Below are 276,242 nucleotides of genomic sequence, written 5' to 3'. Positions count from 1 at the left end.
TCGCGAGGCTAAACTGCTAGAGGTATCCCTGCTGTAGTATCCACCGAGAGATTCGGCGAATGTTGCCTTTGTCCCTAATAATTGACTTGTAGTCTCTCCTTCCCGCTTGGTGCCTCCAATTTCCCCTGCCTCTCGCCCACTGCGGGCATCGTAGTAGCATATGTTCTAGGTTTTACGATAGGTAGCCACACTGGCAGGCTGGGCTATAGATGTCTAGTGCGCGTCTCCTGAACAGGTAGGCCCTTAATCCAATGTGTTCGGACCTGATTTGGATCGCTATGCTTGCTTCGGCCCTTGTCAGGTCCCTGTATAGCTAGTAATTGTGTCTCTAGAAGGCTCGGAGCGCTATCGGGCCTGTTGTCTTAGGGGGCTTCCTTTTCCAGTCCTGCTCCTATAGGCAGCTCGCTATCTATTCCGCTAGGTTTTGGGTCTTAGCCTTGCTCCCGCCGGCCTAGCGAGTCCTACGCTCCTCCTCCTTTCGTACTAGCCATTCGGTGCTTGTCTGTACGGCCGTAAAGGTAGTAAGGTCATCCTCTTTTTGGCTTGTCCTATATCCTGCCCCTCTCCGGTAGCGGCTTTCTATCTTATTCTTTACCTCCTAGATCGTAGTTTGTACTAGGTAACCTGTCGTCTTTGCCGCGTATTGAATTCTCATTCCCCGGATGTACTGGCCGATTAGTGGTATTCCTGTCTCCATTTCTACCGTGCTTGTTAACGTTGTCTTGTATGCGCCTAGTACCCTACGTAGGTTGCCTACCTATGTCCTGTTTAGGGGTTGCTCTATCCGTTTCGGGATCGGCTTGCCTACGCCTCCTGTTCCCTAAATCTATGCCCCGTACAACATAGCTGGTCTGACGATCGCCTTATACATTACTCTTGCCTTGTCGAATGTTGCTCCCTATGTAGATGCCGTAAGCCTCTTTATCGAGGCTTCATTGACTTGCGCTCGACTCTGGGCTTTCTTAATCTGTACATTCTAGCTTAGCTTCGGGTCGAGCTAGATCCCTAGTACTCGTAGCTCCGCTAATAGCTTGGTCTCGTAGCCTTAGATTCTTACCGCCGCCTTTATATTATAGTATGTTCTCGCTTTACTGAAGTGTATAAGTTGGTACTTTTCAGGGGCGAACCGGGCACTATGCTTCTTTGCCCACTCCTCGCATTTCTTGTGCCTATCTTCAAGGAGGCGACAGTTCTCTTCTGTCGAGTCTGACTAGGCTAGGATGTTTGTATCGTCTACGAACCCCGATACTAAAGTTTGCGGAGAGGTGAGTAGGGGGATTAGATCCGACATAAATATCAGAAACAGGATAGGGGAGAGAGTAGATCCCTAAGGTATTCCAGTCTCTACCTTCACCGGGTCGGACGTGTACCTTCCTAGGACTAGGTATGTCGTCCGTTCCTAGAGAAAGGAGTAGACGAACGACGTTGCCTACTAGGGGATGCCTTTCTGCTATAGGATATATATTAGCCTTTGGTATGAGACGTTGTCGAAGGCCCCTGCGATGTTAAGGGATAGTAAGGACGCCGCTCGGTTCCTGCCGTAGTGCTAGAGGGTCTGAATTTGCTCCGTAATTAGCTCCATTGCTATTAGTGTCGATCGCTAGCTTCTTCCCCCCATCTGTGTTGCTAGGAGTACGTGGTTGTCCTCGGCAAGCTGCGTAAGTCTCTAGGCTACTATCTTTTCTAGGACCTTCCCTATCGTATTTAGAAGTGCTATTAGTCTGTACGACTTGGGCTGAGTATAGTCTTCCTTCTGTGGCTTACGTAGCACTACTGTCATAGACTCTCTATACGGCTTCGGGTGATACCCTTGCCGTAGGCACGCGGTAAATAGGTTTGTAAGGCTCGGCGCGATCTCTTCTCTACACTCTTTTAGCAGTACGTTTGGTATCCTGTCTAGGCCTAGGGCTTTTCGTCCCTTTAGCTTACTTATGACTCCTGTTACTGTGTTAGAGCTAACCGCCCAATCTATGTCCAGGGGTTCCGGGTATATGCTCGGGTCGATGTCCGTAAGGTCTGCCTCTACTTACGTCGAAAAGAAATGGTCGGCTAACGCTTTTGCCTTGCCCCGGGGCGTAGCCTAGGCAATCCCTTCGCGGTCTACGATTAGGGGGAAGTGAGGGGCTTGTTGCTCTTTAGGTAGTCGTGCCCATTTAGTAAGTCTCTACATCTGTTCCGGGTTTTCTATAACGAGCCCGATCGTCGCTCTCTAGTCCTACAGCTTATCGCGTCTTATCTGTGCCTTCTTCTCTTATGTCGCGTGGTAGTATTGCTCCCACGTCTCTTAGGTGTGCTCCTTCGTCCACTGTCGCCTTGCCCTTCTAGCCTCCCTTACCTTCGTAGAGCATTCAGGGGTCCAGAAGGCCTTCTACTACGTTGAGGGCCGGAGTAACGGCGTGTATTGTTCCGCTACTTGCTATATGACCGAGGTAATCTGTTCCGCTGCTTGATCTAGCTGAGCTGTCGTCTCGAGTTCTCTATACTGTAGTAGGTTCGCTATTAGGAAGCCTCTTATGTCGTCCTAGCGTGCCTTCTTCTAGTTACGGCGTGGTTCGTTTGCTAGCTCCTCTATCGCCTTCACCCCTAGCGTCGTTTAGATAGGGATATAGTCTGAGGAGGCTTCTAGCGCGTAGTTCGGTCGGCATTAGACTAGTCTCTCTTTAAGTTCTCGTGATAGAAAGCATAGGTCGATCGTGCTTATACTAGTACGGGCCTTCCACGTCTCTGTTCCCTTTGGTATTACTAAGGCCATTCCGTAGCGTACGGTTATATCCAGTAGCTTTTCCCCTAGAAACGCGTACGGGGGAGTGAATTCGAGTCCCTACCGTAGGTGGTAGAGGTTGAAGTCGCCGAGGAGTACTTACTTTATGTCTTGGCTTAGGGTCCGCTCTAGGTAGGCGAGGGTTCCTAGTTCCCTACTCGTCCGACCCCGCGGTAGCGGGTTGTAAACGTTATGGATCTAGATAGGGCCTTGTGTCGTATCGATCTGGATTGATATTATGTCTCCTAGGTTGCCCTGCTACGGTAGTATAACCTTCTACGACTCAAGGTCTATAGTCTTACTTACGTATATACATGTCCTCGGGATAACGCCTCGTTAGCCCGCGATTACGGTATAGTATCTCCGGTCATTACAAGTGGCTAGGAGTCCTACGTAGGGGTTGATCTATAGTTCCTATACCGTAATAACGTGGTGCCGTAGCGGGTCTAGCTCTTGTAGAAAGTGGCGCTAGACCTTGTCCCTACTTTTGTTTACGTTGTACTATACGATAGTGATGTCGTCGTATAGTATTATTCGTTATCCGTAAGGTCCATTTCCGTACTGATCTACTATGTCTCCTGAGCCTATATCTCGCTGTCCGGCTAGCCCTAGGGCCGCTAGGGCGCCCTAAAGATTCGCATTTGGCCTAGTTCGTTAGCAGCCCGGTTAAGGTGTCGAGGCCTACCGGGAGGTAGATACGTTTACGGTTAGGTTCCCTTGTTCGTCTCTTCTGCCCTCTTCCTTTTGCTCGGCTCGAAGCCCTTGTACACGGTAGGTCCCTCCTGCTGTCGTTAGGGGTACCTAGCTAGTATAGAGATCCTTGCTTGTCTCGCTCGTTCTTGTGCTGCTATTCTAGCCGGGCATTGGCTTGAATACGCTAGGTGCCTTCTGCCGTAGCATGCGCACCTACTCTCCTTTTTTGGGCATTCCCTTCCCTAGTATAGGCCTGCGTAGTAAGGACACCTTAGGGTCTTCTCCCCGCATTTTGAGGCTATATGACCGTACTGTTGGCATTAGAAGCATTGTAGTACCCTGTGGCTACTCTAATAGATCTCCGTGTCCATTCTCTCGTAGTTCTAGAATAGCCCATTGTCTAATATCTAGTTAGCTTGTTCCGCTGTCTCTACCCAAATAATAAGCGATGAATGCGTCTTTTCTCGGTCTACTGTCTTGTGCAGCCATGCCGCCTTCGTTAGTCGTACTCCTAGGGAGGTGTTCTAGTTCTATACTTAGAGGTAGGGAAGGTCTTCGACCTTAAATGTCCTAGGGACCCCGTGGGCGATGACGGTATACTGTTAGTAGGAGACTCGTACCGACTTCGCGACTTTAGTAGTCCACTCCTTATAGGTCTCTAGCTTTCGTCTATTAGACTCTTGTGCGGTAAAGAGTCTTACTACGCCTATTGCCTCTACCCTCGCCCCAACTACCTCCTTTTGGCCGATTCTGTCGACAATCTCCTTACTTGTTAGGGCTGCGATTTCTTGTTTCTCCGCCGGATTAGTAATGTATAGGCGTACCGCCTTACTTGCCTTCGGAGGGGGTTAATTCTTGCCTACTACTACTGTTGCCTATATAGTTGGTTTCTGGGCTGCCTTCTGTGTTACTTATTAGATTGTCTTCGGGATTTGGTATAATAGCGCTTTTAGCGCTCCTAGTAGCTATGCTATAGTGTTCTTATATGCCCGGGCTAGGTGTTCGTCATCCCCTAGTAAGTTCTCCGCCTCCGTATATAGGGTCGTCTACGCTATATTGTTTGTCGTTAGCCTCTGCTTTCTGTATAGTAGGCCTTGGCTTGTGTCCTGGGTTTTTTCTTGGTTTGTTCCCCGGTTTGACTCTTAGTGTAGAATGTTCGTAAGGCTGTGGCTCTCGTTAGTTGCTATCCTTCGCTATTGTTCGGGGTCGCGCTTCCTAATTAGGCAGTTGTCCTCCGCAACTCCGCAATTCTAGGGTCTGCCTTCAGGGGAAGGGGACCTCGGTTTTAGGGTTTTTTTGTATCACAATTACGCCGCCGCTAGCGTAGGCGGGTCGCTACTGCTTAAGTAGATTACTCGTCTTGATAAGGGCTGTCGATTGAATAGTCCTCGTCCTAGTACCCGAGATGGGTGTAGTTCGTACTATATATATAGTATACACTTGCTTAAAACAAAAAGGTGTTACTACTCTAAGGTGATGACCTTTAAAAGTATAGAAAGTAAGGCACCCCGAAGGTATCTTTTTAACTTTCCGATACCGTTACTCCGGTATTACCTATTAGAGCCCTATTATACCTTATATATTATAAGCTCTGTCGTAGATAGCCTAGTACATTACGCTACTAACTAGTATCTTATACTCCCTAGGGGTAGAGCGAGCTCTCTTACTATTCGCCGGAGCGAAATAACTTAGTATAGAGTAATTATCGGACAATTTAATAAGTTAAGCGGACGACAATATATGTTTAAGTATACGATAGGACTAAGGCTACCCCTAGATTAAACTTAGGACCTCTAATGTTTACCGGTAGATAAGATAATAATATACTTAAGTAAAAGTCTATATAACGGGACTATTACCTAAGCTATCTTACTAGTAACAGTTATAAAATCTATACTTTATTATATAGGTAATAATAGTAGTAGTAAAAGTAAGGAATTAGGATAGGGGTATAAAGCTCACCTTACTTACCTTAGCTTACTTTACTAAAAATAGCTAACTTACCCTTACTATAGTAGTAGTAATACCGAGGGCCTAACGTTACTACTATAGGTAGGGGGGTAGTTATAACAGGGTATGCGCGATCATATAGAAATCAGCTTATTTACTCTAGCGTACGAGCTATAGGGGTGTATCGCGATCCGAGTATATATATAGGTAACATCCTAGTATTAAAACTTAAGGCTACGTACGTTAAGAATTAGGTGACTAATTAGTCACCTATAGCCTCTTTAAGAGCAATACTTGTCTATTCTAGATAGATATATATAATATATAACCTACTTTTGAAATACCCTATATAAGCCCGTATAATAACTTCCTATACTTCTAACGTAATACTAGCCGTATAATAGCTATATATAGAAGTCGTAACTACCGAAAGTCCGCCCCCTATATAGACGTAGTAAGCCTCTAGTATAATACTATATTCTGTTTAGCTTTCCGTAATATTGCCTATACGTACTTCCTCTACCGTAGCGCCGGGTCTACCTATAGTCCGAGGATCCTAAGCTAATTTACTAGGTTAGTCGTATACCCCTATATCTAGATAGAAGCTTATATACTATAGGACCGTAGCTAGCGCGTAAAGTGTATTAGATTGTACTTTTCTAGGGTAAACCGAGCCCCGTGCCTCCTAGCCTAGTCCTCGTAGATCTTATACTTCTCTTCTAGTAGCCTATAGTTCTCCTTAGTCGAGGAAGACTACGCTAGGATATTCGTGTCGTCTACGAAGCCGCTCGTAGCGGTGTTCTAGGATTCTAGGGCTAGGAGTAGCGTCGCTATAAAGAAGAGGAACAGAATAGGTACTAGCATTAAGCCTTACGGGATTCTAGTATAGACTACTTGAAATAGGCTTTTGTACTAGCCGACTAGGATCGACGTACTACGGTTTTAGAGGTAGGACCGTACGAAGTTAATAAGCTACTTAGGGAGTCCTTTTGACCTTAGGATATAGAGTAGCCGCGGGTATAATATATAGTCAAAGGCTCCTAATATATCTAGACTAAGTAAGGATGCCACCTTATCCCTATTCTTATACTAGATAGCCTTTACCTAAGAGGTAATAAGTTCTATCGCGGATAGCGTCGATCGCTATAGGCGCGTACCTATCTAGGTATCCGGGAGTAGGGAGTATTCCTCTACCGCCTCGGAGAGTCTCGTTATAACTAGCTTCTTAAGCGCCTTCCTAAGAGTATTAAGGAGCGTAATTAGGCGGTACGACTTCACCTACGTATAGTCTTCCTTTTACGGCTTACGTAGGACTACTATCGTCGATTGTTTAAATACTATCGGGTAGTATCCGGTCTGTAGGTAGGCGTTAAAGATCGCTATAACTACTAGGGCTAGTTGATCTCTATACTTCTTTAGTAGCTCGTTTAGGATCCTATCCGGCCCCGGGGCTTTCTTCGCCGGTAACTTCCTAAGTATAGCGGCAACTTCTCCCTCGGACATATTCTATTAGACCGCTATACTAGGGGCTAGGGGAGTAGAGCTGTTTATATCGCTTAGATTAGCCTCGACTAGGGGCGGGAAGAACTTACTAGCTAGTAGACGCGCCTTAGCCTCGGGGTCGCTAACCGGGCTACTAGGCGATTATAGCGCTAGGATAGAGAAGGAGGGGCCCTGTATAGGGTCCTATCGGGCCTATTTCGCTAGCTTCTATATCCTCGCTAGCTTACCGGCGATTTCTTCTACTATAGCCCTCTAGCCGACTGCTTTCTCCCTCCGTATTATAGCTTTCTTCTATTAGTATGCCTCCCTATATACGTTCTAGGCCTCCTCGCTATAGCTACTCGTCTATACCCGGCGGGCTCTCCTTACTTCTCTTACTACCGTAGTATACTTCGGCGTCTAGTATAGTTTAGACTATATTGTTAGTTAGGTAAGCGGAACGTAAAGTAAGGTCGCTTTTCTTATTTCGTCTATTAACCCTTAGACTACCTCGTCTATCTCGTCTTTACTATTATATTACTACTACGCGATCTAGACTAGCCTCTCGGAGTCGTCGAGGTATACCTAGATATTAGCCTAGTAGGCCTTTCCCTAGTTTACCTTAGGGGTTCTCGCTAGTATATATTATATCTATATCGTAATAGAGGTCCTAACTAGTATATAGTCTAACGACGCCTCGAGTTTATGTTCGATCCTATAGTAGGTTACCGTGTAGTAGTGGCTATCTAAGATCTAGGAGAGGTCGATCGTGCCTTAGAGTCCCCCTCTCTTCTAGGTGCCTAGGTCCTTCGGGGTCTTAAGGGTAATTACGTTACTTGCTATTAAGTCGATTACTTTATCGGCTATAGGGTGCGGCTATATAAGGCTTTCCTAGGAAGAGTAGTATATACTAAAGTCTCCTACTACGATATAGTACCCTTATCTCTTAAGCGTACTATCTAGGTATCTATAGACCCTAAGGTCGCGGCTAGACCTCGAGGCTAGCGGTTATATATATATATATATATATATATAATATATCACGGTATAGCCCTACGGCCTACGGCCTTCGGGTTACGTAACTTCGTAAATATAACGTAACGCCTCGGCTCGGCGAACGTCGCGCTTATCTTCGATACGCGCCTTAGCTAGAACTTCTCTTCTCCGTAGAACTTATTCGATTACTTAGCTACGACACCCTTTTACCTACCGAGAGTAGCCTAGACCCGTGTCATTAAGTTCTACTACTCTAAATCCCTCTATAGTAAGTACGCGTATTATCGGCGATATTACCGACCGGTTTACGACACTTTAGTAGGAGTTAGCGAACAAGACCCCGAGTTCGAGGCGGATTATAGTAGTATAATCGGGTGTCCTATACACGTAGGAAGTGTATAGAAGAGGAGGATACGACATAGTTAGTCGTAGACACTTTCGTAGGAGTTCGCCGAGATACGTAGGATTAATATTAATATCCGCCGAACCGTCGAGGATTCGAGACAGCCGCGACTATAGCTACCGATAATTACGAACCGTAACCGTAGTAGACCTAATAGAATAATAGAAGTTAGACTATAGTCGATAGCTAAGATTAGACCTACTAGATACGATAAGCGACGGCGGGTTAATAGTAGAAGACGGAAATCACGTACATAACTCTTAAGACTAAGTACGACCGGCGTAAGCGCATTTACTAATAAGATAGAGGATAGGGTACATCGTCGAGAGTAGATAGGTAGGGAGGCTAGTACGCGCCGCTCGACCTATTATATACTATACCCCTAGATCCTATAGAAGATAGTAAAGGCGCTTAGTTCCGATACGATCTATAAGTATTTAAGCTATATACCTACGAAGAGTTAGCGGCGTTAGTTAAGAAGAGACCTAAAGCTTGGCTTAATGTCCTCGACTTTAGGATATAGATATATACTTATAGTAAGGCCTTACTTAAGAACTCTCGCGACCGAGTTATTAACCTAACGGGTGAGAAAGTCAACCTCGAGGCAGCCCTTTAGCAAGAAAAGGAGGACTCGGAAGAAGCGGCGGGCATTATTAAAGGTCTAACCGTTTAGAACAAGGAAAAGGATAGGCGAATTTAAGAACTAGAAGCTAAGGTATAGACTAAGAACGGCGATACGGAAGATGCTATAGTAGAAATCGAGAGCCTATAAGAGGATAATAACACTTAGCGTAGGTTAGTCGAGAGTCTAAAGTAGCGTATTAAGGAGCTCGAAGTACTTTAGAAGCAATAGTAATAGCCGGAGAGACTAACGACACTAGCTCGCTAGCCCTCTAAGCTACGCGCCCTCCTAGATTTACAAAAGAAGGACGTAGGAAACACTCTAGGTGTTCGCGTCAATACGTATATAGAGAAAGTCCTACTACAAGGGCTCGGAACTACGCTACTATAACGTACGGCTAGCGCGCTAGGCGGGCGTAGGTAAGAAGTCGAATTTATAGGTATTAATAACTTCGAGACCGCTTACGACGATAGCATCCGTAATATACGTATATCGACTCTATACTAGTTTATATTAGGGGGTCTCGGTAGGTTCGGCGACGCTAATAATACGCCTAATCTATACGCGCGTCCTTTTACCCCTATCCTAACTCTAGGTACGTAGTCTATAAAGTCTATTAACACATCTTAGAAGAACCCTATTAAGGTTCTACCTGTCTTCTACGCCGACCTAAAGGAAGACAAGGTCAGCTATATTAAGTAGTATAAGAAGGTTAGCGAGTACCTACTTATAGAACCTAATCGATCGGATACCGAATTGTATATTATATTCTACGGCCTAGTAGGTACGAACGCTCTCGGCCGTATTCGACCTTATAAGCCCACTATTAAGCATTAGAATAAGGCTCTCGAGATCCTCGACTTATTATATAGCGACTACTTCGAGAAGCGTCGTTACCGTAAGGCCTTTTACGAACTCAAATAGAAGTAGGGTAAGAAGTTTAACCTCTTCTATACGAAGTTTTCCGAGTATACGTACTACCTTAGGAAGTACACTACTAAGGACGGGCGCGAAGAACTAATAGAGAACCTTAAGGAGAAGATTCTTCTACGTCTACGCGCGAAGATCGCGGGTCTACGGTTTAGGAGCCTAACTAAGATAGAAGATACTCTCCGTAATATCGAGATCGACCTCGATAATATACTACGCTAGTAGTAGTAACTACCCGGTAAGAAGCTAAGTAGAGGAGGCCAGACCGGTAGCTAAGGCAACGCGCGACTAGGTTCCTCCGGTAGTACTAGAGGCGGCGGCGGCGGTCGAGAACCTATAGGTAAGCCGCGTAGCGAGCGTATAGACGAGAAGGTGTACTAGTAGTACGATATAGTAGCCGCTAAGCGTACTAGCTTAATATATCGTAAGCTTACGAAGGATAAAGCGGCGTACTAGAAGGATAAGACGTTCTACTACGTATATAAGAGCCCGGACTATAACTAGTAGCACCGATCTTACGAATAGTTCTAGTTCCGTAAGGGTAATACTAGAGGTAACGTAGCTACTACGGTCGACTAGAACCTTATCGACTTCGAATCCTAATAATAGGGAAACGGGGTAACTCTAGACTAAGGCGTATAGTTTAGAGTATAGCTATTATTACTATAGCTAATATTGCGCCTAGTAAGGATCCTCCTAAGAACATCTACGAGTACCTTACGTTAGAAGAACCGAGTATATATCCGTTAGATAAAGGCCCGCTAAGGATATTAGAACCTACGCCGATACCCTAGTAACGAAACAAAAAGGTTAACCTACTATAGCGGTAGACTTCGGAGGTAGACATACCTAAGGTTATAGATATCGAGACTATAAAGGTCGGAGTAATTAAAGTCGACATCCCGCTACGTAGTAATCGTCTTATTATATACGGTACTATTAAAGGCAAGCCTACTAGATGCCTAGTAGATCTAGGCGTATAGTCGATCTTTTATAGCACGAAGTTTATAAAGGATTGTGATTAGACAAAGCTACCTACTCTATTTAGAATCGGTATAGTAGACCCGTCTAAGAAGAACGAAGCTACGGAGTACGTAAAAGCGACTCTAGACCTAAACGGTTACGTTAAAGAATTGAACTACTTTGTTACCGGTATTAAGTATAACTTTATTCTTAGTATACCGTAGGTATAGAAGCACCTACTAGACTTTAGGAACTAGACGAACACCGTTACGTTTACGTCTTACTACGGAGACTATTACGAAAGAATACTAAGGACGGTACGCTATTAACTAGAAAAACAAGCTCGGTAGTAATAGCGTACCGATCGGACAGACGTAGCGGCAATTATAGGCATTGACATCTCGTCTATAAGTACTACGGAGGCCGTAGAATGTCTAGAAGATTAGCTTAAAGAGGGCTAATAACTATAAGAAGGCTACCTAATTTAGGAGTAGAATAACGACACGCTACCTATAACTAAGGAGGAGGCTATAGAAGAAGTTAGTATATAGCTCAGCGCTATAGTAGCGTCCGACTTCTAATAATATATAAAAGGCAAAGACGAAGTAGACCTAGATATATCGCTTCCGCGTAAATTCAAGTCGCGACGTAAGGCCTTCGTTCTACGTATAGGAGACGATACCTTACCTCCTTATCGTTAAGGAGACGACCTCGCTATCGACTTTGACCTAGGTACTAAGCTACCTTTCGCTCGACTATATCTAATGAGCCTATAGGAGCTCGAAGTCGTAAAGAAGTATATTAACGACTTAAAGACGAAAGGTAAAATTAGAGAAAGTACGTTACGTATTATATTGCTAGTCATTATTATTAGAAAGCTAGGTAGTAGACTACGCGTCTACGTAGACTATAGAGTAGTTAACGCTATTACGATTAAGAACCGATACCCTATCCCGTAGGTTCAAGAGATACTATAGCGAATAAGCGGTTACTAATACTTTACCGTACTCAATATCGTTACTACCTTTAATAAACTACGTATTAGAGTAGGCGACGAATAGAAGACTATATTTACCTTACGGTATAGGACCTTTAAGTACCTAGTAGTGCCCTTCGGATTATATAACGCTCCTAGCGGCTTCTAGGCCTATATTAATAAAGCTCTAAGGCCTTACCTTAACAACTACGTCACCGTATACCTTAATAATACGATCGTCTTTAGTAGTATAAGAGAGGAGTATATAGAATATATACTTAAGGTACTAGACTACTTCATCGATACTAAACTACTATTAGACATTACGAAGAGCAAGTTTTTCTAGAAGGAAGTCAAGTACCTTAGTCTAATTATTACTACCGAAGGTATTAAGATAGACCTAAAGAAGATCAAGACGATCCTCGAGTAGAAGATACCTAGAAGCGTAAAGGACGACCTTTCCTTCCTCGGCCTCGCGAACTTCTATCGAAGGTTCGTAGAAGGCTTCTCGAACATCGTACTACCTATAACTACTCTTACGAAGGGGGTCGGTAGTAAGGACAAGTTAAAGCGACCTACGAAATATACTTGGAACTGGACACTAGAGTACTAGTAAGCTTTTAATAGGCTTAAGGCGGAGTTTACGAAGCAACTAGTACTATAGCACTTTGACCTAAGTAAGCCTTACGTTATCGAATACGACGCCTCTAATAGATATACCGGTAGCGTTCTTTTATAGATCGGAGAAGACGGACAGCTTTACCTAGTTATATACTATTCGTAGAAGATAGATCTAGCTAAGTATAACTATAAGATCTACGATAAGGAGCTTATAGCTATCGTTCGAGCTTTTAAGGAATAGCGGCTAGAGCTAATAGGTAGTAAGACTAGGGTATTGTCTAATTACCGCGGTCTATAATACTTTATAACTACTAAGTAGCTAAATTGCCGATAAGTACGATAGAGTAAATTCTTGTCCGGGTTCAATTTCTAGATCGAATACCGACTAGGTAAGCTAGGCGGTAAGCCTAATGCCCTAATACGTCGTACTTAGGACATAGACGTAATAGACGATATTAAGAATAAATAACAAACGGTCTTAAAGGAACGTAACCTTGCCCCTAAAGTATAGGAGTCTCTTAGAGTATTAGTAATAATAACGTATATAAACACTCGCGACTAATATTAGCTCGCGCTTACCGTGCTTAACGCGACGAGGCGTCTATTAAGGAAGAGATCTAGAACGCCTACGATTAGGACGAGCTCGTAGTAGTAATTAAGAAAGGCCTATAAGCTAGCGATAGTCGGCTACCGTAGAAATTGAACACGTATATTAATCTTAGCGAGTACGAACTAGAGTACGACCTGATTTATATTTAAGGCCGCCTCTACGTACCTAATAGTAGCAATATCCGCGAAGAACTTATAGCCGCTTGTTATAATGCCCCTATAGCCGGCTACTTAGGGCGCGAGAAGATATACGAGCTAATAACTCGTACGTACTATTAGCCTAGTATATAGGCTAACATCGTACGATATGTAAAGAACTATTATATATATACTAGAACCAAGGCTTTCTATAATACGTACTAGGGTAACCTTAAGCAAATCCTAATACCTAACGGTATATTCGAGGGAGTAGCCCTAGACTATATTATAGCACTTCTAGACAGCTATAGCCCGGAGGGCGTCAAGTATAATAACATCCTTACCTTGATATATCGTCTTATAAAGCGTAAGTACCTTATACTAGTCGTCGACATAGAGCCCGAGATAGCTATAGATATAATTATCCGCTACGTTATTAAGGATTAAGGCCTATTCCGCTCTATCTACTCAGACCGCGGCTCGTAGTAGGTGAGTCGCTTCTAGAAGACGCTTTGCGAACGCCTAGGTATTAAGTATAAGATGTCGACGGTATAGTACCCTTAGACCGATAGTTAGTCCGAACGTACGAACTAAGTTATAGAGTAGTACCTACGTATATATATCAATTACGCCTAAGACAACTAGTACGACTAGCTACTAATAGCGGAGTTTGCTTTAAATAATATAAAAAGTACTGCCGGCGTGTTACCGTTCTTCGTAACCTTAGGAAGAAACCTAAGAATAGAAGTTCTTAGTAGACCTACCCGTACGGACGTACTACTAGCTACGTAGAAAATTAGCTAGCAAGATATAGACGCTTTCGCAACTTATATAAGCCGTATATATATACACATTATATCAACTAGCTTAAGTATATATAAGTATAAACTATATATATCGGTAAGGATAGCACTAAAACGCTCATCGATCTCTACGCTAAAACAAGACACATTCGAAAGCTCTTATCAAGGCCATTCTAACGATATATAAAGTAGGCCACTGCCCCTAGGACTAAGGGAGTTCTACCTTATTTAATCTGGACAGCTTGAAGCTCTCTTCACCCTGTTTCTTCAGCTCTAAACGCCGCGGAGGTGCCTAGCTACATTAGGCAACTCCTAGGCAATAGTAGCCTAGGCTACGGCACTAACGGCGCCTACGGCCCTATAGGCGAAGCCCCCCTAAGACAACTAGCAGCAACTTATAGAGGACGTAAAAAGTATAGAAACTAACGATTAGCTCCCTTACCGGTCTCTATAGGTAATGATTACTTAGCTACGTACGGCGCTTATACTGTCGTATTACCGAGGGCAATAAGAAATGAGGACGACGTCCTAGGCGATTAGTAAGGCCACCCGGAATCAACACCCCTATAGCTAGGCATCGGTCGCGGCATCGATACTAGGCCCCCGCCTAACGTACGATATAGTTACGATCCGTATTATAGCTAAGGAAGACTAGGCCGAAGTTACGAAGCTATCGAATAAGGAGCTCGCCTAACGAATTAACTAACTAGGGGTGGTCGTAGTAAACTAACAGTCTAACGGTACTCTATAGATCTATACTAGCTCTACTACTACTAGGAGGCACCTAGAGGCATAGCTATAGTAGGCATCTAAGGTTACGGTATTAGCGAAGGTCTTAACGAAACAATTCACGATCCTAGTCTACGACATACCTAAGGAGTTTGACCTAACTAACTAGGGTCACCTACGCGCTCTCTAAGAGGACAACCCGGTCACTCTTAACTCTCTAATCCAGAAGGCGACTTGGCTCTATAGGAAATAGCTAGAAGGCAAGAAGGCCTCGGCGCTAATAGTATAGCTATAAGACGCGAAAGCGGCGGATCTAGCGATAGAACAAGGCCTAGTCTAGTAATATAGCCTTAAGATAGTAGAAAAGCACTCCTTATCCTTTCGTGTCCTCTAATACTTTAAATGCTAACAGTATAGACACCAAACCTACACGTATATAAACAAGTAGGCCTACTCGAACTGTATAGGAGACTATATATCTAGGGACTATATATCGACTACGAGACGGTACGCGAACTGTCCGGGGCACTACCTATCGTATAGTACGGAATGCCTATAGCGGAAACTAGCGAAAAACAAGGCAATCACAAACAGAACCGTCGCCCTAAGATTCTACGGCGACCGTAAGGCTAGCCTATACCGGAACTAACTAGCGGCGGTCGGGCATAAGCGCCCTAGGGCCGAGAACGATATAAAGGATACGTAACCTAGGGCGTACGGGAGGCCACGTGCTCTACTAGCTACGGCGAGGGAATCTAACTAGGCCCGGCTCCCCTTTAGTATATAGCCGAAAGGCGTAGACTAGGACGTATAGGGTAGTAGGATATAGGACGATATAGAGGAAATGATTGTCGATGCCGATGACTAGCCTCGACACGCTTAGTATTATCTAGTATAACGTCAACTATAGTACGGATATAGTCTAGAACCATTTCCTATACGAGGCGGACCCGCGCGTCTACTACGTCCTTATAATCTAGGAGCTATAGATTAACCCGTACTATAAGAGACTAACGACCTACAAGTCACTAGGCTATACGACATACCTACGAGGCGACGGTAGACCCCGCACGTACTTCTATATTAGTAAGGACATACTAGAATCCGACTAGGAGGTAGTATACTACGTAGACGAAGAAGGCGGGGGCGATATTACCTCCCTCTACGTAGGTAGCACCTAGATACACAACCTATATATATAACCGCTAGCCTCGAGGTCTAGCCGCGACCTAGGGGTCTGTAGACACCTAGACAGTACGCTTAAGAGACAAGGGTGCCACATCGTAGTAGGAGACTTCAACATACACTACCCTTCCTAGGAAAGCCTTATATAGCCGCACCCTATAGCCGACGAAGTACTCGACTTGATAGCGAGCAACGCAATTGCCCTTAATACCCCGAAGGACCTGGGCACCTAGAAGAGAGGGGGACTCTAAGGCACGATCGACCTCTCCTAGATCTTAGATAGCCACTACTACACGGTAACCTACTATAGGATCGAATATAAACTCGAGGCGTCGTTAGACTATATACTAGTTAGGACCTCTATTACGACATAGATATAACGTATACTAGCGAGAACCCCTAAGCTAAACTAGGGAAAGGCCCACTAGGCTAACATCTAGGCGTACCTCGATAACTCTAAGAGGCTAGTCTAGATCGCGTAGTAGCAATATAACAGTAAAGACGAGATAGACGAAGCAGTCTAGGGGTTAATAGACGAAATAAGAAAAGCGACCTTACTTCACGTTCCGCTTACCTAACTAACGACATAGTCTAAACTATACTAGACGCCGGAGTGCACTACGGTAGTAAGAGAAGCAAGGAGAGCCCGCCGGGTATAGACGAGTAGCTATAGCGAGGAGGCCTAGAACGTATATAGGGAGGCATACTAATAGAAGAAAGCTATAATACGAAGGGAGAAAGCAGTCGGCTAGAGGGCTATAGTAGAAGGAATCGCCGGCAAGCTAGAGAGGATGTGGAAGCTAGCGAAATGGGCCCGACAGGACCCTATACAGGGCCCCTCCTTCTCTATCCTAGCGCTATAATCGCCTAGTGGCCCGGTTAGCGACCCCGAGGCCAAGGCGCGTCTACTAGCTAGCAAGTTCTTCCCGCCCCTAGTCGAGGCTAATCTAAGCGATATAAACAGCTCTACTCCCCTAGCCCCTAGTATAGCGGTCTAATAGAATATGTCCGAGGGAGAAGTTGCCGCTATACTTAGGAAGTTACCGGCGAAGAAAGCCCCGGGGCCGGATAGGATCCTAAACGAGCTACTAAAGAAGTATAGAGATCAACTAGCCCTAGTAGTCGTAGCGATCTTTAACGCCTACCTATAGACCGGATACCACCCGATAGCTTTTAAACAATCGACGACAGTAGTCCTACGTAAGCCGTAGAAGGAAGACTATACGTAGGTAAAGTCGTACCGCCTAATTGCGCTCCTTAACACTCTTAGGAAGGCGCTTAAGAAGCTAGTCGTAACGAGACTCTCCGAGGCGGTAGAGGAACACTCCCTACTCCCGGACACCTAGATAGGTACTCGCCTATAGCGATCGACGCTATCCGCGATAGAAGTTATCACCTCTTAGGTAAAGGCTATCTAGTATAAGAATAGGGACAAGGTAGCTTCCTTACTTAGCCTAGACATATCGGGAGCCTTTAACTACGTGTTATACCCGCGGCTACTCTACATCCTAAGGTCGAAGGGACTCCCTAAGTAGCTTATTAACTTCGTACGGTCCTACCTCTAAAACCGTAGTACGTCGATCCTAGTCGGCTAGTATAGAAGCCCATTTCAAGTAGTCTATACTAGAATCCCGTAAGGCTTAACGCTAGTACCTATTCTGTTCCTCTTCTTTATAGCGACGCTACTCCTAGCCCTAGAATCCCAGAACACCGCTACGAGCGGCTTCGTAGACGACACAAACATCCTAGCGTAGTCTTCCTCGACTAAGGAGAACTATAGGCTACTAGAAGAGAAGTACAAGATCTACGAGGACTAGGCTAGGAGGCACGGGGCTCGGTTTGCCCTAGAAAAGTACAATCTGATACACTTTACGCGCCGGCTATAGTTCTATAATATGCAAGCTTCTATCTAGATATAGGGGCACACGACTAACCCGGTAAATTAGCTTAGGATCCTCGGACTATAGGTAGACCCGGCGCTACGGTAGAGGAAGTACGTATAGGCAATATTACGGAAAGCTAAACAGAATATAGCATCATACTAGAGGCTCACTACGTCTATATAGGGGGCGGACTTCCGGTAGTTACGACTTCTATATACGGCTATTATACGGCCAGTCCTTACCTATAGCAGCCAAGTGTAGTCCTTAGGCGAGAGGGCCTACCTATCGAAGGGACTCGTCGCGCCGCTAGCGAAGATCCAAAACTAATGCCTAAGGAAGGTCACCGGGGCATATAAGTCGACACTAACGAGGATACTTAAGTACGAGACCGCTATACCGCCGATCGACCTATATATCTAGGGACTATAGACCTCCTACTTAGGCAAGTCGGCATAGTACCTAGTATAGAAGGTCATCGCTAGTACAGTCGTAAGGGCCCGCGAATTAGTACTAGCGTATAGGGGCATTCGACCCGGAAACGAGCCGAACTACCGGGCAAGGGACGAATAGCTAGTAATATAATAGGAAGGTAAGAAATCGTTTATAGAGCAACTATAGAAAGAGAGGTAGAACAACTAGGTTGTAGGGTATAGTGGACGCCCTTAGCTAGCGGGACAACCTAAGGAATAGTTAGCTACAAAATCCGCGGTCAAGTACCCCCCGAAGCTTATCTACTACCGCCTTACGAGGGCATAGAGTAGTATAGTAACCCAACTACGAAGCGAACACATCGGCCTCTAGGGGTACCTATTATAGAGGAAGGTTCTAGGATATACGAATACTAGCTGCCCCTACGGCTATCGCTCCTAGAACGTACGGCACGTACTCCTCGTCTATCCGAGGTGGTCGCTAGGAAGGGGGGAGTGGATAGCAAAGGCGAGGAACCGGACGATTAGGGCACTTCTTAACAACGCTAAGGACCTACGGCGTATTACGAACTAGATACTAGAGAAGGGCTGGCTAGAATAGTACCGCCTAGTAGGAGTAGTATAGGAAGAGAGGACACAACGTAGCGCGACGAGACCGGCTAGGAGCGGGGGCTAACGGGGTAGTGACATAGACTACGTACGTTCAGAGGGAAAGCTAAACTAGACAAGGAGTAGTCGGGGGCGGGAAGGGTTTTCACCTATTCGGGTTTCCCTTTATACATAACAATAGATATATACCTATATAGGCCGGATAGGGTTCTAGAATAGGGGAATGACAAATCTATCTATCTATATATAAGTATAGCTTAAAGCCGACTATTAGAAATATAGCCGGAGACCTACGCGGTTATATAAGGTAGGAGACAAGGTTTAGCTCAATTTACGTAATATTCGTACTAAACGACTAGCGAAGAAGCTTGATTATAAGAACGTAGGCCCCTTCACGATTATAAAGAAAGTAGCGACCGATATCTACGAACTCGACCTACCTACGAGTATAAGAATATACTACGTATTCTATACTAACCTACTACGACTATCCGCCGAAGACCCGTTCCCTTTATAGACGTACGAACCTACGCTTACCGAAGTCGATAGCAAAGTTAAGGAATAGTACGATGCCGTAGTAGTAGTAGACAGTCGCTAGACTAGAAAAGTAAAGAAGAGTATTAGCTATACTATTAAATAGGTAGATAGGTTATATACTAAAGAACCTTATATTAACTTAAAAGGTACTATAGACGAACTTATAGTAGACTACTATTATAAGAACCCTCGCGCTCTAGGACCTCTACGCGGATAGTAAGTACTAGAGCCTAATATAACCGAGCTAATAGACTCGGCGGATAGTACTAGCGATACTAAGAACGACGCGACCGGTACCGCCGACGCTAAGTACTAGTTACGATATAACCTAAGGCGTACTAAGGCATAATAAACAGTCACTTCGTTTCTACGATCTACGCCTAGGACTCGCTACCGCTAGTAACGTCGCTTTACTCGTAGCTTAGGCTCGTCTATAGTCGTATCTTAATATATACCGGATATAAGGGCGCGCGTACTATAGAGTCTAATTGAGATAGTTGTTGTTCTACGAAGCTACGAAAGAGGAGCGCGAGGCGTGGTAGGCTTATAAGGAAGCGCTAAGCCGCGCTAACCCGATACGGAAGGTCCGCGGTTTAGCCGGGCCGACGCTTCGGTAGTAAAGTAGCGCGGGTCGCCCGTAATAGTACCCCCCCCTCCTAAAACACGCCTTAGTCCTCTAAGCGTTATCTATCTTATAAGGCCACTTGCCTATACTACTCTATAGTCTCGCGAAAGCCTAATTATCCTCTAGAGCCTTGTCCTTATCTAGTAATACCTCTGTCTCTAAATCCACCTTTAGTTTATCCTTTAGCCTATCCGCGACCGGCTTCCTTCGAGAAATATATTGCCTAGTTAGCTAGCTTACTCTAGACCTAAGTCTGTCTTCGGCTAGTACTCGCGTATAATCCTTATAGCTAAGGTTAGGTATTATTATAGGCTCTATAGGTCTTACTAGAGTATCGGTACAACTACTAGTACTATCGTAGAGCTAAGGGCGGTAGATAAGACCGGTGACCCTAGTTACGACGGTAGGCTTTCCCGTAATCTAGCTAGTATAGCGGTACGTAGTAAATATATACGGAGTAGATTCTATTAAAGGTATAGTTCGAGGCGATTTATTCGTGACGGTGTCGTTCTACTAAGTAACCCTAATCGTGTTAAGCCTAAGTACCTTAGTAGCTAGTAGAGACTAGTCGGATAGAGCTACGAAACCTATAGGCGTAGACAACTCCGGCCGGTTATAGTAAAAGTCTATAATAGCGGCGGCTACGTATTTAAACATGTCCTTAGCCGGTTACTAGGTCTTACTATCCTCCTCATTCTGATATCCTAGCCATTTCACCTTATACTAAGTGTTTACCTTGCGCTTCTGTCCCTTCTTTACCTTGCCTACTCGCTTACGAGTATATATATCTAGAATCTTCTCTACTTCGTATATTAGGGAAGTAGGTATAGCTACTACGTCGGCGATCGTATTAGCTTCGGTCGTATCGGGCTCGATAACTACCGGCGGCGGCGGTACGAGATACTAGTCTTCGAGTAGAGGCAAGTTTAGGTCGTCGGCTTTTTGTAGAAGGGAGGTATAGAAGTAGTTATCGAGCCCTACTATCGTATCTAACAAGTCTAGCTTATACGAGAGTCTAGTAGGCATTACCTTAGTAATTCTATAGGGACTAGCGTATTATCTATCGAGCTTCTTAGACGGCCGTGTCGTACGGATGTTCTTTATACTAAGGTATACTATATCGCCTACTTTATAATCTAGTAGGATGCTTCGATAGCGATTCGCGGCCTTAGCTTATAGCGCTTACGACATTCTTATATTCTCTTATAGATTCTTATATAGGCTATATAGTCGCTTAATAAACGTCTCGGCAGATTTGCTATCTAATCGCTATAGTGTCGTTATCTATCGGTCTTTGCCTACCTATACGTCGATACGCTCCGTGAATTCTAGATTGTAGCTAAGCGTAGTATAGAGAGGAGATACGCCGGTGGTCTCTAAGATATAGTTATTAATTACGAATTGCGCTAGACAAAGCTAGTCTACCTAATCACTTTGTGCCTCGTTAACGAATATACGTAGGTACTATTCTATAGCCTAGTTCGTACGCTTAGACTGTCCGTTAGTCTTAGGGTAGTAGGAAGAACTTAGCTTACGATTAATACGTAACATCTTATAGAGCTTCTTCTAGAAAGTCGCGATCTACTACCGCCCTCTGTCCGAGGTAATAGTGTTAGGTAGGCCTCGACGGCAAAAGACGTGTTTAAGGAAAAGTCTTGCCGCGTTCTATACTATTATAGCTCCGATAGGAATTAACTCGACTTCTTTAGTTAGTCGGTCCGTAACGGTCATAATATTATTATAAGTCATGCCGTTAACGGTACTATCTAGAAGTTCGACGACGAAGTCGACTACGATATGTCTCTATAGTCGGTCCGGAACAGAAAGTAGGTATAATAATCCTAGTCGCTAGGTATATAGAGATTTCGATATACGGTAGGTACGGCAATTCGCGGTATATCTACGTACGGATCTTACTAGCCTAGGCTAGTAGAATTCACGTGCTACGAGTTCGTATATACGTGCCCGCCCTAGATGTCCTACTACTAGAGTATCGTAGTTCATCTTAATTAATCGAGTCTATAGAGCTTAGTTATTTAGTACCTATAGGCTCTAACCTTCGTACTAATTACGGATATATAATATATCGCTATCTACCTTATAATACGTAGGGTGTATTTTCGCCTTCTATAACAAAGAGGGATAGTACTACTATCCTTCTATAGTAGCTTAATAGCTACTTTAAGCTCGCTATCTAAAGCGTAAGCGGTCGTTATACGGTATTCGAGTTCGGCTTTAATCTAGACTTTATACGTAGGCTGTACTAACTACGGTACTAGCTCAGGTTCTAGAATAAACTCTACGGCTTTAGGGTTTAGTAGAGTCGTGTCTTCCTCCTCGGGCGTATCTTCGACGGTAGCTTATATAGAGTCGATCTTAAGGAATCGCTCCGGCGGAAGCAATGTCTAATACTAGTACTAATTTCTCGGATCGTCCACCCCCTACGGAAGGTCCTAGCTACGTCTCGTCAGGCTATCTAGCTTAGTTCCTTATACCCCGGGGCGATATATAATCTAGAAGTTGAATTGCGATAGGAACTCTACCTACCGTACTTACCGACGATTTAGCTACTTCGTCGTTATAAAGTATTCCAAGTTCTTATAGTCCGTAAATACCTTGACTAGCTCGCTACTATTATCTGCTTTATAGGCTAGCTCCGGTCGCTATTCCTCGAAGGTCTTAATAATTACGAGGAGCTCCTTGTCGTAAATCTCGTAATTATACTCCTACGGACTAAGCTTCTTCGAATAGAAGGCTACCGGGTGTAAAACGCCTTCGTTATCATACTATAATAATACTCCTACGTTTATAAAGTCTAAGGAATCCGTCTCTACTACGGTCTGTCTGCCCGGAACGTAATACGCGAGTATACCCGCTTTACTAAACGTAGCTTTTAATGCGTCGAAGGCGCGCTAATAATCTACTATCTAGTCGATTCTCCGATTCTTATGATTACTAGGTCCTTCGCTTCTTGTCAGATTGGTTAAAGGTACGGCTAGTCGTAAGAAGGCCTTAATAAAGCGGCGGTAGAAGTTAGCGAAGCCTAGGAAGGCCTATATATCTTTCAGGTTTGTTAGTGCTTCCTATATCTATATATATTCGAGCTTCTCTAGATCTATCTTAATTCCGTCAGGCGTAATAATTAGTCCTAGGTACTTAACTCGCTACTAATAGAATTCGTACTTATCGATGTCTACTATCAGCCCTACGTCTCTAAGCTTAATAAGGACTTTACGTATATACTCGATATGTTCTTCTAGTATATCGCTAAAGATTAGTACGTTATCTAGGTATACGGAGACGAAGTCATCTAAATGTTCCTATAACACCTTGTTAATATAAGACTAGAACGAGGCTGGGCCGTTATATAGTCCGAAGGGCAATACGAGGCATTCGTATATACCGTACCGTGTCGTAAACGCCGTCAACTATTTATGCCCCTCTATAATACGTAACTTGTTAAAGGCTACTATAATGTCTAGCTTCGTAAAGTACTTCTTGCCGTATATACGGTTAAGCGTCTCCTATATTAGGGAAATCGGATATCTGTTCTTGATCGTAATAGCGTTAAGGCCGCGGTAGTCGATATATACTCGTAGCCCTCTACCTAGTTTCCTTATAACTAGGACCGGCGTAGGCGATTGACTTGTCTTTTAGCCTACTTTACGTATTTTACCTTCTTCGGATTGCTCTAGTATCTACTTCTTTACAGCTTCATTTTCCTTCTTAGCTAAGCCGTAGGGTTTACGATATAGTGGCTCCTAGGGCCCGTCCGGTTTGATATAAATCTCGTAATCTATCCCGGGTCGATAAGGTAGGAGTCCCTTATAATCTTTCGCCGAGAAGGCGTCCGCGATGTTATAATATATCTATAGGAGCTTCTCCTTCGGATTGTGGTTAAATTGCTTGTTTAGGAACTGATCTAGGTTATTAGCCGCTATAGCACTTAGCTTTAGGTCGCCGCCCTCGTCCTTACGTCCCGTAGGCAAGATGTAGAAGTACTTAGCTCTAGGCCGGTACGCGTACATCTCCTATACGCGTTAAGAAACGCCCTAGTAGTCCACCTCTTCTTCGTCGCCTATACTAAACGATAAGATATTTAACTCCGCCCCTCCTACTATAAACCTACCGGAGGTTCTAGTAAAGGGCTCTAGTCCGTATCGTACTTATACCTACCTTCTAAGGTAGTTTAGGGACTGTACTATTATCGATGTCCGGTTAGGTAGATAATAACTAAAGTAGTAGTCGGATCTAAAAGCTACCTTACCTATAGCCTAGAAGATATCGGGGTTGTACTAGCTTAACTATAGTAGTCTAAGGACGATGTCGTACTCGAGGTCGGTTACGTAGTATATTATTTGCTCGTAATAACTACCGATAACTACGTCGATCAAGGCTACGTAGGTAATACGCCGTGTATTTACCTTTCTATCTCCTAGCGTAAGCCTCTTACTTTTTACTAGCTCGAAGAGGGGTATTATATGTTTACGTATAAATTTCTAGTTAAGAAAGAGAGATGTGCTCGTAGAATCTAATAGGCCTCGAGCCTTTTAATATTGTATTATTACTAGTAGTACTATATAAGGATATATATCTAGTTGTTGTCCTTTTAGTACGTAAGCTAACAATCTTAGCTCGCCCTTACTATAGTCCGACTCTTACATTCTATATCTCTTAATCTTATGCTCTTTCTGACCTAGGAAGTTCGGTTGACCGCTATCTACTACGCTTAGGCAGCGGTCGTGCCATTTCCCTATTGCTATAGGTCTGTAGTAAGGGAGCTAAGGTTTGGGTTAGCGTTCGCGTTATTTCGTAGTCGCGGTAGGCGATAGTCGCTATCGTAACCGTACATCGGGCACTCGGGGTTAGTCGATATATACGAGCCTATACGGTAGCGGTAGTACTTACCTTACTTCTTAAGTTCTTCGCGCTACTTACGGTTAAGCTATAGTAGATTCTATAATTGAACGGGTAGATCTTCCTTCTTCTTAGTGCCGGCGTATTACGGAGGACGCTAGACTACGGTACCTACTACGCCTATAGCGGTACTAGTAGCTACTAAGCTATTCTAGTTATTATCGCCGCCGTTACCGTTACTACGAGGACGCTCCTTCTACGGGTATAGGCGGTCTGTTTCGTAGAAGCTCTCGTCTAGGATAGTATACTCTTCGATAACGTCCTATATATTATATAGTCGACGGTCGACTTCGCGGTCACTAAAGGTCTTAATAAAGTACTTACGGTTTAGTCGGTTACGGAATAGTATAAGCTCGGTCTTATCGCTCTATTCTATCTAGGCACGTAGCTTCGAATAGCGAGCGTAGAAGGCTACGAAGGTCTCGCCCTACTCTTACTTATAGGTAGCGATGTTAACTATAGCCTTAGTTCCTTCGTTACGGGTACTATACTAGCGTATTATCTAATCTAATAGTTCTTCGCCCGTCTTAAACTTATTAAAGGACTATTGCCCTAGTATAGGGATCCTCGGCTTAATGCTTCGCTAGGGATTTCCTTAGGTCTATCCGTACACGAAGCGTAGACTATCTACTTCTATACGGAAAGTGGCTATAGTTAACTTTAGGAGCACGCTACTATACTAGCTGTCGAAATTCGGATCGTTATCGTTCTAAAAGTGTCTAGGATCTAGCACGCCTTTCCTAATCTCTATGCCGCGAATTAGGGTGCGGTCGATAGTAAATAGGCGTTTAGAGAGGTCCGTAAGTAGTGTCTATATACGACTAGAACGTAGTCTCGAGTCGCGGTTGTCTAGGCGTAGGCGATTATCGCGGCGGTTGTTACGTCTTCCGCTATTACTATTATTATCGTCATCTCTACTACTACTACCCCCGTCTCTACTAGTAGCTTCGCGGTACTTACGTATTAGCTACTCGAGTAAAGTCTTACGTAGGCGGGAACGAGAGGGTCGGCGACTAGATCGGCCTCGATTGCCTCCTTCGTTCTATATAGTGCCTATAGCTTCGAGTAGAGCCTTCAAGTCATCGATCTCCTTCTATAGGGCTAGGTTTTTTGCTTTAGCGTCCTGCTTCTTTGCCTCGGCATCCTGTGCCTTCTTCTTTCCTTTCTCGTAGATCTTACTAAACTACTTATATAAGTTATTAGCTTCCTTATACTTCTTCTCTACCTCTTATAACTTGGCTAGGTCGTAATCCTTCTTACTCTTAAGGTCCGCGGCCATTCTCTACGTTATAGCCTCTTCGCTTTATAGTATCTTATAGATACGGTCGTACTCGGTGTATAGCGTAGTGTACTAGTCGTTCTAGACGGTATTAGCTCGCTCTATCATATCGAGTTACTAGCCTTTAGTAATTGTAGTATTGACTACCTATAGTACTAAATTATAGGTAGTCTTTAGGTGTTAGGAAGCGAGGTTCGCGAGTTTGTCTAGATCGACATTCTAGTATTCGGATGCGAGGATATACTCTGCCTCGTCGAGTAATAGATACACCTCGTCTAGTTCGTCGGGGTCGTTAGGGTTCTCTTCGAGCTTAAACTCGAACAGTTCTATAAAGTTAATCTCGCTAGCTACTACTCGGTCGATAGCCTTCTAGTATACTTCGTCAATCTCTTACTATAACGCGACACCGGTATTAACTATAACACGCCGGTTATCGTCCTATGTCTAACTCTAAGGAAAAGAGGAGAGGTCGGGGAAAAGAGAGGTACGTTACTACTTGCCTTTACCCTTCTAATTAGGCTTCTAGGGTAGCGGTATGCCGCTATCTATCTATAAGGTTATATTGTCTAGGTTATTCGGGGGAGGCGTAACGATACCTATATCCTGACTATTTACTAACGCGCGACTACCTACTAATAATGTCGCCGCGTTACGCTCTCTAGGTATCTACGCGTAATGCGCCTTACCGTGTTCTAGAGTATCGCGCTCTCGCGATTCGAGTTCTGTCCTATTATTACGCGTCCCTTACCTAAATCCGTGATCTAGGTAGGGTAGTAGAACAAACTATAAGGGCGCGCGTACTATAGAGTCTAATTAAGATAGTTATTGTTCTACGAAGCTACGAAAGAGGAGCGCGAGGCGCGGCGGGCTTATAAGGAAGCGCTAAGCCGCGCTAACCCGATGCGGAAGGTCCGCGGTTTAGCCGGGCCGACGCTTCGGTAGTAAAGTAGCGCGGGTCGCCCGTAACACCGGAGTTTTAGATTATAGAGTTAGATAGATATACCCTATAGAGCGTTGCTTATTTTGAATTAATAGATACCGCCTCGTAGGCGCTTAAGGCGATTTAAGAAGGGGGGTAGTATTACGGTATAGCCCTACGGCCTACGGCCTTCGGGTTACGTAACTTCGTAAATATAACGTAACGCCTCGGCTCGGTAAACGTCGCGCTTATCTTTAATACGCGCCTTAGCTAGAACTTCTCTTCTCCGTAGAACTTATTCGATTACTTAGCTACGACACCCTTTTACCTACCGAGAGTAGCCTAGACCCGTATTATAATATATATCTTAGTACTACTTACGTAGAGGGAGGTAATATCTCCCTCGCCTTCTTCGTCTACGTAGTATACTACCTCCTAGTTAGATTCTAGTATATCCTTACTAATATAGAAGTACGTACTATTATAAGTAGGTATAAGTACGTAGTCGGGTAAGGTATAAGTCGAATAGATGTTCTATCTAAGGGAGGCGCGGAGGGCGCGAGAGTTATATACGGGCGCTAAGCCGCTAGTCGGATTAGTTAGCGGGCACGAGGTCTAGGTACGTACCCGCGGGTTTAAGTAAATATACGCCGGTACGGTAACACTAGCCCCCCTCTTAGAGTGCGCTCCGGAGCACTCTCCTCTCCTCTTATATCTTTCGTATCTATTATATCTCCTATTACCTTCGTTAACACCTTATTATCTATTAGACTATACGTATCACTCTCTTTCTTATAAGCCCGGAGGCCTCGTTCTACCGGTATTAGAGCTATCGCTACTTATACTAGTTAGCGCGCTATACGTATACCTATAGTATTCTTATTCGGTATCTAGTCTATAGGTAGTTAAAAACTAGGTAGCTTAGTAGCTCTCGGATAGTTATAGTAAAAGTCGGCTACGGAGGCGGCGGTAGTCTCGATAACCTAGTCCGTAGCTTTATAGGATAGCTTATTATATCTAATGTATTTTACTAAGTATTCCTAATATAGCTATTTACCTCCTACCGGTATTAGTCCTCGCGGCTATCTCTTCTTATAGTCTAGAATTTGCTTAACTTCCTATTAATCGGGTTCGGCGGGATCGGCTTCGTATTATTCGTCGTCGACAATTCGGATCGGTAGTAGTACGGGTTGTGTCTATCCTATAACCGGCGGATAAACTAGTATAAGAAGGTATAAGTAGAAGCGATTATCGATATTTAAAGTAGGTAGGAGCTCTACTTTATAAGTATTGCCCGGTAGTACCTCCGTAATTACGTACGGTCTAGACTACTTTACGTCTATCTTACGAGAAGGTCTCTCTATCGTCTAGTTCTTAGTACTTACCTATACTTCGTCGCCTTTAGCGTACCGTAGTATAGGTATACGCGTCTAGTTTACGTACTTAGCTTAGACTACTTATACTAAGGCTATCTACTATCGTAAGTATTAGTATATCTCTTATATCTTAGCCGTAAACTTGTCCGCGGACTCGGCGTCTAGTCGCTATTTATATAGTATTAGTAGTATAGGTAAGTCTAAGTCGAACTTAGAGAACCTTAGATTACGCCTAGTATTAGTATAGAACGGCGAGACGCCTATTATTACGGACACTATATTAATTGCTATAAACTTAGCTAACAGAGTCTAATCTAGCTAGTCGTCCTAGGTATAGTTAATAAAGATACGTAGGTATTACTCTATTACTTTGTTCGTGTTCTCCGACTATCTATCTATTTCTAGATAGAACGACAAAGATAGCTTTCGATTAATACTAAGTAGCGCGTATATCCTACGCTAGAATACGGAAACCTATTACGTACTACGATCCGAGACAATAGACTTCGGGAGCCTATATCTACTAAACACGTACTTAAGGAATACTAGTACGTAATGCTCTACTATTATCGAGGTGATAGGAATGATATGTCGCTTATTAGTTAAGCGGTATATAACGGTTATAATGTTCTCGTACGTTTATCCGTCGACTACGCTTATATCCTTTAGTAGTTTAACTACAAAGTTAATAGAGATATCCTCCTAAGCGCTAAATAGTACTAGTAGCGGTCTTAATAGTCCTAGGTACTAGATATTAGTGTTCTTGTCCGTACGGTAAGCGTGGTAGGTACGTATATAGCTCTTAATAAATCGTACGATACCTAGCATTTGTATAGTTACGAGCTACTAATTTATACGTCTTCTCGTCTCCTAAGTAACTAGCTACTATATAGTCGTAGAAAGCCTATACGATACGAGTACGTACTAGGATTTCACCTTTATCTAGATTGTCTTCTAACTCCGGAGGAACGAATAGGCTATAACTACTATATATATTCTTAATATATATTGTACCTCCGACTAGGACTAGGTAATAGTTATCGATACGGTTCTTCCTTAGTAAGGTGTATAGATCATCTCGTTCTAGCTATTAAACGGCTTCCTTAGCCTCTAGTTACGTATAGAGTCCTTAAATAGCGGTCGTAAGCGGGGTTATAACGTTATTATTATATACCGATAATACTCTAGTAGATAACAGATTTAGGATATAATCTAGGCCTAGTAATACCTAATACTACTATTAGTTACGTAGGTTATCTAGGTCTCTAGGCTTCGGCAAGTCCTATAAACGTCGGGTTAAGCTATCTAGCTTAGTACCTTAAACTCCTAGCCTATAGACGATCTTAAAGAAGAACTACGAGAGAAACTCGGCCTAGCGAGCTTGTCTACGGTTCAATTGCTTCGTACTTATAAACTATTCGAGGGTTCTTATGATCGGAGTATATAAGCGTCGGCTTGTCCTTAGATTCCGGGTCTAGTAGATTCTTATAATCGTTAGTACCGTATTCGTTAATAGTTAGCTCCGGTCGCTATTCCTCGAAAGCTTATATAATAGCTAGGAGCTCCTTATCGTAGATGTCGTAGTTATATTACTAGGGATCTATCTTCTTAGATATATAAGCGATAGGATATAACGCTCCTCGCTCGTTACGTTATAAGAGTACTACTACTGTTACGTAATCTAAGGCATCTGTTTCTAGAATAGTCTCTCGCCCTAGGTAGAAGTGTTTTAAGGTAGGCGTATTAATAAATGCTTACTTTAATACCTCGAACGCCTATTAATATACTAGAGACTAGTCCTATAGGACATTCTTCCTCGTAAGCTTCGTTATAGGTAAGTAGATCTTACTGAAATCCTTAATAAACCTACGGTAGAAGTTAGTAAACTCTATAAACGATAAGATGTCGGTGATATTCGCGGGTATAGGCCAATTCTTAACGTATTTAATCCTAGCTAGGTCTATCTTAATACCCTTATTTGTGATAATAACACCTAGATAAGTAGTCTCGTATCTAAAGAACTCGTATTTATCAATATCTAACTAGAGCCTAGCGGTATCTAGCTTTTATAGAACCTTTAGGATATATTAGATATACTCTTCTCTTGTCTTGCTAAAGACAAGTACGTTATTAAGGAAACATAATACGAAGTTATCTAGAAACTCCCTTAGTATATCGTTTATAAATGACTGAAACGTTCCTAGTATATTATATAGTCTAAAAGGCATAACTACGTACTTAAACTGCCTATATCTAGTAGTAAAGGCCGTTTTCTACTCGTCTCCTACTATAATACAGATACAATTGAACGTAGCGATAACATCTAGCTTAGTGAACTATTACGCGCTAGTAATATAATCTAAGGTCTCTTAAAATAGTAGAATCGGGTAGCGACTCTTCGTCGTAAGCGCGTTTAGAGCTCTATAGTCTACGTATACTCGTAGCTCTCTACCCGGCTTTTTGACTATTAGAATAGGTACTACTACTAGTAATACGCTTCTCTAAATAAAACCTTTCTTAAGTTAGTCGTCAATCCACTTCTTAATCACCTCGTTCTCTCGTATAGAGAAGGAGTATAGTCTTCGAAATAGCGGTATCTAACTATTCTTTAGCTTAATCTTATAGTCTACGCTAGGCCGTCGCGGTAGGACCTTATCTACTTCCTTATAGCTAAACAGCCTAGCTATTTCCCTAAACTCTACTAGTAACAAAGGGATAGGATCCTAGTCTTTGTCCTTACCGTTTATAAAACGTTAATAGTCGTTAGCTAATATAGTAGAGGCGTTAAGTTACCGCTAGGTATAGTTACCCCGGGGCTCCTTCTATCTATCTATATTTTCTTAAGTATTAGTGTCTACTAATATCGCCGCGCTTCCTCCTAGTACTAGCTTCGCTCTTATACCGAAAGCCTTTAGTATATACGCGGATAGCGGGTCTCGCGCGACTTGCTTATTAGGATTTTCTTTCGGGTTAAATATCTATATTATATATACTTTATAGCCCTTCCTCCGGCTTATACCCCGAAGTGCTTCTATATTAATAGGCTTGATATCGATCTCCGGCTCAGTCTCGACCTTTAGTTCTTTCTTCGTTCGACGCGCTAGGCGCTTAAGTGTTTCAATCCTATCGGCGGGTAGTAGCTAGCGGACGTAGTAAGACGGTTCCGGTTTATCGTAGGTGTCGACGGTATATCGTATTACTACCTTCGTCGTATACGTCTCCTATACTACTATAGGTTCGTCTTTATCCTCTACGTAGGGTTTAGCGTAATTAGATAGAGCTTAAGGTCGCGAACTCTCTAGTACTAGTATCTCGGTCTAAAGAACGCCTCTTAGTATAATACCCTTATCGTTAATAGACTATACGTATACTAGTTCAGTTCCGAGTATATAGTTCTATCGATAATATAGTAAGGGTCAACGACGAGAATTACCTATACGTAGTGTCGGCTACGAACTGTTAGGAACCGCTCCACTGCCTTGGCACTCGAGGAACTGGAGTCCGAGGATCCCGCTCCCGAGTCCGTTCTCCCTTTCTCTGTTCCTTCCGGCGTAGAGGTACCGGATCAATCTTTCTTTCATGGCATTCTCGAAATGCCTCTGGACCACTGGAGTACGATAACGGGTGTCCCTCTCGACGATCCGTTAAAGGGTCTCTTTTCTCCCGAACCTTCACACCAAGAGTCCGCGGTGTGAGGCCGTTGTCGTCAGGTTGTTTCTGCTAGGCAGATTTCGAGAAGAAGTTCTCGCATTCCCCGTACGTCGTCGTTGCCCGATCCATAGCGTTGAACTCGCGGCTAACAATATTCTTCTTCGGACAGTCTCTAGCATAGTGGCCTTTCCTTCCACATGCATAGCAAGTTAGATCTCTTGTTAACTGCTTGCTTCGTCCGCGCCTTTCCGTGGCGTCGAGCTCCATCGGCTCTCCATAATCAGGGTCATGACTTCTGGCCTTGAAGCCCCCTCTTCCGCTTCTCGCGGGTCTCTGGAATCCAGGCTGTACGAATCGGTCGTACTTCAACTCCTGGAGTCTCTCGTCGATTTCCTTTGCAGCCTTGACCATCGCGGCCAAGCTGGTGAGACTGGAGTTTCGAGATAATTCGGCTTTGACGTTGTCCTTCAAGCCTAGGTAGAACTGGGAACGAAACGCTGCGTCGTTCCACTCGAGGTCGGCGGCATATCCCTGGAATTCAGAAGCATAGACGGCAACTGAGGTGTTCTGTCGGAGTTGTCGGATATGTCGGTCGGCATGAACCTCTTCATTAGGTATCCCGTAGAGATCATTCAGTTTGATCTCGAACTCATCGTAGTCGGCAAATATCTTCCGGGTTTCTGTCTTCGGGTTGTCTCCTTCGTCCTGGTTGTTGAGCCAGTCTTTGAGGTATGGTCTGAACCCCCGGGCTGCCCTGCCCCTTAGGAAGGATGCGGCGTACAAGACCTTAGAGGCCTCGCCATTAAACTGTTGGGCGTTGAAGTAGAGGTACAGCTGAACCTGCAGCTGAAAAGCCTCCAGCTTCCCTTGTGTCCCATCGAACGTCTCCGGTGGTGACACCTTAGGTGCCTTGGTGAACTCGTGCATGCTGTTCGAGCTTGCAGAGGGTGTTGATCGTTTTCCGCTTCCAGTAATCGACATTTCGCTCATTCGTTCCGTGATGCCAGTTGACTGTGGCTGTTGTCGTGACGGACTCCGGGTAGCGTCTCTCCCAGACATGTGCAAAGGGCCCTGGTGGTGGTGCTCAAAGTTGTTAGGAACCGCTGTACGTTATCCCAACCGGGCTTGGATCTTTGCAGTGATGTCTCTGACTCGTTGAGAAGGTAGTGGTCCCAAACAGTATATGGTGTATACTTAAAATGAGTTGAGCACGAGGCTCCTATCTACTCGTAAAGAAGCGTCGTCTATATAGTGCCATGTCTTGGCGTGATCTGTCCTGCTCTCTTAATCTCTTGTCCTCTTGATCTCTTGCTCTCTGTCCCACAGGTTTCCTTGCTCTCATCGCGTAGTGAATGGCTGTGGGGTTCCCACGAATCGAACCGTAACACGAACCTCTCGTCTTACTACGAGAGAGCTAAGTATTCTTACGCTAGAGCGTCGTAGACGCGACGGGCGCGTAACGTAGGCGAAGCCGCGGCGAATAGAGGACTACTAGTAAAACGGGTATAAAAACTATCCGACGAGCGTATACTCGTATCGGGAGCGAGTCCCTCTTCTTTCTACGTATAAGAAGGGCGCGGAACCGTAGCCTAGACGCTCGATAGGACACCTCTAGTATAAGTATAGAATTTTCACCTCCGGAGACCGTAAACCGAGCGGGCTAAGCGACGAACATTAGACGAGCGGACTATAGAATAACAACTAAGCGGACTATACGACGGCGTCGAGCGGACTACGAAACAATCTAGTGTTTACTAGCGGGCAATACGGTAGGTAGGTAGATACGCGACGAAGCCTATAAGGGCCTATTAAATACCTAATATAGGAACGAGGATTTTATCTAAGGTACTACCTATCCCGCTACATAACGTACCTAGTCTAATCTAGTAGATTGCGACGAGGAAAAGACGATAGCCTAAGTAAGGAAAAGACGGCTATTAGGACGGGGAAAAGACGTATAATATAAGTAGATTAGTTCTATAATCGGGGAGGATCGAGGGCAGGGTAATAAGGAACTTTATATTAGTTAGTAGGTAGAAACGTAAGGAGTACGCTACCCGGCGTAGTGTGTGCCCCGAGCAAACCTACGAGGTATAGACGGCCGCTTTCTAGAGATAGGCTACGGTAACGCGAATAGCGTCAAAACCTAGGGCGTAGTATATACTAGTAGCGACGGCTAATACTATCTATATAGCCCGAGAGGACGGATACGTATATCGGTTAATAGAGAGCACTAAAGGGCTTAGGCTTATAGAGGTAGATATTAGCTTAAGGAGTAAATAGGGAGGGAGGGCGTAGAGGGAAGCTTTTACTCTAGGCTAACCTCTCGAAACGAGGCTATACGGTAGTACTAGATAAGTAGGGAAGCGCGGTTAAGACTTATTACCTTATCTCGTAGCTAGCTTACTAAATACAATTCCTTCCTTACTCGATAACTCCGAGAGGCTAGTCTAGATCGCGTAGTAGTAATATAATAGTAAAGACGAGATAGACGAGGCAGTCTAAGGGTTAATAGACGAAATAAGAAAAGCAACCTTACTTTACGTTCCGCTTACCTAACTAACGATATAGTCTAAACTATACTAGACGCCGAAGTATACTACGGTAGTAAGAGAAGTAAGGAGAGCCCGCCGGGTATAGACGAGTAGCTATAGCGAGGAGGCCTAGAACGTATATAGGGAGGCATACTAATAGAAGAAAGCTATAATACGGAGGGAGAAAGCAGTCGGCTAGAGGGCTATAGTAGAAGAAATCGCCGGTAAGCTAGCGAGGATATAGAAGCTAGCGAAATGGGCCCGATAGGACCCTATATAGGGCCCCTCCTTCTCTATCCTAGCGCTATAATCGCCTAGTAGGCCGGTTAGCGACCCTAAGGCCAAGGCGCGTCTACTAGCTAGTAAGTTCTTCCCGCCCCTAGTCGAGGCTAATCTAAGCGATATAAACAGCTCTACTCCCCTAGCCCCTAGTATAGCGGTCTAATAGAATATGTCCGAGGGAGAAGTTGCCGCTATACTTAGGAAGTTACCGGCGAAGAAAGCCCCGGGGCCGGATAGGATCCTAAACGAGCTACTAAAGAAGTGTAGAGATTAACTAGCCCTAGTAGTTATAGCGATCTTTAACGCCTACCTATAGACCGGATACTACCTAATAGTATTAAAACAATCGACGATAGTAGTCCTACGTAAGCCGTAAAAGGAAGACTATACGTAGATGAAGTCGTACCGCCTAATTACGCTCCTTAATACTCTTAGGAAGGCGCTTAAGAAGCTAGTTATAACGAGACTCTCCGAGGCGGTAGAGGAATACTCCCTACTCCCGGATACCTAGATAGGTACGCGCCTATAGCGATCGACGCTATCCGCGATAGGACTTATTACCTCTTAGGTAAAGGCTATCTAGTATAAGAATAGGGATAAGGTGGCATCCTTACTTAGTCTAGATATATTAGGAGCCTTTGACTATATATTATACCCGCGGCTACTCTATATCCTAAGGTCAAAAGGACTCCCTAAGTAGCTTATTAACTTCGTACGGTCCTACCTCTAAAACCGTAGTACGTCGATCCTAGTCGGCTAGTACAAAAGCCTATTTCAAGTAGTCTATACTAGAATCCCGTAAGGCTTAATACTAGTACCTATTCTGTTCCTCTTCTTTATAGCGACGCTACTCCTAGCCCTAGAATCCTAGAACACCGCTACGAGCGGCTTCGTAGACGACACGAATATCCTAGCGTAGTCTTCCTCGACTAAGGAGAACTATAGGCTACTAGAAGAGAAGTATAAGATCTACGAGGACTAGGCTAGGAGGCACGGGGCTCGATTTACCCTAGAAAAGTACAATCTAATACACTTTACGCGCTGGCTACGGTCCTATAGTATATAAGCTTCTATCTAGATATAGGGGTATACGACTAACCCGGTAAATTAGCTTAGGATCCTCGGACTATAGGTAGACCCGGCGCTACGGTAGAGGAAGTACGTATAGGTAATATTACGGAAAGCTAAACAGAATATAGTATTATACTAGAGGCTTACTACGTCTATATAGGGGGCGGACTTCCGGTAGTTACGACTTCTATATACGGCTATTATACGGCTAGTCCTTACCTATAGTAGCTAAGTATAGTCCTTAGGCGAGAGGGCCTACCTATCGAAGGGACTCGTCGCGCCGCTAGCGAAGATCTAAAACTAATACCTAAGGAAGGTCACCGGGGTATATAAGTCGATACTAAAAAGGATACTTAAGTACGAGACCGCTATACCGCCGATCGACCTATATATCTAGGGACTACGGACCTCCTACTTAGGCAAGTCGGCACAGTACCTAGTATAGAAGGTTATCGCTAGTATAGTCGTAAGGGCCTGCGAATTAGTACTAGCGTATAAGGGTATTCGACCCGGAAACGAGCCGAACTACCGGGTAAGGGATGAATAGCTAGTAATACGATAGGAAGGTAAGAAATCGTTTATAGAGTAACTATAGAAAGAGAGGTAGAACAACTAGGGTATAGGGTATAGTAGACGCCCTTAGCTAGCGGGACAACCTAAGGAATAGTTAGCTACAAAATCCGCGGTTAAGTACCCCCCGAAGCTTATCTACTACCGCCTTACGAGGGTATAGAGTAGTATAGTAACCTAACTACGAAGCAAACACATCGGCCTCTAGGGGTACCTATTATAGAGGAAGGTTCTAGGATACACGAATACTAGCTATCCCTACGGCTATTACTCCTAGAACGTACGGTACGTACTCCTCGTCTATCCGAGGTAGTCGCTAGGAAGGGGGGAGTAGATAGTAAAGGCGAGGAACCGGACGATTAGGGTACTTCTTAATAACGTTAAGGACCTACGGCGTATTACGAACTAGATACTAGAGAAGGGCTAGCTAGAATAGTACCGCCTAGTAGGAGTAGTATAGGAAGAGAGGATACGACGTAGCGCAAACAGTAGTAGTACTCTTATAACGTAACGAGCGAGGAGCATTATATCCTATCGCTTATATATCTAAGAAGATAGATCCCTAGTAATATAACTTCGACATCTACGATAAGGAGCTCCTAGCTATTATATAGATAGATAGATAGATTATTTATTCGCCTGTTTTAGTGCCCTATAGCCTATATAGGTCTCTCGCTATTTAGGTCTATTTATATAGGTAGGAAACCCGATTAACGGATGAAAACCTCCTCGTCTTTGCCCTCCTCGTTCTTTCCTATCTTGTCCTTTCGTTCTCCTTCCTTTAGGGTACGCTAGTGTTATAGTTATTACCCTATAACTACCTTGCCCGTAACCCTAGTAATGTCCTCCTCTCGATTCCCTTTCTCCCTTCTATTTCCCCGGCTCTTCTCTCTCTCTTCCTCCTCTCTATCCACCTTTCCGTTTCTACTACTAGGGAGAATTGCTCTAGGTAGTCCTCGTTAAGGATCTATCTTATCACTCTCCTTATATCTTGTCTATTCTAGATAATAGCCTAGTATTGCCTATCTCTTACCTTCGCCCTCTACTAGCTTCTCCCTTTTACCTACTTAGTACAGTTTAGTACTATGTACTCTAGGTTTTAGGATAGGTAGCTATAGGGGTAACGTTTAGAATTGTATCCTAGGACTCTTCTTTAGTATAAGTATGCTCTTAGCCTAATATACTTAGAGCGAATCTAGATAGCTATACTTGCTTCCGCCCTCTTTAGGTCTTTGTAGATAAGGTAGTTATACCTCCCGAAGGTCCTAGCCGCTAGTAGGGCTCCTAGTCTTACCGGTTTTTAGTTCTAACGCGTTTCCTATAGGTGACCTACGATCCTTTCTACTTGGCTTTGCTTCTTTTTCCCTTTGTCCCCTATATTAGCTTGCTCCCTTAGAGCTTCTCTCTATCCAAGGGCTACTAGGATTTCCTATAATGTTTTTAGGTCTACTTCCTTCTATAGGATTATATATAGCCGGTTAGGTCTTCTCCTCCTCTCCTACTAGGTTCTTATCCTTTAAGTAGCTACTTAGATAGTTCCCTAGGCTAGGTATACTAATGTCTTCTCTACGTATTAACACCTTATGCCCTAGAGGTACTCCCTAATAGGGGCTGTACCTAATTCCATTTCTATTGTTTTATAAGGGGTTGACTTATATGCCCCTAGTACTCTCTTTAGGTAGGCTACCTACGCTCTATTAAGGGGATCCTTAATTCTCTTCGGGATGTGTTTTTCCGCTACCTAAATTGCTACTCTATATAGCATTACGGGCTTAATAATAGCCTTGTATATAGTCTAGGCCTTTATAAAGGTCGCCCCCTAGGTTAACGTAGTAAGTCTCTCGATTAATTGTCTATTAGTATCCGCTCTCGCTTGCGCCTTCTTCACTTGTGGTCCCTAGCTAAGTTTCGGGTCTAGCTATATCCTAAGGACTCTAAGTTCCCTTATAGGATAGGTCTCGAACCCCTAGATTTTTACTAGTACTACTAAGTTATGTTTTGTCTTTACCTTACTAAAATGGATAAGTTAGTACTTATCCGGTACGAATTTTGCCCTATACTCTCTTGCCTATTTTTCGTATTGTCTATATCTCTCCTCTAGGAGTACGTAGTTTTCCTCTATAGACCCCGACTACGCTAGGATATTTATGTTATCTACGAACCCCGATACTAAGGTGTTTACTATTTCTAGGAGTAGGGTCAGGTCGGCTATAAAGAGGAGGAACAGAATTAGGGAGAGTATAGAGCCCTATAGGATGCCCGTGTTCGTAATTAGGGTCTACGGGGCTTTAAAGGACCCTAGGAGGATCTAGGTTGTTCTGTCCTTAAGGAATGACTATATAAAGTGTACTATCTAGGCTAGGATACTTTTTATTCTAAGGATATATAGGAGCCTTACGTAGGACACGTTATCGAAAGCCCCTAATATGTCTAGTAAAAGTAGTAAGGCTACCTTATTGTTACTATAGTACTAGACGTGTCTGATTTGCTCTATAATCAGTTCGACTACTATAAGGGTAGATCTCTTTTATCTCCCCCCTATTTATATTACCGGAAGGAGGTTGTGTTCTTCTACTATTCCGGTAAGCCTTATAGCTACGACCTTCTCTAGGAGCTTCCCTAGTATGTTTAGTAACGTAATTAGTCTATATGACTTCAACTTAGTATAGTCTTCCTTTTAGGGTTTCCTTAGGACGTAAGTTAGTAATTACCTAAAGGCCTTTAGGTAATACCCCTACTTTATGTACTAGGTAAAGATTAGCGTAAGTACTAGAGTGATAAGGCTACTACTAGCTTTTAGGTAATAGTTAGGGATCTTGTCTAGGCCTAGGGCTTTGTTGCCCTTTAGTTTCTTAATAATGTTTCCGATCTCTATAGTAGACACTTACTAGTTAGCCTCCCTTAGCGGAGGAATGTGTGTTCCTAGGATGTTACTTAGGTCTGCCTCTACCTAAGTCCCGAAGAAGTAGTCTATAAATGCTTTCGCTTTCCCTATCGGAGTGGTTTACGTTTCCCCGTCTTAGTCCTATATTAAGGGAAACTAGGGCGGGGAGTTTCGTTCCTCGTCTAGTTTCCTAGCCTATTCTACTAGTCTCTAGATTTGTTCCGGGTGTTCTATAATCATCCCTATAGTTGACCTCTACTCCTACGTCTTGTCTCTTCTAATCTACGCCTTCTTTGCTTTATACGCGTTATTATAGGCTTCCTAGTTTGCTTAGGTACGTCGTTACTCCTATCTCCTTCTTACTCTCCTTGCCTCCTTGACTTTGGCTATATACTCTAGTATCTAGTATAGCTTCTAGTATAGCGACTATCTCTTCTTAGGTATATAGGCCTAGGCTACCCTTTGTATAGCTTCTATTAGCTGCTCTACTACTTAGTCGATACCCTCCGTTATATATATATCGTCAATGTTCACCTATTCTAGTTCGCCTTCTAGCCGCTACTATACTAGTGTCTACTCGGCCTACTTCTAGTAGAGCCTCCTCTTAGGTTCCCTCTCCTCCTTAACTATGAGTTAGATGTCGGTTTGGATTAGATAGTGGTCTAATAAGGACTCTAGTTAGTCATTGACTATATAGCTTTCTACCCGTCGTATTAAGGCGTAGGACATAAAGCATAGGTCTAGCGTACTAGAACTGTTGTTTCTAGCCCAAGTTTCTATTCCCTTTGGCGTGATCAAGTCTATTTGGGCTGTTTCTATCTGACTAATAAGCCTCCCTACTAAGAAGTGGTGTGCTAGGGTGAAGTCCAATCCCTACTTTAGGTAGTAGAGGTTGAAATCTCCTATTACGATGTTGTGGTTTTGTTAGTCTATTGCTTCTAGGAGCCTTCCTAGCGTGTGTAGTTGTGTGCTGCTTCTGGACTCTAGAGGTGGGTTGTATACGCTATAGATTAGGACTTGGCCTTAAGTTGTTTTAAGCTATACTGTAGTGATATCCCTATCGGTTCTCGGCTAGGCCTACTAGTCCTCTACTAGTACCTTCTTACTGACATAGATACAAGTTCGTAGGACTCCCTCGGTTCTGTTTATTACTACGTAGTATCTCGGGTCTCGTATAGTTAATAGAATCCTAGAGTATAGGTTGATCTATAGTTCCTATATTACTATAATATAGTATTCCTCCGGGTCTAAGGCTTGTAGAAAGCTCCTTTAGACCCTGTCTTTACTTCTATTCACATTATACTAAATGATTAATAGTCTGTTAGTATGAGGCATTAGGACATATTTATATCTAGGTCCGTTTAGTCTTACTATTAGTCTTACTATTAGTTTTCCCGTCCCTCCTCCTGTTCTTCCCTTTAGGGTTAGCTCCCTATCATTTGGTTGATTCTCATTTGTCTATTGCTCTACGCTGCCTTATATAAGAACGTTAGTCTCCCTATTACTAGTACTATTTATAGCTCCTCTTATAGCCGGGGTCTCTTATTCGGATAGGTAGTTCTTTCTAGTTGTTTCTATTTACCTACTAGGAACCTAGTTAGTATTGTTACCCTTACTTCCCGCGCTCTCCACTAGGCTAATAGTCTAACTAGGTATTAGTTTAACTATACCGGGTATTTTCTCCTATATACTACGTATCTTGTGTCCTCCTTCCGTTTTTAGCACTCTTAGGTCGCGTAGTCACTAGTATAGTAGGAGTAGACTAGTGTAGCTTTACTATACTTTAGGGCAATATGTCCGTACTATTAATAGTTAAAATATTGAAGGATTCTATAGTTACTCTAATAGATTTCTACATCTAGCCTCTTAAAGTCCTAGTACAACCCTTAGTCTAAGACCTTGTTCGCTTGCTCTAGTGTTATAACCTATAAGATTAGCGAGGAGGCCCTCTTGCCCTCCTCTATCTTCTTCTTGACCTACGCTGTCTTTATGATCTATAGTCCTAGTGCTATTACCTAGTTTTGCCTCTAGAGGTTTAGTATATCCCTTTATATGTCAAAGGTTCGTAGGACCCTATACGCAATTACTATATACTATTAATAGGAGACTTTCGCTATACTCCCGATCTTTAGTGTCTACTCCTTATTTATTTCGAGGGCCTTCTTGTCCTATACGTATACTATAAACAGCTTGACCCCTTTATTATCTACCCTTACCTCTACTATTCCCTTTACTCCGATCTTCTCGACTATCTCCCTCCCGGTCATCTTTCCTATCTCTTCCTTCTCTTTCTAGTCCGTAATATAGACTCGTAGTACTATACTCTAAGGGGGGGTAGGTTGGCTCGGATTGTTACCTAGGTCGTTAGGCCCTAGGTCTGTCTCGGGTCTCTTTAAGGGTTGTTTCTTACGTTTCGTGTTACTGCCTCGATTGCTATGTTAATTGTAGTGCTTGTTTATCGTTTAAGCGCCTTTAGTCTACCGAGTAGTTCGCTTATTACTCCTTTTAGTGCTCTCTCCGGAAACCTCCCTTCTTCTACCGCTACTATCTCTTCCGCCTTCTTATAGAGCGTCCTCTACTCGTCTCCCCCTTGCTCTCGGTCGTCTACTACCGTCGTCGTCGCCATTTTTATCTAGTATAGCGATTCAACTACGTCTTATATAGTATATATAGTAGTGTCTTCCTCCGCCCTATATAGGTTAGCTAAGTTTAGCTCTATCTCGACCTCCTCTTCCTTAATCGCCTTAAGTTAGTCGAATACCTTCTTATACTACTTACGGTACTAGTTATTCTCGTCGAGGAGCCTATTTACGATATCCTCTTTACGTCTTTAAGTCTATATCGCCGGGTTCGCGCTATCGTTATCGGGTAGATCGGATAGTAGGGTAAAGAAGGATGATCTATTAAGGGACGCGCGATAAACGCGTCTATTAGTGTTCTCTATACTTACGCCTAGTACGCCGGTACCGGTCTGTCTCGCTATTATTACTATATTAGCTATAATCTACTTTAAGGTACGACTTAGCGAGTACGACACCTAATCTTAGTACTTCCTCGTATACTATCGCGGTTTCTCTATAATCTCCCGAATATAGCTTCTCGTGTCTCTCTATACGTTAGTAATAATCTATTCGAAGTGTTATAAGTAGGTATAAGTACGTAGTTAGGTAAGGTACAAGTCGAATAGATGTTCTATCTAAGGGAGGCGCGGAGGGCGCGAGAGTTATATACGGGCGCTAAGCCGCTAGTCGGATTAGTTAGCGGGCGCGAGGTCTAGGTACGTACCCGCGGGTTTAAGTAAATATACGCCGGTATAGTAATAAGAACTCCCTTAATTCTAGGGATAGTAGCCTACTTTATAGATTGTTAGAATAGCCTTAATAAGGGCTTTCGAATGTGTCGTATTTAGCGATAGCGCCGATACGTCGTCTATATAGTACTCGCCTAGTTTATATATATAGCTACTAAAAACGATTAATAAAGAATACGAGTTGGTCGTACTAAGACAAAATTCCTAGCTTACTAGTGTTCCTAGCTTACTAGTACTTTACGTTAAATCTAGGATAGTGGAAAAAATGAAAACAATAAACGCGATAAATATTAATATTAACGCATCTATCTAGCAAGGCTTCTATATGCTATAGAATCTATATTTTGTACTCTACGACTTTATTACTTTCGAAGACGTATACTTTATAACTTATCTCTTTTATAGTATCTCGAAATAACGGATCTTAAGTTTAAAGAGTCCGTCCCCTTCAAGTAATTATATCTTCGACAATATAGAAGTGATCTATATTGGCCGATAGGTCGACGACGAGAATCACCTGTACGTGGTGTCGGCTACGAACCTCTCGTCTAGCTACGAGAGAGCCAAGTATTCTCACGCTAGAGCGTCGTGGGCGCGACGGGCGCGTAGCGTAGGCGAAGCCGCGGCGAACAGAGGACTACTAGCAAAACGGGTATGAAAACCATCCGACGAGCGTGTACTCGTGTCGGGAGCGAGTCCCTCTTCTTTCTACGTGTAAGAAGGGCGCGGAACCGTGGCCTATACGCTCGACAGGACACCTCTAGTATAAGTGCAGAATTTTCACCTCCGGAGACCGCAAACCGAGCGGGCTAAGCGACGAACATTAGACGAGCGGACTACAGAACAACAACTAAGCGGACTATGCAACGGCGTCGAGCGGACTACGAAACAATCTGGTGTTTGCTAGCGGGCAATGCGGTAGGTAGGTGGACACGCGACGAAGCCTATAAGGGCCTGTTGAACACCCGGTATAGGAACGAGGGTTTTGCCTAAGGCACTACCTGTCCCGCTACACAACGCACCTAGTCTGACATAGTAGATTGCGACGAGGAAAAGACGATAGCCTAAGCAAGGAAAAGACGGCTGTTAGGACGGGGAAAAGACGTACAATGCAAGTGGATTAGTTCTGTGATCGGGGAGGATCGAGGGCAGGGTGATAAGGAACTTCATATTGGTTAGTAGGTGGAAACGCAAGGAGTACGCTGCCCGGCGTGGTGTGTGCCCCGAGCAAACCTGCGAGGCATAGACGGCCGCTTTCTAGAGATAGGCTGCGGTAACGCGAAGGGCGTCAAAACCTAGGGCGTAGTATACACTGGCAGCGACGGCTGACACTATCTGTACAGCCCGAGAGGACGGATGCGCATGTCGGTCAATAGAGAGCACTAAAGGGCTTAGGCCTATAGAGGTGGATATTGGCTTAAGGAGCAAACAGGGAGGGAGGGCGTAGAGGGAAGCTTTTGCTCCGGGCTAACCTCTCGAAACGAGGCTACACGGTGGTGCTAGATGAGTGGGAAAGCGCGGTTAAGACTTGTCACCTTATCTCGTAGCTAGCTTGCTAAATACGATTCCTTCCTTGTCACTAGACATATCAGGAGCCTTTGACAATGTCTCACACCAGAGGCTGATCCACATCCTGAAACAGAAGGCTATCCCTAACTGGACAGTCCAGTCTATCCAGTCCTTCCTCAGAGGCAGAACCACAAGACTAAGACTGGGCAGATACAAATCTGACAGCATGCCTACAGAGACAGGAATCCCACAGGGATCAACAATGTCTCCAATCCTGTTTCTCCTCTTTATGGCAGACCTGCCAGCAAAGCTAAACTCCAGAAACACATCAGCCTCAGGGTTTGTAGATGACACAAACATCCTAGCCTGGTCAGACAGCACAGAAGAGAACTGCAGAATCTTGCAGAAGAAACACAAGGAATGTGAGGAATGGGCCAGGAAACATGGAGCCAGATTTGCCCCAGAGAAGTATCAACTCATCCACTTCAGTAGAGCCAGAAACAGACACAATATGCAAGCCCCAATCACTATTCAGGGACACACAACAGAACCCTCAAGTGAATTAAGGGTGCTAGGAATATGGATGGATCCAAAGCTCAGCTGGGGACCACAGGTCAAGAAAGCACAGGCAAGAGCAGACAACAACAGGCAATCAATTGACAGGCTTACAGCCTCCACATGGGGAGCCACATTTGCGAAAGCAAAGGTTATGTACAAGGCCATTGTGAAGCCAGCCATGCTATATGGAGCCCAGATCTGGTCAGCCCAAGACAAGATCCCAAAGAGAATTGCAGATCCCATCAGCAGAGCCCAAGCCTCCTGTCTGAAAAAGGTGCTTGGAGCATACAAGTCAACTCCAACAAGGGTGGTCGAAATGGAGTCTGGCTCCCCACCAGCCAAGCTCTACCTTCAAGGGTTGAGATACCAGTATGCAGGAAAGACGTCTGCATACCCAGCCCAGCTAGTAATCCAGAAGGCAGTCAACAAAATCAGGAGCCAGTGCACAAGAAGGCACAGACAAGCAAGACCCAATCCAGCCCCACAGAAGCAGCAGGACCTGCAGAAGTTCAAAGAACTAACAGAACAGCTGCACCTAGCCCAGCAGGAACAGGACAGAAGGGCTCAAGGGAGAGGATCAGTAGCCAGCCAAGGGAAGAAGCAACAGTCTCTAGCTGAAAGGATGGCAGGACTCCTCTGGAAGACTGAATGGACAAGAACCCCACAGAGGCCAGGAACCCCAAAGGCACTCCAACAGTTTGGTAGCCACAACTACCTACTGTACTCAGACCTGACCAGGTCAGAAGCAAGCATAGCAATACAAATCCGCTCTGAACACATCGGAGTCAGGGCATACCTGCATCAGAGAAAAATCCCAGGTATCGAAGACAAGAGTTGCCCATGCGGCTACCTGTCCCAGAATGTCGAACATAGACTTCTGGTTTGCAAAGAATGGAGTACAGGGAGAGGTGAATGGAGGGCAAGGGCAAGGAACAGAAACTTCCAAGCCATGATCAGCAATAAGGGAGACCTCCAGAGAATTACAAGGTGGATCATCCACCAAGGATTTTTGGAGCAGTTCTCTCTTACTAGGGAAACAGAGAGATGGATTGAGGAGAGAAAGAAGGAGGAGGAGAGCAGGAAGAGGGGGACAACTCTAGGGTTGCAGACAAGGTAGTCAGAGGCTAACCACCATGACACTAGTGCACCCTAATGGAAGGAAAACTGAGAACTCATGGCAAGGAAGCTATTAGAGAAGGAGAGGAGGTTTTTACCTAGGAATAGGTTTCCTACCTTATGCAGTAACATATATAGACATAAACCCGCATAGGCCGGAGGGCACCACAACGGGTAAATGAATCATCTATCTATATTGGCCGATAGCCTTAAGGAAGAATCGGCGCTATCGCTAAACACGACACATTCGAAGCCCTTATTAAGGCTATTCTAACGATCTATAAAGTAGGCTACTACCCCTAGAATTGAGGGAGTTCTACCTTATTTAAGTTAGATAGCTTAAAGTTCTCTTCACCCTATTTCTTCAGCTCTATAGCCCTAAACGCCGCGGAGGTGCCTAGCTACATTACGCAACTCCTAGGTAATAGTAGCCTAGGCTACGGCACTACCGGCGCCTACGGCTCTATAGGCGAAGCTCCCCTAAGACAACTAGTAGCAACTTATAGAGGACGTAAAAAGTATAGAGACTAACGATTAGCTCCTATACCGGTCTCTATAGGTAATAATCACTTAGCTACGTACGGTACTAGTACTATCGTATTACCGAGGGTAATAAGAAATAAGGACGACGTCTTAGGCGATTAATAAGGCCACCCGGAATTAATACCCCTATAGCTAGGTATCGGTCGCGGCTTTAATACTAGGCCCCCGCCTAACGTACGATATAGTTACAATCCGTATTATAGTAAAGGAAGACTAGGCCGAAGTGGCGAAGCTATCGAACAAGGAGCTCGCCTAGCGAATTAATTAACTAGGGGTAGTCGTAGTGAACTAATAGTCTAACGGTACTCTATAGATCTATACTAGCTCTACTACTACTAGGAGGTACCTAGAGGTATAGCTATAGTAGGTATCTAAGGTTACGGTATTAGCGAAGGTCTTAACGAAGTAATTTACGATCCTAGTCCACGACATGCCTAAAGAGTTTGACCTAAGTAACTAAGGTCACCTACGTACTCTCTAGGAGGACAACCCGGTCACTCTTAACTCTCTAATCTAGAAGGCGACTTAGCTCTATAGGAAATAGCTAGAAGGTAAGAAGGCCTCGGCGCTAATCGTATAGCTATAAGACGCGAAAGCGGCGGATCTAGCAATATAATAAGGCCTAATCTAGTAATATAGCCTTAAGATAGTAGAAAAGCACTCCTTATCCTTCCGTGTCCTCTAATACTTTAAATGCTAATAGTATAGACACTAAACCTATACGTATATAAACAAGTAGGCCTACTCGAACTATATAGGGGACTATATATCTAGGGACTATATATCGGCTACGAGGCGGTACGCTAACTATCCGGGGTACTACCTATCGTATAGCGCGGAATGCCCGTAGCGGAAACTAGCGAAAAACAAGGCAATCATAAACAGAACGGTCGCCCTAAGATTCTACGGCGACCGTAAGGCTAGTCTATACCGGAACTAGCTAGCGGCGGTCGGGTATAAGCGCCCTAGGGCCGAGAATAATATAAAGGATATATAACCTAGGGCGTACGGGAGGCTACGTACTCTAATAGTTACGGCGAGGGAATCTAACTAGGCCCGGCTCCCCTTTAGTATATAACTAATACGCGTAGACTAGGACGCGCTAGGTAATAGGACATAGGACATTATAGAGTAAATGATTGTCGATAACAATAACTAGACTCGACACGCTTCGTATTATCTAGTATAACGTTAACTATAGTAAGGATATAGTATAGAACTATTTCCTATACGAGGCGGACCCGTACGTCTACTACGTCCTAGTAATCTAGGAGCTATAGATTAACCCGTACTATAAGAGACTAACGACCTATAAGTTACTAGGCTATACGATATGCCTACGAAGCGACGGCAGACCCCGTACGTGCTTCTATATTAGTAAGGATATACTAGAATCTAAATAGGAGGTAGTGTACTACGTAGACGAAGAAGGCGGGGGAGATATTACCTCTCTCTACGTAGGTAGCACTTGGATACATAATATATATATATATATAACCGCTAGCCTCGAGGTCTAGCCGCGACCTTAGGGTCTATAGACACCTAGACAGTACGCTTAAGAGACAAGGCTACTATATCGTAGTAGGAGACTTTAATATATACTACCCTTCCTAGGAAAGCCTTATATAGCCGCACCCTATAGCCGATAAAGTAATCGACTTAAAAGCGAGTAACGTAATTACCCTTAATACCCCGAAGGACCTAGGCACCTAGAAGAGAGAGGGACTCTAAGGCACGATCGACCTCTCCTAGATCTTAGATAGCTACTACTATATAGTAACCTACTATAGGATCGAACATAAACTCGAGGCGTCGTTAGACTATATACTAGTTAGGACCTCTATTACGATATAGATATAATATATACTAGCGAGAACCCCTAAGCTAAACTAGGGAAAGGCCTACTAGGCTAATATCTAGGTATACCTCGACGACTCCGAGAGGCTAGTCTAGATCGCGTAGTAGTAATATAATAGTAAAGACGAGATAGACGAGGTAGTCTAAGGGTTAATAGACGAAATAAGAAAAGCGACCTTACTTCACGTTCCGCTTACCTAACTAACGATATAGTCTAAACTATACTAGACGCCGAAGTGTACTACGGTAGTAAGAGAAGTAAGGAGAGCCCGCCGGGTATAGACGAGTAGCTATAGCGAGGAGGCCTAGAACGTATATAGGGAGGTATACTAATAGAAGAAAGCTATAATATAGAGGGAGAAAGCAGTTAGCTAGAGGGCTATAGTAGAAGAAATCGCCGACAAGCTAGTAAGGATATAGAAGCTAGCGAAATGGGCCCGATAGAACCCTATATAGGGCCCCTCCTTCTCTATCCTAGCGCTATAATCGCCTAGTAGGCCGGTTAGCGACCCTAAGGCCAAGGCGCGTCTACTAGCTAGTAAGTTCTTCCCGCCCCTAGTCGAGGCTAATCTAAGCGATATAAACAGCTCTACTCCCCTAGCCCCTAGTATAGCGGTCGAATAGAATATGTCCGAGGGAGAAGTTGCCGCTATACTTAGGAAGTTACCGGCGAAGAAAGCCCCGGGGCCGGATAGGATCCTAAACGAGCTACTAAAGAAGTGTAGAGATTAACTAGCCCTAGTAGTTATAGCGATCTTTAACGCCTACCTATAGACCGGATACTACCTAATAGTATTAAAACAATCGACGATAGTAGTCCTACGTAAGCCGTAAAAGGAAGACTATACGTAGATGAAGTCGTACCGCCTAATTACGCTCCTTAATACTCTTAGGAAGGCGCTTAAGAAGCTAGTTATAACGAGACTCTCCGAGGCGGTAGAGGAGTACTCCCTACTCCCGGATACCTAGATAGGTACGCGCCTATAGCGATCGACGCTATCCGCGATAGAACTTATTACCTCTTAGGTAAAGGCTATCTAGTATAAGAATAGGGATAAGGTGGCATCCTTACTTAGTCTAGATATATTAGGAGCCTTTGACTATATATTATACCCGCGGCTACTCTATATCCTAAGGTCAAAAGGACTCCCTAAGTAGCTTATTAACTTCGTACGGTCCTACCTCTAAAACCGTAGTACGTCGATCCTAGTCGGCTAGTACAAAAGCCTATTTCAAGTAGTCTATACTAGAATCCCGTAAGGCTTAATACTAGTACCTATTCTGTTCCTCTTCTTTATAGCGACGCTACTCCTAGCCCTAGAATCCTAGAACACCGCTACGAGCGGCTTCGTAGACGACACGAATATCCTAGCGTAGTCTTCCTCGACTAAGGAGAACTATAGGCTACTAGAAGAGAAGTATAAGATCTACGAGGACTAGGCTAGGAGGCACGGGGCTCGGTTTACCCTAGAAAAGTACAATCTAATACACTTTACGCGCTAGCTACGGTCCTATAGTATATAAGCTTCTATCTAGATATAGGGGTATACGACTAACCCGGTAAATCAGCTTAGGATCCTCGGACTATAGGTAGACCCGGCGCTACGGTAGAGGAAGTACGTATAGGCAATATTACGGAAAGCTAAACAGAATATAGCATTATACTAGAGGCTCACTACGTCTATATAGGGGGCGGACTTTCGGTAGTTACGACTTCTATATACGGCTATTATATAGCTAGTCCTTACCTATAGTAGCTAAGTATAGTCCTTAGGCGAGAGGGCCTACCTATTAAAGGGACTCGTTACGCCGTTAGCGAAGATCTAAAACTAATGCCTAAGGAAGGTCACCGGGGTATATAAGTCGATACTAATAAGGATACTTAAGTACGAGACCGCTATACCGCCGATCGACCTATATATCTAGGGACTACGGACCTCCTACTTAGGCAAGTCGGCATAGTACCTAGTATAGAAGGTCATCGCTAGTACAGTCGTAAGGGCCCGCGAATTAGTACTAGCGTATAAGGACATTCGACCCGGAAACGAGCCGATTTACCGGGTAAGGGACTAATAGCTAGTAATATAATAGGAGGGTAAGATATTGTTTATAGAGCAACTATAGAAGGAAAGGTAGAACAACTAGGTTATAGGGTATAGTAGACGCCCTTTATTAGGGCGAGAGCCTAGCCTATAAGATATAAGGGTAAAAGCAAGAATATAGGTACGAAGTGTAGATATAAAAGGGTATAGTATGATTACTACACAAAACGAAAGACGAAGAAAGTAAGAGAGGCCTAGGGAAGGCTAGATATTTATACGCGACCCTCGTAAGTACGTGTCCCCGTATTAATAGGGCTAACCCGTACGAAGCCGCGCTTAGTAGCTTTACTCAAAACCTTATTCTAACCTGCCCTACGTTCCGAGTCTTCTACGTGCTTCTTCTAGGGTCTAGCGCAGTCGCGGGTACTCGCGGGAGTGCTATGAGTCATATAGTCACGAGCCGAAGTGAATCTGTTAAGGTTTAGTAGAGGGGTAAATTTAGAGGGCTAGGTCCCGTAGTAAATATTACGGGGTATATAATTCTTAGCGCTTATATACTAAGCTAGACTGTCACTTCTTAACGACTTCTAAGCACTCTAAGGCTCTTCTATCCCTACCTTCTATATACTCTATAGGGAGACTATAATAGTAGCCCCCTACGAACAAAGCTAAGTTCCTACGAAGCCGTAGTAGTTCTATATATCGAGGATGTTCAGCTTTAGTACTAGGCCTAGGCCTAATGTCATAGTCGATATACTATTAGTAAGCCCCGTCGAAGAGCTCGGATTCGAAGAGCCTACCGATATTGACTTCTAGGCCGTCTACGCGGGCGTAGTATTCTTCGATTGCTTAACGATTAAAGATGATATATTAGATAGGTTCCTATAAGGTATCCTACTTAGGGCAACCTTACTATTCGACTTTATACTTAATCGGCGGTAGTCCTTTAACGTCGTTAGGCTCTACGCGGATTCCCCGGATCTTACGGACGGTATAGTCGTTAGAAGGTAGGTTAATAGGCTCGTCGACTTCTACTTCATCGGGACGACCTAGTATGTCTTAGTTTTAGTTCGGGAATAGGTCCTTAGCCGACGGCCGAAGGCGTACGGGATAGAAGACGTCGTAGATCTTTATGTTCGTAGGAAGAGCTAGACGGTAGGCGTATAAACTAATACGCTCGGTGATCTTAAAAGGACCTAGGTTCTTCTAGTTTAGCTTCTTAGAGGGGCGGTCCGTCTTAATGTTCTTAGAGTTAAGGTAGACTATATCGCCTACTTAGTAGTCGGGAGCTAGCTAGCGACGACGATTAGCTTGATCCTCGTAGATTGCTTATACGTATACTATCTCGTCGTGAACTTCTTTATAGATCTATAAGAGTATAGTAGCAAACTCGTCTACTACTTGCTCGCTTACGTCTTCGGTAGGGGGAGGTTCTTCTAGTTCTATACCTATACGAGGGTAGTAACCTCTCGTAGTATAGAAGGGAGAGTAGCTAGTAGTCTCCGAGTCCTAGTTACGAGTAGCGAACTCTACCGTAGGGATATACTAAGGCCAATCCTTCTAGTAGTAGTCGACGAAGTAACGAAGGACCTACTCGAGGATAGCGTTCGTAATTTCGGTCTAGCCGTCGGTCTATAGCTAAAAACTGGTCGAGAGGTTATACTTAATACCTAGGATAGCACATAGACGCTTCTAGAAGTACGAGATAAACTAGGTGCCTCTATTAGAGGTGATACTATCCGGGAGGCCTTAAAAGCGCTAGACGAATTCGTAAAACAAGCGAGTAGTCTCCTTTACGGTCATACTCTAGTACGGGATTATGTACCGGTCCTTAGAGTAACGGTCTACGATTACTAGAAGGGCCTTTACCTTTACGCCGCTAAAGGTCTTACCGTAAGGAAGATCGGTAATAAAGTCTATAGTAATGTGCTTCTACGGACGAGTAGGAGCCGGGAGAGGGTATAAGAGACCGTAGGGGCGGTAGCGGTTAGCTTTAGCTCTTCGGTAAGTAGCGTAGTTTAGTACGTAGCGGCGGACGTCCTTCTAGGAATACGGCTACTAGTAATACCTAGCGAGGAGCTTATAGGTCTTAGCTACGCCTAGGTGACCCCTAGAGGCGGAGTCGTAGATAATTTAAAGAATCTTAGCTCGGATATTAGAGCCTTCGGGCTACGGTACGTAAAGCTTCTTACGGAAGTAGACGACACCTTCCTAGAGCTCGTACTCGGATAGCGAGAAGCCCGGGAATGTCCTCGCGCCAGATTCAAGGGCCTAAACTAACTCTTAGGCGTCTATGTCGGTATCGTACGCTGTTCGTACTCGTACTATAATGCCTTCGGGCTGCTCCTTATTATTAAACCCCTTAAAGTCTAATTCGGATAAGCCGTCGGTCGTTACTAAGCCCTCTTTATCGTCGTTCAAGTCCTTAGCGTCCGAGGCGTATTCTTTAGGCTCGGATCTATCGTTACTCTCGTTAAGGTAGGTAGGAGCGAGTACGAGAGTAGTAAAGGAAGCGGCGAGCGTAGGCTAGCCGTTCGATAGGTACTCTCGAAGCTCGGAAGAGAGGTTATACTCTTTAATAACTTGTTGCTCTACGATTTGCCGGCCCCCTCTTCGATCAACTAGAGAGTTACTAGGGCGGCGGGTAAGGGCGTCGGCTATCGAGTTGGCCTTACCGGGCGTGTACGAGATTATAAAGTTGAACCGGGAGAGGAACTCGCTCTAGCGGGCCTAGCGACGATTAAGTAGCTTACTCTTTATAAAGTAGACGAGGTTCTTATAGTCGGAGCTTACTTAGACGGGTATAGTAGAGCCTTCGAGCTCGGGGCGCTACTCTTCGAAAGCTTTAACGATAGCGAGAAGCTCCTTGTCGTAGATCTCGTAGTTATACTCCGTAGCGGTCATCTTCTTAGAGAGGAAGGCGATAGGTAACTAGGGGGATTTAGGCGAGCGGCGTTATAGTAGGACACCGCCTACTACGCCGTCGGATACGTCGGTCTCTATACGGGTCTCTAGTTCGAAATCGAAGTGCTATAGAAGCGGGTTCTTAATAAACTTCGCTTTAAGCAAGTCAAAAGCCTCCTAGTATTCGTCGGTCTAGGCGAACTTCTTACCCTTACGCGTAAGCTTCGTTAAAGGGCGTACTACGCCCGAAAATACGTAGATAAAGCGGCGGTAGAAGTTAGTAAAGCCTAGAAACCCTAGACCTCTTTGACGTTCGTAGGAGTATCCTATTCGACGATAGCGTCGATCTTCTCTTAGTCTATCTTAATACCGTCTACGGTAATAATTAAACTAAGGAACTTGACTTCGGTCTTCTTAAACTCGTACTTGTCGATATCGAGCTATAAGCCGGCGTCTACGAGCTTCTAAAGGACCTTATAGACGTGCTCGCGGTGCTCCTCCTTAGTCTCGCTATAGACTAGGATATCGTCGATATAGGTAGTATAGAACTGATCGAGGAACTCCTAAAGGATGTTATTAATAAAGTTCTAGAAGGTACTAGGCCCGTTATAAACGCCGAAGAGTATAACGAGCGACTCGAATAGCCCGTAGCGAGTACGGAAGGCTATAAGATACTCGTGTCCTTCTACTATTCGTAACTTGTTAAACGTAGCGATAACATCGAGCTTAGTAAAGTACTTAGCCTTAGAGAGGCGCTCGAGCGTCTCCTAAATTAACGGTATTAGGTAGCGGTTCTTCTTTATAATAGCGTTTAAGCCTCGGTAGTCTACGTAGAAGCGTAGGCTACCGCCGGGCTTCTTAACGAACATAACGGGACTACTAGCGCTAGAACGGCTCGCTCGAATAAACCCCTTCTTTAGGTTCTCTTCGAGGTATCTCTTAAGGACGATAAGCTCTTCTCGGGACATAGAATATAGCGGTCCGAACGGTATCTCTATACCTTCTTCTAGCTTAATCTTATAGTTGTAAGGGCAATAAGGAGGCAGCTCGTCTACGGCTTTAGTATCGAATACGTAGAGGATGTAGTGTGCCTAAGGAGGGACCTTCGTAGTAGGGTCGGTAGGTATACGCTTCTTATCGAGCTTCTCGAGGGCGATGTCGATATCGCGGAGAGAGGCGGCGAAGACTTAAGCTTTAGGCTACTTAGTAGTAGTAGTAAAGGTAGCGGCGTTTATCTAGAAGATCTTAGTATACTTAGGACCGCGCTAAGGCGGCGGAGAAGGCGGAGGTACCGGAGGAACTTCTAGAGGGAAGCTAACAGTAAGGGAAGTCTAGTCGATAATAGGTCGGTGTCGTCTAAACTAGGGGAGGCCGAGGATAAACTTCTAATACGGTAGGGACGTAAGGAAGCTAGTGATCGACATACGCTTACCTCCGAGGGTGATTAACGTGTATACAACATGAGTAATCTTACTAGTAGTAGTCTCCGTACCGTTAAAGAGTTTAAGGGTACGAGGGTACTTTAGTTCCTAGGGTTCGAGGTTAAGAGAGGTCGCGAGTTTATAGTCTATAAAAGACTCGCCTAGTACGCTAGTGTCTATAAGAGTGAGATTGGAAGAAGAGAGTTTCTTTAAGCCGATATTTATATTCGTAACGAACGGTTTATAAGCGTAGTCCTTGCCCGTCTCGTCGTATAGGTCTAGCTATACTATATTGATCCTCAACTTCTTTCCTCTCTTTACTTTCGGTAAACGTTGTTCTTAGTCTTTATCGCGTCGATAAGGAAGACCTAGGCTTTTTCCTACTTAGTAGGAGTAGTAGGAGTAGGCTCGATAGCGCCGATAGCGCCGTAAACCGGGTTACGGGCGTTACGGGTAGCGAGCTACGGATAGTTAGCTACGATATAGCCTAGACCGCCGTAGTAGGTATAGAGTCCGGCCTAGCGACGGCGAAGCTTCTCTTCGGGAGTAAGCTTACCGTTAACGAGGCCCTAGACTCGAGGGACGGCGGCACTAGCGCTAAGATCTATAGCGTTACCTATAGAGACGGGAGGGAGAGCCGTAGGAGCGGCGGCGCCTAGTAGAGTAGCGAAGTGGCTTCCGGGACTACGAGGCTAACGACCTTAAGAACGGGAAGCGAGGAGAGAGGCGGTGTGTTTTATATTAGAGTCGAGGCGCTAGTAGGTCTCGACGAGCTTACGGAAGCTTATAGTACCGACGTCCTTATCCTCGAGGGCTCGAAGAAGCTCTACTAACAAACCACGGCGGAGAGTACTCTTCTTAGTCTCTTCGTTATAGCCGGTAAACCCGATGTCGCGGTTAAAGGCCGCGAGGTACTCGGCGAAGCTCTTGTTCTTCTAGAGGAGGTTATAGATAGCGTTCTAGGCGGTGGCTCTACGGTCTAGATTACTAAAGGTAGTACGGAGGTCCTATATTAAGGTAAGGACGTCCGGGTAGCCGATAGTCTACGTAACGTTATCGATATAGTGTTATATCTAAGCCGCGGCGTCTCCCCGAAGGAGGGAGAAGACGTACGTAACTTTGTCCTTCTCTTACGGAAAGTAGTCGGTATTAGCTAATAGCTTAATAGTAAGCTGTGTCTTAAATACCTTAAACTTGCTCTTATTACCGTCGAACTCGTCTAGGTCGTTAACCTTCTTAGAGAAGTACTAGCGGCGGTTGTCGTCGGCGTACGGGGCGAGGTTCTAGAAGGTATTCATAATACCTTAAAGGTATGTTACTTAGTTATTTGCTTGCTCGACCTACTAGGCGGTCTCGCGGAAAGAGGAGACGGTACGGTTAATAAGAGCGTAGGCGGTGTCGGGGTTAGCGTTTGCCTAGGCACCGAAGGTAGCGGCGTTCGAGAAGGGGATATTAGTCTACTTACTAAAGTAGAATAGAGTGTCTTAGTTGTCGAGGTTAACACCTCTATCGGTAGCGTAGTTACCTATAAGGATGACCCGAGTAGTTGACGGTTTGTTAGTCTTTCGTGATGTTAGGGCGAGAGCCTAGCCTATAAGATATAAGGGTAAAAGCGAGAATGTAGGTACGAAGTGTAGATACAAAAGGGTATGGTATGATTACTACACAAAACGAAAGACGAAGAAAGTAAGAGAGGCCTAGGGAAGGCTAGATATTTATACGCGACCCTCGTAAGTACGTGTCCCCGTATTAATAGGGCTAACCCGTACGAAGCCGCGCTTAGTAGCTTTACTCAAAACCTTATTCTAACCTGCCCTACGTTCCGAGTCTTCTACGTGCTTCTTCTAGGGTCTAGCGCAGTCGCGGGTACTCGCGGGAGTGCTATGAGTCACATAGTCACGAGCCGAAGTGAATCTGTCAAGGTTTGGTAGAGGGGTGAATTTGGATGGCTAGGTCCCGTAGTAAATATTACGGGGTATATAATTCTTAGCGCTTATACACTAAGCTAGACTGTCACTTCTTGACGACTTCTGAGCACTCTGAGGCTCTTCTGTCCCTACCTTCTGTACACTCTATAGGGAGACCATGACACCCTTCGCTAGCGGGACAACCTAAGGAATAGTTAGCTACGAAATCCGCGGTCAAGTACCCCCCGAAGCTTATCTACTACCGCCTTACGAGGGTATAGAGTAGTATAGCAACCCAAGTACAAAGCGAACACATCGGCCTCTAGGGGTACCTATTATAGAGGAAGGTTCTAGAATACACAAATACTAGCTGCCCCTACGGCTATTACTCCTAGAATGTACGGTACGTACTCCTCGTCTACCCGAGGTAGTCGCTAGGAAGGGGGGAGTAGATAGTAAAGGCGAGGAACCGGACGATTAGGGCACTTCTTAACAACGTTAAGGACCTACGGCGTATTACGAACTGGATACTAGAGAAGGGCTGGCTAGAACAGTACCGCCTAGTAGGAGTAGTATAGGAAGAGAGGACACGGCGTAGCGCGACGAGACCGGCTGGGAGCGGGGCTAACGGGGTAGTGACATGGACTACGCACGTTCAGAGGGAAAGCTAATCTAGACAAGGAGAAGTCGGGGGCGGGAAGGGTTTTCACCTATTCGGGTTTCCCTTTATATATGATAATAGATATATACCTACATAGGCCGAGTAGGGTCCTAGAACAGGGGAATGACAAATCTATCTATCTATATCTTCGACGACAGTGTACCTACAATCATCCATATAGTCGGTCTAGGGACATCTTCTCCGGAGGATTTCTATCGTTATAAGCTAGGCGGCTCAGAGGCGTTGTTCGCTAAGAATTTGGAGCGTCTTGATCTTCCGTCTATAATTGCGACAATCGGGCGTTTGGCGGAGCATTTGAGATTAGTGGACGTTGGATGTCTGTCTTGAGTTTTTGTATGTTTAAGTTTACATGTATGGTTAGAGCTTTGCATGTGAAAATGTCACATTACGTAAGCTTGGCAGTTCTTGACTCACCTTCGTCTCTTTTCCGCAAGCTTCGCACCGCAACAATGTCAGCAATACCAGCACACACCACAAACATTACTGCTGAGTCCTCGGAAGATCGCACCGGCACGGAGGACAATCCCACCAAACCCGCAATTCACCACGGCAATACTGGCGACATGGACATCACGGTTTCAACCGCAACGACCAAGTATGCCAGGAGGTTCGTGCGCTCACTTTTGACCGTCTGCGCTACCACTATCCGTACCTCAAAGACGCTGCACTCGAAGCTATACTCGACACAACCACCGCCGCCATTATAGATGGAGTCAAGAAGCAGTAAGTCACCATCTTCCCCTCAGACCCGGACTTCCGCTGACCATAACCTAGAGAGCCAGTCATGGTAGCAATCAAGGCTCGCATATCGTTCCTTGGCCTGCCAGCAGAGCTCCGGAATGCGATATACGAGATCGTACTGCCTGAGAATGATCGAGAACTTAAAATCGACATGGCACTTCGTTCTCTCGCTGGCTATTCTCTCCAGAACGTCGTGCGCGTCTCCCGTCGAATTCGCGCTGAGACCTTGTCGGTTTTCTGCGCGGACAATGCAGTACCACTGAGAGTCGAATGCGAAGGCACTAACGACGCTTGGACATCACACTACGAGATCACCCGCTGCTTCTTCTCCACTGAGACTGTCGCAAAGATAAAAGACTTTGGCAAGCTTCAATTCGGACTAGTAAAAGCCGTCGAGCTGGAGGTCAAGCATTCGATGAATGGCGGGCCAGCAAGCTGCAGCCTGCCGTTCTCTGCTGAGGATTTGGCGAAGCTCTTGAGCTTGGAGGAGTATGGAATACAGGCCGAGAGCGTTGAGATCAAGCGTCACTGTCGGTGCAGCCACCGGCAGCGACAAGTCTGGGACTAGTTCGATAAGATGTCCTCAGTCCACACGAGCTACGTTCGAAGCATGACGAGCCTGGGCTCGGCTGGATAATCTGATGTCCCAAAGGGAGGCCTCAAGACTTGCTTCGAGAGTCTGTGCACCAAACCGCCATTTGGTTGCTCTGTTTGGTGTTGGAGTGCTGACCAGGGTGGAAGCACTGTGCGCGCCTTACCTCAAGCGTATTGACAACATCGAACGTACCAGGCCCATCTCACAGCGCTCGCTGTCAGTGTCCTTTCTCGAGAGTACCGTCGTTCGTTCTTTGCCGAGGAGCCTAGCATTTTGGGGCCTATGGTCAGCAGAGGTAGCCGGCTACACAAGATTCGAGATACGCTGTGACTGCTGCAGGAGTAACAGCGAAGCGTAGCAATCGCCAACGACGTGGAAGCACTGTGATGCAACGCACCTTGTCTCGTGCATACTGTAAGCCTCAAAAGAATTAGGCCTATCTTACAGTGCTCGAGAGCACTGTCTATCCTCGAGATTCGGCGTTCTTGGGTAACTGAATATTCGCCACAAAGGCAGCTATTGCACTCTACGGCACCCAGTGCGGCTGTCCCCATCGATCCCTGGAGTTGCTCCGAACCCGAATATCCGACGACTTGAACCCCATGTACCTCAAAGCACCTTCACGCTTCTAACGTTCCTCTTCTATATCGAAGGCCGCAAAGAAAGCCTTCCGCAATCTTTCCCTCACTCTCGGCTTCTTCTTGTGCTTCTTACTAAGCTTCCACCATGCCTGGTCACAAGGTTCCGCGGACAAAGTGCCGTCTTCATCCTCTGCTGGCGCGTTGGCCTCAGCATCTGCCGCCTCGACGTCGTCTGAAGGAAGTGCCGTAAGATGCACGTTGAAGTCGTGCTTGAGCCACCACACCATCAGTTCTCTGTTGAAAGACGGTGGCGGCGAGAGCGATCGAGTAACAGAGTCGGTGGTATCTTCTTGCGGAGGCGTCATTACGCGATGCAGGTCAGCCACGCCCATGAGCCAATCCCACACCTCGCCGGTCAAGGCGAAAGGCGGTGGTCGAATCGGCTGCCCAGTAAGAGGATCCCTGGGCGGCAGCTCCGCGTTCCTCCATGGCATCATGCCAGCGGCAGCGTTGCGGATTATGTTGGGGATAGTCCGTGATAGCCATGGTCCCGGGTCGTAAGGCGCCGACGTGTCCAGTATAGGTGCTCCCTCATTCTCCGAACTTGTAGATTCCTCGAGTTCCAGCCACGAATATGAACGCCGTCCAGAAGCCGAGTCTTGCGGTGCAAGTGTTTCGCGTCTCGATCCCGACGTGTCCTGAATAGCTGCTCCCTCATTCTCTGAACTTGTAGATTCCTCGAATTCCAGCCACGAATATGAACGCCGTCCAGGAGCCGATTCTTGCGGTGCAAGTGCTTCGCGTCTCGCTCCCGACGACGACGGTGCTTGCCCAGGGCCCGAACCTCCGTCGGGCTCAACAGGTGAGCTACTTGACGATGAGCGATCTGGCTGGGAGACCTCATCAGGCCCCGGGCTGTACGGTCTATCTGCATGCAATAGTATTACGATGCACTCCACATGAGGGCGCGGGAATGTTTGACCAGGCCAAATTCCAGGATCTGGCTGCTGCTCACTCTATATCAGCTCGCCTTCTTCATCTTCTTCAGGCCAGTCGTCCTCCTGCGCCTCCATCGCCTGTGCCGCTGCTTCGGCCTGTCGTTGCACTTCAGCCAGACCGGAGATCTCTTCCACGTAGCCCTTGTCGTTGAGAGCGTGCTTCAAAAAGCTCCAACCATCACGCTCGTAAGCTTCGAGTACTTTCGGCGAACAGGCTGCGCAACAGTCGTACGGTTGCCCTCTGATCTGCAGTGTTTGCCAGGTTGACATGTAGCCGCGAAGCTGATGTGGTACGGTCCCGAGAGGGTGCGAGTTGGGCAAAGAAGGGTCTGTATCGGGTGCTTGAGCAATAGCAACAGACTTCAGTTCTGGAGGTGCTGGTGCTCTTCCTTTGAGCTTGTGCTGCGTAATTGAAACCAGAAGCTCAACTGCCAGAGCTGAGGCGATTGGCGCTGCGCCTGGTCTTGTTACCGTACACTGCTGATCCAGCGTTGCTTTCTTCATGCTATCAGCCGGCGCAACGACATCGGAGCAGAAGTAACAGCCAAGTTCTTCAGGCTCGCCCTTCGCACCGTTTCCATTGACGATCGGATCCGATGCTGCAGCAAGTAGAGGATTCTGTTCATCCTTCGGATGTGTCAAGACAGTGCCTTCAGCACTTTCCTCCACAGACGGTCTCGGCGCAGGCGGTGCTCTTTGTCCATGTCGCATGACCATGTATGTGTCAAATCCGAGAGCAGCGTTGATGACGATCTTGCCAGCGGACTTGCCCATGACTGTAGGTAGCCATCTAGCCTCTCTGGTGTCCATGAGTAAGAAAATAGCATCGTGGGCATCGACAAGCCCCTTCAGCTGTTCGAACTGTCGCTGCACCTTCGTCTCGTCACCAATGATGGGATGACCTGCCATTGGTACGCTGACTACTACACCTTCGGAGTCAACGCCAGGGTATATCCCTGAAAGAACATCAGATGCCCGCTGCGCTTTCCACACGCCACCATTCTGGCAGTCTTTGAAGTCGTACAGTGGTTGTCGGACGGGGTTTGAGTAGCTGACTCGTCCATCGTCAACGAAAGTAATCTTCTTCACTCCCCAGCCCATAAGATTTCGTGCGACATAGGCGCCCAATGTGCCAGCGCCCAACAGCAGACATTTCGTGTGCTTGATAGTCTCCAGGTCGATAGACGGTGCTATCCTCCACTTGATCAGTTTCAAGTTCAGGTCGACCGCTTGGTCGGCCAGCCTGGAAGGGTCCAGATAAGCGGCCAAATCGACCGTACGCGAAATGACTTTACCCTGATCCGAACGTTCCCAGCCAGTGGCTTTCGTGAACTGTGTTGCGCTAGCAGGTGGTGTTTTCGGCCGAAGAGGAAGCGAGTCAGTTCCTTTCAGCTTGTCTGTGATGAGTTCGCCGAATTGATCGACTTGATCAGGCGTGAAGGCAGTGCTAGTGCCAAGGCTCGACTGCTGTGCCGCTCGATCAAGTTGGTCCTGCGGGATTTGGTAGACTGGTTCAGCTGACTGCAGGTCCATCAGCAGCGATGTGGGGTGTTCCCTTCGTGCATGAACGTCGCGGTAGCAGATGATCTTGACATTGTCCAGATGCCATCTTTGTCGCACGAGCACGAGCAGATTTCGTAGCATCCAGCCAGGGTTCTCGGAGTAAGTTGAAGGGTCGGCGAAGCATACATATCGATCCTCTGGACGAGCATTGTCGAAAAAGCCATTCTCGTAGCTGGACAGGGAGCCGATCCACCAGAGGAAGCCCACTTCGCTGAGACTACTAGTCCGCGATTTCCCCCTAGATGGTTTCGTGCAAAGGTTGCCGTCCTCTCCTTCCTCCTCCACTTCTCCTCTGCCCGCCCGCCACTCTGCCTCCAACACTTCTTTGCGCAGTCGCTTGGCCAGGAAGAAGCCATGCTGTCTGCTGTCTACGCTGTATCTCCATGTCTGCACGGCATCGACAAGCATTTCAGTCTCCTTTGGGTCCAGCTTCCTAATAGCAGCTTGTGGGTTGTCGTTCGGCACGACGAGTTTCCACGAGGGGTCCGAATGTATGGCTGGGTATGCGAAGTGGTATGTAAACTTGTATTTCTTCAAGTCGGCGAAGCATACTGCGGAGAAGGAGCACAGTAGTGAAGGGCAGGAGTATATTGTTCCATCCTTGATGGCGTCCCAGATCATGCGACCAGCTCTTTCTATGTGGGCGGCTTTGTCGACCTGTCGAAACTCGTCGATCGTGTTGAAGTTGCGGATGAAGCCTTCTGCTCGGAAGAAGCCCTTCTGCACTCTACGCAGATGGTGTCAGTGTGTGAAAGTGCGGAGGCAGGGGACAACACACTCGTCAGTGGTCAGTGCAGTGCCATGTATTTGCATGCGAGTGCTGCGTTCCGGTGCGTCCTTGTGGTTGATCTCGTACAGTCCGAGCACTTTCCGAGCGGACGAGTCGAGCTTGTCGTGGTTGATCTTGATGTTCGCCAGTGCACTGTAGAAGGCGAGCTCGACGTCCGACGTCCATGGCGCGTACATGAGCTGTGCCATATTGACTCGTAGTGAGGGTGTTTGGCCTGAGGCCTATCTGTGTCTGTATGGGAAGATGATGCCCGTCTCGTGCTGATGCTGTAGTTGTAAACGACTCGGGTGAGTGCTGTGCGATGTAACGATGTAGCAATGTGCAGAGAACGGAGGTTTGTCGAATGTAGTGTGTGATGTTGTGTGAATGGTCACGAGAGGAACGGCCGGAGTGAAGTCGCATGTCTCGTGCTCATGTTGATGATGACCTTGCAAGAGCAGGCGCTCAAGTGGGACATGCAGCTGTCAAGACACTGCAGGTGCGGGGCCTCGTCGATCCTTGCCGACGCGTGAAGACGCGCAAAGTAGTCTACACCACAAAGAAGTCGCTGTCAGGTGGCATATATCATATATCCATGGATGTAAGCAAGAGCAACCTCCCAGCATAATCACGTGTGATATACTCCAACATGCTCATAGGAATCTGCGGCGGTAACATAGTCCCAGCAAGTCCACACAAACACCAGCTAACAGTACACAGGCATATGCGCCGGCAAGCACTCAGTCCTCCAATACCTCATCCAAAACCACAACTTCCAACTCCTCTCCCTCCACCGCAACGCCGCCACCCCCAGCGTCGAAAAGTCCGCCTCCGAAGCCCACGTGCCAGAGACCACATACGGCGACCTAGAAACGAAATTCAACACAGTCGAGGATCTCCTGGAATACGCCACAAAACACTGGCAAACAAACTTCGCAACCGTCTCCCTCTACGATGAACACATAGCCGAAGTACTATCAAGAAGACCCTTCTTCATACTCCTCCACATCGACGCCCCCATTTCCCTCCGCTGGACGCGCTTCAAGGACCGGTGTGCGAAAGCTGCCCTCACACCGCCAACCCTCGACCAATTCGTCCTCCGCAACGATGCTCACCTTTACTCCCCATCTACAGGTCTCGCCACCACGGCAACTCGAGCACAGATAAAACTCCTCAACTCCACCACCTCCCTAAATCACCTTTGGACCTCCCTAGACTCACTGAACCTCACCGACCCCTCCCGCCTGCGCCCAACCTGGGACCACTACTTCATGACCCTCGCCTCCCTCGCCGCGCGCCGCAGCAACTGTATGCGCCGCCAAGTCGGCTGCGTCCTCGTGCGCGAGAAACGCGTAATGGCCACAGGCTACAACGGCACGCCCCGGAACGTCTCCAACTGCAACGAAGGCGGTTGTCCACGTTGTAATGGTGGCGGGATTGGAGGCGTGAGTCTTAGTACGTGTCTTTGCATTCATGCCGAGGAGAATGCACTGTTAGAAGCTGGGAGAGAACGGATCGGGGACAGTGCAGTCTTGTACTGCAATACTTGTCCTTGCCTCACCTGCACCATTAAGATCGTGCAGGTGGGGATCACAGAGGTTGTGTACAGCAATAGCTACTACATGGACGATGAAGCGGCGAAAATATTCCAGGAAGCTGGCGTGAAGCTCAGACAGTTCTCGCCGCCGAAAGAAGGGCTGGTGAATTTGATGATTGAAGAGGTACCGCTGCTTAATGGTCACAGCGATACAGCCAGCTGATCTGGTATCCTGCTTGTCCATTCAGCAAGCTCACAGAACGGAGAGTAACTCTTCTGGATATCACTTCTCCTGGCCACAGCCCGCCGACCTCGAGATCCTCACAGCTGCATGACCTGCGCAGCACTGCTCGTCTGCCTAACATGCGCCTTACTGCCCTCAAACAGACTCTTCCAGATAAACGCCTCACTAAGCAACAACTCAATATCCTTCTCCGTCCACTCCTTCGTCGGCAAGGACTGTAAGAACATCATAATCTCCTGGAAATCCATCCGCTGCAGTTTGTCGCTCCACTTGACGAGGAAGGCGGCGCAGACGTAGAGGTGGAAGGAGGAGAAGCCGAGTTCTTCTGCCTGTGGGAAAGAAGAGTGTTAGTGATGGTGGGAGGAAAATGGCAAAGTGGACAGGGAGGTACGTACGAGATATGTATCCCACATCCGCACGGTGTTACGGACGGAGATTTCTCGCATGAGGAGACAGTTCATCCAGCGAAAGGAGAATTGGATGAATTCCACGCCTTCTTGCTCCATATGCTTCGCTAACGCTTCATCGATTCGTGCTGTAAGATCCCGTAACGCGGAGACTTGTCGTTGGATTCCAGGTTGCGCGTGAATATAGTTATCCTGGATTCCATCCAGGAGCTTTGTTAGACACCAGAAGCTGTCTGCTTCGACCGCATCTAGAACTGCTTTGGGTAGTTGCCCAGGATCCATACCGGATTCGACGTCGGGGTCTGTGATATACTGGCCGAGGAAGACTTGCCAGAACGGTGTGACTAGATCGTTGATACCTTGGACGTAACCGCTTGCAGGATGCCGTATCGCCCAGACGTAAAGGATTCGCTCCAGACTTCGTTGCGTTGCTTCGTAGCTGTAGAGTTCGAGGTGTGGGTTCGTTCGCGGTACGTCGATGCTGATCTGATGCCATATTGCTTCGTCCAGACCGCGACCGCGACCTCTATTCTGTGCCGGCGAAGAGCCGGGTCCTGAGATTCCTGCTTGTACAGGTGCGTCTGCGCCCATTGTGCCCTTTTCAAATGCTTGTCGTACACCGTCTAGGTACTCGTTTCGTTTTCGCTCAAGAGTCGCGACTCGTCGTTCGGATGATGTGGGTAGATATCCGAGTAGCAGCTGCCATGTCATCGCACGAACTTCGCTCGGCAGACCATTCCATGCCTGGCCTCGGAGTTCTGCAAGTGATATCGAGGATGCCTGGAGGATCTTCTTAAACTTGTTGATTCGCGTAATGCGTGCTGAATGAGCTTCGACTTCCTTTGCCGAAGCTCCAGGTGTCACAGCAGGATGCGAGATCAGATGTAGGCTGTTGGCCGGGTCGCGAAGTATGTCTTTGTACTGAGGTCTGAGGATCTTCTGGCCTGTCTCTGTGCGTTTCAAGGTAGGGTATGCAGGTAGAGCGCGCTCAGAGGCCACATCTCCATCGTTCAATGCCCACGATCCAAGACTTGCGGGCGTCGGCACTCCGTTCTTGGTGATGCTGTTACCGCTGGTCGTTCTGGAGAATGTGCTGCTCCCACCAGGGTCTTTAGCTTTCTTGCTCGATATCCGCTTGCCTTTCCTGCGCATGCTTGCTATGCTGGGCAGACCAAACTCGTCCTCTTCATCGTCCAAGCCAAAGCCATCGTCTCCCTCCTCGTCGTAGGCATTGCTAGATTCGGAGAGAAAGCTGCTGTATCCTGGTCGCGAAGGTGGAGATCGTGCATTCCTAGACGCTGGTGGTGGTGTGCTTCGGGTGTTACTCGATGTCGTGGGCGGCGTTCGAGGTCGGTCGCCAGAGACGTTCCTGGTGAGGTGTCAGTAAGCCATATAGTGTTCAGGCTTGGTCGCATACAGTTGGTTGAAGTTGAGTATGTCTGCATGCGAGTAGGACGCGCCAATCACTTTGCGCTCAGGTTGCGCATTGCTCTTCTGATCGTTACTTCGCTGGCTGTTGGCGGATGCAGCTCGCCAGAATGGAGATGCAGTACTAGGATGTCGCATTAGGAGCAATAGTATAAGTAAGATGTAGAGCGCCTTACTCTGTCCGGTCTATGAAAGCCCAAATGTCCATATTAGCTCTCGTGATCTCTCGCATCTCCTGTTGGGCAATGAGTTATGGGGTCAGTAATACCTAACGAACACATTCATACCTGATGAGATGGTTTATTGAAGCTCATTGCGAGAGTAGCAGTAAAGTGTTGCTAGCTCATGCCTCGAAGGTGGTGTGTACCTGGTGACGATTGCGGCGGCGGGCTGATGCACGCATCAATGATTCGCCGATCCGTGCAGGGGTGTCTCCGCCCTTCAAGTCACTCTTTGCGCAGCCGCTTCTTCAGCTTGTTTGCTTTCCACGACAGCAACCACCACCTTTCTTCTTCATACTCCTTCTCAACCACACCACCGCACACACCCCTCTAATTCTTCGCGTCTGCGTTTACATCTCCCTCCGACCACTAACAGCGCCATCACCATGGCTGACGCAGGTGACGACGACGATCTCTTCGCCGAGTAAGTGCCCGGTGATCCTCGAGTCCACCTCACCCTCCAACTAACATCATCCAGTCTCTACGATGACACCACCAACAATGAAGATTCGGCACCAGCATCCGCACCGATCAAGACCGAGCCCGCAGCTCAGGCATCCGCCGCCGACGATGACTTCGAGCAACCAGAGCCGGAGCGCAAGCCCGTAATCGTGGCAGGCAGCACCAACGTGCCAGAGGCACGGAACGACAACAACTATGGCCCGCCACAAGGTATGGGCGGTATGGATAGCTACCAAGACGGCGGAGACTTCCAAGACTCGCGGCCTGAGGAGCGTCCGATAGGCACAAAGGAGGATGGGTAAGTTCACTTCTTGGTTTGAGTGATATTTTGATGGCGCATCGGCGGCGTCAGCATGGGCATGGGCATGGGCATGGGCGAGCGAGCGAGCAGTGAGCACTGCATAATATACTGGTCCATCGAGGAAGGGAGATACTGAGATGCACTGTCGCTTCTTTGACGGTGCTGCGAGGCAAGAAGGTTATGCCGCGCACGTGATGTGTGGTACCACCTCTCCACTCAACCGAATCACACTCGACCGGACGACATCAATATTATGGACAAGAGTTATCTGCGCGATGACCGCACTGGAGGTGCACACACGTGGAGGAAGTCGAGTCTTCGGGAAGCTCGGTGCAGGCTGCAGGTCTGCAAGGTTGGCACCCGACGCATGCGGGTACACGAGCACACTGTTGCGTACCGGCAGAAAAAGGAGGAAGTCATGGATGGTCATGGAGCAACTGGACACTGTTCATCAAAGGTCTACACTACCTACTGTACTTGAGGCCACAAAACCTGACAGCAGACACAAGTCATACCAGACAGAAGCAATAGCTTGATACGATAACTCCGCCTTAGCGACATAGCAGACAGACAGCAGAGAGCACAGACAGGAGATAGCCGATAGTGTCATGCAGCTGAGCAGATGTCGTCACTCTGCAAGATCTTAGATCCGAAGAGTCGATATGCATACGCGCCAGCAGATATGCATACAATCAGCTTGATATGCCGCAACGAGACATCAATCGATTCTACCATGCTTGCCATGCGCACTTCCGTTTGGACAGAGTTCGGCAGCCCCACGCCACTGGCATGAGGAACGGCGTGGCTGTGGAGAGCGGCACGTGCCCGACACGAGATGAACACCTGCATCGCCCACCATATACCAAGTCTGTCTGCATGTTGTACGCTACTCCTTTCGACACTTCATGGCAACATCCAAAGAGGTGTACACCGGTGTCATATCCCGGGTGTGGATGTCAACAATATTGCACTGCAAGACGCCTCAGTACACAACACGGCCGGGGCATGCTGCTTGGACACGACGAGATGGAAGCACTTGACAGGCAATTGAAGGACAGAACGGAGGACAGAACGGAAGAGAACAGGCTCGCTCACGCTCATGCTGACTACACAGAATCGTATGTGATGATCCATAGCATTTATACTGACATGTCATTACAGAAAGATGTTCATCGGTGGCCTGAACTGGGAGACCACAGACGGTGAGTGGTGTCATGCTGTACCAACAAGCTTCAGCCACGTCTAATATCTGCACAGAGTCACTTAAGAATTACTTCTCACAGTTCGGCGAAGTTGTCGAATGCACCGTCATGCGCGATGGAGCCACAGGTCGCTCCCGTGGCTTCGGCTTCCTCACTTTCAAAGACCCAAAGACTGTCAACACAGTCATGGTCAAAGAGCATCAGCTTGACGGCAAACTTGTAAGATTAAGTAACGACGTACACAGACGGAACAATCTCACTGACACAACCACTAAGATCGACCCGAAACGTGCCATCCCTCGTGATGAGCAAGAACGCACCGCCAAGATCTTCGTCGGCGGAGTCTCCCAAGACGCCACCGAATCCGATTTCAAGGAGTTCTTCACCAAGTTCGGCCGCGTCCTCGATGCAACCCTTATGATGGACAAGGACACCGGCCGCCCACGAGGCTTTGGCTTTGTCACTTTCGACAATGACATGGCCGTTGAACGTACCCTCGAGGGACCACTCTCCATCCTCGGCAAGCCCATCGAAGTCAAGCGCGCTCAGCCTCGCGGCAAGATGGGCGAAGACGAACCACCTCACTCCAAGTTCGGCCGCGGCGGCAAAGGCGCTGGCTGGGGTAACAACAACGGAGGCGGTAACGGCGGCGGCAATGGTGGCTTCAACCCGAGCCAGATGGCTCAAGGCGGCGGCGGCGACGCAGGTGGTCAAGCCAATGGCATGACACCAGCCATGATGGCGCAGTACTGGCAGCGCATGCAGCAATACTTCGCCATGATGCAGGGCATGCAAGCCGGCAACATGGGCGGCGCGGGAATGATGAACCCTCAGATGATGCAGAACCCCATGATGCAGCAGATGATGGCACAGAGAGGCATGAATCCGCAAATGATGCAGCAGATGATGATGCAGCAGCAGGCTCAGCAAGGTCAGGGACAGGGAGGCCAGAGTCCGGGAATGAACGGCTCTGCTAGCCCGGGTCCTGGCGCTCAGCAGGGTGCTGGAGGCTTCAACGCGCAGGAGCAGATGATGTTTGAGCAGCAGAAGTATGAGCAGCAGCAGCAGGCGAGGATGAGGATGGCGCAGGGTGCTGGCGGAGGTAATGCCTGGGATGGCATGTACGATGATGAGCCGCAGCCACAAGGTATGGGTGGAGGTTTCAGAGGTGGTCGCGGCGGTGGTGGGTTCCGTGGTGGCCGTGGAGGAGGTCCGCCTGCCAATGCCCCCAACGCTCCAGCCGGTGCTCCAACCGGTCCGAAGAATGCTGGTAGGCCTGGCGCGAACTACAGAGGCGGTGGCAGAGGCAGAGGCAACTCGGGTTTCCATCCTTATGCTAGGGGTGGGGGTTAGGTGGGTTGGTTCACTTTCAACCCTGACATTGGGAGCTGGTGCTGACAGCGAAAACAGGTACCTCCCACTTTGAGGCGTAAGAACAAGAGCAAGGAGCACAAGTACTTCCCGGACGCTCAGACGGGCCAGCACGATCATTCGTACTACGGCAGCTTGTACTACTAGCTGGCTGTTCAGTACGGTTGACTTGCTGGTCTGTCAAAGGTCTGGAAGATTAGCTGGCTCATCATCACATTGTCTTTTGGGCCGGCGTTCTTGGGCGTTGGCGAAGCATCTCACGGCGTCTATCATAGCCGCAAGGGGAAATCTTGGCCGCGTGGCTATGGCTTTTACATCATGAATCGAGTTGAACCGGCCCGGGTACTACTATGCGAGGCTGAGGTGGGCCTTTGGGACTGCTGGAATGGCTTCTGCGATTGTATCACAGAAAGTGCTATGGAATGGAATTGAGAATTGAGTTGCTTAACAGCTGGCGTTGTGTCTCTTTTGTTATTTCTTTTAGTGTTTGTCCTGCGCTTCCTCATCTGCATGAGGACATCGACAATACACGCTGGCCCTCTTGAATTCCGATCTACAGACGTGATATGACCCAGTGAAGAGCTTGGCCAAAGCCATGACAGTAAGAGACGAGGTGGGCTGAGCTGTCGTTCACGTCGGTACCCCTGAAGCTTCAGGCAGGAGCATGCTATGCAGTGGAACAAGGTTTTGTACTGCGCTGGCTGGGCACGTCTAGGCCTCTAGGGACGCCTCCTTTTCTATGCCAACTTCTCACGCTCGAATTTTCAAGGAACTCGCGTACCTGCGAGAGCTCTCGCAGACCCTCGAGAAGCACTTCCAGATCAACTTCTGTCGCTAGGCGCGTCCCTTCTCTTCGGATGATCTGTCCCCTGTTGCTCCGTACGATGATCGTCCTCAATTCTCGAAGTACTCCCAGATGTCCCGCTGGTTTTTTGGCAGATAGACAAATTCCTTTGCAATCAAGCCAAGATCTTTCAGCGTGAGCCCGTACTGCTCGCCCACCACGCCATCCTCCTTGATCCGCTTCATAGCTTCGACGACCACCCGCTTGAGTCGCTGGTGCGGGCTATGGACATCCTTGCATAATGAGCCGCCCACCTCGAGCTCGCCGTTCACAGCTTTCAGTCTGATTTTTGCGAGGGTGCGGAATGGGGTCCCTACCTCCATGACAATGTTGCTGAACTGCACGCGGCTGAAGGTGTTGAGGTATTTGCGCTGCTTGGCCGGGAGCTGAAGTTTGCCACAACTGTCCACGCGACTGGGCTGGCGGTATAGCTTCCTGGTGTAAGAGTCGTAGTTGGCCCAGACTTTCACGGTGAAGGTGGCATGCTCCAAGAAAGCGCTTAAAATCTCGGGGGCATGTTTTGGGTACGCGTTGTATTGGTCTGGCACGCAGAAGTCGCGGAGGGTACATGTCACATCGCTGTAGGCCTGTTCGTAGAGAGCTGCACGCTGTTCTGCGTTGCACTCGTTGAGGTCGATGCTTCCGCTGCCGCTGCTGCCGCTGCTGTCGGTCGAGTCGCTCGGTGAATCTTGCGCTTCATGACTGTTGGTGCTGACTGCGGTGTCTGCACGCCCACGTGCTTCGGCTGGAGTTCTGTGTTCTGGATCGGTAGAGATGGTGGCGGCTTCGAGTGCAACTGCGACACCTCCTGGTGGCGAGGCAGTGGCGGGGGGTTCTTCGTGGTCACTCGCGTCGTCCATATACATGTTCAGCGTGTCGAGTGCGTGTCGGCCTACAAGCAGAAGGGTGTTAGTCATACTCGATATACGCGTTACAGCGGCTCAGACCAAGGTGTGCGTGGAGCGCGTGGTTCAGCGCATGTCATGGAGTCCACCATAGTCTAAGCCACTGCTCGATGTCTTGTGCACTTCGGTAACGTACCAGGATACATGGGTGGTAAACTGCCAGCTCGAGCACCCGGTGATGAGGAGGTGCTGTAGTTGTTGTCGCGGTATGGATCCCAGTCTTCGAGGCGTTCGGCATCCTCGATGGCCTCGTTCTGGACTACTTGGTCGAAGAAGTTGAAGGTGGGAGTCAGTCGCTTCATGTTGGTGGTCCTTGCATTCGCTGAAGTGGAAGGCGGCAATGCGAGGGAAGTGTTCGATGGCGAGAGCCGTTTTGGTGGTCGCGGGTCTGAGGGTGAGTCTTGCAAACGCTTCGGGTCTTTCGAGCTTGCGTCCATTCTCGGCTTGCGCTCTTCAAATAGCAAGCTGCACATGCGATCCGTTTGATCGGATGTTCCGCGCAAGATGGAGAGCTGTCATCTTGTTTCGAATTGGCTTTCAGGCGGTTGCGATTGTCGTACCTGCGTTTGTCAGTGTCTCAGTATGAAGAAGCGGTCGCCTCGTAGGAACATAAAGGAGGCAAGTGACAGGGGTAGGCACGTGGTGAACGTGGACGAGCTACATGTAATGTAGACCGCACCTCGTCTCTCGGTGGCAGTCACCACAATCAGAGTCAGACTCGGTTGATCCGCACAGTGCATGATGGTGGCTGTGTACCGGCACAGGCAGCAGTACTACTACACACGATCAATGCATTGCATGGTGGACTTGTTGTGCCCGATGCTGCCCAGCTGGATTCTTCGCGATCATGTGAGCGACGAATCGCCAGTCTCTTCTCCAAGGCTCTACGCGTAGCAGAAGATTGATGAAAATGAGCCACTCGTAATGAGGGTGAAGGTTTGCCAAAAATTCCTTGCCGATCCTAAGACCAACAAGAGCGGTCTGTCTGCAACGGGAGTCAGTAAGAGGCTTCGTGACATGCGGTGGTGTGGTTGCAGCATACTGATAGTTTTCAACTAGCAAAAACGCAATCTCGGACGAATCCTCACTGATATGCGTAATGCCCGTGCACTCTGTAGTGATGTCAGTGTGTTGTCGAAGAACATAGGTGGATGTTGGGGATACGAACGGGATTGTTCGAGGTAAGAGGATTCAAAGGCGAAGAAATTACTTATACTTCGCCAGGACTCGTAGGGCTCGTGCTGAACAAGGATTTCACGATTTTAAAGTAGAGGACAGCTCCTCCATGGTGGCAGAATGTGCAGTAATCTCTGGAGAAGGAGGCCGTCCCTGACGCCTTACTATAGTAGGCGTGCGTCGGTAGATAGGGTCTGAAATACGGACACCGGGACGATCTCCGATCTCCGGCAAATGCTATTTGGCGCGTACAGTGAAGCTATTTGGCATGTGGAGTGGATTCAGATTGGCCCAATCCGGCTGTTTTGAAGGTCCTTAGGCAACAAGATCTGACATAGCCGTAAGAGCTTGTCGGTTTGTGAGGTCTAACCATTGTGCTCGAGGGCGGGGCTTAAAAAGCATAGGATACGAGGTCTTGCAATTCAATGATAAGTGCTCTTGAAAGGTGCTCAACTTGGAGTTCAATCAGCTTTGCACTGCAAGTGTAAAGTCGCTCACCTCACCCAGGTTCCAGCTAGATCCGTATATGCCAAATAGCGTTGCTGTACACCAAATAGTATCTGCTCTGATCACCTGTGGGCGCGACGAACCGTAATGCTTTAGTAGGTTGGATTGGACATCACACGTTATTCAGCTTCATCTGCCCGGTTGTCATTCATTGCGGACGCACACTATCTACGAAAGGCAGCATACACTTTTAAGCTTGAAGAGAACCTAAGCAAAGACCAGGTCGTCTTGAACCTCGTCCCCGAATGTTGGTACACAATGTGTGCTGTCAAGGCTGACACTCCACCATGTCCCATTACTCCTCGCCGGCAGCAGGACCATCGAGCTTATCCTCCTTGCCATACGCCATGACGCGCTGCACTTCTTCCTCCAGCTCCTTCTCCAGCACTGCTTCGATGTCGCGGTCGAATTGAACATAGTCATCGCTCGACATCGACTTTCCGTCCTCCAAGGTATCCTCGAGATCCACACCAACGAGACCGTTCTCCACACGCCACTGCTTGATATCGGCTAGCATCAAGTCATTGTCATCCTCCAGCAGCTTCACCTGAACCTTCGCGCCTTCCATCTTTCCCAAGATCTCGGCAGCCTCGAGGAGGCACCGCTCGGCGGCTGGTGGCTTGTAAAGAGTGGAAAGCATCTGTCAGGTCTGGATACGCGTGTAACGTGGAAGATGCGGCTCGCTGAGCAGGTCGAGGCAGCCCTCCTGGCAGGCAGCGAAGCGGCCGTTGTCGTGATCATCGGATAGCTGTATTGTAGTCAGTACAGCGCATGCACAGCAAGTGAGCTAAGCATCATCGATGCGCATGTGGGTCCCTGTACTTACCGATTCGTAGCGCGCTTGGTAGACTCGAGCCTCGTTCGAGTACTCCGCGACCTCCTTCTCATCGGAGACGGGAGCTCCTGGCTGGTGCGCTGGCCTCGCAGGTTCTTCCAACTCTGGTGCCGCCTCGAGAAACTCGTCGTCGTCGAATTCTTCCGGCTTCTTTGAGTCCTGATGACGATATGGGAGTTCGATCGACGCACCAGGGTGCGCGGGCGGAGGACGAGTATTGCCAGTCTGCTGTTCTGGCTCAGGATCCTCAGGCGTCTCAGGCGTGAACATACTCTTGAGCTTCTCAACACTGCCGGGCCTATTAGCGCCTGGCTTCCTGCGGGTCGAAGTCTTGCGCTTCTTGGAAAAGATGGGCTCCTGCTCTGGCCGCAAGTAGCCGGCGCGAATGCGGCTATGGTGAAGTTGCGCGAGTACTTGGAGCGCTTTCCCTACAACCTGGACAAGATGAATCATTCGATGAAGACACTGTTGCTGCACCATGCAATAGCTTCTGGAACCGTTGGCAAGATCCCATACACGATCAGGAGAAGTCTTATCGACAACAAGCCAAGTCTGGTCGTGGAAGTATCACACTTCGACACCAAGCTCGGGTCCGGCGGCGCGTTGACCACCAGAGTTGCATTGCCATTCAACTGTACACCCCGCAACATCGAGGTGCCAGACCGAGAGGCTCACTACGCATTGCTCGGCCAAGCCGATGGCACTCTCTGGCTTGGCCTCGAGTTGCCCGAAGCGAAGCAGCGTAACTTATTCGACATTGCCGCGTATGTGGTGTCCCAGCTGCACCTTCGCTCAGCAAGCTATCGCCAGATCGGTACCAGCCTGGCCACCCTTTCTGCGACATTCGGAGTTCCCCTTTTGTTCAGGCATGGCGAAAACGATGCGACTTTTGTGGACGCCGCAACTCTGGTCGAGAACTTGGCAGAATATGGTCAGGAGAGGAGTATGATGACGGCCACAGATGCCGCGCGTGCCATGGTCTCTAATTTACCCCTGATCAAGGTGCCCAATTTACACGCAGCATATATGGTGTACCAGGTCATCGATAGTCGCTTCATGCACACGCAAGATCTTTGGCTTGCTTGGGCAGATGGCGCTAACGCTGCTGACATGCACTTCAAGCATTCCGAAGAAATGGCCGATGATAGGGACATCTGCTCAGAAGCTGAACAGTGCTGTGAGCTTCACCCTTGCGGAACTTGCGGAGCCAGAACAACCTGCAAGAGCTTGACGACGATAATCATTGATAACTCAACCGTACGTTGCTGCCCTGCATGTACGCGCCGCCCGACCGTGCGCCTGGGAAGTTTCGTCGTCCTGATTTGAAGAATCGACTGCCAGCGCAGGTCGTTCAAACACAAGTCAGCCAGACACATGCCGGCCTAGCACCGAGGTCTTCCTCAATCTGGAGTCAACAATCTGAGTTTCACAGAGTCAGAAACTTAGCGAATACGACCATGAACAAGGAGCACAAATTTGTGTATCCAGGCAAAGTACAGCCATTAGATAGGCGCCGAGAGATTGAAGAGGCATTCGACACCGTTGAATCATACTATGAGGAATCAGATGGGGAACTCAACTGGCAGTGGAAGGACTTGTATTTCGACACTCCTATCACCAGGGAGAACAGTCGCCTGTCTGCGAGCGTTGAAGCAAAGTATCCCTTGGTTGAGGTCTCCGGCAGACCACGTGAGCACATTGCTTCAAACATGTGCGTCACAAGACTCTACGGTAACATCCTACTTCAAAGCAACCCGCCCATCGGTCTGAAGGCTTTGCATGAGCTCGACATGGCTTCTCGGCAAGGGGATGCGCAGACCGTCAACAATGTTATCGACTTCATTGACAACTTGCATGTCATCCGTTCTCAAGTCCCATGGTCAACTCAAGCTAGATTGGACAAGACTTATACGGTTGAATTTCTCCGGGACTTTGCCAATGAGTGCGAGACGGGGATTGCAACACTGGATGCATGTGCGCGCATTCAAGATCAGGATGCTGGGTATCAACCTTATCTCTGGAGGATCAGGATGAACAAGTCCCTCGGCAAAAGCGAGTCAACTCTTGCGAAAATCCATGAAGTGAAGAAATTCATTGAAGATGTGCAAGACCAGGCTGGAGTTCGCTTCCCAGCCATCAACGAAGTTCCTTACCCATTTCGAGGTGGTCCAAATCCAGCCGACTGGTCTTGGGCAATGATATACGCCATGTTCCAACCCAAACTGGCTGTGCTCAAGCGAAAGTGCAACAAGCGGCACATTGCGACATTCGATGTGCCTAGACTCATCTGTGTGGTCTTCTATCTGCTCTGCCATGGCTCGAGGGTTCAAAAGCACCAGACCCTGGAATTACCATGCAGCATATACGTCCGTCATCTCCTGGCCTTGTCGATTGGCAAAGATGATCATGCTGCCGGCATGACAACTGGGCTGGAAGAAGGCAACGAGATCTCATTGGCGAATCTCGACATCGATGCTATCAACATCTGTGTCGAACCCTGGTGTGGAAATGCCGCTAAAGGCAATCGAGAAAGCGACACAGAAGCCATGCGAGATGATTTCCGCGCCAACCTCAAGAAGGAGAGTCCCGGATTCTGGTCAGAGCAGCTTCCTACTATCAACCCCGGGGTGAAGGCACGATACATCACCAATGGTACAGCGACATCCTTCGAGTCTGATGCCGAAAGCGGTTCAGCTGGTGCCTCATCACCCGGCGAACGTGGTGGCGATCTCCAGCCGCCAATGACAAGACACCGAAACATGCACAATTTGAGCCAAACGTGCGACATGTCTACAGTCTTGCAGTGCTTACACAACAACCCTGACATTCGTGCTATATTGCGGGAAGAAGCTAAATTGCTCTACAAGGCTCAGACTGGTCGGAGCGATGCGTTCTACTTGCCATTTGGCGAAAATGCCGATTACCTGGATCCTGAACAGATGGGATTGATCCGTCAGAGCCGTATCTTCCTTCAGAAAGCACCCGTGAGAACATTTGCAGAAGCTGTTCGACGATCTCGATGCTGGCGGAGTCAAGCTTGCACCACACGTCACCAACCAAGTACTCAGCCGCCTCAATGCATTGGACAGCCGTTGGAAGAACGAGCCGGATGAGTCAGCACTTCGTGCGCGATACCCTGGTTTCTGTCACCGATGGCTCAGATCCTGAAGTACGTGGCGCCACGAAACAGCTTGCCCAGGATCAAGAAGCTACCAACAAGGCAGGTGAGCAGTTGTCCCCAATTGGTGACGACGCTTTGATCTACTGGGATACCTGGAAATCCGAAGGTAACGAGACAGACCTGACCGATCTGTTGATCACACAATGCGTACAAGAGGTACCGTGCGCAGAGGCTGGCTGCTGCATCATCTCACGCTCTTTCGAGCACACTTTCATCAACTACTTGGACTTCCCGGCGGACAGGACTGATTTCAGCGTGTACGATCTTGATGATCTTCTCCGAAGATGGACCTTCGAGACGCTCGATATCGATTCAGGACACAAATGTGAATTTGACAACGCACATGCCACTGGTCACTTCGTGTATCGGCGCATGGTCCGACCCGCGAAATATGTTTGCTTCAGTATTCGTCGTGGTGGATATGGAAATGATCTGGATGTCGGAGCTGATCATCACCTCAACGAAGTTGACATGCCAGATGAGATTGATCTAGCGCCCTACATGGAGCTGAAGGACCTTCCGTCGGAGCTGTTGAGTCAAGCTCAACAAGACGATTCCGACGAGAAGACCATACTGTATGATCTCGTTGCCGTGAACAATTGGCATGCCGGTCATTACATCTGCTACATTCGCCACACGTCGGCTCAGCCGAATGCATCCTGGATCATGTTCAACGACCTTCGAGCCATACCCGTTGTTAAGCCACCCTCTTTGGGCTGGTCACAGGTATGAGACACAACTCGAACGTATTGCAAACCAGCTAATAGGTGATTAGGGTGAGGTCGTGCACTATGCTATCTATCAGAAGCGAGCCAGCACTCTTCCGACTCCGGATGGCCAAGCACAGCGTACAGGTGGCGCAAGGAATCCTGACGCACCACCTGTAAGCCCCGAAACATTGAAGAAGCGTCGGCAGCGAGCCGATACAGTCACTGGACAGGGTCTAAACGTTAACCCACGAGGCGATGATGTCGATGATGTCGCAACTCAGAAGAAGATGAAGGACCTTGAAGCTCGCCTGTCTGCCTTGGCAGTCAAGGAGCAGGAGGCAGAGCAGAAGATGGTGCTACAGCAGCAGAAGGAGAAAGAGCTTGCTGCTCGAGAGCAGGGAATGGCTGCGACAAACCGGCAGCTCGCTGACCTGGAGTGGCACATGCAGGACAAGCACACCGACGCTCAGAATTACAAGGCTGAGATTCGCAGAGTTACCGACCACTTGCACCAGCAAGAGACATACTTCGGTCATCAACTTGCGGCGGTCGGGAACCAGCGTCAAGCCATCATGAGCCAGATCCATGGACTGCAGCAACAGCTACCAGCCCTTGATGGCCAAACCCAACAGCATGAGGATGGACTTCAGCAGGTTAGAGACTGGGCTAAGGCTGAGACTTTCCGTCTGACGGGCCTGCTCGTTGCTCTTCTGGCCGATTGAAGGCAATTTGTAACGCGTGAAGGATAGGATGCTCTTGGGTGATGCAAGGTTTGGAAAGATGAAGAAGTACGCTAGGGTGATGCGGTTTGCGCCTGTCTGCGCTAGTGACTAAGCATAATCACGTGATTGTCTTGTCATTCACTTTCTGCCTGCAGTGCGGGAATTTTCACGATCGCCACCCCTTCTCCTCTTTACAAAGCACCCTGCAAAGAGTGGCGTCGTCAATCTTTGCGCACCGCGAGTGTGTGTCGTCATCAATCATGTGGTGATCTGCCGTGTCGTCGTTGCGCGTCTAATGCGCGCTATTACGTTTTGTGTTGTTGTCGACTTGTCCGCGTCTGAATGAGTCCAGGCTATAGCGAAGTGAGGAGGCTGGAGGAACGGCTTGACGGGAATTGAGATAATTGAGCAGGGAAGTGAAAGGCGGTGCTACAGCAAGAGAGCCTCTACGTACTCTTCTCCGAACGCCTGCGAGAGCACAAGCGACACGATGAAAAGGATGATGTTGTAGATGCTCAAAGTTTCGTCGCCGACACGCAGCCAACAACAGAAGGTCGTGGATAGTTTTAAACTAGCAAAAACACAATCTCGGACGAATCCTCACTGATATGTGTAGCAACACCCTTGCACTGGGAATGTCTTTCCGAAGAAAGGGGCAGGACGCCAGGGCTTATATACTTGCTGCGAGTCCTTTGCTGCCTACGATCTGTGACTCACGGTAGATGACCAGACTGACTTTCACGATCCTGTTGTTGATCAGATGTTTTGACGCGAGTCATGCTTCGAATTGTGCACGTGACGGCGGTAACACGCGAGCTTCAGCTTCTCGAGGAAAGTCGCGTTGTCCAATGTGAACATCACAGCCCCGCGACCACAGCACCTTTCACGCCCATTGACGTGCAGCGCATAGTCGCAGAGCAGCCGAGATGAACGACCCGTATGTACTGCACACCATATGCGCGCACAATCCTCTAACACTTGCCCAACAGATCGCAAGGAGTCGCAGGACCTCTGCAAGCACATGTCCATCTTGTTTCCCTCCATCGCTTCCCCCTCATTGCCTCGCTCAACCTCGAGCAGGCCTTCCGATACCTTCTCGATGCGCCCTCGATTGTCAAGCAGATTGCGCCCATGTCATGGAACTACGTGCAACCACCCCAGGACGGCACCGTGTGGCTGGAGTGGATCTCTCAGCATAAGAACGACCAACCATACCCATCAGATGGCTACGTGTGGGGAGATCCAGAGCAGGCATATAGGCAAAGCTTCGGGGGATACACCATTGAGATGCGGGTACATACGGTGGGCTTCCGACAAGGATACGACCAGATGGCGACACATGCGCGCACGCGATATCACTTTGTCGCGAAGGATCCTACCGTCAGCGCATCCATGCCAGACACATCACTTTGGCTTGTGCACTACCACCAAGCCGATCAGAGCCGATTCATGCCCTCCAACCAGGTCCCAACAACACCACAAATCCAGCAGACAATGGCGCAAAGAAGATGGCTCGAGAGCCAAGGCAGGCTGGAACGCAGGGACTTCATGTTGCACGATCGCGATCATTGGCCGACTTTGAACGTGCCTGGACAGATGCAGCAGTCTGCGCAGTACGGCTCAATGGCCATGCAGAATCGCTACCCACAACAACACGCAGCGCAAGCTGGCAGAGAACCTGCACCCAAGAGGCCGCGCACACAAGGTCCAGGGATGCCGGGCTCGAGCGATGGACCACCAGATACTAGCATTGAGATTGAAGAGGACACTGCACTCGGCGACTTCTTTGACCACCTCACACAACGCGATATCAGTGTCGCGAGATACAGCCAACACCACCGCTGGATGGAGGAGGTCTTCTCATCACCCTACGCAACAAGCCAGATTGTGCCTCCAGATCTTGGCATGGGCCTGATGGGTGAGCTCAAAGGCTTGACTGACGGCATCCTCGACCCACCATCTCTCGATTTTAAGGAGGTAACAGAAAAGCCGAAGAAGGCACCAGAACCGCAGCCCTTCACGAACCTGAAGAAAGAGCAAGTAGAGGAGTTTGGCAAGCGCGTGCAAAAGCACCTCGAGGCAGGACAAGCAGAAATCGAGCGCATGAAGGCAGAGCACGCCGCGAAGATGCAAGATTGGAAGAAGGTCAAGTCGCTAATGCAGGCAGAAAAGAGGTTGAGGCATGCCATGTGGGACGAGCAAGAAGATGCTGTGCCGGTCTTCCGGCTGGAAATGCCCGCTGCGAATGGCAATGCTGAGGAGAACTTGCGGCAAGAGAAAGTGGATGATGTGGTCAAGGAGGTTGAGAGTCTTCTCAAAGTCAAGGTCACATCGTCAGAAGGCGCAACGAGGATAGCCAGAGGTGGCTTCAGGGAGAGGAAACAGCCCGAATACAACGAGCAGACCATGCAGCAAGACAATGCGATAAACGGCCTGATCAACGACCAGCAACAGACCTCGACCACCACGTCTACGCCCGGCGCGAACGGCATGTCTGCGATGCAGCAACAAGGCTCAGCAATCGCGACCCCACAGACTGGCGACCAACAAAATTTAAACGTGTCAGCGCAAGCACGGGCATTCCAACAGCAGACATCAAACCAACCTACACCAAACACTATGGGGTCGGGCCATGACTCACATGATCAAAACGACGCTTCCAGTAATGCGCTGGGCGACATGACTGGTATGGATATGGGCGATACACTTATGGACGGCATGGATCTGGACGTTGACCACGGCGACATGGTAGACTTCGGCGACGACAACGGGGATGATCTCGGACAAGGAAACGACTCATCCATGCCTCAAGCGAATCTCGAAGCGCCAGGAGCAGAAACAGACGCCATTTCAGCTCAGCCATCGGCCACTGGCATACCGAGCAATCTTGGTCAAGACACAGCTCAGCAGCAACAGACGCAACCTCAGCAGCAGCAAACAGGAATAAGTCAAGATGGCTTTGGTGGTGGGTTGAGCGATACTGGGGACAACAGCATGTTCAATGATAACACCTTTGACGATCTGGCGAACCTTGATGGTAATGATGATGGTCTCATCGACTTTGAGGGCGGAGGTATGGGGATGGACGACAGTGCGTTTGGTGATGCGCTGCATGGCATGGACGATGGAGCAGGGTCTGGGAATGGTAGTACGCCAGCGACTGGAGGAGGACAGTAGACTTCCTCCTTGGCCTACTATGTGTCATGATCAAGACAGCGCAGACTATCACGAGATCTAACTCCGCGATTCTTTCTGGGCCCTTTAACAACCACGCTCCACATTGCCAGGTACCTAGGCAAAACCTTCCACTTGCATTAGGTCTCGAAAGAACTTTTCGTTCCATGTTCAGTGGCTGCTCTGGCTTGTAATCATCGTCACTGAAGTCAATTCCCCAGGTAAATGACCTTCGAGCTTCTCGTATCTGCCCTTCCTCCTTGCGGATCGCCTGTGTCATTTGGATTCCTGATCTCGCCTTTGTTCATCGCAAGCCCGACAACCTCAGCTCAACCTTCGCCTTGCCCAATCCCAGCTTCTCCAATGGAAGGGTCCGCACGATGATCTTCGTATCCCACTCCTCGACCGGCTGATTTGCTCGCAATTGCTCCGGCGTGGCGCCTGCGTGGTCGCAAATCGCGGTGGCATAGCGTTGTTTGAGGACACCAGTAGGCCTTGTCACGTAGAAGATGTCGCATCGCTGCGCGTCTAGCTCGAGTTGCAGATTGAGCTTCTTGATCATGGCGACTTGCTCCTTGCCGATGACGTTCCTCCATGCTTACAAAGTACGAAGCTCGAGCTGGTTCGGCATGTCCACGGGGTTGGACCAGAGTACAGTGAGCTCGAATGTATTGGCGCCCAGGAATATGGGGAGTGCTTCTTGTCTGACCTGACGCGAGACACGCAGGATCTCGATCGGAATCTGGCCATAGGGCTGGTCGATGGTGCGCCAGCGATAGATCTTGGTCAAACGACTATATTTGGGTAGTTTGATGATAAGTGGTGGGGATGCTACTAAGACGAGCTCGTAGATGCGGTTCCTCAGCTCCGGAGGGAGCATGAAGAAATTTGCGCGGGCTTTCGTGTCTTGCAACTCCTGAGCCCTGAGGTAGATGTCAATATGTGCCACAAATTAGCTCGAGTCGTGCGACTCACTGGTATTGGAGGCTGTCGCGGAGGTTGGATGTCAGCGAGTCCAGCAGCTTTTCGAGCGTGGCTGTTTTCATGTATGGGTGCTCCCTGCGTAGCCGGAAGGCGACGTGGTCGCGGATGCGGGTGGTGATGTCACTTTGCGCCATTGTCATGGACGGCGGTGATATTGTGCGGACTGAAATTGAAAGAGAAGGGACTGCGGGTTTCTGCAGAAAACATTCGGCGAACTTTCTGGCATCCTGCTCGGAACGATCACATGCAAATGCCGTGATCAATTTTGGAAGCAGGTGCGGAGGAAGACACAAGGAAGATGGCCCACAACAGTGATCGTATTAGTGATAGGAAGCACGCCAGCTCTGGGGAAAGCCGTCGGCCTATTCACACTGCAAAATAACTGTGAGGACTTGAAGACTGGCCAGCGGCCCCGTCAGATCCTGCTCGTTACCTCTACAACCCGGGCTTGCTCGTTCAACAACCCAAGTGCTCCGTACAGTAGCAGAGCAATCACACCATCAGCCTCGACTGACGAGAGCCGCCTCTTCCAGAAGGTCAGTTGGGGCAATCAGCACCAGTTTTGCCTGACCCACTCATTTTGGCATTCCTTGCCACGTCGAGATCTCAACCTCAACGGCAGACTTCTCAATGGCAAGCTCTGCGAGCGGTATAATTTCGAATATGATGTCTTGGTTCCAACCACTCGTCGAACAATGGGCTCCCAGCTGCCGTAGCGTGGCACCTGTGTGGTTGGAAATCACGTCTGCGTATTCATCAAGACTGATATCTCTTGTACGGTGGCTGTTTGGGTCAAGAAGTTGACTCATCTTCAATTTCAGTGGATCCCAACCAATGTTCATGCTCAGTTCGATGCGGAGATTCCTGAATATGGCAGCGCCCTCGCCATCGAGAGGAAAATTCCATCTCTTAATCGTCCGCAGCTGGAGGGTCTCGGACAGGTCCCGCGGGTGTCTACAACGTATCGTGGTCTTGAAGGTATTCATTCCCCAGAAGGTCGGCAACGCTTCTTGTCTGACTTGCCGAGATACTTGCAGCAGTGTGGTGCTGAAGTCTTCTCGGTATTCGATGTGGGTCCGGTGCTCCTGATGAGATTGCGGCTCGTGCTTCGACCTCAGTGGTCTGGATGCCACCAGAACAAGTTCGTATGTGGCATTACGCAGCTCAGTCGGAAGCATGAAGAAGTTCGCACGAGCTTCGGTGGCTTCGAGTTCCTGTTCTCTGCACTGTATGTCAGTAGCGACATATGAGATTGCGAGACGGCGACGTACTGGCTCTCGAGACCTTCACGCATGCAGGTTGTCAGAGCGTGCAGAAGTTTGTCGAAAGTTTGCGTTTTCATGTAGGGGCGTTCTGTTCGAAGCTGTGTTGCAGCATGGTCGCGGATCCTGGTGGCGATGTCCTCTGACGAGAATGTTGCGTGCTGGCAAAAAGTTTGAAGATGGCGGATCGGCAGGGCTTGAGAAGCAAACGCAGTAATGCACGGACTGCGGGTGTCAGCTGCACATGCCAGTCAAACTCTAATGTCGCCGTGGCCAGATGTCGCCTCACTGTCGTGCAATTAGAGGCACGGAAGTGTTCTGAATATACTATATCAATCATTCTTCGAAGGCCATGTGCTAGGCTGGAGCTCTCTCACCAATGGACTTCAAACTTTCGCGACTACGTGTACCATTGGTTGCCAGTGTGGTCGGAATTACGGACTGGTCAAATCATAATCGTTCCATTCCTCGGGACCCTTCATAGTGAGCTTGACTTTGGATGGCGACAGGCCGAGATCCTTTAGTGCAAAGGCTTGCAAGATAACGCTCTTGTCCCAGTGCTGCATCTCCAGGTCTGTCTTCAACTGCTTGGCCGTGGCGCCTGCTCTCTCGCAAATGTCTTCGCCACACGCCTTGATATCGCGGTCGGTGAGGAGTAACAGCATCTTGATTTCCAGCTTCTTGATCATGTTGAAGTGCACGTCGCCGACTACCTTCTTCCAAATTCTCAAGTCGTGTAGTTCCATGTCGTTGAGAAGTGCTTCGGGACTACTGACAATGACCCTGATCTTAAAAGTGTTCAGACCCCAGAAAACCGGTAGCGCTTCCTGCCTGATCTGGCGAGAGGTACTGAGGAGTGCTGGAGACTGGAAGCGAGTGGTCCACATCGTTACGTTGCCGTCTCCTCGCTTCTTCCTGGCTTTGGTAGACAGGGAGTAGCTTGATACTACAGCCATTCCATAGATCGAGTTACGTAGCTCGGCCGATAACATGAAGAAGTTGGCACGCGCTTTGGTTGCCGCGAGCTCCGTCTCCCTGTGGACAGTCAGCATCATTGCTTCGTCAAGCAAATGGTAGTTCTCACTGCTCGTCGATCTGCCTGTACAGTTGCGCTGTCATAGTGTCGAGCATCTTCTGCAGCGTTGCACTTTTCATGTAGGGGTAGTCGTTTCTCAGCTGTCTCGCCACTGTGCCGCGGATGCGTGCCGTTGTGTCTTGTGCCGACATCTTGATAATCGGATATTGGTGTTGTTGAGCGGAGTGGAAAGCGCCATGCAACTGAGATGTAGGTGTTGACAGCAGGAGCACAGACGTCGACAGGGGTACGAAACGGTCCGCGCCGATCACGGCAAGAACAACCGGCAGGGAGACACTTACTTAGTAGCATACATCACGTTGGATATAGTGATGGTCGGTGTGATGTTGGGAGCGTCGAGCGTATTACGAAACGTCACGACGATTTGCCTCAGAATGGCGCTTGGAGTCCGACGGTGATGTCGGGTCCCTGGGCCGATCACATGCCTAGCAAAGACAGGCGGCTCATTCACTTCTACGCGACTATAAATCCACACAGTCCTCGATAGTCTCGACACTGGACATTTCTGATTACGCCCCCCCCCCCCTCTCTCACACACACACACTGGGATTGCACATACTTTGCCCGATCATCCCCTCGACAACTGCGAAACAATGGCCGAACAAGCAGGTGCCGCGCGCATACGTCTCGCCGCTGAAGAACAGTTGCGCAAAGACTTCCCGTACCTCAATACCGCAGCTTTGGAAGAACTCTTGGATCAGATCACTCTCGTCGCCGAGGTTGGCCTGAAGAAACGGTAAGTAAGTCGTCACATGTGCTGCAACTCTACTGACTAGATCACAGAGCTCGCGCCATGAGACGAAGCAAGGCCCGTATAAGCTTCTTCAGTCTTCCCGCTGAGCTTAGGAACGAAATTTAGGAGCTAGTTCTCCTCCCGCCAGACCACCCAGAAGCATCTTCCACCGTACTTGTGGCCACAAACGCGACTTACATCAACGCCGAGCGACCAAGCCCACCGCCACTCCCCGCTCTCCTGGCCACCTCCCGCCAGGTCCGTCACGAAGCCCTCCCAATCTACTTCGGTCAAAACAGATTCCGAGCCGAGTTGGTGGTGAGAAACGGAGACCATTTCGACAGGCTACACAGTCCCAAACTCTGGGAATGGTTGCACGCCATCGGCAAGGAGAGCGCTTCCAAGATCAGGCACTTTGAGCTCGAGTTCAGCATTCATGCTACTAGGATTGCTCGGATCCACGCAGATATCTGCCGCTTGGCGGATGCAGTGCCATGGGCGCTGGGGACGCCTGACAGTGCACACAGGATGAGCTGGGATTTCTTGGTTGTGGAGAGAGCGCTGGGTTTGGCGGAGTTGGGCGTGTCGGATGATGTCGTTGTTATTACTACGTTTTGAGTGTTGAAACAAGTCTCCAATGGTGGTGGATGGGAATGATACAATGTGTGGTGTCCATAGGATGCTTTGGTGGCTATAGCATGTAACTGAAAATGCCGCGACAAGCCGTAATGTGAGGGCGACGTGACTCTGCGTCTAAGTCTACCCATCATACCAATCTGTGTCGAACCCCTCGTCGTCTTCATCGACAAGATCACGATTGTCATAGTCGTCCGAGTTCTCACTTCCCTCATCGTCGCTATTCTCCTCATCTCCCTCGATACTCTCTTCATCTGTGACATATCTCGCAAGAGAATGCCACCTAAATTGGCCCGAGAGCTTTAACAGCTTCCTGCCACAAGATCTTTTCGCCGTCGACTTCTACCAAGGGGCCAACCTGGACTGCGATAGAGCTGAGCGGTACGCCGTATCGATGCAGCTTCAACAACCGAGCCACACCTTCCGGACCAGGAAGGTGCCAGGCGCGACAGCGACCGCCACGAATGCACTTGCCGCGACATGTGCACTCATCCATTGAAAGCGGGATCACGATTGCCAGATCTCGGATCAGCGCTGCGCTTTGTGGTCCGATGTGCTGAAGCCACTTATGAGCTTTCGCTGCGATGGACTCTCTTGGCATGCCGCGGCTATGGTGTGGCGCCTTGATGTTGCGACTATCGACATGGACGGAGAAAGTGTTCAGGCCGTAGTGTAGTGAAAGGACTTCCTGGCGTATCTGTCGCGGCACTCTTGCGATGTCTGGGACTCTGCTTGTGGGAACTTCGGGCTTGAACCTGCGCATCCGGTTGCCGCGAACCATGGTAACTGGCTGTATGTCGAGTCCCCCAGGATGCAGGAGGACTATCTCGTAGATGTTATTTCTTAGTTCCGGAGGCAACGACATGAAGGACATATGCGCCTTCGAGGCGGCCATGATAGGTGCTCTGAACAGTATTAGTGTCTGAGTCTTGTGCGTGCCTCTTCAGGCACTTACTGCTCTTGTACCCTCGACTTGACCAAGTTGCCGCTGTCCTTGACTAGCTTCTCGAGTGCCTCCGTCTTTAGGCATGGGAACTCTTCACGCAAATTACGAGTGAGGAGGTCGCGCACCTTCTCGGCGACTCTCTCCGCGGCATCAGAGGTGTCCATGACAGCTGGGAGGAAGCGGTGATATCAAGAGGTGGACGTTGAGACGATGATGCTGAGAAGGAGTTGACGACTCGATGATGTTGAGGTGAAGTGGCGGACGTGGTCAAATTGCGCGGTGTTGCGGAAGGAACTAAATTCTTAGCGTCATGCATCTGGGCGGTCTGTGCTTGAGCGTCGCCAGCCAAGACCGAAAAGTGAATGATTTATGTGTCCTGGCCCGTGAAGCAGAATCAAGTCCAAATACTTCGTTTCCAGGTCTTGCTTGCCCACAGTACAATGCTGTGAAGGCTCTAATGCCAGCCGAATTGCAGCAGTGTCGAGTGACAAAGTGAGTCCCCATGCGACGGGAGTTTGGAACAGGTTGCGTCCATACATATACTACATTAGCAGATTATCATGGTCTCTGGCCCACAGTAGCATCCACTGTGTCATCTAGACCTTATGCGCAGCCACATCCGCAATCTGCACAACATTGTCCTTGCCATTGTCGTCGTCGTGGTCAATGATGCTCATCTGTCGCTGAGCGTCTTCAGTCTTAGCGAACAGGCGGTCCACATCTTCGAGTGCGAGACCCTTTGTCTCTGGGAAGAAGAGATAGATAATTGGTACCCATATTGCGTTGAGAGCCTATGATGGTATGTCAGTACAGACATTTGAGTACTAGGGCATTCAAACTTACGGCGAAAATGATGTAGGTACGGTAGCCGATGTTGCGAATAGCCGGTGGCGTGATGTATACAATCATGAAGTTCTGCGGGAGGTCAGTACGGCTTCAAAGAACGAACATGAAGTAGGATGAGTACTCACGAATATCCAGTTGCATGCTGTAGAGATGGAAGAACCTCTCTGACGAAGCTTCAATGGCAGGATCTCAGACGGGTACACCCAAACAGTAGCCTGGAAACCAATCGTAAAGGCACCCTGAAAGATGAAAAGCATAGCAGCTCCTCCAGCACCACAGGCAGTAGCAATAGCCGTCTTCTTCTCCACATTGTAGATAAGACCAGTCTGGACCACCATAACCGCCGCCATAAGACTGATCATAGATAAAAAGAGCGGCTTGCGTCCAATACGGTCGATCAGGAGCCAGGGAATGAACGAAGCGACGAAGAACCAGGTGTTCAAGATACCAGACATGAGTGCCGCCATGTTCGGGCTGAAGCCCAGGGAGTCCTCGAAGAGAGTGCTGGAGTAGTAGATCAAAGCGTTTATTCCACCAAGCTGTTGGAAAGCCTGGATGCTGCAAGCGATGAGGAAGCGTTTTCGGGATTGGATCTCATCTTCCTTAAGCAGGTCACCCCATGTGCCAGATCCGATGGAAGCTTCGTATGCAACAGTGTTGACGATGTCCTGGTGACTCCTCTCGATAACGGCATCGCTCGTCTTGCCCTTGTTCAGTCTTCTTAGCACTTCCAGAGCTTCGTCGGGTCGGTCGTGCGATACCAGCCATCGAGGCGTCTGTAGGTAAAGTACGTCAGTCTAAGTGTCTCGAACGAAGAGGACAGAAGCCATGAGCGTCCTGGGTGTGTCTCAAGTGTCTCGTTAAGGCTTCTGTGCTTGACATCACTTACCTCCGGCAGGATCATGATGACGAACAGCATCGGAATGAGGAAGATGCACTGCAAGATAACCGGGATCCTCCATGCATAGCTGTGGCCTCCGGGAATCGTGCTGAAGCCATAATCGATCCAGTACACCAGCATAATTCCAAAGTTCAGACAGGAGAGCTGAGCGCAAACGTAAATACCACGTGTAGCCTTGGGTGCGAACTCTGCCATCATGACCGGCGCAGTGGAGTTGATAGCACCGAGGCCCACGCCCGCCATGATCCTGGCCACGATCATGTGCGCTTTCGTGTATGCCGTGGCCTGAAGTAGCGCACCAATGATCATGACAACCACACCCCAGAAGATGCTGCGTCGTCGTCCGAGCTTTTCGCCGACGAAACTGGTGATGATGGCGCCGATGAAGCATCCGATTTCGAAGATGGCGACGATGAGGGCGATCATGTTGGTGCCTGAGCTCGTTTTTGTGTCGATTGCGAAGGTCGCGTCGAAGTGCTTGGTGTTGACCAAGCCGCCCATTAAGCCATTGTCGTAGCCGATGAGCAAGAAGCTCAGGCAGGTGAGCAACGACACCGTGTAGAGTAATGCATCGCCTTCCAGTAGAGCCATGATGGTGGAATGCTTGAGGTTTCCCCACAAAAGGCGTGAGAGATATCCTGAGCTGTTATAGATATCGGACGGTTATGGTCCAATAATAGCCCCCACAAAAAAGCTCAGGTGAGGTCCAGGCCCAGGCGTTTGCGAAGGGAAGTTAACGTTCCACCCGTACCAGCTTGCGATCGCTTGCGATATGTAGATTCGGTGCAGATGATGTCGTCGAAACCCGGTCAAACACCGAAACACAAGACACCCAGAGAGTTCCAACGATCGATCTGTCTCGGTGGTCAAACAGACTTTAAGTCTTCCCTGCAGTGTCACGAGATTGTGACTGGGATGTCGTCCCATGTGCCTGTAGTTCGGTGCACGATCAAGCTTTGGTGCATGCTTTCCCTTGCGCTACTGCCGTCGGTGTTTGACGGCGAACGGCATATATTGAGGCGGACACCTCACGTCTCAGAGGTTCTGCTGCCAAGTCGTCTGCATAGCTCCAAGGATGGCCATACCGAATGTTACCAAGGTGAGCATGAATGAAGATGAAGAAAAGGTACATACTCACGACTCCTGCCAGCGAATCTCGCACGAAGAGCGTGTCCTTGCGCACTTAGTATCTGGTCAGCAAGACTCCCAAGAGCCACATTTCGCTATCTACGATGACTCGTTTCTGGAGATACTAGGAGACGACCCCAGCATAGAACTTGGTGTGGAGAAGGACTGGCCCTTTGCGCATGAAGCTGGAGTATACTTCCCGGATCAGGATGCGTTGTTCGTCACCAGCAACGGCTTGCCGACAGACTCAGGACCGATCATCAAGATTAGCAAACTGACCAGGCAAGATGGTCAGTGGACACATGAAGAGCTCCAGACAGATGTGGCCATGGGAAATGGCGGCATCAATCACCAAGGAGGCGTCCTGTTCTGCGACCAAGGCAACAAGTCGAAACCAGGTGGCTTAGTCTTGATGGAGGCCAGACCACCTTACGCATGCAAGACGCTCATCTCGTCGTATCATCGACGACACTTTACCAGTGTCAATGACGTCGTGGTTCACACTGACGGCAGCATCTGGTTTACCGACCCGATATATGGCTACGAGCAAGGCTTCCGCAACACGCCTCAATTGCCGTGCCAGGTGTACAGATTCGATCCAGCGTCTGGCGATATACGAGTCGTTGCCGACGGCTTTGGTCGGCCGAACGGACTGTGCTTCTCGCCCGATGAGGAGACGCTGTACGTGACAGATACCGACCTGATACACGGAGACGGCTCGACAGATGTTCAAAGGCCGCAGACCATGTACGGTTTCCCCAAACGAACGCACGTGGCATGCAGCTGCTGATACAGTGCCAGATATGCTTTCGATGTGATTGTGCGCCACGGCTCGCACTTCTTGGCCAATAGAAGAGTGTTTGCGATGGCGGATGAAGGTCGGTGTGCGTGGCCTCCTCGGTTAGGGTTGTTAGCTGACGTTACTCCACAGGCATTCCAGACGGCATCAAGTGCGACCTGCAAGGCAACGTGTACAGCGGCTGCGGCGATGGCGTCCATGTGTGGACAGCAGGAGGAAGACTCATTGGTAAGATCAAGGTGTCTGGAGGCGTGGCGAACTTCTGCTTTGGCAAGCAGGGCGAGATGCTGCTGCTGAACGAGAACAAGTTTTGGGTAGCCAAGTTTAGCAGGTCGGTGCAAGGTGCGTTGTTAGCGAATATGGGGATAGCGGCGGAGTGAGTTGTTGCAGACGTGGAGAAGGTTGTCCAGGGTGTCCGATGCCGTGATGTGCCGCGGCGGCAAGCACGACCTGTGCGAGCCAAATTTCGCTTAAGTCGGTGTAGTCTATTATCGAGCTATCTCTCTCATCAAAACACATCGGCCTTGTGGTGAACAGCGGGCGTCTTTGATGGCGGCGCAGCAGTGCTACATGTACCGAAGAAGCGCGGTCGTGTGCAGTGACGCGACAACGTCGGCTGCCATGTTCTGGTCAGTGGTCATCACGCTGTCCTCGGTCGTGGACTGGTCACTGGTGGGAAACAACTTAAGCTTTCTGCGGCATTTCTTTGGTGTGCGGCGTGCGGGGTATCGCCGTCAGCATCCGTCAGCGTTGCTGTGAGAGATGCTGAACATGTCCTGCCTCCGGTCGTCGACCGCCGGCCTGCGACTCCTCGAGATATCCTTCGCCTCAATCGCCGTCAGTCGGCACCCTCGAGTGCTCCACTCTGCACCTCCCGGCCACGCTCCACGATGGACGGCTCGATGGAGATGAGCAACGGCGACGGCGGCCACCACAGCAGCAGTCCGGAGAGTCCTGGAGCACGCCCCAGCGCTACCAAGAGGGAGGGTCGCGAAAAGTCGGAGCGTGAGAAGCGCACCTATAGGTAGGGATATATCACAGTGACGACATTATTGAGTATTGACAGACTATGGTAGGGCATGCCTTCACTGCCGCCAGCGGAAGTCGCGTTGCGATCTGTAAGTGCACCACGCCAACTTTCATTTCACATGCTACATGCTACATGCTACATGCTACCCCAGTCACCGTCTACACCCGACGTGCGACCTCCACATGGGGTGCATGAGCTGGTCGATGCTGCATGACGCTGGCCACGTCGCTTGCTGGCGGCGAAAGCAGCTCGAGCGCCATGTGGCAACAGCGATCGATCTGATGCTAACCCCACCGCTTCAGATACAGCAGTGGGGAGCCTGGCAGGCCTCCCTGTGAGAGATGCATTCGGGAGCAACACGAATGTATCCTTGGCGGCTCTCGTCGTGGCGGTCGGCGCGTGAAGAGGAGCACTTCTGATGCTGCCAACGCCAACACTCAACCTCAAAATCAAGTGCCTAGCATCGACAGTGTCATCAGACCCGTACCGCTACCGCATCTTCGTACAGATCAGCATGACCCGCACACTCGACAGCAATGCCTGCCGAGCTGGAGCGCCCTCAATCCGGACTCACGGATCCTGCCGCCTTTGTCACAGCAAGATGGGCCCGCAACTCCCACTGCTAAGATGACTGTAGACGAGACCGTTGCTTCGACCGACTTGCAGAACCCGGCCGATGCTTTGGAATTCCTTGCCAACGTAGCGGAACGTGATTCTGGAAGTAATCAGCTGCCCCCAATGCATAGCTCAGTCTATGGCAGGCCATCGAGTCGTCTGAATGTGCCCGGCCTCGATGGCTCGCGGCCGTCGAACCAGCCCACGCCTAATAATGTCATCGACTACCCACCTCTCACCAAGGGTCAGCTTAGCCTGGAGATGTTGCAAGCATTGCTATATCGGTAAGTGTGACGATCGTGAAGTGCCTCGCCATGGGTTTCGCTTATGCTACACAGATATGAGGACAAGTACCACCCATTCTTTCCACTAGCCAATCCTGCCGCCATGGACCCAAGCAACCTGCCGACCATCGCTGCCCAGGAACCACATCTACTAGCCGCGATCTTGACTGTGGCTTCGAAAGACGAGAAGGACTGGTGGCAAGTACATGATGACTGCTCGACGCACATGCAGTCTTTAGTGGCTAGTCTTGTCTACAGTGGCTCTGGATCTGTAGAGGCTGTGGAGGCCATGCTCATTCTCGCTGAATGGGTACCACGCAGGCCGCATAATACTCCGTCCATCGGGCGTGGCGAGGAAGACCAGGCGGCATGGATGTATGTTGGTACAGCCATACGACTGGGCTACCTCCTTGGCATTGACAGGACCGGCTTCCGTGCAGAGAGTGAATCACAGACTGCGGACCTCAATCGGAAACGTCTTGCCTGGGCCAGCTGCTACATGAGTGACCGGCAGATCTCAGTCAGAATAGGCAAAGCTTTCTGGTCGCGAGGCCCTGGACCTATGACGGCGTTGCGGGCGCAAGACTTTCCTAGTCTTTACCCACGCCTGCACAGGCACGATGACTTTGCGGCCATCTACCAGGCTAATCTGGAGCTGACCCAGCTATTCAGCAATGCTCACGATGTTCTCTATGCGACCAAAAGCCGATCGAACCAGCTCAACTACGGAGGAGAGTATGTGAAGTATATTGACGACTTTCGTGTTGCTCTTCGGCACTGGAACGACCAATGGGGCGTATTCACATGTTCGCCGCCACTCAAAGCAAGCTTGATTTTATCATATGAGTATCTTCGTCTCTACGTCAACGCCTTCGCCTACCAGGCAACTTTGAACCGCCTCATCAACCAGATGAAGGAGGCTATCGACAACGGAGAGAAGCCACGTGGACCCGCTTACCCATTCGCGGATATGGCTGCTACTCCCGATGCGCGCTTCATCTACGATGCTATCGATGCCGCAAAAGCCTTGCTCAGCACATTCTGCAGCTTTGTCGATCCTCAAGACACGTTTCGGTTCATGCCGTTACGATACTATCTCTACGTGATCTATTCGGCAGTCTTTCTGTACAAGGCACGATCCACTGGCGTGATGGGTGGCGACACGAGAGGATCTGTGAAGCGACTGATCAGTGACACGATGGACAACCTGCAGAAATCGAGTGCCTGCCCGAATGACGTTGGAGAGCGGTATTCGCGATTGATCAAGCTGCTTTGGAGAAAGGCACCCAGCAGAGGCAGTATCGCCGTACCGAACGAGATGCCAAGACCAGGAACTGCGCAACTCAGTCAGCCCAACGACCAGGGCATGCCCAATCGTGGGGAGCCAAATCCGACGGAGATCCCACCACCATCGATCAACCAATTCAGCTGGCTGGATCTAGGCGCTGTTGGTGACTTCGCTGTCGAGAACAACAACTCCATTGCTGGAAGCATGATGGACAATCTGGATCGATTCGAAGACAGCTCTGCCGATGGCTTCTCTCAGTTTGACCCAAGCTTGATGGTATCTCCACAACAGTTTCCTTGGAATGGACTGTCGCCCAATGGCATCATTTTCTGAGCGAAGGGCGTCGAGAGATGATCAATCGACCTCAAATGATGGCCTGGAACGGTGGCTGCGCTAAGGTCGCTTCGGGCATGAATTTCGTCCGAACAGCCTTCGTACCAACTTCGTACATCACGGCCTTTGCGATCGACCTCGTGTGCCAGTTCATCACAGACGCCGCCGGTATGGAGATGTGCTCCAGAGACACCGCAGTCACAGAAACGGATTGAAAGGCGTTGTTTGAGCATTCGATCCTGCGACTTAAGATTGCCCTCCCAACATGGAGCCAAGGCCCCGTGTATGATTTCACATCATCAGCGACTTACGTCGACCTCGATACAGGAGAAGCTGTTTCATTGGCTCAATGGGACTTGTGCAAGCTGGTGCACAACTCGAAAACTGGCTCGCGACGGACATACAGCACCTGGCAGCGTTGGAGTCACAAGTGCCTTTAGTTGCCGCGCTCGGAACACATACCTATTCGCTACAACCCTGGATTTGGCTGGGATATCCGGCAACACTTGTGACTCCAACGCTCCCACACGCTGTATCTATGAGTGCGAGACACGCTATCACCGCACGTGACCGGCCTCGGCCTGATCCTTACTGGTCAAAGCCGAGTCTCCACGGAGTGCCCATTGGTATGCGAACGCACTAGCGAATCCTATGCCATAGTACATCGCGCAGGACATAGCGTACAACCTCGATAATGTGCTTTGTATATAGCCAAGCTTTCTACCATGCCACGAAAGAAGACAGGCATCAACGTTGGCATCACTGTAGCCGCATGCCGACCGAGTACGAAACCCATCTCCTATTACCATATCCCAACTGCGTGGACCCACCATGCATCTCAGCCAACAGCCGTCAAAGTCGTCTCTGGATGGGAAAGACCGTCTAGAGAAGAACGACCGCAACCGAGCCATCTCCAACCTCGTCACTGATGTCAACTCGAGCGAGCCAACGCATGACAGCTCCGAGGCTACAGCCTCAACAGAAGCAGAAGGACAACGTGATGTCGAGAAAGGAGGAACTGCAGCTACAACCAGCGGTCCACCACCTGGCGCTTTCGACCCGCGAGAGAACCCAGACGGAGGACCACAGGCATGGCTCTGCGTATTTGGCGCCTTCCGTTGTCTCTTCTGCTCGTTCGGTACGTCTCAACATAGCTTTCGTGCCATATAAAGGAATATAACACCCCTGCTCAACAGGCTGAGTCAACTGCGTCGGCATCTTCCAGCAGTACTACCAAACACACCGACTCGCTGCATACTCACCCAGCACAGTAGCCTGGATCCCATCGCTGGAGGTCTTCATGAACTTCGCTCTGGGTACCTTCGTTGGCGCAATTTTCGATCGGTATGGTCATCGCTGGCTGCTCCTCGTGGGCACCTTCCTGCACGGTTTTGGTTTGATGATGACTTCGTTCTCCACAGAATTCTACCAGTTCATCCTAGCGCAGAGAACCTGCTCGCCCATCGGCGTCGGCATGATCTTCTTCCCAGCCCTGAGTACAATCAGTACCTGGTTCTTCAAAAAGGTCCGTCATCCCCACCACACCTCCCCAATACCGCATTGAACTAACACCACCATCCAGCGCGCCTTCGCCTTTGGCATCGTCGCAGCCGGCTCCTCCCTAGGCGGCGTAGTCCTCCCCATAATGGTCGACCGCCTCAACCGCCAAATCGGCTTCGCCTGGTCCATGCGCACCACCGCCTTCCTCATCCTCGCCCTCATGATCATCGCAAACCTCACCATAACCTCCCGCATGCCACCCAACCGCGCCGCCTCTTTCCGTCTTGGAGCTTTCGCAGAGCCATTAAAGGAACTCCGATGCGTCCTCACAGTGTTTGGGTCCTTCCTCTTCTACTTGGGAACGTTTATGCCTATCAACTACATCGCCACCGAAGCGATTTCATACGGTATGAACGAGAGTCTAGCAACCTACCTCGTCAGCATCCTCAACACCGTCTCCCTCTTCGGACGGATTCTACCCGGCTACATCGCGGAAAAAATCGGCCGTTTCAACGTTATGATCCTTACCTGCTTCCTCTCCTCCCTCCACGTCCTAGCCCTCTGGATCCCGGCAAAATCTAACGCACGCATCATCGTGTTTGCGGCCCTTTATGGCTTTGCGAGTGGGGCGTTTGTATCTATGGCGCCGAGTGTGATTGCGCAGATTAGTGGTGTGAGGAAGATTGGAGTGAGGACGGGGACGTTTTTTGCGATGGTTAGTGTGGCGGGCTTGGTTAGTAATCCTATAGGAGGCGCGTTGGTTGAGAGGTGGGAGGGGGGGTATGGGGGTTTGCAGGTCTTTTCGGGGGTTATGATGGCAGGGGGTGCGGGGGTTATCGTTGCAGCGAGGGTGAGATTGGGAGGGGTTAAGGTGAGGGTGAAGGTGTAGGAGGAGCTGATGGAGTGGTGCTTTGATACAGATATGAGCTAGGCACTTCTCCACTCTTATGGACTGTGACTTTCAGGCTGTTTCCTGATTTTCACCTTGGTGAGCTCGTCTGCAGCATGTAGAGCCGGAGAGGTCGCTTTCCTTCGCAGCTGTCAAGTGCTTTGGCTTCATGGCTGGTTGCAGACCTCCCTCTGCTTTGGTGTCTCCCTCTCGTGTCCCTGCTTCTCGCCCATCTGGTGCTCGAGCCTCTCAAGCTAGCGTGCCATCACTGTGTCGTATCCCCTATTCCCACCACGAATCTCGCTGCTCGAGAACCACGGCCTCCTCCCGAAGACCAAGTCTAGCTAGCTGCAGCTTGAGGAAGATCTGATTAGCTGTGAAGGGCATCGAGATCCCAGACCCGTCTTTCACATATAGCAGTACCACTCTTCCCATCAAAGCGCACTGCTTTGGACCGAGCAGCTCAAGCAGCCGGATCTTGTCTTCATACTTGATTTCCACATTAACAATGTGCACACCTCCGTCCGGGGGAAAGTCGTAGACAGCTTCTAGCTGCAGGGCGGTAGTGTTCAAGTCCCAATACACTGACAGTGCCTCCTCTCGGACCTGTTGTGATGCGCTAAGTAGTGGGGGGAATCTGCCCGGTTTTTTGCCATTAGGGTCACACCGCATGATCCCGAAAGATCTGTCCATCTCGCGGGCAATCCAGTTGTCGCCTAGCTGTGGCGCTAGAGCTAGCTCGTAGATTGTGTTTCGCAGCTCAGCCGGGAGTGTGAAGAAGTTGGATCGTGCCTTCGATGCTGCCATTGATGGCGATCTATGGGAACTGTCAGTCGATGGCCGAAGCACGGAAGTGAGGAAGCACGGAGGTGGGTTTCCTTACTGCTTAGCAATACCATTATGCACAACAGCCATTGAGTCGTTGAGGATCTGGTCGAGTGCGGTCTGGCTGAGGTAGGGGTATTCTTCGCGCAGCAGCTCTCTCTGACTCTCGCGAAGCTTAGCGCTCAACTTTGGTGGCAGTGGTGATGCCATGTTGGCGGTGGTCATGAAGCCGGCTAACTAGGCGATGTTGTGGTAATGTGATGTAGTTGTTGTTGGTCGTGTGCGTGTGCTTGAAGTAAAGCATGACTCACGCACAAGCCGAGTATCTGAATTTCTCAGATCTTCACATGCAGCTCGGCTCCGTCCGCATTTGACCTATAGATTACATCAAATTGAACGCTTACCAATCAAGTAAACGTTCTACTACACAGTAGATCAAGATTGAACAACCCGCAGTGAACGCTCTGCGCAAACAAGACCATAGCGAGTAGATTTCCGTGCATAGCATGGAGATCAGGTTGTTCGACTTGTGTTTCTTGACCCTATCTGACTTGCCTCAAGTTAGGTAGGGCTTCTTTTGCCGATCAGGAGGTCCTGAGGTCGAGCGCGAGTATATAGCAATAATGATATGTAATGTTCGACTTTTGCTTTTGCCATTGTGTGACACTCCTCCCTGTATCCATACTGTATCCTCGCGTTCTATCCGCACTGTACAAGGGTCCACTTGATGACTGGCCGCTCTTTTGCGCTAGGCATGCAAAATTTCGGTGGTGGCCTGGGACGCCAAGCCTTGCACATGAAGGTTGTTATTCATCTAGTGCCACATTTTCAACTTACAACTTTTCACCTGATCAACTCCGCCGTCAAAGCAACAACATCAAGGCCGCAATGTCTGACGACACAATGGCAGACACGATCAGCCAAGATGTCGCTGACTACCTCGCTAAACGTCTCCGCGACGCCTTTCCACACCTCAAGACCGAGTCTCTGAACAAACTCCTCGAGACAAGCTCATCACTCATCATATCCACGATCAAGGCCGAGTAAGTTCATTGACGGTGACCGCAGCTCACACAGCCCACTGACTCACAACAGGCAGTCCAACATGGCAGCATCTAAGCTGCGCAGCAACCTGCTCAAGCCCCCAGCAGAGCTGCGAAACACAATCTACGAGATCGCACTCGACCTTCCTGCTCACAAGCAACTCGAGATTACACGATCGTACCGTCCCAACCTCTCAATGCCTGCACTCCTGGCAGTCTCGCGCCAGGTCCGCTCCGAGACTTCGTCTCTTCTCTGGGGCAGTGCAACTATCGCTATCCACGTCGTAGCTCTCTTTCAGCCCCCTCTCTACGAACCGAGATTCTTTCTCAGTGACCTGGTCAAAGAGCGCCTGTGTAGACTCGGCAGGACACAGCTCGGTCTTGTGAGGAGAGTTCGACTTATGCTGATCGGAGCAGGCGAGAAAGTGCAGATCGAGAATTCCAGGCTCAAAATCCCGGAGACGATAGACCTCGAAGCCTTTGGGTTCATGGTGGGAAAGACAGAGGTGCAGATTGAGGTGGCGAAGGATTCGGGACAAGAGCTCGACCGGGCAGACAAGAAGTGGAGGGTCAGGCGTACGGGGTGGTCTTGGAAGCGCAGTATGAGAAGAACACGACTGACACAGTAAGGTGAGGAGACAGGTTTCTCTACAGTCTGATGGCTTTGGGTTAAGAAGGAACGACACCGAGTTCAAGGTTCGAAGTCACGGCAAGTGTCGTGCACGAGGCAAAAAATCTGCGATTTGTGGCAACAGGACGGATACAGGTCCAGATGAATTCGGTATTACGATGTTCTATTGCTACGCATTACCGCTTGCTCTACTTGACCACAAGTGTGCCCTTGTCACGTCGTACGACACTCGCGTGTTTTTTTAGCAAGTGCTTGTAGTTACTTCGCCTTCCAACTTCCTCCATAAGGGTCAGTCCTGCGTTCCAAGGATGTAGATGGTCCAGTATGGTCCAGCCACTGTCTCGTGGTGGGTTTCCTACAGTGTCGCCTACTCCGAGTTATCCTCCGAGTAATCGTTCTATCCATCATCCCAGTCCTCGGCGTACTCCTTGAGCTCTAATGCCTCCACCTTGACCCCAAGACTGTCCAGTCCAAGTGTCTGAAAAGCTTCTTGGCAGGTCGGGAAGATGACCTTCTCGCGGCAGACCTTCGGTCTGTCGTACGCGTATTCCAAGACGAGCTTCTCGATCATTGCGCACTGCTTCTGTCCCATCTTAATAAGCCTCGAGCGATCATCGTCGTCCTCGTAGCTGAGGCGGAAGGTCCCATCAAGCTGTGACCGGAGGTCGAGCATGATGTGAATGCTGATAGACTTCCAGATCGGTTTAGATGCACGCAACAGCCTGAGAGAGCCTTGTGGAACTCTCGTGGGTCTGGCATTGCAACCGTCCTCTTCATCACAGGTGAATCTTATCTTGTTAATGGCGCCGTTGAGTTTGAAGACAAGCTCATAGATCATGTCACGCAGCTCGCAAGGCAACGTTAAAAGGTTGGAACGGCCCATCGACGCAGCGGTCGCCGGCGCTCTAAGGCTGATTAGCGCGGCTTTATCACCTCAATCCACGAGAGTTACTTACTCCTTGGTAAGGCCAGCTTCGAGTGAGTCGAGCATGGCCTCGAGGGCGTCACGATTAAGGTAAGGGTACTCGTTGCATAGCTGTTGACGGAGAGATGCGCGGAAACCATCTCGCATTGTGGACGAGGCGGTTGCGGCAGCCATTTTGGTCGTATGTGCTGGGGTTCTGCAGGCTAAGGTGTGTTGGAGTGTCGTGGCTGTCACAAGACGGAGCGAGAAAATGCTACCTCATAAATCACAAGGCTCCGTCATGTGAAGTTAGTGAACCCTTCGCGCCTCAGGCGTCGACCAGCTTCTTGGCGGAGCTGAATGCACGGGAGCATAGACTAGTCGCGTGGTCGAGCGGAGGAAGCTTAAGTGACTTGGTGACTCGTTGCCGTTACCACGCTGAGGTGACACGCGTGTAGTAAATTATAGCCAAGTCAGTGGCACGTGAGACGTAAGAAGAAGATTGAGCCAAGCTTGAGAAAGGTCACATAGACCCATATGACCGGCAATGTTCTCTTTTGATCGTCTGAAATCAGTGTGCTGCTGCTATTCCGTCCATATCCTCAACTGGTCATCTTCACTCAAAACCGACCCTGACGGCAAGATCTACTCGCGTTTCATACCTTCGGTCGTAAGATCTTGCGAGGTCTGATCCTGGCGCAAAGCACTGCTGGGCGCGACGCTGAACACCAAAGGTGTCGATGCTATGCAGGATCAAGGTTACTCTTCACCACCACCCAAGGATGTCTAAAGTGTGAATCACCCTCTTCGGCGTCTTCGTCGTCTTCGTCGTCTTCAGCTTCGTGAACACAAGGCTCGAACTCCCCTGCACTCTGCTGGTCTGCTGTATTGACGCAAACAAGTACAGCCTCCTTACACACCCCATGCTTCTCGAACATACGACTGACGTCCTCACACTCGTAGTCTGCCATGTAGTCGACCATGAGGACTGTCAAGCTTTTGATATGGCCCGCGTTCCGCTTGCCAATAGCCTTCAGAGACTCAAAAGCTTCGGTAAAGTCGATCCCACCATATCCTGTTCCGTTATACACGAGAAACTCGTTCATGCCGTAGAACATGGGGAGAGTCTCACTGCGGATCTGGCGAGATACACGCGTGATTGGTGGTTGCTGGCGCAGATGGGATCGCCAACCCCAGTAGGTCTGATAGGCACACTCGGCATAGCTTGGGATTGCACAATGCTGAATGCAGATCCCTGGGTGGTTGTAGAATGTTTCGGGCCCGTCGTTACCATGTCTGTTTCTAGGATCGATGAGGTTGGAGTCGACTTCGGTGGAAATGAGAGCGAGTTCATAGATACGGTTGCGAAGCTCCGAGGAGAGGGACATGAAGCCGGTGCGCGACTTGGCTGCGGCCATCTCGGGCGCCCTGTAGCGGGATCAGTGGAAGACTTCTCATCGTCGGAGGTGTACCTGTAGACATACTGCTTGACAACAGTGTCATTGATCATCGTGATGGCGCGCTGAGCTCGAAAATGTCGGCACTTATGTTGTTGCGCAGAGCTGCCTCAGAATCATCTGGCGCGTTGATCTGGCCATCATGAGCTGGTCCAGTCGGCGGCACGGTGGCGTGAGCAGCAGCTGTGGACATATTTCGGCGGGTTTCTGATGGTACTGAGGGCGACGAAGGTCCTGGTGTCCAACACCACGCAAGTTCGAGCTTGTCAATACGTGCGGTTGCCCCTCTCGCGGCGGCTTGTCCATATGCAAACGATGACGTATCGGAGATCTCCTGCTTCAAGCGTTCGCTGGACGCAGCATCGACCAATGCCTGGCTTCAGAGTGCCCTCCGTGCTCTCGAGCATCGAGCGGCAAGACCTCTATATGCTGGAAGCCAAAGTGCTCGTACAATGCTTTGCCCTGCAGTGCTGAGATCACAAACAGCGGCAGCTTCAACTCATCCGCCTTCTCGAGACCTTGCTTCACAAGTAGGGAGCCAACGCCACGCCTCTGATGACCTGGAAGCACTGCCAAGAGCTTCAGCTCAATGTGAGGCTGCCCCCGAGTCGCGGGCCGCGCAGCATAATGCGAAGCCCGCAAGTACGCCAAGTCCAATTCGACGTTCATTCCAGGCACTCTGGGCAGATCCAGCTTACCATCGACTGCCTTGCCGAATTCGGCATCGATGGCTTCCTCACTCTGTGATGGCTGCAAGACCTTTCTCCACCAGGAGAGACCCACGATCTCCCCACTCTCGCTGTCAATTGCAAAGTATCGTTCATCCGCCTTGTCGTCAGTCTTGAAACCTGCTCGGAAGCGTTGCCGAACTTGCGGATCTTGATGGCCCATTGGGTAGATTATTGGCATGTACATGTCGGCTTTGGGGTCTTGAAAGGTGGTCAGGAAGAGGTTGATGATTTGATGAATTGGTCAGCTTCGGCCGCCTCCATGGGGCGTATGGAAGTGTTCGCCTTAGCCATGTCGTATCATGATGTGAAAGAGGGATGGCAGGAAGCATGGGCATGGAAGGGACGAAGTCGAGATATTGCTGACTCAGCAACAGAGCAGGGATGTCACAGCGTCACCCACGACGCGTCTATTTCGCGTGTTGGCAGTACATTGCATCAACGACGACACCAGCGACTACATCAAGCTCGCGTCAACGTACGCGTATCATACATGCAGGCCTTTTGATCATGGAATGAAGACGGCAGCCTCTACGAACGGCCAAGAACAACAACGACCACCACCTCCAATGCCATGGCAGTCACCAACATGCCCGCTGGCTCCCCGACAGGCGCACATCGGACACCAGATAAGAGATCGCTGACTCCGAATGTCTCCAACGTCGTGCTGGGAAACCTCCACATCAAGCCATGGTACCCCTCCTTCTACCCGGACGACCTGGTGGGCGGCAGGAAAGCAGACTGGCTGTATGTCTGCCAATGGTGCTTCAAGTACACGCCCGAAATCATGAAGTACAGCGCACATTGTGTGAGTGAAGACATGTCATACGCGAAAAGGTAGGTGATGCTGACGAAGCCAGAAAGTCTGCCCCATGAAATCCTCCCCACCCCACGGCGAAGTCATCTACGAGACCGACGAGTACATCATACATACGCTGGATGGCGCGGAGCATAAGCTTTACTGTCAGAATCTGTCTCTGTTCGCGAAACTCTTCCTCGAGACGAAGTCGGTGTTCTTCGATGCTTCGACGTTTCTGTACTATACCCTGATCCTGAAGCCGAGCAAAGACGAGCTGAAAGCATCCACCGCGAGTCCGATGAATGCGCTGAATCCGTATGGGACCGTCGCGGGCTTTTTCAGTAAGGAGAAGATGTCATGGGACAACAACAACCTGGCTTGCATCCTGATCTTCCCGCCCTATCAGCGGAGAGGCTTGGGACAGATATTGATGTCGAGCTCGTACGTGCTAGGAAGGAGAGAGGGAAGATTCGGTGGACCTGAGAGACCTCTTTCGGCGCTTGGGAGGAAGAGCTATGTGCGGTTCTGGTGTGGGGAAGCTGCGAGGTGCATACTGGGTGGTGGTAGTAAGAGGACGCTCAGTGTGAAGGAGATCAGTGAAGAGACGTGGATAATGCCAGAGGATGTTGTGCTGGCGTTGAAAGAGATGGATGTGTTGGAGACGAGGAAAACTGCGAGTGGCAGTATTGTGGTGAACAAGGGGCGGGTGAGAGAGTGGGTGGAGAAGAACAAGATCAGTCTGGAGCCGGTGGTCGAGGCGGATGGCTTTGTGGAAGAGGATATTTCCGAGGACGACAGTGAAGAGATGGAAGAGTAGTTGATTATACTGCTGCTGCGTCTGCTGTGGTATGACGGTCATGAACGTAAAATCCGTTCAGCCTGATTCTGCATTTTACAATACCTCGCGATGACTGGTTTCCAGGCACTGGAATTCTCTGGCGCTGTCAAATGTCTGATTCGAGAATGCCTCTTCCAGCTTCCTGGATGCCCGCTCACTTTTTCACGACAGTCTCCAGCCATGTCAGACCGAGGGCGCCCTCCTCGATCCCGGATGCGTTTTCTAGGCCTCGTCCCTGCGTCATGAAACTTTCTAGTTATATTCAACCCTTGTCAGCTCATCCCTGATAGCGTTGAATGAACTAATGGCCTCCTGGAAGACAGCTTCTGGTACCGGCCAGACGCGGTCTAGGTCCGCATAGCGGCGATACGTCTTGCTCACGGCAAGGCCTTTCAAATTCTTTGCCGCAGTGCCCTCCGCTATGGCATCGTACTCGCTTCGTTGTATAGCGCAAATTACGGTCAGCTGTACAAGCTCGGTAAGCGGCCCTAAAAGAGACCATGCCTCCGCATCCTCGAGCACCCGCTTGAACCTGAGGCACATGTTCGATAAAGCGGAGTGGCGGACGAGAATGCCTACGTCAGCGTCATGACTGAAGCACGCAATGTATAGCTTGGTGAAGGCCACATTCTCCTCGATCGGCAGTCGACCCAAGCGGTTGACCATAGCCAGCTCCGTAGGTCGCTTCAGTCCAGTGACGAGATACTGCAAGCATTAGCCACCAATGCATTGAAGTCTCGATTTCGACTATACCTTGTCTGATGCAGCACGGAGTTTCCTCGCAAGGCCAAAGGTCTCCGTCGTTGCCTTGCTTCTCAGGATCTCGAAGCTATCGGCCGCTAAGGGCGCCCACTCCAGTGGATTTTCGTAGATGTGTCGGAACAAAGCATCCATGACTTCGCCATCTTCCTCCACCTCGACCACCCCAGCTTGTGCTTCCTGTCATATGTTAGCGCCATCACCAATGGCACAAATAACAGACGCCCCACCTTGAAGCCACCGCGGCAAGCGCCTTCGAAAAAGCCCGACTTGCTGGACACGATACATTTGTGGACTCGGAACTCTCTGCCATCACACGCGCGGACGATCAGGTCAGAGTGGTTGCCAGAAGCATAGAGCCTGTTTGCATCAGCTGCAGATCCAGAGACGATGGCAGAGAAGTACCCACGCTGGCAGCACGCTCGTGGTCTCCGCGGTGGTTGATGACATTGTTGCTGTCACTCGGCGTTTATTGGCTTGGTAGTGAAGTTGTCGTCAAGTTTGAGGATGAAGGGCACGGAAATGGAAGATGGCACTAGCGCGACAGGGATTACGTGCAGTGACGCACGAAGCACAAGCTGGACGCAATATTCACTTGCCCTTCCCTCCCAGATAGCCACCCAAGCTACTGCGTTTCATTAACCGCGCCACGAGGCACGTGCGCGCGCACTCTTGTGCCACGATCAAAATGCCGTTCGGCCACATCTCTCATCATGCTCGACAACACAATCCGCATACGACCGCACGAAATGGACAACATGGCTGCGTCTCGCGCACAACCGACGCTCCCTCAGTATGTCAGCGCACATCTGTCCGTCACCGCGGTAGGCTAACAAATGTCATCACAGACTGCTAAAATCACAAGAACATGCCGACTTCCTCATTCGCACCAAGACTCGCGAGTTCCCAGTCCACAAGTGCATCATCTCGACTCGATCAGCCTTCTTTAGAGGTGCTACCCGTGGGGACTTTAAGGTAAGGGATTGGAGTTCGGCGCCAGTGTCCTTTGTCGTGATGCCAAGTACTGACCTGTCAAAGGAGGCGCACAATGGTATCGTGGAAGTCGAGGAACGTGCAGAAGTTATTGAAGCGCTTCTTGAACTGATCTACGAGACACCTCTAAGCTTCATCCCACGGAAGGATGACACTTGGGAGGTCAAAGATCAGAAGGCTACATTGGGCAATGTCCAGCTCGCGATCGATCTTCAGCTCGCTGCAGACAAGGTTAGTCTATGATAACGATGGCAAGACCACGCGCTAATTTTGATGCAGTATCTTGTGTATGGCTATGGCGAAAACCTCACCCTGGCCATTGCACACTGTTTCGACAACTTCGACAAAGGCATCGTAGATGGACGCGAGTTGGCAGTGCAGATGGCGACACAGGTCTTCCGGAAAGACGTCAAAGTCGACATAGTCCCACGTGTATGGACAGTCCTCACTTTGGCGAAGTCTCTCGAGGAGTTGATGGCAGATCCGGGAGCGTGGGCCCTTCTACTCCGACATGGCGACTTGCTCAAAGCCATTACTGAGGTCGCGCTGAAGTATCATGAGGACATAATGCCGCCATGCCGACTCACGGATCTGGGACAGGAAATGTACTGGTCCAATATCATTGGTGCGGTATGCAGATTGGCTGAGGTTGACGCGAAAGGTGAGAAGTACAGTGTCAAGGAAGTTCTTGCTGGCATCAAGGTTCTCTGCAGGGAGCTCGACACCGGCTCGCCGGGGGACTGAGTGTGGATACATACTGGCTCGATGAACTACCTACGGGCTATTCTCATGCCATGAAAGATCTTCTGCACTGGTGGGTGACTACTTGTTGAACGCAGACAGCTGGCTGAGGAGGCACAGTGTCAGCATAACAGCTGAAGCTCAGATAATTCGAGACCCGACGCCGATGCCAGGCTCTATGGGATTTTATACCAATACTGCAATGATTCCTATGTTGTGTGAAAGCGCTCCACCGGCATACTCGCTGCTTAACATGTGTTCCTTACAGCTATACTCGGCCCCTTTTGATGTGGTGATAGATGCCCACCGATCCATGCTCGACTAGAGTCTAGTGAACGCTCGTACATCCATGGTCGTTGCTTTGGTAACGACCACCTGTTATGCATCAGCGGCCTCCTGCAAGGTGCCATACGTGTCCAATTCATTGATCAAGTCGGTCAATTTCGCCTCCACAACAACCGTCTCTTCATCGACCTTGACATCGCAGAGCGAGCAGATTGTCTCAATGGCCATCTTCCAATAGGTGAATCTCAGCTTCTCCGCTTCCTGATCATCTATCGTCAACAGAAGAGCCTCTGCCGGTGTTTCCAGCACGACTTTCATAAAAGCTCGTGCATAATTCTCACTCTCGTTGAGCATTTGCCAGGCTTCGTGGTCAGCTACGATATATTGGGCGTTGTTTGTGAGCGTTGCCAATATGAACAAGCGAGGGTAGATCTCGACTCTGATATCCGTGCCTAGACTGTTGAGCAAAACTCGCAGCCCAGCTCGGAGCTGCCGATGATCTTGTGGGTCAATCTTTGAAAAGCTGAAGATGATGGTCTTAGTCATATCTGCGTCAAGACCATTGATGAGGTACTGTATCAATTAGTCACGATCATCTCCCACTGTTCCTCGGCGGGCAGGCTCACCTTGTCCGCAGCTGTTTGCAATTCGATGGCCAGCTGCACGTTTTCCATTGTGGACAACCTCTCCAAGTCGGACTTGCTCATCTCCTTCCGGGCCACAAACTCCAGCGGAGCTTCGTAGATATGTTGTAGAAGTGCCTCTATCACTTCAGCTCGCTCCTCGACTTCGATGACGCCGGTCTGTGACTCCTTGTGACATGTTAGTGTGTGATTGAACGTGCGGTCAAAGGGTAATTAACCTTGAAGCCACCTCGATTTGCGCCTCTGAAGAAGGCCGAGCGGTTGGAGACGATACATTTGTGCACGTTGAAGTCTCGAGTTGCTGTCCTGATGATGAGATCCGAGTGCTCACCCGACTCGAGAAGACTTCATCAAGTTAGCTTGCCGCTCATCAGTTGTGTCCTCGAATGCTTACCGTGGAAGTGCCGATGTCTACATTGTGCGCAAGTATTCGTCCGCCGACAGTCTATGCGAGAGCAAAGTCTGAGGTGCCGAGGTGGAGTGTAGAACCTCGTACTCTGGGAGAGCATCCGACCATGCAATATATAGTCCGTGCATTGAGATGTGCTGGTCAAGATATTTAAGCGTAACGACCGACGAGCGCTAGCCATCCACCGTAGCGACGTGTGAGCTTGCGAACACTCGAGCGTAGGTAGTGGCGTCAGCGAGGAGGGAGTGGAGCTCTATCACCAGCCCTCAGCTAGCCTTGGCGCCCGCGCTGATTGGTCAACTTTCAAGTTTTAGGGTCACGTGACCTACCGCACTGTGCCTGTTGGCGAACTCGCAAACATATACTCGTCGCTAACGCCTATGTCGTCGTATAATAAGCACTGTACGTCGGGTAGCGGTAGCGTGGATCGCACGCTACTTTGCAGTCTAGAAGGGTTGGTAGAGAGCTCCACTCCGCTACGCTTACCTTTGGAGGTTCACAACCGCCAACAGCACATTTTACGCCTGGGTCGCATTCACTGATGCTAGCTCGGACCTTCGGCATTCACTCCTCGCTGCATAGCAAATATTCAAGGCTATGATCACCTTTTCTGGCATCAAGGTACGTCTAGGTTCGTGTCTGACCGATCGTGACCATCATCGGAAGCTCTGGCGGCTGTGTAGCAGATCTGGTGTATGGTACGGAATACCAGCCGCTGCATCCTCTAGTGAGATCTGTCACATGTCAATACTGACCCACAGAGCTGACTGGACATTTCCAACACCTGGACAACGAACCTTGCGCTCAATTAGTGCTGAAGCTCCGTCTTTCGCACCCGCAGAATTGCTTGCAGTCCGTTACATACCGCTACCAAGCCCAATGATCTGCTGTCTAGACCACCGTTTACTGTTACTCCACCTCTTGCTTTCCCGTTGCGGCTTCACTTCCACATCTCCACCATCGACCGAACCAATCTTCTCAGCTGGTAGGTGCTCAGCCACCAACACATGCTCCATACCGCCCTGGTACTCGCCAACATCCACCACTTTGTCGCCAAACGCCGCAGCGATTTCTTCGAGAGTCTTATTCTTAGTCTCTGGATAGTAGTAATAGCCAAAGATCAGGAAGCATAGCGTACAGCCGACGAAAACGTAATAGTAGTTCTGCCGGATGGTTGCGAGGGCTCTCGGTGCAGCCTCAATGAGTCCGACAGCGACGGAGAAGTGCGCGAAGCCAGCCACTCCCATCATCTTGCTGCGTAAGGCTATCGGGAGGACTTCTGCTCCATACAGCGAGGCAGCTCCAGCGAAGGCGGCGGCTAGAGATAAGTGGTAGCGAACATGAAATCTGATAGTTGGAGTGAGCAAGCTTACAGTGGCAGATTGTATGCAAATAGATCCCGAAGATAGCAAAGCCTTTACCAACCTCATTGTCACTGTCCTGAAAATTCCATTGCATGATCGCACAGTATGTCTGGATCAGGATCGAGCCGCCCATCCCGGCGAGCAGTAAGTTTCTGCGTCCCCATCGGTCCATCAAGAACCTGTTCGACAATGCCACAGAGATGAACCCGATTGTTCCGTTCACGGCGACCAGGATGAGTCTCGTGTTGGCATCAATGCCTAAAGATGCATAAAGCACAACCTGAAAGTAACCTATCACTTCAGCACCAGCAGTTGCAGTCGCGATACCGATTGTCATGGCGACGATGGCGCGTTTGTAGTGTAGACGGAAGATCTCCTTGATGTTCGTGATCTCGCGGCTGATCTCGAAACTGATCTGCGCGTGCATCAGCTTGAACTCGTGGTCCGCTTCATTATCATCCTCATGTCTCCCTTGATGTAGTCTGGCAAACACTGCGCGAGCACGATCTATCTGACCCATCTTGACCAGCTGACGTGGCGTCTCGGGCATGAACGTAAGCAGTCCACAGAGGAACAACACGCTCCATGGTATCTGGAGCGCGACCGGCAGTCTCCACTGTAGTTGACCATATGGCGCCTGACTGCAGGCGTATCCAGTCCAGTATGAAATGACGATGCCCAGCAGTAGACCAGTACCTGACAGGCCACCAATAAGGCCACGACTGTGTGCAGGCGCTATCTCACTGAGATATAACGCCACTGTCAAAGTCATGCCACCCATACCCAAGCCAGCGAGTGCTCTTCCGCCAACGAACATGCCAATAGATGTCGATGCCGTCTGGATGATCGAGCCGATAGTGACCAGCGTTGTGAGAAGTGTCATGAAGCGGATGCGGCCGAGTCGATCTCCTATCGCAATCTGTAGCAGCGACCCGATAGCTTGACCAGCGGTATATGCAGCGCCTATAGATCCTATGAGCTCGTGTGATGGGTTGTTCATGTACTGAATGAAACTGGCATGTCCAATCGTGGTCGCGGTGACTCCTGTGTCGTAGCCGTAGAAGAATGCTGTGCATGGCAGTCAGTGAATCTGTTGCAGCATTATAACGATTGCTACTTACTGCCCAATGCAGCGAAGAAGCCGATGCATAGCACATATCTGCCGTGCTTCGTCATGATTTCGTTGACCGCAGGCAGTTTTGCTGCGCTATTGGATCGTGAGAGCTGGAGGAGCGAAGGTGAGAAACACAAGAAGTGCTTGCAGACCGTTAGCGACAGCCATATGGTAACTTCTGTCGATGTAGCCGTGCGCTTTCACTTCACGTTTCATGTGGTCGGGGTCTTCCATGTGAGCCGGTTGTGCACATTCAGCAGATCCTTGCCTCGGGTTGGGGAGGGCATGTCTGGGCATGAACTCTGTCACTGTGTTGCCAAGGGTAAGGTACCAAGTAAGCGTGACCTTTCGACAGCTTGGCGACTGCCGCTGATGGATGGAACTTCCGCAGCTGCAGGCGAGAAGTCATGTCACCCGGCTGGGCGGCATCTTGTCTCTATACAAGTCATGTTCCTGTATGCAGTCGCCGAGTTCTGCAGCGGTATGATCCAGAGATCAAAGGCACAGGCATTGCATCGACAGGAAATAGTAGGTGCTGCACTCGTCGCCCCTCAAGGATACAGTGCTCGGCCATGTCTAAGTCCGCATCCGACGAAGTCCCTCACCAGCCTGATGGATCCGCGGCATGCATGACTTACGTATTCTTTGTTGTAGGGGTGATTGACGAGTGTACAAGCTTGCTGAACCATGAAACAATAAGGGTGATCAGATACCTTCTGAATTGCATAAGATGTGTCCATGGTGGCTACAGATATTGCTGATATAGGGTGTGTGTGCCAAGTCCTGACGAATATGGTACCCAAGTCACCTGACTCACAACATTCTTGTCTCTTGCTCATGCGGCTGCGGCCGCGAACTTCAGGCTCGTACAGAATGACGGCTGCATCTGCACGACTCACCGCAAAGAAGAGAAACGCAGATGGCTCGTTTCAGAGATACTTTAACAGCTTCGAAGGGGAAGTTCTGTGCACTTAACGCCTGACGTTGAGACAGACGTTTTTGGCGATTCGGCAGGAGCCGATGCGTGGTCACAAACGAGCCCGTCGTTTACTAATCATCGGGACCTTTTAGAGTTAACTTCGGTAGCTGTCAGCAGCTACCGAGGTTACCCTGGCACCACTTCGATGCAGACAAGGGCTGAAGACGATATCACACCCCAGGCGAATATGCTGTTCCGCGGTGCTGCAGTTCGACTGCGAGCAGATCTGGTAGCCGTTTGTGGTGATCCCTTGACCAACTATCAAGAAGAAGTCATCGTTGATTCGTCTCACCACTAGAAATATCCAGTTGGCCAGCCATACAGATGGAGTCCATCCAAAGGTAGTCCTCAGCATGATGCATGGCATGCTGGCGTAAAGCCTTGTATGCATTACGCCGGACTGTGATTAATGCTCCATCAATGGTAACTTCAGTAAGTGCTGCGGGATCGCCCCAGGTGTACGAAACGGCGTTGAAAGCAGTCCTCGTAGTGAGCGCAGAAATGTCCAGTATACCGACATCAGCAGTAATCAGTTCAAAGGTAAACATATCTCCAGTCTGCTTGACAAGACGAAGCAGGCGTATCTGCTCCTTCGCGTTCGTACGTCAGCAGGTTGATTCGACCGTGTAGCCAGCCCTATACGGTGCAGCAGAATTGTCACAGACTGTCGTGACTGTTACTGAACACCAATGCCGCAACTAAGGAATGTATGACGATGAAAGTGAATAATGTGAACGCGTCTGAGGCGTGCGCGTATTCAGGCTGAATTCGGTCTTGGCATTACTGAACAGTCTTTCTCCTCAACCATCATAACTCCTGTGCTATATCTACAGTCTGTGGTACTGATACAATTCCTTCCATCATAAAACTTTCAACGCTTTCCTACCATTCTCGATGGCTCAAGTCGCCTTCACAGGCCTCGGTCGACTTGCAGCCGACATCTTAATCTTCCCATCCGGTGTCCTGTCGTTCTTGCCCGCAAAGATCTTAGGCAAAGGCCTAGGACCACCATTATTCACCGAAGTCTTAGGTCCTGCAGTCTTAACAGGACCATTCGACAAGCCTGCTGCCTTGACAGGTTGAGGCCTGCTCGCTGGCGATATCCTGATCTTGCCATCCGCTGTTCTGTCCCCCTTCCCAGCGGCAATCTTGTTCAGACCAGAGCCTGCGGCCTTTTGTGGAAATGCCTGTGTTGGTTTCTTCGCAGGTAGGTTTCGCTGTGGACCTGACAGTGGTGGCTTGGAAGGCATGGCTCTGGGTGCTGGCGTTGGACTCGATGTGATGGCCTTGGGTTTCGACTTCGCTGTTGAGACGCTCTTGGGTACTGCTGTCGGAGCCTTATTCACAGGCTTACTCACAGCCGGCGACCGCTTCACTGCAGTCTTCTTCTCCGCGCTCCCGGTGCTTCCAGATGGCGCCGTCGCATCGATAATGGACTGGCCATAGTTGTTGATGTAACCACCAACTCCTCCTATGGCACCTGCAATGCCTATAAGTCAGAAAAAGACAACATTAGTAGTCTCGTTCGCGCGAAGGAGCAGACAGACCTTGCGCACTTTGGCTTACACCTCGACCTGTGTTCTCTACCAGGTTTCCTACTCCGCCGACTGCGTTACCGGCCATGGAGCCGCCGGCTTGGATTGTGGTGTTGGCGGCGTTGTAGACTTTGTCTACGACCCAGTCTTTGGCCCATTGGAATACCATGGCTGCTGTTGTTGAAGTCACTTGTAAGGTGGATGAGAAGATTGGTATGCAGAGTTGTGATAATACAGCTCTCGATGAAATCTACACAGAGTACAGCAAATCCAGCATCAATTCCGGAAGAACACAGCTTGCACAGATGCAATGGACCCTCACACCTTCGCCTTGGTCACGACCGGGTATGATTGCAGATCTCCAAACATCTAGAAACCTGAAGTGTACCACCACGACGTTCGCTTGGCTGCTGATGAACGTCATATCGCAGGGTCTCACGACGAATGCAGCACATGCACCGCCACAGACCCACAGTCTCATTCCTTGCTTTTTCGAGACACGCGGACACGGCTCGCACGGGTTGCCACATGTCACGCGAGCTTCTACGGTAACGTTGTGGAGGGGAGCTCTTTCGACGATGATCCGTTCTTTGGATATAGTGCGATTGGAACTCCGACTGTATCTCGAATGTGAAAATCATCATGCTTAAACTGCCGCACTCATAGGCGAAGTATGATATCACGCCGTTCATACACTGACAGGAATGCGATCTACATGCTGCTATACCTCCGCAGGCCTTTTCTGAAGGACCTCCTGGTTGTTAGTCTGCTTCTTGATCTTTCTGATATCCCCACCCACAGGCGCGCTCTTGACAGACGCAGCTTTCGTCGCAGTCGCAGGCGCTGGCGTTGCCTTCGCCCAATGCTCTGTCGTGCTTGCAGCTCCATTTATCTGTGGAACCTTCTTAACGTTCTTCGCAGTCAAAGGTATCTTCTTGCTCGCCACCGGTGCTTTCGCCATGCCATTCGATGTATTCTTGCTTGCTGTAGGAGGCCCTTTCGATACAACATTTGTTGGCTTTGCGGGCACTGCTGCCTTCGTAGCAGGGGAAATAGCACCCTTCGCTGGAGCTGCTGCTGCGGTCTTCGGTGCTCTTGAGGCTGCGAGCTTCTTCACCTGCTGGCCGGCTGTGTGAATGGCCATGGTGCTGATAGGTCGTGTAATCATGCTTTCCATGTTGGCAAGCGGAACCTGTGCTCGTACGTTCTGCGCAGGCGTTGTGGCAGATCCGCTGTTGGCCAGCTGATTCACTGCCCTTGGCAAGTTTCTCTTGGTGTCACTATCAACAGACTTCGGCGCTCCAGGTGCACTGGCCACTTTCTTCGCGATGGCTGGATCGCCTGACTTCTGCAATGTGTCTTTCATCGCCGCTTGTGTCAGTGGCGCTGTCTTCAGTAACTTGTTGATCACGCTGTTCGGCAGAGGGTTTTGTTTGTTGGCTGCCATTAACGCCCTCCTCATGGCTTCCTGAGAGATTGGTGCCTTCGGGGCCTTGCCAAGAGTCAGGAGGTTGAATTGTTGCGACTGCGCCACTTTACGCATCATCTGGTCAAAGTTTAAGGGCTCTGTCATGTCGATGCTCGACATCATGCCAGCTGCTGACGTGATGGGTCCGAAGATACTCAAGAACTCGTCCCATCCACCACCTTTGACAGAGGTCGATATTGACTTGGCGTGCACAGGCTTCCGCTTGCCTTCTGCAGCTGCCAAAGCTTTTGCTGGGTCTTCGACTGGGAAGTTGCCAAATTTGTAATAGTACTCCAAGATATAGTCCTTCTCGCGCCAACGGTTCAGAAGCCACCGGCTGAATGCCTCGTCATCTTCATAAGGTATGTCTGAGATCTTGTAGCGTCGCCAGTACATGTTAACCGACTTGGGTGGCCGTCCTTCCAGAAATGATGACTTCAGTGTGAAGATGTCCTGTCCATACATGCCTGCCGGTACGCCTTCATATGCTATGGTGCAGTCGTAGAGCCAATTCGTGGTCGGTCGCAGTTCTTTCAGACAGAATTGTAGGCCAGTACTGCGTGGTAACAGTTGATGTCTCATGTCTGGTACACCAGTCTTCTCTGCCCATCTTGCTGACTTTTCTCTGGTGGACGCAGATAGATTAGTACCCTCAGGGAATATGAGCAGCCACATAGGATCAAGAGGGCTCTTCAAGTGGTCCAAATGCTTCTTAAAGCTATATCGATCTTGCTCCCACTTTCGGCTGAGGAAGATGAAGTTATAGAATTGGCAGCCCCAGCCAATAATTGGAAGATTCTTCAGTGATTCCTTGAGGATAATGTAGATGCGACCATGCATTTTGTTCGTGTAGGCGATCCACCAGAGATAAAGCCAGTCAGTATACAGCTGATGGTTGCCCATGAGCACGAGCCGATGAGGAAAGTTGCATTTCAACGTGCCATCATCCATCACGAAAAGCTGACCTTTCATGCTCTTGTCCCCGCTCACCCTTACTACAGTCGGGGCCCACCACTGTGTGATGGTGGTCATCAAGACGGCGAAAGACTCCTTCGTCCAGGCCATGTAGGCATTGTAGAATTTGGGGTCGATCAGCTTAAGTGGTGCTCCAATGAATTGTGAAGCTGATATCGTCATGACTCCGGACAGAAAGGTCGACGCCGCGGAAAATGCTCGCTCTGCTTGTCCCATGCCACCATGCTGAATTGGATTCGGATTGGCATCACCTCCAGACTTCAAAGTGGCTCCTGCCTGCTTGATAGACTTCGCTGCTGGTTTCTTGGTGCCATTCGGGTCAGTCACTGCCTTCGCCATCTTTCCTTGTCTAGCGGTCGACTTGGACGCTACATTCGTGGTCAGCTTGCCGTCGACTTTGGAGCCCGCCTTCGTCGACATGCTGTGATGCTCCAGGATGCAGCAATGCTGCCAGCGTATCTAGGTCATATCGGCAAGTCCGATACTTGGTCACACAAACGTGCCCGAGATGTTGTCCTTGCACAACCAGCTGAAGTCAACTTGCATGGACGCCATGATATCAGACGCCACGGTTGGTGACCCTTGCTACACAACACAACCGACACCAGCCACAGCTCTTCATCTTTCGCCTTGCATGAGCGAGGATCGTTTCTGGCAATTCTGGTAACACAACAGCTTCCTTGTCAGTTTCGACGTCACTGACTGGGGTCTTGCTTGGGTGCTTACGCCACAATCTCCATTTCTTGGTTCATGACCAGCCCCTGCGAATGTGGGTAGTATCATCAACCCACTTTGTTGCCCACCGCATCACAATTGCATAGTCACTCCATATTGTGGACCGTAGTTCAGGGACTTTGTAGACCCTCGAGCGCGTCGTTCGGTTCCTGCATTCTTCTCCACATCCTGAAAGAGTCCAGTTTTGTTCGCCTAGTTTGAAGGTCGTCTCAGCAAAGCGTTCATCCATACAAATCATCGTGAATATGGCGACCACAGCTCAAGGAAGGCCACAAGTTAACGGTGTTGCGAGGAGGCAATCCGCACCAAGAGCTCCGATCAAGAAGCCCTATCAGCCAGCGGCAACACAAGGCAAGAAGGCGATGCCAAACGGAGCAGCGAGAGCACCTCCCAGAACAGCACCACCACAGAAATCGGCATCGATCGCTGGCGAGAGTCCACACAACGGAGTGACATCCGCATACGCCATCATGGCTTCCAGAATCGCGAACCGAGTCGCAGAGATGGCTGAAAGCATCACATTCGTGGAACGGTATGCGTAGTCAACGTCGTTAAAGCAGACACCTGAATGAAAGCGACTGACATCTGTGGACAGGCCCAAGCCTCAGGAGCCTGAGCTGACCGCTCAGCCAGAAGAGCGGAAGCGACCGCGAAAGCTCGACATCAGGCTGAACAATGGCTCGTCGGACCACGTGGCGTTCTCGGCGCCGTTCCTCGATAACACGTTGCAGAAGATGTTGCAGCTGCAGAACAGGATGCTCAAGACCACTGCTGATCTGGCGAAGGCGGAGAATGTCGACGAGAAAGTGATCAAAGAGCAAGCAGCTCAGGCCGCGGAGCTGAGCCGTATCATTGCGTTGATATGTGCGGAGAAGGCCAGGCAAGGAGCATAGACACTGAAAATCGTGAGAGTGAGTGTAGTGGTCAGGAAAGTGAGAGGGAGAGTGCAAGGTGAAGGGAAAGCATGAAGCGCGGCGACCTCGGCATTGCCGCGGAAGTCGTGGCAGTCTTCAAAACATCGACATCGACAGGACAATCGGGTGGGAGTTATGGACGAGCGACACTGTTTGCCCACGATATGAGCGATGAGCATTGTATCTATATGCATGGCGTTTGGACAGTATGATTTATGGATAAGAGAGCAGAAATGATGACGATGCGTGATCAGAGACTACATGTAGCCATCAGCACCATGAACAATAAGGTCTACACACTTACACACGGAGTAGTCAGAGCGGCGAGGAAAGTTCAATTGGACTTGATTTCCCGAGTACTCCCATCTGTCCTCTGTTCTCTACCTGTGGATTTCCGCTGCGACTCGTGTGTAATGAAAGATGACCAACATCCTAGCAATCTTGTTACCCTCCTATCAGCAGAGCAAAATGGGTATCATTCCTTTCCTCTTCTTCGCCTCCAACCTAATTCACAATACTACTCAGCCAATGGCTCCCCTCTATCTTGCTCGGCCCTGACCCCTGCCCGTATTCCTTCCAGCCACTCATCCACAAAATCCCATAAGATGAGGACAAAAGCAACCGCGCACGTCAACGTCACTGTCAGGGTAATTCCTAGCACCGGTCTCTCAATATAGAGTTCGTAGACTAGTCTCAGAGGATGATCATGCATCGGAGCTTGACTTTGCATCGGCTCATGACCCGCTGATTCCTAGTCTCTGGCTGGCTCAGGCTCTTCATCGTAGATCTTCACTTTTTCGGCATACTCGTGAATATCGCTGACGACTCGCTCCTCGACTAAATGTCCTTTGCCGCCGGCGACTCGAAGGATGAGATCGTTCAGTGAGGACCGTCCAAGGATGTCGACGTGGTCGGCTGTGTTAGGGCCACCACGAGGGCTATACATGTCCGGTTCGTGCGGCATTTCTACTGTCTTGACCGGTATGCCGGCGGGGTTGTACCGATTGATTTTCCAGCCTTTGTTGCACATGTAACCTGTCGAGAGCAGGTTTACTGTGCCGTCACCTTCGCCCATTACGACGCCGTGATCGACTTGGCCATCAGGCGTGTTGACTGTGGTGTCTGATGGTCATGTTAGCATGTTGTGACGACAGTGAGAATGGTCGGCTTACCAATGGTGACCATAGTCTGGTTGTTCAAGTCCTTTTCTTCGTGGTAAAAGTATGCTCTTTCCGTTGGCTTACCAATGCCATAAAAGCAATATATCTTCATATTCGGCGCAAGTGGCAGGCGGGTCTCAAGCGGGTTCATCCATTTCGCAGGGATGAGTTGATTGTCTTCGACCTCTTTCTTGCTGTGCGCGACGCCATGGCTGTATGAGGTTTGCACAGCATTGACGTACCAGTCCGGGGTGTTCTTGTACAGATATGGTAATGCTTCGTTGACTGTCAAATTGCCAGGAGTCCTAGTGTTATTGACCTCCTTGAAGCTGACGAACTTTCCATGAGTCACCGTCTGGTTGAACTTGTCGTCAGGGGCACCATTCTCATCACCCCAAACAGCGTTTCCGCCGATTGGCAGCATGGACGAGATGCCGGGCATAGCTCTGAATATCTCCGCGCGTTCTGCTCGCGACAAGAACTTCTCGAGACCATAGACAGCAAAAGCGTTGAGTTGGACAGTATCTCGCATCTCACCACTCAACACAGCTGGAAGGTCCTTCAGAGCGCCAAGCATGCATCCGGAGATGTTGATCCAGGCTTCGATGTGGTCGTCGACCCAGGTCTTGCCACCGTTACCATGACCTTCTGCTTCAACCCAGTGGAGGAAGTAGAACAGCACTTGGGATCCCATGGAATGCGATAGTAGCACAACCTTCTCTCCACTGACGTGCTTGCCAACTTCGATGTGGTTCTTCAGCCTGGTAAAATACTGATCGCGAATCTCGTAATTCATGTAGCTTAGCCGCCAATCATACGCAGCTGTAAAAGCGTTCGTGGGATCATACCCTATCGTCGCCAGATTCTCCAGAATCTTGTTCCAGATCCAGTATCCTGTTATGAAGAAATCGGCAGCATCGAAACCTTGGGACGAACGCAGCTTTATGCCAGGCGGGTCGAGACCAGTGATCTTATCCAACATGATATGTCTCTTCCAGCTTGCCTTGTCAAGCACCAACGCCCTCATCATGCTCCACGATCCCCACAACCTCTTTCTGAAGTACTGTCTCGACTCGTCTTCGGTGCCCCAGCTTTCCAGTCCAGTCGAGATAACTCCAGGTATCATGATGACGGGATATTTGGCTTTAATGCCTTCTTGTCGCGCATGTAGACCGACAGCGAATGAATCGTAATCAACGGCTTCTTTCTCACGGGACTACACGTCGAGCAGCTTCGTCAACATCAGCTTAAGAAATGCAAAGCAGAACAATAAGAGTTGCACATACCTGAAGATCACGAATATCGCGGATCAAACCAGTAGGTAGGACGTCCAGGACACTATCCAGGTTCATCTCCTCCAGACCAGCCATCGTGATCAACTTGTCGATGCCGCCATTACTACCGGCGAAGAAGCCTGCAGCGAGCAGGCCGAATAATCCACCCAGACCAAAGATCCATGCATTTCGCCTCTTGCCGCCTCGTGGCTTGACCTGTCTCTTGAGCTTCTCGAGTCTCTCTTTAGGCACGATCCGGTATGCGTCTCCTCCAGCTTCTTTCGGTGCTGCAGGCGCAGGACTTGAGTCGCGTGAACTCGCTGGGGGGTCGTCGTCACGACCGCCAAATATGCGTCGCCTCGGCGTCGACATAGTGATATGGATTGTAACGATGTTGTTTTGGGAAGAAGTGTTTGGCTGCGCGGAAAAGTCCGGGTCCTTCTGAAACACGTCACTGCCAAGACACGCGACCAGCAAGGATCTTCTGCATACTGTATGTGTGCTTTCACATGCCGCTTCCTTTTCTCGCACCTTTCTGTAATCTGACTGCATGTCAAGTACATATTTTCGTTCCCAAGCCGGCGCAGGGGCCACCCAGAAGTCCAGAGTTGCCTCATGAAACCTCGGCAGGACCACACAGTCCCAGACAAGCGGTATGGGCGATAAGGCGGCTCAAGGGACACAAAATGCCACCAGCAACAGTTCGGGAACGGCCGCAGATGACCTTCGATATGTCTGCTATGGCAAAGAGAAAGAGTCACCGTACTTACCGGCGATCAAACAGCTGATCAGTAAAGATCTGTCTGAGCCGTATAGTATCTATGTCTACAGATATTTTCTGTATCAATGGGGCGACCTATGCTTCATGGTATCAAACACAATCATCAATCTCTTTGAAGGCTCTACTGACAGCTTTGCAAAGGCGCTCGATAGTTCAGACACCCTCATCGGCGTAATCGTCTGCAAACTCGAACCCCACCGCGGCGGCCCTCTCCGCGGCTACATCGCCATGCTCGCCACCCAAGCCGAGCACCGCGGAAAAGGTATAGCCGGTAAACTCGTGCGTCTTGCCTTGGATGCCATGAAAGCTCAGGACGCCGATGAAATCGCTCTCGAGACCGAAGTCGACAATATTCCCAGTTTGCGGATTTACGAGAAATTGGGATTCATCAGAACGAAGCGGTTGCATCGGTACTATCTAAGTGGGACGTCGGCGTTTCGTTTGATCCTGTACCTGAAGGAGGGAATCCCGTATATGATGACGTATCCGCCGGAGTATGGAGGCGAGATGGGCTATGGAGATGAAGGGAGAGAAGGGTATGGTGGTGGAATGGGGCTGAGAGAGCAGGATTTGATTGAGCGGCAGGCGGCACAGATGAGGATTGAGGATGCGTATGACGAGAGTCATGATGTTCGAGGTGTATGATCGTGACGCCGCTTTCAACGGTTCATCCACCGATCACCCAAACACCGTCATCTCGTCCCAGATCAAGCCTTGCGACTTCGCACCAAGCTCCTTCTCGATCTCCGACCTCTGTGCGGCCTCCAATCTCTCGGTCGGATCAGTCCAGCTCTGGAGGCCCTCGCCGTGCAGCAACTGCTCGATCAGCTGCTCCTCCACCTGTTGCGGCAGATCAAGCTTACACACCCACCACACTGCCTTCATCCGCTCCGTCTGAGTCCTCCGATCCTCCCTGATGAACTCAACGCTCTTCATACGCCCTCGATTCACAGGTCCAATCGCTTTGAGCCATTGCATACATCGACATTTGGTGATGTATAGCGATCCTGTACGATTGATAGGCCACCAGATCCTTTCGAATTTCAGGATGAAGACGTGCTTGGAGAAGAAGATATCGAGTGCCTCCTCTCGGATTTGTCTGCCTACGCGACACAGATCGGGAACATGGACGGTGGTTCTGGTTCCAGAGATGAGGAGAGCACGGTCACGCTCCAGAGCGCAGGTCAAGTGCTGCTTGCCTCTGTTGACGATGGCAAGTTCCCAAATTTGATCGCGGAGCTCGCTCGGCAGGGACAGCAGAGTTGCTCGTGGTTGTAGGACGGATGCTGCGTCGCTTTGGAACTGTCAGCACGTGCGAATGAGTCAAAAAGGTAGCAGCTACTTGCCTCGCAATAGCTGCCTTGACCTCTTCCTCGAGAATCCCCAAAATCCTTTGTGCGGCACGACTACCTGCTTTAGCCGCGGTAGCAGATGAAAGCTGTGGCATGCGATTCTTGATGATGTCCTCGAGCGCTCGACTAGCGGTGGCGATGTCTTCGTACTTGTCGAACATGCTGGGCCGAGTGGCATCCATGTTTGTGTAGGCGTGTGTCTAGGGGAGCAGCAGAAAGGTTCAAGCGCTTTGAACATGTCGAGAACCGAGAACGAGCGATGAACGCGACTCGCGACGTCGGAAAGATTGAGTGTCAGTGAATAGTAACGGAGAAACCCGGCTGTCGCGCACATGCACTGCGTTAAGCCGACGCTTGACTTCTGTTCCTTTCCTACCTCATTCGCCACACTACGCAGGCATAATCAGCAACAACACGATTATCATGTCCACAAAAACGACCCACGAATCCATCACTCGCACTAACCCTACCAACAACATGGCGCAGAATTCAACAGCACTATCAGGACTCCAGGGCCTCCCAGCGGAACTGCGGAACTGCGAAACAGCATCTACAGACACACCCTTCATCAGAGCTCTCCCATCAACATCACACAGGCGCAAGAACCAGCACTCCTCATGACATGCCGCCAGATCCGCAACGAAGCACTCGCCATCTACTGGAGCGAAAACACCTTCTGCGCCATCGAGCCCCTCTTCTGCCTCCATCACATGGCCACCGACAGCGGATTGTGTTGCCTTTTGCAGCGCCACTTCTACCAGCGCCTACCTATGCAGCGCCAACCTATGCAACTCCAACCTATGCAACTCATACCTGTGCAACTCCAACCTATGCAACTTCAAGCTGTGCAGCACCAACCTATGCAGCAGACCAGACCCACCTCGCCACTCCTCACATGGCTCCAGAAGATCGGCTCCACAAAAGCGCAGCTGATCACCACACTTCAACTGAGCTACCACTTCAACGACCCGACCAATCCTCACAACTACAGAGTGCTGCTTGAGGACTGCTTCGTTTCAGTCAGCCAGCCGGCACAGTGGCACATCAAGAACACGGAGAAGGCAGGGCTGAAGCTGGGGGCGATCGAGTTGGTGGCGAGGACTCATTACTTGTGTCAAGACTCTTATGGAGGCTGCAAAAATAGCTCTGATTGTATACTGATTGGAGATCTGAAAGAGTTCGTCAAGAAGCTTGTGGAGGGGAAGGGAAAGAAGAGGAAGACGGAGCTGGAGAAGCTATGTGGGAGGTCTCGATGGGCATATCAGGTGCCGAGGACTATCAAGATACTTGCTACTGTTGATAGCGACCGATAGTTGCAAAACCGTCCTTGATGTACTGGTACGATTTGGAGATTTCCACTGGTCATGGCTACGATGTGACACCCGACTACCCGAGATCATAGACAATTTCGCCATGAACGTTTCATTATCATCGACTATCTCAGTGTCCTTCAAGAGCATCCTGCAGCGTCATTGTCTTCTGACATTCCCTCATAATTCTGGCTTGGTTCGCAATATCCTCCAACTGCTTGATCACCTTGCCATTACCCTCTGTAAAGTTCCAAATGGCATAAGGAATACCAACTTCATCGCAGTATTCCATAACCAGCTTCTGTGCTTTCCTCAAATTATGCCTTGGCATCCGTGGGAATAGATGATGCACCGCCTGGAACTGCAAACCACCATGGAAGAAGTCCAGCCACTCGGGACAGTCAACGTCCATTGTCGTCCGTAACATACGCTGAGGGAACGACTCGGCAACGCCGAGATCAGCGGTACTCATGGCAAAGTGGGAAAGTGTGATCTGAACGTGCACTGGCATGGTAATGGCATGTGATACCATGACGAAGATGAATCGATCCCAGCCGATAGGTATCGACTTGTAGACGGTGAGGTAGCCGAACCAGTACCAGAAAAATGCTTGACCGGCCATCTCGAGGTAGCGGTGCGACCAGGCCGGACCCTTACGTGGGCCTTGGCCAAGGAAGATGTACTGCCAGCTCAGGACGTACAGGTTGAAGCGGCCCATGGTCAAGATTGGATAGTAGAGGTAGTGCTGGTACTGAAGCACGAACTTGGCGACCGCATCGAAGGTCATGATGCGGTCGTAGTATGTGCTCCGCAAGCTGTCGAAGAAGCGGTGGGAGACTGCGAAGAAGGGCATGTGCTGGATGTCTGGATCATGCTCTGCGCTGTTCGTAACGATGTGGTGGACGTTGTGGTTGCGCTTCCACCAGCAGCAGGATAGGCCGCCAAGGAAGTCTGCAATGAAGATGCCGATGCAGCTGTCGACGTGAAAGTTGTGTGTGATCCCCATGTGACCTGCATCGTGGACTGTGAAGACGAGTTGGTGCCACATCATGCCCAAGAAGAGACCGGATAGAGCGTACCAGCTCTTTTGCAGGAAGAAGTAGGCCATGAAAGCCAGAAAGCTGTACCGCATGGCTTCGAACAAGTATGCGGTATAGTTGCAATTGTAAAGTCCGTCATCCCTGAGACGCTGATCCAGCAGCTTGTACTTCTCGATGATGCTCGCTTGTGTAGCCGGATCGAGGCTCGGGAAGGTATCCAAATCTCTCTGCCGCTCTTGCTTCGTCCTCTCGTCGCCAGTAGCCACTTTGTTCGATCCCACAGCAGGCTCGCCAATTGCCAGCGTTTCCAAGGATGTTGCCGAAGAGTCACTAGCAGCGACACTGGATCGCCTCTTTCGCAGGGAGTCTGACAAACGTTCTGCGGGCTCGAATATTGGCGAAGGCTCAGATGAGCTGCTATGGCTGGATGAATCGCGCTCGGTGTCCCCATCACTCTCGACTGTTGTACTGGAATCTTGCTCTTCTACGCGTCGGAACACTCCACCTTGGATAGGAGGCAGGAAGTCCTTCCACTGGCCTTCAATCTTGCCTATGCGGTACTTTTGCATGAACTGCTGTGTCTCCACAGAATGAAATGCTTTGACCTCGTTCGTTGCGTCTCGTCCCACCATATGAAGCAATGCTTTGTCACCACCTGGGTGATATGGCAGCCATGCATCCACCTTGAGCACTGTGCCATTCACAATTACAATCTTTCGTCCTTCGGCGATCAAGCTCTCGATCTTCCTTCTGGTGAGGACCGTGTCCCTGTACCGACTGGTGTGCTGTGCCGCCGCCATGATTGAGAAGTCAGCCGCGCTGCGAGTCCAATACGTGTTTACAACGAGGATGAGGCCGCCATGAGATACGACCCGACCAATGTACTGATCACGCCTCTGATCAGCTCAGGTCAATGCTAAGGTATGGGTAGGAAACACCAGACCCTGAATTACCGGAGCCGTGCCTGGAACTTGGTGGCGAGGCGCTAAAGATTGATTAGATAAGACCCACTCACCGCCCGAAGCTTAATTCTGCCACGAAGCGTCACCTCCAGCTTGAGCTCTCTCGCTGCCACGGCTGCCTGACTGGAGCTCCACGTTCACTGCGAGCTTCCACACAAACACCGCCCACATCGCACATATGAGACATCTTCTCCAGCACATGCCATCCAGTCACCACCATTGGAGCATGTCCACCTTCCGCAGTCGATAGCGCATCCGCAATACAACCACCTCTGCACCACCACCGCATCCTCGACTACATCATCCGCCGTCACCATGTCGGACCTTGCAACTATGCTGTCCTTTCCGCCGGAGAAGAAGAAGAAGGATCTGAGTATCAAGGACTATGACAAGGAGATGACATCCTACATCAAGAGTCTGTCCGGGCTCTCGCAGTCTGCGTGGACTAAGAACGTCGAGAAGAAGAACATACTCGAAATGCTCGACCCCGCCGTCAACTCGATACCCTACCTCGTGTCCCTCAACAGACAGCTGGACGCAAACGCCAACGACGTCAGAGCCCTCGAGCAGTTATACCAACACATCGAGCTCTTCTTCACATCCTTCGATCCAGTCCAAGTCCGATATGTGGGCGAAGAGTGGAGGAACCTATTCACAACTACATACGAGCTGCTCCAGAACGACAGATCCGACAACATCAGCCTGCTGGTCAACGCCTTGTTGCGTCTAGACCCGACCGCTGGCACCTTCACCACGAACCATCTCCGCATCGTCCGACTAGCACTTCGAAACGAGGTGCCCAGTCAAGCACTGCCAATCATTGACAGAGACATATACGCGTTTCCTCAGAAAGCCGTCAAGGGCGCCCCCGACGAACTGTTGAGCGACGAGCACGAACTCAGCAACGCATACATCACCTACAACTCAAAGTTCTCCCAACCTATCAGCACGGAGTACGTTCTGGAGTACTACCTACTCGGCGCCCACATCTACATCGGCATGCGAAACTTCCATCGAGCACGACTCTTCCTCGAGCATGTCATCCTGTCACCGACCCAGCAACATGCAGTCAGCGCTTTGCAGGTCGAGGCATACAAGAAGTGGGTCTTGATCGGTCTGCTGGCACAAGGACGCGCATACCCTGCTCCAAAGACTGTCGACCCCTCGGTTTATAAGAGCATCCAAGTGCTGGCGAAGCCATACGATGCACTTTCAGACGACTTCGACAAGAGAGACTACAAGAAGTGGAACGCCGAGGTTGAGGTCGCTGCGAACATATGGCAGGATGATGGTAACCTGAGACTTGTGCGGGAGGCCGGCGAAGCGTTGATGCGATACCGCGTGCTTGATCTACAGAAGACATACGCTGCGTTGTCCATTGCACGTGTGGCACAGCTGGTCGACATGCGAGACACAGAAGCGATCCAACTACTGCAGCAGATGATCCAAGGCGGTCATCTCAACGCCGATCTCTCCAGCACCGACGGTGTCCTGCGCTTCAACGAGACGAGTGTCGCGCCTACAGCCGCGGACGACGACCTCGAGGGCCAGACCCAGCGCATCACAACTCTGGTGGCATCCATTCGAGACGCGGACCGACGGCTACAGCTCACCAAGGAGTACGTCGATTATGCTAAGCGCATAAAGCGGAGTGGGGACGCCGTCAGCGGTGATCCAGCCGATATGATGGATCTCTCCTACGATGCGCCAATCGTCGACGACGATGGCGATGAGGACCTCATGAATGGCGGGTTCTAGGAAGCGACGAGGCAACTGATTGAGAAGATCCCATTTTTTCGCAGCGGAACACAGCCAGGAAGAGACAGAAGCACGGAGAGACCTGCTGTCGTTCGTGCGCTTGCTGCGCCATGATGGGATGGCGAGCGATGAATGACAGCATGACGATTGAGATTAGCGAAGGAGTTACTTGCATTGATGACGTTCAAGGCGTTACTGCGAACGTGCACGTGGCATGTGCCACTGACATCCGTACGACTTGCAAAAGGACATTGAACATAGCGTAGATACAGCTGAAACAGACAGCGTGGCTGATGACAAAGGAAGGTGAGAGTGCTTTCCTCTATCTTGCATGTGAATGGTAACGAGCAGGGGTGGCGCCTGCCCCGGGCCACTAGCCGCCAGAGCTAAATTTCTGCGACTTTAAGGTACCTTCCCGTCGAATCTCATCTACACTTTAACACTTCGACCAGGCCAACTTGGCTCGAACACACCAACACTCGACATGGCTCGAAAAAGGCATCAGAGACACGCGAGAGTAGTCCAGGTCAAAAGGGGCTCAACTCAGCGTCGTGATCTTGATAAGGTACCATTCCTTGAGTCCGCGACCCCGGCACCAGCTGACACAATTCTTCGGTGCACAGCCTACATCGAGAACTTACTCACCGCACAACATGGCGAACACCGCATTCACGCCGAAGGCGAGGTGCCGGTTCCTCGAGCTGCCAGGAGAAATGCCAATCAAGGTCCACGAATACGCACTAATCAGCGATGAGCCAATTACTGTCGATTCCAAAGCCACCTTCGAGCAACCAGCATGGCTACGGACTTGTCGACGCATCAGAGTGGAGGCACTTCCAGAACAGGTTCGAGTTCCTGGTCGCAAAAGGGGATTGCACCGTGCTTCAAAACTTCTGCTTTCAAGCGGGTGGCTATTGGTCCACTGATGCGACGAAGAAGAGTGCGGAGTTCCTCTTCGAATTTGGCACCTTGGGTAGCAGCCTCAGCTGGAGCGCTTCGCGCAAGTGGCTGCATGCTTACTACCTACAGCTTGTACCCGGCTTTACGTGTACGTGCCGTGAGAGTGGTATATCGCCACGAGGCTGCTGTGCGCTCTCGATGGCCTTCGTCATCATTGCGAAGCTCTGGAACTTGATACCGTGGGATGAAATTGAGACCATAGTGGAACTGCACAAGCAAGTTACAGAGCAACAGGCCAATGGTCGGTGGACTTGGGATGACTAGCGTGAGCTACGTGGCTGCCGGACCTTCTCCTCAGGGCCATGTGGATCTATCAAACGGGTCATAACCTCTCGGACAACATCATCTCCAGTCCAACACCTCCAGCACCATCTATTGAAGGCACTGGAGCGAACCTTGTGTGAAAACACACTTATAAGGACCACCAGTGTGAGAGCCCTGTCCCGCATACGATCAGTCGGTGTTGCAACAAAGCCGCTCAAATCTCGACTTACGCATGTGACATAGCACTCATCGCCTTCCCGAGCTGTAGCACATGTATCATGGCATCCCTGGCGTTTATCGAGGTCGGCAGAAGCTGCGGCGAAAAGTGCCAGCAAAGGCAGGAGGACGATGGAGAGTTGCATACTGCAGAACAGAGGTCAGCACTTGTTCGATCGGGTCTGCCCACTGAGGATTCCTCACTTAGCGATGTTCGTTTCGGAGCCAGCGGTCTGAATAATAGCACTGAGAAAAAGACGACGTGCAGAAGAGAGGGGGTATTACTTATGCTCGTTGCGAAACAGAAGTCCAAGCCGCCAGGTTCACGCTGATCCGGCTTCCTCTGGAGTGCACCCACCCCCAGGCTCAGCACCATCTCGGCGTACGCTATCTCGTCATTCCTCCGACGTAGCGACTCTGGATTCTGGGTCTGGCTAGCGATTGAGCCCTCACTACAGCATCTGTCTGCGCCGGAACGTTATTCTCTACCCGAGGATCCTAGTAGATACAAGGGTATCGGCGAATCAGTGGTCAACGTGGAGCGGGAGCGAGGGAAGAAATAACGTTCCGACGCAGACAGATGCTGTACATCGGAATTCTATGGGTATCACTGGTACGGCCAGGGTCTCTGCAGCCTTGCTTTCACTTGTCGAGGGAAGGGGACGGTGAGACTTCGCTAATTCGCGCCTCGTCCACGTGGAATCTCCGGGAGCGGCCGCGCATCAAACGCATCCCGCACGCGCCACATGGTATTGAGCCCAGGCCTGCACCATAAAGTGAGACACTGTGGCTGTCGATACCACTTGGATACCACATCGGCGTCGCATGCCACAGTGGCCAAAGGCCGGCAGTCTGCTTCACCAACTTCGCCGAAAACCTCTATCCCTTTGAAGGTTTCCGTGGTTAGCGTCGACAGAGCTGCTCGCTTGTCGGTACAATCGGAGTCTTCGGACTGTCGCTATACCAGGGTGAAGCGAGCTGAGAGACAACGACAGCCAGTCGAATCCCTGCAGAGTGGACGAACTGCCAAGCTCGGACGAATGTTCAAAGGGATGCTTCTTCTGTCGGCGGGCAGTGATCATTGCTCAAACCTTACTTCTGATATCACTAGGCAAAATGGCCATCAACTCACATTCGAACGACTGAATGATCTGTGGGTCGTAATGTGTTCACCTGCACTGGCAGCTGTCCTGGGAGCTGGATCGAAGCGGAGTGTTGTGTCAAAGAACAATCGAACAAGTGGCTGATCATGCTGCCTCAATGTAACGAGACCGGTCAATGGATGAGATGGACCAGCTTTATCGAACCTGCAAGACGATGTCACGCCACTGCGCAGCCGAGAAACGCTTCACAAGAGACCCCAAGTCCGTACGGCCTGGCGATCCTGGGCATCACAACGATGAGGGAAGACAGCTGATCTTGCGACGGTATAATGCGGGCACCACCTAGTCAACAATCGAGCAGAGGTGGCGTGAGCTGTACCTTTCTTGTGGTGTTGCAAAGAAAAGCTGTGCGACCACACTGATACCAACAATAGCACTCAGCTCCCGCGCCCGATTCTATGTGCATCACAGGCAACGACTGCGTGGAACAAAAGCTTGCGCTTTGCGGAGCCGTAACAGCGATAGGGGTCAAGACGTCCTGACAGTCGAAGCGTACTTTTTCGACGAGGCTTTCCATCTTTCTTCAACTCGCAGACAAGGTCGTCATCAATAACGTGTTAAGGAAGCTTACACTGCAGAAACATCGCAGAAGCCGCCCAAGTTCAGCAGCATGGCTGACACACCCGCAGCTCGACCATCGCAATTACCTGTTCCCAGTGCAGAAATCACGGCACAGACGTCTCTTATATCAGACTCATCGGATGCGATTACTGTCAAAACCGAAAGTATTGTCGTTGAGCGGAAGCCTCGACTGCTGGCAACGTGGTGGCAGGAAGGCATCTCAGCGTTGCTGTTGGTTGCGTCTGCCACTGCATCATTTGCGACGCTGTACCCATACCAAGGGAAACCACTACCAGACTGGCCGTACTCCATCACTGTCGGATCTCTTCTGTCCGCGTACTCTGTGGTCTTGAGGCTAAGCGCATCATTTCTGTTGGCCGAGGGACTAGCACAGTTGAAATGGCAATGGATGAATAGGAAGGAGCGGCCGCTTCACGACTTGGTGTTGCACGACGATGCTACTAGAGGACCTCTTGGTGCCATTGATCTCCTACGAAGGTTGCCATTTCCCTGGAGCTGGCAATGGCTAGCTTGTGTGCTCATCCTGGTTACACTCTTGATAGGTCCGTTCACGCAACAGGTCCTGCAATACAGACAGTGTAGCGTGGTGGTTCAGAAATCAGACAACCGCCAATCACTTGTTCCTCGGGCTTCGATCTTTCTTGGGAAAGGCGCCCATGAAGGAGCTGGCATCAACATCCTCACCATGGCTGAACAAGCATCCGTAAACGCTGGCCTCTATACCGCCGGCCAGGTCCGCGTGACATGTTTCTCAGGCAATTGTACCATCGCACCTTACAAGTCTATCGGGTACTGTAGCTCATGCGTGGACGTGTCTTCTGAAGCGCGCGTTACTACGACCAATAACACGAATGGCCGACTTGGCTATAACGGCGATATCACAAACACTTCGCTGTCCAGTGGTCTTGCGGTAGTTCATAATCGGACAAAACTAGCATCTGCAACGTATGACCTGGGCACATCGGCATTTGCGCAAGGCACTTTCCAGATCCTTCTCGGTTTAGCTGGTACTTCTGGACGACCAATGGATCTGGCCAGTGGCCGGGCTCCTCCCTGCGATGATCCTGACACTAAAGAGACCTGGCGATGTAAAGGCTATGGTGCTACTAATTGTAGTTTCTACCCGTGTGTGAGGTCCTATGAAGCCCACATTGTGAATGGTGCCTTCGCAGAGACCGTCGTCGATGAGACTCCGGAGACTGCTGACTGGAATACCACGGACTCACCTATAGCCTCATATCTCGCCGCGATGCTCGATACGTCCTGCTTGGAACGCTCAGAACGCGAGGCGCTTGCGGCTGCTGGCTTCAACTTCAGTTCCACAAGCAACTGGTCCCCTTACCCTTTTTTCAATGGCTCTGATACGCAGCGCCGCACGAATATATCTAACATAGGCGACTTGGTCGACCTCGAGCGGCATTACTTAGATCGAGGATGTGTATATGGTACGAACATATTCTTCATTAACGGATTGAATATGTACCTACGGATGGCATTGACGGGCAACTTATCGATCTCGGCCGGGTCCTACGGCAGATACACATTGATTGAAGGCTCGCAACTACTTCAGCTGGTATACAACTACGGCGACGCCTCTTTCGAGCGCACACAAGCATTGATGCAGAATGTTAGCCTGTCACTTTCGAACTACATGCGACTTAATCCTGGCCAAGACTTTTACAGCTCGAGTATGCCGGCTACAGGTGAAGCGAGCGAGATGAAGACTTGCCTACAAGTTCAGTGGATATGGTTGACGCTTCCGATGGTCGTCACCATACTGACATTGATCTTATTTGTGGCTACGGTAGTGAGTGCTCGCAAGGTGCCGAGAGTGGTGACTACTTGGAAGTCATCCCTACTTCCGCTGTTCTTCTATGGCCCAGATTACCAGTCGAGAACCCCTGGAATGGATGTTCGAGAAATGATGACGCAAGATGTCACCAGCATGGCAAAACATGCAAAGACTGTCAGAATACGCTTGGAAACAGACGAGAAGGAGAGTGTTAGACTTCGGGAAGTCCATGGCGTCGCACGACCGGCGGAGGACAGATGAAACTTTGGTAAGGCACCGGGCCTGAGCAACTTTCATATCGGTGGACTATTTACGTTGGCATCCTCTCCATATACCCCCAGACATACTCGCCCCAAGGCTCTTTGAGAGTTGCTCCATGAAACCCAAGACACCAATCATCCAGATTCAGCTGCAGCCTCCCACATTCCGCAAAGCCGCAGTCCTTGAATATTCTCCATGCACCATGACTTGACTGGACCCAGCATGGGACTTTTGCTCCATCTGCTCTGGTGGTCACTTCCTTCAGCAGAGCGGGACCAATGCCGCGACCTTGGTACGATGGATCTACGCAGTGGTTCATGATATACATGCAGGGAATATCACTGGACAGAAACCATCCCTGCCAGTCTTTCATCGATTGATCTGTGGTCTTTGCCAATTCTTCGACTGTGCCGGAAGACCTGACGGATTGCTTTGGGGCGTTCGGTCGATCATCCATGAGTTCACTGATGAGCGTTCCATCGTATGGCTTGTCGAGGTTCCGGTGGGAGAAGACAATGTAGCCTGCTATGGTCTGCCGCGGATTACCTTCTCCGAGGACAGTGGCGACCAGGATCTTGACGTTCGCGTTTTCGAGCCACATTTGAAATGCTTCAGTCATGCCTTGAGCCATGTACTCTTCAGCTGAGACTGGAGGTGACTGAGCCGCTGCTTTCAGCTGAGTGTGCGCATCTGTGCTGAATGCGCGTCCCGAGATTTCGATCAGACGCGGCATGTCATCCGGTTTGGCTTCTCGAATTTCCGGGCGGAGCCTCATTCTGTGTCGGATGTATGGCCATTGCTGAAGTGAGAAGTCAGGTCAACATTAAAGTGTGCCTGATACTTAGCAACGTGACAGCTCTTAGCGGTGTCCCGATACCAGCTGTGTAAACAGAGTTCTGAGGCGCATGAAGGAGCTGGGATCCTACAGGGCATTCGGCAAGGTGACCGAGCATAATTTTACGAAGATCTAGGATACTATCTCTTGATCAAGACTGCCAATTTCGACAGGATGTGACTTGGCTGGCACGATGGCTTAATTGACCTTTGCCATTACAAGTAGGCTCCTCCGCGAGGCAGTGGGAGAGAGGAAACAGTCGCCATGCAATGATAAGAGTGAGCTGAGGTCAGAATGCCGAAACCTCACTTGCTGAGCGACGAAGGAGGTATTTGCAGCATGAAGTGAGGTAACCGCGATCAAACGCTGAAGCTCACCTCAGACGCCAGCTTCCAAGTACAACTTGCACTTGCTCCAGTACACAACACCTGCACAACGACTCAAATCAACAACAAACCCACTGGCCGACTCGCCGATCGCCACGAATCGTCACCATGGCTTCGGTAAGCAAGGTCTTCGACACAGAGGAGCTGAAAGTCATGATCTTCGAGTATTTCCCCATGAGTTCCCTGCTACTCAACCAGAGAGTCTGCAAGGGCTGGCAGCATACAATCAGCTCCACTATCACGCTCCAACGCAAGCTCTACTTTGAGCCTATGCAGGGTGACCCGCTCGCGCTTTTCCACTGGGGCATGGTATCACAGACGCACGAGATCACACCCAATGTGTACCACAAGATCGACTACAGCTACAAGAGAGATGAATATCACTTGCCAGCGAGTGAGCAAGAAGCCGAACACTTCGATTTCATGTGGGCACCAGAGACCGGACCTCGGGTCCCCGTCGAAGTAGTCGAAAACCCAATCCTATACGACTTCGAAGCAATGCTGGACGACTCCATCAAACAGAGCGACAAGAACAAACCTTCCCTACCAGAGGCATTCGCCCGACCGGAAGCCTCGTGGCGTCGCATGTTGGTATGTCAACCAAGTATCAAGACCTCGATGCGTGTGAGGATCTATGATCGAGGTGGTAGTGGCTTCGATGTATACTGTGGCAAGCACGCGCACAGCAAGGACTATCGGCTTGGAGATATCTCTGACAGACTCTCGCGAAGAAAGTACCTCAAAAGGTTGCGTTTCATCGCTCGTGGACTCATGGGAGCGCGGCAGTACCAGGCGCTCAGTGTCGAATTTGTTGGTTCTGAGCTCTGGGAGGAGAATCAGGCGTGGACTTGGCCGGAGGTAACCGAAGCAGGTGGCGCTGATGTGGACGAGTCAGAAGACGACAATGAGGGGGATATAGACACATTGGACCAAGACGAGGATGATGAGTGTGGTGAGGGGTTTGAGGACAATGCAAACGATGGAAACGATGGAAACGAGGGAGAAGAAGAGGACAATGATCAAGACGGGATGACCAATGACAACAATCCGAGCGAAGAGGACGATGACGAAGACGACGAGATCGAGGATGAAGATTAGAGTGATGATACTGTCGGGTCCCACAGCCTCAGACCAGTACTCGGGATCTGGAAAGCGCCCTAGGCCGGTTTGTTCTATGAAAGCATTGCATGCGTGGTGTCATTGCTGAACCGCGACATGAGCAAACGACCATACCTAGGATGCAGAGAAGATGGTTAGCAGCCAGATTTCCCTACCAGCATCCATGCATGCGAGCATTTTCAGGTCTCGAGCCGGATGACTACACTAGCAGAGCTTGATTCGATCTTCATACTTGACATCCTAATGTCTCGCAGTGCGTTTCCTGCTGCGCACGCCAAAGCGTGCGGCAGAGTCACTATGACCGCACCAGTGAGCTGTTGGCCCTCTGAGGCGAGCACAGCGGCAGTAAGTCCTCACCAACTCGAAACTGCTTGAAATGATCCTCGAGCAGGTACCCTTCCGCGGTCTCCTACTATCAGCGCAAGGGGTCCACAGATACACGAAGGGTCTCTCCAGTATGGACCGGCCGGTAGGGTCAAGGAGACTATGAACGTTGACGGTGGTGGCCACGGAGATTTTGGAGTGAATGAAGATTGCTCAGGGTCCAAGGGCATGTGAAGCTTGAGGACGCGGTGGGGCCCGCCGTCTTCACCAGGAAAATCACCTCGACACAATTTCAGGTGTGTACATCACACTGCGCAGGCAACCGCCGCCTATTACAGTCCACACAGGCAGACATGCCGGCCGCTAGCCAGGTATTCGCGATCGTGGAGTTGGCGGAGATGATCCTCGACCAGTTGGGGACGCGCGACCTGCTGCTTCTGCGACGAGTGGACAAGAACATGCGCAACATGATCGAGGGCTCGACAATCTTGCGTCGTAGAATCTTCTTCCTGGCTCCAGTACCACACCTGCCCGCGGTTCCTCAGAAGAACCCAGTACTGTACTCGCTCGAACGCATCCTTGACGACCTCATCCGGCAAGGGTCACAGAGGTCAGCATTCCCTCGGATGCCCGACCACTGGACAGATCCCGAGGCACTATGGCAGCACATGTTCGTGTCGCAGCCGTGTACATCGCGTTCTTTCAGTGTGCACATCGGCGAGCAGATGATCGCACGAGACGTGGTTGAGGACAAGAAGGGCCTGAAACTGAAGCATATCTGCAATTTACTCGAGAAGAATGCATCAGCTCGGGGCAGAGCGAAGAGAACTATACGTACTCTCACGAAGGGGAGACAGAGCTCGAGGCTGAGCATACGCATTGATGGTGATGAGGATTGGGAGGAAGTGTCCTAAGTCGGGAGTGGCCATGGCGGCAGGAGACTGACAAGAGAAAGAGTCAATGGGTGGTGTTGAGAATGTGCTGTTGCTTCCTGACATCGAGCAAAGCGATGCCACGAGCACATGAATGCTGGGCAGAGGTATGTTGTTCGCTAGAGCCATGATGAGAGAATGTCTAGAACAGCGATGTCGTGCGGCGCGTCAGTTTCGCGTTGAACAAATGTCTTGGCAAAATTCGACAAGGTTTCCTTCCACTTCACTTCCTCTTTCCTCACAAGCATCACATGCGATCTCTAAGGCATGCACTTTCAAACCGAGTCTCATGCTGCATCAATGCCTGATATTCTACGCTAACGACTCGATGAGCTGCTTCATGCAGTGAGACGGCCATTGACACCATGCCTTCCACCTTGATGTACGGCTTGTACAAAACGACCGTCTCTTAACACGACAGTACCTCCTGACGGCCTGCAATCCCCATGCTTCTTTGTATCGCAGACGACCATCGATCCGTTCTTCGCTTGGTCAACGCATGATCACCGTGTCCAGCGCACTACTTGCACGAAGGAAGAAATCGTCCTATGTACACCGCTGCACACTACGAGAGCCCATCTGTTCATCACCGACCAAAGTACCGCTTATCTATTCATATCTTGGACTTATATCCGAGATGGCTTCAATCATCAGGCATAATAGGCGACACATCACGTGGAATGCGTGTCTGTCGATCGATCAAGGAGAAGGTTTAGCAAGCGGGGTCCGCCAGCCCAGAACTCGAGTACATCTACTGTGCTGGTGGAGTGTCTGGGTAGGAAGTCCTGACCTTGTGTCCTAGATTGCCATGCCATCAAATCCGTGCTTATCGCATGAGAGAGGTTGTCGACAGCTCAGATGCCGGTCGAGACAGCACACAGCACCAGAGCGACGGGCACAGCAAGGAGCAATATAACCAGACGCCGCACTGGTTGCGTACCATGCAGAGACAGGCACGTGAGATGTGATGAACTCAAACCCATTTGCAAGCGATGTGACCGCTCGACGACCGAATGCGTGTGGACGCGCGATATCAAGATTGTCTTTCATGAAAATTCGGACAAGGCACCTCGACGACCTACGCTCACGGAGAAGACCTCACCAGCGCTGGAGGTGCCAAGCAATGCGCCTGGCACAGGACTACTAACGCCATGTGCTGATACCACTCTTCCTGACGTGGTCGTAGATATGGCGACCGCCGAGATCACTGGTCCAGGAAGTGTAGCCACCGATATAGTCACCCCTATAGAAGGCCCCGTTACCAACGCAACTAGTCCAGACCTGCCAATCCTTGACATCTGGGCGGCAGACAATATAGCCACTGCTGACATCGCCAACATTCAATCAACCGTGACCAGTCCAGCGCCACACCCTGAGCTCTTTGCGGATTAGGCCATCTTGGGAGCCTCGGACTTGGTACAAAAGGCGCTTCGAACGGATTTGGAGCTCACACTGATGCAGAACTATATCGAAGAAGTAGCCCCTTGGTTCGATGCACACACTGGTAAACGATACTACTCGCGAATTGAGATTCCTAGCATGCTAAGTTGCCCATCATGGAGAGCAGCAGCACTGGCAATATCGGCCAAGAACATAGAACTGCGAGAGAAACGTACACTGACAGCAGGACCGGATTCCTTACCGTTACATCTATATCAGCTTGCCGTACGACTGGCGATTGAATCAATGTCTGGCCGCTTTGAGCGTGTCGGCACTTTAGCTGGCTGTGTCCCTCTCTCCGTCTACGAAATGATGACCGTCACTTACGATGATTGGCTCCGACACGTCCAGGGTTGCGCTAGCATATACACACACAATCGTTGGAACGGATCCACGGGCGGCCTCATCAGCGGCTGTTTCTGGGACTACGCGAGGATTGACATCTGGGCGGCTTTCTGTGCGCAGAGCCAGACTATGTTATCACCTGACACATGGTTTGATGACCCGGAAGCTATGCTACGCTTGAGTAAAGTCGAGGAAGACACGCATTCACAAATTGCTATCTGGCTTACGGCAAGAGTGGTGAATCTGATTTCCAACACCGCGCCTCCCGCAACAGACGCTCAGTTCAATGACCTGTACGGTGCAATGCTCAGCTGGGAAAGCATGGGCAGCATCGCCACCAGGCCCATCGTCGTTCGAGACGCAAATGTCGAGACCGATCATGCATTTCTTAGCATACTCTTCTCGACCCACAGCTCCACGATTGACATACCATGTGGAATAGCGCCATGGTCCTTCTGCTGGAAATTGCGGCAAGTCTTCGCCCGGAGGAAGCTCCTGTGCGCAATGCTGAAGCTTACAGCCATGCGCTTGCAGCCGCTGGAATCATCGAGACGAACAGTCATACGGCATGCCTGGCGAATTCGCTTCAACCTGCGTTCATCGCTGGCAGGCACATGAGGACTAAGTCGCAGAAGTTTGGTGTGCTGGAGCTTCTCGCAATGATCGAGTGGAAGGCTGGCTAGAAGTGCGCATGGAGGTCAGAAGGACTGCGAGAGATCTGGAATTTGTGCTGAGTATATTTTCTTCTCGCATGTCTTCCATGAGCTTCAGTCTCAATGACCCTCAAGCTCTGCCCCAATGGTATTGCGAGTCGCAGCTACATGAGCCGATACTGTCGCAGTTTCACGGCAGCGCACCAAGTCACGGATACGGCCCTCTGGGAACGGTAGAGAAGCACTGATGAGCGGGACTGTAATACTTCGGCAGTAAGCGGTGCTTCCTCAAAGATGTCCTCGACCGCCCCTATAGTTCTGATCGGGGACCGTAGTCGCTGTGGCACTGCGGCGCAAGTCGTTCGTTAGTCGAATGCGTACCGACTCGATGCACACGCTGCCACCGCCAGGCTTACTACGTGGCACGGCATGGTACACCATATCCACAGCAGAGACATTTTCGTTGTCAGTTAGTTAGATTACGTCTCCGCGGAAGACGGCAGAAGAACATTGAACGGGAAGCACTGTCTCAAACGAGTGTGGTCCATCATTCGGCCGCCTCGAATCTCAAGACTGCTTTGGCAATCTTCGCTACGCTCATCTTCGCTTCGACCTCACAGCATGTATAGCAGTAACGACAGAACGACCTTGCCCTTCCATCGAAGCTTCGACGCCATCCATTTGACTAATATGCACAACACCTCTGCTCCACGCCAAACCACGACGAGCAGCCAGTGTCCCAGTACTTGCTCTTCAAGGGGGGTTTACAACTTCCCCATTTGCATTCCCCTTTGTAGGTCCTTCCACAGTCGACGTCTCCCGCGACAACTGCTATCGTCAGTATTTACGAACGCAGTTTTGGTCTGATTATTCAAGCGTACGGTTGGCCATGAGACTAGATTGAAGGGTCAGTATGGTGTCTGTGATGAGCTAAGGCGAGCCACTTACCCGTAAACGGCGATCATGGAGGTGAGGTACAACTTCATTTTTCTTGTGTGGGTCTGACCGGGTTGCAGGTGAATTTGTTCGTTGCGATGTGGTGCTGGACAATCAGGCTGCACGGTGGTCGAGCTGGCTTCCTATATACATACAGCAAGGGGAGGGTCGTCGCCAGTGTCACGATGCTAGAACATAGCGTAGTCTGTACACCCATCACTGCCCAAAGCAACGTCAGTCAAGTCACCAGAAGGCAACGCAGGAGTCACGTCCGGTCAAGCTGTGGTAATCTCTTTGTTCTCCTCGACAAAACGAGCTTGCTTGGCCGGTCTACTGTGTGCCACAGGCCGCAGAACTGAGCGTCCGCTCAATCCGCACGACTACTCTGCAGAAGCTCAATCGCACAATACCAGGTCTCATGGAGTACACGGTCGAAGGTGAATGCCACAGAGGAAAAGTCGCATTCGCATTCGCGCGACAGAATGCGCATGAGTGGCCTCGTCAACCCCATCACTATCTTTGTGATACACAGCTCTTTCTTTTCGCGCGTGGGTCACGCTTCCGGACTCGATTTTGCGACCTGCACGATCTTCTTTCAGAGGTATTGCCCACAGCGCCTGATCACAACATGGGAGACATCGCCAGTAGCGACATCACTCTGATTCGTCACTGACGCCCCGGGACCCTTCCCCTGCCATCGCTCAGCTGACTTCGCTCTCTTTCCCAGTTCAAAATCAGGTATCATGCTCATCAGCGGAGCATACTTTGATGGAAGAGAGCTGAATGGAGATTCTAGAGGCTGTAGCAGCCGATACTTAAGAATGTGATTCGCCGCTCGAGACATGAGGCAAACTATTGGGTGCGGCACATGTCACAGACTTAGCTGAGCAACACCTTAATATCACCCACAGTCCTCGGAAACAAATCCCTCAACCACATCTCCTCCTCCGAATCACCACCATTAACCTGTCGTGCCCGAATGTCATCAGCCTGGACGACCATCGCCTCCGTCTCCTCAAAATCCTCACAGAAGCGCTCCGCCGCATGCTCAATGACCCGTCTCGCCAAGGTCTTATTCTCAAGCTGCGATAGGAACCCTCTTGCATCTTCCGTAGCAGTAGGCAAGAAAGCGTCCAGCGACTGTGCGATCGAGATCAGCTGGCTGGGATCCTTGCAAGCTGTGTTGAGGTCCTCAGGACGGGTGATGTTGTCGACCAGTGGTTTGAGGCCTGATTCGTGAAGGAACCAAACGTGCATGGCTTCGACGAGCTCCGCTTCGTGGGCGTCGATTCGTGGTTGGAGGGCGGAGGATTGGTCGGCGAAGAAGTATGTGCTTAGCACTTCTTTGGTGGCGAAGAGGCAGTTTAGTGCGAAGATGTGGTTGTTTGGGCTGCGCAGGCGCTTGGTGATGTTCTCACAACCCGATAGGAAAGGATTGAGAGCCACTTGGAGGATCGGTTGGAAGCCCTCGATGCGCTCCTCGCGGTTGTTGGTCGTGATGGAGGTATCGTAGCTCTTCATGAGCACTTTCAGGGTGTGCAGAGCATCCGTGAGGAAGTCAGGTGGGGACAGGTCGTCAGTGCTGATGGCTAGATCTGTGTGGAGGCTAGCGACATGGTCTCTCATGATTGAACTGAAAGATCGCATCGCAGTGTCGGCGAGTGGTCGTAAGGTGTCGAGCAGTGATGAGCCCTCGCCGAGTAGGTTCGCGAAGATGCTCGTGTAGAAAGTGACCAGATTCGAAATCTTGTAGGCTAGCGTCGCGTCCTCGTGGCTTTGTACGACTTGCTCTGTCCTTTGCCTGAGCTGCCTGAATACGCCTGTCAAGTCTCTGTCAACGAGTTCGTTCAGTGCCTTGCGGCCATCAAACGGCGTGGCGTCGCCTGCCTCGTCACGCGACCAAGGCTCACTTTCGATCCCAGCTTTGATGCTCTTGGCAATTTCATCGCCTTCCGAAATGAACAACACTTCCAGTGCTTCACGCTCAGAGACTGTCGCTGAATGTGCCCAAGCAAGCATGTCACTAATGTATCGCAGCGGATCGTGCGCTGACAGCTCGATCGCTTTGCCCATGACCGGATGCTCTCTGTCCACTGGCGCGCCAGTCAAAGCCGAGTAGAAGTTGTTCGACAGGATATGTTGTCTAGCCTCGGCGAAGAAGTCCAAGCAGTTCTGGAACAGTGTAGGCCGTTCGGCAAGAACTCTCAATGCTCGTCTGATGGCGGCACTGATCTGAGGATTCTCCAGATCAAGGGTCTTGAACTCTCGTTGGACCCATCTGTACAGCTTCTGGAAAGCAGCGTTGAGGTGGCGAGAGCTCTGCTCGAGGATCTCAAGACCAAGACGCTGGTTCTCTGACCCTAGCAGAACCTGGCAGTCTTCGTGGATCTTCTTGACTCTGGTAAGGACCCGGAAGAAGTCGTCGTTGACAGGTTCAGCGGTCGAGGTGAGGATAGCCAAGTCGGCATCTGACACTACAAAGTGCTTCTTGAAAGCATCTAAAAGTTGCTGCTTGGTCTCAACTTGGTGCTTATCTGCCAAAATCGTCTTCGCCTCATCCAGCATTGGTCCAGTCTCTCGATTCGCAGCATTGATGTGCTTCCTCATCTCCACACAGCTGGTGTTGAGGTTTGCAATGGCACTGCCGATACGCTTGAGCTGTTCCGCAACCTTGCCAAAGTCATGCACGATCTCGCCATTGCATTGGATGAGCTCTTCTTGTACATCGAGACGAAGATTGCGTCTAGCTTCTGCAGTGTTCTGAGTGCCTCGCTCATCAAGCATGTCAAGAGCATCTCGGATCTCCAGGTCAGCATACGATGCTGAAAGCACGCTTGTGATTCTGTTGTGCAGTGCGTTGGATCTGCCTGGAGGCCCAGTGGTTGGCGTCGGTGGAGACAGCAACGATGCTCCGTTCTCAGTCAGAGGTGATGCTGATCTGCCAGTGAAGTAGGAGTCGGCCATAGCGGCTGATGCTTTCAGGCCCGGAGCAGGCAGCTGCGACCAGGCTTCAAGATAGATATCTGACGCGTCGCAAAGACGTGTTCGGCAGCACGGATTGAAGGCGTACTGTATGTTGTTCTAGACCAGACCAGCTAGAAAATCGTTGGAGACGACGCGTCGGCATTCGCGAACGAAGCTCCGATCATCGTGACTAAGCATACATCAAGGTCACATGTTTGTCGTCGTCGCAGTGAAGCTTTTGCTGTCGATGTGGTGGGGAATGACTATTTCGACTCTCCGTGTGCTTGACACGACCAACACGACTGATACGATCATCATGTCTGTGTGTGTGTGTGTGCGTGGTGGAAATGTCACAAGCGAGCACAGCCACAATGTGCCGATGACATGCGCGGGGCGTTGAAGGCGGGATGCCGATGCGATGCGACTGCCAAGTTACATTCGCGACTCGGATCTGTTTCCTTGCTCCAATTATCCTGCGCCTACCTGCAAACAGACCCAACGCACTCAGCGCAGCTCGCCGTTTAGCGACCAATACCCACGCGAGGTCGTCGTCCCTCCTATACACCACCCGCCACCAGCCAGAGCATTGTGCTACTTGAGTCCGAGACCAGCCGCCCGCCATGGGCAAAAGGTACGTGATGCAGTGAGCTTTCCCTGGGAACGTGGAACACCTGCCATCTGCCTTGAGAAAGAGTGTCACGTTGGACGAGCGCGATGGGGACACATCATCACCGATCCGGATCTGCCCAGGTGCCATGCGATAGACGTGGGTCACGAGCAAACAGACACACCCCGGCCTACATGCGCTGGCATTTTCAGCCTGGACTGCACAACCAAACAACGTCACAAGTCTATGCCGGCACTACGACGGGACACGCTGGACTAGCAACCGGTGCAAGGTTGCGCATAGCTATAGCTAGCACAAGCCCGACAGCATGGCCGACACGCCGAGGGAGGAGAGAAAGGTCCACGACATCGAGCTCGACTATGTACCCAACGAGAACGACTACCCAAGCCACGAACGAAGGACCAGCATTGCCGATACTAGCCATCACGCTCGTCCACGTCCATCCCATATCCCACGCTATGTCTCGCACACCTATCCGGTCTTCAAGGCTAAGCAGGAGATGGCCTTGAAGATCGGCGTGAAAAACTTTGAGAAGGAGATGGCCAAAAGCACTGGCGTGTCGTATCTTGAAATGCTCAAGGACAAGCTGACAGTCAATCGTCACGATAGCCAGAGCAAGCTCAGCCAGCAAGAGCTCATCGACCTCCAGAAAGCGACACACTTCGACAAGAAAGAGCTGCAACAATGGTACAAGGGTATGGTGCCCTTTGGAGAGTTCTATCAAGCCGGATACTGATCTTATGCGACCAGGCTTCCTGAAGGACTGCCCTAGCGGCATGTTGACCAAGTCCGAGTTCCAAAAGATATACAAGCAGTTCTTCCCCTTCGGCGACCCTTCCTCCTTCGCAGATTATGTCTTCAACGTGTTCGATGCGGACAAGTCCGGGAGCATAGACTTTAAAGAGTTCATCTGCGCACTATCCGTCACGAGCAGAGGCAAGATGGAGGACAAGCTCGACTGGGCATTTCAGCTGTACGACATAGACGGCGACGGCAAGATCAGCTACGACGAGATGTTGTCCATCGTAGAGGCGATATACAAGATGGTGGGCAGCATGGTGAAGCTGCCGGAGGACGAGGACACACCCGAAAAGAGAGTTAAAAAGATCTTCAGGATGATGGACAAGGATGAGAATGGGTCGCTGGACATGGCTGAGTTCAAGGTTAGTAACGGGCGTTCTGGTAGAAGCTGATATGCAGTACTGACCACTTTCTACAGGAGGGAAGCAAGCGTGATGAGACAATTGTGTCAGCATTGTCGTTATACGACGGTCTGGTATGAGAGAACGGACGAAGACTGGGTAGTATCAACAGCATGGAACAGGAGCATAATGCAAGGCAAGGCGTCTGGTGAAGATATCCCCCGGATCCCCTTGTGGTCGTTTCAAAATTATGCATGAAATAACGGCATTCATAAAGTTTGCACAAAAATCTGCTACGGTGCCACGCTGACATCCCACCCTTCACATATCTGCCCTCCTCATGAATACGAACAATCAAATCAAACTCGCCCATCTCTCCAGGCATATCCCCAACGCTCATCCAAAACGCTATTAACTTTCTCACCCTGACCTTTCAAATTATTGAACTTCAACGTCACTCCATGACCATCATTCTTACAGCGCAAGGAGTGGAGGTCACCGCTCCGCCCTTCTCAGCGAGCAAGTCTGAGACTTTACCGTAAGCGGCTGCGGAGTGCTTGGTGCCGAGGTGGACGTTGTAGAGGTAGAGGAGAGTTAAGCCGGGAAGGCCGATGCCCTTGGCTGTGCAGGATTGTTGGGTGGGTGGTTGGGGGGGGCATGATGGTGTTAAGATACGTGTGCTGGTGCCGGTGGGGTGTGGATGTGAAGTTGTGTTGTGTACATTGGTCTTGACGCTGAGGAGCTGGGCGTAGCTGGGATGGACTTTCGCTGGACATATCGGAAGAAAGCCATTGTGGGGGAGGCCTTTGTCCTCCGTGAGGTCGAGGTTGGCTTCACAAAGGAGTCTTGTGGATTGTCAGCCCTTTGCTCCAGCCTGATGGTACAAGACCGAGAGATATATATCTACATCAGTATGATGAACGGTGTCACTGAAGTCACGGCAGCACGGTCGGTTGCATCGGACACATCGCGAAGCTGGGATCGCGCTCATGGTGCCCAAGGTTCATCAGAGGCATAGAAGCGTTATCATTAAATTCCATATCTCTACTATGCATCGTTCTTCGCCTCGCAGATCATCTCAGCAAATGCACCAGCTTTGTCTGGATTCCGCTTCGATTTCTTGACGATATCCAATATCCTCTGTATCCCGATATTGATCGAGCTTGACCCAGTAGTGCTCTCAATGACTTGCAGAGCACGTCTGATGTCTTGATCTTCGAAGCTCTGCGCACGCAGGACATGTGACAACTCTTCCGAGGTTTGGAGATTGGGAACCGCAATCTCGAACTTGAACTTCAACTGCAGCTGCTGCATGACAGTCCGTTCCGATGTCGTGCCTAGTACCAGCAGCAGACGGTTCTTGGGTGGATTGCTCGTCAACAAGCTTTTGAGCGCAGCCAATACTGCTGCGGAGAAACGCGGGCCCACGGGCACCCAGTCGATGAGAAGCTCTATCCCATCGATGACCAGGGCATTGAGTGGCGATTTGTAGGCGTCTGTGAAGACCTTCGAGAGATATTGAATCTTCTGGATCTCGTTCATGCCGACCATATCCGCGGCTTTGACCAATTTGATGAAAGGGAATCCTGAGTCCAGAGCGATTTGTGCTGCGAGGGCAGTCTTGCCACTTCCACTTGGGCCATGGAGAAGGGCAGAGAAAATGCGTACGTCGCCTGAGCGGACAACTTCAACCAGTTCTCGGCCACTTTCCAAAATCTTTTCGATCTGTGGGCCGAAGTGAATGATGCCCTCACCTACACTGTCCTCGAGATCTTCTTCGTTGACACCGAAAAGAGGCTTAACTTCCTGCAGTGCAAGTTCGAAGTCTGCCATGCGTAGTTTCATGTCTGCGATGTCGTCGGATACTGCTGCAACGGTACCGCCCTTGATATGCCGCTGTAGCGCAAAACTGCTGGCAGCTTTAACCAAGCCACTGATTTCTGCTCCAGAGAAGTTACGAGTCTCCTTCGCGAGGGTGGTAAGATCGACATCAGAGGATAGTTTTCCATTCTCACGCATTTTGTTGGTGTGAATCTTGAGAATCTGTCCACGTCCGAATTCGTCCGGCAAGCTGATCTCCATATGCACTTCGAGACGTCCAGATCGCAGTAGTGCCTCGTCGATCATATCTTTGCGATTAGTCATACCGATGAGGAGGATGTTGTTCAGCTGATCGACACCGTCCAACTTCGAGAGCAGCTGGTTGACCACACTGTCGCCCACGCCGGTGCCACCTCCAGCTCCCGAGCCACGCTGCTTGCACACGGCATCTAGTTCGTCAAAGATGATGATGTGAAGCCCGCTCTCGTCGCCCTTCTCCTTTTGTTCTTTCTCTGCATCTGCGAACAGCTTACGGATGTTCTCTTCCGATTGACCAACATACTTGTTGAGCACTTCTGGACCGTTGATGACTTTGGGCTCACGAGCGTTCAGCATCTTTCCAATTTGACGCGCGATAAGTGTTTTACCAGTTCCAGGAGGCCCGTATAGAAGCATACCGCGAACATGTTGGATGCCCAGCTGGTCCACCAATCCTGGAGGGAAGATGCGCGAGGCGAAAGCCCTGCGGAAAATGTCGCTAAACTCCTTGTCAAGACCACCGATGCCCATATCCTCGAATTTGAAGTCGGGCCGTAGAACTGAGTTGGCTGCCGGCCTCTTTGTCGAGCCCTTCAAGTTGATAGGTGACTTCGCATCCTTGAAGAAGTTGATGACAGTCTCTGGTGTGAGAATACCTCTCGCCCGTGGATCACTCTGCGCACCACTTGTGCCTGCACTCAGGTTCATAAGGTCCACCATCTCTACAAGCCGGATCGTGAGCTTTAGCTTAGCGCTCCTAAAGTCCATGAGGGCTGACTGCCCAGGCGCGAAGATTTGATGTTGGAAAGTCTTCTTGACGCAATCTGCAAGTTCATCTTGATCAAAGGGGTTTGGTGAGCTCGTCTTGCCTGCGAAGCCAATCTCGACGTCCATATTGCCCAGATGTACTCGCTTCCCTTGACGAAAGGGATCGTAGCGTTCCGCTTCGATGACATCCGTGAACGCGACTTGCATCCATGTCCTTTGAAACTCGTTTAGACCGATCTGGCCTCTCTGCACGGCGGGGTGGGGACGTGCCGACAATGCATATTGTCCATTTATGAGCAGATACACGTCCTCTCGAGATCCTCCTATATCTTGCGGCGAGACAGCAGCAACATTTGAGAATATGAGCTCTTTCAGCGATGCTACAGGTTGCAGCTGCATTCTTCCGCTATCTCGCGGTGCTTCGTGGTGTCGTGGAGGCTGATCGTAGGAGGGTTGCTGTCGTGGCTCGGGCTGACTAGTAGGACCCTCAGTCAGTATACACCTTCTGAGGTAGCATTGTGACGACCGAACGCATCTCACTTACCCTGAAGGCTGGCGCACTGGTGTTCGTTGTCCAGGCGGTGCTTCTTGTCTGTTGCCAAAGAGGGCGTTACGATTGAACATCTTTCCAGATTGTGGTTCTGGGAAGTAACGTGTGACAAGAAGTGGTTCTTTGTAAAGAAGTCAAAGCTGAGACGTGGTCCTACTCATATACGTCGTCTTTACGGGCACTCTCTCAATCAATGCTGCAGCCTGCCGTGCTCTATAAGGTTTTGTATAAGCTTACAAGAAGCCCTTCGAAGGAGACGCGTTACACTTAATGCGCCACAGCTGCTTCAGCCACACTTACGTCATCTGCCACGTGCACGCACTATCGATCGTCCCTGGGCGGTACATGTATTTGCATGTGAGCCTCTGTCCTCATCACCATCACACTAGCAAATATTCAACATTCCTGTCTTTTAAGGGCATCACGGCAAGACACAGAACGTGAGACCGCTCATTACCAGTATTACTGCTAAGCGATATACACTTCCTTCCTCGCCACACAGGCCAAGTGTCAGCTTCTCTCTTCACTATTCTCGCCTTTACTACCCATACCATCAACATGCCACATTACGAGGATGCCAACATCGGACTCGAGGAGCTTCGATCGACGCTCCCGGAGATAGCCAAGCACAAGGATGATCCTCAGCAGAGCACACTGATACAGCTGAAAAGCTCACAAGCGACAGATCCGAAGGACAGAGCTTCAGAAGTCCTTGCCATCTTCAAGCAAGCGGGCCTAGCAGCGCCTAAGTTGAATGAATACATGACAGCGCCGCAATGGTACACCGGACTGACACGATCGCTTGTGACCCAACGCGCAAGTCTCAACTGGCTGAGTCTTGCTGCAACACCACACAGTACAAAATCACTTCCTTCCTGGGTCATTGATTGGAACAGCGCGACCGACGAGGACCAACACTGGCTCGACCTGGTGTCGCTTGAAAACAAGGCTCAACAGACTTCAACAATGAGAAGTGCTACCAGAGGAAGCGTCTACGATGAACGGCGAGACGCCATCACAAACCCAGAACTTTCAGTTCACGGATCGATCATGTCCAAGGTTCAGGCGTTCGTGGAGCCTGAGACTGACATGAAAGAGCCACTCGCAGTCGCGAAGTGGATCATATGTCTACAAGAATGCTTTCTAGGCACATCGCGCGACAAGATCATCGACAAGCTCGTGGATGCTCACCTGATCTCGCAGCTCCGCCTCAAGCCAGACGACGAGCCAGCGATCATGCAACAGCAGCGAAAGAATATCGAAGTTGCTTACGACTTGACCTCGGAATTAGGGCTGGCTGGTCTGAATGATCCAGACTTCGCAAAGAAAGCTCACGCCAAAGGCTTCAAGGACTTCCGAGAGCAGGATTTGGACAGGTCCAAATTCGAAACTTTCTTCGTGACAGACGATGGCGACAGTGGGTTCTGCTTTGGTGCCAACATGGAAGTTGAAGATGTCGTCACGTTAGTCAAAGGCTGCGATAGCCCGCTCATCCTACGTCCTGACGAACTGGAGGAAGGGGTATACACATTCGTAGGAGCCGCCACGATTGAGGGCATGATGGATAGTGAAGCGTGGCCAGACGATATAGAGGATGGAGATCTGGAAGAACTGATTCTCGCATGAAATGATACATTAGATACTGGCCAAATGCTACGAACTGGAACAAGAGCCTTGTGGCGCCATCTGTCTGTCGTCAATCTGGTATCTGTCCCAACCTGGTTCCCAAACATCCCACACTGTCCAATTATGCCACTGAAAGGTACCCTGCTACCCAAACCACATCACCACATTACATCCGCAAGAGCTCTTCCACGGACTTTGACCAATTCTCCTCCTTACCCATCTTGTCCACAAGACCGGTCAAGTCATTAAGCGCTCTCTCAGCCTCGGTAAAGCTCAAATGCTCCGCATCCCAGCTGAAGCCCAAAGCGACACTGCGCTTATCATCCATCAAGAATCCCGTAATCGTCAGGCCATTGTCCATGCGAGTCAACATCTGCTGGAACCTGAGACCCTTTGGGTTCTGCGCAGTCGGTGCAGTAGGTAGCCAGTTGAAACTCTGCCTCCTGATTAGTGGCAAGTACGACGCGGCGTCCCGCTCGCGTTCTGCGAAAGTTCTAGTATCGTCCGCAGAGATGGGATCCCGGAGGCGGTCGATTATGCGGAAGATGGGGGTGTGGGCGTATGCAGAGTTCTGCTCTTCGTCCTTGGTTACTTGCTGCATGAACGCTAGCAATGACTTTGAGCTGCCGACGGATATTCTGTCAAGGACGTACTCGGTTGTGCAGCCGGAGATGTCCAACGGGTTGCCAGTGTATGCTTCTCTTTCGAGAGCGTTGTAGTCGGAGCTGAATGGCCACGACCGTGCGGCGTTGATGGTTCCGAAGATTGCTTCTTTGCCACCAGTCCTCGAGATGTTGAGGATGGCGATGGCGGCTTTGACTAGCATGAAGACTGGCACATTGTACTCGGCCTTGAGCCTTTGTAGGTCGTCAACCTTGACTGCTCTGCGGATACCGGCCTGGGCTTTGACCTTCTCACTCTGAGCAACCGAGCGTTCGCCTTTCCTGGCTTTGGTTCCTGTCCACCTTGACCAGCCTGCATCGACACCTTTGAACCATTCGGGTGCTCTTTGGGGTGGCCAGAAAGTTGTCTCGGGGACTAGACTGACACCTTGATGCTTCCTGGCAAACAACTCGATGCCGTTGTCGGCTTCAAGGCCATCGCGATGGTCGAAGAAGGCTGTGGCATAGTCTTTGAACTGTGCGTGATGCACTGGCGTGGCTTCGCCGGTCAGGAGATTTACGATATCCTCCAGCCACACTTTGGTCATGCTCATATCGTTGACTGCGTGCGATGCGACCAGCACGAGACCGGATGTACCGTCCTCCAGGATCTTGGCGACATGGAACTTGACGAGCGGCCCAGGAGCGCTGGCATTATCGAGAATCGGGTCGTTCAGCACAAGGGTGTTGAGGTCTTCTTTGGTCTGCACCTCCCAGCCGGTCGTGATGGATGCTTTGCACCATTCCTCGGTGCTACGCAGAGTGACGAGCAGTGTTTCGCCATCTTGGTCCAGTGCCATTGATCTCATCGTTGGGTGGAACTCCAGCGACGCTCTGATGGCTTTCTCCAGAGCTTCAACACCCACTGGCGCGTTGTAGCTGAAGCGAAGGTTCCACGAAGACGGGCGAATGCGGTGGCAGAAGATGGCGTCCCAATCTGGAAGTGGCACAACGTCCTCGACATCGTCCCACTTCATGCCGAGTGGCGCCAGCATGTCAGCCACGGCATGCTGTGTTCGCTCGTATACCTCAACGTCTTCCCTCGCATGAGGCATGTCGAGCAAAGCGGGCGGGCCTTCGCGTCTGGGCTTGGTGATCACGGCACTCCTCAGTGGCCTGGAATCAACAAGATCTGCCTGGTCCTGAATACTCTCGCATAACTTGAAGTCTTCGACTGTGATATCGCGGTCAAACTCCTTCTTAACAATGCCAGAAAGCTGCATCATCATAAGCGAGTCTGCAAAGGCATCGATTGTAGTTGAAGGCAGAAGTCCATCGGCACCACTGATCATCTTCCAGATGCCAAGAAGAGAATCGATCGTGGATCCTGACTTGTCGAGGCCAGCCTCAGCTTGCGCTTTCAGATACTCCTTGACCACCTTGGCAAGCTCGACCTTTCTGATTTTGCCGGAGGCTGTGCTTGGGAAAGCGTCCAAGCCAAGGTCTTTGTTCAGATGGAGAATCAGCTTTGGCGCAAAGGCTGCCCCAAGATCCCGGGTTACGTCTTGCTTCAGCGCTGCGATATCTGCTTCCTGGCCTTCCTTTGTCGTAATGACAGCGATCGGCACCTCGCCAGCCATGTCGTCCGGCGCGCCCACCACATAGACCTGGAATACAGCTTCCTTCTTGCTGAGATAGTCTTCGATGCCAGCGGGAGAAATGTTCTCACCACCGCGGATGATCATGTCCTTGTACCGGCCAGTGATTCGTACAGCTCCGTCGTGGTCCATGACTGCTTGGTCGCCGGTAATGATCCATCTGGTGCCATCTTCGTCCTGGTAGAAGTCTTTGGTGGAAACTCTTGGGTCCATGTATCGCAGAATGACTTGCGGCCCACCATTGTGCAGCTCACCCAATTGCCCACGGGGCACGGCGTCTCTGGAGTCTGGCTCGCAGATCTTCTGTACAGTGTTTCTTACAGGTCGGCCAGACATGACCTCACCATCACGGAGGACAGATCCTTCATCGACACCCCATGCTGCAGTGCCAGGGCTTTCGGTCATGCCATAACTGGTGCTAGATGGAACTTTCAGCGCAGCTGTGCAAGCCTCCACCAAGCTCGGCAACACTCCAGCGCCAGAAATGTCGATGCTGACCAGTGTGCTGAGGTCTGTCTTCGCGAATGCTGGATGCGCCAAGATCGCCTGTGCTGTGGTAGGAACCAATCCCATGTGGGTTGCTCCATGCTGATCGAAGCATTCGAGCGTGGCCTGAGCCTCGAAAGAGTCGGACGGGAAGATGACTGTTCCACCTCTCAACCAGAAACCCAGCGACCAGCCAATGCCATAAGAGTGGAAGCCTGGAAGGTGCTGAACGAATCGATGGCTCGAATTAACCTTCTGGGCATCCATGTATCCAAGCGCAGCGTTCAAGCACTGAAAGCTGGTCAAAGCACAAGGTTTCGGAAGCGAGGTCGTTCCGCTAGTGAAGAGGATGACTATAGTGTCGTCTGCAGACATCACATCTGGCGTATCTGGTGGTGTTGGCTCGCCGGACATGACATTTCCAAGAAGACCCCATGTCTGCGAGGTCTCCGCACCTGATGCTGACAAGGTTAATCTCACGTCAATAGACGACATAAGCTTCTCGGACACGCTCTGCTCAAGCTGACTTGCAATCTGCAGATCTGCGCTGACCAGAACCGCGGGTCCAACAAGATCCAGCATATGGTTGAGTTCCTCGGTCCTCGTTGCGATCTTCGGGTTGATGGGCACAAAGGGCGAATGAAGATAGGCCGAAGCCCAGTATAGAAGCGCCCATTCTGCTTGGTTGTTGATAAGAGCTGCGATCGGTCGACGGTCGATGTGTGTCAACCTATTCAAGGCAGTGGCCAGTCTTCTGGCTCCTCGGTCGAGATCTGCAAAGGTCCATTGGACGTATGGTGTGTCAACATGTTGACTTCCGACCCAGCGGAATGTGGATGGTGACTGATGTTTGGCGATGAGGGCTGTTGCGTTTGGTCGTGCATTCACAACATCTTGCCAGAGCTGGAGGTGGGATTCCTTCTGGGTGCCGACTTTTGGGCCGTACTCAATGGAGAGCATTGTTTCACCCATGTTGCTCAAGGGACTTAGTAGTGCGACCTTGTATTCAGGCCAGACTCAATCGATGCAGAGCGACAGGAAAGCGGCAGCCTATGTACTGCTCATGCTCACTGACCCGCTGCCGTCAATCTATCGCCACATGTGCATTCTGCCGGGGGCCGTTGAGGGTCGACTAGCATGTTGCTAAGACTAAACGACCCTACAGAACTAAACATAACTCTCGGACATGTACGCGACGCAACCTAACCCAAGTCATCAAGCATCGAAAAGAATCCTACGAAGCTCGCCAAGGCCGTTTCACGCGAAGGACTTTGCAACCGTTCCATCGGCGGTTCCCTGCGTCGCTGCCATATCGGTATAGTGCAGCCAGGATGCAGCACACCAGAAGGCGCATGCCCGGCAGAGCCAGACGCGGTGACACGTCCGCTGTGGAATGCTCGAAAGGTCCGTGTCCAGGCGTGGCAGTGCGCATCAGGACTCTATCAGAGACTGCTGCCGCACGACCAACGCTTTCCGTTGGGTCTGAAGCGTTCGTGTGTGGTGGAGTCTTGAAGCAGCGAAAGGCCCGCTTGATTGCATGCCCCATAATATTTTCTGTCGGTGATGGCATGGATTCTTCGTTTGCAGCCCGCCGTCGCCACTCGCGACAGACCGCAGACGGACATGGGTGCTGGCGGGCACTTCATCTCGCTTGCGCCGGCGACGACGTCACACACGTAGGTAGGTGTGAAGTGGTATGTCCGAAGGGTCGGCGGAGGGTGGTAGGCGCCCTGATAGCGTTCGTCTGTGACAATATGGCGTTCGTTATGCAAGGTGAAGCTGAATGGAAGCTCTATCTTCAGCCACCTGCCTGTGCTAAGACTTGCAGCCGGTAGCGTTCAGAGCAGCAGGCGCTATACTGGAAACGGACGGCACGCAGTCTCATTGGCCAGAGCCGACGGGTACCTGAGCCACGACAAGGATCACAAGCATCTGTAGTCAGAAGCCAATCTCAGACAAACAACATCAGAGCCTCCTTGCCTGCTCTCCGCCTTTCTCGTGAGACACAAACACCTCCGCAACTGCCCATGGGACGTCACCTCCACGTAGGCTGTATGGCAGAGAACGCAGCACCGGGACGCACAAGTGTCAATGTGACCTACCGCACCTACGCACTGGGAATGCGAGCGCCAGCACTATTGACCCACCCTTGCCGAGGGCCTAAGCCTGTGCAACAATGCCTGCCACCCGACTGCATACACTGCTGCTAAAATCGTCGCCCTAGATATCGACACTGCTATCTGTGTAGTCCGTTCAGCCGAGTCACGACGCTCCTTGACCTCAGTCTCGCCATGTGAAGTTATCTGCCCGTCCCCAGCGTCTTCGTTGATGCGTCCTTCTCACCCGACTGCTGCCCGCTGCACATCCTTCGGGACCAAGTCCTTTTCGTGCGTGTAGGTCTGCTTTCTTTCTAGCGCACATGGCCATGGTCATCTTCCTTGATCAAGCAAAACAACCAAGACCGAGGATCCAGTAGGCAACCCGACTTCCGCTCAACCACACTCCCTTACCGGCGGTATCTGCGGAGAGTCGCCAGATCCATCGCACGAGCATAGCCCAACACGATTGCCCTGCTTAGCTATTTTCTGCCTGGGCGGCAGTTGGACGAATCTGGTGCCGTGTTGCTAGCAGCGAGCGCTGTGGTTGTCGGTATTGTATTGCGAGTTTTGCCTGAGACGATGACCGCTTGAGTCTGCTACAAGCTCAAGTACTACCGCTCTTCTACACCGCCTGCACCTAGCTTTGTCGGACTCATCGAAATGGCGCACAAGGAGGACGATTTTCATTTCCAGATGCGCGAATCGCCTTTGCATTCGAGGGACCAATCGATCGCATCCAACTGGCGTGGCCATGCGAGGGACGAGTCTGCAGCCTCAGGCTTTGCTGCGTTCCACAGACCACTAACGCAGGACTCGCATCGACCTTTTGGGGATTCAAACTTTACCAACTCCAGCAGCAACCTCGTGCCATACCACGAGCGAAATGTCTCAGATATTGTATCCCCGACACAGCAGGCCTTTATGTCGAGAGACGACATTCGCCGCGCTGCCTCGCCTGGCTTCCACCCAGGCTATCCAGGTCCAGAATCCCCAACGTCGTCTACCAACGGAAGGACATGGCCTACGGAGTCACCATTAGCCATACCTCACAATGCGGCGCACCACGGCGACAAAGGCCCATCGATTAGTTCAGTCGTCAAGGAGTATCTTTCACCTTCGCCCGCAGAATCAACTCACAATCCCCCGCCTGGACCACCTGGAGGACCACCCCCTGATGGCGGCACAACCGCGTGGCTGCAAGTACTTGCTGGTTACTTCCTATTCTTCAACACGTGGGGCCTGATCAACGCTTTCGGCGTGTTCCAATCGTACTACAAGGAAACTCTGATCCGCGGCCAGACAAACTCATCGATAGCATGGATAGGCACATTGACCTCATTCTTCCTATGCGCATCACCCATATCCTGGGGCCCCATCTTCGACATTGGCTCGCCACGACTACTTGTCCTTTTCGGTTCCTTCTCTGTGGCACTTGGCATAATGATGATGTCTCTCTGCGACAAATACTGGCAACTGATCCTCGCCCAAGGCATCTGCTGTGGCCTGGGCGGCGGCGCGCTCTTCATCACAGCCACCTCCGTCCTCCCTTCGTACTTCAGCAAAAAGCGCGCTCTGGCGATGGGCATCTCAGCCTCTGGCTCCTCCCTGGGCGGCGTCATGTACCCCATCGTCTTCACCTACGTCCAGCCAGTCCTTGGCTTCGGCTGGGCTGTCCGCATCATAGGCTTCATCGCCATCCTCGTATGTCCACACAACCACCTCCTTCACCCACCGCTCTTCACCTAAAACTAACCACATCAAACAGACCCTCACAATCCCCTGCACCCTCATCAAACCCCGCGCCAAACCCCCCGGCGCGCGTAAAATCTTCGACACCTCCATCCTCCTCGAACTCCCCTTCGAAATCATGAACCTCGCCACCTTCTTCGGCTTCGTCGGCCAATACATCCCCTACTTCTTCATCGAGCAATTCGCCGCCCAGCACTCCCTCGACTTCCAATTCTGGATGCTCATCTTCCTCAACGTCGGCTCCATCCCCGGCCGCATCATCCCCTCCCTCATCGCAGACAAATTCTTCCACCCGTTAAAAGTCCTCGCAACCACCACCGCCGCAGCGACGATTCTGGCGTTCTGCTGGATTGCGATTAAACACTCTACCCCGGGCCTGATTGTGTGGTGCTTCCTCTACGGCTTCTGCTCCGGCGCGTTCGTATCCCTCCAAGGCGCCGCAGTCGCGTCCATGACCAGCGACCTGCGCACGATCGGCACGCGCTTCGGGATCAACATGTTCGCCGGCGCGTTAGGAATTCTGATCGGAAGTCCCGTCGGCGGCGCTATCTTTCCTGAAAGTTGGCCGGGAGCGCAGAGCTTTTGTGGTGCGACGTTGTTACTGGCTGCGATTTCGATTGTTGGGTGTTGGTTTAGTTATCAGCGTCCGTTGGTCCGCGGTCGCGGCGGCGCGGCTAAGAATAGAGGAGGAGTCGCGTAGGATTTTGGTGCGGTCGAAGTCGCGGGCGAGCAAGTTTTTGATGAGACATGAGATTTCTTTGGGCGTGTAGATGGGTTGGATGCGGAAGAGGTGGAGACTCGTTGGGACTCTGGGTTCTGCTGTTGTGGCTGGCATGATTTAAGGTCAGGTCGGCGTTCTGGCGAGTGGACTGTGGAGGTCGTAACGAAAGAGGAAGGAAGGCACAGGATGAAAGGCTTCTTGCAGTAATTACGCGATGCGGCATTTTGTATAGACAGCAGCAGCTGGTACTAGTATGCATGCAAGTGCCAGCTGCAAAAAAGCACGTGTTGAGTCCGGCGCAAAGGCCTTTTGACTCTATTCAAGGTACTCGGTGCCGCAGTAAAAGCCACTCTGGGGTATATCTCCTCCTTCCTCGCCCATTCTTCCGATGATATGCGTGTTCACCATTGCTCAATACAGTTGACACTCAACGCGGTGTCCGTGCCGCCTCGGCGCCGAAGGGGCGCGAGGAATGTGCATTTGTTGACCGCCGATGTCATGCCTGTCCCAATGTACTACTTGTACCGTCAAACGCCGTCGCTATCCTGGTGTCCTTTCACATGCAAGTCGATACAATTACATCTTGTTCTGCACATTCACGTACATGCGACTCTTTCGAAGGACTGGATGCAGATCTGTGCTGCTGCAGGGTTGCGGAAGGATCGAAACAGGATTAGACGTCAGAGAACTGTACCTGTCCTCGCCTGGGTATCTCTTGTAAGTTTCATGTCACAGCGTCGAACAACTGTCGTCATCTGTCGCGAGGGTGGGTTAGTGCCTGCGCAAGGCTATGTATGTTTCAGGGCATTGCTGTCGGGCAGCTGCAGCAAAAGCACGAGAGGACTCACCTGTAACCAGCAGACGACCGTCTGTTCTTCCGCCGAGGCTCAGGTAGGCCTATCGACGAATTCTCCTCAATCACTTCCACGATGTCGTCACCATCCACTCTACGCTCTGGAGGTCCGCGCATGTCGTCCACCAGCACGGTCTCTCGTATGCGACTTGGCTGTCGCGGAGGAGGCACGCTGTCTCGCACTATCCGCTCTTGTCGAATCACTCTTGCGCGCCTTGGACTCCTGCTGGTCATCTCGGTTCGAGCATGACTGCGCCTAGTCCCTCTACTCCGAGATCTCCGCCGTACAACAACGTCCTCCTCTGTCAGACGACTCGACCGAATGAAGCCCGAGCCGCTGTTGGTGGCCACCCATAGGATCCATATCAGCAGTAAGAAGCCTGCGATGCTGCCTAGGACAATGCCAACCACCGCGCCAGGCGCCGGTCCAGCGTTGATGCCTTGATATTGGGTGGGTATTGCGAGGACGCCACCACTTTGTCGCTTGGTGAGAGTGTGAGGTACCCGCGTCAGTAGCGATGGTGCGGTATGTGACAGCGCTTGGCCGACTATATCTGCTGCGCGGCGTAGTTGCCGCAGATCGAATGCGCGGGTATCTGTCTCAAAGGTCGGATCGTGGTACGGAAGGGCCGGCATGGTGCCCGGAGGCAGCTGCGAGCAGCTATGTGTTGTGGTGTGCTGTAGCAGATGCTTCCTCCCAAGTTGTTCTCTCGTTGTAGGCTGCTGTATGCGCGCTTCGGTCGGTTGCGTACGGCAGCTCGGAGCGGAGCCTCGAGATGTTCGAGGTTGGTGGGCACGGTGGGGCGACGACGGGCTTCGGAGGGGCAGAGATGGCCGTTCGGGCGCGATGTCAGTGCTCGGTGCGGGAAGCTGAAGTGCAAATACTCGGGTAGTGAATGTGTGGTGGTATGGTGTGTGTATGTCTTGTTGTATGCAGCGCGTGTGGCGGAAAGAGGGTGCATGTGTATGCGTGTGTCGAGGCGTGCGTGCCTGACGTGCACGCGTTGGCTTGGGCGAGGCTGGCACGCTTGGGTGCCAGCCAAAATCAAGTGGCTGGCACAACACAACCCGCTTACTCGAAAACACCAGGACCTGCCGGACAGTTGTATCATGTCGCTTGCACCGTTGCTGTCGCTACCGCCGGAGCTGCTCGACCTCATCTACGACTTCGTAGCGATAAACGACATGGCGGCCTTTGCCGACCTGGCTGATGCGCACTTTCGTCGTCCATCGCTTCTGGCTGTGAACAAGCGACTCCGCCAGCACTACGCCGACGTCCTCTTCCAACGCATCATCATGCACTCGTGGTGGTCGAGCACGGCACTCTGGTGCAGCATCGACAGTACAGCCGCCAAGAAACACATCTTCTTGCGCGCCGCATTCGCCGACCTCTCTTGCAATCATTACAGTCTGGCTGGCGCTCAGAGACACTGTCAGCAAAGAGCCCACCGTTGGCCAGATGGCAGGTCCGGCATCTTGACCATCGTCATGAACGGCTGTCCCAGGTTCTGGATGTGGAGGACAGGTCCAACGACTTGTCTAAGCAAGAATGGCACTGCAACGCCAGCGCCAACCTCTCATCGCCGTGTATCTGGTCGCAGCAGGATGGGCTGAGACATGGTTGGCGCAGCTGATCATCAATGTGTCTGTTGTCATCAAGACGAAGAGAACTCATGAAGCGGTGAAGCGTTTCGCGGTACTTACACTGATCGCAAGTGGTGCCTGCAGTCGCAACCATGGCACGCATGGTTCCTTCGTTGGCTTCGTTGGCTTCGTTGGCTTCGTTGGCTTCGTTGGCTCCTGCCGCCTGCCTCTCCAAGCCGAAGCCGCTGCATGATGAAGCAACGACGAGTTTCGCTTTCCCCTCCCAGCCTTACACCACAACACTCGAAGTCTTGTGCATCCGCGCGATAGCCACGCTACTCGTAGTGGTATGGGTTGGCGGTAAGCTGTGCTGTAGTTCTGGACCTCGCGCTCGCCGACGCTTCGTTGGCGAGCTGGGACGCGAGGCAGGTTCCGGGCAAGTTCTGAGAGATGTGTTGATCTTGATCATGTTGATGTTGGCCACGATGTTTAGGTCATCACAGCTTGGGTCGATGGTTGGTGTTACCCGTCGAAAGCATGATCTCCGTTGGCTGCATACCGGTCCAGGTGGCGAGGTGGCGATACACTGTGTCTTGTTACCCGGCCGGGTTGAGTTGACCGTATCGTCGTTGTCGCTGGCATCGATGATGTCCTCCAATGTGATGCCGACAGTCTGCTGTATCCAGATACCCAAGTCGCGCTCAACCGGAGCCTCATGGGGTACGATCTCGGCACAAATGGACGACATGATGTTGTCCCTTGGGCACAAGTCGAGATGAAGAGATGTGGCTTGGAAGTAGTAAAGATGATTGTTGCAACTGCAGAGTCTTGGTCTCAATGCAAGGTGCAGTCGTTGCACCGACTATCTATTGCTTCGATTCTGCCCGTTCCACGACTTCATCCGAGCCAGCTTCAGTCAATATGCTGGTCTCTCACGACCTCGATCCACATGTACGTAACACGACAGTGACGGGCCATCGAGCAGCGACTTTGCCCTTCAGTTTCACGATCCGTCGCCAAACATGCAACTAACGCATATCGGATAACAATGAGTTCCTTCAACATCGAGCTCTGTAGTGTACAACGCCTGGTCACATTCGGGTCCGGCTTAAGCACTGCACGAGCGGTGTCCATTCTTGGGAGCAATAATCCGATCAAGGGCGCCACAAGAGGACAGCGACTGATGACTGGCATGTGCAAGGATATGTAACGTGGACGGGTGGTGTGAGCAAGTCGACAGTGAGAGGGTGTCTTTTGTGCGAAGCACTCGCGGCCCTCGCGCGTGGAGGAACCGTCCCCACAGCTGCAATGTCGCAATATGAGTATATCCTCTGGCTGCTGCAATCGCAGCTTACCCCGAGTGTGTCTCGTGAGTCGCCTGAGGCGTGGATGAGAAGGGTTGGTCGGGCCCGGCAACCGCTTTGAGCGACGAAAGTGGTATCGGTCATCCGAGAAGTCTTCTGGAAAGCCGGGGTCCCCTGAGCGGTCACAGAACGACCTTCGAGAAGTGCTCTGGAAGCCCTGGTTGTAATTGACTTGATCACCAACGAGGTTGACTAGGGCCCTGAAATGATTGCGATATACCTGGACACGCTGACATACGGGCGTCTCGCTATTGGTAGCCCACGACACACGCGGCCGATGTCAAACAACCAGTTGTAAGACAACATGCCATATTCAGCGATTAGTATCTCCCTGTTCGACTGATTGTGGAATGATGGAAGATAGCGTAATCTCGCCAACGCAGGAGATCCCTCAGTGCGCACACCGCATGTCAGAGACTTCGTCCGGCAGTTGCGCATCATGTGAATGTATTGCTGTACTACAGACAACGTGCAAGGCTGACGAGGAATCTACATCGGAGCCAGCGCCGGACAGTGCATCGATACAAGGCAGGCATGGTCGATGCCTTGGGAACTGAAGCACCGCTCAGGCACTCCATCGTCCCCGGTCATGATATTGTCTAGGCGAGAGGCAACTTGAGTCGAGATGATTTGCGCAAGCATGCTGAGCAGACATCAGCCTTATTGACGTCGTGTGGTGGGGCAAATGCTATAATATTTGACGCGTACGGCTTTGCTATTTGGCATGTACGGATCTGGCTCAACCCATCACCTTCAGCTTGATCTATCTGGTCACAGAGACCTCGAATTGAGTTGCTTCCAAAGAGCATTCTAGGTTGAATTGCAAGACCTCGTACCCTATGCTTTTTGAGCCCCCCTTGGGGGGGGGAGGCAATAAAAGTCGTTATCTTCGAAGCAATCCAGATCGAACTTCGAAGAGTGAAGCTCTCACGGCTATGTTAGATCTTGTTGCCTAAGCACCTCGAGAGTTGCCGGATATGGGCAATCTAGACCCACTCTCGTCAAATAGTATTTGCCGTGTGGTGGTTGCCATGAATTCACAACACGTATGCAAGCAGGTCTATCTAGGTCAGCCTCGCTATACATTGCAAGCTGCACCTCGTGAAGCTTCACAAGGAGTCGAAGCGATTGCTCTGTCTCTAGGACTTGCCTGCTGGAAAGCCAGAGAGTGGTATGAACGCACAAGGTACCTGGGGACGTTGCACGTTCCCTCATCCGAGTCATCCCTGGTCATGTCCCGGTGGGGAAGTCGCTAACTGTAGGCGCTGGTATAGCTGCGACATGAGGGAAAAGCAATCGCGAGGAGATGTCTACCAGACTGACGATGGTGTCACGGCACTCTGTTCTCGACGACTCGATTACGGGCAAAGCAGAGAGATCACACTGGTACGAACCACCAATAACGTGGTAATCCGCCAGGTAGTGCACAATCCCTGGGCCATGCTGACGACGCTCAAAGCGTGCGGTCTGACGTGCATCCTGGCCCCTTTGGTGTTGCTCCATCTCGTCTTCCTCGACCAGGAGTCCATGTCCACGCCTCCAAAATGACAGAAGCTTAATCTCCCCTCGACCAGGAGGCCGGCCACAAGCCATGCATTGAGCGGGAAATTCCAATCGAGCGGCATTCTTCTAGAAAACACATCCTTCAATGATGATCCGACAAGGATTTCCCCTTCTCTCCTTTCATTCGATGGTACCCCATTAGGCACCGTGATCATTTCAAGCTCTTTCATGATTCCAAGGAGCAGGGCCGCCAGGGCTCGCTGCGCTCGCATGGCTCCCCACGCAGAACGTACCACCGTTACACTTCTCGCTTCACCATGCTCCCGTACCGCATCGTACCAGGACCACGGGCGAAAGACTCGAGGACTAGGAATGTATCCAGGGCACATCCATACCACAAGCCAAGAACGCGACGAGGACATGGCACTGATGCATCATGCAACGGGATGCAGGGACAGGTCCTCATCCACCGCCAAGCATCGCCGGGAGTTGCCTTCAACCTTCCTGCATCATGATTCCCGTCGCCAGTGCGACGACCGCGTTCCTGGTCTGTTTGGTATACAATAGCATTGAAGATGCTTTTGCAACCACACCACGTACCCGCCGTAAGACTGTAGTAACTTAGCGGTGTGAGAGTCACCGTCGACCAGACACCTTCGCGTGATAAGACAGCAGCACGACGCGTGTACCAAATACGCCAACGACAGTAATCATCACCATCACCATCGCGCGAAGCGCGAAGCGCGAACCGAACGGACAACGTCCAAGACCAAGACCAAGACAATCCTGCGCGTGACCCTGAATGCCGCGCCACGCCGCCTCTGGTCGCCGTCATCGCTCCTCCGAGTACCCAGGACAGCAAACGCGTTCCCGTTCTCCCTCCCCTTCCTCCATGATTGCTGAGGCTCGTGATTTGGCTCGGGGACGATGTCGCTAGAACTAGTGGGCTAGGCTGATGTAATGGGTCCACATAGTGAATGAAGATCTTCTTCACATGCCACCACACATCGAATTCTCGCGCTGACGACGCTGACACGTCGGTGTTCAACGTGCTGGCATTCAACTCATAACGGGCAATGCGAGCCTCTCCCTCTCCCTCTCATAATGAAGATGAATCCTACATCCTCAGCAACCATGCACGCCCTATGACGTCTCTCCTATCACCGATCGGCCCTACTTACAGTCAGTACATGTAAGTGAATGCTCCCCTAGCACGCCGCGCGAACTCGGCAACAATCGCGATCAAATCGCCACTGGTGCTTACAACATGACGAAACCATTCTGCTCTCAACCTCTACACTCTGACGTCGTTCCTTCTATATTCCATGATTATCACGCGATGCTAGTAGTGCCTATGTATGGATTTGGTGTAACCTTCCAGCTGTAAGTATACCTACCGCAGGTTCTGCCTTTGACACTGCAAAGATCTGCATAGAATCCTCATGGATAGAGAGACAACGCGTCTGCCTTATGGTGGTAGCATAACCATCACTCCTGCTCCTTGTCCGGCTCCAGTAGCCATGAATTGTGCCTGTACGCTTGGCGCCACCACCCTCATAATGCATTCCGTTGAACTCCTGTTTGTTCCGAAAACCGCATGTAACGCCAAGAAATGCCTCGTGCCATGCTCGTTATGGAGGGAAGAAGATGAAGACGAAGTGAAGTCGTTAGACCTCGCGCCGCCTTGGAGAGCGGGTTCCCTGCAACATGTTCGAATCGACTGGCGGAGGGCGCCCTCCCCGTCGATTACGATAAAATGCAAGCGCTCTTCGCGGCCAGTATTTTGATGATGATGGATCATTTCTGCTGTTAGTCTGCGGCGGCTAGCCGAGGTCGACATTGAAGTCCCAGTTGCCTAGAGAAGACGTTAGTGATCGCGTCATGCTGGAGCACGTCATTTATCAGACTCACCTTTCTTCAAGTTCTCCGCTGTGTCGTCCAACAGTACAATACGACGCTTCATGCAGTAAGACGTCTTGTCCATCATGTCCACCTTGAGACTCGCCAGAGCATCAGTCGGCTTCTCGAACATCTCCGACAGGTTCTCAACTGCCATTTCCAAGTCCTTCTGGTTGTCCTCGAAGATCTCCGTCTGGTTGTTCCGTGCCAAGTAGTACGCAAAAGCATACGTCCATTTCAAGGTTCGTCGGCACTCCTGAAGCGCTTTCGACGCTTCTTCGAGGTACTGGACCTCAATCCATGACAGACCTGATTGATTTTGGAGCAGCTGCATCTTCTTCTCAGTCTTGTGGTAGATGTCCTTGTCGAGCTTGGCAGACTGCTCGTGGTTCGCGTAACGATTGTAGTAATGGAGGTAGCGCTCCAGAGATTGTCGGCTCCTAGCCTGAGCATCTCTCGCATCGTGTCCACTCTTCTCTTCGAACCTGTTGCAGTTGTACCAACTTGTCCCATGCTCCGACCACACGCCCATGCACATCCAGCAGAACTCGTTTCGGCACTTTCGACAAGTCATGTGGTTGCAACCGCCATTCTTCTCGATTGTCGAGTTACACTTGGGGCATTCTTTGGTGTTCGCCGATATCCAGTTCGCTGTCTCGCTGTCGTCCTCGCACTTCTTCAACCACTTCTTGACTAGTCCACAAGGGCATGGCTGATGATCCGCAAGTGTGCAGCCAAAGCAGAAAGCGTGCTTGCAGTCGCAGTGCACAGTGGGCACCACCTTATTCAGGTCTCGCTTCTTCACACCACACTCGATCGCATAGACGCACTCTGGGGCCGGACACCATTTCAGGTTGTCCTTGTCATCAACGTAGGTCCGCATGAGGAGTTCGTGGTAGCGGTCGGTGAGGTCGGACGGTATCAACAGCTCCAGCGATTTGGCATCCACAACATTACTGCAGCCATCGCCAGGGCACTTAATCCGCGCCGCCTCGCCCTCTTCCCGAATCTTCTGCGTGAGGTACTGTCGATAGCAGTTCACGCAGAAGCGATGTCCACACCTCATGGCGAAGCTCTCGAGTCCCGACTCATCTTCACAACAGATGTCGCAGGCAAAGCCATCAATCGTGTCGATCCGTGGTGGATGTGACCTTACCTCCTGTCCCAATCCGGCTTTGTCAAGCACTTCTTCTTGGTTGTCCATGTACTGCTCGATCAGACGCTCTTTGTTCCATTTCCCATACCGTAGCAAGATTGCGGTAGCTTCGTGTGGCTGCTCGAGTAGATTCGCGACCTCTTCCACCTGCCGGTCTTGCTGCGCCTGGATGTCCTGCGGGCTGTAGACCGTATGGTCGACCTCGAAATGGCGGTTCTGCGGCTTCAAGTCCGCGCCCTTGGTGTCAAAGGCAACATCGTCGTCCTGGAAGTCCTCGATGTCGATGTCCGAGTCTAGGGTCACATAAGCAGTTAGTGAAACATGTCTCGCATGCGGTTTGGGCGTGACCATGTGACGATGTGCTCACCTGCTGCACCGAAATCGACGCTGCTGTCGGCGTCGTTCAGCTCGAGGTCCTGCGAGGAGGCGATGCTGTTGAAGTCGTCGTCGGAGTCCATTTGCTTATCGGATGCGAGTGTCTGTGGGGTCGCCGGCAGTGCGGCGTCCACAAGCACGCCTTCCTTGTCCTTGTGGTGCGATGTCTTGCTGGCCTTCCGCTGGGGCTCGGACTTGGTGGACGGGGTGGCGGTGGTGGCGGCGAGGGTATCGGCGGCGATAGTAATGTCTAGCTTCCTCTTGCGCGTGGACTGAGACGTGGTGGTGGGTGATGCTGCGGTTGCCTCGCCTTATGACGAAGCAACCGGCTTTGGAGTCGCGAGCGTGGCGGTGCTGTTTGGGGTGCGTACAGACGGCGTTGACTGGACAGGTGGCGGTGGTCGGTAGCAGCCTGTGTATGCACGAGTCACAGGTGCGAGGCAGACGTGGTTTGTTGTAAGGCGACGAATCGAGGTGGAAACGACTTGATGGTGAGGGTTGCGCTGATGTAAGGCAACGGCGCTAGGCACGGCTCAAGCTTCCGAAAGCGTCACGCAGATTCCAACGGTGAATGGCCACAAAGACGCCGCCCGGATCTAGTTGGAGCGTAGGGCAATCTCGAACATGTGAGCACTACTCTGAGTGAATGGCAGCATATAGGTGTGTAGGCATACAATCAGGACTTTATTCACCAACAAGCTTGTCAGGAAGCTCGAGCTCGAGCGGAGACAGGAGCGTGCCACAACAAGCCAGATACGGAAGTGGCTTGCCAGATGAGGAGCGAGCTACCAAATAGTGAATGCACCACTCGAGGTACCACATCTAGGACGTAGTCACACATCTTGCAGTACTGATAGCATGCTGAAAGCCCACTCGAACTCGGCCACGCACTTAAAAACATCACTCATCATCAGAATCTTCCTCCTCGCTCTCATCGTCGTCATCATCATCCTCCTCAGCTGTAATGAACTCCACCAGCTTCTGTGTATCCTGCCTAACAGTCCGTAATTGCTCAGTAGCCGAACTCCTTGGGTCCTCCCACCATTGCTCAACGCCATCCGCTTCCACCAAATCTTCCTGTACCATCATCGTCGTCAAATGCAGCAGTAACTTCTCTCCCTGGTTGCGGTGCGTGAGATCTGTCTGCAAGAACAGGAGGAACTCTGCCTGTTCCTCCTCTGTACTCACACACGATGAGATGAGCTGATTGTAGCCTGGTATCAGTGCTGCAACGGCGTCCTTGGGTGACTTGCCGCTCTCAACAAGGTTTGCAGCCCACTTGCTGAAAGCTGTGGCTACCGCTTTCTGGACCTGCTTGTCTGTCGCATTGCTCTGTAATCTCAGTGCCTTGAGCTCGAGTTGCATAGTATGTGGCGAGCTGCCAAGCCGCAGGTCATCGAAGAGGCTGTTGACTGCTTCCCTATTGAAGTCCGCAGCAGCTTTGCTGCCCATGCCACTACCATCAGAGTCGACCGAGGCGAAACTATCGCTTCGACGACTTTGCGAGTTGGTGCGAACATGGCCCAATGAAGAACCTTCGTCGTCGTCCTTTTCATCGGAGTCCAACGTGGAGATGTCGTCGACGGCCAGATCCATGTTCTGCAGTCCCAGTAACAGAGCTTTGGCAACTTCTTCTTCATCCTCATCGAGCTCAACGTGGTAGCCAACTCCATCCTCGCCAACAACCGCTGGATCATTTGGCGCTTGCACGGTGTCGTCCTTTCCGAGGCCGGGCTTACGTTTGAGCCTCGAGACCCTCCGATCTCCGGTGACTGTGATTCCAGCTGCAATCTTGACGCCGTAGGACAAAAGAGCCCCGGGCTCGATATTGCACTTCTTGCCTACCGAGACCTCGTTCGCGATTACTGCTGTATTAATTACTGTGTCGTCGCCGATGTACACATCATCCCAAATGTACGCCCCATCAATCTTGACCCGCTTTCCGATGACACATCTTCTGCCGATGACACTGTTTGTGATTGTGGTGTGCTCGCCAACGGACGTGGCTTTCCCAAGAGCCGCTCTGGGCCCTACGACGCTGGACCTCGATAGCACTACACCATCTTCTCGATACACATTGCCCTTGTACAACTGAAAGCTTTGGCCAGCAACCAGGTTCGTGTCCGGAGCTATAGGATATGCCCATCTCGAGATGACATCCTTGCTGATTGCATTGTACGCTTGGAGATTTCGGACCCTAGCCGCATACCCTTCACTTGCGACGTGTGTGTGAATCGTAAGCTGGAATGTCTCAAAGTCTTTCAGCACACCTCGTAGGAATCCAGTTCTTGGTAGTTGCCAATCGAAGTTGTCCTGGTATTGTGCCAGCACTTCGGGTGTGCAAATGTCGATACCGCAGTCAATCAGATCAGCCCGGATTTCCAGTTCAGTACAATCCGTCAGGACCTCGCCAGGGATATCGAGTGTAGCGTTCTGGCCATAACGGATCTGTTCATAGTGTACACACCTCCCAGTGACCGAGTCCAGAACGAAGGTCGGCTGTAGATGTTGTGCTTTCGTGCGATGGACTTCGCCGGCTTCACGCAAAACCATAGTCATGATCGCTTTCTTATCCTTTTCTCTGCGGGCACGGTGTGCGGCCAGGGCTGATTCGAGGGGTATGTTCGCCACAACATCGCCATATATTGATATGAAGTCGCCCACGATGAGGTCCTTACTCATCAGATCCCGCATACAGTCGCCGACGGATCTCGAGTTGCTGCGGATCACCTGGAGATAGAAAGGCGAAGTGTTGCTGGTCCATTTTGACTTCTGGAGATACTCCTCGACGGTGTCTGTGTGGTTGCCGCAGTAGAGGTAGACTTCTTCGACACCAACACTAGCCAGAAACTCTAGAGTGTATTCGATGAGGGGCGTATTTGCTAGTGGGAGTAGACATCGTGGCTGTTCGATTGTGAAAGGGTTGAAGCGTGTCTCATAGGCATCGCAGAAGAGCACGGCCTGTAGTGGATCTTGTCGTTCCTCTTCTTTCTTGTTAGTATTCGCGTTACCTTTCTTACCCTTGGGAGGCATAATGAGACGTGACTTTGGGGCAGGCGTAGATGTTGTTGTGACTGATTAAATATTGTTGTCGTAGATTCTTGAATTCGCAAGTTGGGGAAGAGTCATATGCACGTGCACAATTTTATGACACGCGTGCACAATCCCGCTGTTCAAACACATCACTTGAGAGTACACCACATGCCCACATTCAGTTTCGAAGCTTTCCATTGATCTACCACAGTTGGACTACGAAACATTTTCTAGCCCATGGCCTTGCCTCGCTCCGCTGCCGTAATGCCTGGCGGCTTCCCACATCCCACCAACAGAGTTTGATGAGATCACTTCGCAAGTCTGGCGTCCCCTCCATCGCGGACGCATGCTTCTTCAGATCGCAATAAATGACCAACACATCGCCTGCTCAACAACCATCACATCATGCCACCCCAAAACGTCTCAATGCGAGTGCGAGGTATCTACATCTGTACATGCACAAAGATCTTTCTCAAAACAATCAAACACGTGCGCTAAATCATCGCCCAGGTGGCCGCTGCATTGGATGTTGTAGCGGCTGTCCCATCATGCCAGGTGGAGGAGGGGCGTACATTGGCCGTTTCGCATCTTGCGCCAGCTCAGGTCCACCAGAGATCTGCGAGATGTCTCGCCGAGGCGGAAGCCCTTGTACCATGGGCTGGCCGGGCCGTGGAGGCATTGCCAGAGCACCTGGAGGCGCTGTTGCGTAGATGTGTGGTGGCGGGCCGTGTTGCATGGCAGGTTGACCATATGGCGCGGCCGGAATGTAGTTCTCTTCGCCAATGCCACTCCCTGCTGGAGAACCGGCCGTGAGTTGATTAGGTGAGTTCCAATTACTACCAGTGGCAGGCGATGTCGCGGGCGAATCTTCACTTTTCAGACTTCTCTTGGCGGAGTTCAGTGGCGGAGGCATGATCTCGAGAGAACCCGGTTGTTTCTTGAGATGTGATAGATGCTTCTCCAACATGCTGAGCAAGCCCTCCTTTGTAAATGGCTTGGGTAAGACATCGTTCATGCCTGCTTGACGTTAGCATGGTGGAAGTAGATTTTGCTCACTTTTAGCTTACCGTGCTGGAAGTACATAGAGATATCGTCACTCCGAATGTTGGAGGTCATGGCGATGATGGGTGTTGTGTTGTCGAATTGCCGAACAAGATGTGTGGCAGAGACACCATCCAGGTTAGGCATAATGATGTCCATAAGGACGAGATCATACTTGGCGCCTGAATTGAGTTTGTTCACAGCCTCTAAACCGTCAAGCTACCTCGTGTCAGCCATATGGTGCGTGTTTCAGAAATGTGGATTCACCTACAGCACTGTCGATAGAGCAGTGGAAAGCGTACAAGAACTTCCCGCCAATGCGTCTGCAAGTCTGGTCATCTTCAACGAGGAGGATCTGTGGCTGCCTGATCCAGCCAGGATCGACCTGTGTGCTCTTCTTCCGTACTTCGGGTACTGGCGGTGGTTGGAAGCTGCCATCTGGTCCTTTCGAAGGCATAGGATAAGGAATGTTGTTGACATGCTCGCTGTACATAGGGTCGATACCTTGTGTATGTCCGATGGGATATACCAGAGTGTCCAGATCGTATCCGCCAGCCGAGCTCGATGATGCTGCCGAATGTGGATGTGCACCTCTACTGGATGATCGTGTACCGTTGCGTGCCAGATCTGGTGGTGGTGTCGTCAGGGCATGATTCGACCGCAGCTGTGCTTCGTTCATCTGTTCCAGATTCCGCGTGTTCAGTAAGTGGTCTGCATTGACCTCGTTCAAAAGCTTCGAGGCATGCTGAAGGGGTGAGGCTGGCGCATCCTCATCGATCGGTGGTACGGAGGTCGCTTGTGACCCGGGCGTGGTTGTGCCATTCGCTTGGGTATTGCTCGTTTGTGCGAATGGGTTGCTGTTGGTGAGGACCTTGCTTTCACGCCTTCGCTGCGCATCCACTGTGTTCAAGAAGTTCATGACGTATTGCATCACGTGCTCATGATTGACCACCGTCTTTTGCACTCCGATCAGCTCCTGTAGCAGCATTGAATGGTGCATATTGAGCTCGTTGTATCTCTCCTGAAGCTGTTGTAGTTGTTGCTGTGTTGCGACCAGCTGTGTGTTGACCAGATCCATCTGCTGGGTCGGAACCATCTCATCTGTAATCGCATTCGCTTTTCGAGGAGCTGGCGCTTTTCGCCGGATGTTGTCGAGGGCATCTTTGTTGTTCATCTTGAAATCGGGGTGCTTGAACTCCCATGCCTGTGATCGTGTGAGCACATTCCTCTCTCGGCCTGAGGACATTCTAAGCGATACGCACTCCAAGGCCATACGGCGACGTCCCTCCTTCTTCATTGTTATGCCGTACTTTGTGAAAGTCGTACTTGTTCAGCTGGCGAACGAAGCTGGCAAAGTTCGAGTGCTTGAAGTGTTTCTGCAGACAATATCAGCCCCAAGGCACGAAGCGACACAAGCGCAGCGCATCTCTATGCCAGCCCAATGCAGTCCGTACCGGCAGAATGTGCTTGGTAAACTTCTCATTCTCCAACACCACGAAGCTGTCGCCCTCGTTTCCCCACCGTACTACACTTTCGTCTTGCGGGTTCTCCAACATCTTGTACAGCTTGCGAACCTGGAGCGCATTAGCAACTGTTTGCCAATGGCGCGCAGCACACGCCTGTGGCATTGACCTACAAAGTCGCTGCTGTTATTGGCGGACGAGCCACCTTGGCTGTCCATGGTCGCGGCAATGCTGTGAAATACTTATATCGAGGTCATGCGCTCACTGCGCTGTATGGTGTAAGAGGTCGCCGTGTTGGACGTCGAGGTCGCGACTCTCGGTGTCTCAGTCTGGGACTCGTAGGCGTATCGTACAGTGCTAGGGTGCTTGCAGCTCGCTAGGTGTGCTGCGCGAGCTATGTCATCCGTAGAGGGCACACGAACAGCGGGAGACAGCCTCGGCGGTGAACAGCCGTGTAGCGCAGGCGTTCGACGGCGATATGGCGGAGGTGGAGTGAAAGCTGCAGGGCTCTAATCGATGACCGAGTTCCAGACTCTGCAGGGAGGATGCGCGGCGGAGGATATTGGTAGCGAAAGGGTCGCGGAGATGTGCAGCAGGTAGGACGGTTGTCGGTCGGGATGCCGACGATGGATGGAACCTGAACCCGAACTGGCGCAAGCAGCAAGGGAAAAAGAAGCCTTCGCTCCGCACGCACAGCACCGGAGGAGAACGAGGACTCTTTGCAGTAGGCGCTGCGCTGCGATCTCTCCAGCGGCACCACCCACGTCACCAAGCAGCGAAGGACTGCTCAAGACAACTGGTCCCGAATCGTGCGGCGACGATTGAGATACGGCGGGCGCTACGACGACAGGGTAGAGCAGAATGCGGACGTGCGTGTATAAAGATGGATGAATGAATAATGTGAGTCTCTCTTGCTGCTGCCATGGATCTGTTCCGCCCCTCGACAACGCAGCCGGCAGACAGATCTTGGATGCAGGACCGCAGCAGATTGCTCGAATCTGGCTAATAGTCCAAGCCACAACCAGAGGAATCTGCTTTGTGTCGAGTGTGAGCGGGAGCACCTCGCTTGATTATCTTCTTTCGGCCCTCTGATCTACGTGCATTCCAGCATTTCATCCGCCGGCCCTGAGGAGCGGTCCTTGCGGAGCCTTGCCAAATTGCAGTCCACTGGCGGCTTGAAACATCCCCTCTGTGCTTCTTGTTTCCCTCGACGAGCTCTGCTCAATGCTGCGATGGCCCGCCAAGCTGACCTCGAAACATAGACTCTGCTATTGGCAGTGTCGTCGGCTATCTGCTCACGAGCATGCAGCTGGCTGGCGGGTGAACTTTAAAGAACCCGTGCATGCCGTGGTCCCCATCGCGTCATGCCCAATACTGAGCTCAAGCTGGAGATTGACGCCGATCTCACCTCGCATTCAGAGAGCCACAGTGGAGGCGGCTCAACGGTGAGGCTGAACGATGAATGTGGTGCAAGGTGGATCATCCACAGCCCTCACAGCGTGGTCTTCCTCGTCCACAAACCGCATAGCCAGCTCAAGCTGCCTTCTCCATCTGACGTCGAACAGCGAGCTCGTTACTGCCTTTGGTAACATACGAAGCAGCCTATTTGGAAGACCAGAGCTCCAGACAGAGTTACGGTGCGGACCGGGCACAATTTTCAGTAGGTATATATACACAACATCTGCCCTTTTCCAACGTCACCTCATACTCTCATACCAAAACACCACAATTTCTACAACATGTCACAAGTCAAAGCCGGAGACTCCATCCCCAACGTCGAGCTGCTCGAGGGCGCTCCCGACAAGAAGGTCAACCTCGCCCAGGAGCTCTCCTCCGGCAAGGGATTGATCATCCAAGTTCCAGCGGCATTCAGTAAGGCCTACAGTCCCAAAGCGGCAGTTCAGGCAGCCACAAAATTTATAGCCATGGCTGACACGCATGCACAGGCCCTGACTGCTCGGCGAGACATATCCCAGAGTACATCAATTCGAAGCAGTTGCAGTCCGCTGGCAAGGTCTTTGTTGTCGCTGTCAACGATGCTTTCGTGTTAGTAGAGTATCCAGGCTTTGGTTATGTTGCGTTGCTGATAGGATCTGTAGAATGGAAGCTTGGAAGGAATCACTGGATGCCAGTGGCAAGAGCGGCGTAAGTATGGCAGAGCCCGGATTGAGCTGCTGTACTGACCACGACATAGATCCGCTTCCTTGCTGATGCCGAGGGCAACTTCTCTAAGCAGTTGGGCACCCAATTCGAGTTTGCTCCAATCTTCGGTGACAAGCGCTCTGTTCGAAGCGCCATCGTTACTGAGGACGGAAAGATCAAGTCGGTTCACATCGAGCCAGACAACATCGGCATCAAGGAGTCCTCCGCTGAGGCGGTCCTTGGAAAGTAAATCTGCCATATGGACTGCTACTAGACATACAAGAAGACAGGTGCAGAGCAAAGTGCTTATCACTACTCTACTACGCCGCTATAAAGTCTATGCATGCATCCACCACCAAACAAGCACAAGCACAATCACAACACCGATTCATGCGTGAGAACGTCAATGCAGTCTTGTTGAACGACAATCTGCAACTTCCAATCACCACCGCCATGGTGGATCAGTCCAACTCCATCCGCAACCGACTGCGCCTTTATATCACATTGGCCCATGGGTATAGAGCAAGTAATCAGCACACCACACATCCAGACACCTCATAAGGAAGCACTCAAGACAACCCAAGTAGACCTCCCTGCTGCGCGAACTTCAACTGGTAATCCCTCAAGTCTGCCCAAGATCTCAGCTCGACGTCTTCATCTTCCGGCTCGTCGCTGTTGCTGTTGGCTGGACTGACGCGCTCGAGCTTCATCAGGATCTTGAGGAAAGCGCTCAAGTATTCTTGAGCTTGCATGGCCAATGGGCCCTTGCGCTGGTCTGGCACTTCTAGCAGAGTGCTTGCGATGGAGCGAATCTTCATGGTCTGCCATAAATGTAAGCGATTGCGCTGAGTGTGCTGAAGATGGCCATGACTTACAAAAGAGTCGGCATTGGGCTCCATGTTGACCTGGTCAATGCTGCCCAGTACGACAAGCAGATCTTTGACAATGCTTTCTCTCTCTTCGCGCATCTCCTGTTCGATCAAGTCGAAGTGGCTAGTTGGCTGTTGTGGTATCATGCCATCAATGCCAGCAGCGGTGATGCCTGCTCCAGGAGAGCTTGGCATCGAGCTGGGGTTGGTCTGGGACCGTGATCTTTGATGAGCCTCCGTGAGGTTCCAGTACTTCTCGACCAGGTATGAGCGTGTAGCCAGACTTGAAGCGTAGATGTTGGCTTTCTGGATCTCGTACTGCGAACGACGGCGCTCCTCGGGGGGTTGTTCTTGGGCAACACGCGAGGAAGGGCTCATGAGTGACGCTGCTGGATCTCTACCAAGCTGAGGCTGTGCAAATGCCGGGTAGAAACTGCCGTTGCTTTGGTTTGGCGTGCCCATGTTGGTGCTGGTCTGAACAGTAAGGTCCGTGGGAAGGTCGGTCATGGCACCCTTGCAGCGGCGAAGAGACTCGTGGAGCACGCGTTTTTGCCGATCCCAGTCGACGATGGCATCAATACCCCATGCCATTTCCATTGTGGCCAATGCGTTGTACGAGCTGTATACTCGCACGTTTGCGTTGAAGCCAGCGATCATGGGCACCAGTCCTTGGGGCTGTTCATCAGTGTGTGTCGGATAGATACAGAAGTCGTCAACTTCGGCTGGCAGAGGAGGGTAGGGCTCCGTGTGGGTAGGCGGCGGGATCACGAGCTCGCCAAAGTTGGCACCCAGCTGCTCCATCGACTTTACGCTGACGAACATGGTCCAGAAGATGCGGCGGCCCATCTCGAGGGTGATGTTGTCGAGGTTCTGCTCCACACCGTTCTCGGCGCTGTGATGAGAGCCCATCGCACTCGGCAGGTTGCCCATCTGGTTGTAGCCATGGCCCTTCGCCTTGTGCAGCCCAAGAGTTCGGAGGATCGTTAAGCACTCTCCGAAGTATAGCCGACCCAGACGCCATCTGAATGTGTAGATGCCCATCAACGCGAGGAAGTAGCTGGTGGCCGCATCGTACACGTTCAAGCTGTCGCTCTCAAGGTAGCCGGCACCACGTGCTGCTGCGCACACCTTCTGGCATCTGTGTACCAGGCTCATGTGGTTGGGGAACAGGTTCTCGCGCTTTTGTGCCTTGAGGTGTAGTCGTGGTTTCCGCGGGAATGATGCCACGAGGGCACCGATCATCGATGCCAGCAGTGCCAGGAATGACTTGTTCGTTAGGTCTTCTCTTCGCTTCCAAGCCTCGCGGAAACTGGGTTTGTGTGGGAAGGGGCAAAGCGGGTGGATGTAGGTGAAGAAGTCGTCGATCAGTAGGTCCAGCGTCTCAATTGGGCAGATTGATTCTGCCGATAGTGGCGCGGAAGAGTGGCCAGAGAGCGCCGCTAGAGCTTGTGCGGCGTGCGTGGGTGATGCTGGCGAGGAGGTTCCAGACATGCCCGCAGGCGAGGCTGCTGCACTTTGCTGTTCTTCGAGTCGTCTGCGCTTGATGGCTTCGGCATGTCGATTCGGCGGTCCTCGTCTCCTGCTAGGTCGGTCGAAGGTGCACGGGATATCGAGTGCCGCACACGCTCGACATGGCGGTCCAGTCTCGTCACACTGTGCATCTAAAGTCAGAAATCTCTTCTTCGCCCATTTTCACTTCCCACTCTCAGATTTGCTCGTACCTTTACTTTCCTAATACTGCACGAGTCACATGCTTTGCGGAGGCGATTCGTCTTCTGCGGTTGCTCAGGTGTCGAAGTCTGCGTGGGAGGGTTCGAGAGTCCTCCAGCGCTCGTGGGGTGGCTCGTTACGGGCGTTGGCTGCTGGATCTGGTGGGTGACATGGTGCATGTGGTGATGCTGCTGCTCCTCGATTGCGGCATGGTGCTGCAGTTCCTGGGCCAGACTCTGGATGTGCTGGCTCGACGGACTGTGGCGTGGGTGCTGGCCTTCGACTTTCGGGTAGATGGGCTGGTTCAGGCTGCTGAACTGCAGCTGCTCCTGCTGTGCCGGGTCGAGGAGTTGCTGCTGGGCGCCGGGCTGGGTCGGGTAGAGGTTGTTGTACTGCTGCTGCTGGCCATCTGGCGGCGGAGGGTATTGGGACATCTGCGCCAGCATCCAGTTGTGCACCTGGAGCTGCGATGAGTAATAATTCGACATGACGGCGGCAGACATTCGGGTCAATGATGGGCGAGGCTTTGTCCCCAGAGTGTAGCTCAAGCGCGGAGTCGCGCGAAAGTGGGCGCGGTGTCGCCGGTAAATAGGACGTAGGAACACAAGATGGGTACTTACGATGACAAGTTCGATCGATGGAGTGCGCACCAAGTGATAACTTCTGTTGCAGCAAGTGGCGGCCAGTGACTAGGATGCCCTCACTGGCGTCGCACGAGGGGCTGCTCAGACCAGTTCAGCGATCAGGTCACGCAGTCAAGGGCGGTGGCCCCAGAGGTGAGCGTAGTCCGAAGAGACAGTGCCGGGTGCTGGCCAGTGGGCCTGTGATTTGTGCCTGGTCAGTGATCGCGGCTCACTTGTGCGTGGATGCGCAGCGGCAGGCGTCAGACGTAGAGCGGGCGGGCAGGCGGCGGGCATGCAGGTGCTGCCAGCGTGCAGCGACGCGCAGACAGCGGCCAGGGCAGCAAAGTGTCAACAAGCGTGTGCCCAGGTGCTGCGTGTCAAGGTGCTGCTGACAAGGTGCAGGGCAAGGGCAAGGTCTGCCGTGCCCGCTGCCTTAAGCTCAAACTCTATCGCGAAACAAGTGGCCGGGGCTTACTGGCGGGCGGACGGCGAGGCTAGCGTGGTGGACTGGCAGTGTAGGAGGAGCTGGAGTGCTGCGAATACAGTAACAACATGCAGCAGAGAACATCAGCGGTAGTGCGGTACGAGAGAGTCTGCTGCTGCATCATGCATCTGCACAGGTGCGGTACATAGCCTGTACCCTACAACAACGCGTTCTGCCGCGGCCGTGCGCTGTTGGCAAGATCCACCGCCGGTGTGCCGCAATCAAACATGCCCAGCGCCAGCACAGCTAACGAGCATACACTTGAGTAGAACACATTCTCGTCCCCTTCCACTCATACACTCTCCTGCTACCGTCCTTGCACACCTCATGAGAGCACCCACCCTCAGGCATCTTCATCATCTCATCATCCACTTCATCACCACCAGCGCCTGATCCACCACGCCGTTGTTGACCTGTCGTGCAGGCTCTTCCCGCGCACGCTTCACACGCTCACACGCTCACACGCTCACAGCGACGAAGCACGCTAGAACCATAGCATGTTCTCTCCTGCAGGCGCAGACGAGCTAGCCGCCAACTCCTGGTCCGCAGCGACCAGGGCTGCTGGCTGACTTTACCTGTTCCTGTCTGGCAGCGTATGGCTTCTTCCGGCCCTTACCACCAGCGACTTCGCAGCATAGCAACGCATCATCGTCGTCTCACCCTCTCAACACAGAGCACATCCACCTTCCTCACAGTGACCCGCTCGAGAGCTCCCTGAGCACTGCAATTTCTGCACACGCGGCTAGCGCAGCTCCGGTAGTAGGCGCTCGAGCAAGCAATCAACTCACAGCACTACTGGTGCAAATTTGCGCGCACACAAAGAGCCCTACCGTTAGTGGTATACCGACCAGCATCTCGGACAGCGACTAGGTAACGACTCGGGCCCGACAGCACCAAACGGGAAATGTACCGGGATCTTACATCATCCTCGTAGACTCGCTACAGGCATGTTTACATCAATCTCGTCAATGCAGCAACCTGACAAGCCGCCTGGTCGTGTCGACATGAACAGCATCCTGACCCGCGCAAGGAACTTCCAGTTCGTTGGAGCTTGGCGAGCTTGGGAGACATGTATGCATGCGTGAATGAGTTGCTCCGAATCTCTGCCATGCACTCCCTCGCGAAGCTGCACGAGACGACTTTTGTAACGGCGTCTGTGCAGCACATGCATACACTCACCTGTTGCTCTGAACTCTATTGTACATATGGCCAATGCTAACCTCGATCCTCTACCCATCTCATGGTCGAAGAGCCTGCGACTTCCTTCAACACACCCACTTCGCAGCTAAGCCCGCACCCTGTCACTCGTAACGTCACCTATCGTATGACGCTGAGATGGCATTGCGCCCATCCATCCTTGCGACCACGAGCATGTCACGAGCAGTGGTGGGTTGGGATGAGGGGAGCTTGTTACTGTTCGCGCACAACCTTCAGCCCTGAACGATCCTCTGAGGATGGAAACATCTGCCGTGCTGTAGAACAATAACCAGAGAACGTTCGCAACCTGGTCGCAGATGCTTCGTTCAGACACAAACTTCAGACCGTGCAGCTTGGTCGACTCAACATCAACATCACGCAGGAAAGCGGCAGAGGAATCCATTCCCATCACGTACCGCATTCAATTCACATCTTCCCATGACGGCTCATGACAATGGGGCATCTCTCGGTGCTGGATTTAGGCATAAGAGAAGGATTGTGGAAACGGTAGAAGAACTCAAAGCGTAGCGTGCTCGGATGACTCTGCCGAATGGGATTGCCTTCCATTGGTATTCTTCGCGACGGGCCCACGTAACCTTATTGGCGATCGTAACAACACTTCAGAACGGAGAGCATGCCTCGAAGGAGTGGTCCCGTCGTTCATGAGACTGTTGGTTTCGATCGCGAGAGCCATCTCGCGAACATGATGAGGATTGTGCCGTGACCGTTCAAACAGGCGGTGAACCAGCACTGCCAGCAGTGACAGCTTCGCGACAAGGTCAGACCTCTTTCTGCAGTACTTTGGTACAGCACGGCACCGCACGGGATCATGCAGAATTGCAGATGCAAAAACCACCACGCCCAGACTCCCTCCGGAGGTGGGTCACAGGCAAGGTATGCCAGCAGCAAGTTTGAGTTCAGTGCGCACGTACTTTGCCCCCGATCGAAGATTTGAAACTGACGAGCAAGCTCTTTCTGGAAGCACACCAGAACAAGTGGGCCAGCAGGAGAAGCATGTACAGAACCAGTCAAACCAGTGAGATTATCAACCACTTGCTCGGCGCACATTGCGCAGATCCTGCTATATATTGTGAAGTTGGTGACGATAACAGAGCGGCTTTTTAGAAGGCCTTTGCGTTTCGCTGTACGATTCCTCATCTGTCGGAAGCTGCTGCGAGGACGCCCGATAATCGCACGGGCGGTGAGCTCGAGTCTCTTGACTTGCAGAGCGGTTGAAACGTAGCTATGTCCTTACCGATGCAGTACTTTCGCCAAGTGAGTATGTACTTGGTCATACTTCACACGCAGCTTGGCCTGAACGATGATAGCCAGTGAAGAACTGGTCGGCAGTCATCTGGCTGTCGAAGGATTGCCTTGCGACACATGATTCGGGAGGCTCGACGCCGTGTATGCGCTGCGTTGGTCTCGAGAACGCTTCAGGTACTGTGTGACTGTCGATGTTGTATCATAATCGCTGCCGCAATGGGTCCGCATTGTGAACGGGATGTCCTTGAGGATGTCGTTTTCGAGATGCTTTGAAGGACGGCACGGTTGCACGCGGCTCAGTCGAGATGGTGGAATCAGTGAGATTGGCGCATGATCATATCATGTTGAATTGATCGGACACGCGGGCTGTCGATGCAGAGATGAGGTGGCAGACGTAGAAGCAGCCGGACGGTAGTCGATGGACGTGATTAATTGCTCATCTTGCGATGATTCGTCTGGCTCGCGAACCGTGTGATGTCACCGGTTGTATGTGAAAATGAAGCTGAAGAATGAATGTCAAGTTCGCAGTGGTTTGATGTGGCCGTTGCAGGTCGAGGCCGGATGGTTGAACTTGCTGGAAGAGGGTTCAACGTGCCGCAAGCCGCCAAGAGTCAACTCGAACAACCACCTTCCAGAAGCCTTCCTAACCAAGTCACATCACCTCATCTCTACCGCTGACAGAAACATCAGCCGGCATCTTGTCCATGCCGGTCGGTAAGCAAAGCGTGCCGAACAGTATGACAGCCGCCGTTCCATTGCCCCAGGACGAGCACCTGTCGAAGAAACGCCGCCGTGGATCTGGAGATTTTGGTGGCGAACACCTTCACGAGAATAGGCATACCACATGGCCCATCGAGGATCACCACCTGCATCACCAGGCTCGCGATCATCGCGGTAATAGTGAAGACTCGATCCGAAGCCGACAAATAGCAGCCACCGGGAACCTACCGACGCAGTCGAAGTCTTCCAAGCGTCAGATCGTCACGCTCACGACGACGACTGGAAGGTGCCCTCTCCTGGAGCTGCCCGCAGAGATACGTGAGCAGATATGGATGCACACCGTGACGGAATGGACAGCTGCTACAGTTGAAACCCTGCGACTCACTCCCACGAGGTCGGTGAGATTACTACACAAAAGGGCAATTCGCATGGACCGGTTTAACAGGCCTCCTCCACCTGCTCTTGCCCGCGCGTCCCGCCAGTTGCGTGCGGAGTCCTTGCACCTATACTACCAACTCAACGTCTTCGAATGCTGGAGACCGCTCTTCTGGTTGAAGGACTGGTCTCAAAGCACCTTCATCGACTGGCTCGTCTCCCTGGGACCTGTGCAGACCAAGTGGCTCCGTAACATCGTTCTACTCTACAAGCACGAGAATGAACTGGAGCACGACGTCGAAGAGGTGCTTACAGCACAAGGCTTCGAGCTCCAGCCCGGAGTGGTCTCAAATAAGCAAGAGCTTAGTGAATACGAGATGTGCTTTGAGGAATTAGGACTTCCTAGGCACTTTGGCAGGAGACGACGCTGGGATCGCTGGATGGCAGCCACTGCTTGCTGAAGGCTTTCGGCGAATCAGAAATTCAGTATTGTGTGCGCGAGCCTGACGCAAACGGAGACGGCGCAGGCTGACTGGAGGGGCCTTCTTTCGACTGCAGGCGTCCGAGCAACACAGCTTCTCAGCATAGAGATTCCATCATGGGTATAGCTCCATGCAATCTCTCCTCAAACATCGACGATAATCATCTTCTACGCGACGCAGCTAGGCATTCTCGCAACGCTACGGGTTCTCAAAGACCAATGCCGTAGCCTCGATCTCCCGCACTCCAGCTCACATCAAGCTGTTTGCGTGGAATTACGCTAGATCGACAACGCATACGGCAGACAAGGTGCTAGTGCGCATCGCCATTTCGACAAAGCAAAGGAGACAAACTAAACGGATCTCCCTCCGGGAGAGCTCGACGGCGTCCCTCCGAGCTACCGGAGGATAGAGATGCGTGTCCACTGGTGTATTCATTTCAACGCAGTGGACACGCTTTCGCCCACAGGGTGGCCATAGCGTGTCCATAGTCGGATGACATCACGATATGCTAGGCTGGCCTTGTAAGGCTCTGGCGAGACCAGATTTGAGGCATTCAGGCATGCAGTGTTCGTGCGCTGTCCGTGCATTGCTCGTGGACATAGTGGGCGAGTATCCGCCCATCTGTCCACACGGTGGACACGTTCTGTGGGTATAGGATTGTACCAGTGGGTTGCATCTCTACCGGAGGATGCCGGTGCACTATCAACAGTAGCATCACGACCTCACCTGGTATGACCTCCCCCAGCAAATGTCTCACTTCGAAGCGCTCTGAGACAACCACGTATTTTGTCTAAATGAACATACCTGCTAGGACGGGTTAGCTGCTGCTCCTGTGTAGAGCAATTCCTGAGCCGTCAATTGCCTACGCCTGCCGGGCTCGCCGAGATGGTGTTCGACAAGACAATCGTTCACGCTAGGATAATACCACTTTCCTATCCAACACATCCTCCACTGCCTCACAGTATCTGATCTACTAGGACGTGGGATGCTCACACTAGCCAATCTATACGCGCAGGAGGGACGACGTCATGTCCAAGCAGATTGCAAAATGCATATTAGAAAGTGGATGTGATCTCAAGAAGTCATGAAGTACCTCCTTGGCGATACGAGTATGTCTTGCGTGGTCCGCAACACCCCAGCAACGCACGTAACGAGTAACTGAATGAACAGCTGGACATCTTGCTCTTTCGAGCATTCTCCATCATCGTGCGCGTCCAGGCAGCGCAGGGCCTCCTTATCCGGCATACCTAGACGAAGCGGGCGGAAGCCCTCACGACAACACACGGCTCCAACCTGCACCTAGACGAGAAGTGGTCCAGTGGGACCTCCTCCCTCTCAACGCATTTCCACAGCCACGTGATGGCACCTATCTCGTAGACATTCCCTGCCGGTATACCCCATATAGCATCCCAGGACACGTATCACGTGGAGCTCAGCGTGGGCACCACGTTTCAACATCCTGTAACACTTACTTGACCTGGTCCGTGGTAATCTCAAAGGTACCCATTCTTTTACATGTTTGGAGTTCGGTCCTTTTGCTGTGAGGTGCAGCGCGGTGGTGCAGCGCAAGAAAAGAGATCTCGCTCACCGACTCTTCCAGTGTGGTTGCCCGCCTGCCGCGCGCCTAAAGCTCGGAAGTGAATCTAAGAACTTGCGCACGTGCCTGGCATTGGGACATGACATCGACGTGCAGAAATACCTTCAGGCTGTATCTTCTTCAAAGAGCGATGGCTGGCTACGACACGATAGATGCGGGATGGAAAGCGGCTCGTCACCGTTCCCTTGAAACGATTTACTGCTCGCCCGCCGCTAAATCGCGATGCACCTTCGACAGCGTACTCAGACGACCACCGGCGTAAAGAGAGACCACCCAGGTCTAAGTTGGTATAGCACTCGCACCACCCAGGTGCACCTAAGCAATCATCCTTGACCTTGCTCTCCCGCTGCCTGCTCGCCTCCTTGCCAACCAGCGAGGGTTACGACAACGACGACAACAATCCCAGCTCCCCTCCTCTTCTCATCGTTGATGATACCCTTCAACGAAGATGATGGCCATTCCCGCGCAGCGCGGTGCAAATCCAGCCAGCATGACTCGCGCACAGTCGCAGCCGCAGCCGCTTTCCACGTGCATGGTTCTCAGCAATCGGTGTTCGTCAACGCCGTCGCGCACCGAGTGTTTCGCTCCATGGACGTGCGCTTTCGCTGTTTAGTTCCATCCTGCCTGCTACTGGCCTTGCTGCTGACAAGCTCAATCGACCAGCACAAGGTCATGCGACCTGCCCTCCCATGAGATGCTCCCAGAATGGCACGATCCCGTGTTCTATTTGACCAATGACACTCTATGTAAAGGTCATGCGGCTCGCGGCATTGTCGCTCATTCGAACTCTATCTCGTTGTCGCCCTTCCTACGGAGGTAAACCCATGCTGCCTAGGACCGGTGGACGGGGTCAGCAGAGCCTCACGGCTCGTGGTACCACGAGAGCCTCATGTTCTAGCGGCCTTCTATGGCAGGGACATGGTGTGTTCATCCCGAACCTCATCTGATCTTGTGCTGCACCTATCGTGCCTCGCGATGAGGCTCGGACAAAGCGAGGGTGAGTGGTGCGCACCGCGATGCATTCTATGCCGAGCTGCTTCCTGTTCTGGTAATGCGTGCGCTTCAGCCTCAGATTACTGATCCTTGTATTCGTGCACTTCCTTCTATCGAGCCAGCGACATGGGTGGCGAAACGACAACCTGGATATGTTGTGTATCCTGGCGGATGGCTCGTTCCTCAAGGTCGACATTGGCATAACTTGGCGTCGTGAACTTCGGCATAGGATATCACTGTCGAGGTGAAACATCATCAGTGATGCTTCGTTTGGCAGCCAAGCATACGCTCCAGCCATGGTTTATGGTAGTGCTGATGTACGGACCTATCTGTGAGAGGTGGTAGGGCTTTGCCAAAGAACCTCGGATAGACATTTTCGAGCGCCTTCCTGTTGTAGGTATTGGACAAGTGAGGCCGAGGTAACGACCAAGTCTACCACCTGAAAGACCTTCGAGATCGCGTGGAAAGATTGGTGAATCGCCAAGAGAAGCTGTCTCGGTCCATTAAGTCATTGGCCTTAGCCATAGTACACAAAGATATCAGCCAAAGCTACGGCCGCCGAAATCTTAGCAAGGTGAAACGACGTCTTCTCCCTCGCTGTTTGGTTTCTTGTGCCTTCTGCCTAGCAAATGATCGTTGCAGGACATGAGCGGCATGGAGCCAGTGAAGGATTTCAATAGCTGTCGGTACTCTGCGTGTTCATGCTAGAGCAGCCTCGAGCCACAGGCGGTGACGCGTGAAGAACATGACGACCTAGCATGTGTGCCTGGCAACCCGACACGCCTCATCATCTTCCTTCGGCTGGCCGTGTCTTCGTCATGTCGAGCGAAGGGCTTCAAGGTGAAAACGCCGCCTTCTAGATCCAGCTTTGTGCAAAGCAGCGACAGTCGCTGGGATGGGGATCTTGCACTGGGTAGGACTGTCATGACCAAATCAAAGAGACTTTGTCCAGCCCCACTCCCCTCGGGCAATCCACTCATCATCCAGCCATCATGTCCAAAGGCATCAGTCCTGATCCTACCAAGAATGACCCTTCGTAACACGGTCCAAATTAAACGCCGCACTAATCAACGCAAGATGCGAGAAAGCCTGCGGCGTATTCCCCAACTGCTCACCACTCTTACTAATCTCCTCCGAGAACATGCCCAAATGGTTCGCATAACCCGGAGCATTCTCAAACAACGTCACCGCCTTATCGAGATACTGCTCCTCGTACGCGCCAGCTCTGGTGAGCGCCTCGACCATCCAGAAGGTACACATACTGAAAGCCCCTTCGTCGCCGGCGAGACCGTCGTTGGAGGTGTGGAGGTTGTAACGGTAGACCATGCCGTTGCTTGTGAGGCCGCCTTGATCGGGGGATTTGAGGGTGCGGTTGAGGGTGTTGGTGAAGCGGGGGTCGTTGGAGGCGACGAAGAAGAAGGCTAAGGGCGCGATGAGGCAGGCCGAGTCGAGGGCTTCGGGGTGTTGCAGATATTGTTGCTTCGTGGTGAGGATGCCCTTGGCGTGGCGAGCACGGGGGGTGATGGCGAAAGTGCCACCTCTGTCCTTGTCCAGCATCCGACAGAAGACGGCTGGAGAGTCGAAGTTTGGCCAGCACATGAAGTCCAAGCCTGCGTCGGTGGCTACCAACGCAGACGTGTGCATGGTGCCGAGTAGGCCATAGTGCTCGACAGGCATGTAGCCAGTGTTCGCGCGCACGCCCAGCGGATCGAGCTCGTCCAGGTTCTCGCGCTGAGCGGGCGACATGATTTGAGGTCTGCGCACCATGTCGTCAGTCGAATCCGGTGGCATGGTGATGGAGGGTGCTTATCCGGGGACGCGTCCGATGCTCGAGGCAGCGTGTGATGAGAGTAGATGTAGCGTTAGTGCCGTGCTAGAGTGTCAGTGTGGGCCAAGTGATGGCGGCAACGACGTGGGTTGTCTTCAGCAAAGGTCTACTGTTCAGCGTCATGTCCGCCGCCGTGCTGACATCCCAACGCGTGCAGACCATCATCACACCCTGCCACTCTGCTTCCTCTTGTCCATGCTGCGAGCCATCGTCCCACAATGAAGCAGCGATTTTCTTCTCTGGACGTGCGAGTCATCGCCCACGAGCTGTCCAACAGCCTCGTCTCCCTCCGCTTGGCCAATGTCTACGACTTGTCTTCACGCATCTTCCTGCTCAAGTTCGCCAAGCCAGAACACCGAGAGCAGCTCATCGTCGACTCGGGCTTCCGATGCCACTTGACCAGCTTTGCGAGGGCAACAGCCGCCGCTCCATCTCCCTTCGTCGCCCGACTACGGAAGTTTCTGCGAACGAGAAGATGCACAGCAGTCAGGCAGATTGGCACAGACCGGATCATTGAGCTGCACTTCTCAGACGGTGCTTACAGGCTGTTCCTCGAGTTCTATGCTGGAGGAAACATTGTCCTGACCGACGCCGAGCTTACCACTCTCGGCTTGTTGAGAAGCGTGAGCGAGGGAGCAGAGCATGAGCAGTACCGACTGGGCTCAAAGTACGACTTGTCACTTCGGCAGAACTACGAGGGCACTGCGAGCCTGACGAAGGAGAGACTGCGAGATGGTCTGCAGAAAGCAGTGGAACGACAACAAGCTGAGGCGCACAAGCCAGGCAGGAAGATCAAGAAGAAGGTGGGGGATGCTTTGAGGAAGGCTTTGGCAATCACTACGACAGAGTTTCCGCCTGTTCTGATAGATCATGCGTTGCACGTTACAGCGGTAGACCGCCAGATCGAGCCAGAGGCAGTCGTGGGTAGTGATGAGGATTTGGACAACGTGCTCAAGGCATTGCAAGAGGCGAACCGCATAGTACAAGAGATCACAAGGCTACCAGTGGCCAAGGGTTACATTCTGGCCAAGCGAAAGGTGCCCAAGGCCGACGAGGCGAACGGCACTGTAGACGACAACCAGAATGTCATGTACGAAGACTTCCACCCTTTCAAGCCTGCCCAACTCGAGATCGATCCAGCGAATGTCTTCATTGAGCACGAAGGCTTTAACAAAGCAGTGGACGATTTCTTCTCATCGATCGAAGGTCAAAAACTCGAATCGAGGTTACACGAGCGGGAAGAGAACGCGAAGCGAAGAATCGAGCAGGCTAGGCAAGAGCAAGAGAAACGCATTACTGGTCTTCAACAAGTACAAGATCTGAACGTCCGCAAAGCGCAAGCTATCGAAGCCAACGTGGAGCGTGTCGAAGAGGCTGTGGCTGCGGTCAATGGCCTGATCGCTCAAGGCATGGACTGGGTGGACATCGGTCGTCTGATCGAGAACGAGCAGAAGAGACACAACCCAGTGGCTGAACTCATCAAACTTCCGCTCAAGCTGCACGAGAATACCGTGACTTTGTTACTGTCTGAGCTTGCAGACGCTGATGATGAGCACATGGACGAGACAGACAGCGAGCCATCCGACAGTGAGGATGAAGATCATCAGAGCAAGGTGAAACCAGCATCGAAGCCAGAAGACAAGCGACTGACGATCGACATCGATCTGGCGGCATCGGGATGGTCCAATGCACGCCAGTACTACGATCAACGACGGACAGCAGCTACAAAGCAGGAGAAGACCGCTCAGGCGTCCCAAAAAGCATTGAAGTCCACCGAGCAGAAGGTGATGGCGGATCTGAAGAAGGGATTGAAGCAAGAGAAGGAAGTGCTCAGGCCCGTACGGAAGCAGTTCTGGTTCGAGAAGTTCATCTACTTTATCAGCTCAGATGCCTACCTCGTCCTGGCCGGCAAGGATGCGCAGCAAAACGAAATGCTGTACCGACGATACCTGAGAAAAGGTGACGTCTATGTACATGCCGACATGCACGGTGCAGCAAGTGTCATCATCAAGAACAACCCTTCAACACCAGAGGCCCCAATACCGCCCTCAACACTGTCGCAAGCGGGCAATCTCTCTGTCTGCACAAGCAGTGCATGGGATAGCAAGGCGGTCATGTCGGCATGGTGGGTCAACGCAGACCAGGTGTCGAAGACTGCTCCCACTGGCGAATACCTGACTACTGGCGGGTTCATGGTTCGTGGAAAGAAGAACTTCTTACCTCCGGCGCAGCTACTACTTGGGTTTGCCATTGTCTTCCAGATTAGTGAAGAGAGCAAAGCTAGACATGTCAAACACAGGCTACAGCAGAAGCCAGCGGACTATCTTGCGACGCCGGATCTGACTGATGGTGAGACTATCGCAGAGTCCTCAGCTGCAGGAGATGGGGAAGAAAGCGATGACAGTGATGATGAGTTCCCAGATGCTGGCCCAGCTCCCAGGATCGAGGAAGACGATGATGATGAATTCCCTGATGCGGCGCCTCGTCCTGATGAGTTCTCTGCCGACGAGTCGCCCGAATATCAACGCGAGCGGACTTATGGCGCCTACGATGACGAGGTGAATGAGTATCGATCTGGCCAGAGCAACCCACTGCAGGCTGGAGCACTTCAGCCCGCAGCGGATGAAAATCATGACACTGAAGAAGGCGATGACGAGCACGATGACGATGATGAGGATGATGATGAGGCGGAAAGTCCAAACGGCGAAACTGCGACCAAAGAGAATGCCGCCACAGAATCTACTATGACTGCAGGAGACGAAGATGGGCATACCGAGGCAGACGAGAATGCCGCTTCGGCGGAGGTGCCGCTTACGAACAGGGAACGTAAGATGAAGAACAGACTTGATCAAGGCAAGCCCATACACAACGAGGCAAAGGTCAAGCAGTCGAAGGGTCAGCGGGGCAAGAAAGGCAAGAACAAGAAGATTGCTCAAAAGTATGCTGATCAGGACGAAGAAGATCGAGAGCTCGCCATGAAGTTGCTCGGGTCAAAGGCAGGCGAAGAGAAAAGACAAGCTGAGGCCAAGGTGAAGGCAGAGAAGACCGAGACAGAAGAAGAAGAAGCTCGCGCTCGCCGTCGTGCTCAGCATCAGAAGGCTCAGCGCGAAGGACTCGAGGCAGAAGAGATCCGCAAGCTGAACCTGGAAGAAGGTGTCGAGATCCTCGACGAAGAGGAGTCTTCGCAGCTTACGCAACTTGATGCGCTAGTCGGCACGCCACTACCTGGAGACGAGATTCTCGAAGCGATAGCAATTTGCGCGCCTTGGGGTGCTTTGACTCGATACAAGTATAAGGCGAAGATGCAGCCAGGTCAACAGAAGAAAGGGAAAGCAACGAGGGAGATTCTGGGAAGGTGGACGAAAGCTGCCAGTGATCCTCGAGCGATTGACAATCAAGCGCAGGATAATGAACGGATCTGGCCTCGCGAAGCTGAGCTGATCAAGAATTTCAAAGAGGTGGAGGTGGTGGGTGTCATACCGGTTAAGCAAGTTCGTGTCATGATGAGTGGTGGTGCCGATGCTGCGAAGGGCAAGGGCGGGCGTGGTGGGTTGGGCGGTCGCGGTGGTAAGGGGAGCAAGAGGAAGTAAAGACGATCGTTGCAAGAGTGGTTCGGACGACGCTCAGACGGCAAGCCGATGTAAAACGACACTGTAGCGGAGCGACATCCAGTCCTGACTTGATACTCAACTACCATCAAACGGCAGTCCAACGCACGGGCACAGCTCGAGGAGCCTTGCCTCGAATCAAAGCCTCATGGCCATCAAACTGGGTCTTTCGATCATGCAAGTCATTTCGAACATGTCCAGAACATCTTCCATGAAGCTTGGCTAGCCTTCGGCAGAGCCCGGTTCCGATTGCGAGGTCAGTCGAGGGATCCTTGCACAATACAACCTACCTCCTTCGCTCACCGAGCAGACCTGTGATCACCACGAGTTCGAGGTACATACCACATAGTAGACGGCAGTAACACAGCATGGCCAACAAATTGATCGGCGACCGTCTCGATACCCGCATCGGGTCCAATCGGACATGGTGGAGCCGATTAGTGAAGTAGGCGAGATGGTACTTCGTGGACCTCACCTCCAGCTTGCCCAGGCGAGTGTCCTTCTTGGTCTTGAGCTTCAATTGCAATACGTTGAAAGCTTTGGAAGTTGTGCTGATATACTGATCTGAGATCGTTGTTCTACTTGCTTGTCTTCGGTTCGAAGCTTCGCCTACCATGAGTACCGACGCAACATCGAAGTATAGCGCGCAGAACTTGAACGATGTATCTGGACTCGTGGCTGTGGTCACAGGAGGAGGAGGAGGAGGTGAGGACCTCCAAACAACTCAAAGCTTTGACATGGAAGCTGATCATAACCAGGTACTGGTCTCGGTCTCATCATCGCAAAGACCCTCGAATCCAACGGCGCGAAAGTCTACATCACCGGCAGAAGACAAGAAAAGCTAGACGAAGCTGTAAAGCAAGCAGTACGTTCCTCGCTAATATTCAAATGCTCTTGCCCAACTTCTGACTAAAATCCCAGGAACACAACAACCTAATCCCAATCCAAGGCGACACCAACTCCCACGCCGACATCCAGCGAGCAATCGACCAAATCACCTCCGAACCCGGCTACATCGACATCCTCATCAACAACGCCGGCCAAACCTCCTTCGACTCCACCCCCAACGCCCGCCCCAAACCCACCAGCGACTCCCCCGTCTCCGAAATCCGCGACTACTACTTCAACTACCGCCCCCACGCCCTCTGGAACCAAGTCCTCGACACCAACGTCGCCTCCGTCTTCACCACCTCCATCGCCTTCCTCGAGCTCCTCGACGCCGGCAACAAACGCAGAGCCTCGGAATTGCCAACCTCCCAAATCCTCACAATAGGCTCCGTAGGCGGCCTCGCCCGCTCCACGGACTCATTCATTTACAACGCCTCCAAAGCGGGGGTGCACCATCTCATGAAGAATCTAGGTTCCTTTTTGGCGCCGCATGATATACGGACCAATGTTATAGCACCCGGGTGGTTTCCGAGCGATATGACGGTGCCGGTGCAGAAGGCGTGGGAGCATACGGAGGGGGTGATGCCGAGGTCGCTGGTGCCGGGGAGGAGGATGGGGAGGGAGGAGGAGTTGAGTGCCACGGTGTTGTATCTGTGTGGGAGGGGAGGGGGGTATTGTAATGGGAATGTTTGTCTGGTTGATGGGGGGGGGGGCGTTGGCGGTGCATCCGGGGAGTTATTGAGTGGGGTTGTCAGTTGGAGAGGGGAGGGGGATGGGGTGGAAAGAGGGGTGTGGCGTAGATGTGGGATTTTGGCAGGAAGCTATCTACGTACAGCTGATAGAAGCGGTCGCGGTCCTGGTGCCGATGAAGTTGCCGGAGAAGCCAGCGGTGCTGGAGTAGGTCCCCTGTAGCTTAAGGTTGAAAGTAACAGCAGGGCTGCCACTAGTCCTTCTCTGTCCATTGCAGACCACCTCAGCAGTAACTCCACCATCTGTCAATGCAGCCTGCGTTCCGCTCGAACTAGTACCCGAGCCTCCAGGTTGGCCACTCTGCCTAGCGCCAACGCCAGCTTCGCAGAATGACTGTGCTGTGCTGCCGAACGTGGTGCTGCCGGAGGTGTTGATGGGGACGTTCAAAGTGGTCAGGATGGATAAACGGGCAGAGGCGCCAGTAGCACGCGCTGCGCAGGAGCCGGCAGTGAGGGCGTCTTGCGTGCCTCCGACCACATCCTCGGAATCTGAGGCGCCGCTGACTATGGCGTTGGTGTCGATCATCACGGGCTGAGGGTTTCCGACTACGGTGGCTGTTGAGTTCGAGGCACCGGAGGAAGATGTGGAAGATGTGGTCTTGGTTCGTTGGATGGCGCCGCCAGCACTGGTTTTGAATTAGTAAGGTGTTCAAGGTCATGGTGGATGGTCGGCTTACCATGCAGCATCACCACCACTGAACGTAATGGACTGTACCAGAAGCGCTTGAGCGGAAAGCGAAGCGTTGGTATATGATGGTCCGCCTCTTAAAGACGTGGAATCCGAGTCTGTTTGGACTGTGCCACTATTTGGGTTGGTGAAGCCATTGTTGTTTGACGAGGTGGTGGTCTGCTGTGCCTTGGTGGCGAAGTAGTTATTGACAGCTGCAACGCCAGCCGACAACTTGTTGTAGTCGAAGTCATAATTGACGCCTTTGCTCTGCAGGAATTGCCTCAATGTGTTGGCATCTTGGAAGGTTGAAAATTGCGCCCCAGAGATATCGTAGTTGAGGTTGACCTGTTGCGATTGTCTCTGTTCAAGGATGGCAATCGGGTTGGCGTAGACTGTGCCCAAGAGGAGCAGTGTAGAGAGGGATGCGAACATGGTTTCAGGAGGTGCAAATGATACTTAGGCAGCTGACTTGCTGGACATGCAAGCAACGTACTTACCGCAACTACTCTTTATACCTCTGCTTGTGGGATCGCTCGCCGCGCATGTGCTTGACTCTTCCTCTCCCCTCTCATCGATCTCAAGATCCGGCGCATGAAATGCACACGGGCGGTCTTCGATGGCGTCTCATGGTGTCGCGCGCGGAGAGGTGCCCGAGAGACTTGCTACCAGTCACGATCTGTCAAAGACACTCCAGTGCATTCGGCTTGACATCGACAAAGTCTGATCGTTCTTAGTGTGTATCTCCTTCTGCTTTTGTGACCTAGACCTTCTTAGCGAGCTGCTTGGGCGGAAGAAAACAGCTCGAAGCAGCATCGCGCTGACGCGGACAGGTCAGCAGCTGCTTTCGCCACATGGCTATTGTATGGCCTCAACTCGCCAAGTCTGAGGCAGAAGCAGTGTGACTGTCCTGCAGCTTTGATATTGCCGCAGTAGCTTCGATAGCCTGTGATATTTGGAGGCTACCCGCATCGCGCTGCTCGGACATGATGGGTAGAAGTGCGCAGGCTAGCTGCTGATAGCACTTCAGAGACCTCGACTTGGATCTAAGAGCATTCGCCATACAATAGCTGAACTGCAGTTCCCTCCTCGGAGCATCGATGGACTCGACAATGTCCCTCGCGTTAGCCTTGACATCTTGCATCTGTCACTGTAGACTAGCGAAAGCCAGATTCCACAGTGAGCACCGAAAGAAGCAGCTCATGCATGCAGAAGACAGAGCGGCGGTCTTCGTAGTGTATCTAGAGGCAGAAAGCTTGCTATAGCTTGCCTCGGCCGCAAGCGTGGTTCAAAGATCTGCCGGGCCGCGTAGGAAGGATTCGCATGTGCTAAGCTGGTAAGCGTCTATATGGGTGTGTACACTGGCGAGAATTCTGTTGTACATACCTGGCTTTGCTTGCGACTCAGCAGACATCATGAAGTGTCTGCACACGCTCCGCGAGTCCGTCATCATGCAACTCTGGCACCTGTCAAATCGGACCAGTGTACGCCAGCTTTGGATATGGCTGACCTTTGCCGATGTATGGAGGGTAGCGAGGATCCCACCGAGGAGTCAGCAAGTTTGGCAAAGGACGAATTGATGATCCTGGACCAGCCCACATCTTCGAAGTACGGCATCTTCGAGCCAATAGCTCGATACTCTTGATCCCATTCATCTTCTGGCGGATTTCGACGCTGACACCAGGTGCACCGTGGTCTACTCTCTTGTGGTACGGTGGAGCCACAGAGACAGTAAAGCTAACATGAGTCAGTCATTGACGTTCACAGGAGCTCACCTGGACATGGACCATACCCAACGGCTGAATTGGTGATCTATCATTTCTTTCGTCGGCCCAGCCTCAGCCCAGTCCTCATCGTAGTACTCGGGGCTCGTGCGATCTCTATGATACTCGTTGGTGAAAATTCGTTCCGCTCTCACACACTTCTGGCAAATCCATCTGGTGAAGACGTCGCAGTCGCACAGTGCGCTCAAGAATCGCCCTTCCAGATCGAGCTCCATCTTCGCATCGCAGTCCGGACAGAGACACATGACGTTGCCCAGCTGGCTGGGACTGTTGAGGTGTGGTCGGCGCTCAGGGTAGTCGTCTTCAGGCTTCTCGTGAGGGTAATATCGACACTCTTCGCAGACATTGGTGCCGCACTCAAGGCATGGCAGTGCCCCTGATTTGTCACATTTGGTATTGTGCAGGCGTACTTCGATAGGTTCAACTGCACCATCGTGGCGTCGGCGCCCAAACCGTAGCGGTAGGGTGAATACAGACCTGCGAAGTTGTTACGATCGCGAAGACCATGGCCATCGCAAAGGCGCCTATGTGCGTTTCAGGGTGTTGAAGAACTGGCGAGAAGATATCATTCTGTCATGACTTAAGCGCGTGGTGCATGCCAGATGATAGAGGTTGAGCGTGGAGAGTTGAGATGCGAGGTTGGTAAGAATCGGATACTGCGTCAGAAGTTGCTGTAGATCAGGCATCGCTGGAAACCGTCAGCGTAGGATATAACTAGCGGGATAGTTTGTCTACGAGGAGTGTAGATGTGATTGCCATTTGCAGTCCTCGTGTCAGTGAGGCTGATGATGATGACCCATACCGCTTGACTAAGTCGTCGCAAGCGATGGAAGCAGATCGAACGCATGTAAGACGCAATCGCATCTTTCTGACTCCCTTCACAGGATGCCGCAGTTGATGTGTCTAGACAGTGATCGATGAAGATGTCGAGACTTCGACACGTCTAGACTCTAGATAGTGAGGACCTTGGACGCGATGCTCCGAGGTCGGAGACACGAGACTTACGCGCTGCATAACTCCCTCTGCGTCTCAATGGCACCCACCACCCCCTTTGCACGGATCGTTCGTGACGTAGCATCCTGTCTCGCAGTAACCACTGTAGCTGTATTGCCCCATGAGATCCATGTGGAACATGGAGTTCCACTCTTGGCCGCCGCAGGTGTCGGAGCGACCGCATGCCATCTGCGAAAGCTCGCTCTGGCTTTTGCCTGAAGTGATAGGTCAGCCCATCTTCCCCGTACGGTATACGTACCAAAAAGCTGTGGTACCCATGTTGTTGACCATGTCCCACCCGCAAAAGGTTGGATAGCAAGCGCCAGAAGATGCCTGAACGCTTCCACAGGCTGCGAGAATACTGCTGAGGAGGATGAGCTTCATTGAGGAAGGAACTTGAATGTGTGCCTGTCGGATTGGTGTCTTGAGCTGCTTGTTGAGGAACTTGCTGATGTTGACAGCGTAATATAGGCGTAGTGTTGTGGTCTTATAGTCTGGCTGCAGCACAATGGTAAGACGGGCTCAGGTGTCACAAAAAGCGCCATGCTCGGGGTGACCGATTGTGACCACCTAGCTCTGGCCACGGCGACATGGAAACGGACAGGCACACCGCTTGGTCATATGGGAGTCCGTGTGTCATCCATAGTACAGTGTGCACCGGCGGAGGCGATGGCTGGAAGGCTATGGTATATCTCTGGCCCACTGCAACCACGTAAAGAGCATAGTCGCACTCGGTCTGGGCCCCTCCTCTGCGTGGAATGCAACAAACCTCCTGGGGCGCTTCGTATGGTGTTCCACGAGGACTCCACGGGTATAGCAGGCAAAGGTCTGCGATGTAGTTCCTTGTCCCGACCAAGTTCAGATCACTGTCCCACCGCGTGCACTACTTCTGGGATGGATCTGTCAGGTCAGATGTCGTCGTGAGCCACGCAAGACACATTAGCTGGTTGATGCCCAACTGTATGCAGGTCTCTTCGCCAACGAGCTCCTTGTCCAGGCTGCTATGCTGCGGTGTGACTGCACGAGCATTGTGGTCATTGACGTCAAGCTCAAAGAGCTGTGCTCGACCTACAATCGTGACCTCACTCGATGTGACTGGCCTTACAATGAAGCTGAACCTCGCGTTAGGAGGCTGCCAGAGTCGATCGCCTGCTAAGAGCTTGGCATCTGAGAGGCCGTAAAGCTTGGAGCTCTTAGAGCATTGGAAATAGGTGAGAACCCTTCGGCCCACGGGCTCTTGCAGATGGTTGGCGACAGGAGCACCTGATGACAGAGTCCAGTCCTCATCAGTCTCCGGGTCTTTCTTCCGTAAACTAAGCGGAGAGCTGAGATGGCACAGTGACGAGGCGGCAGGACGAATAAGGATGCTAGCCTCGTCTTCTTCTGCGACTCGAATCTCACCTCGATCTTTGAAGTTGATTCGCATTACTGTCGTGGGAACCGCAATTTCAACGGTGTCGGAGGCAACGGGAGAGCTCAGTTGCAAGAGCTGCATTAGAAGCATGGTGATTGAAAACGTCTCCCTTGCTGGCATTCCGTCGTGCAGCTGCAGGAACTCTAGCACTGCGTGGCAACGTTGTAGTGGGGTCTGGGAATAGTCCACAGCTAGGTGTCGTCGGTGGTCACCCAGCAGGGTGAAGAGACCGTAGACGTGATCAGCCGGCTCTTTACACTCGTTCAGTCGATAGCGTGTGAACAACTTGTAGAGAGTGTACGGCGTCTGAGCATCGGAGCGCGTCTGATAACGATGCAATGCGAGTTGTGCAGTCTGTGTCGTTGTTAAAGCGCCGAAACGACTTTGCCATCTCTCCTGTCTGTCCTTGTAAGACCATGCGAAGGACCCAAGTGGGCACGGACCCGTCTCGCGTCCGTAGGGATTGCCATTGGATCAGTCACATTCAAGCACCATCTCGATGGTCGGGATTGGCCCGGTTCTCTTCGCATGGATCAGTGCGTCCACAATACCCTGCCAATTTTTCAGTAGCATTTTTGTCACCTCTCCCACGCATGGCTGTGCGTAAGAATTCAAGCCCTGTGAGGACGTCTCTTTCCGTCTGCGGCGACAAGTCGTCAGAGTCCAAACACGCTACGACCTTGAACGCTTTCCCATATATTGTACCCATGAGTCTGACTTGCTGATTGCGTTGGCCATAGGAGAGTTGATCAATGCACAGAGCATCAACCCATAGCCAAGTACCGTCGTCTGGGTCTCTGAAGTGTGACAGGATCTTGAACAAGTTTGGGCTGATGTGGATGTACATCACCCTCCCCGAGCAGCCCTCCAGAGATGTGTTGTATATCGGAAGGACGTGAGTAGGGTCCCTGTTGCCCCATGTGTAGGAAAGAGCCTCGTAGGGCGGACTGGCATCGATCTCGCATTGTCGGAGGCTGCAGAAGACTTCTTCATCACACTTCTTAGATTTCAGCTTCAGCAGTCGGAAGTGTTTCGACGACTCTAGCTCCTCGTACTTGAGAGCCCATTCTTTCACAGCTGCCTTATGGCGCGATGCGGTCGTCTCATGCCAATCGTTGACCACAACATACTCGTCCTCTATATCTTCAGTGACCATCATGCCAGGTGGCCAGAGGTCAGTGTCGAATTGAACGATGACCAGAGAATGGTACCCGGTTGGCAATACGCTCGCATGATCACCAGAGGGCGCCAAATTGCCCGCAGCACGGCAGTGTAGGTGGCGAAGTCGTTTGTGGTGTGCCATGGCTGCAAGTAAGAGCAGTGCTATATGGATCACGCCACCTTCGTACCTATACGGAGTAGTCGCATCTTCGCGATGGGACCAACGCCGCCAGCGAATGTCATGATGAGCTTCGAGCAAGACATGTTATGCGAACTATGAAGATGGAGTCCATGTTCTAAATGTGTGGCAGAAGAAGTAAGTGCAAGAGCGCGTTGGAAGATGCTTGCAGCAGATCAGTCGGCGCTTTGCCTAGCGGCCGACTCGTCTCAACCAATTGAAGCTCTAGCGCAAGAAGCTCGCCAAGTTTCGACCCGCACGAGATTTCTCCTGCGATCTCCACCTGCATCCACAACATCTTCTTCACCTGTCAGAGAAAGCAACACCAGCCGGAGACAGACATCAACCGCAGAAATGGCACCAAAGAAGAGCAACAAGACCGCCGACAGCATCAACGCCAAGCTTGCGTTGACGATCAAGGTGCGCATACACCGAACAATCACCCACAGAACACGTCTCTAATAATCGCGACAGTCTGGCAAGGTCACTCTCGGCTACAAGTCCACCCTCAAGACGCTCCGCTCTGGCAAGGCCAAGCTCGTCATCATCGCCGGCAACACTCCTCCTCTCCGCAAGTCCGAGCTCGAGTACTACAGCATGTTGGCCAAGACCGCCGTCCACCACTTCTCCGGCAACAACGTAAGTTGGACACCATAATTCGCATCTTGCGAAGGAGCCTTTTCATGGCTCTGGAGGGTGCAGCTCTCTTGAGCCCTGAGAAGAAGCCTTCCGCATGTCGGTTGCTTTGGAGGGACAGTGCACTGACGTGATATGCGATGTATAGATTGAGCTTGGTACTGCCTGCGGTAAGCTCTTCCGCTGCTCGACCATGGCCATCCTCGATGCTGGTGACTCCGACATCCTGAGTACCACCCCAGCTTAAGTGTGAGGATATGAGGATGGAGGAAGCAGGAGACGATCAAACTGCACGATCAGGCATGACGATGTGCTTGGTTTGCAAGGAATAGATGTGCCCAGTTGGTGGACCAGGCAGAGCGCTCAGCATCGTACAATGTTGTACGAGCTGTGGAGCTCAACGGCGCAGGAGGAACAGCCACGCCCCATCGGCGGCAGAACATCACTCCGTAGACAGTCTGAATGCGACTTCTGTGCCATCAATTGACTTCACCTCTCGTGACATGCTACATCAGTGACTCACTTATACTTGTTCGTGATTGCGCTCATTCGCTTCGAAATCAAGAAAGCACGGGACCAGCCGCATTTCGATTTCAAAGCCGGTCTTGGCGCGCCACTCGCACTTTCCCCGACTTCATTGATCATCGAGACGTTCCTTCTCGTCTTCGCACACCCACCCAACTAACACCCACAGCAACACCGTCGAAATGGCACGCAGACCAGCACGTTGCTACCGCTACTGCAAGAACAAGCCATACCCGAAGTCGCGATTCAACCGTGGTGTGCCAGACCCAAAGATTCGCATTTTCGATCTTGGCCGCAAGCGTGCGAACGTCGACGAGTTCCCAACATGCATCCACCTCATCTCCAACGAGTACGAACAGCTGAGCTCTGAGGCTCTCGAAGCCGCCCGTATCTGCGCCAACAAGTAAGGAACACCGAAGAAAGAGACATGGACAAATGAGAAACGGGCATGTACTAATGGATGCCTCAGGTACCTCGTCAAGATCGCAGGAAAGGAAGGTTTCCACCTCCGTGTCCGCGCCCACCCATACCACGTCGTCCGCATCAACAAGATGTTGTCGTGTGCCGGAGCCGATAGACTCCAGACTGGTATGCGTGGTGCTTTCGGCAAGCCAAACGGAACCGTTGCCCGTGTCAACATCGGCCAGATCCTCCTCTCTGTCCGAACTCGTGACTCTCGTAAGTATCACAGTATTAAGAGGACTGCGGACGCATTATCCTGACATTACCTCTCAGACCGCGCCACCGCCATCGAGGCCCTCCGCCGCGCACAGTACAAGTTCCCAGGTCGCCAAAAGATCATCGTCTCCAAGAACTGGGGCTTCACCCCTCTCCGCCGCGACGACTACGTCGAGAAGCGCAAGGCTGGTGAGCTCCGTGTCGACGGCTGCTACGTCCAGTTCCTGCCAAAGCACGGCCCAATCGCCTACAACATGCGCCGCTTCCCAGACGCCTTCGAGCAGGAGGCATAAGCGTGTTTCTTCTTTGATGGTTCGGTTGAATGAGGCAAGATGGGATATGATGGCATCACACAGGCGTACTTTTGGGAGGTCGGGCGAGACTCCGGCCTAGTTACTGCTAGATGCTGTAGGCCGAATGCAATCGAAAGAGATGAGATAGAAAGATTCAATGATCCCATGTCGTTCTGGTGATTGATGAATGCTTGCTGAACGATTGTAGGTCTTGTCTTCTGGAGATACGTTTCATTACACGAACGCGGCGTGTGGTACAGATGATGAAATCTTCGCATGCGCCTCAATTATCTGTGCTGTTTCTCGTCACTGAGATGCTAAGCCTTCCGCTGGTCGTCTCTAAATCTCCTTCATGATCCAACCTTAACAATGTCTCGCAGTAGCATTCACCGCGCTATCGGCTCACAGCAGAATGCGTTTGGTGAACGTCCACACTCTCAAGCTTCGCGACTTTCACGACACCGACCCGCCTCCCTACGCCATCGCATCACACCGATGGCACTCCTACGAGTGCACGTCCCGCGACTTTACCACCACCAACATCGTGTCGGATGACACACCTCATAACCGTCAGTCGTCTAACCCTATGACGAATGACGAGTACTTGCGAGCCGGATACTTGAAAGTGAAATGCTTTTGCGAGGCTGTCAAACGATGGAAGTATCCTGTCTTGGACTGGCTGTGGATAGATACTTGCTGCATCGACAGAACGAGCAGCACAGAACTTTCCGAGGCCATCAACTCTATGTACAGGTGGTATTCCGAGGCATATGTATGCCTTGCATACCTTGACGATGTCACCGGCCCACCATCCTCTTCCACGATACATGACTCATCGAAAGTCTTCCAAAGCAGCGATTGGTTCACCCGCGGCTGGACATTGAAGGAGCTGATTGCGCCACAGCTCGTGGTCTTTCTTAACAGAGAATGGGTCACGATCGGACTTAAAGCGAGCGCCTCCTTAGCAGAGGAGTTAGATCTTCGATGGTCGCGCGAAGGTGGAGATCTGGCCATGCTGGGCCTACCGCTGCATAAAGAGATGTCTGCCATAACAGATATACCAGAGGCTGTGCTGCGTCACCAGATCGCTGTGAGAGATGTGGACATCATGGAAAGGCTTCAGTGGATGCGTCACAGGTCAACAACTCGCTCAGAAGACCATGTTCGGCATCTGCGACACGTTCATGCCACTGATCTATGGAAAGCGAGAAAATGCCCAGGAGCGGCTGGCGCAAGTCCTGAGCGCAAAGTATGGTGGCAAGCCGACCTCGTATGCCGAGCCGTTGGCAAAGAGGGCCACAAAGTCGACTCTTCGCGTCGACGACACAGCTTCGATATCGATGGCCAACAGTGCCTGTGGTTCTGCCTCAGCGGCATGTACCAGCGACAACTATTCACACCTACCGCAAGCACAAACTTCTTCGAATTCTGCGCGCGGCTCTCGTAAATCGCACCAAGTCGACCACTACGATGCCTTCCCGGGCCAGGCATGGTATGACAATCTGGCAGCTTACACGCTTGCTGCCGACCGCATCCTTCCCAAATGGCTCGAGGATGTCTCCTCATGGCGACTAGCAGGGCCCCACAAAACAGTCGACCAACGACTCAATCCCGGCACGAGGCGTCGCATAGATACATACAACACGGCTCGTAAGAAATCAAGGATCGGCATGTGTCCTTTTCCAAGATGTGAAAGGAAAGCCAAAGACGCGGACGATGCCAAGTAAGTTCTTCTCATGACGAGACAATGTCAGCCAAGCTAAGATGCGTACAGGGAGCATATTCTATCGCATATGAAACCCTTCAAATGTCTCGAACCTGACTGTAGTCAACTGGAAGGGTTCACGACTCTGCACAATCTCGATGAACATCGTGAAAGGGTGCATCACCTTGAGCCTCAATCCTCATCGAACAGAATCTATGTCTGCAGCATCTGTCCACGAGTCGCAGGGAGAGAGGCCAAAAGCTGGACCCGTAAGGACAACTACAGAGCTCATATGCAGCGCATGCATTCACGACATGGTGCCGACCGGATCGCAGTAGATCCACAGCCTTTTCGATTGAGCGATCAACCAAGGTCAGAACCCGAAGCCGTTCATTGTACTGATCTTGCGATCATTCTCGACGAGCCCACATCAGCGCTGCCGTCTGTGATCGATGAGGAAGCAGTTCAGGACTTCGATTGGGATCGGTACCTTCCAGATAATCACACCTGAGATGGCCATGGTTGCTCGGGCCAGATACACCAGCAAAGAGAACCTGATAGACAAAGACCAATGTTGTCGCCGTTAAAGATACTCTTGCTCTAGTGATAGATACATGATGTTGCCGCTTGTTCGGCACCCAAGCATCGGCATTGAGGTCCTCCAGCCCGATGTGGCGTCGGCTGGTGTTGTCAATCGACACCTGTTTGCTGCTGAACGAACGACTCAATTCCTTGCTCACACAGCATAGAGTATGGCGGCTATGCACATGTTCGCCACTGCGATATTCACGTGGTAGGTCTGCGGCAATGAGCTTACGTATGCGTGCAGTTGCACAAAGAGGCTTGGATGCCGCGCAATGCCGAGTGCTTGGACTGCCATCCTTGACGTACTGTTCACTTCCTACATACTTGCGCTCTACACAGTCTCCCTAGCATCCAAAGCAACAGCAAGCAGCGTCTAGCAGCCTCTCCGAACATCTACCACCACCGCGAACAGCCAATCCGTCCATCAACCTCACGAACCGGCGCAACAGCTCGACAGGCAACCATGTCCAAATACGTATGTCAAGCCTCAATGCCATTCCCTCCATCACGTTACTAACATCTCACCATAGGACGCGCCTCAAGGTCCTCCTCCAGGTTACCCACAACAACCACCTCAAGCGCACTACGATGCTGGCCCAGTAGGGGACCCCCGCGGCGCAAACGAAGGCTACTACGGAGGAGCTCCACCGCAGCAGTACGGCCAGCCAGGTCAATACCAACAGGGACCATATGGCGCGCCACAGGGTGGTCCATATCAGCAACAGCCCATGATGTACCAGCAAGGGCCATACCCGCCGCAGCAAGGATACTACCCGCAAGAGCAGGGTAGAGGAGGCAGTGGTGCGGGAGGATGCTGCGCGGGTATTATGGCTGCGTTGGCGTGTTGCTGTTGTTTGGATGTGTTGTTTTAGGTGGAAGAGGAAGAGGAAGGCGATGCGAAGATATGTGGACATTGGGGGAGGAGCACAGCACTGCGTGTGAAAGATAAGACTGAGGCGGATGGCTGATATCAGTACGTCGGGTGCGGAAGAGCATGGTGTATGGCGTTCAGGTTGCGTGGACATTCCATCAGTCGCGAGGCTTTGCTTGCTTGCTTGCATACTCTCTTGTGTTTGATTGAGATGAGCTTTACGTTCGGTAGGCACAAGTGATTGAGTATACTGCCTCGGCCAGTTGGCGACACTCACAACGGCAGTCATCTTCGCCAGTCCGTCTGGGTCTCGATGCCGCTGTTGCGCGGGAACATGCTGCGAAGTGTCACCACCAGCAGGATCCCTCGACATGACCCAAAACCGAGATGTTTTGCTGAGTACGCTGATGGAAGGGCAAGAAGTGAATACCGCACCGCATGATTCACGACTGCTGGAAGCTAACTTTAAAATCATTCACCTGCATCTTGAATGTAGATACGCACGTGCCGCCTTGACGTCAAAACAGCCACTACAGCTCTCGCTTCTTCTTGCGACCACCTTTCTCTACACTACCCGAAACGGCTTTCCCCCTTGTTTCCCCATTGTACATCAGCACCTCGAAACCCGCAAGGATGGCGCCTGACTACCACATGCTCGACGTCAAACAGCTCCAGGCCGAGATCTACAGGCGAAGCCAACTTCCAAACTCGAAACAAGAATGCATTCAGGTACGTTCTTGAGAAGTCTGGGGATGTCTATTGCTACTTGTACGACTTGGTTCACGGCTGCTGCAACGTTGTTCCACGAGTATAGCTGACATCTGATTGCCTCCAGCTTCTCGAGGAACTTGATCGCAAGTCGGTGTTCCGATTTCTGGATCTGCCACCAGAGATGCGCAACCGGGTCTATGAGGCGCTGCTTGTAGACGACCGGGGCAGACGTCGCGCGACACCACAACTACTGCGGACCCGTCAACAGATCAACAACGAAGCCAAGGGCCTGTTGTACACGTCTAGCTCGCTCACACTTGACGCCACCTTCTGGGTTTCCGACAACGTCTGGGCAAAAGGTGGAGAACGTGAACGCCGAGAGCTCACTGACGATGACAGCGAGTGGATCAGTTGGCACGGCAAGAATGATGTCGAGAAGGAGTACCTAGCAGCGCAGGGCTACTCCCCTCCCTCGTCACCGCGCTTGAATCCTGTGGACCCGGATGAGACAAAGGACGACCCGCGCTACTACCGCCCTTGCCTGATCAACGGCGACTGCACCTTTGGACCGATCGCTGCACAGCTATCCTTGCGAGCTGCGACCAAGTTCTGGCCTCGCAAGATCTACGAAATCCCAATCATCAAGCTTAGCGTAACCCTAGCGCTCGATCCAGTCTTCTCGACCCAGGATACTGTGCCAAACTTCCTCACCTTTAACCACTTCATCTACTCCCTAGTCTCGAGCCTCAGTGCCTCGACCAAGCCGCAGGAACTCGTCTTGGCCATCACCGACGGAGGCCTCTGCTCGAGTCGAGATCTACAAGATTACCTCTATCCCCTTGGCAAGCTACCTCAAAACATTGATCTTGACATCATCACGGACCCCCCAGCAAACCTCGAGTGGATTGAGCAACTCCGCAGCGACAAGGATCCAAGCTTGAAGTACGACCTCCTCGCAGATTGCGTACAACTAGACGAACACATGAGGAGTATCACAATGCCGAAGACCTCGCGTGGCCACCCATACCTAGCTGAGAGTGCGGCACGTTCGGTGAGGGGCTACATCAATCGGATGCTTGGCGGGCTGGACTGGGGCTCCATCGACGAGGAGGACGAGCGTAATTGCTTCAAGGCGGTGGCGCTCACGGAGGAAGCTATCAAGCATGTGCCGGGCCAGGCGGCGCGTAAAGCAGCGTGGGTGGCAAAGATGCGGGTCATGGTGGCGGAACTGAAGGGGGTTTCGAGAGAGTATTGGTGGTCGTGGGATGCGATTCGGGAGGAAGCTGTAGATGAGTAGGAGTGATTTGGTGGCCGCGAAAGGTGACGGATTGTGGAGACACAGATGCCCCGGAGCAACCTGTGTGGCGTTGTGTAGGATTGATACGTTGCATCACGTTGTATCAGGAAAGTATTGATGGCAAACTTCAGCTTGTGTTCGCGGAATCCCCCGAGGTTGAGCCGGAGTAGGGATCCTAACGGGCACATCAAAGCTCCCTTTCTCCGTTCAGACATCGTCAGCAACACCTTCCTGGGACTAACGTAAGCGCTGTAACGAAGGTATCGATCAGTGACACTCAGAAGTCCACATCTCGTACGACAGTGATGGAGATAAGGGGCGTAGCATTATCGCCGGTCCTTCATGAATACGAACACAGGTTAGCGCGGTTGCAGGATGGCTTGTGAGGATCAAGGGCCAGCCTTCGGACGGACAATACGATGAGCTGGCGTTGTAGCAGCCTCCAGAGAGACAGTGATGAGGTATAAGTGGGTAGCGAGGAAGTAGCAACAGAAAGATACTCATCACAGTCCCATCGACTCAGTACCATTGGACACAAAGCATCGACCAGACAGAAAGCATCAACAACATACCAATACACCTTTCCTTATTTCCATCACCATGCACGTCTTCGTCACAGGAGCATCCGGCTTCATCGGCCAAGCCGTCACCAAAGAGCTCGTCGCTCACGGCCATCAAGTCCTCGGCCTAGTCCGCAGCGATGCAGGAGCCGAAATCGTTCGCAAAGCAGGCGGAGAACCATTTCAAGGAAGTCTAACTGATCTTGAAAGCTTGAAGAAAGGCGCTGCCGCCACAGAGGGCACCATCCACCTCGCCTTCATCCACGACTTCGCAGGGGGAATTGACAGCTACGTCAAGGCTTGTGATACTGACAGAGCGGCCATCACAGCTATGGGTGAAGTCCTTGCTGGGACAGGCAAAGCTCTGATCATTGCTGGTGGCACGCTAGGGCTGCAGGAAGGTGTTCTGGGTACGGAAGATCTCGAGGATGAGAAGGGAGCGGCTTTTGGGGGTCGTTCACGCAATGCAGAGATGGTCAAAGATCTTAGCAGGGAGAAGAACATCCGCGGCATTGTCGTTCGTCTTGCGCCGGTGGTGCACGAAGCTGGCCATGGAGGCTTCCTCGAGCTGCTGAAGGACTCAGCGCACAAGAACGGCTGGTCGGGATATATCGATGAAGGACAGACTGTCTGGCCTGCGATGCACAGGCAGGATGGCGCAGCTCTGTTTCGCCTGATTCTCGACAAGGGTCGCGCCGGCGCGACATATCATGGCGTTGGTGAAGGAAGTGTGCAAATGAAGGATCTGGCGACGGCCGTTGGCAAGAAGTTGGGTATCTCTGTCATGAGCAAGACTGTCGAGGAAGCTGGCAAAACCATGGGGTTTGCTGCTCATGTCATCACCAAAGACAACCCGTGTTCCAGTAAGAAGACGCAGAAGGAACTTGGTTGGACACCAGTACACCGTGGTCTGCTTGCGGAGGTGGAGGCTAGTGACATGGCTTAGATAGCACTCGTACTTTTCTCATCTTGAGGCCGATCTATGCCGCCGAATCATTGTTGTCCTTACTGAGAGCTTGCCAGACCGCGATCATGTCGGATGTCTGCAGTTGTCTGTCTGGAGAACTCCAAGAGCTGCAGATATCGGTCCAAGACAATTCGTCTGCGGTGATGCTCCAGCAGCCGTGCGCTTCGTTGTTGCAAAGCCATTTGGTTGGAGTGGAGAGGCGGCTCCATGTGTCGCGGCTCATGTCCAACTCCGCTCTACGATAACAGTAGTCTTGCCTGACATTCGTTGTCAGCTCGAACGTCTGTGCTATCAGTGCACGCTACTCTTCGTGCGTCTTTCTCGCGATTAGTGCGAGACCGAGCGGTTGCTATAAAGAATGTAGATAGTCTGCCTGCTCAAGCATATGCCAAACGGTCCTCTCGAAAAGGAGCATGCGCGACTTACTCTAGTGTAAGACCATACATGCTGCACATCGCATAGCATTCGAAGCCGATCGTCCTGATGCGTGCCACTGCGTCTTCGCCTATCACGGCAAGCCACTCTCGCAGTCTCTTTTCTGTAGCCCCATCGAATATCTCGAAACGTACATGCTGATAGAACGTTGGTACGACCTCATCACGAATCTGTCTGTTAATGTGCATGATGGACCACGGCCAGTGCAGGCAGTACTGATGGGAGCTCGGTTTGCCCTTGAGAAGCCAATCACGTAGCCGCGTGTGGACATGTTGGAGCGCGTATTCGAAGATGGCAACGCGCAGCTCTGCAGGAAGACCAAGCAAGCTTGCGCGAGGAGGGAGAGTGGTTGTCATGCTTGCGATGTTGTGACAACAGGTCGAAGGTTATGGTCGAATTGTCGAGGAGACATGCTTCGGTCGGGATCGGAGATGTGTTGTGCCGAATAGAGATCCTGGCCTTCATGGGCATCCCTTGAATCCACACTTACCTCGTGCATCTCACACCGGGAGATGCGAAGTCACTAGGCGATGTCCTGTACATGGCGTGGTCATGTACGAGGCTGGAAGGCAAGCTATGCCGTACATCGTACACCCAAAGAACGTCGCCGCTGTTCATAAGACGCAGTCGCGACACAGAAGCTGGGTTAAGCCACGAATCTCTGCATTACACCAAAGCTCAGACTATGATGGGTCGCTTACATGTACTGTACATGTACATGTGAACGCCCGGACGATTGTCAACAGGTGAGCAAGCCAGTACGAGACTGGCTTACCCTGAGTCTTCGGTCGTCGATAGTGTCATCATCGCAACGGTCAATCCCCTTTTGTTGTATGTAGCCTTCATTGTGTGGAGTCCTTATGAATAGGCGTATTCCCAACCTTCAAACCCGTGTCATGTCGAAGAAAGAGAGGCAGAGGCAGCTGGAGCTACATGTAAAATGTGCTGTATGGTTACCGGCCCAGCTAATATTACGGGGCTTAACTCCTATAGGTTGCAATCTGCTTGACGTAAGCACAGTTTTCTAACCCTTATAGCAGTGCCTACGGCGCGTTGTAATAGCTGCCCGAGGTATCTGCCTTTATAGAAGGCATCTATCTCCTATATCAGACTGCGGGCAAGGCCACTAAGTTTTTGACGCTAACCTTATTAGATTGGATGCCTTAGGTGTCAAAGATTTGAGTGGCTTGCTACGGGTCTAAAAGCTTTCCGTACTAAAGAGCCGGATTGTCGCATATAGAACACTAACTTTCTATAACATAACAACGCATTTACTAATAAATAAACGGACACTTAGAGGTTAGAGAGGGTGTAATTCTAAAGGGCCCTATATGTCGTAGTGTTTATATATAGCGTTATTTACCTTTAAACAAGTAGTAATCCAAATAATAGTCCTAGGATAATATAACTATAAATCACGGCGTAGGTGGTTTTAATCGTAGCTTTAATATATAACGTAAAGTACTAGTAAGCTAGGAATACTAGTAAGCTAGGAATTTTGTCTTAGCACGACTAACTTCTTAATTACTATACTATAACGTACTTTACTACCGAGCGGACTATACTACTAAGCGGGCCACTTTTACTAAGAACTATACTACTTCTACTTTAATTACGACGGTATCTTAGTACGACGACATCCTATAGAATCGTTACTAGGAGGACAATTCCTCTTTAGATTCTTCGCTATCTAGTAAGTCTACTTAATAGGTACGTACGTTATACCCCGACTCGCTATATCGCTTATAGCGTCGTAGCCTTAGTACTAGCCGAATACTATCTAGCGACTCTCTACTTACTTCCTACCTCCTAGTACCCTCTAGAGGTATTAATTACGACGCCTTATCTAATTCGGGTCTAGGCTACTCTCGGTAGGTAAAAGGGTGTCGTAGCTAAGTAATCGAATAAGTTCTACGGAGAAGAGAAGTTCTAGCTAAGGCGCGTATCGAAGATAAGCGCGACGTTCGCCGAGCTAAGGCGTTACGTTATATTTACGAAGTTACGTAACCCGAAGGCCGTAGGCCGTAGGGCTACACCGTGACACTACTCCCCTTCTTAAATCGCCTTAAGCGTCTACGAGGCGGTATCTATCAATTCAAAATAAGTAACGCTCTATAGGGTATATCTATCTAACTCTATAATCTAAAACTCCGGTATATATAAAGATACGACTATAGACGAGCCTAAGCTACGAGCAAAGCGACGTTACTAGCGGTAGCGAGTCCTAGGCGTAGATTGTAGAAACGAAGTGACTGTTTATTATGCCTTAGTACGCCTTAGGTTATATCGTAACTAGTACTTAGCGTGTCAGGGCGAGAGCCTGGCCTGTGAGATGCAAGGGTGAAAGCGAGAATGCAGGTGCGAAGTGCAGATGCAAAAGGGTATGGTATGATTGCTACACAAAACAAAAGACGAAGAAAGCAAGAGAGGCCTGGGGAAGGCCAGATATTTATACGCGACCCTCGCGAGTGCGTGTCCCCGCATCAACAGGGCTAACCCGTGCGAAGCCGCGCTCAGCAGCTTTGCTCAAAACCTTATTCCAACCTGCCCTACGTTCCGAGTCTTCCACGTGCTTCTTCCAGGGTCCAGCGCAGTCGCGGGTGCTCGCGGGAGTGCCGTGAGTCACACAGTCACGAGCCGAAGTGAATCTGTCAAGGTTTGGTAGAGGGGTGAATTTGGAGGGCTGGGTCCCGTAGTGAATGTTGCGGGGCATGTGATTCTTGGCGCTCACACACCAAGCTGGACTGTCACTTCTTGACGACTTCTGAGCACTCTGAGGCTCTTCTGTCCCCACCTTCTGTACTCTCTGTGGGGAGACCATGACAGTAGCCCCCCCGAACAAAGCTGAGTTCCTACGAAGCCGTAGTAGTTCCACATATCGAGGATGTTCAGCTTCAGTACCAGGCCTAGGCCTGATGTCATGGTCGATACACCATTGGTAAGCCCCGTCGAAGAGCTCAGATTCGAAGAGCCTGCCGATGTTGACTTCTGGGCCGTCTGCGCGGGCGTGGTATTCTTCGATTGCTTGACGATTGAAGATGATATGTTGGATAGGTTCCCATGAGGTATCCCACTCAGGGCAACCTTGCCATTCGACTTCATACTTGATCGGCGGTAGTCCTTCAACGTCGTTGGGCTCTACGCGGATTCCCCGGATCTTGCGGACGGCATAGTCGTCAGAAGGTAGGTTAACAGGCTCGTCGACTTCTACTTCATCGGGAGGACCTGGCATGTCTTGGTTTTGGTTCGGGAATGGGTCCTCAGCCGACGGCCGAAGGCGTACGGGATGGAAGACGTCGTGGATCTTTATGTTCGCAGGAAGAGCTAGACGGTAGGCGTGTGAACTGATACGCTCGGTGATCTCAAAAGGACCTAGGTTCTTCCAGTTCAGCTTCTTGGAGGGGCGGTCTGTCTTGATGTTCTTGGAGTTGAGGTAGACCATATCGCCTACTTGGTAGTCGGGAGCTGGCTGGCGACGACGATTGGCTTGATCCTCGTAGATTGCTTGTGCGTACACCATCTCGTCGTGAACTTCTTCATGGATCTGTGAGAGCATAGTAGCGAACTCGTCTGCTGCTTGCTCGTTTGCGTCTTCGGTAGGCGGGAGAGGTTCTTCTGGTTCCATGCCTGTACGAGGGTGGTAACCTCTCGTAGTATAGAAGGGAGAGTAGCCAGTAGTCTCCGAGTCCCAGTTACGAGTAGCGAACTCCACCGCAGGGATATGCTGAGGCCAATCCTTCTGGTGGTAGTCGACGAAGCAACGAAGGACCTGCTCGAGGATAGCGTTCGTAATTTCGGTCTGGCCGTCGGTCTGTGGCTGAAAACTGGTCGAGAGGTTATGCTTGATGCCTAGGATAGCACACAGACGCTTCCAGAAGTGCGAGATGAACTGGGTGCCTCTGTCAGAGGTGATGCTATCCGGGAGGCCTTGAAAGCGCCAGACGAATTCGTAGAACAAGCGAGCAGTCTCCTTTGCGGTCATGCTCCAGCACGGGATCATGTACCGGTCCTTGGAGTGACGGTCCACGATCACTAGAAGGGCCTTTGCTTTCACGCCGCTGAAGGTCTTGCCGTGAGGAAGATCGGTGATAAAGTCCATAGTGATGTGCTTCCACGGACGATCAGGAGCCGGGAGAGGGTGCAAGAGACCGTGGGGACGGTGGCGGTTAGCTTTGGCTCTTCGGCAAGCAGCGCAGTTCAGCACGTAGCGGCGGACGTCCTTCCAGGAATGCGGCCACCAGTAATACCTAGCGAGGAGCTTGTGGGTCTTGGCTACGCCTGGGTGACCCCCAGAGGCGGAGTCGTGGATGATTTGAAGAATCTCAGCTCGGATATTAGAGCCTTCGGGCTGCGGTACGTAAAGCTTCTTACGGAAGTAGACGACACCTCCCTGGAGCTCGCACTCGGACAGCGAGAAGCCCGGGAATGTCCTCGCGCCAGATTCAAGGGCCTGAACTAACTCTTGGGCGTCTATGTCGGCATCGTACGCTGTTCGTACTCGTGCCATGATGCCTTCGGGCTGCTCCTCATTATCAAACCCCTCAAAGTCTGATTCGGATGAGCCGTCGGTCGTTACTGAGCCCTCTTCATCGTCGTTCAAGTCCTCAGCGTCCGAGGCGTATTCTTCAGGCTCGGATTCATCGTCACTCTCGTCAAGGTAGGCAGGAGCGAGCACGAGAGTAGCAAAGGAAGCGGCGAGCGTAGGCTGGCCGTTCGATAGGTACTCTCGAAGCTCGGAAGAGAGGTTGTGCTCTTTGATGACTTGTTGCCCTGCGATTTGCCGGCCCCCTCTTCGATCAACTGGAGAGTCACCAGGGCGGCGGGTAAGGGCGTCGGCCATCGAGTTGGCCTTGCCGGGCGTGTACGAGATCACGAAGTTGAACCGGGAGAGGAACTCGCTCCAGCGGGCCTGGCGACGATTGAGCAGCTTGCTCTTCATAAAGTAGACGAGGTTCTTATGGTCGGAGCTTACTTGGACGGGCATAGCAGAGCCTTCGAGCTCGGGGCGCCACTCTTCGAAAGCTTTGACGATGGCGAGAAGCTCCTTGTCGTAGATCTCGTAGTTACACTCCGTGGCGGTCATCTTCTTGGAGAGGAAGGCGACAGGTAACCAGGGGGATTCAGGCGAGCGGCGTTGTAGCAGGACACCGCCCACCACGCCGTCGGATGCGTCGGTCTCTACACGGGTCTCCAGTTCGAAATCGAAGTGCCGTAGAAGCGGGTTCTCAACAAACTTCGCTTTGAGCAAGTCAAAAGCCTCCTGGCATTCGTCGGTCCAGGCGAACTTCTCACCCTTGCGCGTGAGCTTCGTCAAAGGGCGTACCACGCCCGAAAATGCGTGGATGAAGCGGCGGTAGAAGTTGGCAAAGCCTAGGAAACCCTGGACCTCTTTGACGTTCGTAGGAGCATCCCATTCGACGATAGCGTCGATCTTCTCTTGGTCCATCTTGATGCCGTCTGCGGTAATGATCAAACCAAGGAACTTGACTTCGGTCTTCTCAAACTCGCACTTGTCGATGTCGAGCTGCAAGCCGGCGTCTGCGAGCTTCTGAAGGACCTTACAGACGTGCTCGCGGTGCTCCTCCTTGGTCTCGCTGTAGACTAGGATGTCGTCGATGTAGGCAGTGCAGAACTGATCGAGGAACTCCTGAAGGATGTCGTTAATGAAGTTCTGGAAGGTACTAGGCCCGTTACAAACGCCGAAGGGCATAACGAGCGACTCGAACAGCCCGTAGCGAGTACGGAAGGCTGTGAGATACTCGTGTCCTTCTGCCATTCGTAACTTGTTGAACGCAGCGATGACATCGAGCTTGGTGAAGTACTTGGCCTTAGAGAGGCGCTCGAGCGTCTCCTGAATCAACGGTATTGGGTAGCGGTTCTTCTTTGTAACAGCGTTCAAGCCTCGGTAGTCTACGCAGAAGCGTAGACCACCGCCGGGCTTCTTGACGAACATGACGGGACTGCCAGCGCTGGAACGGCTCGCTCGAATGAACCCCTTCTTTAGGTTCTCTTCGAGGTATCTCTTGAGGACGATAAGCTCTTCTCGGGACATGGAATATAACGGTCCGAACGGTGTCTCTGCACCTTCTTCTAGCTCAATCTTGTGGTCGTGAGGGCGATGAGGAGGTAGCTCGTCTGCGGCTTTAGCATCGAATACGTGGAGGATGTGGTGTGCCCAAGGAGGGACCTTCGTAGCAGGGTCGGTAGGTGTACGCTTCTTGTCGAGCTTCTCGAGGGCGATGTCGATATCGCGGAGAGAGGCGGCGAAGACTTGAGCTTTGGGCTGCTTAGCAGCAGTGGTGAAGGCAGCGGCGTTCACCTGGAAGATCTTGGTATACTCAGGACCGCGCTGAGGCGGCGGAGAAGGCGGAGGTGCCGGAGGAACTTCTGGAGGGAAGCTGACAGTAAGGGAAGTCCAGTCGATGATAGGTCGGTGTCGTCTGAACCAGGGGAGGCCGAGGATAAACTTCTGATGCGGTAGGGACGTAAGGAAGCTGGTGATCGACATACGCTTGCCTCCGAGGGTGATTGACGTGTGTACAACATGAGTAATCTTACCAGTGGTAGTCTCCGTGCCGTCAAAGAGTTCAAGGGTGCGAGGGTACTTCAGTTCCTGGGGTTCGAGGTTGAGAGAGGTCGCGAGTTTATAGTCCATAAAAGACTCGCCTAGTGCGCCAGTGTCCATGAGAGTGAGATTGGAAGAAGAGAGTTTCTTTGAGCCGATATTTACATTCGTGACGAACGGTTTGCAAGCGTGGTCCTTGCCCGTCTCGTCGTACAGGTCTAGCTGTGCTGTATTGATCCTCAACTTCTTTCCTCTCTTCACTTTCGGTAAACGTTGTTCTTGGTCTTCATCGCGTCGATGAGGAAGACCTAGGCTTTTTCCTGCTCAGCGGGAGCAGCAGGAGCAGGCTCGATAGCGCCGACAGCGCCGCGAACCGGGTTGCGGGCGTTACGGGCAGCGAGCTGCGGACAGTTGGCTGCGATGTGGCCTGGACCGCCGCAGTAGGTGCAGAGTCCGGCCTGGCGACGGCGAAGCTTCTCTTCGGGAGTGAGCTTACCGTTGACGAGGCCCTGGACTCGAGGGACGGCGGCACCAGCGCTGAGATCCATAGCGTCACCTACAGAGACGGGAGGGAGAGCCGTAGGAGCGGCGGCGCCTAGTGGAGCAGCGAAGTGGCTTCCGGGACCCCGAGGCTGACGACCTTGAGAACGGGAAGCGAGGAGAGAGGCGGTGTGTTTCATGTTGGAGTCGAGGCGCTGGCAGGTCTCGACGAGCTCACGGAAGCTCATAGCACCGACGTCCTTGTCCTCGAGGGCTCGAAGAAGCTCTGCTGACAAACCACGGCGGAGAGTGCTCTTCTTGGTCTCTTCGTTGTAGCCGGTGAACCCGATGTCGCGGTTGAAGGCCGCGAGGTACTCGGCGAAGCTCTTGTTCTTCTGGAGGAGGTTGTGGATGGCGTTCTGGGCGGTGGCTCTACGGTCTGGATCACCAAAGGCAGCACGGAGGTCCTGCATCAAGGTGAGGACGTCCGGGCAGCCGATAGTCTGCGTGGCGTTGTCGATGTAGTGTTGTACCTGAGCCGCGGCGTCTCCCCGAAGGAGGGAGAAGACGTACGTGACTTTGTCCTTCTCTTGCGGAAAGTGGTCGGCATTAGCCAACAGCTTGATGGTGAGCTGTGTCTCAAATGCCTCAAACTTGCTCTTGTTGCCGTCGAACTCGTCTGGGTCGTTGACCTTCTTGGAGAAGTGCTGGCGGCGGTTGTCGTCGGCGTGCGGGGCGAGGTTCTGGAAGGTGTTCACAATACCTTGAAGGTATGTTGCTTGGTTGTTTGCTTGCTCGACCTGCTGGGCGGTCTCGCGGAAAGAGGAGACGGTGCGGTTGATGAGAGCGTAGGCGGTGTCGGGGTTGGCGTTTGCCCAGGCACCGAAGGCAGCGGCGTTCGAGAAGGGGATGTCAGTCCACTCACTGAAGTGGAATGGAGTGTCTTGGTTGTCGAGGTTGACACCTCCATCGGTGGCGTGGTCACCCATGAGGATGACTCGAGTGGTTGACGGTTTGTTGGTCTTTTGTGATGTCAGGGCGAGAGCCTGGCCTGTGAGATGCAAGGGTGAAAGCGAGAATGCAGGTGCGAAGTGCAGATGCAAAAGGGTATGGTATGATTGCTACACAAAACAAAAGACGAAGAAAGCAAGAGAGGCCTGGGGAAGGCCAGATATTTATACGCGACCCTCGCGAGTGCGTGTCCCCGCATCAACAGGGCTAACCCGTGCGAAGCCGCGCTCAGCAGCTTTGCTCAAAACCTTATTCCAACCTGCCCTACGTTCCGAGTCTTCCACGTGCTTCTTCCAGGGTCCAGCGCAGTCGCGGGTGCTCGCGGGAGTGCCGTGAGTCACACAGTCACGAGCCGAAGTGAATCTGTCAAGGTTTGGTAGAGGGGTGAATTTGGAGGGCTGGGTCCCGTAGTGAATGTTGCGGGGCATGTGATTCTTGGCGCTCACACACCAAGCTGGACTGTCACTTCTTGACGACTTCTGAGCACTCTGAGGCTCTTCTGTCCCCACCTTCTGTACTCTCTGTGGGGAGACCATGACATAGCGTCGGCGGTACCGGTCGCGTCGTTATAAGTATCGCTAGTACTGTCCGCCGAGTCTATTAGCTCGGTTATATTAGGCTCTAGTGCTTACTATCCGCGTAGAGGTCCTAGAGCGCGAGGGTTCTTATAATAGTAGTCTACTATAAGTTCGTCTATAGTGCCTTTTAAGTTAATATAAGGTTCTTTAGTATATAACCTATCTACCTATTTAATAGTATAGCTAATACTCTTCTTTGCTTTTCTAGTCTAGCGACTATCTACTACTACTACGGCATCGTGCCATTCCTTAACTTCGCTATCGACTTCGGTAAGCGTAGGTTCGTACGTCTATAAAGGGAACGGGTCTTCGGCGGATAGTCGTAGTAGGTCGGTATAGAATACGTAGTATATTCTTATACTCGTAGGTAGGTCGAGTTCGTAGATATTGGTCGCTACTTTCTTTATAATCGTAAAGGGGCCTATGTTCTTATAATTAAGCTTCTTCGCTAGTCGTTTAGTACAAATATTACGTAAATTGAGCTAAACCTTATCTCCTACCTTATATAACCGGGTAGGTCTCCGGCTATATTTCTAATAGTCGGCTTTAAGCTATACTTGTATATAGATAGATAGATTTGTTATTCCCCTATTCTAGGACCCTATCCGGCCTATATAGGTATATATCTATTGTTATATACAAAGGGAAACCCGAATAGGTAAAAACCCTTCCCGCCCCCGACTACTCCTTATCTAGTTTAGCTTTCCCTCTAAACGTACGTAGTCTATGTCACTACCCCGTTAGCCCCCGCTCCTAGCCGGTCTCGTCGCGCTACGTCGTGTCCTCTCTTCCTATACTGTTCCTACTAGGCGGTACTGTTCTAGCTAGCCCTTCTCTAGTATCTAGTTCGTAATACGCCGTAGGTCCTTAGCGTTATTAAGAAGTGCCCTAATCGTCCGGTTCCTCGCCTTTGCTATCTACTCCCCCCTTCCTAGCGACCACCTCGGATAGACGAGGAGTACGTACCGTACGTTCTAGGAGCGATAGCCGTAGGGGTAGCTAGTATTCGTATATCCTAGAACCTTCCTCTATAATAGGTACCCCTAGAGGCCGATGTGTTCGCTTCGTAGTTAGGTTGCTATGCTACTCTATGCCCTCGTAAGGCGGTAGTAGATGAGCTTTAGGGGGTGCTTGACCGCGGATTTTATAGCTAACTATTCCTTAGGTTGTCCCGCTAGCTAAGGGCGTCTACTATACCCTATAACCTAGTTGTTCTACCTCTCTTTCTATAGTTACTCTATAAACGATTTCTTACCTTCCTATTATATTACTAGCTATTCGTCCCTTACCCGGTAGTTCGGCTCGTTTCCGGGTCGAATGCCCCTATACGCTAGTACTAATTCGCGGGCCCTTACGACTATACTAGCGATAACCTTCTATACTAGGTACTATGCCGACTTGCCTAAGTAGGAGGTCCGTAGTCCCTAGATATATAGGTCGATCGGTAGTATAGCGGTCTTATACTTAAGTATCCTCGTTAGTATCGACTTATATACCCCGGTAACCTTCCTTAGGCATTAGTTTTAGATCTTCGCTAGCGGCGCGACGAGTCCCTTCGATAGGTAGGCCCTCTCGCCTAAGGACTATACTTAGCTACTATAGGTAAGGACTGGCCGTATAATAGCCGTATATAGAAGTCGTAACTACCGGAAGTCCGCCCCCTATATAGACGTAGTGAGCCTCTAGTATAATACTATATTCTGTTTAGCTTTCCGTAATATTGCCTATACGTACTTCCTCTACCGTAGCGCCGGGTCTACCTATAGTCCGAGGATCCTAAGCTAATTTACCGGGTTAGTCGTATGCCCCTATATCTAGATAGAAGCTTATATATTGTGGAACCGTAGCCGGCGCGTAAAGTGTATTAGATTGTACTTTTCTAGGGCAAACCGAGCCCCGTGCCTCCTAGCCTAGTCCTCGTAGATCTTGTACTTCTCTTCTAGTAGCCTATAGTTCTCCTTAGTCGAGGAAGACTACGCTAGGATGTTTATGTCGTCTACGAAGCTACTCGTAGCGGTGTTCTAGGATTCTAGGGCTAGGAGTAGCGTCGCTATAAAGAAGAGGAACAGAATAGGTACTAGCGTTAAGCCTTACGGGATTCTAGTATAGACTACTTAAAATAGGCTTCTATACTAGCCGACTAGGATCGACGTACTACGGTTTTAGAGGTAGGACCGTACGAAGTTAACAAGCTACTTAGGGAGTCCTTTCGACCTTAGGATATAGAGTAGCCGCGGGTATAACACGTAGTCGAAGGCTCCCGATATGTCTAGGCTAAGTAAGGAAGCCACCTTGTCCCTATTCTTATACTAGATAGCCTTTACCTAAGAGGTAATAAGTTCTATCGCGGATAGCGTCGATCGCTATAGGCGCGTACCTATCTAGGTGTCCGGGAGTAGGGAGTGTTCCTCTACCGCCTCGGAGAGTCTCGTTATAACTAGCTTCTTAAGCGCCTTCCTAAGAGTATTAAGGAGCGCAATTAGGCGGTACGACTTTACCTACGTATAGTCTTCCTTCTACGGCTTACGTAGGACCACTGTCGTCGATTGTTTAAAAGCTATCGGGTAGTACCTGGTCTATAGGTAGGCGTTGAAGATCGCTATAACTACTAGGGCTAGTTGATCTCTACACTTCTTTAGTAGCTCGTTTAGGATCCTATCCGGCCCCGGGGCTTTCTTCGCCGGCAACTTCCTTAGTATAGCGGCAACTTCTCCCTCGGACACCTCCTATTAGACCGCGATACTAGGGGCTAGGGGAGTAGAGCTGTTTATGTCGCTTAGATTAGCCTCGACTAGGGGCGGGAAGAACTTACTAGCTAGTAGACGCGCCTTGGCCTCGGGGTCGCTAACCGGGCCACTAGGCGATTGTAGCGCTAGGATAGAGAAGGAGGGGCCCTATATAGGGTCCTGTCGGGCCTATTTCGCTAGCTTCTACATCCTCTCTAGCTTACCGGCGATTTCTTCTACTATAGCCCTCTAGCCGACTACTTTCTCCCTTCGTATTATAGCTTTCTTCTATTAGTATACCTCCCTATATACGTTCTAGGCCTCCTCGCTATAGCTGCTCGTCTATACCCGGCGGGCTCTCCTTGCTTCTCTTACTACCGTAGTACACTCCGGCGTCTAGTATAGTTTAGACTATATCGTTAGTTAGGTAAGCGGAACGTAAAGTAAGGTCGCTTTTCTTATTTCGTCTATCAACCCCTAGACTACTTCGTCTATCTCGTCTTTACTATTGTATTACTACTACGCGATCTAGACTAGCCTCTTAGAGTTATCGAGGTACGCCTAGATGTTAGCCTAGTAGGCCTTTCCCTAGTTTAGCTTAGGGGTTCTCGCTAGTGTACGTTATATCTATATCGTAATAGAGGTCCTAACTAGTATATAGTCTAACGACGCCTCGAGTTTATATTAGATCCTATAGTAGGTTACCGTGTAGTAGTAGCTATCTAAGATCTAGGAGAGGTCGATCGTGCCTTAGAGTCCCTCTCTCTTCTAGGTGCCTAGGTCCTTCGGGGTATTAAGGGCAATTACGTTACTCGCTATTAAGTCGAGTACTTCGTCGGCTATAGGGTGCGGCTATATAAGGCTTTCCTAGGAAGGGTAGTATATGTTAAAGTCTCCTACTACGATGTGGTACCCTTGTCTCTTAAGCGCACTGTCTAGGTGTCTATAGACCCCTAGGTCGCGGCTAGACCTCGAGGCTAGCGGTTGTATATATAGGTTGTGTATCTAGGTACTACCTACGTAGAGGGAGGTAATATCGCCCCCGCCTTCTTCGTCTACGTAGTATACTACCTCCTAGTCAGATTCTAGTATATCCTTACTAATATAGAAGTACGTACGGGGTCTACCGTCGCCTCGTAGGCATATCGTATAGCCTAGTAACTTATAGGTCGTTAGTCTCTTATAGTACGGGTTAATCTATAGCTCCTAGATTACTAGGACGTAGTAGACGTACGGGTCCGCCTCGTGTAGGAAATGGTTCTAGACTATATCCTTACTATAGTTGACGTTATACTAGATAATACTAAGCGTATCGAGGCTAGTCATCGGCATTAACAATCATTTCCTCTATATCGTCCTATATCCTACTACCCTATACGTCCTAGTCTACGTCTATCGGCTATATACTAAAGGGGAGCCGGGCCTAGTTAGATTCCCTCGCCGTAGCTAGTAGAGCACGTGGCCTCCCGTACGCCCTAGGTTACGTATCCTTTATATCGTTCTCGGCCCTAGGGCGCTTATACCCGACCGCCGCTAGTTAGTTCCGGTATAGGCTAGCCTTACGGTCGCCGTAGAATCTTAGGGCGACGGTTCTGTTTATAATTGCCTTGTTTTTCGCTAGTTTCCGCTATAGGCATTCCGTACTATACGATAGGTAGTACCCCGGACAGTTCGCGTACCGTCTCGTAGTCGATATATAGTCCCTAGATATATAGTCTCCTATATAGTTCGAGTAGGCCTACTTGTTTATATACGTGTAGGTTTGGTGTCTATACTATTAGCATTTGAAGCATTAGAGGACACGAAAGGATAAGGAGTGCTTTTCTACTATCTTAAGGCTATATTACTAGACTAGGCCTTGTTCTATCGCTAGATCCGCCGCTTTCGCGTTTTATAGCTATACTATTAGCGCCGAGGCCTTCTTGCCTTCTAGCCATTTCCTATAGAGCCAAGTCGCCTTCTAGATTAGAGAGTTAAGAGTGACCGGGTTGTCCTCTTAGAGAGCGCGTAGGTGACCCTAGTTAGTTAGGTCAAACTCCTTAGGTATGTCGTAGACTAGGATCGTGAATTGTTTCGTTAAGACCTTCGCTAATGCCGCAACCTTAGATACCTACTATAGCTATGCCTCTAGGTACCTCCTAGTAGTAGTAGAGCTAGTATAGATCTATAGAGTGCCGTTAGACTATTAGTTTACTACGACTACCCCTAGTTAGTTAATTCGTTAGGCGAGCTCCTTATTCGATAGCTTCGTAACTTCGGCCTAGTCTTCCTTTGCTATAATGCGGATCGTAACTATATCGTGCGTTAGGCGGGGGCCTAGTATCGATACCGCGACCGATACCTAGCTATAGGGGTGTTGATTCCGGGTGGCCTTACTAATCGCCTAGGACGTCGTCCTTATTTCTTATTGCCCTCGGTAATACGATAGTATAAGCGCCGTACGTAGCTAAGTGATTATTACCTATAGAGACCGGTAAGGGAGCTAATCGTTAGTTTCTATACTTTTTACGTCCTCTATAAGTTGCTACTAGTTATCTTAGGGGGGCTTCGCCTATAGGGCCGTAGGCGCCGTTAGTACCGTAGCCTAGGCTACTATTACCTAGGAGTTGCCTAATGTAGCTAGGCACCTCCGCGGCGTTTAGAGCTGAAGAAATAGGGTGAAGAGAGCTTCAAGCTGTCTAGATTAAATGAGGTAGAACTCCCTTAGTCCTAGGGGCAGTGGCCTGCTTTGTATATCGTTAGAATGGCCTTAATAAGAGCTTTCGAATATGTCTTGTTTTAGCGTAGAGATCGATAAGCCGACGCGTCGAGTGCGACTCTTATACTTGTATATACTTAAGCTAGTTAATACAATATATATATATACGGCTTATATAAGTTACGAAAGCGTCTATATCTTACTAGCTAATTTTCTACGTAGCTAGTAGTACGTCCGTACGGGTAGGTCTACTAAGAACTTCTATTCTTAGGTTTCTTCCTAAGGTTATAAAGAACGGTAATACGCCGGTAGTGCTTTTTATATTATTTAAAGCAAACTCTGCTATTAGTAGCTAGTCGTACTAGTTGTCTTAGGCGTAATTAATATATATACGTAGGTACTACTCTATAACTTAGTTCGTACGTTCGGACTAACTATCGGTCTAAGGGTACTATACCGTCGATATCTTATACTTAATGCCTAGGCGTTCGTAAAGCGTCTTCTAGAAGCGACTTACCTACTACGAGCCGCGGTCTAAGTAGATAGAGCGGAATAGGCCTTGATCCTTAATAACGTAGCGGATAATTATATCTATAGCTATCTCGGGCTCTATGTCGACGACTAGTATAAGGTACTTAAGCTTTATAAGACGATATGTCAAGGTAAGGATGTTGTTATACTTGACGCCCTCCGGGCTATAGCTATCTAGAAGTACTATAATATAGTCTAGGGCTACTTCCTCGAATATACCGTTAGGTATTAGGATTTACTTAAGGTTGCCCTAGTCCGTATTATAGAAAGCCTTAGTTCTAGTATATATATAACAGTTCTTTATATATCGTACGATATTAGCCTATATACTAGGCTAATAGTACGTACGAGTTATTAGCTCGTATATCTTCTCGCGCCCCGGGTAGCCGGCTATAGGGGCATTATAATAAGCGGCTATAAGTTCTTCGCGGATATTACTACTATTCGGTACGTAGAGGCGGCCTTGAATATAAATTAGGTCGTACTCTAGTTCGTACTCGCTAAGATTAATATACGTGTTTAATTTCTACGGTAGCCGACTATCGCTAGCTTATAGGCCTTTCTTAATTACTACTACGAGCTCGTCCTAATCGTAGGCGTTCTAGATCTCTTCCTTAATAGACGCCTCGTTCGCGTTAAGTACGGTAAGCGCGAGCTAATATTAGTCGCGAGCGTTTGTATACGTTATTATTACTAATAATCTAAGAGACTCCTATACTTTAGGGACGAGGTTACGTTCCTTTAAGACCGTCTATTGTCTGTTCTTAATATCGTCTATTACGTCTATATCCTAAGTACGGCGTATTAGGGCATTAGGCTTACTACCTAGCTTACCTAGTCGGTATTCGATCTAGGAATCGAACCCGGACAAGAATTTACTCTATCGTACTAATCGGCGATTTAGCTACTTAGTAGTTATAAAGTATTATAGACCGCGGTAATTAGATAATACCCTAGTCTTACTACCTATTAGCTCTAACCGCTATTCCTTAAAAGCTCGAACGATAGCTATAAGCCCCTTATCGTAGATCTTATAGTTATACTTAGCCAGATCTATCTTCTACGAATATTATATAACTAGGTAAAGCTGTCCGTCTTCTCCGATCTATAAAAGAACGCTACCGGTATATCTATTAGAGGCGTCGTATTCGATAACGTAAGGCTTACTTAGGTCAAAGTACTATAGTACTAGTTACTTCATAAACTCCGCCTTAAGCCTATTAAAAGCTTACTAGCACTCTAGTATCTAGTTCTAAGTGTATTTCGTAGGTCGCTTTAACTTGTCCTTACTACCGACCCCCTTCGTAAGAGTAGTTATAGGTAGTACGATGTTCGAGAAGCCTTCTATAAACCTTCGATAGAAGTTCGCGAGGCCGAGGAAGGAAAGGACGTCCTTTACGCTTCTAGGTATCTCCTACTCGAGGATCGTCTTAATCTTCTTTAGGTCTATCTTAATACCTTCGGTAGTAATAATTAGACTAAGGTACTTAACTTCCTTCTAGAAAAACTTGCTCTTCGCGATGTCTAATAGTAGTTTAGTATCGATAAAGTAGTCTAGCACCTTAAGTATATATTCTATATACTCCTCTCTTATACTACTAAAGACGATCGTATTATTAAGGTATACGGTAACGAAGTCGTTAAGGTAAGGCCTTAGGGCTTTATTAATATAGGCCTAGAAGACGCTAGGAGCGTTATATAATCCGAAGGGCACTACTAGGTACTTAAAGGTCCTATACCGTAAGGTGAATATAGTCTTCTATTCGTCGCCTACTCGGATACGTAGTTTATTAAAGGTAGTAACGATATCGAGTACGGTAAAGTATTAGTACCCACTTATTCGCTATAGTGTCTCTCGAACCTACGGGATAGGGTATCGGTTCTTAATCGTAATAGCGTTAACTACTCTATAGTCTACGTAGACGCGTAGTCTACTACCTAGCTTTCTAGTAATAATGACTAGCAATATAATACGTGACGTACTTTCTCTAATTTTGCCTTTCGTCTTTAAGTCGTCGATATACTTCTTTACGACTTCAAGCTCCTATAGGCTTATTAGATATAGTCGAGCGAAAGGTAGCTTAGCACCTAGGTCAAAGTCGATAGCGAGGTCGTCTCCTTTACGATAAGGAGGTAAGGTATCGTCTCCTATACGTAGAACGAAGGCCTTACGTCGCGACTTAAATTTACGCGGAAGCAATATATCTAGGTCTACTTCGTCTTTGCCTTTTATATATTATTAGAAGTCGGACGCTACTATAGCGCTAAGCTATATACTAACTTCTTCTATAGCCTCCTCCTTAGTTATAGGTAGCGCGTCGTTATTCTACTCCTAAGTTAGGTAGCCTTCTTATAGTTATTAGCCCTCTTTAAGCTAATCTTCTAGACATTCTACGGCCTCCGTAGCACTTATAGACAAGATGTTAATGCCTATGATTGCCGCTACGTCTGTCCGATCGGTACGCTATTACTACCGAGCTTGTTTTTCTAGTTAATAGCGCGCCGTCGTTAGTATTCTTTCGTAATAGTCTCCGTAGTAAGACGTGAATATAACGGTATTCGTCTAGTTCCCGAAGTCTAGTAGGTGCTTCTATACCTACGGTATACTAAGAATAAAGTTATACTTAATGCCGGTAACAAAGTAGTTTAATTCTTTAACGTAACCGTTTAGGTCTAGAGTCGCTTTTACGTACTCCGTAGCTTCGTTCTTCTTAGACGGGTCTACTATACCGATTCTAAATAGAGTAGGGAGCTTTGTCCGATTATAATCCTTTATAAACTTCGTGCTACAAAAGATCGACTATACGCCTAGATCTACTAGGTATCTAGTAGGCTTGCCTTTAACGGTACCGTATATAACAAGACGATTACTACGTAGCGGGATGTCGACTTTAATTACTCCGACCTTTATAGTCTCGATATCTATAACCTTAGGTATATCTACCTCTAAAGTCTACCGCTATAGTAGGTTGACCTTTTTGTTTCGTTACTAGGGTATCGGCGTAGGTTCTAATATCCTTAGCGGGCCTTTACCTAACGGATATATACTCGGTTCCTCTAACGTAAGGTGCTCGTAGATGTTCTTAGGAGGATCCTTACTAGGCGTAATGTTAGCTATAGTAACAATAGCTATACTCTAAACTATACGCCTTAGTCTAGAGTTACCCCGTTTCCCTATTATTAGGGTTCGAAGTCGATAAGGTTCTAGTCGACCGTAGTAGCTACGTTACCTCTAGTATTACCCTTACGGAACTAGAACTATTCGTAAGATCGGTACTACTAGTTATAGTCCGGGCTCTTATATACGTAGTAGAACGTCTTGTCCTTCTAGTACGCCGCTTTATCCTTCGTAAGCTTACGATATATTAAGCTAGTACGCTTAGCGGCTACTATATCGTACTACTAGTATACCTTTACGTCTATACGCTCGCTACGCGGCTTACCTATAGGTCCTCGACCGCCGCCGCCTCTAATACTACCGGAGGAACCTAGTCGCGCCTTACCTTAGCTACCGGTCTAGCCTCCTCTACTTAGCTTCTTACCGGGTAGTTAGTACTACTAGCGCGGTATATCGTCGAGGTCGATCTCGATATTACGGAGAGTATCTTCTATCTCGGTTAGGCTCCTAAACTATATACCCGCGATCTTCGCGCGTAGACGTAGAAGAATCTTCTCCTTAAGGTTCTCTATTAGTTCTTCGCGCCCGTCCTTAGTAGTATACTTCCTAAGGTAGTACGTATACTCGGAAAACTTTGTATAGAAGAGGTTAAACTTCTTACCCTACTTCTATTCTAGTTCGTAAAAGGCCTTACGGTAACGACGCTTCTTAAAGTAGTCGCTATACGATAAGTCGAGGATCTCGAGAGCCTTATTCCAATGCTTAATAGTGGGCTTATAAGGTCGAATACGGCCGAGAGCGTTCGTGCCTACTAGGCCGTAGAATATAATATATAATTCGGTATACGATCGATTAGGTTCTATAAGTAGGTACTCGCTAACCTTCTTACGCTACTTAATATAGCTAACCTTGTCTTCCTTTAGGTCGGCGTAGAAGATAGGTAGAACCTTAATAGGGTTCTTCTAAGATATATTAATAGACTTTATAGACTACGTACCTAGAGTTATAGTAGGGGTAAAAGGACGCGTATATAGATTAGGCGTATTATTAGCGTCGCCGAACCTACCGAGACCCTCTAATATAAACTAGTATAGAGTCGATATACGTATATTGCGGATACTATCGTCGTAAGCGGTCTCGAAGTTATTAATATCTATAAATTCGACTTCTTACCTACGCCCGCCTAGCGCGCTAGCCGTACGTTATAGTAGCGTAGTTCCGAGCCCTCGTAGTAGGACTTTCTCTATATACGTATTAACGCGAACACCTAGAGTGTTTCCTACGTCCTTCTTTCGTAAATCTAGGAGGGCGCGTAGCTTAGAGGGCTAGCGAGCTAGTGTCGTTAGTCTCTCCGGCTATTACTATTGCTTCTAAAGTGCTTCGAGCTGCTTAATACGCTACTTTAGACTCTCGACTAACCTACGCTAAGTATTGTTATCCTCTTATAGGCTCTCGACTTCTACTATAGTATCTTCCGTATTACCGTCCTTAGTCTATACCTTAGCTTCTAGTTCTTAATTTCGCCTATCCTTTTCCTCGTTCTAAACGGTTAGACCTTTAATAATGCCCGCCGCTTCTTCTAAGTCCTCCTTTTCTTACTAAAGGGCTGCCTCGAGGTTGACTTTCTTACCCGTTAGGTTAATAACTCGGTCGCGAGAGTTCTTAAGTAAGGCCTTACTATAAGTATATATCTATATCCTAAAGTCGAGGACATTAAGCCAAGCTTTAGGTCTCTTCTTAACTAACGCCGCTAACTCTTCGTAGGTATATAGCTTAAATACTTATAGATCGTATCGGAACTAAGCGCCTTTACTATCTTCTATAGGATCTAGGGGTATAGTATACGATAGGTCGAGCGGCGCGTACTAGCCTCCCTACCTATCTACTCTCGACGATATACCCTATCCTCTATCTTATTAGTAAATACGCTTACGCCGGCTATACTTAGTCTTAAAAGTCGTATACGTAATTTCCGTCTTCTACTATTAACCCGCCGTCGCTTATTGTATCTAGTAGGTCTAATCTTAGCTATCGACTATAGTCTAACTTCTATTATTCTATTAGGTCTACTCCGGTTACGGTTCGTAATTATCGGTAGCTATAGTCGCGGCTATCTCGAATCCTCGACGGTTCGGCGGATATTAATATTAATCCTACGTGTCTCGACGAACTCCTACGAAAGTGTCTACGACTAACTATATCGTGTCCTCCTCTTCTATACACTTCCTACGTATATAGATAGATAGATAGATAGATGATTCATTTACCCGTTATGGTGCCCTCCGGCCTATACGGGTTTATGTCTATATATGTTACTACATAAGGTAGGAAACCTATTCCTAGGTAAAAACCTCCTCTCCTTCTCTAATAGCTTCCTTGCCATGAGTTCTCAGTTTTCCTTCCATTAGGGTGCACTAGTGTCATGGTGGTTAGCCTCTGACTACCTTGTCTGCAACCCTAGAGTTGTCCCCCTCTTCCTGCTCTCCTCCTCCTTCTTTCTCTCCTCAATCCATCTCTCTGTTTCCCTAGTAAGAGAGAACTGCTCCAAAAATCCTTGGTGGATGATCCACCTTGTAATTCTCTGGAGGTCTCCCTTATTGCTGATCATGGCTTGGAAGTTTCTGTTCCTTGCCCTTGCCCTCCATTCACCTCTCCCTGTACTCCATTCTTTGCAAACCAGAAGTCTATGTTCGACATTCTGGGACAGGTAGCCGCATAGGCAACTCTTGTCTTCGATACCTGGGACTTTTCTCTGATGCAGGTATGCCCTGACTCCGATGTGTTCAGAGCGGATTTGTATTGCTATGCTTGCTTCTGACCTGGTCAGGTCTGAGTACAGTAGGTAGTTGTGGCTACCAAACTGTTGGAGTGCCTTTGGGGTTCCTGGCCTCTGTGGGGTTCTTGTCCATTCAGTCTTCCAGAGGAGTCCTGCCATCCTTTCAGCTAGAGACTGTTGCTTCTTCCCTTGGCTGGCTGCTGATCCTCTCCCTTGAGCCCTTCTGTCCTGTTCCTGCTGGGCTAGGTGCAGCTGTTCTGTTAGTTCTTTGAACTTCTGCAGGTCCTGCTGCTTCTGTAGGGCTGGATTAGGTCTTGCTTGTCTGTGCCTTCTTGTGCACTGGCTCCTGATTTTGTTGACTGCCTTCTGGATTACTAGCTGGGCTGGGTATGCAGACGTCTTTCCTGCATACTGGTATCTCAACCCTTGAAGGTAGAGCTTGGCTGGTGGGGAGCCAGACTCCATTTCGACCACCCTTGTTGGAGTTGACTTGTATGCTCCAAGCACCTTTTTCAGACAGGAGGCTTGGGCTCTGCTGATGGGATCTGCAATTCTCTTTGGGATCTTGTCTTGGGCTGACCAGATCTAGGCTCCATATAGCATGGCTGGCTTCACAATGGCCTTGTACATAACCTTTGCTTTCGCAAATGTGGCTCCCCATGTGGAGGCTGTAAGCCTATCAATTGATTGCCTGTTGTTGTCTGCTCTTGCCTGTGCTTTCTTGACCTGTGGTCCCCAGCTGAGCTTTGGATCCATCCATATTCCTAGCACCCTTAATTCACTTGAGGGTTCTGTTGTGTGTCCCTGAATAGTGATTGGGGCTTGCATATTGTGTCTGTTTCTGGCTCTACTGAAGTGGATGAGTTGATACTTCTCTAGGGCAAATCTGGCTCCATGTTTCCTGGCCCATTCCTCACATTCCTTGTGTTTCTTCTGCAAGATTCTGCAGTTCTCTTCTGTGCTGTCTGACCAGGCTAGGATGTTTGTGTCATCTACAAACCCTGAGGCTGATGTGTTTCTGGAGTTTAGCTTTGCTGGCAGGTCTGCCATAAAGAGGAGAAACAGGATTGGAGACATTGTTGATCCCCGTGGGATTCCTGTCTCTGTAGGCATGCTGTCAGATTTGTATCTGCCCAGTCTTAGTCTTGTGGTTCTGCCTCTGAGGAAGGACTGGATAAACTGGACTGTCCAGTTAGGGATAGCCTTCTGTTTCAGGATGTGGATCAGCCTCTGGTGTGAGACATTGTCAAAGGCTCCTGATATGTCTAGTGAGAGGAGTGTGGCTGCTTTGTTGTTCCCAAAGTGCCATAGGGTCTTGATCTGCTCTGTGATAAGTTCCACAGCTGTTAGTGTTGATCTTTGTTTCCTGCCTCCCATCTGTTCTTCAGGAAGGATTCCATGTTCTTCAGCTAGGTTTGTCAGCCTTTCTGCTATGATCTTTTCCAGGAGTTTGCCTAGTGTGTTGAGCAAGGCAATAGGTCTGTATGCCTTTAGCTTTGTGTAGTCCTCTTTCTGTGGTTTTCTTAAGACCACAGTCAGTGACTCCTTGAAGTGTTTAGGGCAGTGTCCTTGGGCCATGCACTGTGAAAAGATGTTTGACAGTGCAGGGGAGATCTGGTCCTTGCATGTCTTAATGAACAAGTTTGGAATCCCATCTGGTCCTGGGGCCTTGTTTCCTGAGAGTGTCTTAATGATGCTCTTGATCTCTCCCTCTCCCACTGTGCAGGATTGCTCTAGTGGTGTTGGCAAGGAAGGAATCGTATTTAGCAAGCTAGCTACGAGATAAGGTGACAAGTCTTAACCGCGCTTTCCCACTCATCTAGCACCACCGTGTAGCCTCGTTTCGAGAGGTTAGCCCGGAGCAAAAGCTTCCCTCTACGCCCTCCCTCCCTGTTTGCTCCTTAAGCCAATATCCACCTCTATAGGCCTAAGCCCTTTAGTGCTCTCTATTGACCGACATGCGCATCCGTCCTCTCGGGCTATACAGACAGTGTCAGCCGTCGCTACTAGTGTACACTACGCCCTAGGTTTTGACGCCCTTCGCGTTACCGTAGCCTATCTCTAGAAAGCGGCCGTCTATGCCTCGTAGGTTTGCTCGGGGCACACACTACGCCGGGCAGCGTACTCCTTACGTTTCTACCTACTAACTAATATAAAGTTCCTTATTACCCTGCCCTCGATCCTCCCCGATTATAGAACTAATCCACTTGTATTATACGTCTTTTCCCCGTCCTAACAGCCGTCTTTTCCTTACTTAGGCTATCGTCTTTTCCTCGTCGCAATCTACTATATCAGACTAGGTGCGTTATATAGCGGGATAGGCAGTGCCTTAGGCAAAACCCTCGTTCCTATACCGGGTGTTTAATAGGCCCTTATAGGCTTCGTCGCGTGTCCACCTACCTACCGTATTACCCGCTAGTAAACACTAGATTGTTTCGTAGTCCGCTCGACGCCGTTATATAGTCCGCTTAGTTGTTGTTCTATAGTCCGCTCGTCTAATGTTCGTCGCTTAGCCCGCTCGGTTTACGGTCTCCGGAGGTAAAAATTCTACACTTATACTAGAGGTGTCCTATCGAGCGTATAGGCCACGGTTCCGCGCCCTTCTTATACGTAGAAAGAAGAGGGACTCGCTCCCGACACGAGTATACGCTCGTCGGATAGTTTTTATACCCGTTTTACTAGTAGTCCTCTATTCGCCGCGGCTTCGCCTACGTTACGCGCCCGTCGCGCCTACGACGCTCTAGCGTAAGAATACTTAGCTCTCTCGTAGCTAGACGAGAGGTTCGTAGCCGACACTACGTATAGGTGATTCTCGTCGTCGACCTTCCTACGTATATAGGACACCTAATTATACTACTATGATCTGCCTCGAACTCGGGGTCTTATTCGCTAACTCCTACTAAAGTATCGTAAACCGGTCGGTAATATCGCCGATAATATACGTACTTACTATAGAGGGATTTAGAGTAGTAGAACTTAATAATACGGGTCTAGGCTACTCTCGGTAGGTAAAAGGGTGTTATAGCTAAGTAATCGAATAAGTTCTACGGAGAAGAGAAGTTCTAGCTAAGGCGCGTATCGAAGATAAGCGCGACGTTCGCCGAGCCGAGGCGTTACGTTATATTTACGAAGTTATATAACCTAAAGGCCGTAGGCCGTAGGGCTATACCGTAACATTATCGAAGGTTAGAGACCCTCTAGACTAAATATACTTACGCTTTCGTACTTTCCGCTATATAAGGGCCTCGTTAGACTTACGTAGCTTACTAATCTCGCTTCGTATAGGAGCTAGCTAATACGCTATCTCTCTACTCCCTCTCTATTACCCTATCGAACGACCTTCCTCTTTCTACTACGCCTTTCTAAACCCGTAACGACGCTCTAAGACGTAATATCACCTATTATAAACCCTATCTCGTCGAAGTTATAGGTATCCTAGTTAAGGATACTATACTTCGTCTTTATATTACGTATAAGTAAGAACTACTTCTCGATAACGTCTAGATCTTCTTTTAGGGCTCGCTAATAATAGTATCTACGTGTTATACGAACCTTTAGCTCACGATACCGCCTAATGAACCTGTCTGTCTAGTTAAGACTAGCGGGCTTAAGACCCGTCTCTTATAGTAATAAATCGGCTATTACTTATATACTAGCCTAAGGCTATTCTAACGATATATAAAGTAGGCTACTACCCCTAGGACTAAGGGAGTTCTACCTTATTTAATCTGGACAGCTTAAAGCTCTCTTCACCCTATTTCTTTAGCTCTAAACGCCGCGGAGGTGCCTAGCTACATTAGGTAACTCCTAGGCAATAGTAGCCTAGGCTACGGTACTAACGGCGCCTACGGCCCTATAGGCGAAGCCCCCCTAAGACAACTAGTAGCAACTTATAGAGGACGTAAAAAGTATAGAAACTAACGATTAGCTCCCTTACCGGTCTCTATAGGTAATAATCACTTAGCTACGTACGGCGCTTATACTGTCGTATTACCGAGGGTAATAAGAAATAAGGACGACGTCCTAGGCGATTAGTAAGGCCACCCGGAATCAACACCCCTATAGCTAGGTATCGGTCGCGGTATCGATACTAGGCCCCCGCCTAACGTACGATATAGTTACGATCCGTATTGTAGTAAAGGAAGACTAGGCCGAAGTTACGAAGCTATCGAACAAGGAGCTCGCCTAACGAATTAACTAACTAGGGGTGGTCGTAGTAAACTAATAGTCTAACGGCACTCTATAGATCTATACTAGCTCTACTACTACTAGGAGGCACCTAGAGGCATAGCTATAGTAGGTATCTAAGGTTACGGCATTAGCGAAGGTCTTAACGAAATAATTCACGATCCTAGTCTACGATATACCTAAGGAGTTTGACCTAACTAACTAAGGTTACCTACGCGCTTTCTAAGAGGACAACCCGGTCACTCTTAACTCTCTAATCTAGAAGGCGACTTGGCTCTATAGGAAATGGCTAGAAGGCAAGAAGGCCTCGGCGCTAATAGTATAGCTATAAGACGCGAAAGCGGCGGATCTAGCGATAGAACAAGGCCTAGTCTAGTAATATAGCCTCAAGATAGTAGAAAAGCACTCCTTATCCTTTCGTGTCCTCTAATACTTCAAATGCTAATAGTATAGACACCAAACCTACACGTATATAAACAAGTAGGCCTGCTCGAACTGTATAGGAGACTATATATCTAGGGACTATATATCGACTACGAGACGGTACGCGAACTATCCGGGGCACTACCTATCGTATAGTACGGAATGCCTATAGCGGAAACTAGCGAAAAACAAGGCAATTATAAACAGAACCGTCGCCCTAAGATTCTACGGCGACCGTAAGGCTAGCCTATACCGGAACTAACTAGCGGCGGTCGGGTATAAGCGCCCTAGGGCCGAGAACGATATAAAGGATACGTAACCTAGGGCGTACGGGAGGCCACGTACTCTACTAGCTACGGCGAGGGAATCTAACTAGGCCCGGCTCCCCTTTAGTATATAGCCGATAGACGTAGACTAGGACGTATAGGGTAGTAGGATATAGGACGATATAGAGGAAATGATTATTAATGCCGATGACTAGCCTCGATACGCTTAGTATTATCTAGTATAACGTCAACTATAGCAAGGATATAGTCTAGAACCATTTCCTACACGAGGCGGACCCGCGCGTCTACTACGTCCTTATAATCTAGGAGCTATAGATTAACCCGTACTATAAGAGACTAACGACCTATAAGTTACTAGGCTATACGATATACCTACGAGGCGACGGTAGACCCCGTACGTGCTTCTATATTAGTAAGGATATACTAGAATCCGACTGGGAGGTAGTGTACTACGTAGACGAAGAAGGCGGGGGCGATATTACCTCCCTCTACGTAGGTAGCACCTAGATACACAACCTATATATACAACCGCTAGCCTCGAGGTCTAGCCGCGACCTAGGGGTCTATAGACACCTAGACAGTGCGCTTAAGAGACAAGGGTACCATATCGTAGTAGGAGACTTTAATATATACTACCCTTCCTAGGAAAGCCTTATATAGCCGTACCCTATAGCCGACGAAGTACTCGACTTAATAGCGAGCAACGTAATTGCCCTTAATACCCTAAAGGACCTAGGCACCTAGAAGAGAGAGGGACTCTAAGGTACGATCGACCTCTCCTAGATCTTAGATAGCTACTACTATACGGTAACCTACTATAGGATCGAATATAAACTCGAGGCGTCGTTAGACTATATACTAGTCAGGACCTCTATTACGATATAGATATAACGTATACTAGCGAGAACCCCTAAGCTAAACTAGGGAAAGGCCTACTAGGCTAACATCTAGGCGTACCTCGATAACTCTAAGAGGCTAGTCTAGATCGCGTAGTAGTAATACAATAGTAAAGACGAGATAGACGAAGTAGTCTAGGGGTTGATAGACGAAATAAGAAAAGCGACCTTACTTTACGTTCCGCTTACCTAACTAACGATATAGTCTAAACTATACTAGACGCCGGAGTGCACTACGGTAGTAAGAGAAGTAAGGAGAGCCCGCCGGGTATAGACGAGTAGCTATAGCGAGGAGGCCTAGAACGTATATAGGGAGGCATACTAATAGAAGAAAGCTATAATACGAAGGGAGAAAGTAGTTAGCTAGAGGGCTATAGTAGAAGAAATCGCCGGCAAGCTAGAGAGGATGTAGAAGCTAGCGAAATAGGCCCGATAGGACCCTATATAGGGCCCCTCCTTCTCTATCCTAGCGCTATAATCGCCTAGTAGCCCGGTTAGCGACCCCGAGGCCAAGGCGCGTCTACTAGCTAGCAAGTTCTTCCCGCCCCTAGTCGAGGCTAATCTAAGCGATATAAATAGCTCTACTCCCCTAGCCCCTAGTATCGCGGTCTAATAGGAGGTGTCCGAGGGAGAAGTTACCGCTATACTAAGGAAGTTACTAGCGAAGAAAGCCCCGGGGCCGGATAGGATCCTAAACGAGCTACTAAAGAAGTATAGAGATCAACTAGCCCTAGTAGTTTTAGCAATCTTTAACGCCTGCCTATAGACTAGATACTACCCGATAGCTTTTAAACAGTCGACGATAGTAGTCCTACGTAAGCCGTAGAAGGAAGACTATACGTAGGTGAAGTCGTACCGCCTAATTACGCTCCTTAACACTCTTAGGAAGGCGCTTAAGAAGCTAGTTATAACGAGACTCTCCGAGGCGGTAGAGGAACACTCCCTACTCCCGGACACCTAGATAGGTACGCGCCTATAGCGATCGACGCTATCCGCGATAGAACTTATTACCTCTTAGATAAAGGCTATCTAGTATAAGAATAGAGACAAGGTAGCTTCCTTACTTAGCCTAGATATATCGGAAGCCTTCGACTACGTATTATACCCGCGGCTACTCTATATCCTAAGGTCGAAAGGACTCCCTAAGTAGCTTGTCAACTTTGTACGGTCCTACCTCTAAAACCGTAGTACGTCGATCCTAGTCGGCTAGTATAGAAGCCTATTTCAAGCAGTCTATACTAGAATCCCGTAAGGCTTAACGCTAGTACCTATTCTGTTCCTCTTCTTTATAGCGACGCTACTCCTAGCCCTAGAATCCCAGAACACCGCTACGAGTAGCTTCGTAGACGACATAAACATCCTAGCGTAGTCTTCCTCGACTAAGGAGAACTATAGGCTACTAGAAGAGAAGCACAAGATCTATAAGGACTAGGCTAGGAGGTACGGGGCTCGGTTTGCCCTAGAAAAGTACAATCTAATACACTTTACGCGCCGGCCACGGTTCTACAATATATAAGCTTCTATCTAGATATAGGGGCATACGACTAACCCGGTAAATCAGCTTAGGATCCTCGGACTATAGGTGGACCCGGCGCTACGGTAGAGGAAGTACGTATAGGCAATATTACGGAAAGCTAAACAGAATATAGTATTATACTAGAGGCTCACTACGTCTATATAGGGGGCGGACTTCCGGTAGTTACGACTTCTATATACGGCTATTATACGGCTAGTCCTTACCTATAGTAGCTAAGTATAGTCCTTAGGCGAGAGAGCCTACCTATCGAAGGGACTCGTCGCGCCGCTAGCGAAGATCTAAAACTAATAGCTAAGGAAGGTTACCGGGGTATATAAGTCGACACTAACGAGGATACTTAAGTACGAGACCGCTATACCGCCGATCGACCTATATATCTAGGGACTACGGACCTCCTACTTAGGCAAGTCGGTATAGTACCTAGTATAGAAGGTCATTACTAGTGTAGTCGTAAGGGCCCGCGAATTAGTACTAGCGTATAGGGGTATTCGACCCGGAAACGAGCCGAACTACCGGGTAAGGGACGAATAGCTAGTAATATAATAGGAAGGTAAGAAATCGTTTATAGAGTAACTATAGAAAGAGAGGTAGAACAACTAGGTTATAGGGTATAGTAGACGCCCTTAGCTAGCGGGATAACCTAAGGAATAGTTAGCTACAAAATCCGCGGTTAAGTACCCCCTAAAGCTTATCTACTACCGCCTTACGAGGATATAGAGGAGTATAGTAACCTAACTACGAAGCGAACATATCGGCCTCTAGGGGTACCTATTATAGAGGAAGGTTCTAGGATATACGAATACTAGCTACCCCTACGGCTATCGCTCCTAGAACGTGCGGCACGTACTCCTCGTCTATCCGAGGTGGTCGCTAGGAAGGGGGGAGTAGATAGTAAAGGCGAGGAACCGGACGATTAGGGCACTTCTTAACAACGCTAAGGACCTACGGCGTATTACGAACTAGATACTAGAGAAGGGCTAGCTAGAACAGTACCGCCTAGTAGGAGTAGTATAGGAAGAGAGGATACGACGTAGCGCGACGAGACCGGCTAGGAGCGGGGGCTAACGGGGTAGTAATATAGACTACGTACGTTTAGAGGGAAAGCTAATCTAGATAAGGAGTAGTCGGGGGTAGGAAGGGTTTTCACCTATTCGGGTTTCCCTTTGTATATAACAATAGATATATACCTATATAGGCCGGATAGGGTCCTAGAACAGGGGAATAACAAATCTATCTATCTATTTAACCCGTTTAACGAGTCGAAGGCTTCCTAGAAGTTGTCAATCGTAACCCTCCTCTTCCTCGGTACCTTAGTACCCTTATCTTCTATCTTATCCTCGATAAACTCCGCCCTATATAGGTTAGCTAAGTTTAGCTCTATCTCGACCTCCTCTTCCTTAATCGCCTTAAGTCAGTCGAACACCTTCTTATACTACTTACGGTACTAGTTATTCTTATCGAGGAGCTTGTTTACGATATCCTCTTTACGTCCTTAAGTCTATATCGCCGGGCTCGCGCTATCGTTATCGGGCGGATCGGGTAGTAGGGTAAAGAAGGATAATCTATTAAGGGACGCGCTATAAACGCGTCTATTAGTATTCCCTATACTTACGCCTAGTACGCCGGTACTAGTCTGTCTCGCTATTATTACTATATTAGCTATAATCTACTTTAAGGTATAACTTAGCTAGTACGACACCTAATCTTAGTACTTCCTCGTATACTATCGCGGTTTCTCTATAATCTCCCGAATATATATATATATATATATATTGTTTATTATGCTATTATAAAGCCTATTAGCCTATATAGCTATACTACCTACTTCTAGTTATAAAGGGGAAACTCGTATTATAGAGTAAAAACCCCCTCTCCTCTCCTATACGTTCTTAACCTTACCTTCTTTCGTATTTTTCTTATTAAGGGTATACTAGTATTATAGGCCTGCCCTAATAACTACCCTGTCTACACCCCCTTGACCTCCCGCCTCTTCTCTATCTACTCCTCCGTCTCGCTAGCTAGCGCGAACTATTTAAGAAAGCCCTACTATAGTATCTACTATACTATCCGTCTTACGTCTCGCTTATCCGTTACGATTAACTAGTAGTCGCGTCTTACTACCTTAGCTCTCTACTAGCCTCGTCCTTCTACCTATTACGGGCACCGTAGTATTATATGCTCTAGGTTCTATAACGGGTAGTTATACTAGTATACTAGGCTATATACGTCCGGGACTTTCCTTCTATATAGGTAGGCCCTTAACCCGATATATTCGGACCTAATCTATATCGCGATGCTTACTTCGGCCCTTATTAGGTCACGGTAGAGTAGGTAGTTGTGTCTCTAGAAGGGGCGTAAGGCTAGGGGTCCTCGATTTAGTAGGGGATTCTCTTTCTATTCCTATTCCTAAAGGCAGCCCGCTACCTACTCTACGAGGCTTTACGTCTTTGCCTTATTACCCTTTTTCCTCTATGCCTTTTCCTCCTCCTCCTTCCTCTCTAGCCACTCCTAGGTTTACTTAACGACTTTAAACGTACGTAGGTCGTCTTACTTTTAGCTTTAACGTACCCTAAAGCTAGGTAGTCGGTCGTACCTCCTAGCGATCTTCTCCGTAGAGTCCCGAATAGCTTATTATACTAGATAATCCGCCGTCTTCCTAGCGTATTAGATCCTCATTCCCTTAATATAATGTTTAATCGGGGGGCGACCCTATCTCTACCTCCGCTACTCTCGTTAGCGTTATCTTATAGGCTCCTAGTATCCGTCTAAGGTTTGCGGCCTACGTCCGGTTTAGGGGTCCCTCTATCCGCTTCGGGATCGGTTTACCTACTCCTCCTATCCCCTATATCTAGGCCCTATAGAGTAATACTAGTTTTACGATCGTCTTATATATAATCCTTACCTTATTAAACGTAGCTTCCTATATTAACGTTATAAGTCTAGTTATTATAGCCTCGTTAACCTAGGCTCTATTCTAGGCTTTCCTAATCTAGGGGTTCTAGCTAAGCTTAGGGTCTAGCTAGATTCCTAGGACTCGTAATTCGGGAGAGGGCTTCGTTACGTAACCCTAGATAGTTACCGTTACTTATATATTATAGTAGGTTCTTGCCTTACTAAAGTAGATAAGCTAGTACTTTTCCGGGGCGAAACGGGCGCCGTATCGACGTACCTATTCCTCGTATACCTTATGTCTTTCTATAAGTAGCCGGTAGTTTTTTTCGGTCGTCGTTAACTAGGCTAGGATATTCGTATCGTCGACGAACCCCGAGGCCGACGTTTATAGTGAGGTAAGTAGTAGGATTAGGTCCGCTATAAAGATTAAGAAGAGGATCGGGGATAGTATTAAGCCCTAGGGGATCCCGTATTCTATATATATAAGGTTACCCTCCTTACGCTTCCTAAGGACAATCTACGTTATTCTCTCCTTAAGGAAGGAGTTTACGAAACTTATTACCTACCGCGGGATTCCTTTTTGCCGTAGGATATAGATGAGTCGCTCGTAGGAGACGTTATCGAATACCCCTAAGATATCGAGAGATAATAGTAATATAACCCTATTCCGTCTATAGTACTAGAGAGTATATATCTGTTCGGTAATAAGCTCTATAGCCGTTAGGGTAGATCGTTTGCTCCTACTACCTATCTATGTCTCTAGGAGTAGGTTGTTGTCCTCGACGAGCTATATAATTCTTCTTACTACGACCTTCTCTAGTATCTTTCTAATTATATTTAGGAGTACGATCGGCCTATAGGACTTTAGCTTTATATAGTCTTCCTTCTATAGCTTCTTTAGGACGACTTTAAGGGACCGCCTAAATAACCGTAGGTAGTACCCCTTACGTAGGTAAGCCGTAAATAGTTCGGCGAGGTATAGGGCGACTTCTTCTTTATATTCTTTAAGGAGGAGGTTTAGGATTCCGTCGGATCCCGGGGCCTTACGGCCCTTTAGCTTTCCTATAATCTCCTTTATCTCCTCCTCGCCTACTATCTAGTATAGATCGAGTAGCTCCGGGTAGATCGTTCCTTCTATATCCGTTAGGTCGGCCGTTAACTATATTATAAAGAAGTAGTCGGCTAACGCCTTCGCCTTCCCTTCCGGCGTTGTCTATATTATACCTATCGTATCCTAGATTAGGGGGAAGTATAGTGTCCTGTCCCCGTCTCCGGCCCTTACCTACTTTATAAGCCGCTATATCTACTCCGGGTTTGCTATTATAAGACCTATAGTTACCCTCTAGTCTTATCGCTTATCTCGTTATATTTAGGCCTTCTTTGCCTAACTTGCTCCCTAGTACTCGTCCTACGCTTCTTAGCTTTACTCCTTCGTCTCTTTTCGCCTTGCCCTCCTTACGTCCTTAAATTAGGTAAGTACTCTAGGGTCTAGAAGGGCTTCTAGTGCTTCGAGGGCCTTAGTTCTAGTATATGTTCCTCGGCCGCCTACTATATCGTCGTTGTTATCTATTCTGCCGTACTATTAAGCTCGGCTTCCGTCTCCCCGATACTAGTATTATTTAGGTACTATTTAAGTAGATTCCGGATCTCCTCCTAGGGAGCTTTTTTCTAGTTAAGGCGCTTTTTACCCCGAAGCTCCTCTTCTATTCCCGTCGCTATCGTTATCTAAATAGGGATGTAGTCTGACCCTACCTCTAGGGTAAGGTTAGGTCTATACTCTACTAGCCTTATTACTACGTCCCTCGATAGAAAGTATAGATCGATAGTACTCGCGCTTATTCTTACCTTCTACGTCTCTATACCCTTTAGGGTTACGAGCTCTATATCTCTACTTTCCGTAATCTCTAGGAGCTTACTACCTAGATATACGTAAGGGGGAGTGAATTCTAGACCCTACGTTAGGTAGTAGAGGTTAAAGTCGCCTAGGAGTATATAGTTTATATCCCCTTAGTCGAGTACCTAGTCAAGTCGTACTAGCGTACCGAGGTCTCTACTCGTTCTTCCCTAAGGAGGAGGGTTATAGACGTTATATATCTAGATAGGTCCTTAACTCGTAGTGATTTAGATAGTCGTAATGTCTCCTTAACTCCCTTCCGGGTACGAGATTACCTTCTAGGCGTCCGTACGTAATACTTTACTAACGTATATATATATCCTTAGGGTATAGCCTATACCTCCCTCGATAGCTATATAGTACCGTAGGTCGGTATAGGTAGTAGGTCTTCGAGTATATAGGTTTAGCTATAGCTCTTATATCGCTACGATATAATACCTTTAGTCGTCGAGTTCCTAGATAAAGTAGAGTTGAATATTGTCCTTACTTTTGTTAACGTTATACTATATAATAGTAAGGTTAGCTTATATTAGTATTACGGACTAGCTAGGATAAGGTCTATTAGGGTGCTCGTTAGCTATATAGCTCCTTCGTTTATCGCGCTATCCTATTAGGTTAGTTAGCGTTCGGTCGTTAGGGGGTGCCCGAAGATTCGTATCTATCTAGCTTCATTTGCCGCCCTCTATAGCCCCCTTAGGCGTCCCGGCGGTATATAAGTGCTCTACTATATATTTTGTGTCGCTTCGTCTATCCTTTTCCTCTTTACGGCCTCGAATCCTCTATACTAGGAATTACCGAGCGTTAGTATCGAGTACCTCGCCGGAGTTATTACCCTAGCCTAGCGGGCCTTTTCTTGCGCTACTATCCTTATAGGGCATTAGTTCGAGTATACCGGGTGTTTACGGCCGTAGTACGCGTACCTCGATTCCTCCCGTAAGTATTGTTTTCCCTAATATAGTCCTACGTAGTATAGGTACTTAGGGGTCTTCTTAGTATACTTTAGCGCGATATAGCCGTATTATTAGTAGTTGAAGCATTAGAGCACTCTATAGCTACTCTTATATATCTCTGTATCGAGGCGTTTATATTACTAGAATAGTCCTCCTTCTAGGACCTAGTTCGCTTGTTCCGCGGTAGCTATCTAGACAATTAGAGAGGAGTACGTCTTAGTAGCTTCGACGTTCTTATTTAGCTACGCTACTTTAGTAAAGCGTACTCCCGGTAAGGTGTTCTAGTTCTATATCTAGAGTAGGGCGAGGTCGTTCTCTACCCTAAAGGTCCTTAGTACCCTATAGGCTATTACCGTAAACTACTAGTAAGAGACCTTTATCGACCTCGCTACCTTGACTATCTAGTCCTTAAGGGTCTCGAGCTTTTGTCGGTCTGTCTCCTATACTATAAAGAGGCGTATTACTCCTCTAGGCTCGATTTTAGCTCCTACTATCTCCTTCTAGCCAATCCTATCTACAAGTTCCTTACTTATTAGGCCCTCTAGCTCTCGCTTCGCCTCCGGGTCCGTAACGTACACCCTAATAGCGTTGTTTGTCCTTTAGGTCCGTAGGTTAGGGGAGCTAGCTACTACGTTTACCTATATAGGAGTATACTAGATAGTAGCTTTCTATATTATCTACTAGGTTGCTCTCGGGATCTAATATTCGAGTGCCTTAAGGGCTCCGAGGAGTTGGGCAATCGTGTTCTTATACGCCCTAGCTAGGCGCTTATCTGCTTTAAGTATCTCTTAAGCCTCTTTATAGAGGTCCTTCTATATAGAGGTTTAGTTAACCCGGAGGGGAGGCTTACCCTATATTTATAGTCGCGGTTGCTATAGCTATTACTAGTTTAGCTAGTATTACTAGCTATACTATTACTAGCTTAGTAGTAGTGTACTTTATGTCCGTTTTTAGTAGGCGTAGGTTTCCCTTATAAGTTACTTAATACTCGCTAGCTAGACTTCTAGTCTAGAATCTATATCTCTAGTTCGCCTTCTCCTTTTCGAGAGGACTATTAGGCGGCCGTTTAGGTTATAGCGTAGAGTCTTATAAGTGTTCTATATATTACGCGAGCTATATACGTTAAGGGTATATAGTAGGTTTATAGTGAATTGCTAGTATAGCTTATAATCTAAGTTAGGTAATGTTCTAGCTAAGTTTCGGCTAGTCTAGAAGGGGGCTTAGGGCTGTAGCTAAGCTATAGAAACGGGGTGACTAGAACCTCGAAATAGGCTAGCTTTAGAGCTATATATCTCGATAGGCATCCGGTACGGACAGTTACTTTATACGTTCCTAAGTTGCTCTTAATACGCGCTATCGAATACGCCGTATTTAGTAATAGAAGTATAAAACTAGTATATTAGAGGTAGTTAATAGTTGATCTCCCGAATATAGCTTCTCGTGTCTCTCTATACGTTAGTAATAATCTATTCGAAGTGTTATAAGTAGGTATAAGTACGTAGTCGGGTAAGGTAGAAGTCGAATAGATATTCTATCTAAGAGAGGCGCGGAGGGCGCGAGAGTTATATACGGGCGCTAAGCCGCTAGTCGGATTAGTTAGCGGGCGTAAGGTCTAGGTACGTACCCGCGGGTTTAAGTAAATATACGCCGGTACGGTAATAAACTCCTTAGGTATATCGTAGACTAGGATCGTATATTACTCTATTAAGACCTCCGCTAATACCGTAACCTTAGATGACTACTATAGCTATACCTCTAGGTACCTCCTAGTAGTAGTAGAGCTAGTATAGATCTATAGAGTACCGTTAGACTATTAGTTTACTACGACTACCCCTAGTTAATTAATTCGTTAGGCGAGCTCCTTATTCGATAGCTTCGTAACTTTGGCCTAGTCTTCCTTTACTATAATACGGATCGTAACTAGATCGTACGTTAGGCGGGGCCCTAGTATCGATACCGCGACCGATACCTAGCTATAGGCGTATTAATTCCGGATAGCCTTATTAATCGCCTAAGACGTGGTTCTTATTTCGTTTTGCCCTTAGTAATACGATAGTATAAGCGCCGTACGTAGCTAAGTAATTATTACCTATAGAGGAAAGATATTATTATAGGCTCTAGGAAAATCGAGGGACGATTCCTTCCTTGCCGGACTATCGATCTCTACGCTAAAACACGACACATTCGAAAGCTTTTATCAAGGCCATTCTAACGATATATAAAGTAGGCCACTACCCCTAGGACTAAGGGAGTTCTACCTTATTTAATCTAGATAGCTTGAAGCTCTCTTCACTCTATTTCTTTAGCTCTAAACGCCGCGGAGGTGCCTAGCTATATTAGGCAACTCCTAGGCAATAGTAGCCTAGGCTACGGTACTAACGGCGCCTACGACCCTATAGGCGAAGCCCCCCTAAGACAACTAGTAGCAACTTATAGAGGACGTAAAAAGTATAGAAACTAACGATTAGCTCCCTTACCGGTCTCTATAGGTAATAATTACTTAGCTACGTATAGCGCTTATACTGTCGTATTACCGAGGGCAATAAGAAATAAGGACGACGTCCTAGGTAATTAGTAAGGCCACCCGGAATTAACACCCCTATAGCTAGGTATCGGTCGCGGCATCGATACTAGGCCCCCGCCTAACGTACAATATAGTTACGATCCGCATTATAGTAAAGGAAGACTAGGCCGAAGTTACGAAGCTATCGAATAAGGAGCTCGCCTAACGAATCAACTAACTAGGGGTAGTCGTAGTAAACTAATAGTCTAACGGTACTCTATAGATCTATACTAGCTCTACTACTACTAGGAGGCACCTAGAGGTATAGCTATAGTAGGTATCTAAGGTTGCGGCATTAGCGAAGGTCTTAACGAAACAATTCACGATCCTAGTCTACGACATACCTAAGGAGTTTAACCTAACTAACTAAGGTTACCTACGCGCTCTCTAAGAGGACAACCCGGTCACTCTTAACTCTCTAATCTAGAAGGCGACTTGGCTCTATAGGAAATGGCTAGAAGGCAAGAAGGCCTCGGCGCTAATAGTATAGCTATAAGACGCGAAAGCGGCGGATCTAGCGATAGAACAAGGCCTAGTCTAGTAATATAGCCTTAAGATAGTAGAAAAGCACTCCTTATCCTTTCGTGTCTGTTAAACAGGTACGAGTTGCGCAGCAGTGGAAGACGGCGGATCACACCAAAGACGAAGAAGGACCCAATGGGATAGCGTGTATCTACATACAGTATCGCCGGTGTTGGTGTAGGTGTTTCAGGAGGGACAGCTGTACTCAGGACTTGACTAGCAAGCCCTGATTACTAATCCCCCTAAGCACTCAATGTTGACCCTATGACCTGCATATTCTCAACACTCCCACTCAGGTCAGAAGGTCTCAAACAATCCCTTATACAAGCTAGAGCTGCCTCACAAAGTTTTGAAACTGCTGGCCATTGAGGGGCTTAGTCAGCCCATCAGCAACTATGTCCTTTGTGTGGCAGTAATCCACTGCAATCTTCTTTTGCCACTAGAGATTCCTGACATAGTAGTATGCCACATCAATATGCTTTGACCTGTCATGGACATGGGCATTTTTGACAAAGGTCAAAGCTGCTTGGTTGTCACCCATAAGCTTCACGGGTCTCAGCTCATCAACAGTACTGCTTGCCTTCATCCTAGGTTGGAATGAACACTCTCCAACCAGGTCAGGACACCTCATCTCTCTAAGGACTGCAGCAAGAAACTGTGACTACTTAGCTGCTGCATTCATGGCCATGAACTCAGCCTCCATTGTTGATGTGGCAACAGACTTCTGCTTCCTACTCATCCAGGACACAGGTGATCCACAAAGGAACCACACATGTCCAAGGATTGAGACTCTGTCTGCCTTGTCTATGGCATAATCAGAATCTGAGTATCCCTGGAGAATACCTCCTCCTCTTCTGTACATCAAGCCCAGGTCTGGGTATGATCTCAGATATCTGGAGAGTTTCTTCAAGGCTCTAAGATGTTGCTTTGAAGGGTCAGCAACATATGAGCTGATTCTTCCAAGGGGGAAAGCAAGGTCTGGCCTTGTCATTGTCATTGGCCACATCCAGGTACCATTGCAACTCTGGTACTCCTGTTTGTTGCACCTCTCATCCATAGCAGCTGAAGGTCTCAGATCCTCATAGCTGTCCATAGGTGAGAGTGTGGGTGTGGCCTTCTCTGGAGAGATGCCCATCTTGGCAAGGTTAGTTTGGATGTAGTGTCCTTGATCAAGCTTTACAGTACCTTGGGACCTGTTTCTTGTAATCCTCATTCCAAGGATCTTCTCAGGTTCCCCAAGATCTTTGATCTTGAACACTCTTCTAAATTCAGCCTTGAACCACTGAACATCTGACAGCTTTGGAGCTGCAATGGGGATGTCATCCACATAGGTGAGGACCATGATGTCTCTTCCTCTGTGGATGAGTAGGCATGGATCCACCTGGGACTAGGTGGATCCAATCTGTTCTAGCTTGGCAACACAGAGCTTGTTCTAATCTCTAGCTGCTTGCTTCAGTCCATACAGGCTTCTAAGGACCTTGAAGACCATATTTGGTGGAATTTCGACACCTGGGGGTGGGATCATGTAGATGTCTTCAAGAAGGCTGCTTTCGGTGAAAGCATTGTTCACATCCACCTGGTGCATCTCAAGATCTCTCTCACATACTACAGCCATGAAGACCCTAAGGGTATCATGCCTAACAGTAGGTGCAAAGGTCTTTTCAAAGTCAACACCATATTTCTGTGAAAACCCTCTTACAACCAGTCTTGCCTTGAACTCCTCAACGGCTCCACTGATCATTCTTTTCACATCAAAAACCCACTTAGATGTAACCAGGTTTGCACCCCTTGGTAGTACAACTGGATCCAAGGTGTTGTTGCTTCCTAAGGCAATAAGTTCTTTCTGGATTGCCTCTTTCCACATATGTCCCCAATTGGGGTCTCCCACTGCCTCCTTATAGGACTTTGGGATTGGCACTTCCTGCCGGTAGGCTATGGCCTGCCTAACAGCAGCAAATGCATATCCCTCCACATCATTCAGGATTTCCTCAACCCAGCTCATAGTTGGATCAAGATGAAACATCTGAGCAATCAATGCCCTATGATGCTTGGCTTCATGCTCAGCAGAGCCATCATCTTCATCCCCCCTTGACCTCTTGTTGCCTGCAAGCTGAGGTGGCTGTTGAGGTTGATCCTCCTGAACAAGTTCCTCTTCCTTTTCTTTTCTTGGAGTCCCCTCTACTCCAATCTTCTGGTACTCTCTAATGTCTTTTGGAGGTTGGGGAAGTTGCACAAACACTGTTTTAGCAAGGAAAGAATTTCCCTTGCACCATCACTACGGATTGCAGATAGAAAACACCTTGAGCTGTTCTCTACCTGAACCTTCCATTCCTTTAGAGCTGTAGGAGCATCACTCCTAGCCTTCAAAGGGACTACCCACTTCTTCCTCAAGAAGTTGTCTACAATCTCAAGCCAGTACTTGAAGCCAAGTCTTGAGACTGCACCTTGAAAAGGCCCACAGATGTCAATAGAGATGAGGGCCAGCCTCTCTCCTTTCCTCTCTGTGGCAGGTCCTTTGAACTTCCTCATGTCTGCAAGGGAGCAGACCTTGCAGTTCTGGTGTTCAGAAGGAACAGGAATGGGATCTTTCTTGTCAGTGACTCTATGCAGGTTTCTTAGCAGTCCCTTGCTAAGGTGTGCACATCTTCTATGCTATAGCTCCCACTGGTCCTGGGACTCAGTGGCAGTCATAGCCTGTTCCAATTCACACTCAAAATGTGTACCTAACTTGGACAGATCCAAGTCATGCTCCTATAGAGAGGCATATGCTTGAGGCATAGCTTCAAGCTGCTCTGAAACACTTTGAATGAATGGAACACCCCCTCTCAGCTTTGTCTGGACAACAGGTTTTCCAGGAAGGGATTTGAGGGTGAAACTGGGCGGTTGGACAGCAAACTGTTGGCTGAACTGATTCCAAGAGACAAGGCTAACTCCAAGGCCAGGAACAAACAAAACATTCTTCAAGACAATCTGCTTCCCAGAAGGACCACCCATCACTGCACTCCCCTCATGTGTGGCATGTAGGTAGCCACCCCCAACCTTGATCCACTTCCTCTTCTGAAGAGGTTTCAGGGTCCTGAAAAGTGAATCCTGGTCAGTCATATGGGATGAAGCACAAGAGTCAAGCAACCACTCTGAGGAGGGGTACTTGCTTTTGGCTTCCACAGTTGAATGGGCAACCTCATCAACTTCATCATCCTCTGATGGTGTCTCAGGGTCTGATAAGTCTTCCTGGGTTGCACAGGCTCTTCCTTGTAAGGTCCTTCATCACCACTAGGATGTCCCTCAGGCTTGGGGATGGGGACCTCGTTCTCGGTGGTGATGATTGTCTCTTTGCAACAGAGGTGTTTCCTCTGTTGAGCTTGTCCTTCCTGACAGCATGCTTGGCTCCAGAGAGGTGTGGGCAATCCTTGATCACATGATCACCATCACAGAGATGGCAGGTGATCTTGCCCTGGAAACCTCTTCCTACAAACATTGCTGTTTCCTTGGATGCAACTTCCAGCCTGGATTCATGTGACTCAAGCAGTTGTAGACAATCTTCATATGACAGTCCTGGCTAGGCCAGGATAGTGTTCTTGGTCCCAAGATACACCTCAGGCAGGGCTTGAAGCAGATGCTTCAGCTTCCTTGTAGGCTCTCTGTAGTGAGCCTCTGCTGGGTCAACTTCAGCAATCCTTCTTACAAGATTGCCAAGGTGGACCCAGGCCTGTCTGATGGTCATGCCATCTATCATTCTGAAGTTGATCAATTCTTGAACAACTGTCATTGCATATGCAGCATGAACCTTGCTGTACTTTGCCCTCATCTTGAGCCAGATCTCTCCAGCTTGTCTCATCTATTTGCTTTCCTCCAAACTGGACTGTATCTTGACTCTTCAAGTCCAGGTAAGGGATCTGATGACTCAGATGGTGTTGAGGAGCTGGGTGTGCTTGATAATAGATGGCCTCCATCTACAACCCAAAGCACATCTTGAGCTTCAAGATGGTCTTGTATCAATGAGAACCATGTCCTCTAGTTGTCCTTGGTTAGGATAGGTGCTGCTCTCCTCCTACCAAGGGTGCTGTGTCCGGTTTCCTCCATGCTTTTATATATAGGACAGGATGGCTGCCTACAGAAGAAAGGTATTCGTTCGTACGCGATCGGATCGATAGGAGGTGAACCGAACGCGAGGTTGATAGTGGAGAGAATGGCTGTCCACAAGAAAGCGAGGAAAGTCGGTCGTAAGGATCGTGTTTCTGAGACACTGTCTGTAGCTCTCTCAGGGGAGGGTGTTCTGAGACACTACGGCTCTCTCAGACGGAACAGTTAGTCGATGCGAACGCGATGTCCGGAGAGCGACTCTTCTCAGTAAGCTCGCCCACTTGTCTGAGGTATTGGCACAGGCTCCCTGACTCGGAGTCTGACAGTGCCTCACTAGGCTCTTTCACGTCTTATATGCACCTACAGCGCGGCTGTAGCTTCCTGTGCAATGCGGGTGCGGCCTCCAGTCTGCCTTCCTTTTGTTCTGAAGAGGAATAACTCCAATACGACTTTGTCGAGGGTGAAACACCGAGTTGCTAACCCGGGCTCATAACCTGTTAAACAGGTACGAGTTGCGCAGCAGTGGAAGACGGCGGATCACACAAAAGACGAAGAAGGACCCAATGGGATAGCGTGTATCTACATACAGTATCGCCGGTGTTGGTGTAGGTGTTTCAGGAGGGACAGCTGTACTCAGGACTTGACTAGCAAGCCCTGATTACTAATCCCCCTAAGCACTCAATGTTGACCCTATGACCTGCATATTCTCAACAGTGTCCTCTAATACTTCAAATGCTAATAGTATAGACACCAAACCTACACGTATATAAACAAGTAGGCCTACTCGAACTATATAGGAGACTATATATCTAGGGACTATATATCGACTACGAGACGGTACGCGAACTATCCGGGGCACTACCTATCGTATAGTACGGAATGCCTATAGCGGAAACTAGCGAAAAACAAGGCAATCATAAACAGAACCGTCGCCCTAAGATTCTACGGCGACCGTAAGGCTAGCCTATACCGGAACTAACTAGCGGCGGTCGGGTATAAGCGCCCTAGGGCCGAGAACGATATAAAGGATACGTAACCTAGGGCGTACGGGAGGCCACGTACTCTACTAGCTACGGCGAGGGAATCTAACTAGGCCCGGCTCCCCTTTAGTATATAGCCGATAGACGTAGACTAGGACGTATAGGGTAGTAGGATATAGGACGATATAGAGGAAATGATTATTAATGCCGATGACTAGCCTCGATACGCTTAGTATTATCTAGTATAACGTCAACTATAGCAAGGATATAGTCTAGAACCATTTCCTACACGAGGCGGACCCGCGCGTCTACTACGTCCTTATAATCTAGGAGCTATAGATTAACCCGTACTATAAGAGACTAACGACCTATAAGTTACTAGGCTATACGATATACCTACGAGGCGACGGTAGACCCCGTACGTGCTTCTATATTAGTAAGGATATACTAGAATCCGACTAGGAGGTAGTGTACTACGTAGACGAAGAAGGCGGGGGCGATATTACCTCCCTCTACGTAGGTAGTACCTAGATACACAACCTATATATACAACCGCTAGCCTCGAGGTCTAGCCGCGACCTAGGGGTCTATAGACACCTAGACAGTGCGCTTAAGAGACAAGGGTACCATATCGTAGTAGGAGACTTTAATATATACTACCCTTCCTAGGAAAGCCTTATATAGCCGTACCCTATAGCCGACGAAGTACTCGACTTAATAGCGAGCAACGTAATTGCCCTTAATACCCTAAAGGACCTAGGCACCTAGAAGAGAGAGGGACTCTAAGGTACGATCGACCTCTCCTAGATCTTAGATAGCTACTACTATACGGTAACCTACTATAGGATCGAATATAAACTCGAGGCGTCGTTAGACTATATACTAGTCAGGACCTCTATTACGATATAGATATAACGTATACTAGCGAGAACCCCTAAGCTAAACTAGGGAAAGGCCTACTAGGCTAACATCTAGGCGTACCTCGATAACTCTAAGAGGCTAGTCTAGATCGCGTAGTAGTAATACAATAGTAAAGACGAGATAGACGAAGTAGTCTAGGGGTTGATAGACGAAATAAGAAAAGCGACCTTACTTTACGTTCCGCTTACCTAACTAACGATATAGTCTAAACTATACTAGACGCCGGAGTGCACTACGGTAGTAAGAGAAGTAAGGAGAGCCCGCCGGGTATAGACGAGTAGCTATAGCGAGGAGGCCTAGAACGTATATAGGGAGGCATACTAATAGAAGAAAGCTATAATACGAAGGGAGAAAGTAGTTAGCTAGAGGGCTATAGTAGAAGAAATCGCCGGCAAGCTAGAGAGGATGTAGAAGCTAGCGAAATAGGCCCGATAGGACCCTATATAGGGCCCCTCCTTCTCTATCCTAGCGCTATAATCGCCTAGTAGCCCGGTTAGCGACCCCGAGGCCAAGGCGCGTCTACTAGCTAGCAAGTTCTTCCCGCCCCTAGTCGAGGCTAATCTAAGCGATATAAATAGCTCTACTCCCCTAGCCCCTAGTATCGCGGTCTAATAGGAGGTGTCCGAGGGAGAAGTTACCGCTATACTAAGGAAGTTACTAGCGAAGAAAGCCCCGGGGCCGGATAGGATCCTAAACGAGCTACTAAAGAAGTATAGAGATCAACTAGCCCTAGTAGTTTTAGCAATCTTTAACGCCTGCCTATAGACTAGATACTACCCGATAGCTTTTAAACAATCGACGATAGTAGTCCTACGTAAGCCGTAGAAGGAAGACTATATGTAGGTGAAGTCGTACCGCCTAATTACGCTCCTTAACACTCTTAGGAAGGCGCTTAAGAAGCTAGTTATAACGAGACTCTCCGAGGCGGTAGAGGAACACTCCCTACTCCCGGACACCTAGATAGGTACGCGCCTATAGCGATCGACGCTATCCGCGATAGAACTTATTACCTCTTAGATAAAGGCTATCTAGTATAAGAATAGAGACAAGGTAGCTTCCTTACTTAGCCTAGATATATCGGAAGCCTTCGACTACGTATTATACCCGCGGCTACTCTATATCCTAAGGTCGAAAGGACTCCCTAAGTAGCTTGTCAACTTTGTACGGTCCTACCTCTAAAACCGTAGTACGTCGATCCTAGTCGGCTAGTATAGAAGCCTATTTCAAGCAGTCTATACTAGAATCCCGTAAGGCTTAACGCTAGTACCTATTCTGTTCCTCTTCTTTATAGCGACGCTACTCCTAGCCCTAGAATCCCAGAACACCGCTACGAGTAGCTTCGTAGACGACATAAACATCCTAGCGTAGTCTTCCTCGACTAAGGAGAACTATAGGCTACTAGAAGAGAAGCACAAGATCTATAAGGACTAGGCTAGGAGGTACGGGGCTCGGTTTGCCCTAGAAAAGTACAATCTAATACACTTTACGCGCCGGCCACGGTTCTACAATATATAAGCTTCTATCTAGATATAGGGGCATACGACTAACCCGGTAAATCAGCTTAGGATCCTCGGACTATAGGTGGACCCGGCGCTACGGTAGAGGAAGTACGTATAGGCAATATTACGGAAAGCTAAACAGAATATAGTATTATACTAGAGGCTCACTACGTCTATATAGGGGGCGGACTTCCGGTAGTTACGACTTCTATATACGGCTATTATACGGCTAGTCCTTACCTATAGTAGCTAAGTATAGTCCTTAGGCGAGAGAGCCTACCTATCGAAGGGACTCGTCGCGCCGCTAGCGAAGATCTAAAACTAATAGCTAAGGAAGGTTACCGGGGTATATAAGTCGACACTAACGAGGATACTTAAGTACGAGACCGCTATACCGCCGATCGACCTATATATCTAGGGACTACGGACCTCCTACTTAGGCAAGTCGGTATAGTACCTAGTATAGAAGGTCATTACTAGTGTAGTCGTAAGGGCCCGCGAATTAGTACTAGCGTATAGGGGTATTCGACCCGGAAACGAGCCGAACTACCGGGTAAGGGACGAATAGCTAGTAATATAATAGGAAGGTAAGAAATCGTTTATAGAGTAACTATAGAAAGAGAGGTAGAACAACTAGGTTATAGGGTATAGTAGACGCCCTTAGCTAGCGGGATAACCTAAGGAATAGTTAGCTACAAAATCCGCGGTTAAGTACCCCCTAAAGCTTATCTACTACCGCCTTACGAGGATATAGAGGAGTATAGTAACCTAACTACGAAGCGAACATATCGGCCTCTAGGGGTACCTATTATAGAGGAAGGTTCTAGGATATACGAATACTAGCTACCCCTACGGCTATCGCTCCTAGAACGTGCGGCACGTACTCCTCGTCTATCCGAGGTGGTCGCTAGGAAGGGGGGAGTAGATAGTAAAGGCGAGGAACCGGACGATTAGGGCACTTCTTAATAACGCTAAGGACCTACGGCGTATTACGAACTAGATACTAGAGAAGGGCTAGCTAGAACAGTACCGCCTAGTAGGAGTAGTATAGGAAGAGAGGATACGACGTAGCGCGACGAGACCGGCTAGGAGCGGGGGCTAACGGGGTAGTAATATAGACTACGTACGTTTAGAGGGAAAGCTAATCTAGATAAGGAGTAGTCGGGGGTAGGAAGGGTTTTCACCTATTCGGGTTTCCCTTTGTATATAACAATAGATATATACCTATATAGGCCGGATAGGGTCCTAGAACAGGGGAATAACAAATCTATCTATCTATTTAACCCGTTTAACGAGTCGAAGGCTTCCTAGAAGTTGTCAATCGTAACCCTCCTCTTCCTCGGTACCTTAGTACCCTTATCTTCTATCTTATCCTCGATAAACTCCGCCCTATATAGGTTAGCTAAGTTTAGCTCTATCTCGACCTCCTCTTCCTTAATCGCCTTAAGTCAGTCGAACACCTTCTTATACTACTTACGGTACTAGTTATTCTTATCGAGGAGCTTGTTTACGATATCCTCTTTACGTCCTTAAGTCTATATCGCCGGGCTCGCGCTATCGTTATCGGGCGGATCGGGTAGTAGGGTAAAGAAGGATAATCTATTAAGGGACGCGCTATAAACGCGTCTATTAGTATTCCCTATACTTACGCCTAGTACGCCGGTACTAGTCTGTCTCGCTATTATTACTATATTAGCTATAATCTACTTTAAGGTATAACTTAGCTAGTACGACACCTAATCTTAGTACTTCCTCGTATACTATCGCGGTTTCTCTATAATCTCCCGAATATATATATATATATATATTGTTTATTATGCTATTATAAAGCCTATTAGCCTATATAGCTATACTACCTACTTCTAGTTATAAAGGGGAAACTCGTATTATAGAGTAAAAACCCCCTCTCCTCTCCTATACGTTCTTAACCTTACCTTCTTTCGTATTTTTCTTATTAAGGGTATACTAGTATTATAGGCCTGCCCTAATAACTACCCTGTCTACACCCCCTTGACCTCCCGCCTCTTCTCTATCTACTCCTCCGTCTCGCTAGCTAGCGCGAACTATTTAAGAAAGCCCTACTATAGTATCTACTATACTATCCGTCTTACGTCTCGCTTATCCGTTACGATTAACTAGTAGTCGCGTCTTACTACCTTAGCTCTCTACTAGCCTCGTCCTTCTACCTATTACGGGCACCGTAGTATTATATGCTCTAGGTTCTATAACGGGTAGTTATACTAGTATACTAGGCTATATACGTCCGGGACTTTCCTTCTATATAGGTAGGCCCTTAACCCGATATATTCGGACCTAATCTATATCGCGATGCTTACTTCGGCCCTTATTAGGTCACGGTAGAGTAGGTAGTTGTGTCTCTAGAAGGGGCGTAAGGCTAGGGGTCCTCGATTTAGTAGGGGATTCTCTTTCTATTCCTATTCCTAAAGGCAGCCCGCTACCTACTCTACGAGGCTTTACGTCTTTGCCTTATTACCCTTTTTCCTCTATGCCTTTTCCTCCTCCTCCTTCCTCTCTAGCCACTCCTAGGTTTACTTAACGACTTTAAACGTACGTAGGTCGTCTTACTTTTAGCTTTAACGTACCCTAAAGCTAGGTAGTCGGTCGTACCTCCTAGCGATCTTCTCCGTAGAGTCCCGAATAGCTTATTATACTAGATAATCCGCCGTCTTCCTAGCGTATTAGATCCTCATTCCCTTAATATAATGTTTAATCGGGGGGCGACCCTATCTCTACCTCCGCTACTCTCGTTAGCGTTATCTTATAGGCTCCTAGTATCCGTCTAAGGTTTGCGGCCTACGTCCGGTTTAGGGGTCCCTCTATCCGCTTCGGGATCGGTTTACCTACTCCTCCTATCCCCTATATCTAGGCCCTATAGAGTAATACTAGTTTTACGATCGTCTTATATATAATCCTTACCTTATTAAACGTAGCTTCCTATATTAACGTTATAAGTCTAGTTATTATAGCCTCGTTAACCTAGGCTCTATTCTAGGCTTTCCTAATCTAGGGGTTCTAGCTAAGCTTAGGGTCTAGCTAGATTCCTAGGACTCGTAATTCGGGAGAGGGCTTCGTTACGTAACCCTAGATAGTTACCGTTACTTATATATTATAGTAGGTTCTTGCCTTACTAAAGTAGATAAGCTAGTACTTTTCCGGGGCGAAACGGGCGCCGTATCGACGTACCTATTCCTCGTATACCTTATGTCTTTCTATAAGTAGCCGGTAGTTTTTTTCGGTCGTCGTTAACTAGGCTAGGATATTCGTATCGTCGACGAACCCCGAGGCCGACGTTTATAGTGAGGTAAGTAGTAGGATTAGGTCCGCTATAAAGATTAAGAAGAGGATCGGGGATAGTATTAAGCCCTAGGGGATCCCGTATTCTATATATATAAGGTTACCCTCCTTACGCTTCCTAAGGACAATCTACGTTATTCTCTCCTTAAGGAAGGAGTTTACGAAACTTATTACCTACCGCGGGATTCCTTTTTGCCGTAGGATATAGAGGAGTCGCTCGTAGGAGACGTTATCGAATACCCCTAAGATATCGAGAGATAATAGTAATATAACCCTATTCCGTCTATAGTACTAGAGAGTATATATCTGTTCGGTAATAAGCTCTATAGCCGTTAGGGTAGATCGTTTGCTCCTACTACCTATCTATGTCTCTAGGAGTAGGTTGTTGTCCTCGACGAGCTATATAATTCTTCTTACTACGACCTTCTCTAGTATCTTTCTAATTATATTTAGGAGTACGATCGGCCTATAGGACTTTAGCTTTATATAGTCTTCCTTCTATAGCTTCTTTAGGACGACTTTAAGGGACCGCCTAAATAACCGTAGGTAGTACCCCTTACGTAGGTAAGCCGTAAATAGTTCGGCGAGGTATAGGGCGACTTCTTCTTTATATTCTTTAAGGAGGAGGTTTAGGATTCCGTCGGATCCCGGGGCCTTACGGCCCTTTAGCTTTCCTATAATCTCCTTTATCTCCTCCTCGCCTACTATCTAGTATAGATCGAGTAGCTCCGGGTAGATCGTTCCTTCTATATCCGTTAGGTCGGCCGTTAACTATATTATAAAGAAGTAGTCGGCTAACGCCTTCGCCTTCCCTTCCGGCGTTGTCTATATTATACCTATCGTATCCTAGATTAGGGGGAAGTATAGTGTCCTGTCCCCGTCTCCGGCCCTTACCTACTTTATAAGCCGCTATATCTACTCCGGGTTTGCTATTATAAGACCTATAGTTACCCTCTAGTCTTATCGCTTATCTCGTTATATTTAGGCCTTCTTTGCCTAACTTGCTCCCTAGTACTCGTCCTACGCTTCTTAGCTTTACTCCTTCGTCTCTTTTCGCCTTGCCCTCCTTACGTCCTTAAATTAGGTAAGTACTCTAGGGTCTAGAAGGGCTTCTAGTGCTTCGAGGGCCTTAGTTCTAGTATATGTTCCTCGGCCGCCTACTATATCGTCGTTGTTATCTATTCTGCCGTACTATTAAGCTCGGCTTCCGTCTCCCCGATACTAGTATTATTTAGGTACTATTTAAGTAGATTCCGGATCTCCTCCTAGGGAGCTTTTTTCTAGTTAAGGCGCTTTTTACCCCGAAGCTCCTCTTCTATTCCCGTCGCTATCGTTATCTAAATAGGGATGTAGTCTGACCCTACCTCTAGGGTAAGGTTAGGTCTATACTCTACTAGCCTTATTACTACGTCCCTCGATAGAAAGTATAGATCGATAGTACTCGCGCTTATTCTTACCTTCTACGTCTCTATACCCTTTAGGGTTACGAGCTCTATATCTCTACTTTCCGTAATCTCTAGGAGCTTACTACCTAGATATACGTAAGGGGGAGTGAATTCTAGACCCTACGTTAGGTAGTAGAGGTTAAAGTCGCCTAGGAGTATATAGTTTATATCCCCTTAGTCGAGTACCTAGTCAAGTCGTACTAGCGTACCGAGGTCTCTACTCGTTCTTCCCTAAGGAGGAGGGTTATAGACGTTATATATCTAGATAGGTCCTTAACTCGTAGTGATTTAGATAGTCGTAATGTCTCCTTAACTCCCTTCCGGGTACGAGATTACCTTCTAGGCGTCCGTACGTAATACTTTACTAACGTATATATATATCCTTAGGGTATAGCCTATACCTCCCTCGATAGCTATATAGTACCGTAGGTCGGTATAGGTAGTAGGTCTTCGAGTATATAGGTTTAGCTATAGCTCTTATATCGCTACGATATAATACCTTTAGTCGTCGAGTTCCTAGATAAAGTAGAGTTGAATATTGTCCTTACTTTTGTTAACGTTATACTATATAATAGTAAGGTTAGCTTATATTAGTATTACGGACTAGCTAGGATAAGGTCTATTAGGGTGCTCGTTAGCTATATAGCTCCTTCGTTTATCGCGCTATCCTATTAGGTTAGTTAGCGTTCGGTCGTTAGGGGGTACCCGAAGATTCGTATCTATCTAGCTTCATTTGCCGCCCTCTATAGCCCCCTTAGGCGTCCCGGCGGTATATGAGTGCTCTACTATATATTTTGTGTCGCTTCGTCTATCCTTTTCCTCTTTACGGCCTCGAATCCTCTATACTAGGAATTACCGAGCGTTAGTATCGAGTACCTCGCCGGAGTTATTACCCTAGCCTAGCGGGCCTTTTCTTGCGCTACTATCCTTATAGGGCATTAGTTCGAGTATACCGGGTGTTTACGGCCGTAGTACGCGTACCTCGATTCCTCCCGTAAGTATTGTTTTCCCTAATATAGTCCTACGTAGTATAGGTACTTAGGGGTCTTCTTAGTATACTTTAGCGCGATATAGCCGTATTATTAGTAGTTGAAGCATTAGAGCACTCTATAGCTACTCTTATATATCTCTGTATCGAGGCGTTTATATTACTAGAATAGTCCTCCTTCTAGGACCTAGTTCGCTTGTTCCGCGGTAGCTATCTAGACAATTAGAGAGGAGTACGTCTTAGTAGCTTCGACGTTCTTATTTAGCTACGCTACTTTAGTAAAGCGTACTCCCGGTAAGGTGTTCTAGTTCTATATCTAGAGTAGGGCGAGGTCGTTCTCTACCCTAAAGGTCCTTAGTACCCTATAGGCTATTACCGTAAACTACTAGTAAGAGACCTTTATCGACCTCGCTACCTTGACTATCTAGTCCTTAAGGGTCTCGAGCTTTTGTCGGTCTGTCTCCTATACTATAAAGAGGCGTATTACTCCTCTAGGCTCGATTTTAGCTCCTACTATCTCCTTCTAGCCAATCCTATCTACAAGTTCCTTACTTATTAGGCCCTCTAGCTCTCGCTTCGCCTCCGGGTCCGTAACGTACACCCTAATAGCGTTGTTTGTCCTTTAGGTCCGTAGGTTAGGGGAGCTAGCTACTACGTTTACCTATATAGGAGTATACTAGATAGTAGCTTTCTATATTATCTACTAGGTTGCTCTCGGGATCTAATATTCGAGTGCCTTAAGGGCTCCGAGGAGTTGGGCAATCGTGTTCTTATACGCCCTAGCTAGGCGCTTATCTGCTTTAAGTATCTCTTAAGCCTCTTTATAGAGGTCCTTCTATATAGAGGTTTAGTTAACCCGGAGGGGAGGCTTACCCTATATTTATAGTCGCGGTTGCTATAGCTATTACTAGTTTAGCTAGTATTACTAGCTATACTATTACTAGCTTAGTAGTAGTGTACTTTATGTCCGTTTTTAGTAGGCGTAGGTTTCCCTTATAAGTTACTTAATACTCGCTAGCTAGACTTCTAGTCTAGAATCTATATCTCTAGTTCGCCTTCTCCTTTTCGAGAGGACTATTAGGCGGCCGTTTAGGTTATAGCGTAGAGTCTTATAAGTGTTCTATATATTACGCGAGCTATATACGTTAAGGGTATATAGTAGGTTTATAGTGAATTGCTAGTATAGCTTATAATCTAAGTTAGGTAATGTTCTAGCTAAGTTTCGGCTAGTCTAGAAGGGGGCTTAGGGCTGTAGCTAAGCTATAGAAACGGGGTGACTAGAACCTCGAAATAGGCTAGCTTTAGAGCTATATATCTCGATAGGCATCCGGTACGGACAGTTACTTTATACGTTCCTAAGTTGCTCTTAATACGCGCTATCGAATACGCCGTATTTAGTAATAGAAGTATAAAACTAGTATATTAGAGGTAGTTAATAGTTGATCTCCCGAATATAGCTTCTCGTGTCTCTCTATACGTTAGTAATAATCTATTCGAAGTGTTATAAGTAGGTATAAGTACGTAGTCGGGTAAGGTAGAAGTCGAATAGATATTCTATCTAAGAGAGGCGCGGAGGGTGCGAGAGTTATATACGGGCGCTAAGCCGCTAGTCGGATTAGTTAGCGGGCGTAAGGTCTAGGTACGTACCCGCGGGTTTAAGTAAATATACGCCGGTACGGTAATAAACTCCTTAGGTATATCGTAGACTAGGATCGTATATTACTCTATTAAGACCTCCGCTAATACCGTAACCTTAGATGACTACTATAGCTATACCTCTAGGTACCTCCTAGTAGTAGTAGAGCTAGTATAGATCTATAGAGTACCGTTAGACTATTAGTTTACTACGACTACCCCTAGTTAATTAATTCGTTAGGCGAGCTCCTTATTCGATAGCTTCGTAACTTTGGCCTAGTCTTCCTTTACTATAATACGGATCGTAACTAGATCGTACGTTAGGCGGGGCCCTAGTATCGATACCGCGACCGATACCTAGCTATAGGCGTATTAATTCCGGATAGCCTTATTAATCGCCTAAGACGTGGTTCTTATTTCGTTTTGCCCTTAGTAATACGATAGTATAAGCGCCGTACGTAGCTAAGTAATTATTACCTATAGAGGAAAGATATTATTATAGGCTCTAGGAAAATCGAGGGACGATTCCTTCCTTGCCGGACTATCGATCTCTACGCTAAAACACGACACATTCGAAAGCTTTTATCAAGGCCATTCTAACGATATATAAAGTAGGCCACTACCCCTAGGACTAAGGGAGTTCTACCTTATTTAATCTAGATAGCTTGAAGCTCTCTTCACTCTATTTCTTTAGCTCTAAACGCCGCGGAGGTGCCTAGCTATATTAGGCAACTCCTAGGCAATAGTAGCCTAGGCTACGGTACTAACGGCGCCTACGACCCTATAGGCGAAGCCCCCCTAAGACAACTAGTAGCAACTTATAGAGGACGTAAAAAGTATAGAAACTAACGATTAGCTCCCTTACCGGTCTCTATAGGTAATAATTACTTAGCTACGTATAGCGCTTATACTGTCGTATTACCGAGGGCAATAAGAAATAAGGACGACGTCCTAGGTAATTAGTAAGGCCACCCGGAATTAACACCCCTATAGCTAGGTATCGGTCGCGGCATCGATACTAGGCCCCCGCCTAACGTACAATATAGTTACGATCCGCATTATAGTAAAGGAAGACTAGGCCGAAGTTACGAAGCTATCGAATAAGGAGCTCGCCTAACGAATCAACTAACTAGGGGTAGTCGTAGTAAACTAATAGTCTAACGGTACTCTATAGATCTATACTAGCTCTACTACTACTAGGAGGCACCTAGAGGTATAGCTATAGTAGGTATCTAAGGTTGCGGCATTAGCGAAGGTCTTAACGAAACAATTCACGATCCTAGTCTACGACATACCTAAGGAGTTTAACCTAACTAACTAAGGTTACCTACGCGCTCTCTAAGAGGACAACCCGGTCACTCTTAACTCTCTAATCTAGAAGGCGACTTGGCTCTATAGGAAATGGCTAGAAGGCAAGAAGGCCTCGGCGCTAATAGTATAGCTATAAGACGCGAAAGCGGCGGATCTAGCGATAGAACAAGGCCTAGTCTAGTAATATAGCCTTAAGATAGTAGAAAAGCACTCCTTATCCTTTCGTGTCCTCTAATACTTCAAATGCTAATAGTATAGACACCAAACCTACACGTATATAAACAAGTAGGCCTACTCGAACTATATAGGAGACTATATATCTAGGGACTATATATCGACTACGAGACGGTACGCGAACTATCCGGGGCACTACCTATCGTATAGTACGGAATGCCTATAGCGGAAACTAGCGAAAAACAAGGCAATTATAAACAGAACCGTCGCCCTAAGATTCTACGGCGACCGTAAGGCTAGCCTATACCGGAACTAACTAGCGGCGGTCGGGTATAAGCGCCCTAGGGCCGAGAACGATATAAAGGATACGTAACCTAGGGCGTACGGGAGGCCACGTACTCTACTAGCTACGGCGAGGGAATCTAACTAGGCCCGGCTCCCCTTTAGTATATAGCCGATAGACGTAGACTAGGACGTATAGGGTAGTAGGATATAGGACGATATAGAGGAAATGATTATTAATGCCGATGACTAGCCTCGATACGCTTAGTATTATCTAGTATAACGTCAACTATAGCAAGGATATAGTCTAGAACCATTTCCTACACGAGGCGGACCCGCGCGTCTACTACGTCCTTATAATCTAGGAGCTATAGATTAACCCGTACTATAAGAGACTAACGACCTATAAGTTACTAGGCTATACGATATACCTACGAGGCGACGGTAGACCCCGTACGTGCTTCTATATTAGTAAGGATATACTAGAATCCGACTGGGAGGTAGTGTACTACGTAGACGAAGAAGGCGGGGGCGATATTACCTCCCTCTACGTAGGTAGCACCTAGATACACAACCTATATATACAACCGCTAGCCTCGAGGTCTAGCCGCGACCTAGGGGTCTATAGACACCTAGACAGTGCGCTTAAGAGACAAGGGTACCATATCGTAGTAGGAGACTTTAATATATACTACCCTTCCTAGGAAAGCCTTATATAGCCGTACCCTATAGCCGACGAAGTACTCGACTTAATAGCGAGCAACGTAATTGCCCTTAATACCCTAAAGGACCTAGGCACCTAGAAGAGAGAGGGACTCTAAGGTACGATCGACCTCTCCTAGATCTTAGATAGCTACTACTATACGGTAACCTACTATAGGATCGAATATAAACTCGAGGCGTCGTTAGACTATATACTAGTCAGGACCTCTATTACGATATAGATATAACGTATACTAGCGAGAACCCCTAAGCTAAACTAGGGAAAGGCCTACTAGGCTAACATCTAGGCGTACCTCGATAACTCTAAGAGGCTAGTCTAGATCGCGTAGTAGTAATACAATAGTAAAGACGAGATAGACGAAGTAGTCTAGGGGTTGATAGACGAAATAAGAAAAGCGACCTTACTTTACGTTCCGCTTACCTAACTAACGATATAGTCTAAACTATACTAGACGCCGGAGTGCACTACGGTAGTAAGAGAAGTAAGGAGAGCCCGCCGGGTATAGACGAGTAGCTATAGCGAGGAGGCCTAGAACGTATATAGGGAGGCATACTAATAGAAGAAAGCTATAATACGAAGGGAGAAAGTAGTTAGCTAGAGGGCTATAGTAGAAGAAATCGCCGGCAAGCTAGAGAGGATGTAGAAGCTAGCGAAATAGGCCCGATAGGACCCTATATAGGGCCCCTCCTTCTCTATCCTAGCGCTATAATCGCCTAGTAGCCCGGTTAGCGACCCCGAGGCCAAGGCGCGTCTACTAGCTAGCAAGTTCTTCCCGCCCCTAGTCGAGGCTAATCTAAGCGATATAAATAGCTCTACTCCCCTAGCCCCTAGTATCGCGGTCTAATAGGAGGTGTCCGAGGGAGAAGTTACCGCTATACTAAGGAAGTTACTAGCGAAGAAAGCCCCGGGGCCGGATAGGATCCTAAACGAGCTACTAAAGAAGTATAGAGATCAACTAGCCCTAGTAGTTTTAGCAATCTTTAACGCCTGCCTATAGACTAGATACTACCCGATAGCTTTTAAACAGTCGACGATAGTAGTCCTACGTAAGCCGTAGAAGGAAGACTATACGTAGGTGAAGTCGTACCGCCTAATTACGCTCCTTAACACTCTTAGGAAGGCGCTTAAGAAGCTAGTTATAACGAGACTCTCCGAGGCGGTAGAGGAACACTCCCTACTCCCGGACACCTAGATAGGTACGCGCCTATAGCGATCGACGCTATCCGCGATAGAACTTATTACCTCTTAGATAAAGGCTATCTAGTATAAGAATAGAGACAAGGTAGCTTCCTTACTTAGCCTAGATATATCGGAAGCCTTCGACTACGTATTATACCCGCGGCTACTCTATATCCTAAGGTCGAAAGGACTCCCTAAGTAGCTTGTCAACTTTGTACGGTCCTACCTCTAAAACCGTAGTACGTCGATCCTAGTCGGCTAGTATAGAAGCCTATTTCAAGCAGTCTATACTAGAATCCCGTAAGGCTTAACGCTAGTACCTATTCTGTTCCTCTTCTTTATAGCGACGCTACTCCTAGCCCTAGAATCCCAGAACACCGCTACGAGTAGCTTCGTAGACGACATAAACATCCTAGCGTAGTCTTCCTCGACTAAGGAGAACTATAGGCTACTAGAAGAGAAGCACAAGATCTATAAGGACTAGGCTAGGAGGTACGGGGCTCGGTTTGCCCTAGAAAAGTACAATCTAATACACTTTACGCGCCGGCCACGGTTCTACAATATATAAGCTTCTATCTAGATATAGGGGCATACGACTAACCCGGTAAATCAGCTTAGGATCCTCGGACTATAGGTGGACCCGGCGCTACGGTAGAGGAAGTACGTATAGGCAATATTACGGAAAGCTAAACAGAATATAGTATTATACTAGAGGCTCACTACGTCTATATAGGGGGCGGACTTCCGGTAGTTACGACTTCTATATACGGCTATTATACGGCTAGTCCTTACCTATAGTAGCTAAGTATAGTCCTTAGGCGAGAGAGCCTACCTATCGAAGGGACTCGTCGCGCCGCTAGCGAAGATCTAAAACTAATAGCTAAGGAAGGTTACCGGGGTATATAAGTCGACACTAACGAGGATACTTAAGTACGAGACCGCTATACCGCCGATCGACCTATATATCTAGGGACTACGGACCTCCTACTTAGGCAAGTCGGTATAGTACCTAGTATAGAAGGTCATTACTAGTGTAGTCGTAAGGGCCCGCGAATTAGTACTAGCGTATAGGGGTATTCGACCCGGAAACGAGCCGAACTACCGGGTAAGGGACGAATAGCTAGTAATATAATAGGAAGGTAAGAAATCGTTTATAGAGTAACTATAGAAAGAGAGGTAGAACAACTAGGTTATAGGGTATAGTAGACGCCCTTAGCTAGCGGGATAACCTAAGGAATAGTTAGCTACAAAATCCGCGGTTAAGTACCCCCTAAAGCTTATCTACTACCGCCTTACGAGGATATAGAGGAGTATAGTAACCTAACTACGAAGCGAACATATCGGCCTCTAGGGGTACCTATTATAGAGGAAGGTTCTAGGATATACGAATACTAGCTACCCCTACGGCTATCGCTCCTAGAACGTGCGGCACGTACTCCTCGTCTATCCGAGGTGGTCGCTAGGAAGGGGGGAGTAGATAGTAAAGGCGAGGAACCGGACGATTAGGGCACTTCTTAACAACGCTAAGGACCTACGGCGTATTACGAACTAGATACTAGAGAAGGGCTAGCTAGAACAGTACCGCCTAGTAGGAGTAGTATAGGAAGAGAGGATACGACGTAGCGCGACGAGACCGGCTAGGAGCGGGGGCTAACGGGGTAGTAATATAGACTACGTACGTTTAGAGGGAAAGCTAATCTAGATAAGGAGTAGTCGGGGGTAGGAAGGGTTTTCACCTATTCGGGTTTCCCTTTGTATATAACAATAGATATATACCTATATAGGCCGGATAGGGTCCTAGAACAGGGGAATAACAAATCTATCTATCTATTTAACCCGTTTAACGAGTCGAAGGCTTCCTAGAAGTTGTCAATCGTAACCCTCCTCTTCCTCGGTACCTTAGTACCCTTATCTTCTATCTTATCCTCGATAAACTCCGCCCTATATAGGTTAGCTAAGTTTAGCTCTATCTCGACCTCCTCTTCCTTAATCGCCTTAAGTCAGTCGAACACCTTCTTATACTACTTACGGTACTAGTTATTCTTATCGAGGAGCTTGTTTACGATATCCTCTTTACGTCCTTAAGTCTATATCGCCGGGCTCGCGCTATCGTTATCGGGCGGATCGGGTAGTAGGGTAAAGAAGGATAATCTATTAAGGGACGCGCTATAAACGCGTCTATTAGTATTCCCTATACTTACGCCTAGTACGCCGGTACTAGTCTGTCTCGCTATTATTACTATATTAGCTATAATCTACTTTAAGGTATAACTTAGCTAGTACGACACCTAATCTTAGTACTTCCTCGTATACTATCGCGGTTTCTCTATAATCTCCCGAATATATATATATATATATATATTGTTTATTATGCTATTATAAAGCCTATTAGCCTATATAGCTATACTACCTACTTCTAGTTATAAAGGGGAAACTCGTATTATAGAGTAAAAACCCCCTCTCCTCTCCTATACGTTCTTAACCTTACCTTCTTTCGTATTTTTCTTATTAAGGGTATACTAGTATTATAGGCCTGCCCTAATAACTACCCTGTCTACACCCCCTTGACCTCCCGCCTCTTCTCTATCTACTCCTCCGTCTCGCTAGCTAGCGCGAACTATTTAAGAAAGCCCTACTATAGTATCTACTATACTATCCGTCTTACGTCTCGCTTATCCGTTACGATTAACTAGTAGTCGCGTCTTACTACCTTAGCTCTCTACTAGCCTCGTCCTTCTACCTATTACGGGCACCGTAGTATTATATGCTCTAGGTTCTATAACGGGTAGTTATACTAGTATACTAGGCTATATACGTCCGGGACTTTCCTTCTATATAGGTAGGCCCTTAACCCGATATATTCGGACCTAATCTATATCGCGATGCTTACTTCGGCCCTTATTAGGTCACGGTAGAGTAGGTAGTTGTGTCTCTAGAAGGGGCGTAAGGCTAGGGGTCCTCGATTTAGTAGGGGATTCTCTTTCTATTCCTATTCCTAAAGGCAGCCCGCTACCTACTCTACGAGGCTTTACGTCTTTGCCTTATTACCCTTTTTCCTCTATGCCTTTTCCTCCTCCTCCTTCCTCTCTAGCCACTCCTAGGTTTACTTAACGACTTTAAACGTACGTAGGTCGTCTTACTTTTAGCTTTAACGTACCCTAAAGCTAGGTAGTCGGTCGTACCTCCTAGCGATCTTCTCCGTAGAGTCCCGAATAGCTTATTATACTAGATAATCCGCCGTCTTCCTAGCGTATTAGATCCTCATTCCCTTAATATAATGTTTAATCGGGGGGCGACCCTATCTCTACCTCCGCTACTCTCGTTAGCGTTATCTTATAGGCTCCTAGTATCCGTCTAAGGTTTGCGGCCTACGTCCGGTTTAGGGGTCCCTCTATCCGCTTCGGGATCGGTTTACCTACTCCTCCTATCCCCTATATCTAGGCCCTATAGAGTAATACTAGTTTTACGATCGTCTTATATATAATCCTTACCTTATTAAACGTAGCTTCCTATATTAACGTTATAAGTCTAGTTATTATAGCCTCGTTAACCTAGGCTCTATTCTAGGCTTTCCTAATCTAGGGGTTCTAGCTAAGCTTAGGGTCTAGCTAGATTCCTAGGACTCGTAATTCGGGAGAGGGCTTCGTTACGTAACCCTAGATAGTTACCGTTACTTATATATTATAGTAGGTTCTTGCCTTACTAAAGTAGATAAGCTAGTACTTTTCCGGGGCGAAACGGGCGCCGTATCGACGTACCTATTCCTCGTATACCTTATGTCTTTCTATAAGTAGCCGGTAGTTTTTTTCGGTCGTCGTTAACTAGGCTAGGATATTCGTATCGTCGACGAACCCCGAGGCCGACGTTTATAGTGAGGTAAGTAGTAGGATTAGGTCCGCTATAAAGATTAAGAAGAGGATCGGGGATAGTATTAAGCCCTAGGGGATCCCGTATTCTATATATATAAGGTTACCCTCCTTACGCTTCCTAAGGACAATCTACGTTATTCTCTCCTTAAGGAAGGAGTTTACGAAACTTATTACCTACCGCGGGATTCCTTTTTGCCGTAGGATATAGAGGAGTCGCTCGTAGGAGACGTTATCGAATACCCCTAAGATATCGAGAGATAATAGTAATATAACCCTATTCCGTCTATAGTACTAGAGAGTATATATCTGTTCGGTAATAAGCTCTATAGCCGTTAGGGTAGATCGTTTGCTCCTACTACCTATCTATGTCTCTAGGAGTAGGTTGTTGTCCTCGACGAGCTATATAATTCTTCTTACTACGACCTTCTCTAGTATCTTTCTAATTATATTTAGGAGTACGATCGGCCTATAGGACTTTAGCTTTATATAGTCTTCCTTCTATAGCTTCTTTAGGACGACTTTAAGGGACCGCCTAAATAACCGTAGGTAGTACCCCTTACGTAGGTAAGCCGTAAATAGTTCGGCGAGGTATAGGGCGACTTCTTCTTTATATTCTTTAAGGAGGAGGTTTAGGATTCCGTCGGATCCCGGGGCCTTACGGCCCTTTAGCTTTCCTATAATCTCCTTTATCTCCTCCTCGCCTACTATCTAGTATAGATCGAGTAGCTCCGGGTAGATCGTTCCTTCTATATCCGTTAGGTCGGCCGTTAACTATATTATAAAGAAGTAGTCGGCTAACGCCTTCGCCTTCCCTTCCGGCGTTGTCTATATTATACCTATCGTATCCTAGATTAGGGGGAAGTATAGTGTCCTGTCCCCGTCTCCGGCCCTTACCTACTTTATAAGCCGCTATATCTACTCCGGGTTTGCTATTATAAGACCTATAGTTACCCTCTAGTCTTATCGCTTATCTCGTTATATTTAGGCCTTCTTTGCCTAACTTGCTCCCTAGTACTCGTCCTACGCTTCTTAGCTTTACTCCTTCGTCTCTTTTCGCCTTGCCCTCCTTACGTCCTTAAATTAGGTAAGTACTCTAGGGTCTAGAAGGGCTTCTAGTGCTTCGAGGGCCTTAGTTCTAGTATATGTTCCTCGGCCGCCTACTATATCGTCGTTGTTATCTATTCTGCCGTACTATTAAGCTCGGCTTCCGTCTCCCCGATACTAGTATTATTTAGGTACTATTTAAGTAGATTCCGGATCTCCTCCTAGGGAGCTTTTTTCTAGTTAAGGCGCTTTTTACCCCGAAGCTCCTCTTCTATTCCCGTCGCTATCGTTATCTAAATAGGGATGTAGTCTGACCCTACCTCTAGGGTAAGGTTAGGTCTATACTCTACTAGCCTTATTACTACGTCCCTCGATAGAAAGTATAGATCGATAGTACTCGCGCTTATTCTTACCTTCTACGTCTCTATACCCTTTAGGGTTACGAGCTCTATATCTCTACTTTCCGTAATCTCTAGGAGCTTACTACCTAGATATACGTAAGGGGGAGTGAATTCTAGACCCTACGTTAGGTAGTAGAGGTTAAAGTCGCCTAGGAGTATATAGTTTATATCCCCTTAGTCGAGTACCTAGTCAAGTCGTACTAGCGTACCGAGGTCTCTACTCGTTCTTCCCTAAGGAGGAGGGTTATAGACGTTATATATCTAGATAGGTCCTTAACTCGTAGTGATTTAGATAGTCGTAATGTCTCCTTAACTCCCTTCCGGGTACGAGATTACCTTCTAGGCGTCCGTACGTAATACTTTACTAACGTATATATATATCCTTAGGGTATAGCCTATACCTCCCTCGATAGCTATATAGTACCGTAGGTCGGTATAGGTAGTAGGTCTTCGAGTATATAGGTTTAGCTATAGCTCTTATATCGCTACGATATAATACCTTTAGTCGTCGAGTTCCTAGATAAAGTAGAGTTGAATATTGTCCTTACTTTTGTTAACGTTATACTATATAATAGTAAGGTTAGCTTATATTAGTATTACGGACTAGCTAGGATAAGGTCTATTAGGGTGCTCGTTAGCTATATAGCTCCTTCGTTTATCGCGCTATCCTATTAGGTTAGTTAGCGTTCGGTCGTTAGGGGGTACCCGAAGATTCGTATCTATCTAGCTTCATTTGCCGCCCTCTATAGCCCCCTTAGGCGTCCCGGCGGTATATGAGTGCTCTACTATATATTTTGTGTCGCTTCGTCTATCCTTTTCCTCTTTACGGCCTCGAATCCTCTATACTAGGAATTACCGAGCGTTAGTATCGAGTACCTCGCCGGAGTTATTACCCTAGCCTAGCGGGCCTTTTCTTGCGCTACTATCCTTATAGGGCATTAGTTCGAGTATACCGGGTGTTTACGGCCGTAGTACGCGTACCTCGATTCCTCCCGTAAGTATTGTTTTCCCTAATATAGTCCTACGTAGTATAGGTACTTAGGGGTCTTCTTAGTATACTTTAGCGCGATATAGCCGTATTATTAGTAGTTGAAGCATTAGAGCACTCTATAGCTACTCTTATATATCTCTGTATCGAGGCGTTTATATTACTAGAATAGTCCTCCTTCTAGGACCTAGTTCGCTTGTTCCGCGGTAGCTATCTAGACAATTAGAGAGGAGTACGTCTTAGTAGCTTCGACGTTCTTATTTAGCTACGCTACTTTAGTAAAGCGTACTCCCGGTAAGGTGTTCTAGTTCTATATCTAGAGTAGGGCGAGGTCGTTCTCTACCCTAAAGGTCCTTAGTACCCTATAGGCTATTACCGTAAACTACTAGTAAGAGACCTTTATCGACCTCGCTACCTTGACTATCTAGTCCTTAAGGGTCTCGAGCTTTTGTCGGTCTGTCTCCTATACTATAAAGAGGCGTATTACTCCTCTAGGCTCGATTTTAGCTCCTACTATCTCCTTCTAGCCAATCCTATCTACAAGTTCCTTACTTATTAGGCCCTCTAGCTCTCGCTTCGCCTCCGGGTCCGTAACGTACACCCTAATAGCGTTGTTTGTCCTTTAGGTCCGTAGGTTAGGGGAGCTAGCTACTACGTTTACCTATATAGGAGTATACTAGATAGTAGCTTTCTATATTATCTACTAGGTTGCTCTCGGGATCTAATATTCGAGTGCCTTAAGGGCTCCGAGGAGTTGGGCAATCGTGTTCTTATACGCCCTAGCTAGGCGCTTATCTGCTTTAAGTATCTCTTAAGCCTCTTTATAGAGGTCCTTCTATATAGAGGTTTAGTTAACCCGGAGGGGAGGCTTACCCTATATTTATAGTCGCGGTTGCTATAGCTATTACTAGTTTAGCTAGTATTACTAGCTATACTATTACTAGCTTAGTAGTAGTGTACTTTATGTCCGTTTTTAGTAGGCGTAGGTTTCCCTTATAAGTTACTTAATACTCGCTAGCTAGACTTCTAGTCTAGAATCTATATCTCTAGTTCGCCTTCTCCTTTTCGAGAGGACTATTAGGCGGCCGTTTAGGTTATAGCGTAGAGTCTTATAAGTGTTCTATATATTACGCGAGCTATATACGTTAAGGGTATATAGTAGGTTTATAGTGAATTGCTAGTATAGCTTATAATCTAAGTTAGGTAATGTTCTAGCTAAGTTTCGGCTAGTCTAGAAGGGGGCTTAGGGCTGTAGCTAAGCTATAGAAACGGGGTGACTAGAACCTCGAAATAGGCTAGCTTTAGAGCTATATATCTCGATAGGCATCCGGTACGGACAGTTACTTTATACGTTCCTAAGTTGCTCTTAATACGCGCTATCGAATACGCCGTATTTAGTAATAGAAGTATAAAACTAGTATATTAGAGGTAGTTAATAGTTGATCTCCCGAATATAGCTTCTCGTGTCTCTCTATACGTTAGTAATAATCTATTCGAAGTGTTATAAGTAGGTATAAGTACGTAGTCGGGTAAGGTAGAAGTCGAATAGATATTCTATCTAAGAGAGGCGCGGAGGGTGCGAGAGTTATATACGGGCGCTAAGCCGCTAGTCGGATTAGTTAGCGGGCGTAAGGTCTAGGTACGTACCCGCGGGTTTAAGTAAATATACGCCGGTACGGTAATAAACTCCTTAGGTATATCGTAGACTAGGATCGTATATTACTCTATTAAGACCTCCGCTAATACCGTAACCTTAGATGACTACTATAGCTATACCTCTAGGTACCTCCTAGTAGTAGTAGAGCTAGTATAGATCTATAGAGTACCGTTAGACTATTAGTTTACTACGACTACCCCTAGTTAATTAATTCGTTAGGCGAGCTCCTTATTCGATAGCTTCGTAACTTTGGCCTAGTCTTCCTTTACTATAATACGGATCGTAACTAGATCGTACGTTAGGCGGGGCCCTAGTATCGATACCGCGACCGATACCTAGCTATAGGCGTATTAATTCCGGATAGCCTTATTAATCGCCTAAGACGTGGTTCTTATTTCGTTTTGCCCTTAGTAATACGATAGTATAAGCGCCGTACGTAGCTAAGTAATTATTACCTATAGAGGAAAGATATTATTATAGGCTCTAGGAAAATCGAGGGACGATTCCTTCCTTGCCGGACTATCGATCTCTACGCTAAAACACGACACATTCGAAAGCTTTTATCAAGGCCATTCTAACGATATATAAAGTAGGCCACTACCCCTAGGACTAAGGGAGTTCTACCTTATTTAATCTAGATAGCTTGAAGCTCTCTTCACTCTATTTCTTTAGCTCTAAACGCCGCGGAGGTGCCTAGCTATATTAGGCAACTCCTAGGCAATAGTAGCCTAGGCTACGGTACTAACGGCGCCTACGACCCTATAGGCGAAGCCCCCCTAAGACAACTAGTAGCAACTTATAGAGGACGTAAAAAGTATAGAAACTAACGATTAGCTCCCTTACCGGTCTCTATAGGTAATAATTACTTAGCTACGTATAGCGCTTATACTGTCGTATTACCGAGGGCAATAAGAAATAAGGACGACGTCCTAGGTAATTAGTAAGGCCACCCGGAATTAACACCCCTATAGCTAGGTATCGGTCGCGGCATCGATACTAGGCCCCCGCCTAACGTACAATATAGTTACGATCCGCATTATAGTAAAGGAAGACTAGGCCGAAGTTACGAAGCTATCGAATAAGGAGCTCGCCTAACGAATCAACTAACTAGGGGTAGTCGTAGTAAACTAATAGTCTAACGGTACTCTATAGATCTATACTAGCTCTACTACTACTAGGAGGCACCTAGAGGTATAGCTATAGTAGGTATCTAAGGTTGCGGCATTAGCGAAGGTCTTAACGAAACAATTCACGATCCTAGTCTACGACATACCTAAGGAGTTTAACCTAACTAACTAAGGTTACCTACGCGCTCTCTAAGAGGACAACCCGGTCACTCTTAACTCTCTAATCTAGAAGGCGACTTGGCTCTATAGGAAATGGCTAGAAGGCAAGAAGGCCTCGGCGCTAATAGTATAGCTATAAGACGCGAAAGCGGCGGATCTAGCGATAGAACAAGGCCTAGTCTAGTAATATAGCCTTAAGATAGTAGAAAAGCACTCCTTATCCTTTCGTGTCCTCTAATACTTCAAATGCTAATAGTATAGACACCAAACCTACACGTATATAAACAAGTAGGCCTACTCGAACTATATAGGAGACTATATATCTAGGGACTATATATCGACTACGAGACGGTACGCGAACTATCCGGGGCACTACCTATCGTATAGTACGGAATGCCTATAGCGGAAACTAGCGAAAAACAAGGCAATTATAAACAGAACCGTCGCCCTAAGATTCTACGGCGACCGTAAGGCTAGCCTATACCGGAACTAACTAGCGGCGGTCGGGTATAAGCGCCCTAGGGCCGAGAACGATATAAAGGATACGTAACCTAGGGCGTACGGGAGGCCACGTACTCTACTAGCTACGGCGAGGGAATCTAACTAGGCCCGGCTCCCCTTTAGTATATAGCCGATAGACGTAGACTAGGACGTATAGGGTAGTAGGATATAGGACGATATAGAGGAAATGATTATTAATGCCGATGACTAGCCTCGATACGCTTAGTATTATCTAGTATAACGTCAACTATAGCAAGGATATAGTCTAGAACCATTTCCTACACGAGGCGGACCCGCGCGTCTACTACGTCCTTATAATCTAGGAGCTATAGATTAACCCGTACTATAAGAGACTAACGACCTATAAGTTACTAGGCTATACGATATACCTACGAGGCGACGGTAGACCCCGTACGTGCTTCTATATTAGTAAGGATATACTAGAATCCGACTGGGAGGTAGTGTACTACGTAGACGAAGAAGGCGGGGGCGATATTACCTCCCTCTACGTAGGTAGCACCTAGATACACAACCTATATATACAACCGCTAGCCTCGAGGTCTAGCCGCGACCTAGGGGTCTATAGACACCTAGACAGTGCGCTTAAGAGACAAGGGTACCATATCGTAGTAGGAGACTTTAATATATACTACCCTTCCTAGGAAAGCCTTATATAGCCGTACCCTATAGCCGACGAAGTACTCGACTTAATAGCGAGCAACGTAATTGCCCTTAATACCCTAAAGGACCTAGGCACCTAGAAGAGAGAGGGACTCTAAGGTACGATCGACCTCTCCTAGATCTTAGATAGCTACTACTATACGGTAACCTACTATAGGATCGAATATAAACTCGAGGCGTCGTTAGACTATATACTAGTCAGGACCTCTATTACGATATAGATATAACGTATACTAGCGAGAACCCCTAAGCTAAACTAGGGAAAGGCCTACTAGGCTAACATCTAGGCGTACCTCGATAACTCTAAGAGGCTAGTCTAGATCGCGTAGTAGTAATACAATAGTAAAGACGAGATAGACGAAGTAGTCTAGGGGTTGATAGACGAAATAAGAAAAGCGACCTTACTTTACGTTCCGCTTACCTAACTAACGATATAGTCTAAACTATACTAGACGCCGGAGTGCACTACGGTAGTAAGAGAAGTAAGGAGAGCCCGCCGGGTATAGACGAGTAGCTATAGCGAGGAGGCCTAGAACGTATATAGGGAGGCATACTAATAGAAGAAAGCTATAATACGAAGGGAGAAAGTAGTTAGCTAGAGGGCTATAGTAGAAGAAATCGCCGGCAAGCTAGAGAGGATGTAGAAGCTAGCGAAATAGGCCCGATAGGACCCTATATAGGGCCCCTCCTTCTCTATCCTAGCGCTATAATCGCCTAGTAGCCCGGTTAGCGACCCCGAGGCCAAGGCGCGTCTACTAGCTAGCAAGTTCTTCCCGCCCCTAGTCGAGGCTAATCTAAGCGATATAAATAGCTCTACTCCCCTAGCCCCTAGTATCGCGGTCTAATAGGAGGTGTCCGAGGGAGAAGTTACCGCTATACTAAGGAAGTTACTAGCGAAGAAAGCCCCGGGGCCGGATAGGATCCTAAACGAGCTACTAAAGAAGTATAGAGATCAACTAGCCCTAGTAGTTTTAGCAATCTTTAACGCCTGCCTATAGACTAGATACTACCCGATAGCTTTTAAACAGTCGACGATAGTAGTCCTACGTAAGCCGTAGAAGGAAGACTATACGTAGGTGAAGTCGTACCGCCTAATTACGCTCCTTAACACTCTTAGGAAGGCGCTTAAGAAGCTAGTTATAACGAGACTCTCCGAGGCGGTAGAGGAACACTCCCTACTCCCGGACACCTAGATAGGTACGCGCCTATAGCGATCGACGCTATCCGCGATAGAACTTATTACCTCTTAGATAAAGGCTATCTAGTATAAGAATAGAGACAAGGTAGCTTCCTTACTTAGCCTAGATATATCGGAAGCCTTCGACTACGTATTATACCCGCGGCTACTCTATATCCTAAGGTCGAAAGGACTCCCTAAGTAGCTTGTCAACTTTGTACGGTCCTACCTCTAAAACCGTAGTACGTCGATCCTAGTCGGCTAGTATAGAAGCCTATTTCAAGCAGTCTATACTAGAATCCCGTAAGGCTTAACGCTAGTACCTATTCTGTTCCTCTTCTTTATAGCGACGCTACTCCTAGCCCTAGAATCCCAGAACACCGCTACGAGTAGCTTCGTAGACGACATAAACATCCTAGCGTAGTCTTCCTCGACTAAGGAGAACTATAGGCTACTAGAAGAGAAGCACAAGATCTATAAGGACTAGGCTAGGAGGTACGGGGCTCGGTTTGCCCTAGAAAAGTACAATCTAATACACTTTACGCGCCGGCCACGGTTCTACAATATATAAGCTTCTATCTAGATATAGGGGCATACGACTAACCCGGTAAATCAGCTTAGGATCCTCGGACTATAGGTGGACCCGGCGCTACGGTAGAGGAAGTACGTATAGGCAATATTACGGAAAGCTAAACAGAATATAGTATTATACTAGAGGCTCACTACGTCTATATAGGGGGCGGACTTCCGGTAGTTACGACTTCTATATACGGCTATTATACGGCTAGTCCTTACCTATAGTAGCTAAGTATAGTCCTTAGGCGAGAGAGCCTACCTATCGAAGGGACTCGTCGCGCCGCTAGCGAAGATCTAAAACTAATAGCTAAGGAAGGTTACCGGGGTATATAAGTCGACACTAACGAGGATACTTAAGTACGAGACCGCTATACCGCCGATCGACCTATATATCTAGGGACTACGGACCTCCTACTTAGGCAAGTCGGTATAGTACCTAGTATAGAAGGTCATTACTAGTGTAGTCGTAAGGGCCCGCGAATTAGTACTAGCGTATAGGGGTATTCGACCCGGAAACGAGCCGAACTACCGGGTAAGGGACGAATAGCTAGTAATATAATAGGAAGGTAAGAAATCGTTTATAGAGTAACTATAGAAAGAGAGGTAGAACAACTAGGTTATAGGGTATAGTAGACGCCCTTAGCTAGCGGGATAACCTAAGGAATAGTTAGCTACAAAATCCGCGGTTAAGTACCCCCTAAAGCTTATCTACTACCGCCTTACGAGGATATAGAGGAGTATAGTAACCTAACTACGAAGCGAACATATCGGCCTCTAGGGGTACCTATTATAGAGGAAGGTTCTAGGATATACGAATACTAGCTACCCCTACGGCTATCGCTCCTAGAACGTGCGGCACGTACTCCTCGTCTATCCGAGGTGGTCGCTAGGAAGGGGGGAGTAGATAGTAAAGGCGAGGAACCGGACGATTAGGGCACTTCTTAACAACGCTAAGGACCTACGGCGTATTACGAACTAGATACTAGAGAAGGGCTAGCTAGAACAGTACCGCCTAGTAGGAGTAGTATAGGAAGAGAGGATACGACGTAGCGCGACGAGACCGGCTAGGAGCGGGGGCTAACGGGGTAGTAATATAGACTACGTACGTTTAGAGGGAAAGCTAATCTAGATAAGGAGTAGTCGGGGGTAGGAAGGGTTTTCACCTATTCGGGTTTCCCTTTGTATATAACAATAGATATATACCTATATAGGCCGGATAGGGTCCTAGAACAGGGGAATAACAAATCTATCTATCTATTTAACCCGTTTAACGAGTCGAAGGCTTCCTAGAAGTTGTCAATCGTAACCCTCCTCTTCCTCGGTACCTTAGTACCCTTATCTTCTATCTTATCCTCGATAAACTCCGCCCTATATAGGTTAGCTAAGTTTAGCTCTATCTCGACCTCCTCTTCCTTAATCGCCTTAAGTCAGTCGAACACCTTCTTATACTACTTACGGTACTAGTTATTCTTATCGAGGAGCTTGTTTACGATATCCTCTTTACGTCCTTAAGTCTATATCGCCGGGCTCGCGCTATCGTTATCGGGCGGATCGGGTAGTAGGGTAAAGAAGGATAATCTATTAAGGGACGCGCTATAAACGCGTCTATTAGTATTCCCTATACTTACGCCTAGTACGCCGGTACTAGTCTGTCTCGCTATTATTACTATATTAGCTATAATCTACTTTAAGTTATAACTTAGCTAGTACGACACCTAATCTTAGTACTTCCTCGTATACTATCGCGGTTTCTCTATAATCTCCCGAATATATATATATATATATATTGTTTATTATGCTATTATAAAGCCTATTAGCCTATATAGCTATACTACCTACTTCTAGTTATAAAGGGGAAACTCGTATTATAGAGTAAAAACCCCCTCTCCTCTCCTATACGTTCTTAACCTTACCTTCTTTCGTATTTTTCTTATTAAGGGTATACTAGTATTATAGGCCTGCCCTAATAACTACCCTGTCTACACCCCCTTGACCTCCCGCCTCTTCTCTATCTACTCCTCCGTCTCGCTAGCTAGCGCGAACTATTTAAGAAAGCCCTACTATAGTATCTACTATACTATCCGTCTTACGTCTCGCTTATCCGTTACGATTAACTAGTAGTCGCGTCTTACTACCTTAGCTCTCTACTAGTCTCGTCCTTCTACCTATTACGGGCACCGTAGTATTATATGCTCTAGGTTCTATAACGGGTAGTTATACTAGTATACTAGGCTATATACGTCCGGGACTTTCCTTCTATATAGGTAGGCCCTTAACCCGATATATTCGGACCTAATCTATATCGCGATGCTTACTTCGGCCCTTATTAGGTCACGGTAGAGTAGGTAGTTGTGTCTCTAGAAGGGGCGTAAGGCTAGGGGTCCTCGATTTAGTAGTAATAGCCGTATATAGAAGTCGTAACTACCGGAAGTCCGCCCCCTATATAGACGTAGTGAGCCTCTAGTATAATACTATATTCTGTTTAGCTTTCCGTAATATTGCCTATACGTACTTCCTCTACCGTAGCGCCGGGTCCACCTATAGTCCGAGGATCCTAAGCTGATTTACCGGGTTAGTCGTGTGCCCCTATATCTAGATAGAAGCTTATATATTGTAGAACCGTGGCCGGCGCGTAAAGTGTATTAGATTGTACTTTTCTAGGGCAAACCGAGCCCCGTACCTCCTAGCCTAGTCCTTATAGATCTTGTGCTTCTCTTCTAGTAGCCTATAGTTCTCCTTAGTCGAGGAAGACTACGCTAGGATGTTTATGTCGTCTACGAAGCTACTCGTAGCGGTGTTCTGGGATTCTAGGGCTAGGAGTAGCGTCGCTATAAAGAAGAGGAACAGAATAGGTACTAGCGTTAAGCCTTACGGGATTCTAGTATAGACTGCTTAAAATAGGCTTCTATACTAGCCGACTAGGATCGACGTACTACGGTTTTAGAGGTAGGACCGTACAAAGTTGACAAGCTACTTAGGGAGTCCTTTCGACCTTAGGATATAGAGTAGCCGCGGGTATAATACGTAGTCGAAGGCTTCCGATATATCTAGGCTAAGTAAGGAAGCTACCTTGTCTCTATTCTTATACTAGATAGCCTTTATCTAAGAGGTAATAAGTTCTATCGCGGATAGCGTCGATCGCTATAGGCGCGTACCTATCTAGGTGTCCGGGAGTAGGGAGTGTTCCTCTACCGCCTCGGAGAGTCTCGTTATAACTAGCTTCTTAAGCGCCTTCCTAAGAGTGTTAAGGAGCGTAATTAGGCGGTACGACTTCACCTACGTATAGTCTTCCTTCTACGGCTTACGTAGGACTACTATCGTCGACTGTTTAAAAGCTATCGGGTAGTATCTAGTCTATAGGCAGGCGTTAAAGATTGCTAAAACTACTAGGGCTAGTTGATCTCTATACTTCTTTAGTAGCTCGTTTAGGATCCTATCCGGCCCCGGGGCTTTCTTCGCTAGTAACTTCCTTAGTATAGCGGTAACTTCTCCCTCGGACACCTCCTATTAGACCGCGATACTAGGGGCTAGGGGAGTAGAGCTATTTATATCG

At 49.6% G+C, this 276,242-nt stretch overlaps 71 protein-coding genes across 71 annotated transcripts; 34 read left to right on the top strand and 37 right to left on the bottom strand.

Moving 5' to 3' along the window:
- Positions 1-57,724: 57,724 nt before the first annotated feature.
- On the top strand, positions 57,725-58,584 carry CLAFUR5_09099 (uncharacterized protein; the record flags this gene model as incomplete). Its single annotated transcript, XM_047908247.1, has 3 exons — positions 57,725-57,850; positions 57,880-57,998; positions 58,050-58,584. 3 exons carry the CDS (start codon positions 57,725-57,727, stop codon positions 58,582-58,584), a joined length of 780 nt encoding a protein of 259 aa, XP_047766496.1.
- A 655-nt stretch (positions 58,585-59,239) lies between these two features.
- On the bottom strand, positions 59,240-59,686 carry CLAFUR5_20271 (uncharacterized protein; the record flags this gene model as incomplete). The annotated part of the gene is made up of 1 exon (XM_059463107.1): positions 59,240-59,686. One exon carries the CDS (start codon positions 59,684-59,686, stop codon positions 59,240-59,242), a length of 447 nt encoding a protein of 148 aa, XP_059319106.1.
- A 522-nt stretch (positions 59,687-60,208) lies between these two features.
- On the bottom strand, positions 60,209-62,731 carry CLAFUR5_09098 (Ubiquitin-like modifier-activating enzyme atg7; the record flags this gene model as incomplete). Its single annotated transcript, XM_047908246.1, has 2 exons — positions 60,209-62,480; positions 62,532-62,731. The coding sequence occupies 2 exons, from the start codon at positions 62,729-62,731 to the stop codon at positions 60,209-60,211; spliced, it is 2,472 nt and encodes an 823-aa protein (XP_047766495.1).
- Positions 62,732-63,171: 440 nt separating this feature from the next.
- CLAFUR5_09097 (Deoxycytidylate deaminase) lies at positions 63,172-64,282 on the top strand (the record flags this gene model as incomplete). Its single annotated transcript, XM_047908245.1, has 2 exons — positions 63,172-63,193; positions 63,243-64,282. 2 exons carry the CDS (start codon positions 63,172-63,174, stop codon positions 64,280-64,282), a joined length of 1,062 nt encoding a protein of 353 aa, XP_047766493.1.
- A 98-nt stretch (positions 64,283-64,380) lies between these two features.
- On the bottom strand, positions 64,381-66,452 carry CLAFUR5_09096 (GTPase-activating protein gyp1; the record flags this gene model as incomplete). The annotated part of the gene is made up of 5 exons (XM_047908244.1): positions 64,381-64,632; positions 64,699-66,079; positions 66,128-66,262; positions 66,315-66,373; positions 66,426-66,452. 5 exons carry the CDS (start codon positions 66,450-66,452, stop codon positions 64,381-64,383), a joined length of 1,854 nt encoding a protein of 617 aa, XP_047766492.1.
- A 293-nt stretch (positions 66,453-66,745) lies between these two features.
- On the top strand, positions 66,746-69,677 carry CLAFUR5_09095 (uncharacterized protein; the record flags this gene model as incomplete). Its single annotated transcript, XM_047908243.1, has 5 exons — positions 66,746-66,783; positions 66,838-67,119; positions 68,284-68,324; positions 68,380-68,543; positions 68,601-69,677. 5 exons carry the CDS (start codon positions 66,746-66,748, stop codon positions 69,675-69,677), a joined length of 1,602 nt encoding a protein of 533 aa, XP_047765989.1.
- A 912-nt stretch (positions 69,678-70,589) lies between these two features.
- CLAFUR5_09094 (uncharacterized protein) lies at positions 70,590-71,917 on the bottom strand (the record flags this gene model as incomplete). The annotated part of the gene is made up of 2 exons (XM_047908242.1): positions 70,590-71,431; positions 71,581-71,917. 2 exons carry the CDS (start codon positions 71,915-71,917, stop codon positions 70,590-70,592), a joined length of 1,179 nt encoding a protein of 392 aa, XP_047766494.1.
- Positions 71,918-73,422: 1,505 nt separating this feature from the next.
- Positions 73,423-74,232, bottom strand: CLAFUR5_09093 (uncharacterized protein; the record flags this gene model as incomplete). Its single annotated transcript, XM_047908241.1, has 3 exons — positions 73,423-73,739; positions 73,785-73,875; positions 73,954-74,232. The coding sequence occupies 3 exons, from the start codon at positions 74,230-74,232 to the stop codon at positions 73,423-73,425; spliced, it is 687 nt and encodes a 228-aa protein (XP_047765986.1).
- A 123-nt stretch (positions 74,233-74,355) lies between these two features.
- CLAFUR5_09092 (uncharacterized protein) lies at positions 74,356-78,575 on the top strand (the record flags this gene model as incomplete). The annotated part of the gene is made up of 4 exons (XM_047908240.1): positions 74,356-75,139; positions 75,304-76,946; positions 77,024-77,869; positions 77,919-78,575. 4 exons carry the CDS (start codon positions 74,356-74,358, stop codon positions 78,573-78,575), a joined length of 3,930 nt encoding a protein of 1,309 aa, XP_047766489.1.
- Positions 78,576-79,501: 926 nt separating this feature from the next.
- On the top strand, positions 79,502-81,752 carry CLAFUR5_09091 (uncharacterized protein; the record flags this gene model as incomplete). Its single annotated transcript, XM_047908239.1, has 2 exons — positions 79,502-79,512; positions 79,565-81,752. 2 exons carry the CDS (start codon positions 79,502-79,504, stop codon positions 81,750-81,752), a joined length of 2,199 nt encoding a protein of 732 aa, XP_047766491.1.
- Positions 81,753-82,347: 595 nt separating this feature from the next.
- On the bottom strand, positions 82,348-82,873 carry CLAFUR5_09090 (uncharacterized protein; the record flags this gene model as incomplete). The annotated part of the gene is made up of 2 exons (XM_047908238.1): positions 82,348-82,672; positions 82,725-82,873. 2 exons carry the CDS (start codon positions 82,871-82,873, stop codon positions 82,348-82,350), a joined length of 474 nt encoding a protein of 157 aa, XP_047766490.1.
- Positions 82,874-83,308: 435 nt separating this feature from the next.
- On the bottom strand, positions 83,309-84,075 carry CLAFUR5_09089 (uncharacterized protein; the record flags this gene model as incomplete). The annotated part of the gene is made up of 2 exons (XM_047908237.1): positions 83,309-83,954; positions 84,005-84,075. 2 exons carry the CDS (start codon positions 84,073-84,075, stop codon positions 83,309-83,311), a joined length of 717 nt encoding a protein of 238 aa, XP_047765968.1.
- A 354-nt stretch (positions 84,076-84,429) lies between these two features.
- CLAFUR5_09088 (uncharacterized protein) lies at positions 84,430-85,222 on the bottom strand (the record flags this gene model as incomplete). The annotated part of the gene is made up of 2 exons (XM_047908236.1): positions 84,430-85,030; positions 85,080-85,222. The coding sequence occupies 2 exons, from the start codon at positions 85,220-85,222 to the stop codon at positions 84,430-84,432; spliced, it is 744 nt and encodes a 247-aa protein (XP_047765969.1).
- Positions 85,223-85,684: 462 nt separating this feature from the next.
- Positions 85,685-85,950, top strand: CLAFUR5_09087 (uncharacterized protein; the record flags this gene model as incomplete). The annotated part of the gene is made up of 2 exons (XM_047908235.1): positions 85,685-85,827; positions 85,875-85,950. The coding sequence occupies 2 exons, from the start codon at positions 85,685-85,687 to the stop codon at positions 85,948-85,950; spliced, it is 219 nt and encodes a 72-aa protein (XP_047765865.1).
- Positions 85,951-86,743: 793 nt separating this feature from the next.
- On the bottom strand, positions 86,744-87,570 carry CLAFUR5_09086 (uncharacterized protein; the record flags this gene model as incomplete). Its single annotated transcript, XM_047908234.1, has 2 exons — positions 86,744-87,365; positions 87,416-87,570. 2 exons carry the CDS (start codon positions 87,568-87,570, stop codon positions 86,744-86,746), a joined length of 777 nt encoding a protein of 258 aa, XP_047765868.1.
- A 432-nt stretch (positions 87,571-88,002) lies between these two features.
- CLAFUR5_09085 (MFS-type transporter oryC) lies at positions 88,003-89,744 on the bottom strand (the record flags this gene model as incomplete). Its single annotated transcript, XM_047908233.1, has 4 exons — positions 88,003-88,197; positions 88,250-88,321; positions 88,378-89,028; positions 89,142-89,744. 4 exons carry the CDS (start codon positions 89,742-89,744, stop codon positions 88,003-88,005), a joined length of 1,521 nt encoding a protein of 506 aa, XP_047765862.1.
- Positions 89,745-90,228: 484 nt separating this feature from the next.
- Positions 90,229-91,460, top strand: CLAFUR5_09084 (Lactonohydrolase oryL; the record flags this gene model as incomplete). The annotated part of the gene is made up of 4 exons (XM_047908232.1): positions 90,229-90,252; positions 90,304-91,028; positions 91,083-91,159; positions 91,213-91,460. The coding sequence occupies 4 exons, from the start codon at positions 90,229-90,231 to the stop codon at positions 91,458-91,460; spliced, it is 1,074 nt and encodes a 357-aa protein (XP_047765863.1).
- A 510-nt stretch (positions 91,461-91,970) lies between these two features.
- Positions 91,971-94,630, top strand: CLAFUR5_09083 (Transcriptional activator ARO80; the record flags this gene model as incomplete). The annotated part of the gene is made up of 4 exons (XM_047908231.1): positions 91,971-92,104; positions 92,157-92,198; positions 92,413-93,009; positions 93,064-94,630. The coding sequence occupies 4 exons, from the start codon at positions 91,971-91,973 to the stop codon at positions 94,628-94,630; spliced, it is 2,340 nt and encodes a 779-aa protein (XP_047766735.1).
- Positions 94,631-95,461: 831 nt separating this feature from the next.
- Positions 95,462-97,141, top strand: CLAFUR5_09082 (MFS transporter asaE; the record flags this gene model as incomplete). Its single annotated transcript, XM_047908230.1, has 4 exons — positions 95,462-95,768; positions 95,902-96,155; positions 96,213-96,910; positions 97,135-97,141. 4 exons carry the CDS (start codon positions 95,462-95,464, stop codon positions 97,139-97,141), a joined length of 1,266 nt encoding a protein of 421 aa, XP_047765861.1.
- Positions 97,142-97,301: 160 nt separating this feature from the next.
- CLAFUR5_09081 (uncharacterized protein) lies at positions 97,302-98,069 on the bottom strand (the record flags this gene model as incomplete). The annotated part of the gene is made up of 2 exons (XM_047908229.1): positions 97,302-97,836; positions 97,903-98,069. 2 exons carry the CDS (start codon positions 98,067-98,069, stop codon positions 97,302-97,304), a joined length of 702 nt encoding a protein of 233 aa, XP_047766732.1.
- A 663-nt stretch (positions 98,070-98,732) lies between these two features.
- Positions 98,733-99,516, top strand: CLAFUR5_09080 (uncharacterized protein; the record flags this gene model as incomplete). The annotated part of the gene is made up of 2 exons (XM_047908228.1): positions 98,733-98,887; positions 98,940-99,516. The coding sequence occupies 2 exons, from the start codon at positions 98,733-98,735 to the stop codon at positions 99,514-99,516; spliced, it is 732 nt and encodes a 243-aa protein (XP_047766733.1).
- A 399-nt stretch (positions 99,517-99,915) lies between these two features.
- On the bottom strand, positions 99,916-100,617 carry CLAFUR5_09079 (uncharacterized protein; the record flags this gene model as incomplete). Its single annotated transcript, XM_047908227.1, has 2 exons — positions 99,916-100,423; positions 100,475-100,617. 2 exons carry the CDS (start codon positions 100,615-100,617, stop codon positions 99,916-99,918), a joined length of 651 nt encoding a protein of 216 aa, XP_047766573.1.
- Positions 100,618-101,067: 450 nt separating this feature from the next.
- CLAFUR5_09078 (uncharacterized protein) lies at positions 101,068-101,932 on the bottom strand (the record flags this gene model as incomplete). The annotated part of the gene is made up of 3 exons (XM_047908226.1): positions 101,068-101,165; positions 101,225-101,850; positions 101,907-101,932. The coding sequence occupies 3 exons, from the start codon at positions 101,930-101,932 to the stop codon at positions 101,068-101,070; spliced, it is 750 nt and encodes a 249-aa protein (XP_047766572.1).
- Positions 101,933-102,218: 286 nt separating this feature from the next.
- Positions 102,219-102,548, bottom strand: CLAFUR5_09077 (uncharacterized protein; the record flags this gene model as incomplete). Its single annotated transcript, XM_047908225.1, has 1 exon — positions 102,219-102,548. One exon carries the CDS (start codon positions 102,546-102,548, stop codon positions 102,219-102,221), a length of 330 nt encoding a protein of 109 aa, XP_047766577.1.
- Positions 102,549-103,181: 633 nt separating this feature from the next.
- CLAFUR5_09076 (Histone acetyltransferase KAT8) lies at positions 103,182-104,223 on the top strand (the record flags this gene model as incomplete). The annotated part of the gene is made up of 2 exons (XM_047908224.1): positions 103,182-103,415; positions 103,468-104,223. 2 exons carry the CDS (start codon positions 103,182-103,184, stop codon positions 104,221-104,223), a joined length of 990 nt encoding a protein of 329 aa, XP_047766576.1.
- Positions 104,224-104,496: 273 nt separating this feature from the next.
- CLAFUR5_09075 (uncharacterized protein) lies at positions 104,497-105,453 on the bottom strand (the record flags this gene model as incomplete). The annotated part of the gene is made up of 4 exons (XM_047908223.1): positions 104,497-104,949; positions 104,998-105,183; positions 105,234-105,363; positions 105,413-105,453. The coding sequence occupies 4 exons, from the start codon at positions 105,451-105,453 to the stop codon at positions 104,497-104,499; spliced, it is 810 nt and encodes a 269-aa protein (XP_047766575.1).
- A 263-nt stretch (positions 105,454-105,716) lies between these two features.
- On the top strand, positions 105,717-106,740 carry CLAFUR5_09074 (uncharacterized protein; the record flags this gene model as incomplete). Its single annotated transcript, XM_047908222.1, has 4 exons — positions 105,717-105,796; positions 105,852-105,978; positions 106,042-106,227; positions 106,276-106,740. The coding sequence occupies 4 exons, from the start codon at positions 105,717-105,719 to the stop codon at positions 106,738-106,740; spliced, it is 858 nt and encodes a 285-aa protein (XP_047766574.1).
- Positions 106,741-107,115: 375 nt separating this feature from the next.
- CLAFUR5_09073 (uncharacterized protein) lies at positions 107,116-107,729 on the bottom strand (the record flags this gene model as incomplete). Its single annotated transcript, XM_047908221.1, has 2 exons — positions 107,116-107,595; positions 107,649-107,729. The coding sequence occupies 2 exons, from the start codon at positions 107,727-107,729 to the stop codon at positions 107,116-107,118; spliced, it is 561 nt and encodes a 186-aa protein (XP_047766581.1).
- Positions 107,730-108,932: 1,203 nt separating this feature from the next.
- Positions 108,933-110,615, bottom strand: CLAFUR5_09072 (Hexose transporter 2; the record flags this gene model as incomplete). The annotated part of the gene is made up of 3 exons (XM_047908220.1): positions 108,933-109,393; positions 109,449-110,507; positions 110,561-110,615. 3 exons carry the CDS (start codon positions 110,613-110,615, stop codon positions 108,933-108,935), a joined length of 1,575 nt encoding a protein of 524 aa, XP_047766580.1.
- Positions 110,616-112,431: 1,816 nt separating this feature from the next.
- On the bottom strand, positions 112,432-113,236 carry CLAFUR5_09071 (uncharacterized protein; the record flags this gene model as incomplete). Its single annotated transcript, XM_047908219.1, has 2 exons — positions 112,432-113,021; positions 113,080-113,236. The coding sequence occupies 2 exons, from the start codon at positions 113,234-113,236 to the stop codon at positions 112,432-112,434; spliced, it is 747 nt and encodes a 248-aa protein (XP_047766579.1).
- A 552-nt stretch (positions 113,237-113,788) lies between these two features.
- Positions 113,789-115,930, bottom strand: CLAFUR5_09070 (uncharacterized protein; the record flags this gene model as incomplete). Its single annotated transcript, XM_047908218.1, has 1 exon — positions 113,789-115,930. The coding sequence occupies one exon, from the start codon at positions 115,928-115,930 to the stop codon at positions 113,789-113,791; it is 2,142 nt and encodes a 713-aa protein (XP_047766578.1).
- A 560-nt stretch (positions 115,931-116,490) lies between these two features.
- Positions 116,491-117,138, top strand: CLAFUR5_09069 (uncharacterized protein; the record flags this gene model as incomplete). The annotated part of the gene is made up of 2 exons (XM_047908217.1): positions 116,491-116,777; positions 116,841-117,138. The coding sequence occupies 2 exons, from the start codon at positions 116,491-116,493 to the stop codon at positions 117,136-117,138; spliced, it is 585 nt and encodes a 194-aa protein (XP_047766087.1).
- Positions 117,139-117,910: 772 nt separating this feature from the next.
- CLAFUR5_09068 (Phospholipid:diacylglycerol acyltransferase) lies at positions 117,911-119,965 on the bottom strand (the record flags this gene model as incomplete). Its single annotated transcript, XM_047908216.1, has 3 exons — positions 117,911-118,281; positions 118,332-119,535; positions 119,606-119,965. The coding sequence occupies 3 exons, from the start codon at positions 119,963-119,965 to the stop codon at positions 117,911-117,913; spliced, it is 1,935 nt and encodes a 644-aa protein (XP_047766088.1).
- Positions 119,966-120,248: 283 nt separating this feature from the next.
- CLAFUR5_09067 (N-alpha-acetyltransferase 30) lies at positions 120,249-121,019 on the top strand (the record flags this gene model as incomplete). The annotated part of the gene is made up of 2 exons (XM_047908215.1): positions 120,249-120,461; positions 120,516-121,019. 2 exons carry the CDS (start codon positions 120,249-120,251, stop codon positions 121,017-121,019), a joined length of 717 nt encoding a protein of 238 aa, XP_047766083.1.
- Positions 121,020-121,052: 33 nt separating this feature from the next.
- On the bottom strand, positions 121,053-121,908 carry CLAFUR5_09066 (uncharacterized protein; the record flags this gene model as incomplete). Its single annotated transcript, XM_047908214.1, has 2 exons — positions 121,053-121,676; positions 121,717-121,908. The coding sequence occupies 2 exons, from the start codon at positions 121,906-121,908 to the stop codon at positions 121,053-121,055; spliced, it is 816 nt and encodes a 271-aa protein (XP_047766084.1).
- Positions 121,909-122,343: 435 nt separating this feature from the next.
- Positions 122,344-123,039, top strand: CLAFUR5_09065 (uncharacterized protein; the record flags this gene model as incomplete). The annotated part of the gene is made up of 1 exon (XM_047908213.1): positions 122,344-123,039. The coding sequence occupies one exon, from the start codon at positions 122,344-122,346 to the stop codon at positions 123,037-123,039; it is 696 nt and encodes a 231-aa protein (XP_047766085.1).
- A 127-nt stretch (positions 123,040-123,166) lies between these two features.
- On the bottom strand, positions 123,167-124,876 carry CLAFUR5_09064 (Delta 8-(E)-sphingolipid desaturase; the record flags this gene model as incomplete). The annotated part of the gene is made up of 1 exon (XM_047908212.1): positions 123,167-124,876. The coding sequence occupies one exon, from the start codon at positions 124,874-124,876 to the stop codon at positions 123,167-123,169; it is 1,710 nt and encodes a 569-aa protein (XP_047766086.1).
- Positions 124,877-125,353: 477 nt separating this feature from the next.
- CLAFUR5_09063 (COP9 signalosome complex subunit 3) lies at positions 125,354-126,796 on the top strand (the record flags this gene model as incomplete). Its single annotated transcript, XM_047908211.1, has 1 exon — positions 125,354-126,796. One exon carries the CDS (start codon positions 125,354-125,356, stop codon positions 126,794-126,796), a length of 1,443 nt encoding a protein of 480 aa, XP_047766079.1.
- A 750-nt stretch (positions 126,797-127,546) lies between these two features.
- Positions 127,547-128,020, top strand: CLAFUR5_09062 (uncharacterized protein; the record flags this gene model as incomplete). The annotated part of the gene is made up of 1 exon (XM_047908210.1): positions 127,547-128,020. One exon carries the CDS (start codon positions 127,547-127,549, stop codon positions 128,018-128,020), a length of 474 nt encoding a protein of 157 aa, XP_047766080.1.
- A 108-nt stretch (positions 128,021-128,128) lies between these two features.
- On the bottom strand, positions 128,129-128,382 carry CLAFUR5_14673 (Ecp26; the record flags this gene model as incomplete). The annotated part of the gene is made up of 2 exons (XM_047913821.1): positions 128,129-128,194; positions 128,251-128,382. The coding sequence occupies 2 exons, from the start codon at positions 128,380-128,382 to the stop codon at positions 128,129-128,131; spliced, it is 198 nt and encodes a 65-aa protein (XP_047766046.1).
- A 1,627-nt stretch (positions 128,383-130,009) lies between these two features.
- On the top strand, positions 130,010-132,034 carry CLAFUR5_09061 (uncharacterized protein; the record flags this gene model as incomplete). Its single annotated transcript, XM_047908209.1, has 1 exon — positions 130,010-132,034. One exon carries the CDS (start codon positions 130,010-130,012, stop codon positions 132,032-132,034), a length of 2,025 nt encoding a protein of 674 aa, XP_047766081.1.
- A 49-nt stretch (positions 132,035-132,083) lies between these two features.
- On the bottom strand, positions 132,084-132,809 carry CLAFUR5_09060 (uncharacterized protein; the record flags this gene model as incomplete). Its single annotated transcript, XM_047908208.1, has 1 exon — positions 132,084-132,809. One exon carries the CDS (start codon positions 132,807-132,809, stop codon positions 132,084-132,086), a length of 726 nt encoding a protein of 241 aa, XP_047766082.1.
- Positions 132,810-133,363: 554 nt separating this feature from the next.
- On the top strand, positions 133,364-134,353 carry CLAFUR5_09059 (uncharacterized protein; the record flags this gene model as incomplete). Its single annotated transcript, XM_047908207.1, has 1 exon — positions 133,364-134,353. One exon carries the CDS (start codon positions 133,364-133,366, stop codon positions 134,351-134,353), a length of 990 nt encoding a protein of 329 aa, XP_047766533.1.
- A 698-nt stretch (positions 134,354-135,051) lies between these two features.
- Positions 135,052-135,612, top strand: CLAFUR5_09058 (uncharacterized protein; the record flags this gene model as incomplete). The annotated part of the gene is made up of 1 exon (XM_047908206.1): positions 135,052-135,612. One exon carries the CDS (start codon positions 135,052-135,054, stop codon positions 135,610-135,612), a length of 561 nt encoding a protein of 186 aa, XP_047766532.1.
- Positions 135,613-137,085: 1,473 nt separating this feature from the next.
- Positions 137,086-138,098, top strand: CLAFUR5_09057 (uncharacterized protein; the record flags this gene model as incomplete). Its single annotated transcript, XM_047908205.1, has 2 exons — positions 137,086-137,912; positions 137,936-138,098. 2 exons carry the CDS (start codon positions 137,086-137,088, stop codon positions 138,096-138,098), a joined length of 990 nt encoding a protein of 329 aa, XP_047766145.1.
- A 1,785-nt stretch (positions 138,099-139,883) lies between these two features.
- Positions 139,884-141,968, bottom strand: CLAFUR5_09056 (Conserved oligomeric Golgi complex subunit 6; the record flags this gene model as incomplete). Its single annotated transcript, XM_047908204.1, has 1 exon — positions 139,884-141,968. The coding sequence occupies one exon, from the start codon at positions 141,966-141,968 to the stop codon at positions 139,884-139,886; it is 2,085 nt and encodes a 694-aa protein (XP_047766144.1).
- A 620-nt stretch (positions 141,969-142,588) lies between these two features.
- Positions 142,589-143,878, top strand: CLAFUR5_09055 (Calcium-binding protein NCS-1; the record flags this gene model as incomplete). The annotated part of the gene is made up of 4 exons (XM_047908203.1): positions 142,589-142,599; positions 143,206-143,291; positions 143,347-143,759; positions 143,816-143,878. The coding sequence occupies 4 exons, from the start codon at positions 142,589-142,591 to the stop codon at positions 143,876-143,878; spliced, it is 573 nt and encodes a 190-aa protein (XP_047766412.1).
- A 907-nt stretch (positions 143,879-144,785) lies between these two features.
- Positions 144,786-147,209, bottom strand: CLAFUR5_09054 (Vesicular-fusion protein sec18; the record flags this gene model as incomplete). Its single annotated transcript, XM_047908202.1, has 2 exons — positions 144,786-147,090; positions 147,130-147,209. 2 exons carry the CDS (start codon positions 147,207-147,209, stop codon positions 144,786-144,788), a joined length of 2,385 nt encoding a protein of 794 aa, XP_047766152.1.
- Positions 147,210-147,693: 484 nt separating this feature from the next.
- CLAFUR5_09053 (uncharacterized protein) lies at positions 147,694-148,761 on the top strand (the record flags this gene model as incomplete). Its single annotated transcript, XM_047908201.1, has 1 exon — positions 147,694-148,761. One exon carries the CDS (start codon positions 147,694-147,696, stop codon positions 148,759-148,761), a length of 1,068 nt encoding a protein of 355 aa, XP_047766416.1.
- Positions 148,762-148,927: 166 nt separating this feature from the next.
- On the bottom strand, positions 148,928-152,479 carry CLAFUR5_09052 (Putative acyl-CoA synthetase; the record flags this gene model as incomplete). Its single annotated transcript, XM_047908200.1, has 1 exon — positions 148,928-152,479. The coding sequence occupies one exon, from the start codon at positions 152,477-152,479 to the stop codon at positions 148,928-148,930; it is 3,552 nt and encodes a 1,183-aa protein (XP_047766414.1).
- A 1,787-nt stretch (positions 152,480-154,266) lies between these two features.
- CLAFUR5_09051 (MFS-type transporter dbaD) lies at positions 154,267-156,055 on the top strand (the record flags this gene model as incomplete). The annotated part of the gene is made up of 2 exons (XM_047908199.1): positions 154,267-155,307; positions 155,372-156,055. The coding sequence occupies 2 exons, from the start codon at positions 154,267-154,269 to the stop codon at positions 156,053-156,055; spliced, it is 1,725 nt and encodes a 574-aa protein (XP_047766420.1).
- Positions 156,056-156,652: 597 nt separating this feature from the next.
- On the bottom strand, positions 156,653-157,565 carry CLAFUR5_09050 (uncharacterized protein; the record flags this gene model as incomplete). Its single annotated transcript, XM_047908198.1, has 2 exons — positions 156,653-156,716; positions 156,925-157,565. 2 exons carry the CDS (start codon positions 157,563-157,565, stop codon positions 156,653-156,655), a joined length of 705 nt encoding a protein of 234 aa, XP_047766418.1.
- Positions 157,566-158,802: 1,237 nt separating this feature from the next.
- On the bottom strand, positions 158,803-159,261 carry CLAFUR5_09049 (uncharacterized protein; the record flags this gene model as incomplete). Its single annotated transcript, XM_047908197.1, has 1 exon — positions 158,803-159,261. One exon carries the CDS (start codon positions 159,259-159,261, stop codon positions 158,803-158,805), a length of 459 nt encoding a protein of 152 aa, XP_047766028.1.
- A 3,942-nt stretch (positions 159,262-163,203) lies between these two features.
- Positions 163,204-167,843, bottom strand: CLAFUR5_09048 (E3 ubiquitin-protein ligase dbl4; the record flags this gene model as incomplete). Its single annotated transcript, XM_047908196.1, has 4 exons — positions 163,204-163,235; positions 163,292-164,728; positions 164,803-165,082; positions 165,894-167,843. 4 exons carry the CDS (start codon positions 167,841-167,843, stop codon positions 163,204-163,206), a joined length of 3,699 nt encoding a protein of 1,232 aa, XP_047766029.1.
- A 499-nt stretch (positions 167,844-168,342) lies between these two features.
- Positions 168,343-170,565, bottom strand: CLAFUR5_09047 (Transcription factor SKN7; the record flags this gene model as incomplete). Its single annotated transcript, XM_047908195.1, has 6 exons — positions 168,343-168,860; positions 168,911-169,103; positions 169,156-170,088; positions 170,147-170,260; positions 170,339-170,458; positions 170,521-170,565. The coding sequence occupies 6 exons, from the start codon at positions 170,563-170,565 to the stop codon at positions 168,343-168,345; spliced, it is 1,923 nt and encodes a 640-aa protein (XP_047766628.1).
- A 1,521-nt stretch (positions 170,566-172,086) lies between these two features.
- CLAFUR5_09046 (Peroxiredoxin-5, mitochondrial) lies at positions 172,087-172,739 on the top strand (the record flags this gene model as incomplete). The annotated part of the gene is made up of 3 exons (XM_047908194.1): positions 172,087-172,219; positions 172,294-172,478; positions 172,542-172,739. 3 exons carry the CDS (start codon positions 172,087-172,089, stop codon positions 172,737-172,739), a joined length of 516 nt encoding a protein of 171 aa, XP_047766629.1.
- A 319-nt stretch (positions 172,740-173,058) lies between these two features.
- Positions 173,059-175,571, bottom strand: CLAFUR5_09045 (uncharacterized protein; the record flags this gene model as incomplete). Its single annotated transcript, XM_047908193.1, has 3 exons — positions 173,059-173,310; positions 173,365-175,011; positions 175,080-175,571. The coding sequence occupies 3 exons, from the start codon at positions 175,569-175,571 to the stop codon at positions 173,059-173,061; spliced, it is 2,391 nt and encodes a 796-aa protein (XP_047766298.1).
- Positions 175,572-179,375: 3,804 nt separating this feature from the next.
- Positions 179,376-180,194, top strand: CLAFUR5_09044 (uncharacterized protein; the record flags this gene model as incomplete). The annotated part of the gene is made up of 1 exon (XM_047908192.1): positions 179,376-180,194. One exon carries the CDS (start codon positions 179,376-179,378, stop codon positions 180,192-180,194), a length of 819 nt encoding a protein of 272 aa, XP_047766299.1.
- Positions 180,195-183,822: 3,628 nt separating this feature from the next.
- On the bottom strand, positions 183,823-184,596 carry CLAFUR5_09043 (Trehalase; the record flags this gene model as incomplete). Its single annotated transcript, XM_047908191.1, has 1 exon — positions 183,823-184,596. One exon carries the CDS (start codon positions 184,594-184,596, stop codon positions 183,823-183,825), a length of 774 nt encoding a protein of 257 aa, XP_047766300.1.
- A 255-nt stretch (positions 184,597-184,851) lies between these two features.
- CLAFUR5_09042 (Nuclear export mediator factor Nemf) lies at positions 184,852-188,223 on the top strand (the record flags this gene model as incomplete). The annotated part of the gene is made up of 1 exon (XM_047908190.1): positions 184,852-188,223. The coding sequence occupies one exon, from the start codon at positions 184,852-184,854 to the stop codon at positions 188,221-188,223; it is 3,372 nt and encodes a 1,123-aa protein (XP_047766635.1).
- Positions 188,224-188,855: 632 nt separating this feature from the next.
- CLAFUR5_09041 (Short-chain dehydrogenase/reductase VdtF) lies at positions 188,856-189,929 on the top strand (the record flags this gene model as incomplete). The annotated part of the gene is made up of 4 exons (XM_047908189.1): positions 188,856-188,946; positions 189,000-189,106; positions 189,163-189,816; positions 189,885-189,929. The coding sequence occupies 4 exons, from the start codon at positions 188,856-188,858 to the stop codon at positions 189,927-189,929; spliced, it is 897 nt and encodes a 298-aa protein (XP_047766630.1).
- Positions 189,930-189,954: 25 nt separating this feature from the next.
- On the bottom strand, positions 189,955-190,980 carry CLAFUR5_09040 (uncharacterized protein; the record flags this gene model as incomplete). The annotated part of the gene is made up of 2 exons (XM_047908188.1): positions 189,955-190,504; positions 190,556-190,980. The coding sequence occupies 2 exons, from the start codon at positions 190,978-190,980 to the stop codon at positions 189,955-189,957; spliced, it is 975 nt and encodes a 324-aa protein (XP_047766631.1).
- A 1,034-nt stretch (positions 190,981-192,014) lies between these two features.
- On the bottom strand, positions 192,015-192,544 carry CLAFUR5_09039 (uncharacterized protein; the record flags this gene model as incomplete). Its single annotated transcript, XM_047908187.1, has 2 exons — positions 192,015-192,282; positions 192,321-192,544. The coding sequence occupies 2 exons, from the start codon at positions 192,542-192,544 to the stop codon at positions 192,015-192,017; spliced, it is 492 nt and encodes a 163-aa protein (XP_047766658.1).
- Positions 192,545-194,205: 1,661 nt separating this feature from the next.
- On the bottom strand, positions 194,206-194,826 carry CLAFUR5_09038 (uncharacterized protein; the record flags this gene model as incomplete). The annotated part of the gene is made up of 1 exon (XM_047908186.1): positions 194,206-194,826. The coding sequence occupies one exon, from the start codon at positions 194,824-194,826 to the stop codon at positions 194,206-194,208; it is 621 nt and encodes a 206-aa protein (XP_047766657.1).
- A 394-nt stretch (positions 194,827-195,220) lies between these two features.
- Positions 195,221-196,039, bottom strand: CLAFUR5_09037 (uncharacterized protein; the record flags this gene model as incomplete). Its single annotated transcript, XM_047908185.1, has 1 exon — positions 195,221-196,039. The coding sequence occupies one exon, from the start codon at positions 196,037-196,039 to the stop codon at positions 195,221-195,223; it is 819 nt and encodes a 272-aa protein (XP_047766656.1).
- Positions 196,040-196,429: 390 nt separating this feature from the next.
- On the top strand, positions 196,430-196,958 carry CLAFUR5_09036 (60S ribosomal protein L30; the record flags this gene model as incomplete). Its single annotated transcript, XM_047908184.1, has 3 exons — positions 196,430-196,495; positions 196,550-196,714; positions 196,860-196,958. 3 exons carry the CDS (start codon positions 196,430-196,432, stop codon positions 196,956-196,958), a joined length of 330 nt encoding a protein of 109 aa, XP_047766655.1.
- Positions 196,959-197,418: 460 nt separating this feature from the next.
- CLAFUR5_09035 (60S ribosomal protein L10-A) lies at positions 197,419-198,207 on the top strand (the record flags this gene model as incomplete). Its single annotated transcript, XM_047908183.1, has 3 exons — positions 197,419-197,639; positions 197,706-197,914; positions 197,972-198,207. The coding sequence occupies 3 exons, from the start codon at positions 197,419-197,421 to the stop codon at positions 198,205-198,207; spliced, it is 666 nt and encodes a 221-aa protein (XP_047766654.1).
- A 412-nt stretch (positions 198,208-198,619) lies between these two features.
- CLAFUR5_09034 (Vegetative incompatibility protein HET-E-1) lies at positions 198,620-200,423 on the top strand (the record flags this gene model as incomplete). Its single annotated transcript, XM_047908182.1, has 3 exons — positions 198,620-199,297; positions 199,362-199,930; positions 199,982-200,423. The coding sequence occupies 3 exons, from the start codon at positions 198,620-198,622 to the stop codon at positions 200,421-200,423; spliced, it is 1,689 nt and encodes a 562-aa protein (XP_047766653.1).
- A 537-nt stretch (positions 200,424-200,960) lies between these two features.
- Positions 200,961-201,369, top strand: CLAFUR5_09033 (uncharacterized protein; the record flags this gene model as incomplete). Its single annotated transcript, XM_047908181.1, has 2 exons — positions 200,961-200,972; positions 201,028-201,369. 2 exons carry the CDS (start codon positions 200,961-200,963, stop codon positions 201,367-201,369), a joined length of 354 nt encoding a protein of 117 aa, XP_047766652.1.
- Positions 201,370-202,001: 632 nt separating this feature from the next.
- CLAFUR5_09032 (uncharacterized protein) lies at positions 202,002-203,376 on the top strand (the record flags this gene model as incomplete). Its single annotated transcript, XM_047908180.1, has 2 exons — positions 202,002-202,097; positions 202,204-203,376. The coding sequence occupies 2 exons, from the start codon at positions 202,002-202,004 to the stop codon at positions 203,374-203,376; spliced, it is 1,269 nt and encodes a 422-aa protein (XP_047766651.1).
- Positions 203,377-203,976: 600 nt separating this feature from the next.
- On the top strand, positions 203,977-204,882 carry CLAFUR5_09031 (uncharacterized protein; the record flags this gene model as incomplete). Its single annotated transcript, XM_047908179.1, has 1 exon — positions 203,977-204,882. The coding sequence occupies one exon, from the start codon at positions 203,977-203,979 to the stop codon at positions 204,880-204,882; it is 906 nt and encodes a 301-aa protein (XP_047766650.1).
- Positions 204,883-276,242: the final 71,360 nt, after the last annotated feature.

This window comes from Fulvia fulva, chromosome 9 (genome assembly GCF_020509005.1).
Source record: "Fulvia fulva chromosome 9, complete sequence".
In the NCBI taxonomy this organism is placed as follows: domain Eukaryota; kingdom Fungi; phylum Ascomycota; class Dothideomycetes; order Mycosphaerellales; family Mycosphaerellaceae; genus Fulvia; species Fulvia fulva.
The sequence above is the reverse complement of the archived record's forward strand: the minus strand, read 5'-3'. Positions and strand labels throughout refer to the sequence as shown.